We start from the raw sequence: 288,358 nt of genomic DNA, 5'->3' as shown, positions 1-288,358 counted from the left end.
TGAGCTACAAACAGCATGTGCCAAGTTCTTGCTGGACCACTTCAGCGACACTACTACTCGGTTCGTCCTGAAATTCTGCTGTGCTGAGCCCGAGCCAGTTAACTCCATGCTTAAAAGCCCAGAGGAGGCGGGACTTGTAAAATGTTCATTGACTTAATTCCTAGTCCTTCCCTTACCTATGTGACCTTGGGAAAGTTGTTGAACCTCTCTGAGCCTCTTCTTCTTTATCTGCAAAAGAAATAAACGCTACTTCATCCTAAAGAGTCCTTGTCAAGATTCAATGAGGCAATAAACCTAGGGTGCAGGGCCCCAAGGGAGGCAGATGACATGGTGGAGGGGTCATGACCTTGGAAGAGTGCGGCAGTCTTAGCTCCGCCCCCCAGGCTCCTCTCTTTAAATGTGTGCCATGGTCCCCAGGAGTGCGTGTCAAGGACTCAGATGTGTTCATCCCACCAAGGCAAAGCCTCCTGAGGCAGAAGAGCATGAGGCTAGGAGCCCAGACTGTTTGGCTGTGTGACCTTGACCGAGGTCATTAACCTCTCTGAGCTTCAGTTTCCCCATCTATACATTGATGGTAACAATATAAGCTACCTCCCGTGATTGTTGGTGAATAAAGTAGATCACATACAAAACTCCTTGCCATATGCTTCTTGCCATAGCAGAGGAGGACTCTGTGAGCAGTAATTATTATTTATTATGAACTCTACTATTATTGGCCAGTCTCATGTACCACTGCAAAGATGTGGAACAGAAGGAACTCGGCTTGTAGCCTGGGTCTGTGGATAAGACTCCGTGGGGCCAGAGATGACCCTTCCATCAGAAGTTAAAGCTACTGAAGACAACAGTCAAAGCATATTGGAGGATCTATATAGGGGTAGGGGATTAAAAAAAGGGTTATTATGGGATTATGTGAAACCACGTGTGTGAAACTTTTTAAACTGTAAAGCACTATATAATTTAAAGAATCTTTCATTCGATAAAAAATAAATTAAAAACGATAAACATTAAAAAACACACTAGAGGAGAAAATGTATCAGTGGAAATTGAAACAGGTGTGATCCTCTAAAAATTTATAGGTGTCATTTTGTTTCTTTAGAAATATATATATATATGTGTGTGTATAGATAGATAGATATAGATAGATAGCTGTTTCCATAATGTTAGAGTGTTAAAAATAGCTTAGTTCATTCAGACAATAATTGCTAAATTACCATTTTTTTCTTTTGAGATAATCTTCTCAAAAGAATAAAAACACCTATAGAATTAATCAAAGTCTACTTATTCAGAACTTACTGTAATAATGGAGTTAGTTACTGGCGCTTTTGTTCTGGGGAAGCCTGGATTGCATTTTAAAGGAGAGTGAATTTTGTAGAGGAAAAGGATAGTTGAGGTGATAAGTGTGGTTATTAGTTTTGTTTCTTACTAGCTGTGTGAGTCTTGGTAAGTTACTTAACCTCTCTGAGTTTCAGTTTGTCATCTGCAGAGCATACCTACTTTCCAATGGTGTTGCTAGAATTCAGTGAAATTAAATGAGATAATGTATGTAAGTAATTACGATGATGATGGTGTTTTTTTCTTTAAGAAAATCTATTAAACAGCGATAAAATGAGCATCCCTTTGCCTCCAGCAGTTGAGAAATAGTAAGTATCTTGTTAAATAATAGGTAAAGTTTTCTGTAAAAATGAAATTCTATTATCCTTCTGTAGTGTGAAACTCATACAGAACGCTTGTGGTTCTGTATAGTGTAAAGGATCATGAACTTGAGGAAAAAGACCGAGGACTGGGATGAAACTTCTGCAACAAGGGCTCTGCTGCTCTGGTTTCTTTTTCCCAGTTTTTATGATCTCCAGCTTCTGCTTCTTCTGTTTTTGAAAACCAAAGCTTTCCAGCCTGGGGCAAGGCCTCGACCCTTTTTCTTGGGACTCACTCCTTGGGTTTGGAAGTGAAGAACCAGGACTCAGGGGTGGGGAAGTGTGGGGGGCGGCTCATGTAGAGCCAAGACTGTCCAGCTGGCAGAGCCTGGGTGGGAAATGCCTGGGGACCCAGATGGAGACCCCTCAGGGTGCACCATGTCCTCTCCAGAGGCTCCGTGGCTCCTGGTTTTGAAACTCAGAGAAATGCAGCAGTGCAGCTGGGTTTTGAATCAAGGATGTGATGCAGCTGACAGCCAAATCCTTCCCACTTTATGATAATTCTTTCATTTTATTCCCTTTGGTATTTGTAAGAAGAATACACTTAGACTCTCAAAAACAGTGACTTTTTATCAATATCATTTGGTTAGAAGCAACTGAAAAACAAACTGAGTCAGATATAGTGATTTGGAGAAGATAGATTCACCCAAAATCTTTCCAATGAAAAGGTTTAAAGATGTTTTGTGTGAGTAAAAGAAAAGCAGATATTGAAGTGATCTGAACAGATCAGAATAAAGAAAACCGAGAGCTGAGTGTCACCCTCCCCCCACTGATTGGGGTAAGATTGGGATTGGAACACTATTTCTGGTGGTGTCACACCTTCCGGTGGGATGCATTTATTCGTTTATGCCAAGAGCAAGTATCCATTGAACGTCTACCTTTGCGGGTGGTATTTGAGAGACAGGTAGTCCCGATAAAGCATCAGATGTGGTCTTATCCCTGAAGGGCCTCCAACTGCTAATCCAGAAAAGCGGAAACAACTGCATTTTGACGTGCAACGTGCTGTGGTAAATTTAGACACAAAGCCTGCGGGCACACAGAGGGTGAAGCTGCTCAGTGGTACTCGAGCTGGTGTAGGAAGTGCTGGTCTTCTCTACCTGCGGGGGCTTTAGAAGAGTTTCCTCAAAAGAGACAATTAACCAAAGGCAAACAGTCACATTCAGGTAACAGCCCTATTGAGCCCAGCTCTGTGGAGGACATTGCCAGACTATTATTGCCAGATTATTTTCCGTCTAACAACGCAACGAGGATACTCAAGTTCAGAGAGCGTGGCTTGCCTGGGGTTGAAGGTTAAGGGCCAGACTCTGGAGCCAAACTGTTTGCGTTTGGGAGCTTGGCAAGCTCCTAGGCTTCCCCAGGCCTCAGTTTCCTCTTCCGTAAAATGGGAATATAACACCACCACCAACGGTCAAATCTTCATCAGTAACGTCCACAGTCTGAATGAGTTAATGTGCGCTAAGCAACCTTGAATGGACACTTAGCACTGAATCAGTGTTCGATACTTTTGAAGTATTCAGTTTCTAAGTGGTTGGGCTGGAATACAAATCTCGGTCACTTCTTTCGGCTACACCCCCTGCCTATGCCCTGTTTCCCAGCAGAGAGCTGAGATCCCTCCAAGGACTCATTAAGGACCTTTAAGACATCCTCCTCCCACTGGTGGAAAGTCTTTCTTTCCAGGTCACTTTCAGTGTTTTATTTCCCCTGAGGCCAAGTTGCCAATCTTGGCAGCACCAGTCTTGGTAGAGGGATCAGATCGACACGTCCAGGAAAGATGAAGCTTTGTGACTGGGCTTTCCAATCTGTAAAGTGCATAGACATGGAGTCTAGCTATTTTTGTATTGTTAGAGCAACTTTCTCTTTTCAGTGTTAATACATCGTAAATCTTTCCTGTCCCATCTGTAGAGGAATTGGGATGGTTTTGGAGAAGGGGTTGAGCTTTGGGGCTCTATAGTGGAAACTGTCCTGAAGATCTTGGTGTCTCTCCCAGCTCCAGGTAAGGCCACGGTAGGAACTTAGTTGAATTCCATCACCTCTCTGAGCATCACGTTCTTGTCTGTATCTACAACAGGAGAAGTCAATCCTGCTTCACGGAGTTGGCTTAAAGATTGATTGAGAGCCTGGAGGTAAATCATCAATCCTGATGCCTGGTAATCCATGTTAGTCCCCTCTCTTTCCTTTCCCCTGATTAGGGAGGTCCTTGAGGATTCTTGGGAGGTGACATCCAGCAGAAAGCAGGTGAGGAAGAAGGCCAAGTGCCTGAAAGGGGTTTGCAGGCTCGCAGTTGGAACTCACCTTGACCAAGTTGCAAATTGATTGTTCCTTTATCTGAGAAGGGCTGGGAAGAATTAATTCAAAGTGGTTGGTGCAAAGTCCAGCTGGTTCCAGGAGTAGTAAGTGAACATTGATCTAGGGCTTTAAAGTTTACCTAAAACACCCATAAACATTTCTTCTGAACCTGATGACATCAGGGAGGTAGATGTTCATGAGGCCACATTTGCCAGGTTTTTCCCTGTGTCATGGGCTACTCAGTCTCCTTCCTGAAATGCTGGAGCTCTCCAGACAAGGCCACAGACATAGTTTTCAATGTCACGTGTATCCTGACATCCGCAGTTCAGACCTCACTCTGAAATCAGGATTCGTACACCTTACCTGGAGATCTAATTGGCATCGCTTATTTACCATGGCCTCAAACCAAATCCCTGATATTTCCCCTCAAACCTGCTTCATCTTACCTAATAGCAACTGGAAATGGCTGAGGCCAAAAAACCTTGAAGGTATCCTGGATGCCTCCTTCTCTTCCCATCCCATCTGCCAAGACCTCGTGCCAGCTCTTCTTCCAACAGGTATCCAGAACCCAACCTCCTCTCATCTCCATGGCAACCATATTGGTCCAAACTACGGTCGCCTTCCATCTGCAAACTGTGGGTCCTCCTAGTCACTCTCTGCTTCTGTCTTCACCCCTCACAGCACCCAGGGAGAGCCTGAGAAAAATGAAGTCAGATTGTGTGCTTCTTTGCTGGACAATGTGCCGGCACTCTCTGACTAAAGCCGAAGTCCTGAGGATGTGTGATTTTTCTCTCCTTCCTCATGTCTCTCCCATGTCTCATGTCCAGCTTTTGTGCCCCTTGCTCACTTGTCTCCAGCCGCTTTACTCTGCTTTGCTACTTTTCAAGCATCTGGACCAGCTCACTGTCCTTCGGGTACCTTCCTGCCTGCCCTCCTGCTGGCTTCAAATCTTTGCTCCGATGTCATCTTGGCTCAGAGGCTGTCACTTCTATCCTCTGTAAGGCACGACAACCCTCCCCCCACCCCCACCCAAGCATCTCCTGTTCTCCTTCTTTCTTTACTTTTTTTCCCTGCAGCCCTTATCATCTGTACCATGTTGTAGAGTTAACACTTACTTTGTTTACTCTCTAGGAAGATAGAATATTTTTCCTTTGTTTCCTCAGTGCCTGGAACAGTGACCGGAACAGTTAACTGATATTTCCATTTATGGGTACTGATTTTGAAGGGTTAATCTGACTTTTCTAACTCAGGAGAAACAATTTTGTTTAAGTCAAACAACAAAGAGTTGTCATCTTTGTTTTCAAATTTGCATAGGAACTGCTTTTTCCTGGCCTTAGAGCTGGAAGGACCTACCTCCTCTTTGTTCCTCCGTCCACCTGGGGCACCAAGTTCATGCACATCATAGGGTTTCGCCTTCACCTATTTAGTGCTTCCTTAGCAACAGCAACTTCAGCACAGCAAGGTCCACATTTCTTTCCTCCTTAGGTCTATAGAGAATTTGACAATTTAGTTCATACTATCCTTATACATACATTATTCTGTTCATTTTCAAGCTATTTTTCAAAAAGGAGACAAAGACTAATTTAAAAATGCAACACTTCAGATTCATAATAAACTTTTCCTGTTCTGGTTGTGTGGGGCGATGATCCTTTTCATTTCTATAGGATAAGAACACAGATTATAATTTACCAAGGCCAGGACTCAGTATTTCTCTAAGTCAGTGATTTAGAAATTATTCAAAGATATAATGTATTCTGTAGCTACTCACAGCCCAATGGCTATGTATTCTTTTAGTATTTACTCATAATATTCTTATTACTTGCAGATATGTTTTTTCTAATGAAGAAAAAGAACTCATTTTCTATGATATGCATTTCAGAAACTGGCAACTTTATTTCCACTTCAGAGCTCAAATACACTATTTCCTTTAGCTTAAACAGTCTTTTGCAATTAAACTGAAGGGTTGACTTCTCATTATAATATCCCTTTATTTTCTATGATTATATCTCATAAACATTCTCTGCCAAGCAGCACGTTTCCAATAGGTTGTAGTAAATGACCCTGCATTTGGGGAGAAAGGATAATGTATTGATTGATAGATGATAGCAAAGGCTATTGCTAGTACTTGGTGCAAGTTGAGATGGGGGATTTATATATATGTTTGTAAGATGATTAACTGTAGTTGGGGTCACATTCCACGATCACCAAAAGGTGACAAGCCAAGTAACTAACCTGAGGATGCAACTGAGAGATTTGGCTCCATTTACTAAGTTGTAGAGTGCAGATGTGCATTTATTGATCATTCAATCATTATTATAGATCAATAGAACCTGCGTGGTGGTTTAATTCCTTTATTATTAGATTATTTGTGAAGCAAAAGTCAGGTCCATCTTCCTCTCACTCCTCCAGCCTGTGAGCAGCCCTTTGTTCACTTCGAAGGGCAGCTTCTGGCCCTTCAGATTCCAATACCATTAAGCCCATAAGACACAGTGTTGCACCAAATGATTGATGCCCTTTGAGCTGGACGGCCTGATGGAGCAGGCTTCTCAGAGCAAGTTCAAGTTCAGCGGTCGATAACCATAAACTTAGCAGCTGCCCCTCCACTACAACAGCGTTTCAGTCATCACCACCAAAAGACGCTGGACCTGGCTCTCCCAGCACATATATCTTGTAGGTTCCTGGAGCTCTCGCAGGCTTCAGTGACAGCTCCAGGCACCTACAGCAGCAGCAAGGCAGCGTGTGCAGTACTCAGTGATTTATATTTGCGTGGCTTTTGAGCTAGTCAGCAAAAAGCACTTATCTATCTTCTCCTCCCCAGGAGGTTGGACCACGCTATTATTCATATTTTGTGGATGAGGAAACTGAGGTGATGGACCCTCCCAAAGTGAGGAGATTGCAAAAAAAGAGACAAAGCTCTTTCTTGATGATCCAAAAGTAATATTTGACATCTGATCTTCTAACAGGTGGTATTGCGCATTTTGATGACTTAGCAGAGATGGTATTTGATGGAGACGTTCACACCAGTGGAAAACATTGCTGCTCCACTGTGATGATTCCATTTTACTTTCTGAATATATTGTTTAGCTGGGGCTTGTCAAGCTGGTAGATGAAGAAAGGCCAAAGGGACCTCTTTCTTGCTCTGCCTCCCCTTGATCAAGTTTAGACCGAGAAGCGCCCAAGGTCCCTGCCCATGGAGTTGCCAAGACTCAGCCCACAGCCTTGTAGTAATAACAGACAATACATTCGGAAGAGCGGGCTGCATGCCTTGCTTCTTTGCTTCCTCCAGGATAGGCTTGCACCAGAATTATTTCCTAGATATAATAAATTTAGGAGCCTCCCACAGTGGAACTGACAGCAAAGGCAAAAACTGTCAACCCACCTCCCCCCGTGATGGAAAACTTCACAAGGTTTTCCCAGCAGTGCATTAGGGCAGCTCCGTAAGAACCCACGGTTGTGCGCGCTTTGAGACTTCACGTCTTCCATTAACCAATTCTAAGACAGAAGACCAGTGTCTTTATTTCCCATGTTGTTGAAGTACTTTACATAGGTTTTAACCCAGTTGCTAAATTGCTTGAATTTGTTAAATGTACAAAAGGGCCTCCTCCCCGTTGATGGAGTAAAAGTAGATGTTTGATTAAGTAGATAGCTAGATGTGCTTTTTTTCTCCCCATCTGGATGTGCTAAGGGGGTATGTTTGAAACTTAGCACTCAGTTCATGCCTTTCATAAGGGGAGGGAGGAGGGTATTTAACAAGGTTCATAATGACAGATAGAGGAATTGACACCACAAAAGAAAAAGAATCATTCTAGCATTTCGTGACAGTTCACAGACAGATGTCGTTGGCTAAGTGAGAATCTCGTAGACGTGGGGGTAATATACACCTTATATGCATATGGATTAGCGAAAGCAGACTGTCAAGTCGGTGAGTGTGAGATTGTCAAACATGAGACATAGCTGCGGAAAACCTGGAGAACTACTTACTATTTATTTCTTCTCTTAAACACCCAATCCTGTTGTCTTTTCACAGACAAAAGACCGAGTACTTTAAGGACGGAGGCAGGCCAAGGGTAGGAGGGAATTGATGTGTTGGATTGGGGCCTCCGGAGGACAGCAGGTGTAGTAGTCTATTCCCTTTGAAGTGTATTTTTCATCTTAACCTAGGCCAACCATTCTCTTTTGTTTCAGTAGACCTTACCTCATCCAACAGGCCAATATCTAATCCCATCTTCCTGATGTCCGTGATGAGGGATTCCAGAATGGCAATTAATGGGATCCCAGATGGAGCAAGTTATCTTTGAAGTCCCTTGGAATTAGTTTGACCATGGTGGTCAACCCCATTGAGGTGATTTTAGGCTCTGGACAAGATGAGATGCTTTAGAGAAGCATCACTGGCCTTCTGAGCTTTGGTAGAGGTTGGGTAGGTGGAGAGTGTCACCAGCCAGAGACAGTTTGGTTTGGTTGGGTAGATGGACAGTGTCCGTCGTTAGAGTCAGGTGACCTGGTTTTGGTCATGCTTCTCTCTCCAGCCTTGGGCAAGTCCTTCAGGTCACCTTCCTGAGCATCAGTTCCTTTGTTCATAAGATTGGAATGGTTGACAAGATGGTCTCTGTGGTCTCCCCAGAATGATCCTCCATGACTTGATTTTGGCTTTGGCAGTGTTTTTCTGTGGGCTTGCATAGACCTGAGAACAGACTTGGCAAAAAGCTCTGCAGGCTCTTGGCCCATTATCTGTAAGTCCACCCTCCCTCTGTCCTTTAGTGCCGTGCTTCCCAGAAGTCCCCAAACACTGAGGGCTAACTCTTCCAAAAGCAGTCAGAACTTATAACACCCTGAAACATGCACCAACACAACCAGTAACTCCATCACCTACTAACCTATACTGACTAAACCTCTTTGGCCAAACCTGGATGGTTTGACTTCAGGACTGTGTGAGAAGGAGTGAAGAAGTGGACAATTCTCCTACCTGAAACGTAAGTAAAATAGTTACGTGCTAGAGAGAAAGATCCACCTGCCTTTGATCTGTGCAGTGCCCTCACAGAGAAGCTTGATGTTTCTTGCTTGCAGCAGGATTTTCCTGGGAAAGTCCTCCTGAGTAAAAGGAGAGAGACAGCTGGTGAAGATCAGAACTCTTGGAAAAGGCTGCCTCCTGCATCAGCAAGGGGAGATTTAAGGAAGATGAGTTAATATCAGACTAAAGTAAGTGTATCGATCTGAGGGAAATTCTGAACTCTGCTGTGAGCTAGGCTGTTGGTAAGTAGGAAATGCTTTGGGGAAAACCCATGACTTCCCCAAATGCCTATGTAAATGCCTACAACATGGAAAATTGGCAGGGAGACCCTGAGATCTCAGCAAACACTGTCACTTCAACTGGAAATGTTGAGCTGAAACCGAAGAGAGGCCGTGAAGGTCAGAATTACAACAGTGTGTAGGTTCAAAGGCCTACAATCATCTGATGCTCAGAAAAGAGAATGTGATGAAAGTGTAGAGAACATCTGAGTGGAGTAAAAATTCTTTGTAGGGAAAGAGTATATGATAAGAATTATAGAAATGTGTATAAGAAATTATGCAAAGTAAATAGATGAAATTGCCTCTGGTTAAAAAGGCAAAACAGCCTAAGCAAAATGACCTTGGGGGGGTGGTATTTTGAAATGGATATATATCATCCAAAAAAGTTTCACATGGTAGGTGAAATTTTCTTAGTATTAAAGATGGATAGGTTGGGAAAATGTCTTGTAGAAATATGTCAAAATGTCCTTATCAATTAGAGATGCCTACTGATCTATTTATGGGTAAAGTGAGCTGTGCTTTAAAATACTCCAGCAAAACAACAACAACAACAACAATTATAAATAAAAAAAGCAGTTGAGGGATGGAACCAGGTTAGTAATATCTTTGATAATTGTTGATGGGGGTGATGGCTATATGGGGATTCATTATATGATTATCTGTTTTTGTATATACTTGAAATTTTCTGTGATAGCATTTTTTAAGAAAGAAAAAGAAGGCAAGAAGACCACTATTTAAATACAAATGATAGCTTGAGATAATATTTGCAATGCATATGAAAGAAAGTCCATATATACATATATTTGCTCATATACAAAGAGCTCTTACAAATTAATAAAAAAAAAAAGAAAAAGAAGTAAATCAATAAGCAATGGGCAAATCACTTCATTATACAACTTACAAAAGAAACAAAAAGGCCACTGAATACAAGAAAAAGATTCAGTTTTAGTAGCGGTTAAAAAATGAAAACTAAAATATGTTGCAAGATATGACTTTTTATTTATCACACCTCAAAGATTGCTGTTAAGGGAGTGGAGAAAGTGGGGCTCCTTGGTGGCATTCATAGGGGGGATTAGTGCACCACTGAGCATTGCATGTCAATATGAATCAAAACGTAAAATGTATAAGTGTACTTTGTAACTTCAAGGAATGCATGCTCAAGAACTAAGGGTGTGTGTGTGTGTGTGTGTATGATTTGTTGGTTCTTTTTTTCTTCTTTCCATTGTACTCTGAGTCTTCTTTTTTTTTTAATTAATTTTTATTGGAGTATAGTTGCTTTACAAAGTTGTATTAGTTTCTGCTCTACAGCAAAGTGAATCAGCTATACGTATACATATATCTGCTTTTTTTTGGATTTCCTTCCCATTTAGGTCACCACAGAGCACTGAGTAGAGTTCCCTGTGCTATACAGTAGGTTCTCATTAGTTATCTATTTTATACATAGTAGTTGGTTCTTTGGAATGAGGTTTTTAGAAACAGAAATTGAAAACAAACTGAATATTCATCACAAGATAAGATAAAATTTGATATGTTCCTATAAATATATGTTCCTATAAATGAGTAGTTTTTATAGTAGTTCCTGTAAAAGTAGATGATGTAGATGATTTTTTGAGATGAAAAGATACCCACTATGAGTAGTTGAGTGAAAATTCAAGTTACAAAATGATTTTAAGCATTTCACAGGTTTTTCATATATATATCTACAAGGCTCTCACTAAAATGTTAACATTACCTGTGGGTGAGAGGTTCTTGAGTGACATACTTTCTTCTTAATAATTTTCTATATTCTTTGTCTGTATTACAGTATTATTACTAATATCTAATATTATCGGTAAAGCTATGTAATGTAAAAAATTGTAGTTGAGATACCTCATTTGATTTGCTTCATAGAATTAAAAAAGTGTTAACAAGAACCTAAGTTGGGTCAAAATTATGTTGGAAACCATCATGATAACTGATTAATTCATAAGGAAAAAGAAAAATATATAATAAGCAAAGACTGCTTTGAAAATGAATTTAATTCTAAGATATCCATGAGTTCAAGAGTGTTAGATGCAAATATTTTGATAGCTTAATTATCAACTTTATTGGAAAAGTGAAAGACAGTTTATTGCACACTGGTAAATAAAACCCAGATATACAAAATTTAGAAAGACCCATAAATATGTCTCCAACATCATTTATTCATTTTTTCTTTTCTTTTTTTAAAAATTGAAGTATAGTTGATTTACAATGTTGTGTTAATTTCTGCTGTACAGCAAAGTGATTCAGTTATACATATATATATATTTTTAAATATTCTTTTCCATTATGGTTTACCACAGGATATTGAATATAGTTCCCTGTGCTATATAGGAGGACATTGTTGTTTATCCATCCTATATATAATAGCTCACGTCTGCTAACCCCAACCTCCCATTCCATCCTCCCCCAACCCCCTCCCCCATTGGCAACCACAAGGCTGTTCTCTAAGTCTGTGAGTCTGATTCTGTTTCATTGATAAGTTCATTTGTGCCATATTTTAGATTCCACATATAAGTGATATCATATGATATTTGTCTTTATCCTTCTGACTTACTTCACTTAGTATGACAATCTCTAGATCCATCCATGTTGCTGCAAATGGCATTATTTCATTCTTTTTTATGGCTGAGTAGTATTCCATTGTCTATATGTACCACATCTTCTTCATCCATTCAGCTGTCGATGGACATTTAGGTTGCTTCCATGTCTTGGCTGTTGTGAATAGTGCTGCTGTGAACATAGGGGTGCATGTATCTTTTTGAATTATAGTTTTGTCTGGATATATGCCCAGGAGTGGGATTGCAGGATCATATGATAGTTCTATTTTTAGTTTTTTAAGGAACCTCCATATTGTTTTGCATAGTGGCTGCACCAACTTACATTCCCACCAACAGTGTAGGAGGGTTCCCTTTTCTCCACACTCTCTCTAGCATTTATTGTTTGTATCCAACAGCATTTATGATGAATCTATCACACATCTTGAACCCCAAGATTTAACACACACCTGTGGAAGCCATATTAACTAAAAAAAGTAGACATACTTTCCAAACCAGTATAACAAACAAAATGCTCTTTTAGAACATGAGATGAAGGTGGGAAACGTTACAACTGTCACATAGAAAATAAGCTTTAAACACAGAGAATTTCTATTTTTACATAGTGGAAGCACTAGTTTCTGAAATAAAATTGGCTAATGAAACAAATTTAGATGATGCTTTTGAAGCATTTGACCGTTTTTACTGTGGTAAAATACACATCAAATAACATTTACATCATAACCTATTTAAAGTGTACAGTTCAGGGATGTTAAGTACATCCACAGTGTTGTAAACCATCACCACCATCATCTCTAGAATTTTCTCATCACCCCAAGGAAACCCCATACCCATTAAACAGTTGCTGTCATTCACCCCTCCCCAGCCCCTGACAACTATTAATCTGCTTTTATCTCCATTAATTTGTCTATTATGGATATTTTTTATAAATGGAATCATACAACATGTGGCCTTTTGTGTCTGGTTTCTTTCACTTAGAAAGTTGTTGAGAATAATGTTCATCCATGTTGTAGCATGTATTTGTTTTTCACTCCTTTTTATGGCTGAACAACATCCCACTGTGTGATATTTTGTTTATCCATTCATCTGTTGATGAACATTTGGGTTGTTTGTACCTTTTGGCTAATGTGAACAGAGCTGCTATGAACATTTGTGTACAAGATTTTGTTTGAATACTGTACCTGTTTTGAATTCTTTTGGGTATAGAGTTAGGAGTGGAATTGCTGGGTTATGTGCTGGTTCTATGTGTAACTTACTGAGGAATTACTAAATTTTTTTCCACAGCAGCTGCACCATTTTAGATTCCTACCAGCAATGTATAAGTGTTCCAGTTTCTCCACATCCTCACTGATACCCATGAATTTCCATGTTTTAGATTATATCTATTTTAATGGTTGTGAAGTGGTATCTCATTGTGGTTTTAATTTGCATTTACCTGATGACTAATGACATTGAGCACCTTTTCATATATTTGGTGGCCATTTGTATATCTTCTTTGGAGGAAGGTCTATCCAAGTCCTTTACTCATTTTTTAATTGGATTGTGTGTGTTTTTGTTGTTGAATTGTAAGTGTTGTTTATATATTCTGAACACTTTAGATATTCTGGCTATATACTAGACTTTATATATTCTAGTATCTAGAATCATATTGGATGCATGATTTGCAAATATTTTGGTCCATTCTATGGGTTGTCTTTTCACTCTCTGGATAGTGTTCTTGATTTACTGATGCACAAAATTTTAAAATTTTGATGAAGTCCAACTTATCTGTTTTTTCTTTCATTGACTGCATTAATGACAATCTTAATGTCATATCTTAATGTCAATTTTCATTGCATTTTGGGATATTCGAATTTATCTGTAAGAGGAACTCTGGTGTGTTTTTATCACCCATGATTATTTACTTAAATGTATTTTCTTTCCCTGAAATAATTTTGTATTAAAATGTCTGTTTCCTTTGTTGTTGTTGTTGTTGTTCCTTAAAAAGTGCATGGTCTTCATCTAGTTGGTGAAAATAAAACTTTAGTGTAAAATTAAGAAGTTGGAAGCTTTTCATGGGTTTTACTTGTTTTCGTAAAAAAAACTGTGACCTAAAAGCTAAAGCTTTCTATGTTAGAGAGATGAGATGTATGCTCTAATTGGAAAGAAAGCAACTAAATAGTACTTTTGAAAGTAAAAAGTGATTTTAGTCAGTACAATTGGATCCAACGGTTTGTATTTTCTGATACTTAAGAAATTACAAGTCATTATGTACAGAACCATTACTTATTCATTGAGGAAAAAATATAGTCACCAACTTTAAAAAAAGATTCAGGATGATTGTAAAAATGATAATGCGGTTAACAATATCAATTCATGGGCTATAAGAGTAGTGACCAGCTATATTACTAGTGACAAATCAAATACTTGAGCTCATTTTGTTGTTAGTTTTATAAAATGGGGATGCAACTTTAGTTTTGGAGAAAATTGATCCAAAATAAAAAGTTGCAAGGCAGCATTACAATAATTCCATGCAGAAACATCCTTATAGGGTTTGCTGTCAGACATCTCATTAGAATAAAAAGCATGGAAGTACAGACACGGCACCAAAAAAAGAGATACAGATGGCAAATAAACATATGAAAAGATACCTAACATCATGTCATTAGGGATTTGCAAATTAAAACAACAATAAGATACACCTACACACCTATTTAAATGACCAAAATCTCTAGCACTGATAACACCTAGTGCTGACGAGAATGTGTAGCAACAGGAACTCTCATCCATTGATTGTGGGAATGCAAAATGGTGCAGCCACTTTGTAAAACAGTTTGGAAGTTTCTTACAAAACTAAACATTCTCTTACCATATGATCCAGCAGTGTGTTCCTTTGTATTTACCCAAGTGAGTTGAAGACTTAGGTCCACACAAAAACCTGCATGTGGGTATGTATAGCAGTTTTATTCATATTTGGCAAAACTTGTAAGTAACCAAAATGTCCTTCGATAGGTGAGTGTTTAAATAAACTGTGTAATATCCAGACATGGACGTTACTCAGCACTAGAAATAAACAAGTTATCAAGCCATATAAAGACACTGAGGATTCTTAAGTATATGTTACAAAGTAAAAGAAGCCAATCTGAAAAGTGTACATACTGTATGCTTCCAACTAAATGACATTCTGGAAAAGGCAAAAATATGGAGAGAGTAAAAAAAAACAACGGTTACCAAGGGTTAGGGGGCAGGGAGAGATGAATAGGCAGAGTTACAGGGGATTTTAGGGCAGTGAAACTACTCTGTATGACACTCTAATAGTGGATACATGTCATAATACATTTGTCAAAATCCATAGAATATACAACACTGAGTGAACCTTAATATAACTACGGACTTTGGGTGATATTGACGTGTCAGTATAGGTTCATGGATTACAAAAAATGTACCATCTGTTGGGGGTGTTGATAGTGGGGAGGGTATGAATGTGTGGAGACAGGAGGTATAAAAGGCATCTCTGTACTTTCTGCTCAATTTTTCTTTAAAAAATAAGGTCCAGGCTGGGGTGGGGAGAGGGATAAATTAGCAGTTTGGGACTAACAGATACACACTTCTATAAATAAAGTAGATAAGCAACAAGGGCCTACTGTATAGCACAGGAACTATATTCAACATCCTGTAATAACCTATAATGGAAAAGAATCTGAGAAAGAATATATATATATATATATGACTGAATCATTTTGCTGTATACCTGAAACTAACAAAACATTGTAAATCAACTATACTTCAATTAAAAAAAAAGGGCTATTTAAAAGAAGCCTGTAAGTGATTGGTCTATTTAGAATGCCACGGGTAGATTGCTCTAGAAAATTAGGTCTCGAGGCTTATAGGGTTAGAATTCTCAGGGTAGGTGACAAAATGGTGTATCAACAGTTTTGGCTCCCTACCCTCAAATTAAACCTGATAAAACCACAGGAATTAAGGGGGGATTAACAAAAAGATTTAAAAAATAAGCATGAGAATCCCTTCAGGAACTGAGGGCCATCCCAGACTTGTGTGGAAGCGGGAGATGGTGGTTGGGGAAGAGGAAGGTCAGAAGTTGCACAGAGATGACAGATTGGCAGAAAGATTTTTGGCTTCTCCTCTTGCCTTTTGCTCACAAGTCTTGGGACACTTTCTGCTTCTTTTCTTGACTTCATAAATCTTCAACGAGGGTCCAGACCACTGATGCCAGCACCTGTTGGGTGATATCAGGGTTGAGGAAAACCTGTCTGGTGTGAGATGTTGAAAAAAAAAAACTGGTGGTAGGTGTTCAACTCCCCACTCCTCTGGTTCTAAACCCCCAAAGCTAGAAAATTATACCTACAAGGACAACCCCTCTAGGACTGCCACCTCCTCGGGGAGTGACTCTCCAGTTTGAGCCCATGTTCTCACCCTGAGAGATTGTTGGAACAGATTTCTGGTGCCCAGTCAGAATTCATGGTGCAGTGGGTCTAGGGTGCGACCCCTCATTTGCTTGTCTCACAAGTTCCCAGGTAATACTGATGCTGATGGTTTTTGAGAGCCACTCCCTAAGGGCTTAAATGTGACATCCTGACTGGAAGAGTCTCCTAGGGTGTCTGCAAAGAGGCGTTTGGCGGTGTTGTTCTGGACTCCCTCCCTCCCCTTAAATTCCTGGGCTCCTGCAGTCTAGGACCCACCTCCCCTAAATACACATGGCTAGAGTGGCTGCTCCCCCTGGAAAATGAGCTACACAGATCAGACATCTGATGATGTAGTACAGCTATTTCAAACAACAGAAACAAGCTGGCTAGCAAATGCCATCTGAGAAACATGGTTAAGTGCTAACTGAAACAATGTATAGTTTTCAACTAAAACAATTATACACTTTGATATGGACTGAATATCCGTATCCTCCACAAATTCCTTTGTTGAAGCCCTAACCTCCCACTGTGATGGTATTTAGTGGTGGAGCCTTTGGGAAGTAGTAAGGTTTAAAGGAGGTCACACGGATGGGACCCTCAGGATGAGATTAGTGCCCTTAGGAGAAAAAGAGGAGTGACCCCCTGTCTGTGTCCCCTCTGTGTGAGCACACAGTGAGGAGGGCTATCAACAAGCCAGGAAGAGGGTTCTCACCAAGGACAGAATCTATGAGCACCTTGATCTCGGATGTTCAGCCTGCAGAACTGTGAGAAGTAGGGTCTGCTGTGTAAGCCCCCCACCCTGGGGGCACTCCGTCAGGGTGGCCTGAGTGACAGACCCACCTCATTTCCTGTCAGGGCCACACCCTCAGGTGCCTGGAGGTGAGCTCTCCACACCCTCTGTTCCTCTACTTCCCAGGCACAGCCGCACCCTCACCTGCTTCCTGCTCCTCTCTTCCGGAGGCCAGATACTGAACCTGATGGTGAAATCTGTTGACCATCTTATAAAGCCCTCTCAGAATCGTATCTGATTGTTCAAAGTTCTGGCCACCACCTGTGTCAGGTTGTGTTCATTCAGACTCTGAAACAAGGGTTGACATGCAGGTAGTTTCTCTGGAGCTGATCCCAGGAGGCCCTGGTGGTGGAGCTGGAAGGTGAGTTGGGGAGGGAAGGAGACCAACACGGGTGCATGAGTGCACAGGTGACACTGTGGGCAGCTGCACCTGCACCCCATGGGGCCTCTGGGAGACAAGGGAGCATGCCCAGGTGTTCCACCTGAAGGAAGCTGAGCGGCTGATCCATTGATTCATATCAATCGTCCATGGGGGCTGCTCCCTAGAGGTGATAGTCTTCTGGCACTTTTGTCCAATGACCAGTGTTTGTGTGTGTGTGTGTGTGTGTGCGTGTGTGTGTGTGTGTGTGTGTGCAGGACAGGTGGGAGCCGAGGGGTTGGGAGAAGGGCATCTCCATCCTTGGTACCTTATCTTCTCCCAATTACCAGGAAGACCAACAAGGCTTTCCTTCCTGCACCTTGAGGTCTGATTCAGATCAACGAAGCATCTTTCTCCCCATCTGGTTATTGGTGCCTGAATGTCCTCTAAGTTGGGTACTTTACCAATGAGACAGCAGAAGTTTAACATTAAAAAATATCCTGAGCCAAATAACACGGAGTCCAGTAGCCCTGGACCACAGATCTCAAGGCTGTGAGCCCCAGAAGCTTCCTGGAATGGTGTCGGAGTTTCTGCATTTGAGGGGCAGTAAGGGTGTGTTTTCCTAGAAGGCGAGTGGTAGCTTTTATCGGGACATCGATAGGCCTGTGAGGCATCCACCCAGGAAGGTTAAGTACCACTGGACTAAAACTGCTGGAGCACGTTTACACTGAAACGTAGTCCCTCGCAAAAGCAAATGGCCATAGCATTGTCCTCTCTGTCTGATGTGGGGAAGACACTGTTGGAGTAGAGGAAAGGGGTACACAGGAGGGGCAGAGAAATCCCCAAAGCAACGTGACACTTGGAACTTTTAGCCTGGGGGTCAAGCTTGTTAGCTTCTTGGGTGAAGCCAAGTAGCAGCACTGTGTTGATGTTTTGTTTGGTCCAGGAGGTTGCTCACACCTGCTTGCCAAGCTGATCCACAGGATAGATGACGCCAAGGCTTACTCTGGTGTCATGTTTGCTATGGAACTCCCTCCCTCCCTCCTTCTCTCCTTCCTTCCTTCCTTTCCTTTCAGTCCATTCCTTCCTTTCTTTCAGCCTTCAACTCCTAAGTCTTTTCCTCCATACATCATTTATCTATCCATCTACTCTCAACTGTTTATTGCTACATACCAGGTCTTGGGCCAGGCTCTAAGCCTATGACATGGTAAGTTATGATGTCTTCAGTCAAGAGCCCCAGTGTTTAGTGAGGAAGGCGAACATGAAATCTAATGCCGTTCTGGATGATCAATGCTATGAAGAGGAGATAAATAGACTGAAATCCCCAAGGACATCAGAGGCTTCTTTATAAGTGTTTGTGTCCCCCCAAAATTCATATGTGAATTTCTAATGCCCAATGTGATAGTATTAGGAGGCGGGGATTTTGGGAGGTGCTTAAGCCATGAGGGTGGATCCCACACCCTCTAATGAGGATTAGTGTCCTCATAAAAGAAGCTCCAGAGAGATCCTCAGCCCCTTCCACCATGTGAGGACACAGCGAGAAGCCTGCAACCAGGAGGAAAGCCCTCACCTAACCGTGCTGGCACCCTGATCTCGAACTTCCAGTCCCCAGAAGCATGAGAAGTAAATTTCTATTGTTTATTAGCTACCCGGTCACTGGCATTTTGTTTTAGCAGTTCCAAAAGACTGAAACAATGCACTGGGTGATTTAAGATGTTATTGAAACTTGGACATAATTATGGTTTGATATTCTGTTGGTCATCCACCTTCTAAGTCTTAATGCAAGTTTTAATTTCACCTTTACAAACAAAGATGATCCAGAGTACTGGGGCTTTGTGATTTTCTTCCAAGCAATGGGGGGGGGGGGAGGGGGGCTGTCCTACTGTCCTGCATACACATTTTTGGTGACAGCAGCACATGCTGGGTATGGGCTTGCTATTGGGACTAAACCTGCGCCCAGGGACTGTGTGACTAATAACTGATCCATCGGTGACCTAACCCATGGTCTGTTACCACTGCATCTGACCAGCTGATGGATGTGGGCTCCCGTTGGTCATACCCAGAGAGCGCTCAGGCCCACTCGATATTTTCTCTCCCCTGAGGTGTAGTTCTAACAAAGTAAAGAATGTATGGGAAGAATGCAAGTGCATCTCTCCTCCAAGGTTCCAGAGAGGCCATTTTCTTAGACACAGTGGCCTGGACAAAGCTTATTAATTACTTTAAGCCTATGAAAGTCATTTGCTAGTCTCATAGCAGATGGGTAGTGGGAGCCCACATGGGTCTCACCCATACAAGGTGGGAATATGTCTTTATTTCAACCATAAGTCCCCCTTCTTTCTGGGCACAATTTATTGGACTAGGGTTTGTCTCCTAACCTAAAACGGGCCAGTTAGATTTTCTTCCCCAGGAATTTGGAATTGTTACTTGACATGCTGATTGATATCCAAGGAAGGTCGTGAGCCTGAGGTTGAGGTAGTTCTATTTGGTTGTGCACGTAGATGCCTCAACAAGGAAATGCATTTTGCAGACTCATAGGAATAAGAGGCACTCAGGGAGGAAGAGGGAAGACACGGTGAGACCTGCTGCTGTGGAGGGAGCCGCCGAGGTTCCTGGCTCAGTTGGGGCTTCCTTGCTCCTGGTTCTAACTTCTGATAAGCCCTGGGGGACCTCTCTGACTTTGGGTACCACAGACACCCCTTATTCCTTATGAGGAAAGAAACAAAGAAAGAAAAGATCATGAGAACACTCTTTTTACTTAAGGCAGGTTGAGTGGGTCTCTGTTACTTGTGGGTCAGCTTGCTGACCTTGGGCAGTTGAATTTCTTTAGATAGTCCTTTAAAAGCAGATTATTATGACCAGAATGACAGGTACATGGAATCTTTAAGTTATGACCCTAGAATATAAAAAGAGCATCAGGAGAGAAGGAGGAACTGGGTGAGAACAGGCTGGATCGTCCTGAGGGAAATGAACGTAAGTGTCGGACAGAGAGGAGGTAGCCATCGGGGAGAGCAGGGATGTCTCCACCCTGGAGGTTTCCAGAAATAAGAGAGCAGTTGCTCATCGGGGACAGCTGGGAGCATCCGGTGATGAAGTGACCCTTGGTTGTTCCTTCTCTTTGGCCTCTTGAGTCTCCCTCAAGGCTTTTTTGTGGCCATATTTTGTGCTGAGGGGTGAGGTCCTGCATCATAGGAATTGGTCTGGCCAGCTCTGTGGCAGAGGGTCCACATCCAGGATCCATCTTCACCACAGATTTGATGAGCAGACCTGTGAAAATTCCCCACTCTGCAATCCCCTGGATTCTGGTATCCTAGTTGGCTCATCAGAAATGCCATGAAGGCGGTGGGAGAAATGACGGATTCAGAGAAAAACAGTGAAACCAAACAGGAAGTTGGAAAAAAGTGAAATTTTACTATGCATTTTCTTGCCCTTCACTTGTCTCTATTTTCCTGGCCAGGATTCATCCTGAGAGACTATTTTTACTCTGTTCCTGACCCAGCGAAACCTCGAGGTTCTGCAAATCTTGCCAGATTTAGATTCCATTTGTGTTTTCTCTGTAACCTCTTATTTCTGGGAAAGAGAGAAAATATGAAGGCAAAACTTCACCTTGCTGCGTGGCCTTGGTCTCTTTTAGGAGGAGGGTGTGTAGGGCCTCAAGCTGCCCCACCGTGGGGGAAACCAAGGGAAAACTAATCTCTTCTCCAGAGTTTCTCTGCTCTTTGAAGCCCTGCCTTTGGGATTTCAGAGCTGGGTGAGAGGCAAGTCAGAAGTGTGCCTTCTCCCTGTGGTTTCCTAAAGTTGTCTTGACGCCTTTTCAGAGCCGTCCCTCATGCCAGTGTACTCAGGAGTGAAAGGCCGGCAGTGGCACACGGCCCAAGGGTTCAAGACAAAGTCTCCCACACAGAATTTTCTCACACTCAGCACGCAGGGCAAGGAGAAACCAAGAGGCACAGGCTGAGCGCTGCGGAAATCACAAGACGAAGACGTGGTCGCAGCTGTGGGGGACGGCAGCTGCCGTGCTTACCATTCAGGACTTCTTGTAGCTGGAATATTCCTAATAGTGACACCAGTCAGCAGAGGAGTTTCAGATGGGCTTGAGTAGAAGGGGAGAAGAAAGAACTGTTCTTAAGTGGATGATTCTCTTGTATCAACTTCACAAATATGGTGTCTGTTGGTCTCTCTCTCTCTCTCTCTCTGGTAGCATCAAAGCGAACATGCTGTCTTGTCTGAACTGAGTGAGACCTGAAGTCTATTTCTGGTCCTACCAACTGACTCCCGGGTGACCTCAGTCACTTCCTCTAAGAGCCTCAGAGTTCCCCTCTTTTCAAAGGACATTAGATTATTCTTACAACTACATAGAGCCCCCAAACCTAGAAGATGCTAACAGACACAGCCTTTTACTGAGGCACTCTGAGCCCAGGTGGATTGGACTTAGCCAGGGGCAGGTAAGGTATGAGGAGAATATTCCCTGGTCATTTTCATCCTGGTAAAGATGCATCCAAGTGCACTGTGTTCCTCCTGTCACTTTCTCTGGTTTCACAAAAGCCTGTGGATGAGCTCTCTGATTCCATCCAAAGCTGGTGATGGAAGAACCTGGGAGAACAGAAAATCTTGGAAATGAACTTCAGACTTCAGGAAAAAATCGCCCAGACAAACTCTAAGGCATTGGCCCCAGGCTCTGTTGGGCTCCAGCTACAACAATAGTGTGTAAGCCAGAAGGAAGAGGACTGGAGTTGAGGAGCCTCAGGTCCTAACATTTTCTGAATCGAGGTAAAAATATTTATTAACTTTATGTGTTAAGTGTGCATATTAAAACTTCTATGGTGACCACTAAAAACAAAAAAACAGGAATAAGGTATGTAACTGTCAAACTATTAGTAAAGAAAAAACACAATTCAAAAGGAAACAAGAAAATAGTAAAAAAAAAAAAAAAAAAAAAGGCAGAATACACAGAAAATGCAAAATGATAGAAATAAATCAGAATATTTCATTACTTAAAATAAATTTGAATAGGCCAAATTCTCTAGTTGAGATTAAGCTAGATTTTGAGGGTGGATTTTAAAAATAAACAAAGCTATAGGCTTTTAATAATAGATATAAGATAGAGATTTCAGAAGGATTGAAAATGAAACTATCAGAAAAGATACAGTAGCCAAATAGAGATCAAAACAAACAAACAAAGAAGTGTAGCTATATTCCCATCACACAAAAGAGACTCTAAGGTAAAGGGAATTATGAGAGAATAAGAGTTATTACATCATTGTTAGAAAAATATAATAATTCTTGTAATAAACTTGTAAACTGAGAAATAGCTTCATAATATAGAAATACAATTGCACACACAGGACTAAAATAGATAAATAGATAAATTTACCATCATAGTTTTAAATAAATAGAGAGATGTACTATGTTCATGGATTGAATAACTCAATATTTAAAAAAAATGTCAATTTTCCAGATTGATTGAGGAGTTCAATTCAATCTCAGTTAAATCTCTACCTTTTTAAGGAATTCAAAAAGATAATTCTAGGATTTATGCGGAAAGGATCCACAAGTTAGGAGTAGCTAAGAAAATACTGATTCAAAATGCGGGACCATTTTCCTGATCAGCTAGCAAGAATTATTATGAATAACATAGTGACTATTATGGTCTGGTCTTAGTACAGAAATAGACAAGTGGATCAATGGAACAGCACAGAGAGCCTAGAAATAGACTCATACATACATGGAAACAATTTATAATGGAGCTAAAATTGCAAATGATGGAGAAGGAAAATTTTTTCAGTAAGTCATAATTAGAGGATAATTCGTTACCTACAGAAGGAAAAAAAATGAAAGTTAACCCTTTCCTCAATCCATTCCTTTAAAATGAAGACATTAAAGACCAAACTGTGAAGTAATAAACTTTTATTTCAGAAGAAAATATAGAAAAAACTCTTCATGATCTTGAGGTAAGGAAAGTTTTGACACAAAAAGCACATTTTAAAAAAGAAAATGTTAAAAACTTCTATAAAGAAAATGAAAAGACAAGCTCCAAACTGAGGGATTCTCTCACAAATACATACATATCATAGTCATTTCCAGAATCTATAAAGAACGTATACTACTCATTTTCAGAATATGTAAATAACTCCTACAAATTAGATTTAAAAAGTCGATTATAAAGCAATAGCAAAATGGCAAAAGGCTTGAACAGGCACTTACAAAAGAGAACATAAATGACTGAACACATGAAAAGATGTTCAACCTCACTAGTAATTAGGTAAATGCAAGTTAAAATCATATTGTCATATCACCAGATTGGAAAAACTAAAATATTCAAGAATATAAAGTAGCACTCTTTGTAAAAACAAAACTGTAAGAAACCAGAAAGTCCACTGGCAAGTGAATATTTTTAAAAACTGGGGGTACTACATAGCAGTTAAAATGAACTAACTGTTCATCACACATCAATATGAATGAATGTCATGAACTTCTTCTTGAATGGGAAAAGCAAGTCACCAAGAATATAAAAGGTAAATTTCTACTCCTGTAAAGTCCAAAGACATAAAAACCAAATATATTATTTATAGATGGTGAGAAATAAGAATAATTTTCTAAAGAACATAGGACAGAAGGAGATGTGATTAGGAAGGGGGACTTCAGAGTAACGATATAGTTGGTTTTCCTAATGCACCAAGTGGATTCATGGCTGTTAGTTGGCTATTCATTGTACTTTATGTATATTAATAATTTTGTGTCTACTCAATACTTAAAAATTGAACATGTCGTGAATAATTTTCCAACTTCTAATATTCAGTTGTACTTCATTCTTTTTTAAAATGCGTATTAGTCTGTAATGCAGACACGTCATTTTTGATCTATTCGTTTCCCTGCTGATGTACATTTAAGGATTTTGTTTCCCAAGTTTTGACGTTTCTCATATAACAGAATCTAAAAAGGGCTTTTTAAAATTGGTATTTTTTTTTTCCAGAAAAGGATGTGTCTTTGTTTAACGAAACAAACACACCCATGCTTTCTAGATCCTCCGCGTCGAAGACTTGATGCCTTGGACCTTGGAGAATAAGGAAGAGAGATTCCAGAGGGGTGTAGGGTGAAGGGAGTGAGTCACCCCTGAGGCTGGGGTGACCCTAGCTGTGAGCCTGAATCATGCTCTGTAATCCTGGTCTATTATCAAGACACCAGAGAATTTCTGTCTCCTTTTGTTCTGCAGGAGTGAGCTGGACCCTTCATTTTACTGAAACGTCTTCAACCCCTTTGCTACCTCAATGCAAGTTTTTCTTACGTGGAATTCTCTTATCTGTAAATTTAGTAGGTTTTCTTTTTCTCCGAAAGCTTCAGGAATGGCATTTTCAGTATGAGTGTCGGGGATAATTAGAAAATGCATGAACCAGGAGTTGGATCTATAAAGAAATGAACAGGAGAAGGCACAGGAGGTGTAAATTCTCTTCCCATCAGTGTTTGCAAGGAAGCCCAGGGCCAGCCAATGCGAGGCACACAATGGTCCTCCTGCCTCTACAATGATACAGGAACATTTGTTGATTATTTAATTTGTTGACCATCTAAAAGGGAAAGAAGAATTTATTCAGTTTAGAACTGTTAGTAATAAATGAGTTCCTTTATTATAGATAACTCAGTTATTTTTTTAATAGGTTGTTGAAAATATGACCTGAGATGCCATTTAAATAAAGATGTTATAGTATGTAATGGGTCACAGAAACCAAAAACACAATATCCAAGTAATTAACTAACAGTAAGGAATCAGATTTCCATTAGCCATGCCTGGAATTGGAGCATACTACTTTACCGCTTTCTATCAAGAAGACCTCTAAATTCCCAATTTAAAACGGATACATTTCAAGCTTGTGAATTAGCGTGGGTATCTGTGTAAGAGAATAAATTGGGCCAGAGACTTAGCCATTGTGCTCCTGTGCAAACCCGATTGCTCCTGCGAGGTTATTAGAAATTCTGGGCTAATGTTCTGGAAAGAATGAATTTGCTATTATAGCAATCTTCCCGCATCATGGTACCTCTGCTATTAAAGCACAATCTCTAGATTTAGTGTGTCCTCTAGGAAAGAGATTAATTGAATTAAGAAGTATTTATTAGAAAAGAAATAAATAGCTCTTGCCAATTAATGAGATCGATCAGCCCAGCCATTAAAGAGGATGAACGAGGTCTGCCCCGTGGTGCTGGGTTTTAAGGTATAGAGGTTGATAGGCGATATTCCAGGAGGTGTGGATCACATTCATGAGCTGTATACATTTAGAGGCACAGAGGAAACGAAGTGTAAAAGAGAGTAATTGAGCCATTGTAAAATCAGATTAGAAAAATGTATCATCTTTGCCTCACCTTTCTTTTTTCCCCTTTCCCAAACATCTCACTTATATAATCCTCTGTATTGACTGCTACAGCATCTACGACAATATTAAGGAGCTGCTTGCTATTGTCATTTAATACTATTTGTTGCTATTTGGACATCAGCAACGTGTGGATAGTTATTTTCTAATTTTCTGTCTAAAAAAGAAAAACGATTCCATTTGGAAAATCTGAAAATGTGTCAAATCTTCTACTTAATTTTATGAAAATTTCAATTAAACAAAGAGAATTCCCCTTTCCTCTAATGTCACTATAACTTTTTTCCAAAAGTGTTATTTCCAAACTTATTAGAATTGAGGAATAGGGGCTTCCCTGGTGGCACAGTGGCTAAGAATCCGCCTGCCAATGCAGGGGACACGGGTTTGAGCCCTGGTCCAGGAAGATCCCACATGCTGCGGAGGAACTAAGCCAGTGTGCCACAACTACTGAGCCTGCGCCCTAGAGCCCGTGAGCCACAACTATTGAACCCACGTGCCACAACTACTTAAGCCCGGGTGCCTAGAGCCCGTGCTCCACAACAATACAAGCCCCCGCAATGAGAAGCCCGCTCACCGTAAAGAAGAGTAGCCCCCGGCTCGCCACAACTAAAAAAAGCCCGCACGCAGCAACGAAGACCCCATGCAGCCAAAAATAAATAAATAAAATAAATAAATTTTAAAAAGAAGAACTGAGGAATAATTGATTTCTACTTGTATTTAAATATCTATGTATTACATGCAATATATTCACTTCCTGCTAATGGGGTGTATGTAAGGCAAAGAAAGTTTGCCCAAGGATAGTCTTCATTTAATTTCCCAATGTAAATGTGATTTTTCTTCCATAAGTATTGATCCGTGTGTTGGCAACAACCATGCAACGACCATAATTATGGTAATCTTGACTCCCAGCACATCAAGTGTTTGAACCAGAAGGGACTTCGAGGGTTACCTGGTTACATCACTGTATGAATGGCCTGTATGTTTGTGTCTTGTTAGAACCCATTAGCAGCATCTCTGCAGGCACTGCAGATGCTCTGGGAGCAGTTTAAAGTCCTGTCTGGCTCCACAGTAAATCTTCATTCATGAGGGAGGGACCTGGGTTATGAGAAGTGACTAACATTTTTTGCTCACTACCTCTGTGTGAACAGGTTTTATGCATCACTGAATTCCCATCACACCTCTGGGAGGCAGACATTATTATCCCCATTTTGCAGATGAGTAAAACTGAGGTTCAGAGCAGCTGGTCAGTTGGTGAAGTTAGACTTGAACTCACATATGTTTTGTATGAACTTATTTTTCCTTTTCTCTCTCTCTTCTCTCCCATCGTCCACACAGCCCAGCTGAAGGTGCTACCATGGTCTCCCTGCTTATATACTGGGTAACGGGGACAGGCTCTCACTGAAGCAGACACCCCACTTCTGCCTCCTCCTGCTTCTGTGCCTGACACTTGCTCCCCCACCTGGGATGAGTCATCATAGTTAAGAGCATGGAGTCCACAGCGAGTCTGCCTGAATTCCAGTCCTGGCTCTTCCTCTTCTTTTCCGTGTGTCCCTGAGCAAATTACTTCACCTTTTTGGGTCTCAGTGTCCTCTGTAAAATGGGGATAATAATAGTACCTCTCCATAGGGTGGCTTTGAGGGGTAAACGAATTAGTGTTTCTAAAGCACGTAAAAGCATGCCTGGCACACAATCTGGCCTCAATCAGTGTGGTCGTGTTGATTAAATAGGCACATAAAGGGATTAGAAGGGTACCTGGCACATGGCATGCGCTTAATTAAGCATGTTATTCTTTAAGAACATAATGTGTTGGCTTCTGCACAGCTGTTCTTGTGTTTTCTCCATCTTCAGAGACAACTGTTTAAACTCTGATCTTCATGATGGGAAGAGTACATTTCAGAAAGCCCCCTTTGTGACACCCTGGGTTCTTCCAGGATGGAGCCATTTGGATACGCACCCTCCCACCCCCGACCTTGGTTTAATCAAGTCAGTTTTGATCACTGCTATGCTACCAGTGTTCGAGGACAGGATCCCGAAGCTTTTCTCTTTTATATGCACGCAGGTGCTCAATAAATGTTTATTGGATGAATAAATCAAGGTTGGGTCCTTCATTCAAGATGGAGGCTAATTCCAGTTCTTGGGCTCCTCTGTGTGTATGTGGGCAGGAGGATCCAGCCGTCTGGAGGGCTGCCATCCCAAGTGCCCACAGGGTTTGTGCTGGAAGAGAACTCATGCTCTGCTCCAGAGAAAATGGCTGGAGAGTGATGGACTAACCCCTCCCGCTTCCTCCTGAGCACATAACACGGCCCACCCTTGAAAATGACCCGTCTCTGCCCTAACCAACAGGGTTAACCTCTTGGGAGAGAGGTAGGCCTAATGCCCCTTTGGCTCTTACCTAAGGGAGAAGGGCTGGGTTGGATGCAATGAAATGACCTAAGTATACTGAAATAGCAGAAAACAACACAGCAGTAATTCTGTGGCTTTACCTTTTTTAAAATTTGGAAATCCTGGACGCTATAGGAAATAGCACAGACAGTGCTGGTCAAGTAAAGTTCTGTGAAGAATGCTGTGTTCCTGGTCTCCCTACTATTGTTAAAGTAAGTTTTCTCTATGATTTCTGTGGCTTGAAAGTTATCATTAAGTATTGCAATGTGGCGTTTGCATACGGAGTGAATGCTGGTTGGGGGTCTACCCAGTGGGGATCGCTATAGATGCCAATCACGTGTATAAAATACTGTAGCTAGTTTGCAGAGTGTCTGATACTACCCACTGCTCCCACTTTGTTAGGGGATGGGGGGAGGCTCTCAGCTGGGAGCAATGGAATATCTGGGTCCTGTTTTTGGTCGGTGTCTTGAATCATTGGCCCACTTCCTTCATGGATGTTCCTCAGGGTGCCCCCTGCTCCCAGCTCATTCTTGACCCACATGAGGCCATCTTTCTGGTGTAGCGTCTTTTACCCTGACTGAAAAAGATGCTCAGTTTCTCTCTCTGCAAGTGATGGATATTCACATTTTAAGTGCAGTTACCCACTCCAAATGGCTTTGGTTGTTGCTAAATCTTTGGGAGAGACTTTCCTCCCATTCTGCAATGTTCTGGCAGCTTTTCTGTTACTTGGGCATGAGTAGAGTGAACTGTGAACAGCTATGACTCCTCTGGATTAAGTGTGAGGAGAACAAATCCTTCCCCACTGTGAATGTGGTCCAGTGGGCAGAGCCCTCACCCCCATCTCCCATAGCTGCAGACCTGTGAGCTTTCACTGTTTAACCATTTCACATCCACAAGCGGCCCTGGAATGGCTTAGTCCAGGCCCAGCGAAATGCGTGAGATCAGAAAATGTGGAGGAGCACAGAGCCCTGTCACATGGCGCGTGATCTGGAACGCAGCTAAGGATCTCTCCTGATGAAAATAACTGATGGAAAAGCAGAGTTTCTGACACAACACAGGATTTGCAGGCGCTGGGGCCGGCCGTGGACACACACCCCTCGCTCCTTCTGAGAAGTGGGGTCTGAGCAGCTCCATGGCCAGGGAGATTCCAAGAGAGCAGAGGCAGGACAATGGAAACGCCTCTCTTACTTAACTCAGAGTTCATTTTTAGCGCATGCAAGGTGGCCTGGCTTGTTATACATTTATTACCCTGCGATGCACTTGGCAACTCACACCAGATGCCCTTAGCTGCCCATACAGGGCACTCACACCATCTGGACCTCCTTCATCCCCTCGACAGCACCATTAAGTCCAAGAGTAAATTATTAATGGTGCTGACTGAAACCAAAGCCCCAAATGATGCAAATAAAGTTAACTAACGTGCAGTGGGAAAACAGAAGTTTTCACCAAGTTGAGAAAAGCTTGCTCTTCCAAAAAATGTGGCTTAAAATTTGTCATTATGTATCGCGATGTGGCACCCTATGATGCTGGGGCCAACTTGTTCAGGAAGAACGGAGCCTAGGGAAATTGTGTGGTAAACAGTATAAACAGACAGAGATATTCAAGCAAAGCTGTGTAAAGAATGCTGTTTTCCTGGTCTCCCTACTCTTGATCATAATAATGAGAAAAGCTTGATCCAAAACGTTTAGATTTGGTCAAATGAAACCTGTACTCTAACCCACTTACCAAGGAGCCCAGATTTAAGGATCCAGATCTCTTTCTGAGAAGAAATGGCAGATGTGGGAATTCTCTAGAAGCAGTGGTCAGGGGAATCCCCTCTCTCCACCTGTGGCAGGTGACCATGGTCATTTGTGGAGAACGTGGGATATGGCCGGGGGTTGTCACGAAGCCCCCAGGGCTGCTCAGGGATGGAACCTCTGCTTTCAGCTTTGAGGTCAGTCTGAGGCCTGGTTCATGTTCAGGAGGCTTGGATCATGGAGGGCTCAGCTTTACAATGGTGAATTTAAAGTCTTCTCAGTATCGACAGTCAAGAAATCTCTTCATGCAGAAAGACTCACCAACTGTAATTTGATTCTGTGAGGCTGAGCCAGTAGGGCCTTCCCTGGACTTTCCTGCACGCTGCTGCGCACAGACTTTCCACGCCCTGGGTGATGGGCTGGAAGGTGTCCGGTCATGGTCCTGTGTCCTCGTCAGCACAGAGAGAGGTCAGCCACTGGGAAAAAACAGGTACCAAGATCCGGGAGTTAAGAGAAAAAGAGACAGAGGGTGACAGAGAGCACCCCCTGCCCGAGGCTTCTTCACCTGCAGTCATCCTGCTCCGCAGTCCAGCTCCTCCTTCAGAGCTGTAGACAACTCAGGCATCTTTATTTCTTCCCTTCGGCTGCACCGAGCAGCTTGCAGGATCTTAGTTCCCCGACCAGGGATTGAACCTAGACCCTCAGCAGTGAGAGCACAGAGTCCTAACCGCTGGACTGCCAGGGAATTCCCTCACTCAAGCATCTTTTAATTTCTTTACTTATTTATTTATTTTTCAAGCATCTTTTTAATGAGAATCTAGGGTGGTTCATGCCAGTTCAAATTGGGTTTCTGTCACAGGCAACTGAGAGGCTCCTGAGAAATAGGATAAAAGGAGAAAAAATGCACAAAAGCAAAATGAATAAATAAATCTAAGTTATTTTTGAAAAACTAATAACAGAGAAAAGTCCCAGAAATGCGTACAGAGGTAAAGTATGTATCAGAAAGTTGGCATAATTCCAAAAATTTGATATTCAATATAAGAAATTATAAAGAGAGCAAATAACAGTATAGAACAAAAAAATAGGAAATTTCTATCAAGCAAGTACACAATAGAAATAAAATGAAAAGGAAAACAAACTGGGCAATATTTTCAATAAGTATGATAAGAGATTTAATATGGATTCTCATAAAAATTGGTAAGAAAAAATTAGGACTCCAATAGAAAGTTGGGCAAACTTAATGAACAGACAATTCACAGAAGTTGATTATACATTATCCAATTTGAAAGTTGAAAAAAAACCCCAGAGACACAAATTAATATCCTATGGTCACCATATAACATCATATGACATAAAAGGGTCAATAATGATAAACATTATGCTGACGTTGGCATATTTATGGCTTTTTGATGACAGGATATATTGACACACTCTTTTAGGAAACAATTAAAAATTCTCAACAAGGTTTCTAAAACTGTCAATACTCCTTGTCCAGGTCATCTTATTCCTTGAAATGTATCATAAGATAAGAAATTAAATGGACGTAAGGGCTATAGTAGGGCTTTGGTCACCAACAATGAAAATCCAGCTTCAATAAACTTAAATAAATAAAAGACTCTATTTTCCCTGGTAACTGTAAAGTTCAGGTACAAATAGCTTTGTAGGCCCCTGGATGGAAGCTTAGAAAGAAGGGCCTTGGGTCTGGCTACGTGTATCACTTTTCTATTGCTGTATAACAAAGTACCATACAATTTGAGTCTTAAAACTATTCCCCTTTTTTTTTTGGCACACAGTTTAATGGGTCAGAAGCCCGGTCACAGTGGGCCTGGGTTTCTCTGCTCAGCATCTTCTGAGGCTGAAATCAAGGTGTCGGCTGGACTGAGTTCTTATCTGGGGGGTCTGGGGAAGGACGTGCTTCAGCTCGTCCAGGTTATTGGCAGGTTCACTGCTTATGATTGGAAGACTGAGGTCTCCCTTTCCTCCCCGCTGTCAGCAGGTGACAGCTGCCAGCATCTTTCAGCTGCCCATGGTCCTTGCAACCTGGTCCCCACCCTTCTCAAAGCCAACAGTGGAGAATGTCCCTAATGTCAAATCTCTCTCACACTCTGAGTCACTCACTTCCTGTCTCTGGCCTCTAGAGCCAAATCGAAAGGGACCGTGTCCAACCAGACAATGTCTCTTGATTAACTCAAAGCCAACTGATGGTTAATCTTAATAACATCTGCAAAAACTATCTTGCCATATAACATGACATAATTATGATAATGGGTATCTCATCATACTCACAAATTCCACCCACACTCAAGGGAAGGAAGTTAGATAAGGGAAAGGGCCTTTGAGGATCATCTTAGAATTCCCCCTACTACATACATCCTCCATCTCCCACTTGGCCTCATAGTTTAGATTGACTGTCTATCCAGGGGATGCGTATGATGCAGGTGCCAGGCTCATGTCATCCCAGGTGTGCAACCACACTCAAGACAGGGTCTTCTCTTCCCAGAGAGGCTGGGTCCATCCCATGGTCCATAGACTTATCCATCTAAGGACTTTGAGATGCTCTCCTTCATCATGGGGTCAAGAAGAGATGAAACTAATAGTTAACTCATGACTTAATCGAAATATAAGTTGAACAACCCTGAGATACAACTGAGTACCTATCAAGTCAATAACATTTTTTTAAAAATATTTATTTATTTATTTATTTATTTGGTGTACCAGGTCTTAGTTGTGGCAGGCGGGCTCCTTAGTTGTGGCATGCGAACTCTTAGTTGTGGCATGCATGTGGGATCTAGTTCCCTGACCAGGGATTGAACCTGGGGCCCCTGCATTGGGAGCGTGAAGTCTTAACCACTGTGCCACCAGGGAAGTCCCTCAATAACATTTAAAAAAAAAAACAAAAACACAACCTGAAACTTATATCTAAACAATATAGGAAATGTATCAACTCAAATAAGAAGTCAACAGGTGACACAGAAAGAAGAAGACCCAGCAGATCCGCAAGAGCATCAGAGATCCTCCCTGCCCATGGTCAGCCTTCTATGGCATCATCCTTGGAATCCACAGGGTGGCTCCTGCTCGGGTGAGCTCCGCCCTCACATCCAGACCCGGGGGCTCCGTCGTACCATCCAGAGGAAGGGGGGATGTGGGCCCTTGAAGCTCTTGCAGATGACAAAGTTCTTCTGTCCAGAGGCCCCAGGAAGCATCCTTGGCTCTGACTGGATCACATCCCTGTCCTGTAACTGATGACTGTGGTCGGTGGTGTCAGCCGTTCAGGGCCCCTTCCTGCAGTGACCATGGAATCCAGGTCATTCACAGGTCAGCGCAGAGAGGCTGCTTCCTGCGAGGAACTGAAGCAGCCCACGAGGCAGGCCCTGTACAGGAAACCAGCATGGGCATGAAGGACAGAAAGGCGTTCCCCAAAGTGACTTTGAGCCTAACAGAGCCCAGGACACCTCAAGAAGGTCCCGTACGGGCAGGATTGCCAGCAACAGGTTGCCTTGGAGGGCACGAGCCGCGGGTGACAGTCCCTGCGTGGGCGCAGGCCTTCTGCAGGCCCGCATCGTCTCCTCCAGCCCTCACCACTTCCCCGAGAAGTCCATGCCCCTTCCACATCTCAGAGGAGGAAACGCAGGCTGGTCCCTATCTTGCTGGACACCAGCGCGACGGCAGCTGCCTGTCATGGCTCCCGAGCCCCCCCGCACGTGTGAGGCACTGTTTGCACAGCCCGAAGCCACACTTGCCCCAGAGAGTGGCCCTTGTCACTGTCTTTCCAGTAGGTGGGAATTTCACTTCCCTATTTCCAGGCATAAATAATTGCAGATGCAAAATCGCAGCCTGATTTTAGCCACAAGCGTTGAGAATGCAGCTCTTAAATCCTCGGCAGTACCTTGCATCTTTGAGTAGGAGGTGGCCTGACCCCAACTTGCTGGCCGCTGAGGCCCTGGCTCGTATAGAAACCAAGCTGCCAGAGAGGAAGCAGGTGGGTCTGTCTCCTCCGAACCCACCCTATCCCTTAAGGAGAACATCAGCCAAAGTCCCGGACGGTGTGGGCCCCAGGAGCCAGCACTCCGTCCATAACCTTGTGTCCCGGGTGACCAGTTGCCCTGGCACCCGCCGGGTGGGCAAGGCAGGCTACGTAATGGGTGGGTCCTGTGCAAACTGAAGACATGGGCTCCTTGTGCAAAAAAGAGGAAAGACGTGTTTTCTTTCTTTTGTGGTCTCTCTCTTAACTTGTCATGAGGGTTTTTATTTGTTATCTGAGGTCATCTCCCTTGGCCTCGGGGATACTCAGGCGGTAATTGCAGACCTCCCAGCATCCAGGGCACCGCCCACAGCTGTGTGTGCCTAACCTTTCCCATGTCCCCAGGTCCCCAGGTCCCTGTGTCCCACACCCCGGCCAGGTCCCAGCGCAGGGTGGAGGGCGGCCATGAGGGTGGGGCGGGGTGCCGGAGCAGGCGGCAGGGCGCCCGTGGGTGGGTGGGGAGACAGCTGGGAGACGGCTCCCCTGGCACACTCTCCACTGCCCCCTCCACCCCACACGCCAAACACAAAGTCAAGGTGAAACAACCAACAGTTCAAGGCCACAGCCGTGGAGCAGTAATGGCGGGGCCTCCTGCACCCAGGCCCCGAGCGACCGCACTGTGGGCAGGCCCTGGGAGGTGGCCCAGCTGCCAGGCTTCATGATCTTGAGAGAGTAGCCTGACCTTTCTGGGCCTCAGTTGCCTCTTCTGCATGCAGCAGCCGATCCCAGGGGACCGGGAGGATGGAGGGGTCGTCAAGGGCAGAGGCCCCGTACCTCGGGGGGGGGGTGACTGCCTTTGGTATTGACTGGCTCTGGGAGTTGCAGCTGCCTCGGGGTTGGGGGCTGGCCTCGTGGTCGGGAAGGCTGACTGTGACCATGGAGGGACCCCCCACCCCCGCCCCGAGGCCTCGGGCAGCCCTCAAGAGGCAGCTGTGGAATCCTCTGGCCCCGGCCTTGTGTGGAATATTCCAGCTGCGACTGCTTGGCGACCCGATGGCTGAGGCCGACAGGGCCCCCGTACCTCCCACGGATGGCCAGACCCTTCGCTGGGCTTCAGAGGTAGAGGACCAAGGAGCTCAGAGCCACGGTCCCGGGCAGCCCAGTGGGGCCCTGGTAGCATCTGGTCGAGAAGGCGTGCAATGCAGGCCCTGGGCTGAGTCCTAAGTGACAAGCAGCTGAAGCAGGCAGGTGGAAGTGGGAAAGGGGTGCCCTGGGCAGAAGCGGGGGGCGGCAGCTCTCAGCCACGGCCCCAACCCCGAGACCCCTGCTTCCTCATACCACTGAGAAACATCCCTGCTTCCAGAGTGACAGTGGCAGCTAAACACACGTCCTTGTTTGCTTAGCGCCCTTGCCGTGCGGTTAGGGGTGCGATCCCATCACAGGAAACAGCGCCCTCAGTGCTGCAGTCTAGGAGACGGAATAGTCCAGCACGAGGCAGGGGGGCAGTTCCCTTGGCGCCCAGGGGGATGAGGAGGCTGGAGTGCCAACCCCCCGGGGCTCAGGGCACGCTGTGCTTTCCCAGTCCCAGCTCCTCCAAAAACTGTGAAAGGAGGCGACTCCCAAGAGAGCAGGTGGTGCGCGTGTTTTGCAGAGCACAGAAAACAGGGGATCTCGGCGCCCGCAGGAGCCTGTGGTTTCTGAAACGGGGTGGGGGGGGGGCGGCTTCCTGCAGCTGCAAGGCATGCCGGGGAGGAGGTGCGCAATCTGGGCCTCACCTCCCGCGTGTTCTCAGGCTGTTTGGCTCCCGCGGGCCTGGCCTGTTGCTCCCTCCCTGCCCAGAGCACAGGGGAATCCAGCCACTGCCAGGGAAAGCCAAGGATGCACAGATCCCATACATCAGCGGGGCTCCGAAAGTGGAAGCCAGGCAGAACTCTGTCGCAGGCAAGGCCCCCTGGGAGAGATGGGAAGAGATTCATTTTATTTTGTGCGTGGAGACAGTGATTTTAATGTTATGTAAATGTAGCCGGCGATTCCTAATCTCCCCTGAAATGTACGTGTCAGGGCTCTGGTGTAACTCAGGTTGCTGATGATAGAAAACAAGCTGTGTTTTTACAGGGGAGGCTGGTGATGACCCGCTTCTGAATTTTTTTTTTTTTTTTTTCCATTACAAATTTAAATAGAACAAGCTGAGGCAGTGGTGCCTCTTCGGAGCTGCAGGTGCAACACCTGTCTGCTGAGCATTGACCCACACCTTCAGAGGCAGCAGTGCCCGGGAGACCAGAGACCGCAGTGCCCCCCCGATGCTTCAAGGTTAACCGATAATCATTCCAGTGCTAAGCCAGATCGCCAGAAGTGGCCCTGTTCTCTGCCTCTCAAACATCCTGAAAAGCAACTGATTTGGCAGGATGATTTCTTCTCCCCCCAGGGATTGGTGAAGGAAACAGCCACTTGGAACAATTGTTTTTTGGCATTTTTTTTTTTTTTTTTGGCTGTACCGCATGGCTTGTAGTATCTCAGTTCCCTGACTAGGGATCGAACCCGCACGCCCCCGGCAGTGAAAGCGCTGAGTCCTAACCACTAGACTGCCAGGGAATTCCCTACTGGCAAATTTTTAATCAGGGATGTTCGTAATAACTTTTCTCCTTATGCAAGTACCCCCCTTTGAAGTTCCGGGCCAAGGAAGTTTATTTTCCCGGATAAGCAGCAAGAATCATTGTGACCAGACAGTGGGATCCCACAGTTTGTCTTCTCTGTCCTGACTCTGACCAGACGAGGATGCTTGGAGCAAAATGTTTTACTTCATCCATTTCTATGTTCCTGTGCATTTTATCTCTCATCCAAGAATTCTCAACAGAGGTTTTGTCCCCATGCCTTCCACCATCCTCATTCTTTTCTATTTCATGCTCATTGATTTCGTTCTTCATGTATCTGCTAGCTTTGTCTCTGTTTAACTCTGAGTCAACTTTAAAGCAATTTTGAAACGAGGTGAGCTCTCTCTATGTAACTAAACTTGAAAATTTGTCAAGTGTGTTCTGATGGGAAAATGCTAGAATCCTGTCCATTTGGCATCTTCGTCAATTTCACACTGACACGTGGTGGGTCAAGGTAGGTGTGACCATCTTTCCCAAGGCACCCGGCTCAGCAAATCAGTTCTGTGGCATCAGCAATTCCAACCTCGGAAATTCCACAAGGTATGAAAGAAAAGAATTTTGCCCTTAGAAGAAAGAGGCCTCAAGCCACAGATGAGTCACAGGCTACCTCCGCCTCCTCCTAGGCTTCTTCATAAAATGTAAGACTTCCTCTTTCCTTCAGCTGGAAGCACTCACCTCTTCTTCCGCCACCTTCCTGTCCTGGAGAGTCCTGACTCTGAAATCGGCCTGGAACCCCTTTCTCGGGCCCCACGTGCACGGACAGCGCAGGACCTGCACAGCTTCCTCCACCGTATCCCTCATTCCTGTTTCTCTCCCCGCATCCGACCCCGTCCTGCTGGCTCAGAGCTCAGTCCTCCTTCCAGACTCCCTCCCCTCTGCCCTCCTCACCCTGGCCCTCCTGACCCACCCCCACTGCCCCCTCCCTGCTCACCCGACACTGCTTGTCACCCACTCAGAGGTCACGTCTCTTAGGCCTTCCCTGTCCCCCAGGCTCACACTTGTCACCAGCCCCTCCACCTGCCCCATCGTCCTGTTTATTCTTCATGATGGTTTCCACCTGCTGAATTTCTTTCTTTCCCTCTCCCTCCCTCCCTCCTTTCTTTCCTTCCTCCCTCCTTTCTTTCTTTCTTTCTTCCCTCCTTTCTTTCTTTCTTCCTTCCTTTCTTTCTTCCTTTCTTTCTTTTTTCTTGTTCATTGTCTTATCTCTCCTACTAGAATGCAGGTGCCATTAGAAAAAGAATCACGTCTGTCTTGTTCCTTTGCTGTATTTTTAGCACCTAGAAGACCATCTTGAGAGATACTTAAGAGAATGGATGAATGAATGTATAACTCACTCAGCAAAGTTCTTAGCACCATTTATCTGGGCCCTTACAACCATCCCCATTCTGTGACTTGGGATTCTCCTCTTTTTATTTATCTTATGTAAGAGCCTTCCTAATATTCCTAGAATACTGATTCCCCTTTTAACATCCCTTAAAAGTTCCCTAGTCTAAGACAGAACAAGATCCAATCTGTAGACCTTGCTGTTGAAGGCGTCTTTCATCTGGCGTTTGTCTGATTCCAGCGTTTGTCTCCCTGAAAGCAAACTCTACCCCATCTTACCATTTCAGCTTCTATTTCCCTAGCCGTGCAGTCTGGGTCAAGGCCCTTCTCCCACCACTCTCCTTTCCCTTAATTCCTTCTTCCTTCTGCCAGTGGAAGGCATCCCCATGTGGAAAAAGGCATAGTCTTTGGAGAGTCAGATAGATTTGGATTAAAACCATGCCCTCGCTATTTGCTATATTTGACCTTATGTTTTTCTTTGTAATAGAAAGAACATGGCAACATGTTAGTCTTCTCACTACACTTTGCATTTCCTACAGCCCTTCCTGTGAGGGCTGTTCCAGTCTTTGCATCCCCCAAAGGCGTCCCCAGCCCTCTGCCATCATTCCTTTGGTGACTTTTCTCCAGGATTTGCTATCTGTACCCTTTGCATGGAGTGCAAACTCACCTGACACTGTTATCTAACCCTCTGTATCTGCATCAGCCCTTCTCAACTATCCTCATGAAGGGCAGGAAACTTGTCTTATATTTATTTTCTCTCCAGAAGGTACTCAGTAAATGTTCACTGCTTCTGTCCATTCATTCCCTTATTGGGTATGTATTGAACACTTGCTATGTGGAAGGCCAGATACCAAGCCCTAGAGTGGCGGATGCACAGGCAGAAAAAGGTGGAGATTTGTTCTTAGGGCACTTACGTCTATGGGGCTTTAATCCACAGTAAAAACAGCATTACCGAATTATTCTGTGCCTCCTCTGTGCTGAGATATTGCCAGTGTTAATGGTGCTATGATGAACAAAACATACATGGCTTAGGTCTTACATACTCACACACTGATTGTAAGAGAGAAATGGCACCAAATGGACATCAATTCTAATTTCAGGGGCATTTAAGAATAAGGAGAAATGAGGAAGATGAAGGTGATAATACATGATGATAGAGTAAGATAACATTGCCTACTAAATGTTCAGATTAAAAAAACCTGATTTATCATTCTGAAAAATTCCAAATTGGCAATTATGTGGTGATTTTTGCAGTTTAACATACACCATCTGGGCTGAGAGCCCTCTGTAGTCCTCCCTAAATTCCCTTCCTGTTTGCCCAACTTTGGTCAGGTTTGCAGCTATTAAATGAGAATCAGATCCACTGATGTCTCTTTGGCTCACTCACCTAATCTAGGAAAGGTGGGAGACAGAAGAAGAAACCTCTTTCCTCCCTCCTCTTGTTCTGCTTTTCAATCATTGCATTGCAGCCAGAGATGATCACAATTATTCTTAGAAATGTCCAGATGAAAACGTTGATGGAGAAGCAAAGTTGATCAGGCAGGTTCTAGAGGCATCTTTGAAGCCCGGAGATTTATCCCACAGAGGAGTGGCGTGAGGTACCCTCCTCTCTCCTCCACACGCACCCCTCCACTCCTACCCCACTCTGGGATGCAGACTCCCAGCAGAATTCCCTGATGCACAGGGGTTGCTAATGCACGTGGCGGATTACATAACCCATCTTATTTTGGGCAATTGCCTTATCAGAACAAGTCCCCCAGTGGGAAAGTGGTGGAAAAAGATGGGCATTTCAGTACAGGAGAGGTTGCGAGAGCTGTGCCTTGGTTTATTAATAATCACCATGGCAATCTCGTGAAGTGGGCGTCGCTGTTCATGTTTTTCAGATGAGGAATTTGAGACTCAGAGAGTGGATGTTCTGGGCTGCCTGCTACACTACCCCCCTTCCAAAGGAAGATATCACCACCAAGTATAATAAAAATTGGAAAGCCATATTACCAACAACAGGTTATCCAACTACTGTTGTTCAGAATCTGGCCAGTGCCAAGGTAGCTATGAGGGAGGTTTGTCAGGGTGGTCACTGAACACTTCCTTCTGGTTGTCTCCACTCTACTCCTGGGCAGAAGCAGCCGGGCACCACAGTGGCTTCTCTTTTTCCTTTTTTTCAAAGAATTTCTGGCGTGTTCAAAACCAGGAAGTTCCAGAAATCAGGCAATAAAGCTTAATCTCATGAGATTTCCTACCCAAATAGGTACTGAAAGTTCAAAGTTTCCAGATAAGCGTGCAGCTTCTTGTTGCTTATCTAGCCTAAAGGTTTAAGTATTCTGAGTTTCATCAGATTCCAAACCAGAGAGAGTCACAATGTCTTCTTCTTGTGGGAATTTTTAACCTCCTATGATGCTATGATTTAGGAGGAGGTGGTGAGTACTCTCATTTTATACTCAGTTTTCCAGGAAAAAAAAATATTGTCCAGAAGAAGCTACTAGAGGGGAAAAAAAGTTAAAATCCAATCAGTAAAATTTTGACTTAGCAACAGAACAGGGCGTCCTAGATATCTGAACACCCACAGATAGAGATCTCTCACACACTGAGGCCTGCTCAGAAACAAGGGCCACATACAGTCACGCAACAGATGGAGAAGGAGCTTGCACACGCCTGTAAAGCACAGTGATTGATTCACAAAGGTATGTCCATATCTGGAAAAAAAATAATAAGGCCAAAGCCAATTAAAGATGATTAAAAGTTCTGCCATCATTTGGATAATGTTTTATCCTTTTCACAGCATTTTTGCTTGCATTATCTTCCTTGATCTTCTTCCTAGTCACCCGCTAAGATAGGCAGAAGCGTTATGACCATTACACAGCTGGGAAAATTGGAGGCTCAATCATGTTGAGTGGCAGCTAAGAAGACCTGCTGGAAGTGAGCCATTGCTAGAATCCGGGCTTATGGTTCCCTAAGACGAGGTTGTGATCTCCCTGTATTAATACTGAAAAAGAAGTCCTAAGAACAGCAGTGGTGGAAACAGCAAACTATGGCATCATGGCCAGCAAGGCAAGTAAGGCTGGTTTTGATACCAACCAGGGTTCTTGGCCTTCCCCAATCAATAGAAATTGGTACGTGGCCAGACAAGAAATTCAGGCAAAGCGTTATTGGGGCCCCTGCTTCAGTAGTGGGGAGTGAGAACAAGTAGGTTCCCTTGTTCCATCCCCGAGGAGGGGCAAGCTGGTTCCTTTTATGGGGTGAAGGTAGGGGTGTGTCCAGGGGTCGGGCCAGAGGGGTGGCTTAGGTGTTTTGCCCACCCCTTTGGTGGTGTTGGAGTGCTGGGGGCATGCACAGTGCCCTGCTTTGGCTCCCAACACCCTGTTTTTGCTCCTGGTTCTTCAGAAGTAGCAGCTGGGTTTTGGTCTTTTGTACCTTGTTCTCCATAATTTGCCCCAACTGCACATGCACAATTATTTTTAGTCCCTTATAGTTTCTTTGTATTTTCTTGCTTGAGGAGACACTGTCCAGGTGCAAGCACTGCAACAAAGGGTCCCAGGTCCCAGGTCCCAGCCTTTCTCAGTTTCATGAAAAAAGTTGAGCTTTGGAGCTACAAAGCTCTTCCATTCCTGTTTTGGACTCTTTCTATTTATGGCATCTTGAGCAGGTAACTGAACTTCTCTGGACCTCAGCTTTAGTAAATATTTATGAAATGAAGGGTCTTGTGAAGATGAAATGAAATAACGTATGTATAATAGGCAGTTACTACCTGTTCGATTGCATCTTTTGTTCTTTCCCTTTAGGATTTACCAAAACTAAGTAATCACATTTCTAGAAACTGTTACTACTGATAAGCCAGCTGCTTCTCCATTTTCATCCTAGGGACTCTACAAGATGCCCCACTTCTCTTAAACTCTGCTATCTCATGTTTTCACTGATTGGGAGTACAGAACTGAGAAGATATAATCCATTCCTCAATGGGGCTCAGTGCTTACAGTGACTTCATTTCCTTTCTTCCTTCCTTCCTTCCTTTCTTTCTTTCTTTCTTTCTTTCTTTCTTTCTTTCTTTCTTTCTTTCTTTCTTTCTTTCTTTCTTTCTTTCTCCCCCCTTTCTTTCTTTCTCTCTCTCCCCAACTGTCTTTCCCTCCCTCCCTCCTTCACGCTCTCTCTCTCTTTCTTTCTTTTCTTTCCCTTTCTTCTTTCTTTCTTTCTTTCTTTCTTTCTTTCTTTCTTTCTTTCCTTCCTTCCTTCCTTCCTTCCTTTCTTCTTTCTTTCTCTCTCTCTCTCTGTTTCTTTCTTTCTTCTTCCTCCCTCCCTCCCTCATCTCTCTCTCTCTCTCTCTCTCTCCTTCTTTCTTTCTGACTCTTCTATCATCTATATAGAGGTGTGTAAACTGTGGCCATGGACAAAATTTGGTCCAATGCCTAAGTTATATTCTATTCTAAGCCAAAAATGGTTTTTGCATTTTTTAAATAGCTGTCTATGGCTGCTTTCATGTTACAACTACAGAGTTGAGTAGTTGATCCACAGATCCTAAAGCTTAAAAAGCCTAAGCTATTTATGCTCTAGCCCTTTGAAGAAAAAGGGTCCTGATCTCTGATCTGTATTCCATCCTATATTGCACGACAGTGCCCAATGCCCAGTGTAGCTTGTGCATGTGCTCTGCCTTCTGCTTGCTTGAGGGTTAGTTTGTTTTTCTTTTTCTAGTTTCTTAAGCTGGAAGCTTGGGGTATTGATCTGAGACATTTTTCTCTCATATAGATGCTGAAGATGTAAATTTCCCTGTGAGCACTGCTTGAGCTACATTCATAAATTTTGATATCTGTCTTTTCATTTTCATTCAATTTAGAATATTTTAAAATTTCCCTTGTAAGTTGTTTTCTTTAACCCACCTGTTATTTGGAAGTGTGTTGTTTAAGTTCCAAATATTTGAGTTTTTCCCAGATTTCTTTGTGCTGTGGATCCCTTATTAAAATCAACTGTGGTCAGAGAACATATTTTATATAATTTCAATCTTTTAAATGTATTAAGGTTGTTTTGTGGCCCAGGATATGATTTATCCTGGAGAATATTTCTTGTGTATTTGAAAAAAAATATGTACTTTGTAGCCCATGAGTGGAGTGTTCTACAAATCTCTGTTAGGTAGACTTGGTGGAGAGTTTTGTCCAAATCTTTTATTCTTGCTAATTTTCGGACTATCTTTATCAATTATTGAATGGGATTTATTGAAATTTCCAGCTATTGTTGATGAATTTCTCCTGTCAATTCTGTCAGTTTTGCTTCATGTATTTTTTGGCTCTGTTATTAAGTGCATATACATTTATAATTGTTATATCTTCCTGATGTATTGACCCTTTTATCATTATGAAATATCTCTCTGTATCTCTAACAATATACTTTTCTCTTACAGTCTATTTTATCTACTAATAGTATTCTACTCCATCTCTCTTATGGTTATTGTTATAAATCTTTTCTTATCCTTTTGCTTTCAACCTATTTGTGTCTTTGAATCTAAAGTGTATTTTCTGTAGATAGCGTGTAATTGAGTTTGCTTTTATATTGCCTGACAATCTGTACCTTTTGAATGGGATTTTTTTTCATTTACATTTAATGTAATTGCTGATACAGATGGATATATGGCTGTCAGTTTTTAAAATTTGCTTTCTACTTGTCTCAGGTCTTTTTTTTGTTCTTCTATTCCTCTTTTGCTGCTTTTTTTCGTGTTAGATAAATATTTTTAGTGCACTATTTTAATTTCTCTAATTTTTTTTACCATATTTTAAAATTTTATTTTCTTACTAGTTACACTAGGGATTACATTATACATCTTATCACAATTCACTTCAGATAAAAACTTTGCTGCAATACATCTCCTTTCCCTCACCCCTCCTTTGAGCTATTATTGATATATAGATCATGTCTATATAGGTTATTAATTTAAGAACGCACTATTATAAATTTTTGCTTTACATTACCTTATGTCTTTTAAAGAAGTTAAGAAAAGTAATAAGAAAAAATATAAAGTGTTTTATATTTATCCACATATTTACTATTCCAGTGCTCAGTATTTCATCCTGTGGACCTGAGTTACCTTTTGGTGCTACTTCCTTTCAGCTGGAAAGATTCCTTTTCTTTTTTAATTAATTTATTTTATTTTATTTATTTTTGGCTGCATTGGGTCTTTGTTGCTCTGGGAGTGCTTTCTCTAGTTGCAGCAAGCAGGGGCTACTCATCGTTGCGGTCTGCGGGCTTCTCATTGTGGTGGCTTCTCTTGCTTTGGAGCATGGGCTATAGGCGTGTGGGCTTCAGTAGTTGTGGCTCATGGGCTTTAGAGCACAGGCTCAAGTAGTTGTGGTGCACGGGCTTAGTTGCTCTGCAGCATGTGGGATCTTCCTGGACAAAGGCTGGAACCTGTGTCCCCTGCATTGGCAGGCGGATTCTTAACCACTGTGCTACCAGGGAAGCCCAGAAAGACTTCTTTTAGTAGTTCATGAAAGGCAAATCTGCTGCCAACACATTTTCTCAGTCTTTTTTAGCCGGGAATATTTTTATTTCTCTTCCATTTTTGAGGAGTAGTTTTACTAAATGTATAATTCTTAGTTGACAGTTTTCCTTTTAGCATTCTGAATATGTCCTTCCAGCCTTCCTTGTTTCTGATGAGAAGACAGCATTAATTGTATTGTCCGTCTCTTGCCCATGAGTCCTTTTTCTCATGATGCTTTCAAGATTTTCCCTTCATCTTTGTCTTTTAAAAAATTTAACTAAGTTGTGTCTAAGTGTGCATCTCTTAGCGTTTATCCAACTTGGGTTTATTAAACTTCTTGGATTTGTAGATAAATAGTTTTTCATCAAATTTTGGAAGTTTTAAGCCATTAATTTTTTCAATTTTTTTTTAATGCTCCCCTCTCTGATTCTTCTAGGACTCTCATTACCCATAAATTGATACACTTTATATTGTACCATAGGTCTCTGAGTGTTTGTTCATTTTTGTTCAAACTTTTATCTTTGTTATTCATATTGAATAATTTCTATTACTCTATCTTGAAGGTTACTGCATCTTTTCTCTGCCATCTCAAATCTTCTGTTACAGAAAGGAAAAATTTTTATTTACATTATTATTAACTTCTGATAATAATTCAGACCAAAATTTCTATTTGGTCCTTTAAAAAATAATTTATATCTCTTTACATATATTTCTATCACTATCTTTAAAGCTGGGTTTAAGCCTTACTGAATTTTATACCCAATTAAATTTGCACATTTAAAAACTGGTTATATGTGTAAAGAGAAAGTCTCACACAGTTGAAAATTAAGTCAATACATGAAGTGAAAACTGAGAGAAATTCTACTAGCTTTCTGAGGACAGAGGGAAAAAGATGAAGAAGATGGAAGAGAAGATGGGGATTATGAAGGACAGAGACAGAAAGGTGACCAAGTGTTGCTGGTGTTTTAGAGGGAGGAAATAAAGCAGTTAGAGTAGAAGGAACAAATAAAGTCAGAGCAGATTAAAATTCTACTGAACTAATAAAGGAGTGAACTGATATACAAGCAAAATTAATAAATTAAATCTATCAGAATTACCCTGGCAATATTTTTGAACTACAAAGATAACAGCAAAATCACACATTCTTATAAATATCCAGAAAAAAAAGAAAAAAAGGAAGAGATGGAGCACCCACAAATGTTTAATAAATATACTTAATCTCTTGGCTTTCCTCTGTAACAGTATTATGAGGGAAAAAAGGCAGAAGCAGTGTCTACAGAATTTTTAGTGCAAATGATATGACTCAAGAATGTGATGTGCCACCAAATTTTTATTAAGCTGTGAAGGCTATAAAAAGACCTTTCCAAATAGTCAAAGAAAATATACCATTTGTAAACCTTCTTTAAATAATAACATAAAAATTTGTTTCAGCTAACCAAAAAAATAAACTGAAAGAAATCAATCAAGAATGAGAAAGCAAAAATATCAAAGGACTAAAGGTGAAAATTAAATTTAATTATTATAAAATTAGTTTAAAATTAAATCCAAGTGTTAATGCTATTTATAAAACAAAATAAAATAATTCAATATGTCATCTAAGTGACAAACATTATTGCTGGGACAGCACAGATTTTATCCTGTATATTAGTTCTGTCCTGTTTCTATAACTGCCTAGAAAACAATATCGTAAAAGATTCTAAAGCCACATCTTGACTCAAAGGGAAAGAATTCTGTGATGAGTTAGAGGTATTTTCTATAATCAATCTGTGATGTCTGCCTTGGGTGCACAAGTGGGTGTAAAGGTTCATGTGCTATATTCACGGCACCTTGCATTTCCATAGCCTGGAAACAAAGTCAACATAATTCATAATCTTGACTAAACCTAGTATCAAAAGTTTATAAAGAGTTAAAATGTAAGGCAATAGAATAAACGTGTCATGTGTGTGTGTATATATATATATAAAACATATTATAAATTTGCAAGGTGGGGATTTCATTTGCTACTGGTTTAAACCAGGAATATAAATCACTTTAAGGATCTGTTTTAACATTTTCTGAATAGAGTTTACAGACTACAAGTTCAATGAGATATTAATCTTAATTGGTATGTTAAAAATAAATCTTTTCCAGAACAAATAACCTTGGGAAAGCTACACATTAAATCAACATCATAGATATTGATTAAGATTAGAATATTAATGTCTTTAAGAAATTCTACATTGAAAACAATTCATAACAGTAACTATAACCCTTAACCCAACTTACCAAATATAAAGCAGGCTTGGTTGCCAGCAATAACTAGTTAATATAATTAGGAATAAAGTTCTATTCATAAGAGCACAATACAAATAAATAATCTGTTAATAATACTAATAAATATGTGCAGAACATATAAGAGAAACATTATTGAGAGGTCTAACAGAAAAATTTAATTGTAAGTTATGCCATATTTCTGAGTGGAAAAACTGAAAATAGTAAACATATCAGTTTTTGACAAATCTCAGCCCAAAGTGCTATAAAATTATTCTAGGAAGCTGAAATAATTATACTACAGTTTATGTGATAGCACTAATAGGTAAAGCTGGTTATAAAATTAAAAAAAAAAAAAGAGCCAAGATTTTGTAAAGTAATACTATTAATTCTGGAAAAAACAGAATGAACTTTTTGGCCAACCCAATACAATCAGGTATTAAAATGTATGGTAAAGAGATAAATTTCTTCAGATAATGGTCAATAGTTTATTATGAACAAACTTCCACCTATTAAAACTAGAAGTGCTGGATTAAAAAACAAAAAAAAGAAGAAGGCATTGGAGACCTATCAGGAGAGCAGAGACAGACTTAAAGCTTCAAATTTTTTAAAATGAGGGAATTGCAGATAGGTGGACTCTATATTTAAGAGGTGGAGGAGAGCTTCCTCTAGTCTTATGGGGCAGAAGCGACCAAAATTACAGTTCAGGAACCATGAAAGAAGTCAGACCCTGCTAAGTCAAGGATTTTATTTGAGACTCTCAGGGGCAAAACCAGAAACAGATCAGCATCACAAAGATTGAAACAACTCTGTCCTTGGTGGGATTAAGTTGACCTGCTGCTACATTAAGTGCCTGCCAGTAACAAAAATAAATCCTACCTAGAGGGATATAAAAGTATTTAGAGCCATAAATGACCGGTAAGATTTTTCATACATGATGTCCAGCAGACAAGAGAAAATTACTAGGAATATCCAGTAATTGGAGTCAAGACCAAATGACCAAAAATCAGTAGGGATAACATATAGTGAAATCAAAATCACAGGAAATCCAGGAATTGGAGTTATCAGACACTGATTTTAATTTAATTGTAATTAATATGCTCAAGGAATTAAATAACAAGAAGGAGAATAACAGAGAACTAGGAAATGAGGAATGAAGGAAAATCTTTAAAATGTAAAATATAATAATTGAAACTATTGAGATGCCTTTAATAGCAAATAGGCATAGATGGAGTGATGATGAGCTGGAAGAAGATAGCCAGGTGGAAAAGGGGTAGAAAATATAGACAAGAACCTCTGAGACATTTGGGACATGATGAAAATGTCACACATATATGTAATTAGATTTCCAGGAGAGGAGAAATAGTGGAGCAAAATCATTATTTAAAGAGATAATGAAAAAAAAAAAAGAAGAGGTAATGGCCAAGAATTTCCAAATGTGATAAAAGGCAATAGCCCCCAGATTCAAGGAGCCGAAAGAAGCCAAAATAGTATAAATTAAAAATAACCTGAGACCCAAATACTAAGAAAAATTTTAGGAGTAGTTAGAGGGAAAACAAAACAAACTAATGTCAAAGCTGCCTGAAACCTCTGGGTGGGGGAAGATCAGTGGGAACAAAGAAGCTTCTGGGGATCATCAAGGGTTACTTGTGGCTGAATTGGAGGGGGGCAATAAAGAGGATCCCATGAACTGGAGAATCCTTTCCCCCACCTCGAGGCATCAGGTAGCCTGGCTGGAGGGAACTCCCCTTGTGCCCTCTGGTAGCATTGGCAGGGATCAAAGGAATTCCCAACAGAACCAGATAAACCAGAGGAAATAACACTTCAAGTGCTCTGAAAATGACATTGTCATTGGAACTGTCGTCCACAAATATAGGCCAGGACCTGTGTGCTAAACTATAAGTGAACAGAGCTGCAGAGGCTTGAGGAACAATAACAAATGATTCATCCCTCACTGGAGTCCAAGAAGGAAAGGAGAAAGAGAGCAAATCTGAAAACAGAAGTGTTGCTGAAAACTTGGGATCTAAAGAAATTGGGAGCTGAAAACATCCAAATTTGGAGGGAGACGTAAGCCTATAGGTTCAAGAGCTCAAATGAATCACAAATAGGGTAAACTCCAAGTAACCCATGCTAAGGCACATCATAGTTAAACTTTGGAAAACTAAAGACAAAATAAAAATCTTGAAAGCAGCAGAGAGAAACAACACATTCGCTAGAGGGGACATCAATAGGGATGATAGTAGGTTTCTCACCTGGAGCCCTGGAGGACAGATGGGAGACCACTTTCTCAGATGCTGAAAGAAATAACTGTAAGTTTTATATTTAGGGAAACGATCTTTCAGGAATGAAGGAGAAATAAAGACATTCCCAAGTGAAGAAAAACTAAAAAGAACTACTCACATAAAGACCTACCCTTAACAAATGGCTAAAGGAAGTTCTTCAAACAGAAAGGAAATGGGAAAAGAAGAAATTTTGGAGCATTAGGAATGAAGGAGGAACAAGAAAAAACAGAAGTACCAGTACATACAAGAGACCATTCTCACTGAGTTTTATAATGATATTTGATAATGGAAACAAAAACTATAACAACACCTGATACTCAAGACGATGGTACTTAAAAGTGGGGACAGTAAAGGGACACAAGTGGGAGTGGGGTTTCCACACTTCAGTCAACATGGTAAAATGTGATGGTGAGCGGACGGTATGTCCCACGTGTGTCTTGTCACACCCAGAGCCACCGCCAGTAAGAACACCATACAAAGAAATGCACTCAAAAACAGAATAAATAAATCAGAATAACAAAATTATAAAAATGGAGAACAGATTAGTGTCACCAGGGGTTAGGAGTGGGTGGGGTGGGCAGCAGTATGGGGTGGGAGGTGTTACAAAAATACAGCATAAGGGATGTTTGTAGGGATGCTTGTGGCAATGGAATCTTCTGTGTCCTGACTGTTGCGAGTAGACCCACACATGTGATAAAATTGATAGAACTACACACAGACACACACACACACACACACACACACACACACACACACACACAGACACAAAGTATAAGTAAACCAGGGACTTTGAATAAGAACAGTGCACTGTATCAATGTCTGTACTGTGGTTGTTATACATAGTTTTGCAAGATGTTGCCATAAGGGAAACGAGGGTCAGGGTACACAGATCTCTCTGTATTATTTCTTGCACCTGCATATGAATCTATAATTACCTCAAAATTTAAAAGTTTAGTTACCCCCCTCCCCCCAGCATGAAAACAATATGCCAAAAGGCAGGAAGGGAGCTCTAACATTGCTTAGGAAGTGGTAAAATACTTATAAATAAGCCAAGGAAGCGTGTTGTAATATCTAGGGTAACTGCTGAAAGAACAATAAAAGCCTGTGAGGCTATCAGATAAATAGAGAAAGAAGAGAAAGTACTTTTAAAAGCAGTTGAATCAAGCCCACATGAAGAATGGAAGGAGAAAAATGAAGCAGAGAACAGGTGCAACAAGTAGAAAATAAATTGTAAAATGTTTGATTCAAACCTACATATAAAAGTAGTTAGGAAAAGAAAAACGGAAAATGTTCCAAATAAAAAGACCATGATTGTCAGACTGAATTTAAAAATGAAATATATAAGATTTACACTTTGGATATAAGGAAACAGAGAGCTTGACAGTTACTTCTTTGAAAAAGCCAATCAAATTGGCAAATTCCTGACAGACAGAGCATATCTTACCAATATTAAGGATTCAAAGGGGGACATTACTACAGAAACTATGTACAGAAAAGCTAATATAAAAATTTTATTAAAAGCTTTCTGTTAGTAAATTTGCGAATTCAGACAAAAGGGTGAAATCCCTAGAAAAATACAGCTTTTCAAAACTGGCACAGTAGGAAATAAAATGTTTGAATAATCCTACATCTACTGAAGAATTTGAATCTGTTATGAAATCCTTCCAACAAAGGAAACTCATCCAATTGTCTTCATTGGTGAATTCTTCCAGACAGTTGAAAACTAAAAACCTTTCAACTCATTTTTACAGTGCTAGCATAACCTTGATACAAAATCTAGAAAGAATATCACAGTAAAGGAAAATGAGCAGCCAAACCTTTCTCATGAACACAGATGCAAAACTCCCATCAAAATATTAACTGAATTCAGCAATATAATACAGAACAATTTATCACAACTAAATTGGCTTTAATTCAGAAAGTCAAATATTGTTTCGCGTTTGAACATAAACCAGTATCATTTACCACATTTACAGATTAAGGAGAAACATCTTATGATTACCTCCACAAATGAAGGAAAAGCATGTGATAAAATTCAAAACTCGTTCAGGATAAAAATTCTTAGGAAACTGGGAATAGAAGGATCCTTTCTTAATCTTATAAAGAAAACCTACAAATACAAAACAGAACACAACAAGGTAAATCAACCTGTGGCAGCTTCCACTATGGCTGAGTAAGCTCTGTACCAAACCTCCCAGAGGGCAACTAAAAACTCCAGACAAAACACAAAATCCAAAGGATTAATCTCCAAAATTTACAAGCAGCTCATGCAGCTCAATAACAAAAAAACAAACAACCCAATCCAAAAATGGGCAGAAAACCTAAATAGACATTTCTCCAAAGAAGATATACAGATTGCCAACAAACACATGAAAGAATGCTCAACATCATTAATCATTAGAGAAATGCAAATCAAAACTACAATGAGGAATCACCTCACACCAGTCAGAATGGCCATCATCAAAAAATCTAGAAACAATAAATTCTGGAGAGGGTGTGGAGAAAAGGGAACACTCTTGAATTGTTGGTGGGAATGTAAATTGATACAGCCACTATGGAGAACAGTATGGAGGTTCCTTAAAAAACTAAAAATAGAACTACCATAAGACCCAGCAATCCCACTACTGGGCATATACCCTGAGAAAACCATAATTCAAAAAGAGTCATGTACCAAAATGTTCATTACAGCTCTATTTACAATAGCCAGGACATGGAATCAACCTAATTGTCCATCATCGGATGAATGGATAAAGAAGATGTGGCACATATATACAATGGAATATTACTCAGCCATAAAAAGAAATGAAATTGAGTTATTTGTAGTGAGGTGGATGGAGTTAGAGTCTGTCATACAGAGTGAAGTAAATCAGAAAGAGAAAAACAAATACAGTACGCTAACACATATATATGGAATCTAAGGAAAAAAAAAAAAAAGGTCATGAAGAACCTAGTGGCAAGACGGGAATAAAGACACAGGTCTACTAGAGAATGGAGTTGAGGATATGGGGAGGGTGAAGGGTAAGATGTGACAAAGTGAGAGAGTGGCATGGACATATACACACTACCAACGTAAAATAGATAGCTAGTGGGAAGCAACCGCATAGCACAGGGAGATCAGCTCTGTGCTTTGTGACCACCTAGAAGGGTGGGATAGGGAGGGTGGGAGGGAGGGAGATGCAAGAGGGAAGAGATATGGGAACATATGTATATGTATAACTGATTCACTTTGTTATAAAGCAGAAACTAACACACCATTGTAAAGCAATTATACTCCAATAAAGATGTTAAAAAACACACACACACACAAAATACAAGCTGCAGGTTCTCTAGTGGAGTTGATACTTGGAAGAAGAAAACAATATGGGGCAACCTTAGTTTTTTGGCTTTTAGCTTGTAGTAAGGCCCCAGTTTGCACCATGTAGCCCAGCTAGGGGGTGTCTGAGCCCAGTTGGGATTAGAGAGGCATCAACACAGGGAAAGGCAATGATTGGAGATGGGTTACTTCCAGGGAGATGAATCACATAAAAATAACAAGCGTGAGGTTCTTAATGTTGGAGAAGGGTGTTACCTGTATGGAGGCTGCAGACTATCCTTCTGCCTTGAATGCGGAATTATCCGTGTGAATTCATGGTTTTATAGGTAGATGTCGGTCTATGCATATATTATCTGTGATGTAGACAGATACTCCACAGCTTGATCCACCGAGAAGGGTTGAAGCAGTGAGCACACGTAGGCCCCGTTCTTGATTTCCAACACAATTTTCCACCAAATGGAGCTGGGGTTCCTTGAAGGAATGGTTGATTCCAGGGCTGGAGCAGAGAAAATATGACACGAGCCTGCAACATTTTGTTGTGTCAGACCATGATGACATAGTTAATTTGAAGGGGAACCTATCAAAAGGACACAGATGCTGACGTGAAGAGGCTCCCACTGTCCAAGTCTGGAAGAAACTTGAGTCTCAAAATAAATAAGGATAGTAATGGATTACAGTTCATTGAATGAAATAGGAAACTATGAGTTTATATAGATATACATAATAAATGCATTAATAAACTATAACTTTGTTGAGGCATGGGATATTTACATCATTTCAAAGTAGGTACCGTAAAATGTTTGTTAATTTGAACGGGGAAAACAATGATTTTGCAGTGGAGAAACTGGCAGATACCAACTTAATCAAACAAAGGTAACATCGTCAGTTATGGAACAAATAAAAATATGTTCCACATGATAGAATGTCCACAGCACATGAGTCATGAGGAGATTCCTGGCAAACACATACTGACAGAAATTCCTGAAACAGTGGACCTATGCTCTTCAAACACGTTAAGAACATGAAAGTCAAGGAAACACTGAGTAACTCTTCCAGGTTGAAAGAGACTAAAATGAAATTAGAACTAAAAGTAACACCCTTTAGAACCAACAGATCAAGTTCAGAATCATGTATTTGGGGACCAGTTGATAAAATTTGCATAGGGTTTGTAGATTGAATGATAGTGTATCAATGTTAATTTCCCATTTTGACGGTGTTATAGACGATTTATAAGATAATTTCTTTATCTGTAGAAAATATACTCTAAAACATTTGAAGGTTGATTAAACATCACGTCAGCAGCCTAGTATCAAATGATGTTGCAGGGGAGAAGCTTTTTATTAGTGTACTTGAGACTTGTCTCTAAATCTGAGATTGTTTCCCAAAAACCATGATTTTCAAAAAGAAAGGACACGGCCAATTTGGAAAACTGCATATAGGTCAATATGTTTGGAATGTAAGATACATTTGAAGAATGGGAGCTGAAGCTAGAGCCGTATCACAAAGGACCCAAGGATTGTATTTTTGCTGTTTTAGGATTTTAGGGAAAGAAGTGTCATGGTCTAGATTGCATTTTAGGAAACATCATTCCTGCAGCTTAGCAGAGTATTAAATGAAGAGGATGCAGACACATAGTTAATAAAGCAAGTTCAAGGCTGTCAGATCAGAACTCAGGGAGCCATGCTCGATGAATAGGGCAGCTGGAGAGCGGCAAGAGCAGCTGGGGGGATGGTCGCCCGGAAACTGAAGGGTAACAGAATGAGGTGCACATGGCAGTTAAGGAGGTGGAAGCTTAGACAACCGGATATAATGACAAAAATCTCGGATCTTTCATATTTTTATATTGCCTGGACCATGTTCATTCCTAAATCATTCAGAGAAGAAAATTCTGATGCATGAAGGTCCAGAGCCCTTGTACTGCCTCAGGCAAGCTTGTCCTGGGCAGGCAGAGTGATGAAGAGAGCCTGGGGTCGCGAGGCCATGAGCAGGAGAAGGTTGGGAAGGGCCTGCTTGGTGTCTGGCTGTGCTCGTGACATTTGTGGGAGGTTTTGGGACCACGCCAGCAAGGGTGAGGGTGACAGGTGTCTAATGGCATTCCACGGAGGTCGGTACCCAGGGGCAGAGATGTGCATCCAAGTCCGGGGAGCAGCGGTGAGGTTGGTGACAAGTCAACCAGCTGGAGGGCCCAGAGGACAGGAAGGGAGAGGGAGTGAGGGCCAAACACAGAGCCTCCAGCGGTGGGAGGACGTGCTCCCTGCTCAGATGGGATGTTCCTCGCCCTGTTCTCTGGGTGATGCCCCTTTGTTCTCTGTGCTTATCAGGGCAGCAAGGGACACACTGAGGGCTTCTCCATTCCAAGAACTGGCTGGACATTTGAGAGACGTTATGTGCTTAATCCCTGCAACAAGCCTGCTGGAAGGATATTATCTACGCTTTCTAGATAATAGATAGAAAATAAATCTGAGGCTAAGAGAATTATTGTCACTAGCTTGAGAGGGAGACCCAGTGCTGTCTGACTCCAAAGCCCTAGAACTTGCACCACTAGTGCTTGACTCAGAGTTGCTTAAGCAAGAATGAACGTAGAACTGATGCCAGAGGGAAAATGGTAGAATATATTCCTTCTCTAATGTAGTTAGAATTGTAAAGTTCAGCAGGTAGCCGTGAAAACTTGCCATCTTACCACTAATCAATGGTGCTTCCTAGAATTGTATTTATTTTATTCACTTATTATTTATTTATTTAGTTTATTGAAGTATAGTTGATTTGCAATATCATGTTAGTTTCAGGTGTACAGCACAGCAATTCAGTTATACATATCCTAGAATTTTAGAATTTCAGCACTGGCAAGTCCAATTTATCACTCTTTTCTTTAACCAGTTGAGAAATTGTCACCCAGAGAAGTGAGGCAGATTTGCCAAGAGGACACTGCATATTAAAACTCAGAAGGGCCCATGGAATTTTGTTGAACAAAACCACAAAGCCTTGATTATCTTTATCAATGGTGCTTTCTTTTTATCTTGAACCCATTGCTTCATGGAGAATGTGAAAAAAAACAAAACAATACAAAATAAAACAAACAAAAAAATAATATTTTATAAACTTGTTTGTGATGTGCAGATCATAATAAAGCATTTCATAAGTACTCGCTTCTCTCTTATAATCATTAGTTTAGTGATTTTTCAAACAATTATATTAGGGGCAATGTGGTAATACTGCAAATAAATAAATATGGTAATACCATAAAATAAATTCTCCCCCTGTGTCAGCAAAAAGGGGTGGCAGCTGGTTTGTGCATTTCTGTGATTTCGTGGTACTGTTAGTTGGTTTATTTTGGTCATTACGATTTCATGTACTGAATAAACTTCAGGTCCCCTGAATGAAGATATTGAAATTATAGTCAGTGTGACTGGTTTTGCTTGGAACCACTGGTCCCTTCACTCCATTGCTGGCCTTGCCTCCACACACCCAGGTTCACCCCCTCTAACACGGGGTAGGTACACAGCTGCCCTCCTGCTTTTCAGTCGTGGAAAATGCTGGAAATGCCTCATTCCACAATGCTTGTTGACTCTTGATATTGTCAGGCTTCAAACTCTTTATCTAGTGATAAAACTAACATTACTGTAGTTTTGATCGGAATTCCCTTGCTTATTAATGAGACTGAACATGTTTTCATATATTTTTCTCTCATACAAAGTGCCCATCGAAATAATTTGCCCACTTCTCTACTAGATCACTTGTCATTTTTGTTATTTTTATATTGGGAGTATACTCACATGTTTTAGGAAAAAATATTTGTGATGTGTGCAAATACCTTATCTCAATATGTATTGTCTTTTCACATCTTAATTGTACCTTAATTTTAAGATGAATTGTCCAAACATTTCCTTAATGGAATGTGCTTTTAACATCTTTATGAAGTCTTCCTTTTTCTAGGTAATGGTCAGCTGCATTGTTTTCTTAAAGTTTAATAGTTTTTCTTTTTAGGTATATGTCATAAGTTTACCTTAAAATGACTTTAGTATATTATGTGAGATAGGGATATTAGTTCATTTTCCTCCCCATATAAAAGCAGTTGTTTTCTGCACCATTTTCCCTCCGTCTCCACCACCAGCCCCATAATAATCAGGTTTCTAAGCTTGTGTAAGTCTGTCTCTGAGTCTCTTCTTCTGTACCATAAGTCTATCTGTTTATCTCTGCACCAATGAAATGTGTCTTAATCATATTGTTTAAAATATGTCTTGATATGTGGTCAGGCACATCCCTCCACCTTGTTCTCTTCAACAATGCTCTCTTTAACTGTTGGCAATATGTAAATTTTAGAGCCAGCTAAATGCAGAAAATAACCTGTTGGAAATTTGTGTGCATTTGTGTTGAACAGAAAAATCAAGCCAAGGAGAATTAACATCTTTCTTATATTGTCTTCCTAGTCAAGTATCTCATTTTCTTTGTTCAGGTCTGCTAAAGTTGTACGTCTGCTATTGTATTTATTCCTACAATTTTTGTTTCTATTTTAGATAGAACTTAACCTGTGGTATTATTTCATTTACATTTATTTTCATTTCAACATAGTTGGATGTATTTCAACCATTCTATTTTGTGCTTTTAATATCTCCCCTTTCTTTTCCTTCTTTTCTTGTCTTCCTTCAGATTGATTAAATTTTTAAACTTCTCATTTCTTTTCTTTCTCCTCCAGTTCTCTCAGAACTTACATACAGTTGCCTCTTGGTATCCATGGAGGATTGGTGCCAGAATCCGTGGAGGGTACACAGTCTGGGAATGCTCATGCCCCATGGTTGGCCCTCTGTATCTGCAGGTTCTGCATCCAGGAAGTCAACCAACCACAGGTTGTGTGTTAAGTTTGTGATCCCCAGTTGTTTGAATCCATGGATGTGGAACCAGGAATAGAGAGGGCTGTTTATTAGGAAAAAATATCCACGTATAGGTGGACGCACACAGTTCAAACCCCTGTTGTTCAAGTGTCACTATTTGTTAGCGATTATCTTAGATATTTTAAAAGGGATAATGAATAAAGTATGCAGTTCACCAATATATCTCTCTTCCTTGTAAACGTCACAAAGATCTAAGATAAATATGTTTTTGTTTTTTCGGTTCAATTATTTTAGATTAATTCTACTTTTACCTAAGCACTAATGCTAAATGTTGTTGTTGTTTTGCCATATAGTTAATGGTTATTTAGATTTACTTGTCACAGTAACAAATATATTTGCTTGTTATTCCTTCTTGCAGGTCAAATTATCCGAGTTTATATTCCTTCTTTTTAAAGAACATCCTTTAGAATTTTCTTTAACGAGTATTTATAGATCAGTTTTTGTTTATCTGAGAAAAATTTCTATTTTCCTCTTGTTCTTTAAAGGGAGTTTCTTTATATGTACAATTCTAGATTGGCAGTTCTCTCTTGCCAACACTCCAATGGTATCTTTTGGCTTCCATTGTTGCCAAGGCAGCTGTCAGTGTAATTGCCATTTATTTTTTAGGTTTTTGTATTTTTCTGCCTAATTTTTAGGTCTTCATCATTGGTGTTCTGAAACATCAACATTTTGAACCTAGGTATGAATTATTATTATTTTTTTTTTTTAGATTCCCTGGGCTACCTGAATCTCAAAAGAGAGTCCTATAATCAATTCTAGAATATTGTCAGCAATTGCTAATAAAGACATTGCTCCACCTCTCTCTTATTAGACTCTAAATAAATGTGTTAAACCATCACAATCTACACTTCATGTCAATCCATTTCATATTTAACATCTCATTTTCTTTCTGTGTGGCAGTCTCGATAATTTCTTCAGATTTAATTTTCAGATAAATAATTCTGTCTTCAGCTGTATCTAATCTGCTGACTATTGTATTTCAATTTTCAGTACTATAAAAAATTTCAGAAATTTGATATGTTTCCTTCTTTTCCCAATATGCCTGGTCATATTTTATTGTCAACTAGTTTTTACTCATCGTACCCTATTTCCTTTTATATTTTATGATGTTCCTTTGAAATTTATTTGTAGGAATTCTTTGAGAACTGAATAAAAATTGGGTTTCCTGGAAAGGATTTGTCTTTCCTTCCAGGAAGTTTTGAATATTACTAACCTGGGAACACTTGAATTTCTGGCTTTAGATTTTTCAAACCATAGAGACAGCTGGAATTTGAGTTGAAAATGCACGTGAAAGTCAGTAGAGATGATGAAATCTCAAAGGACAATTGGTTCCCTTTTATATGGCGCCAAAGCCAAGGTAGGCGACTTTCCCCTTTGTCTCTTTGTAGGTTTGTTTCTAAATTACCCTATGCTTCTGGCCTTTGACTTTAAGTAGGCATCTCTTTGTTTCCCCAGCTTGGGAGAGTACTTATTTATCTCTTGTCCTTGTGCTTTGTGAGTGGAAATCAAATCAGAAAGCCGATTTCAATAGTATTCCACTGACGCTTCTGGGAAAAAGAGCTTGAGTGCTTGCTTGCATCTATGGATTCCTTTCTCAACTTCATTGTCTGCGTCTGAGCAATGCAAAAAATATATTCTTAAAAATATTTTATACTGAATTTTGTGTGTGTGTAAAGATATCTCAGGTCATCCTGTCATACTGTGTACTTTGGAACAATTTTCTTGGACCTCGAAAATAGAAAATTAAATTAATCGTACTCCCAACTTTATGACACAGTGTAATCATTTGTCCACCTCATTGCCATTGTTCTTATCCTACAGACAATAATTCTGATGTGTTTAGTATATATTTTGGGAGTGTTCTTTCAAAATGTGTATTGGTATCTTGTATGCATGTATTTTTAATTGATCCCCATGGTGTCAAAATATAATCTCATGCTGTTTATTACTCTTTTTTTTTCACTAAGCACTATTTTTTTAAAGGTTTTTCTATGTCTTATTGTACACATCTAACTTGTTTCTTCTAACTATTAAATAATTCTCCATGGAAGACGTCTACCATACTTTTCCTACCCACTATTCTAGGACAGATTCCCTGTGGCTCCCAATTCCCCACAACACAGGGATGCTGCAAGAAGCATCCTCATATGTGAGCCCTTGAGGACTGCTGGGTTGTCACTGAGGAACCATTATATGTCCTTTGACTAATAGTACTAGATTGCTCTCTGTACCAATTAAAATCAATCTATATTTCTACCAGTATTATAGGAAGGGATTTATACTTCACACTTCTACTAATGCTTGACTCTATCTTGCTTTCAAATTTTGTTATCTATGAACTTTGTCCGTGGTTTTTGTCATTAAACAGAAATAATTTTAATATGATCTAATAACAGGTTGTTGGTTTTCATTTTACTTAAGTTCTATGCTTCTGTCACTCTTCAGGATCACTAAGGTATGGTCTTACCTTTTTCATAATTAACTTTAAAGTTTTGTCTTTCACACTGGAATCTTTGATTCATGTAGAACTCTGCTAGATTTGTTATTGTACACTTGAAAGGTGACCAGTGCATTGAGGAACTGAATTTTAATTTTATTTGATTTTAATTAATTTAAATGTAAAATCTGAAACAGTGTTATTTTCCATCACACATAACTAATTGTTCTGATAGGCATGCATTTAACTATTACATTATATAAGATATTATTGTTTTATTGTGGTGTGTTTGTCAGACACATGCATCATTTCTATTATTACACATAAACATATTACCAATTTAATTGGTGTCACCCAATTGGTTTAGTTAAAATGATTTTATTCTATACACTGATGTAACATCATAGTGTATTTATTGAACATATTATGAAAATAGGAAGAGTCAGAGTGATATTTGTGTAAATTGTAATTATTAAATACATTTTAAAATTATTATTTAGTCAATGTATTTAATATCTTTCTAGTCTAAAAATAACTATTACCAAGTTTTTAGGTTTAAAATGAAGCCATACTACTGATGCAGAAACAAGTGGAGACGTAGATGTATATAACAAAAATCAATATAAAATGGAGAGATGTACGTAACAAAGTTTATGATAAATGGCATTTACAAATTGCTCTAACACAGCAAAAAAAGAGTAAAATTTAAACATAAGAAAGAGGATAATATTAAGAGACATTTACAGCAAATACAAAATTGCCAACAAATATAATTGATAAAACTTAATCACTTGAAATCAGAATTAAATGACCAACACAAAAATTTTATATGATTCTTAATAGAAGCTGGGCTTATAACTTTTGCCATCTACAGAATGCTTAAATTCTTACACAGAAAAAAAAAGAATTTTTAGATAGGAAGGTGGTAAAAGAAATTATTAAGTTATAGAAATTTTATTAGAAAGTTACAAAGGAAAGACTAAAAAAGATATTTTACTATAAGTGAAAACCTGCAATTAAGCCATCAAATAATTGCCCACAAAATACAATACTTTTCTAAGACTATCAGACCAATTGATTCAACATTTGCAAAGATGTAAACACATTTTTTGGCTTTAGATGTGTCATCTGTTATGAAATGCCACTCAACTAATACTTTTGGTATGCTTTATCCCAAAGAACTTCCAAATATATTTAGAAATACTGTCAATCCACAATCTAAAAAAATTGAATTTGTGGCATAGATATTGTTAATCTTTTACATTTTTTCAAAGAATAATTTCTGATAGATGTGGAGAAATTAGCTCCAATTACAGCAGACAGTGTTCCAGCTATATTAAAAATCTGGATTCCTTACAATTTTAAAACAAGAGACTGGTGTCTCTCTTATGGCTTCATTCTACAGTTTGATAGATATTGAAAATATCTTTTGCTCAGTTTTCTGACGCTTTTAATGAAAGGATCATGAATATATTTGTTAATATCCTTCAGTATGTTAAGTGCAAAGGATATGGATCATCAATGGTTTATTAAAGTGTTGAAAGAAAATGAATTTAAGGATCTTGTGTTATTTGTCAGTGCTAGTTGTTTGAGTGGTGGGAGTGGCTTACAAAAAATTTTCTTTACTGTTAACCTCAATGTAAGATTTCTTGAAATAGAAGTAATGCTTACCCTAAATTCAATAACTAAAGACAGAACTTGCCTTATGGAGAAAATGTGTGTGTTTATTCGATCAGCACTGTTCAGGCATAAGTTGGCCATGTGTTCAGTGTTAATGAATCAACAATGTATACGTTAAGTAAGGTGTCTTTAAACAGAAGGGCACAAGAAATCAGGTATGCATTGATCAGTTGATAAAATTGTTGTAACCAGAGGTTCATAGGGGCTTAAAACTGTATTTCCTCTAGAAAGGATGGTTCTGCACTTGCCACCTCAGTCCTTATGCTGCATTTGTAGAAAAAAACTGCTGTGAACAATGATAACTGACAATAGAAGTCATTGATTTTTGCTAGTGAATTTTGTAGATCAAGCTTGTGTACAGCAAAGTTGCTGAAAACTCTTATTAGTTTTAACAGTTTACCTGATGCTTTTTCTTCATTGGTAATCATGTCACATGCAAATAAGCATAGTTTCATGTTTTCCTTCCCAGTCCTACACCAACACTAGGTCAAATGGTAATGGTGATTATTACCTTTGGTTGCTGGTTTAAATAGAATGCATCGACATTTTTTTCATCAAGTAAATATTTACTATAAATTGTTGGCATATACGATGAAGTTCTGTCATGTATCTTAAGGTAACTATTTCTCCATTTATTTATAAGTTCATATTCTATACCAGAATAGCACAGAATTCTCAATGTGTGCCATCTCAGTTCAAAAGAATCATGAAAAAAAAAGATTTATGCCACGAGTTTTGTCTTATAAATGTTTTTCAAAGGGAATTACTAATGAATAAAGGTTACTATTTCTCCATTTATTTAAGTAGTCATAATGTATTTATCCTTAACATATTAACATGGCAGATTACATTATAGATTTTCTTATATTGAACTATACTTATGTTCCTAGCATTTTATGACAATATTTTAAACATACTATTGGATTTAGTTACCCATATTTTATTTAAGATTTTTGCATCTAGATTCATAAGTGAAGTGGACCCATAAATTTTTCTTTGCTTGTTTGCATGGACCTTATTTCGTTTAGGAACCAAGAATACACTAACCTCGCAAAATGAATGGGGCCATTTTTTTTTTAAAGTCTGGAACAACTATTTCTTCAGGTTTGGTAGCTGTGACCCAAAATCAAATTTGTAAGCTACCCATATGAAATGATATTCAGAGACAGTGTAGGACAAAGTCATCTTAGTGTTTTACTAATATCAGTGCTGTTGGTATTTATTTAGCTTGTTTCTAAACATTCTAAAATATTCCTCTTAGATTATAACAACTTGCTTTCTTGCAAAACACTTATAAAATATTTTCTTACTGGCTTTAAAAAATAAAATTGTTTAAAATATTTTTCATAGATGTATTTTATGGTTAATATACTTTAAACTGTTGACACTTTTCATGGATTTTTCTCTTTAGAACTTACTTTTCATTGAGAAAAATTTCTCCAGACATGCTGAGATTTCTGGTAGTTCAGAGTAAAAGCTGCTAAATGGGGAATATTCTAATATTTTTGTGTTAAAATGTGTGTAAGTCTAAATATTTTCATAGGCATCATCTTTTTGCCTTTAGTCATTAGTACCTCCTTTTGACAAACATTTATAAGACAAAGCTCATGACATAAATCATCTTTTTTTCATGATTCTTTTGAGCAGAGATGGCACACATTGAGACTTCTGTGCTATTCTGGTATAGAATATGAATTTATCCAAAATAAAGAAATAAGAGCTCTATTGAAATAGTGTTTCTACACATCTAGATAATCCAAAACGCAATTGTAGATATTCACCATTAAATCTAGTATATCGCTTGAGTTCTCATTTAATTTGTTCAGTCCCTTTTTTGCAACTTTGAGCTGGATACAGTAACTGGATAGGTCCTTAGGTGGTTTCAGTTTAATTTCCAAGAATTCCTTTTGTTAAAACAGAAATGCTGAAGATTTTTAGCCCTCCACTTGTTGAATATTATTAGAGATCTCCAGCTGATTTCAAACAAAATATACCCCAAATTTACAGAACTTGTTTACAAACTGGTTTTTAACATGAAATATATATATAACACAGCAGCAGCCAATATCATACTTAAGAGGGATCCATTAGAAATGACCTAATTAACAAAGTAAGATAAATGTACCCATTATTTAACATTATACTAGAATTTGTAGACAATAAAGCAAGGAATAAAACAGAAATAATGGATTCAAATATTGGAGAGTAGACAAAATTTTCATTATTTGCAGATGATATAATGTATATCTAGAAAATATGAGAATATTAAGTGCAAAAACTATTACAACCAATAAGAGAGTTTGGTAAATGGGGCAGACACAAAGGAATTTCTTTAATTAATACTAGCAATAAATAACTGGAAAAATATCTGTAGAAGATCCCATTGACAGGGACAACATCAGCCAAAATTGTAAACTATGTTATAATAAATACACAGAACAGAACAAGAAGATCCTAGAACTTTCTTACTGGACGTAAGAGAAATGCTTATGTAAGTGGTCATATCTGATTAGGGCAGCACGGGCGGCAGAGGCAGTATAACAGAGAAAAGAAATGGGGTGTGTCTTCCCCACCATCTGGTTTCTCTCTGAGGAGAGGTTTATTGTCTCCTCCTTGACCGTCCAGCCCCTCCTACACAGAGAATTACAGTCTGACTTCTGGAAGTTTTGACCTCAAGGCTGATCTCCAATCACCAAGATGCTTTGTCAACCACTCACCTTCAGAGTTCATGCAAGAGGAACTAAGAAGCCCAGTTTAAGACTCATGCCCTGAGCCACACTCTCTAACCTGGGTGTTATTATCTGAGTGTAGTGCCCTTGCCCTTCTGTTTAATAAAGTCAGCATTTACTTCCCACGTAGAGAAGATGTGTCATTAATTTGTAGGTTCAAATACCGATGACCACCCTCCCAAACCCATAACTGCACATTTTTTTCCCTTGAGTTCATCTGTCTTTAAGAGGCACAATGAAGGTAAAGACCTATAGGAAAATAGCTTACGTCTGATGTCACAAGGGGCAAAAAAGAATCTGTTGCTTATTTTTCACCCTTGAGCAGATTCTTTCTCTCTTTGATTTTTTCTTTACTGTGTTTTAAATCTACCAAAGTATTCAATGATTAATTATTTTAACTGATATTTATATTAACCTACTATGTGCCAAGGACTGTGCTAAGCATTGGGTGTAAAATAATGAATGTACATATAATGTGTGTACGTGTATATGTAAACATACACATATGCATATAAATGTTGACATGTATGAATGCACACACACATATGTCTTATTTATGAAAATACATGCACAAAGGAAAAGGACTGCAAGGGAATACAAAATATGGCATTGTCTGAGAGGTGATATTACAGGTGATTTTTAAGATATTTTTTTTTTCAAATGCTTATAAAGAGCATGGGTTATAATTTTTCATCTAGGAAAAATATCCTGAGGAGCTTTTTAAAAATAAAGAGACTCGAGGGACTTCCCTGGTGGCACAGTGGTTAAGAATCTGCCTGCCAATGCAGGGGACACGGGTTCGAGTGCTGGTCCGGGAAGATCTCACATGCTGCGGAGCAACTAAGCCCATGCGTCACAACTACTGAGCCTGCACTCTAGAGCTCACGAGCCACAACTACTGAGCCCACGAGCCACAACTACTGAAGCCCGTGCACCTAGAGCCCGTGCTCCGCAACAAGAGAAGCCACTGCAATGAGAAGACTGTGCACTGCAACGAAGTGTAGCACCCACTCTCTGCAACTAGAGAAAGCCTGTGTGCAGCAATGAAGACCCAACACTGCTAAAAATAAATAAATAAATTTAAAAATAAAGAGATTTGAATTATTGAATCATATTGCCTGTTGCTATGACCTAGGCATGTGCTCCACACTGATGGGGTATAGATTTCTGCTTAAGAACCACTGCCAGGTTCGTGGTGGGTCACTATAATTGCAGTCTTAGCTCTTTTCTGAGATGGCTATCTTCAAGGTAAATTTGGTTCCTGAATGTTTCCGTTCTTATTTGTAATCGCTATCTTATTTCTTTAACAGAGGAGTGCTGTGTTTGGGACTGATGAGCAGCCTGACCTCTAAAATATCCAGTCATCCACTTGCAATGAAGTTTCCCTAAAAGATGCATTAAATAGAGTTTGCAGCCAAGGAAGCATATTAGAAAGTGATCAGAACAATTCTGGCATATCTTAAGTATCTTATGGTCCCAGTAGATTATTTATACATACACAAATAATTCATTGAATAGAGACTTGCCCAAATAAACCCAATAATTTTTCTTTTAGTTGCCTCTGATATCTCTCCAAAGCAAGGTAATTTGTTTCCTTCCATCCTGGGTCCTTTATTGCTGGGGTCCAAGTAAAGACCTCTCGGCTTTCAGTACAAATTACCTTTGCAACCAGGAGACTTCAGGATAATTGGATTTTTTCCCACAGTCACTTTATCAAACCCCTTTTATGTTGAAAAGTTTTTCCCAGAGGTGACTTCTGACTCTTAAGCTTTAAAAACAAACAAACAAACAAACAAACAAAAACTACTCTGACTACTCTCACAGTGGACCCTGGATAGAACTGACGTTCTTCCCAAATAGTCTTCTTAAATAAGTCACTCTTTTTCATCATCCTTACTTATCCTCAGGCTTCTCCCATTTACCAACTCCTGGGATGCCTGGTCGGTATTGCAGAAGTCTAATTTATATTTGAAATTTTCACCAACTGGAAAGCATAGAATGTTTGCTATTTAATCTATAACACAGATTGGGATGAGATAAGGAGCAACACCAAATAAACAAGAGAAGAAAATGTGAAAACACTAAGATGTGTGTTTTCTCATATGTTCACAGTCCTCATGCTGGGATACATTTTATGATCTATATGTGATTAATGTGTATATTTTGATCATACAATGCATTCTAAATCAGAAACATTAACATGTAGGAAAATAACATTTCCTCACCTTGAATGCTTACAGATGTGATTAAATCTGTGGTAGGTTTATAATCAATGGCATCCTGGAATGAAGAAAATAGAAAGTAGAGTACATTTCTCTCATGGTAAGCCCTGTCTTGACTATGAATATGAATGATTGAACATTTAACAGAGTAATTTGAGAACTTGAGTAATGCAGAATGGCCATTCTGTTCCTGTCCGTTTGCAAAATTCAGCCACAAGGCAAAGCCATGTCTGGAGCCAATGGGAGATCTATATTTACATTTTAGGACGAGACTTGCTTCCTTTAAACCCTAAAATACTGCTGAAGATCTAGAGAAAAGAGGAACACTTAACTGGAAAGGGTTTGTATTGTTTTTCTCATTTTAACAAGAAGAGCAATTTTAGTGGAAATTTAAAATGAACTATATATTTAACAAGATAAGGACGAAATTCTCTTTAACTACAAATGCGTATTAAAGTACAATATTGGGTCCTCGCTGGAGACGAGATTGGATGAGGAGGAGGTAACACCTTAAAGGCGGCATTTGTGTGTGGCATTTTGTTATTTTCTTCTTTGATGTGAATAAATTGAAGAAGTTTCCAACAATTAGCCCTCGCCAAAGAGAATGGTGAAATGCTTGCTGTCCTGTCTCTCATTCACTGAAGCAGGCAAGTGATGGAGAGCAGAGCTCCAGGCCCTCTGGGGAAGTTTGAGGTGTTTGGAAAGTGATCCCAGGACACCAGCGACATTCAAACAGCCTCACTCATTGTGGGTTAGGGGGGCAGGGACACAACGGGCTGTGCACCAAGATGTTTACTCTTCTGCATGTGGATTGTAATGAGATTATTTCAGACAAGCAACAAGACAAGAAAGATATCTTGATTTTGAGGCTAACTGTAGTTACTCCACACTTACCCTCACTGCTCAGTTTACATACTCAAACATGTGGATTTGGGAATTCCCTGGTGGTCCAGTGGTTAGGTTCACTGCCGAGGGTGAGGGTTCAATCCCTGGTCGGGGACCTAAGATCCTGCAAGCTGAGTGGCCAAATAAATAAATACGTGAACTTTTCCTCCTCTCTCCCAATTTTTAAACCTAGTCAGTCAGGAAGTGTTACAATCTATAATAGAACGAACAAAATGGGGAAGGTGACCTTTAGTTGAAAGTAGAAAATTTAATTCTAAGAACTCTCAGCTTGAAACCCAAATCCTGGTTCCCTCCACTAGATAACGACGCAAAGGGTTCCTCTGTATTATTAGTAGCTCAGATGGGTTAGCTGTCCTGAAAGAATCGCCTCCAGATTGGAAAACTTAGTTCCAAACAGAAAATGTTTGGTACTTACCACACACTTAAGAGAGGAAAGAGAATCCCTGCTTCACCCACCCAGTAACCAAGTAACCAGACCTCCCTCTTCCAAGGACATCGGGATGGAGAAGGCCAAGGGATCGCTTTGCTTTAGAGCTGAAGAGCCATTTCTGGGAGTTTTTGCTTGCAAATATAGAAGGGGGTACGGTGTAGTGAAAGGAGCCCTGAATTTGAAATTAAAGCCTCTGCTGGGAGTCTTGTCTCTATCGTGTATGGACTGTATTTAGACCAATCACTCACTTTCTGGAGGTGTGGTGAGGGGACCGATATTAACCATACAGCTCAAAAGACTATCATAAGAATCAAAATAAGACAGTGGTTAAAAAAAATGTGCCCTGAGCATTATGACATTATTGTTATTAGGAAATTTAAGTGATTTATTTAGCATATTCAAATTTTTAAAGTATGAATATTCTAGTTGTGTAAAATCAGGATGTTTTCTGGTAGTTTCCCACGTCCAGCTGTCTGGCACATCTTCCATTATAGGTGAACCAGAGCTAACCTGTACTGCGAACCAACCTTAGTGAAATTATGTTATCTAATCTCATCATCGTTAACACATATACAAATCAGGTATTAGATTGAATTGTATTAAATTGTCAATTTTGGAGGTCAAAAAGGTCCAGTATTGACTTTTTTATATGTTTCAACCTAATACTACCATTCTCATCATATAGATGAACAGATGGAGATGACAGAGAGAAAAAGATGAGCCCAAAGTGAAACAGGCAGAACAGGAATTTGATCCCGGGTCTGTCTGCATTATTACTGCGTCAGCTTACTTGAAGTTTGCACCATTGCCTGGGATGTAATTTTCTTGGCCTTGAACTGATTCAGCACAGCCTGTGGCTCTCATTTCCCCATTCATCTTGGGCTTCATTTTCCTTTTGTCAGGAATTCCCCACACTTTCCACCACCAGCCCTGCCCACTTCTCCCTCACATCTCTTCCTCTGAACAGAGCCTAGAGTGATCTTTGCTGTAGTCAGTTTTCCAGAAGTCTCACTGCATTCTGACGACCGAGCATCAGCTCATATTTTGGGCCTGGATTGTGTGTTCTTTCCACCTTGTGCATATGCTTTGAAAATTCCAACCCGAGCTGGATCCCTGAGTGTTTCTGAACATCGCTCGAGTCTCCCTGAGCACACATCCTTTTAAGAGTCTTGGACCACGGAATGCAGCTTCTTTCTAATTCTTTTTTTTTTCATGCTGATGACACTGTGCCTAGAAATCTGTTTTAGGGAGAAATTCTGTGTTTGTAAGTTCGTTGCATCAGAGGCTCAAACCATTATTTTTATCACGGTTTTTAACTCTTTTCTTAAAGCCATTTATTGACTAACATACACCGACACATGCATGGATTTTTGTAACAACATATATTTTCGAGTGATCTTTACCTGCCATCGACTGTGCTAAGTGTTTTACATGTGCTGTGTATTTTAATTCTCATACTAATACTCTGGGTTAGGTATTGTCATTAACCCATCGAACAGATAAAGAAAAGGGAGCCCAGTTTCAGGCAGAGGTTTAGGGCCTAAGGAAGACCCTGCCCTTGTGTCTTTTTTCTTCTATAAAATGACAATGATACTACTTCCTTGAGTTCCAAAATATTTGTCATGTGCAAACATCTTGTGAAGTTGAAAGCATGACACAATGTTGGTTATAACACTTTTTAAAAATAGTAGCATATAAAAAATATTTTGCAACCATCACTACCCTTTAGTTCAGAAATTTTTGGTCACCCCAAATGGAAACCTGTACCCATTAAGAAATCACTCCTATCCCCTGCTGTGTGGAGAGGCCACATTTTATTTATCTACTCAACAGTTGGTGGACATTTGGGTTATTTCCACTGTTTGGCTATCGTGAATAGTGCTGCTATGAATATTCATGTGTAGGCTTTGTTTTCCCACATGTTTTGAATTTTGGGAGTATATACTTAGGAATGGAATTACTGGGTCATATGATAATTCTATGTTTAAGTTATTGAGGAGCAGTCAAACTGTTTTCCACAGCAATTATACCATTTTACATTCTCACCAGCAGTGTATGAGTTTCCAATTTTTCCATATCCTCACTGACACTTGTTATTTTCCACTTTTTCAATTACGGCCATCCCAGTGAGTGTGAAGTACTACCTCCTTGTGGTTTAGAATTCAGTTTCCCTGATGACTAATGATATTGAGAATCTTTTCATGTGCTTGTTGGCCCTTTGTATATCATCTTTGGAGAAATGTCTATTCAAATCCTTTGTGCATTTTAAAATTGGGATGTTTGCCTTTTTGTTGTTACGTTGTAAGAGTTCTTTATGTAATTTAGGTAACAGACCCTCATCAGATATAAGATGTAAATATTTTCTCCCATTCTGTGAGTGTTTTTTCCCTCTTTTTTTTCCTTCCATAATTCCTATTTAATTCTCTAAACTCACACATTTCCAAGAAAATAAATATTTCTCACCATGAAGTAGTTCCAATGACGTAGCATGTTCCAAATTCTTAGAAAAATAGCCTAATGCTGCAGCAAGAGTAAACAGCCATTACAAAGTGAAATAATTTATTTCTTTAACTTACCTAGCATAAAAGTTGAAATCCCTGGTTAGGCTTAATCAGAATATCTAAATATCTTTAGATATTTAAAAAGTTGAGAAGTTGGAAATGATAAGCAAACACTTCTGTCTTTTGATAGTATCCTTTGATTCACGGAAGTTTTTAATTTTTAGATGAAATCCAATGTGTCTGTTTGTTGCTTGTGCTTTTGGTGTCATATCTAAGAAATCGGCCAAATCCTTGGCCATGAATATTTACTCCTATGTTTTCTTCAAACAGTTGTAATATTTTAGTCCTTATATTTAGATCATTGATAAATTTTGAGTTAATATTTGTATATTTTGTGAGGTAAGGCTACAGTTTCATTCTTTTGCATATTGGATATCCAATTGTACCAATACCACTTGTGAAAGACAGTTCTTTATTGATTGAATGGTTTTGGCACCCTAATCAAAACTCAGTTAACCATAGATATATAGCTTGATTTCTGGACTCCCAATTCTATCCATTGATCTATATGTCTACCCTTATGCCAATACCACTGAAATGGTAGATTTGCAGTAAGCTTTGAAAGTTAGAAGTATGAATGCCCCAAATGTTATCAAGATTGTTTTGGCATTCAAGGTCTCTTGCAATTGTATATGGAATTTAGGAATGACTTTTCCATTTCCGTAAAAAAGACTGTTGGGATTTTGATAGGGATTACATTTAATCTGTAGATCACTTTGGGAAGTGTTACCATGTCAATAATATTAAACTCTCCAATCCATTAACATGGTATGTCTTTCCTTTTATGTATGTCTCCTTAATTTCTTTCATCAGTGTTTTATAGTTTTCAGTGTACAAGTGTTGCCCCTCCTTGGTTAAATTTATTCTTATGTATGTTATTCTTTTGGATGCTATCGTAAATGAAATTGTTCTTCTAATTTCATTTTTGCATTGTTCATTGATAGCTTATGACTGATTTTTACATATTGATATTGTTTCCTGCAAACTTGCTGGACTTATTTCTAACTCAAATACTTTTTTTTGGCTTCTTTAGGATATGCTATATACAAAATCATAACACCTGCAAATAAAGATAGTCTTACTTCTTCCTTTAGAATATGAATGTGTTTTATTTCCTTTTCTTACATGATTGCTGTAGCTAGAACCTCCAGTACTATGATGAATAAAAGCAGTAAAAGTGGAAACCCTTGTCCTGTTCCTGATATCAGGGAAAAAGCATTCAGTCTTTTCCTACTAATATGTTAGTTGTGGGTTTCTCACACATACCTTTTATCAGGTTCAAGGCATTCCCATTTGTTACGGACTGAATTGTGTCCATCCTAAATTCATATGTTGAAGCCGTAACAACCCTCAAGGAGACTACATTCGGAGATAGGGCCTTTAAGGAGATAACTAGGTTTAAATGAAGCCATAAGTGTGGGGTCCTAATTTTATAGGACTCATGTTCTTATAAGAAGAGGAGAGACACCATTATTCTCTCTCTCTCTCTCTCTCTCCATGCACACACAGAGGAAAGGTCATGTGAGGATGCAGCAAGAAGGCCACTATCTGCAAGCTAGAAAGAGAGGTCTCACCAGAAATTAACTCTGATGATAACTTTATCTTGGACTTCTAGTCTCAAGAACTGTGAAAAATACATTTCTATTGTTTGTCACCGAGTTCATGATATTTTGTTATGGCAGCCCTAGCAGATGATTGCACCATTTATTCTTAGTTTTTTTGAGTGCTTTTTAGGATCAGGAAGGGGATTTTTCTATAAATGATTTTTCTGCATCAATTTAGCTCATCATACAGTTTTTTCCCTTTTTTTAATCGATATGTTGTATTACATTAATTGATTTTCAGATATTAAACCAACCTTGAATTCTGGGGTAAATCTTACTTTGTGTTTATACACGTTTTATAATTCATTTAATATGTTGCTGGATTTTATTTGCTAGTATTTTGTTGACAGTTTTTGTATCTATATTTATTTAAAAAATTTTTTTTTGATGTGGACCATTTTTAAAGTCTTTATTGAATTTGTTACAATATTGCTTCTGTTTTATGTTTTTTGGCTTTTTGGCCACGAGACCTGTCGTATCTTAGCTCCCCCACCAGGGATTGAACCAGCACCCCCTGCATTGGAAGGTGAAGTCTTAACCACTGGACCACAAGGGAAGTCCCAGCATCTATATTTATAGAAGATATTGGTCTGTTTTCTTTTTCTCATGACAATAGGGATTTTAGAATTTGTGGAAGTTAAGGAGCAGGGGCAGATTACAAGTGTTCCAAAGATCCTAACCAACCAGGAAAATTTCTTCAAATGACAAGACAGTGCAGAATGTGCAAGAAAGGGTATATTGCATTTTATCTCTATCTTTGACACTTACATTAAGGCTTTCTTAATCCATTTTATCCCATTTACATAGTTAATTTTTGAATTGCCTAGAGAGAGTGGAACTAGGCTTTGTATCTGTGCAGAACCTGGTATCAAGCATATAATGTGCCTTTGAATGGACTTTTTCCAACCCCTTTGTTTCTTTATATTTGAAGGATTATCTATTAAAATCCTATTAAAAACAACATGAGCTTGTCTCATTGTGTTTGGCTGAAATCAGATTCCAGTAATGTTAGGATTCCTTCTAATCACTACATTAACTGGAATTAGTGACTGGGAAGCAACATTCTAGTACTGCAAACATTTTCGAGGCTGCAACCACATGGCATTAGTCACTTAATTTCTCCCTAACAAATTGTGTCTGTATATACACATACATATATGTATTATATATACTTGTGTATATGTATCTCTGTGTATATATGATTAAATGTGATTCTACTTTTGAACATTTAGTGGGAATTATGAGATGGTTCACAGAGATGATCTGGTTGGCTTAAGTCTGTAGTTGAAATTGTTGCACTGGGTTAAAAAGTGAAATAGTGCATGGAAATAAATTTCTCATCTTAGGTTGTTTTGCATTTTCATAATAGTCCTGTCATAGATTTGAGGTCTGAAATCTTAACCTTGGCTGTTTAATTTTCTTCTTATAAGCTACAAATGAATGTTCATTGCTGGTACTTCAGCACAGAACTAGAAGTGTTCCTTCACTACTCCTCCCGCTGAGGGAAGGGCCCCAAGCTCCCAGGGAGAGCCTCACCACTCCAGGCAGCCACACCCCTCCCCACTTTCCATCCGGGTGCCTCCCCACAAACTAGTCTCCTTTCCATTTCCTGCTGAGCTTGGTGATTGCCTAGTCCCTGCCAGTGTTACCCCACTTCCTCTATTTGGAGGTACTCTTCTACCCCTTTCCTAATTCATCTTCATGACGTGTGTTAAACTTTTCTATGTGAAATTGTCACTAATTCACTTCCTTCACTCTGGTGGCTCCTTTGAGCACCTCTATCTTGAAATTAGGTGAATTTTATAGAAGGAACTCCATCTTCAGCCATGTAGGGAGGTACAGAGGTGGGTCTAGGTAGTGCGTAGTCTGCCAGCCAGGGCAAGCAAACAAGTTAGAAGAACCCACGGGGCTGAGGATACTGTCTGGGGTAGGGGAAGCTGGACAAGAGTATCCAAGGGGCACATCTCAGTCAGGGGTCAAGAAACCCTGTCAGCTCTAAGAATGGGATTGGGATAGGTAGGAGGTGATAGGACCCCAGTGGGAAATGGAGTGTAGACTTTCAGCATTTCAGGTACATGATGCCAGCTGGGGGGGAAAGCATTTGGAAAATTGGTTTCCAAAGACTAGGTCCTAGCCACCTTGTGAGGTGTTCAGAGACCAGGCTTCAAACTCCAAAGGCATGAGCTCTGCCATGAACAAGGGGTTCAGAGGGCTGGATGGGACTGCAAAAGGGATCAAAATCTTTGTTCACAGCCTGGGGTGTGCACAGGGCAGGGACCAGCAACTGCGGACCTGAGCAGGAGCTCCCCATTCAGCCCAGTGAGGACAGTGATGGTATTCAATTCTATCTGTTTGAGTGAGGAGAAGGAGATGGCTGCAGAGCTTTAAGTACTGAGCATCTTCATCAAAACTGACTCAGGACCTAAGGATGGGATAGAGAGGGGACATTTGGGTACAGGTGACTATTCAAATAAGTGTTTTTAAAGTTGTGGGACAGATATGGGGCAGTGAGGTTACAGCATCATGTCAGCAAAGGAGGCCTACTGACCAGGTCCAGGTAAAGGCCTCAGATTTTTCAGGTTGGAGGGGATCAATTTTGTTGGCGCATCTTGAAGTGACCACAATCTCAGAAAAGAATTCATGATATTCATGAATTCATGGCAGCTCACAAGATGCCAAATTATAGTTATTTTGTTAACTTCCAACATGAAGTACAGTTGACCCTTGAACAACATGGGTTTGCATGGCATGGGTCCACTTACACACGAATGTTTCCTGATAAATACTACAGTGCCACGTGATCTGTGGTTGGCTGAATCCACAGGTGCAGAACTGTGTGTACAGAGGGTCAACTGTAAAGTTACATGGGGATTTTTGACTACATGGAAAATGTAGTCGAACCCCCTAACCCCCGTGTTGTTCAAGGGTCAACTGTATTCCTTTCTAATGATGTTCATATGTGCTACCCATGGCACCACTTCCAAATCAATAACCATCAGGATATGATTAAGGGCACAGGATAATGGATGACATTTGAGGACCCTGGGAAAACCCCTAGGACAATTCCTGGTACTACTTAGGTCTCTTAAATGCTAATATCTGCCCAGTCCTTTTTTTTGGAGCACTGTTGGCAAGCACTCACTCACATCATCCCCCTTTTCTCTTTTCTAAACCATCTGCCTTGTACTGGTACCCTTTCCTCAGGCATGGTACTACCATTGGTTGGACCACTGCCTCTTCATATGATTTCTGCATGGTCTTGCTCTCTCTTTGATTTAAGAGATACCCCATCTCCTAAAGACTACTGCAGTGTGGTCATCTCCATTAGGTGAGAATTCTGATAATGTAAACTTGGAAGCTCAGCTTAAGTCTGAAGACGCTACTTTAACTCCTCTGTATTGACCAAGCTGGCCAAATAAGTTAACGTCATGACATAACCTATATCCTTACAAGACGTTTTATCTTCAATAATTTGGATGAATGGTTGGATGCAGAGATGGAAAAAGAGCTTGTAAACTCAAAATCAATGACAGAGGCAACATCTACTGATCTTTCTGTCTTTCATGAACTCTCACTTTATCATCACTTTCTGTCTGCATTTTATTATCACATTAGAACATTAATTTCTCAGGGTGACTTTGCTTATTCTGCCTCATAGGACTCCTTCTCCAGAGATTCCACAGCCCCTTCCTGACCTGGGAACATGCCACCACCTGGCTTGGATGCTGAGACTTGACCCTAGAGGACTAGAGTACAAACCACAGGAAGGCAGATTCGTCATCTGAGAATCTCGATAGAATGCAGACTCTGATGCTAAGGTTTGAGGCAGGGCTCAAGGGTCTGCATTTCTAACAAGCATTCCAGTGATCCAGATGCTGCTGGTCTGTGGACCTTGAGTGATGAGCCCTTAGTGGTAAAACCGTGGACCTTGAAGCTTCCCTCTCCTGAGTGGTTATCTCGGTTTCCTCCATTGTCAGCTTCATGACCTTGGGAAAATTCCCTCACCTTTCTGAGCCTAGTTTTATGTCTATAGAGTGGGAATTCTCCTTGCTTCCCAGGATCCTGTGAGGAGGGAGGGCATGAGTGCTCAGTGACTTGGATAGTATCTGTCACCTTCAATCTTCCTCTTCCAACCTAACCCTTTCCTTTCAGGCCCATCTAAGTCCAGCCAATCTCTGGCCTCTTTACCTGGATGATCCCACAAGCAGGACATGGGACAGCTGTTTCTAGGACTTTTTCAAAAGCATTCCGTCTTCTCAGGCTCCAACTCTCCCCTTGGTTTGGTCACAGCTCCCTTTCTCAGCTGGTGCTCACCCTTCCTCTGGCCCCTGGATCACAGCTCCTGACACCTGGGCTCTTCCTGGGCCTGGGCGTTCTGAGCACACCTGGCTTAGACTCTCACCACCTATGGACACTGTGAAGAGATACCTCACCTTTGTGACATCATCCAGGGAGGGCAGGCAATACCTTTCTTTCGCCCTAGCAAGGCTGCTGTTCGGATATAGTGAGAAAGTCTTGTTTCTAAACTGAATGAGGTTCCTGTTTATTTCAGGAGCACGTTCCCTCCTCCTGGTGGTCTGTCCCTCTGAGAAGTTGGTTGCTGGCCCACATTTTCCCAAAGGCTGGGTGACCCGATGGCACCCTCAGAATGGCTCATTTCTAGCCTTTAAAGACGACTCCAATTTCATCGCCATGAGAGCTGTGCAATCTCAGATTGTTGATTAGAGCTTCGGTCACTGGTTTCCTGCCTGCAGAGAAGAGAAGAGAGTCTGGCATTTCTGCTCAAAAGAAGGGCAGGACACTCTTGTATAGAGAACAAGGGGAAATCATTAAGGTGTCCACGATTACCAAAGTATATGTAAGAAATGTGTTGTCTAAAGTGGAAATTGCTACCCTTGGGCAACAGGAAAAGGCTGGTCATTACATTATAAGTAGGAAATGGGAGATAATGAAATAGATGCCAAGCACACAATGCAACCTCGATAAGGGAGTTTGCATCATAGCCCTCCCAATTCGTCTTCACAGATGGTTCTCCTCTCGGGCATTTAAACATTGTCTCTAATATCAATCGGTGAAATGAGCAAGAGATTTGGCCAGTTGTTGTTATTGCTACCAATAAAGCGCTGGTCAGATATCCCCACAATGTCCTCTCAGATAGGAAAGCAACTTAACGGATCCAAGCTGGCTTGTGCGTTTCTGCGCTTCTGAAATGCCGTGTGTTCTGATGGCCCGAGGAAGTCGCAGGGGATTCATTGCATTCAAGTCTTAATGGACTCGGGCTTCAGACAGGCAACACGAATAGAGAGAACTTTGTAAAAAATGTTTTCGCTCAGTTCCCTGAAATGCTTGGGACCGTTTAACCATAATCTCTGGCTTGTTTTCCTGGATATCGCAGCCAGCTAACGGGTGGTAGGATTTCCGGTGAGAAATTTGGCACAATGAATGATTTCCCCAGCATATCAGAGAGGCAGCATTACTGTAAGGCCAGATTCCCACGAGGTCTCCATCCTGAGTGACCATTATTACAGAATCCACTCCAGTTGGTGTCACAGACCACCGGAGACCACCTCTGGCTTCTGCAGCTTCAGAACACGGGTCTCCAGGATGGAAAGTCCATGACTGTAAAGTCAGGAGATAAGTTGGGACAAGGGTCCTGACCCACCCCATTAGGTGGGTGGTACCGTATGAACCCTGACCTTGCCCATCCAGCTAGCCCTTCCTCTGCTCTCACGGCTGTTGTCAAATGAAGTGCACAGTGGGGACATGGAAGTGAGGCCACTAGGACACCCAGTGGAGCTACCATTCACAGAGGGGTCTATGAAATGGGTGACTTCTGGAATTATGCAATGCACAGCCCAGGGGGCTGGGTGCATTACCCATGCTTGGAAAAAGCTGTGATCTGGCCCAATTTACATACCCTAAAATCAAAGGGCCCCAAAGCATGGTAAATATGGATAGAGTGAAAACTCCAAGTGGCAACCAACCCCAAGAAATCAGAGCTCAGGCCTGGGCTCTTTAGTACAGAGCTGTGGGGACCTAAGGGCTGAATTGGGCCCGAGGTGTGATCCATGCCCAGCCCTCATGTCGGAGAAGGGGAAGCTTGGGCCAAAGTGGGAAGTGGTTTGTTTGCCCAGTGTCACTCAGAGCATCTTTGGCTGAGCCGGGGTGGGGCCCCGCGGTTTCTGGATGCGAGGCCTGCACACTCTCCCATGATGCCTGAGATTGTAGTGAGAACACTGCTTGAGGAAGCGCTGCTGGGGGGATGTCAGGTGGGCAGGCTGATGGCCAGAACCAAAGGTCGCCTCTGGGGAGCAGAGGTGACGCAAGAACGTGTATGGCACGTACACAGACGCCTCTCTCTGAACCGATAGGAAGGTGTTTCCGTGCTCCCTCCCTCTCTCTCCCGCTCACACACATGCACTCACTGCTGCTCACCTGTGACTTCTCTTTCTCTGTGGACCCACGTTCTTAGCTCCTCACCGCAGGGGCAGAATATTCTTAAATCCCGCCACCCCAAGACTCTCTCGACTCCACCTCCAAACTGATGCTGCGTTCGGACGTGTGGGTCCCTAACTCTCACCTGTGGTTGAAGGGGGGGTTGGCAGGGACACCTGGAAAGCGGGGCAGCAAGCAGTGGTCCCTGAGGACCCAGGACTCCTCACATGGGGCTTTGAAACGAACCCGAACTGCTCCCCCTCGGCTCCAGCTCCTTCTCCCGGATCCTTGCTCTGCCTTTGGGTCCAAACTGAACTTCGTCTTCCCTAGTTTGAACCCTGCTGAGCGAGGCTTCCCCAGGTGGAACCTACAGGGTCAGGATGGAGCCTGAATCCTGAAGCAGAGCCATGAGCCCCAGGACACCCAGCTGCCTGTCCCCCCTCCTGCTGGCACCCCCGACCCTGCAGAGCTGGCAGCAGGCACACCGTGCCCGTCTGGTCCTCCATCCCTGGACGCCGCAGCATCCAGACCCAGATGGATGTCTGACTTCTCCATCCTGCTCTGGGAACTGAGTCCGTTGCTGAGTGCTGAAGGGACATCCATCTATCTATACTGCCGGGCAGACCTCATCCAGATGAGTGAATTCTTGAGTTTTGGGTCACACAGAACTTGGTTGCAGTTTTGTAAATTACATGATGCACATTCACATCCCTTCGTTTTGACTGTTGATCTGAAGGCCCCAAGAGGTCCCGGCCGGTGTTGAGCCTCATGAGGCCATGGCGGGACAGAGGGGCGGGGCTCATGGGTGTTGCCTGACCGGCTGCTCTGCGCCTGGCGCTGTGCTACACCTTCTACAGATTATCTCAGAGGGGCAGGTGGGAAAGCTGGGGAACCACAGGGAAAGATAAGGGGAATTTTGTGACTTCTGACATCCAGGAAAGGACAGGCCTTAAGGGAAAAAGATAAGGAGGAGAGAGACACACATTCAGAAGAGCTGTGCTGGGCAAGGCCAGCCTGCAGCCAGCAGACCCTGACCCTCTCTTGTCCCGTCTTTGCTGCAGATGTGACTCTGCTGTAGGACCTTCCCAGCTACAGCTACCAATCCATGCCCCGTGTGAGCTGAGTGCCTGGGAGATCTGTGGGACCTGCTCTGGGAACGGTGGGGTCCTCCTGCTTCCCAAGGGGCAGGCGAGGCCTGAGGAAGGAAGCCAGACACCCCCAGGCCAGGTCCTGGAGCAGGTCCACGGGCGATTCTCTGTTGCTCTGCCCCGTCACCAAGACTCTCCAGGAGAGCAGTGGCTGCTGCTTTGCAGACACTGGGCAGCTGGCCCACTAGCACAGGAGCCTGGACGGTCCCTGCAAAACCAGCGTGATGAGCCCTGTAGCCACCTGACCTCTCAACAGCATGCTCCTTCCAAATGTAAGAGTCTTCCCTCTTGGGCTCCACTTCCAAGTTGCTGAGCCCGGCCTGCCTGTGCTGTGTGGGCCTCCTTCCCCCGGGCACCCTTCGGCCTCGCTGGGCTGGGCCTGACCTGCCTCCTGAAGAGCAAGGAGATGGGCCGCTGTGTCCCCTCCGCCAGCGCAGGCAATGAAAGCGACTCGTGTGGATGGAAGGGCGGCTCTGAGCCAGGCAAACCGATCGTTTCAGAATTTCACCTGCCAAGCCTCGTACTGCTCCCTGCTTTACAGATGGGGAGAGGGAAGCCGCATCCCCCCAGACCCTGGCATCTGACCTCACGCTCCTGTTCTTTCTGGGCTCAATGCCAGCAAAGCAAAGGCAGCTCGTGTGAGGGATCCACGGAAGTGCATGCTGGAAAGGGGGACAGACGGGAGCCAGATTCAGTGGGAGGGGCCTGGGGAGTTGCCCCCATCCCCCCCGCCCCGGCCCAGATGAAGCCAGCACCTCCCCGCCAACACCGGGGCTGGGGCCAAGGCCCGTTTTCAAGCATCGTCCAGCCCCGAGCGCCACCATACGCTGTGTGACCAAAGGGCCGGGACAGGACCGGCGCTGTTGTGTGTGTGTCTGCGGAGGGGGGCGCTGAGTGTGTGTGGGCTCTGAGTGCAGGGGAGCAGGGATGCGGAGGGCAGAGCAGGCACATGTGGAAAAGCCAAGAATAGCAGCCCTCCGCGCGCTCCAGCGGGGAGGAGACCCCATCCCAGCGGGCAGAGCGGAGGCCGCTGGGAGGAAGCAGAGGCAGCTGGCAGAGCCCAGGGGCTCTCCAGCACGGGGCAGTTCCTCTCGTGTAGAAGCCAAGGTACGGATGTGGTTTCCAGCTCTCTGGAGGCCCCCTGAAGATACGCATCCTGGCCGCGTGCGTGCTTGATTTAGAGATAAGAGCTGGTCTGGAACCCAGGAGCGGGGGGTGGGGGGAGGAAGGAGGAGGAGGGGCGAGGGGTGCCCAGTGCAGGACTCGTCCTCCCCATCCACCAAGTAGGTTCTCCCAGTGTCCCCTGCCTGCCCGGCGCCCCTCCCCCTCCCCTGCCTCCGCCCGCCACCCTGTGCATCATGCAGCTGCCTCCAGTGTGGCCCAGAGTCCCTGCCCGGCCGAGCCCTGGTGGCCTGGGTCTGTCCAATGGCCACACAGAGGCCCTCCTGCTCTCAGCGCCCAGGGAAGCAGCAGGATTGAGGCTGGAAGAACTTAGCAGGGGGTTCACCTGAGACACTTGCCTACCTCGGTCCTATTTGCCGGTGCTGGGGGGCCTGGCATAATCACCCTGCACCCTGGTCTGGCCCGTCTGCTCCCCTTGGAAGGGCACAGGGATCCCCCTGCCTCGACCTCCCTCTGAGTGGGGGGCCCCCACCAAAGTCTCCACCCCGACCTCACCGCCCAGCTCTTCAGCCCAGTCCCCCCGACGCCGGACGCCCCATCAGCGCACTTCCTTGTTTTACTGGTACCATCTCCTGGTGCATCTGCATTCCTCCCCCAATATATTGTGGCCTCAGAGACGGAGCCGTGTCTCCCTGACCTGGTCACTTCTGCCCGCCTTTCCGCCCGCATCCCGAATGCACCCTAACCAGGACCAAGAATGTGAAAATGCGTCCAGTGTGAACTGTGGCCTAGGGTATCCTACGATGCAGGACCAAGGACAGGGCAGCAGGAGGGCAGGCCTGGGTGAGGAGGGGAAAAGGAGGGGGCACAGGAAGGCGGGGACAGGCACTGTTGACTGCTGGGCCCCGGGCATCTACCCTAAGGGTGGCAAGTGGCCTTGCTGGCCCGGCTCAACTTTCCACAGCCTGGGAGGCGACCCAGGCCCCGGGAGGGCAGGTGACGGGTCTCACAGCCCCTCGGAGCCCAGAACGTGTGCGTCAGCGGACGCCTCCTAGCGCCAGCCAGCTTCTGTGCTCGGCTGCCGGGACCTCTGAACGGGGTCGGAGCACACCTGGCTGACCTCACGTCTCTCCTTTCGCGTAGCTGCCTTGGGCCGCGTCTGCCCCTGAGTGAAGGCTCCTGCCAGCGAGGACCCTGGAAGAGGAAAGCAGGACAAATGACCCGGCTCCGATCTCAGCGGCTCCCCTCCCTCCTAGGGGCTGCCATGTGCATCTATGTGATTGCTGTGGCCGCGTAGAGACCCCACCTTCCACGTCAGACAGGCTGTTAGTGCAGGACCTGTGCTGAGTCATTTACGAAAACCTTCAGTATCAAGCACGGTGTTTGCCACTTGTCAGGTATTTAGTGATGGTTATCACATGAATGAATGAAAGAAAGGACGGAATGGTGTTTTTCAGCCCACGGGTACACATTTGACTGTACTAGCCAGGAGCGCTCATGACTACACAATGAAGGCAGACACGTGGAGTGTGGAGGGAATAAGCACATTCAAGTGCCCCCTGCAACCCGGCAGAGAGCTCTCTGCTTTTTCATCCCACATACGTGATGGGTACCCCTTATGTCACTCACAGAATCTGCACAATCATAATTATTCATTGTATTAATTCTACTCATCCTTAATCAGACATCGCAGTTTATGTTTGCAATTTTCTTTGATAAACATTAAAACAAGTCATGTTTTAATACTGTGAGATAGAGATTTAATACTATGAAATAGAGATTTTTATATTAAAAACTATTAAACTGTGTCTGTTCCCCAAAACATTACTAGTACCTGAAAAATAGCAAACAGATCAACTCTTAAAAACTTTTGTGGCTAAATACAATTCATACAATTCATAAATGTGTCTGCTCCTTTACAATCTGTTGTTTCTCATCCACAATGTTACTGGCTCTCCACCGCACCCTGTGATGTGGGTATTGTCATTTTCCTTTCACCAGAAAGATGCTACCAATACTCAAAACCTAAGTCGCAGGAGGTATTCATTATAATACGTGCGCATCCCTTCTAAGGACACAAAATATGAGATTACAAGTGGCCTCAGGGGGAAAAAAGGGATGGATGGCGCGAAATGAAACTGAGAAGATGAAGAGGTGGGAGGTGACCCTGATGCCTGTGGGCAGCGGGCACCTGGCTCTGGCCCCCCAGGGTTGTGATGTCCCACATTTTGTAGTTGTGACCCAGAGAGACAGACAGACATGCTGGTACGAGTAAAATTCCATCCTTTTGCATCTGTTGAGTAACTTCCGCTCATTTGCTTCTGCCTTATGAAGGAGGATAGTCAGGCATTTATCATGACACGTTAAAGACGAGAAGCCGAGGCCCATGGCTGACCATGCCCAGCCCACCCGTGAGAGCAGCAGGAAGAGAGGGGGAACTTCTGTCTCCATCCAATGCCTCCCGTGCCCAGGCTGAGGACCCACGGCCTTCCAGCTCTCACACTCCGCCCTTGTCAGTGGTCTTGGGTAAGAGGGTTCTGGATGCAGCCGGTTGCACAAGGGCTGCTCAGTGAAGCCACCGATTGTCCTCCAGGCCTGGGCTGGGCACACAGTTATTGCACAGCAGAGACCGCCCAGATAAGGAGAGATTTGCGAAGTTCCCCGGTCAGTTTGCACACACTCCCATTTGACCCAATGAAATCACTCGCTGGTGGGCGAGGCCAGCGAAAGCCACGGACGCCACCTGCTAATTCAGTGACCTAGTGGCTGGTGCAATGCCTAGCAGGCGTTCAGGGAACGTTCCACGTGGATCGGCAGAAGGACAAGTTAGGGATATATGGTCTGGGGGCCCAAAGCCCCTGACCCCAGCTCCAGCGTGTTCTGTGTGACTTAGGGCAGATAACTTCTCTGGGTGTTGCTTTCCACCTGTGAAAGCATTACGCAGACGGTATTTATTTCACCGGGCACCGTGGAAGAGAAACAAGGTAACTGCCCAGAGCAAGAGCCCTGTAAGTACGGACCGCGATGATCCTCCCAGTAGAGCTGCTGGAATGCAGACAAGGCCTCTGGGCCAACCTCCTCCGCTCTCTCGAGAATCATTTCATTTACCTGCTACTTCGACTTCCAGTGTGACGGATGGAGGTATTTTTGGTAGCATCTCCCGTTAACAAGAGGGCAGCACCCAGGCCGCAACTTAGTTCGCCTCCCAGGCCTCACGTCCGAATCTGAAGAAGCACGAGTGGGCTGGCTGTGTTGGAGTCTCCTCCATCTCCGACCTCCCTCCGGAAAGGGAAAAAGTCTGTAGGGTCTGTAGGGGTGGCAGGGGGGATAAGGTGCGGAATTGTCTGAGTTACGCTCGAAGGAACCACGGAGGAGAAAGGCCAGCCATCAGACTCCGGGCAGGGACAGGGCAGGGAGGGACAGGAGACTCTGTGGCATCCCTGGCAGGTCCAGTGACCTGCTAACCCCAGCCAGGCACACGGCGCTAGGGGTCCCGCACGTGGCCATGACTTTCCCAGGAAAAAGATGCTTCTGTTTGAGTCCTGAGGCTGCTGGCCTGTCCTGTGATCTCACTGAAAAGACATGAAGTTACAGCCATCAGACTTTGCTGTAAAGATTTTCAAAATCTATGTCTTCTGAAGCAAAACATTCTTTCCAGTAGGCGTTGTGAATGTGCCCATTGCCCTGTGGCTCCTCTGCCCCTGATTCGAGATTCCATGCTGGCTGTCACATGGGTCGGGTGGGAAATACCCCCTCCAGCCTGAAATCCACCCTTGGAAAGCCGTGTGCTCTTGGACAAACACTTAAGTTTTCTCATTTGAAAAATACCTGCCTATTAGTTTATAATACTCAAATTAGTGCTGACGTCTAAAAAAGCAACAACCTATTATGCTTTTGAAAAAAAAAAATTTTTTTGTGATGAAAACAAAGATCTGGCTTCATGGATTTATTTTCTCCCCTTGGCAGGAAGCCACCTTAGTTTTCTGTTTTAAAGCCTTTCTAAGGTTCTGTGAAAATGTTTGAAAATATTTTATTCCTGAAAAATAGATCCTCACGCTTGAGGAGGACAGTTTCTTCAGAGGAACATAAAATAAGTTCTGCCCATTGTCCGTCAAGGTGGGACACCTCAGCCATGGTTACGGTACCACGATGAAAGTCTGGGGTCTCTTAGCAGAAGTGGTTTCTGTCTTTCATGCCATGTCTCTCTTCTAGAAGAAAGAAGAGAGAACAATTTCTGATAAGACAAGACCGTTCTATGATTTCAATTATGGCCTCATTCCATCTGCTCTTGTCAGAAAGCACCCCGGACATGTGGATGCTATTTGCAGCTAATAAAGAGGCGGGAGGCCTCGCTCTAATCAGTGCTAAGAATATAAAGAAACAAAAGAACACAGGCAAGCTGGAGAAAGGCGGCGGGCCATGGGGAAAGCAGGGCTTCTTACGACAAATGAACTGGACCGAGAGGCCAGCCTGGGGAGGAGCGTGTGTGTGTGATGAGGACCAAGGGCAGGACCAATGGCCAGGCAGTGTGGGCGTGCCATGCGCACCAGCAGGAGAGGTGCCAGGTAGCACCTAAGTGAGCATCCAAGTCCCCACCCATTATTCGGTACCCAAGTAAGCTTCCAACCTCCCATCCATTATTTGGTACTAAAGTGAGCATCCATCCTCGCATCCATTATTTGGTACCCAAATGAGCATCCAACCTCCCATCCAGTATTTGGTACCCAAGTGAGCATCCAACCTCCCATCCATTATTTGGTACCCAAGTGAGCATCCAACCTCCCATCCATTATTTGGTACCCAAGTGAGCATCCAACCTCCCATCCATTATTTGGTACCCAAGTGAGCATCCAACCTCCCACCCATTATTTGGTACTAAAGTGAGCATCCATCCTCGCATCCATTATTTGGTACCCAAGTGAGCATCCAGCCTCCCACCCATTATTTGGTACCCAAGTGAGCATCCAACCTCCCATCCATTACCCAAGTGAGCATCCAACCTCCCACCCATTATTTGGTACCCAAGTGAGCATTGATACTCCCACTCAATCCTCCATCAACTGAAAGGTGGCTTTCGCTAGACACCTCATGACGTCACACCACCGTCTCCAGCCACATGGCCTCAATGTCACACAGTCGATCTTTCAAGGGCATTTCATCCAGCTCCCTTTTCACGGTCTCCCTTTCTCTGCCCTGACACACCTGCTCCATCAGCAGCTTTTCACAGCTTCACCCTCACTTCTGACCACATCCTGCACCTACACGCTTCTCCTCACCCGGTCTGCAAACTCCTGCCCCATCTCCCTGGACCAGGGCTATGGCCTCATGTGTATGCTTGCCCTCTAATCTCTTTTCACACAGAGACCAGAGAGACAGCTGACCCCACCACTGGACTCTGTCAGCCCCACCTACAAACCCCTTCCTCGTTCTCAGAGGAAAACCCGCCTCCTTTCCTGGCCTGGATGTCGCCCTGGAGGTGTCTGCTGGCTGCACATCCTCCCCCCACTTCCTCCCCAGCCCCGCTGCTCCTCACAGGGGAGCTGGACCACCTCTCACCTCCTCAGTGCTCCCTCGTGCCTGGAATGGGGGCTCCAGGGCTCAGGTCTTATTCAAGTCCCTTCCTCAAGGAGGCTACCCTGGCCACCGCCCCCACCCCCCAGCCTCTACCAGGGTCCACTGTGGGGGAAATAACTGCATTGACTTTATCTCTCCCTGCTGCTCTGGCTGTAGGCTGAGTTCTGCATGGGAGACGTGGTCCCTGGGCCCCCACCTGTACCCCAGCCCTCAGCCCAGGCAGTGCTGAGTGGCTGAGTTTGAGGTGACAACCAACACATCACTTTTCCAAAATCGGCTTCCCCTGAGCCCCCCAGGCTTGTGCCCAGGGCTCCCCCCTTAGCTCCGGACGCCCTCCCAACCATCGTGGGCAAAACGAGCCATGGGGCCGCCACCCAAGGTGTACAGGAGGGCTCCCCCTCTCCCCTCATGCTTTCCGCCTCGGTGCAGCCGCCAGGAGGGCACCATCACCCCCGCCTGCACTGACAGCTCTGTCCCTCGCCGGCTCCTGCACCGTCTCCTGAGCACCCGCTGTGTGCGGACACTGAGACACATGGAGACACAGCACAGAAGAATCTTTCTAGCAGTTTCCAGAGTGCCCAGCGTCATCCAGGGGACAGACAGACAGACAAGTTATGTGGTGATGCCAGTGACGCTGATGTGAGGGACGAGAGATGACAGAGGATGCGGTGGGGTCTGCAGGGACCCCGGCTTAGACCTGGGGTCTGGGGGGGTGGGCGGACTCCCCCAGGCCCATCCCCTCCCCACCTGAAGTCCTGGCCCAGCTGCTCATTCCAGGAGGGATTCCCAGCCCAGGTGACCCGTTCCAGAGATGGACTCTGCTGTCGTCCGGCCCCGCGAGGGAAGGACTCAGCTGCCACCCCGCGTTTTACTAGACGTCCCCCTTCCTGCCTCGTACACCCCACCTGCACAACCTCAGGCTGCAGGCCCCCGCCCTTGGCTTCTGGAATAGGCCGCTCCTCCCCCTGGAATCACCTCCCCCCCAGCCTGGGGGAGGGCAGAGGGCAGCCCCTGCAGACCCCCGGCCTGGCCCACTGCAGGGCGGGTCCTGCTCCCCAAATGCGGGAGTGGGAGCTGAGGTGGCAGAGTGACAGCCCCTGCCCGAGAGAGAAGATGCTGGATTGTTGCCCAGCTGACTGGGGGACAGGGGCGTCACCCACAGAGTTGGCCTGTTTCTCACCCAGCGCTGGGGGCCCGTTCTGATTGGTGGGTGCCAGGACCCATCACTACTGCCACCTGCTGGCCAGGTACCCCACCTGCAGGCTCAGCTACGCAAGGCATTTCTGATCTTTAGGTTGGTGCAATTCCCGATCCTTCCCCAGTCCTAGGGGAAGAAGGATTCCTCTAGGGTGAGAGAGAGAGAATTTCCTCCCTGTACTTTTTTGTCTCCCACTTCCCACCGTGACCCAGACATGCGCTTCTCACAAAGACAGCTCCCGTGGGAGGAGCAGCCTGGATTTCAAGGCGCCAGCAGCACCTGTCAGGCTGTCTGTGCCTAGAGACCTCCAGGAGTGGCAGTGTGGTCTGCCCTGAGCTCAGCTCCAGACCTTCAGCAGCACTGACTGCGCTTAGGCCAAAACGGAGCCATTTTAAAATGTCCATTAAGATGTCAGGCCCGACCAGCCACACTCTAGCTAGTTTACGTTTCCTCGTGACTCTAATCATTCATGAGACAAGGAAGAGCTGGCCACTGGCTGCTCCCCTCTGGGGCTCTGTCAGCATCTCCTCACCAGGACCAGTATCCCAGCGGATGGTAACTGTGTGTCCTGGTCCTCTGGTCCTTGTAGTGATGACCTGGCCCCTTGAACATGGGATCAAGTCCCCCTAAGAGCCAGGCCCTGCCGGCAGCCTGGGCAGGCTGTCTAGACGAGCAGCCAGTGGGAAGCTGTGTCTGTGCGTCTGCTGGGTGGGGAGGCCTCTTTACCAGGACACGCTCCTGCCTCTGACACAGCTTTCCTGATGCTCCTGTGTCCTCACCAGCGCCTTGCGAACGGACGGCCTTTGAAGATGCCTAAGAATCCCGACTTAGAATTGTGTGTTATGCTAAGCCTTATCTGCCTTCTCTGTCTCTGAATTGTAACAAGGCGTGGATGGGGCCTGGGTCTGGGGTTTGGGGTGTCTGAGTGGCCAGCAGAAGGCTCACAGGAGTATCTCCTAGCCTCTCTTGGAGAAATAACAGGAGGGACTCTCAGAACAGAGGCGAAGACAAGAGGCTCCAGGATGGGGACGTGAAGGAGGAGGAGATGAAAGTGGGCCCAGCCTCTTGGGAAGGACCCTGCTTGGTCACCTGCAGGCTCAGGGGTTATCTCTGAAGACCACCAAGGGAGGTTTGTTCATTCATTCACTTATTCATCAGATAATAATTGAGAGTCCACTGCCAAGGACCATGCCAGGGGAACGGGTAAGACACTGAGATGAAACCTCCACAGTTTCTGTTCTCAAAGACAGAGATGAAGAGTAACCAAAATATCACATGATGAGTGTATGCTTACTCGGAGAATGCTACCTCACACATGACGAGACAGAGCAAAGGAACTCACCTGACCTGGGCTCTGCCAGGCTTCCCCTGAGGAAGGGACCTCTGTCCAGAGAGCTGAAGGATGGAGGAGAGTCAGCTCGGTCACGAGGGGGAGAGGAACACCCCCCGACAGAAAGCAAAGAGGCTCAAAGTTTCCAGGGCAGCAGGGAGTGGGGCCTCTTTGAGGATCTGAAATAAGCTGTGAGCTGGAGCAGGGGGGTGCTAGGCTGGGGTCCCCTGCCCGCTCCCTGGGGACACTGGGGGAGAAGGCACAGTGAGCCCTGGGTGGTCTCTGCCCTGGGGGAGGTGAGCAGACAACTACATGCACCGCAAGGCAGGCTGTCCGGTGCTCCTTGAGAGGATGGTAAAAGCGGAGTTGGGGGCTCCCCCCCGACGGGGGTGTCTGTACATAAAGCAGCACCCGGGCTGCCATAGGCGCTCTGTGTTTGTTGAATGAATCAATGAATGAAAAGGTGCTCTGCCCCATCCTTGGGAGGTGGCCTCCAGCACAGGAATGCTCCCAGGTCCCCCTGAGTTTTCCATCCCCCGCCCTCATCCCCAGTGAGGAGAGGAGGATGGTTCTGGATTGCTCAAGTCCAGGGATAGTGAATGGGTCTTTTTTTTCTGTTGAGCGTTAGGAAGCGAGATACGACAGAAACAGGCGATCAGACCCCTGCTCTCCTATTCTGTCACTCTGGTTCTTGTATCCGGACTTGCTTCTCCTTGCTGGACATTTCCCCCCTTACCATAAAAGCGGCAGGAAAGATGCTACAGGTTGAGGCTGAGGAGACGAAAGATGGAAAGAAGTCCGTCACCCTGCTCCCTTGGGTCTAGGCAGGTGGTGCCCCTGGAGCAATCCCGTGTGGTTCGGAGGGGACTGCGCACGCGGGGCCCTGCTGAGGCTGAGGGGGGACGCTTGTGGGGACCTGGGCCCGAGGTTCAGGAAGCGTTTGTGGGCATCACCATTCCTGTCTCTTCTGTTCTAATTTTTGAAGACTGACTGTGACAAGAGCATTAAAGGTGAAAGTACAAGGGTTGGAGAAGGTGGAGGCATGAAAAAAAAAATGCAGATAAAGAAAGTAAAACTTAGATGGGCTGAGTAACTGTCCTGAGGCCACACAGAGAACTCTTCCAAGTGGGGAAGCAAACTGAGGTCACCCAGGCTCCAGAACTTTATTCTAATGGCTGCTCTGGGAACCAGGGGGGCAACAAATCGTACAGATACAGATTCCTACACATTCGTGGTAGCTTGCAGAATACGGGCAGAGATTCCTTCCAAAGTGCACGTGTGTCCCATGACAATGTGATTTTGTGGCTCTTCCATCCAGAAGTGGTGTGGATTTCCCACCCTTGCCATCTGAAGCCGTGACTTGTATTGGTATAATTGATAATAAAATGAATGGAAATGGGACTGTGCAAGTTCAGGGTCTAAACCTTGGGAGATCCACTGGTTTTGCTTTTGATCTCTTGAAACTCTGCCCTGAGACCACCGAGTAGGGACACCTGTGTTGTATTCTGGAGACTGAGCAGTCACATGAGAAGAACAGAGGCCAAGATCAACTGCCCAACATGTGACCTCAACCCCGCTGACCTTGAAGCTGAAAGGAGCTGCGTGGATGAGCTGAGGCCAGTCGGCCAGAGCTGCAGCCTATCCTCGCGGCCCTCAGGGATCTTACTCATCGGGTTTGAAGCTACTGAGTTTTGGGGTAGTTGGTTATGCATCAGTAAATCACAACACCACGTCCTTCACACCGGAGACTCCCTGCATCATCTTGTTCCATCCTCATGACGACCCCGCAAGATTCTTATTTGTCCATTTTACAGATAAGGAAACTGGGCCTCCCAGAGATGGTGCAAAGACATTAAGTGGCAGAACTAACGTTTGCATCATGTCTATGTGGCCCGCAGGCCACGCTAGCCCTGTTTTACTCACCTGTCAAAACCACAGAGATGGGGTCAGACAGCATGTCAAGTGCTGGAAACAGAGGCTCCCGTCTGGGTCTGTAGCACGATCTCAACTCATCTGGTCACAGGACAGAGGCCACTGGGGAGTCAAGGGAAGGCACAGGAACCTCTAGGACACCAGAGAAAAAGGGATGGGCTTGGGCTTCTATTGGCTTTACTGAACGGGAACTAAAAACTACTGTGAGTCAAAAACTCTCATGATTGAGACCCACACTGCTGCTCTTCTGCAAGAAGCTGCACAACCTGAGATGCAAGGGCAGAAAACGCCGATGGTGTTGGTATTACTCATCTGCTGCTGGGTAAAACGTTGTCCCCAAATTTAGCAATTTAAAGAAATCTGAGGGAGGCTTAAAATTGCAGTGAATTTGTTGGCCAGGGATGCAGTCATTGGAAGAGGTTGAAGCATCCACGTCTAAGCACGAGGCTAGTGGCGGGAGGATTCGATCCATCACAGGGTCGGGGAGGAAGAGGGGCAGAAGGAGTGAGGAGGAAGGGGAATCAGAGCCTTTCATACCTTAATCTCAGAAGCCCCATACCTTTACTTTATGCTGTGGATCACACAAGCACCCCTGCCTGCTTGCTGCAAGGGGGGAAAAGACGACACAGGTGGGAATGCAGGAGGAGGTCACTGGAGTTCACGCCGACCCCAGGGTTCTTACAGCATCAGTGACACTGCCATGCCCACCCTTTCAGAGGAGGGGAATACTGGCAACCAAGTTCCAAAGTACTCGCAGGAAAGTGGATCATCTCTGCGCCAGTAACAAATGGCGTATTGGCTTGTGACTCTGCAGAGTTACCATGCAAAGGCTTCCTAAGAAGGTAGAAAATGAAAAAGCTCATGGAAAATGAACCAGAGTGGAGGAATTATCTGATAATTCAAAGAAAACATATGTCACTTGATTTCATCCCATTCCCCAAAGTGACATAATGAAACATGTCCACAATTTTCTGAACGTCTATTACTCTCTGCCAGTCTCAGAGGATTTAATTAACATTTTCCAAAGAGAAACGGAGTCATTGACTTAGGATCAGTGCTCTGGCAATTCTATAATCTCAAGTCTTTACTCAAAAGTGTGTTTCCTCTCCCGGGACAGCCCTTTCCTCCGTTGGCACCATGGCTACCCAGTCATTCTACTCCCTCCATCTTAACTAAATCTATTTGATAAAGATGGAAACATTCTCCACCTGGCTTGTTGATCTTTGATCAAAGAACTGCAGGAGGGAGAATCGTTCATGTAAAGCCAAGAAGAGCAGAAAAAGAAAGAGAGAGAGAGAGAATAGAACAATACAGGAAAATAGCTGAGGAAAAGTGAGGAGGCCAGCCTGTCCTGGCATCACCGTCTGGGCTCCAGGCCTGAGTCTTCCTCACAGAGAAGCCAGAAAACTGCATGTCCAGGTGTCCAGAGGCTGGAAGGACCATCGGGTACTGGACCACTACAGCTGAACACCTGCCGGAGAAGGTCCTCACCCTAAAGACAGAGCCAGAGCTTTCCATGCACTGAAATCTGCCACGTCAGCGGGCAGCACGTCCTGCGACCACCTGTACGGATGTGTGTGCTTTGCCTGGAATCTAAGCATGAATTGGGACAGGATTTCTGATAAAGAAGAACCGTAATGGCTAAACACCGTTCATGGAAATAGGAGCTTCTCCATTTAAAAATGTTGTGTTAACATACATATAACATGACATTACTATTTAACATTTTTAAAACTTCTTTTATTTTTTATTTTTTTGAAGTATAGTTGATTTATAGTGTCATGTTTGTTTCAGGGGTATAGCAAAGTGATTCAGTTATACAGTTTTTTCAGATTCTTTTCCCTTATGGGTTATTACAAAATATTGAGTATAGTTCCCTGTGCTATACAGTAGGACCTTGTAGTTTATCTATTTTATATATAATAGTGTGTATCTGCTAATCCCAACTCCTAATTTATCCTTCCCCCCTTCCCCTTTGGTAACCATAAGTTTGTTTCCTATGTCTGTGAGTCTGTTTCTGTTTCATAAATAAGTTCATTTGCACTTTATTTTTAGATCCCACATATAAATGATATCATACGGTATTTGTCTTTCTCTTTCTGACTTACTTCACTTAGTATGATAATCTCCAGGTCCATCCATGTTGTTGTAAATGGCATTATTTCGTTCTTTTTTATGGCTGAGTAGCATTCCATTGTATATGTATACCACATCTTCTTTATCCATTCATCTGTCGATGGACATTTAGGTTGTTTCCATGTCTTGGCTATTGTAAATAGTGCTCCAATGAACATTGGGGTGCATGTATCTTTTTGAATTATAGTTTTCTCTGGATATATGCCAAGGAATGGGGTTGCAGGATCATATGGTAGCTCTAGTTTTCATTTTTTAAGGAACCTCCCTACTATGTACATTTCCATGGCATTAAGTACATTCACATTGTTGTGCAACCATCACCAAAATCATCTCCTGGACTTTCACCGAAACTGAAACTTTGTCCCCATTAAACACTGATGCCCCATCCCTTATCCCTCCCACAGCCCCTGGCACCCCCAATTCTCCTTTCTGTCTCTATGAATTTCACGAAGTGCTTCATATGATGTAACCTTACAGTATTTGTCTTTTTGCAACAGACACTTCACTGAGCATAATGTCCTCAAAGTCCATCCATGTTGTAGCATGTGTCAGAATTTCCTTCCTTTTTAAGGCTGAATATGTTGTGTTGTATATATATATATATATATATATATATATATATATATATATATATATATATATATATATATATATATATACATACCACATTTGTTTATCTATTCATCCATCACTTGGGTTGTTTCTACCTTTTGGCTATTGCAAATAATGCTGCCATGAACATGGTATACACATAATTTTTGAGACAGTCCTTCCAATTCTTTGGAGAATATATCCAGACGTGGTTAGTCCTGATTGTCCCTGATTGTCTGTTCAACTTTCTGAGGAACTGCCGTACTGTTTCCCACAGTGGCTGCACCATTTTACATCCCCACTAGCAATGAACAGTTTCCAATCTCTCCACATCCTCCACCTCCTCGCCAACACTTTCTTTTTTAATAGTAGCCGCCCTAATGGATGTGGAGCTTCTTTGTTTTATAGAATAGGAAGCCAAGACGGCAAATTTAAACAGTTTGCTTAAGGTCACCCAGAGAATAAGTAACGAGGCAGGGAATGGCACTCAGGGGGTCTGAATCCAAGGGGCAGGGTTTCCGTTCATTCCCTTCCCAGGTTCATAGCACACGAGCTCCGGCTTAGAGGGGCTCCTGCCAGCTGCAGGGAACTGCTCATGGGGAGAGATCTGTGCTTAGCATGTGTCGGTAAAGAGGAAGATGTAAAAATATTTCCAGTAGCTAGAAGTGAATCTGCAATTGGTTTGGTCAAAAACGAGTCGGTAATCTGGAACAGATAAAATCAGAATACCTCCCGATCTTTGGTGTAAATGCCCAGGGATCTGAGCGTGGATAATTTTGGAAGCCAACTGAAGAGTTGAGTTATGACTTGTCTCAAGGCTTCCTGCTTTCGGTTGGGACTGGAAATGGCCGTGCGGGCCCTGCCAGGAGGTCTTCGCTCGTGGTTTTACTGGTTGGGGCTAATTTAGGAAGTGCTGGAAATCTTGTAGAAACCCCTTGGGAAATTTTTACCTTGTTTTCCTGCATCAAAAGCTCCACTCAGTTAAAAAACCTCAAAAGTGACATCTGGTCACCCTATACTGGCTTATCTGGGCTAAACCTCGCATTCTTTCTTCACTGCAATTCGGTATCAGGCAGCACAGCCTGGGGACATAGGCCAGGCTGGGCAGAGAGATTTACTGGGCATCCTGTTGGCACTAGTCTGTGTCGTCCCATTTCACGCACATGTCACCCCATGAAATGCGTGTTCCTACCTCCATCTCACCCCAGAAGACCCGGAAGACCTGGGGGTGCAAATAAGGTGAGTGAATTTATCCAACATCCCCCAGCTAATAAACAGTCAACAAACCTGAACACATGTGGTTCCACAAATGACACTTTTTTCCTTACCCCTGGGTTTCAAAAGAAAGATTGGACCTCTTACTCTAGGAGGTGAACACTGAAATTCCCCCATCCAACAGAAAGCATCCATGTGGCTTTAGGTTCAAACTCCGGCCCCCTGGGCTTCCCTCCTCTCCTCCTGTGGCCACATCTGCTGCTCTCCACACCTGGACAGGACGCCCCCCTCCCCTTTGTCTCATGCTGTTCCCTCACAGGTCCGCAACCTTCCAACCTTTTGAGGCCCTGCCCAAAGGGTCCATCAGAGACCCATGGGATCTCCCGCTCTCTCTCCAATTCCCCCAGCACATGCCCCACAGCTTCTGCACATACACCCCCGTGAGCTGCCCACATGTCTCATTTCACCTGAAAGAAGTCACGTGCACAAAATGCCCAGCACGGTGATGACACGTTCGGGAGTTCAGTGGAGGACGACATGAGTTACAGCCCAAACAAGGAAAGGAAAATGTCTATGCAAATCTCAGGGGAAAGAAAATGCGAACTTGAAGCAGAAAATGAGTAACCTTCAGCGATTAAGGTTCGAATGGTTGAGATTCGGGGCTGGAGGAACAGGGGAGGCAAAGGATGGAAGACAGAAGTGGGCCATTCAGAGTGAGGAGGGGCTCCCTCTGGCTAAGGCGGGGGTTCCTACAGCACACTTGCAGCGGACCAGACTGAAGACCTTACAGTCCTTGAGAAATCGAGCTTGACATTCCTTCACAAAACACGAGCAAAAAAGAGCACATCACCCAGTGTAAAATCAGCCACTACTCATTCATTTGCATAATCAAACTTTGTGCATGTTTACCATGTTCAGCGAATCACAGGTGGGTTCCTGCCCATTTAGAACAGACAGTTGACCAAGAAGGATCAGGACCCAGACTACTGTCTTTTCACTTGACGTCCATTGTGAAGAGATGCCTGGCAATTAACAGACTTGAACAAGGGCATTCATCATTTTATCCTGGAAAATGATATGTCCTACAGACATAGATTTACCGGTGGCAAACTTATAATTACATTGGCTCACTGCTGCTCATTAAAAGTGGAAGATCAGGAGAGAAAATTCCAGCTCATTTTTTCCTCCTTAAAATCAATTTTAATAACTATGAACTGTGTTCCATGGCAGGGTCATCCAATTCTCTTCCTTTGAAAAAGGAAATAGGGAAAAGCTTTTTTTTTTTTTTTTTTAATTGGAATATATTTGATTTACAATGTTGTGTTAGTTTCGGGTGTACAGCAAAGTGAGTCAGTTATACATATGCATATATCTAATCTTTTTTAGATTCTTTTCCCGTATAGGTCAGTACAGAGTATTGAGTAGAGTTCCCTGTGCTACACAGTAAGTCCTTATTAGTTATCTGTTTTATATACAGCAGTGTGTATATGCCAATCCTAATCTCCCAGTTTATCCGTCCCCCACCTCCCCCTGGTAACCATAGGTTTGTTTTCTGTGTCTGAGAGTCCAGATACTCGTTATTATAAAGACACAAGAGACGCTTGCCGTCTTGCTTTCTTAATCTGTGATTCAAATATGTTCTCAGCAACTTGGAAATTACGTGTAAGGTTTTCAAACTGCATTTACATATCCAGCAACATTTTGAGCTAGAAAAGAAATGAGAATCAGAACCTCACTTATCTCTGGAAAACTCGGCACCCAGGCTGGTGGCAGCCCCCCGTTAGTCATGGCCCATTTCCATACGCCCACCCAGCAGGGCAGGAGGAGCCCTGTGCCCACGGGGGGCGGCGGTGAGTCAGAGTGACTTGGCTCCGTCACCCACCTTGGTCTGGCTTGATGTGTGACTCACGGAGGCCAGGCCCCTGGGAGCCTCCCTACCTCTTGCCCCGGCTACGAGCCTCCTGCAGCCTGATTCCCAGGACCCAGCTTCTCCTGCGTTCGCAGAGCACAGCCCACAGGCCTTGTCATCTGACTGGGTCAGAGACAAATAAGCTATTTTCACGTGGGGATCAGTCTCTGGGGTCTGAATCAGTCGTGGGGGGGGGGGAGGTTCGTCCTCCATTCTTCGGTGCAGAGCAATTTGATGCTCTCTTCTGTTGTATAGTTGCTTCTGAAGAAGACAATCCACGTGCAGTGAGAGGCATCTATTTTCCTGGAGGCAGAGGGCTTTTCTGCCCAGGTGACGGGGATGACGGTCAGAAGACATCTGCTTCCCCCACCTTGTTCTGTGACTGCGGCTGGGGGCAAAGATGGAGCTGGAGTTTGGGGGGCGTCCTGAGGAAGAACGGGGAGACCCAGTGAATGGCAGCTGCACTGGGATCAGGAGGGACTGCAGGCTGATGAGGCTGAGTGATGCCAGGAGCGGGACCAGCTGACACGGCTTCAAGTTCTCCTTTCTACACCATAATCCCCTATGTTGGCCTCAAACCTGGGGAGAGTCGTTAGAGATGACAGTCTCAAGTTTAGCTGTGATTTGAGACTAAAAGGGATAAGCTCTGACAGTGATCTCATCGAAAGCAGGCTGGAGACTTCCAGAAACCTGGAGGGGTGACAGGAGCTGACAGCCCCCATCAGGATGGATCTGGGGAAGTGAGGGCTCCCCAGGGGGCTGCTTGAAGGGTGGGGTGGCACTGGCTGGGAGGATGATGGGAAAGGCAGGGGTGGTCAAGTGACGCTTACATTCTCCCATGTTGATGCAGTTCTAGAGGAAATTTATTGTAGATTGAATGTCAATTATGTCTTAGGACTCGTGTCCTAATGTCTTAGGACTTGTGTCCGAAGTCTAAGGTCTATTCACATGTAATGCTGGTGAATAAGCAAGCTTAAGAGCACGTCCTGTGAAGCTCAATGTGAACCAGAAACACAGAGACCCCCTGAGGCCCAAGGGGAGCCCTGAGAGCAGAGAGGTAGAGGTTTTCAGCCGAAGACCCCAGGGGAAGGAGAAGGGCCAGCCAGGGCCCTGGAGATTGTCTGGGGTTGGAATCTACCTCGTATTAAATATTAGCAGCATGGCCTCAGCCAACTGACAGGTCCACCCATGTGAATCACTCAGACTGAGTGTCTACATCTTCACGTGGTGTGATGGTTACTTTTATGTGTCAACTTGGTTAGGCTCTTTAGGCAGCTTTTGACCAAACAACCACTGTGGATGTTGCTGTGAAGGGTATTTGTTTGTTTGTTTGTTTGTTTAGGTGAGATTAACATTTAAATCAGCAGACATTGAGTAAAGCAGATTGCACTCCATATGCGGGTGGGTCTTGTCTAATTAGTTGAAGGTCTTCAGAGCAAAGACCGAGATCTCCTGAGGAAGAAAGAAGAAATCCTGCCCCCAGACTGCCCTTCTGTTAAATCATGGACATGCACATACATGCATGTTTTAGGATCTCACATCTTAAAAGAAGAAGGAAAAAAAAGTCCCACTCTTGGTCTCCTATCCCCCTCCTGCTCCTGGACCCTTTTCCTGCCAGTTGTCCAGCAATGCTCCCTGCAAGGTGGTTCCCGGTCGCCCAGCACTGCTGTTTTGCGCTCTCTGTTCCAGCCCTTCCAGCCAGCCCTCCACCCCTTACAGCTCTTGCCAGGCACCGAGGAACTCCAGGCCCAACCCAAAGGGCACATTTAGATCTTGGCTAATTCGACCTCTTGACAGTATTCAGCACCGTTTCCTTCTTACATCTGCTTCTCCTGCAGGCCTCTGGGGACCCTTAGCCCATGCTCTTCCTCTTATCTCAGCCTCCTTTCCAATCTCTCTGCTTGGTGTTGAAACATTGCTGGGCCCAATGGCTCTGATCCAGACCGCTCTCCTCTTCACCTGCCCTCACCTGAACCTCACCCAGCTCTGTGGATTCAAACACCATGCTCGTGCTCATTACCCCAATTCTGTTCCTGCTGGTCAGGCCTCTCCCTGAAAATCCAGACTCTCACCTCCAACCACACACTTGGCACATCTGTGCAAGTGTGTTTCTCCATCTTACCAGGGTCATGGCCGAGCTCTTAGCTCTCACTGCCATTAAATGGGTCTTCCTGTCTCAATAAACAGATCTGCCCTGCTGCTCAGGCCATAAGTAAGTATCATGCTTCTCATTTTCTTTTCTTCTGTACTTCAATTTGTAGCAGTTCTATTGAGATACCATCCCATACCTGAGAATTCACCTGTTGAAATTGTACAAGTTGGTGTTTTTTTAGTATATTCACAGAAATGTGAAACTATCACCATGATCAAAGTTAAAAATATTTCATAACCCCCAAAAGACACTTTGCACCTTAGTAATGACCATACCCTCCCACGTCAGCTCTCCTCTTCGAGCCCCTGGCAACCAATAATCTACTTTATGTCTCTATAGATTTGCCTATTCTGCACGGTTTATAAAAATAGAATCATACAATATGTGGACTTTCGTGTCTGGCTCTTTCACTTAGCATCACGTTTTTGAGGTTCCTCCACGTCGTGCCTGCATTGCCACTTCATCTCTTTTATTGCCAAACAATATTCTATTGTATTGATTTCCCATAGTTTGTTTATCCAGTCCTCAGTTGATGGACGTGTGGGTGGTTTACACTTTTGGGCTATTGTGAATAGTGCTGCTATGAATGTCCGTGTACCAGCCTTGGCGGGACACACATTTTCATTTCTCTTGGCTCAGTGCCTGGGAGTAGAGTTTCTGGGTCACATCATAGCTCTGTGCTGAACCATTTGAGGAGCTGCCAGACTGTTTTCCAAAGTGGCTGCACCACTTTGCCTTCCCACCAGTGGTGAATGGTGGTTCCAACTTCCCTCCATCCTCGCCAACACTTGTCATTGTCTCTTTTGGCTCTAGCTGTGCTATCTGTGTGACTCATTTGGTGTGTGTTGTGGGCTGGATATTCATGCCCAGCCCCTTCCAGAATTCATATATTGAAATCCTAACCTCATGATGTAGCAGTGTTAGGAGGTGGGGCCTTTGGGAGGTAATTAGGTCACCAGGGTAGAGCCCCCATAATGGGATTAGCACCCTTACAAGGAGACCCCAGGGAGCTCTCTAGCTCTCGTCCTGCCACGTGAGGGCACAGCAAGAAGACAGCCATCCATGAACCAGGAAATAGCTCCACAACAGACATGAAATCTTCTGGCACCCTGACCCTGGACATCCAGCATCCAGAACCAGGAGAAATGAATGCTTGTTGTTTAGGCCCCAGTCTTCAGTGTCTGTTACACATCCCGGATGATGGAGTGCGAGATGCCTCACCGTTCCAATAACTACGGCCCAAGTTGTGGAAGTCGGTGGAAGGTTTTTCTGGGACTTGGCATTTGAACAGGTGTTAGAAGGATGCAGAGGATTTCGGTAGCTGTGGGGAAAAGGGGAGGTGTTCCTGGGCAGTGTGAGAAATTGATCCCCTTCACAGGATTTGTCTCTGACCCTTTGGCTAAAGCGTGGGCTACCCTGTGATGTCCTGTTGCCTGAGGCTGGGGCTGCTCTCTGAGCGGTTCAGGCATTTTGACAGCCTAGACGCTGCGGAAGGGCAGTCATGACCAGGCTGCAGTCCCATCCCCACCCCTGCCCCTGCTCTGCGTCTTTCCTCATTCCCTGATGAGCCCCATGCCGCAGCCTGGCTTACATGTGATGCACTGAACAAATGAAGAGTCATATTTAGGGTTTCTCCCCACAAGACCACAAGCAGTGAAGAGTGGTCAGGGAAGCAGGGCGAGTGCCCCTCCACACAGGTGAAGTTCACGGGGCTCCATCTAGGGTGACGTCAGGAATATTACAGCAAGAGTGTGAGATGGCAACAGAGTTGGCTAGAGTTGGAGAGGCCTGGGGCAGCCAGAAAGAGACTCAGCAAAGCGAATCTTTCTCTTACATATCAGAGGTACTAGTGTTTAAACAATGAATACCCGGTTTTTAAACTTTATTTACTCAATTACTTCAACCACAGCTTTGTGTGGCAGAAGCAGAAATCCACCTTGGAAAGGATGTCTGTTAAATAGGAGACATTTGAGTAAAATCTCTCAGAAGGCAGAAGAGAGAGTGACTTTTTATTTGACTTGAGACACCATCCCCTCCATAGGGGTTCAGAGCCCCGGGGAAAGGGGGTGGACCAATTTAGATAAAGAGCCCAGAGCCTTCGGAAGGGAAGGGATGAGGACCCCAGGCCCCTCCGACTGGGGTTTTAACTAAGCTCCTCCACCAGCAAAGGATCCATCTCAGCAGGAGGTCAGGGGCCGAGGTGGGCACAGCCAGGGCGGCTGCTTGGATGGATGCCCTGTGACTGGGGGTGAAGCTGAGCCATCCTGGATGGGGCAGATGCACATGGGGGGGGGTGACCCCAGGCTCCAGGCAGGGCAGCCCCATGGCTGGTGCCTGGGGCAGCCCAGGAACCAGCGCAGAGCGGACGGTGGCCGTCAGACCGGCAGAACGGGTGTCTAGCAGGAAGTGGTGACAGGTGAGCAGACCTGGCTGGGTATCCCATGCTCCGCCCCTCTGCCTGGAAGTGGACTCAGAGCTGGTTCCTTGGACCACGTCAGCCTCAGAAGGGAAATACAGACATTTTTGCTAATAAGGGCAGGTGAGGGCTCAAGCAACTAATAAGAAAAAAATGTGATTTAATTTGTACCCCACGCTGACGAAGCAGGTCACCTACAGATAACAGGAAGGAAAACTGTTTTCTACTCCGGGAGGTAAACATAGCTTGACTTCTTCAGACACAGCTAATGGATCATTTTCAGTCACAACCTATAGAAAGAGTGATGGAAAGTCAATAGCCTTACATTTTCTATATATTATGTGAAGGAATTATCTGTGGGTATCCTAAAATTTTAAGCGAGGATTAAATACTCTCGTTACATAGATTCTACATATGTGGGGTCTTAAAAAAAATGGTACAAATGAACTTATTTACAAAACAGAAATAGAATCACAGATGTAGAAAACAAACTTATGGTTACTAAGCGGGAGAGGGGCGAGGGATAACTTGGGAGATTGGGATTGATGCATACACACTACTATATATAAAATAGATAACTAATAAGAACCGAATGTAGAGCACAGGGAACTCTACTCAGTACTCCGTAATGGCCTATATGGGAAAAGAATCTAAAAAAGAGTGGATATATGTACATGTATAACTGATTCACTTTGCTGTACACCTCAAACTAACACAACCTTGTAAATCAACTCTACTCCAATTAAAATTATTTAAACTGTATGCCTGCATCTCTTTCCCCTGATGACACCCCCTCCCCCATTCAGCTCGGTGGCCTGATAATGAGAAATCAAGTCCCCATTCATCTCTGGGTGCAAACGACATTGTGTGCAGTCGTGGGTTGCCGGGTTCTTTGTCCTGGGCCTGCACCATCCTTCTCATAATGGCCATGACTTTTCTAGCAGCAGAGAGAAGAGGCAGGTCTGAAAATCGGTGCCCAGGTTGAGGGTCAGTTTTTATTGTCTGAAGTCTAAGCAAAATCGTATCATTTCCCTGGGGTCTGCCGTGTGTGTTGAAAGGACGTGTGAGGCTCAATGAGACGAGAAGCGACTATGGCCTCCCTTCTCGTGTTACCAGCTGCTGGGAAATAGTTTGTCAAGTTGTATTTATGGTTAGACAGGTTCACGCAGTAGCTTTAGAGCTACCCGCCTGGAACTATATTGGAAATGGAAAACGAACGAGCAAGAGAGTAATAAAGGGTCAATTAAGGCTCGGGGGAAGAGAGGAGAAGAGACAAATTCAGAAAGAATGGTAAAAGGAATCAGAGTTTTTTTATTACTGCCTTAAATATCAAGGGAAAAGGAGTACATAGAGAGAGAGTCTCTCCTTCCTTATATGGAGAACGCAAACTCAGAAAGCACCAGGCAGCAAATTGATGTTCATCACCATCAGCAGAGTCACCAATCTTCAGGCTTGGTGACGATCTAGTGTAACTGTCGCCGGGTGTGTGGTGAGGTGGGGTTATGAGCCCAGCTCCATAGGTGGGGACAGTGAGGCTTAGGGAGCTTTACGTGTCCTGCCCAGATTCACCCAGAAGTCACTGATGGAGCTGGTTTTCCAGCCTCACTTTCTCACTCCTAAGCTTTGCTCTTTCCGCCAGACCACAGCCTACACCATGGAGACAAGGAAGGAAAAGCTTTGGCCAAATTCTGGTCCTTGCTGAGCCTGTGTACTCAGCAAGTCATTTGGAAGCTCCGTCAAACCCTGGCCCTATTAAGCTCATGGGGACCCAGTGGTGCCATGAAAAGGGGGGAGGGCTGCCAGATCATCTTTGGGGGCAGCCCACTGGCTAAGAGGTGAAGCCTGGGTTCCTGGCAGAAAGGACAAGGAAGCAAGGGCTGGTGTGCAGGAAGTGGTTCCCAGGATTAGGGGTGGGGATAAGGAGAGGAGATAAAGTCCCTGCTGGACCCCACCTGGACAGGGCCCTTCGGGGGCTGTGGGACGCACCCCAGAATTGCCCCTGGAGTCACAGAGGAGGGCCGTCTGTCCTCTGGCTCCACCCCCTGGGAGCAGTGGGTGCCTCTGGTGCCCTCACTCCTCACACCACTAGTTGGGCCCGATTGCAGCATCTGCGTCCCAGGAGGACAGGGTTGGAAGACAGAGGTCCTCTGTACAGCTGAAGCAGAGCCGTCAGCAGCCCCAGGGGACAGCCGGCTTCAGGGCAGTGGCGGGAGGAAAAGGCAGGTGGCCGAGGGATGGGAGCCTGGGCCCACCACGTGTGGACACAGCCCTGCTTACAGGCGGGAGTCAGAGCCTGTGCGTATCTGTCAGGGGCGTGGGCACACAATCAGGAGCTTCTGTTCTACAGGAGGGTAGCTTCCGCAACATTGTTAATCAACTAGTTATAAAATTTAAGAAAGAGGGTAGCTTCCTCCTGGCTCTAGGACGGCTAGGGGCAACTAGCCCAGGAAATCTCCAAGAGTCTCTTCCTGCTTGGACCAGTAACACTGTGTCACATTTGCACAGGGCTTTACAGTTTACAAAGTACCTCCGCACACACCATCTCACCTGATCCTTCTGGAGTTCCATGAGCTAGTCCTTGCTGAGAGTGCCATTTACCAAGGAGGAAACGGAGGCCCTGAAGGGCTACACAGCTGTTAAGTCAGGGAGGACAATTCCAGAGTTCGTCTTTGCTTTTTTTTTTTTTTAACATCTTTATTGGAGTATAATTGCTTTACAATGGTGTGTTAGTTTCTGCTTTATAACAAAATGAATCAGCTATACATATACATATGTCCCCATATCTCCTCCCTCTTGCGTCTCCCTCCCTCCCACCCTCCCTATCCCACCCCTCTAGGTGGTCGCAAAGCACAGAGCTGATCTCCCTGTGCTATGCGGCTGCTTCCCACTAGCTATCTATTTTACGTTTGGTAGTGTCTATATGTCCATGTGGCTTTTACTAACCGCTTCGACTTTCTACAAGTTCACGTGATGATACAATGGGGATGCATATGCCTGTGTTTTCCCGGACATTACTGAGCCTTCTCTGCAAATAAAATTCATCCGGGTTCCCCAGCATGAGGTCCATTAAGCTACCCTTGCGTTTTGCAATGGCAGGGGTGGGGGCCTGGGAAGAGGGATAGTAGGGGCTTAGGTCTCTCCCGCCAAGAAGTGGCGCTTATAGTTCTTCTTTCTTTCCATTTTGCTTCTGGACCAGAGGTCCTATATTTATGTCATCACAGAACAAATAGAGCCGTGAAGACGTTTCACAGGTTTCACGACTGATTTTGTGGGCACTCCCAGTTGGTGTATCATGTCTCTTTCCTGAGCGTCTGCTTCGTGCCAGACACGTGTGCCAGAGAGTGTGTTAGCTCCACAGCAGCCCTGACTGTGAGGGGATCACTGACCCTACTTTATGAACAAACCTGGACCCACGGAGGTGGAGTCTTACCCAGACGCATGCAGCTAACAGCCAACCTGATAAGACCCAATTCCACCTCGCCTTTGGAGAGAGAGGGGGATGGAAGACATTCGAGGGATATTACCCCTCATTTTGGGGAGGAAGAAGTTATTTGTTCAGGTCGTATAACCAGTAACTGTGTGGGCACAGGGTTCTCTGGTTCTAATCCATCATCCAGGTATGGCTGCCTCTGGGCTATAGCTACCATGGCCATGGGACTGACGCAACCATCATTGTCATAAAATATTTACTTACATTTATTGAGGACTTCTATTTTCCTGGATCATCTTATTTTCCAGATGGGTATAATGACTGCACCCATTTTACAGACAAAGTAGACAAGCCTTTCAAAGACTAAAAACAGAAACAGAGTCACAGACATAGAAAACAAACATAGTTACCAAAGGGGAAGGGAGAGGGACACATTATGAATATGGGATTAAGAGGTACAAACTACTATGTATAAAATAGATAAGCAACAAGGATGTATTTTACTTCACAGGGAAATGTAGCCATTGTTTTGTAATGACTTTAAATGGAGTATAGTCTATACAAATATTGAATCACTATGTTGTATACCTGAAACTACTATAATATTGTAAATCAGCTATACTTCAGTTTGAAACCATGCTCAAGGACAAACCAGGGCATGTTAGAGCTGAGAGTCCAGCCTGGCACCCAGGCTCCCGAGAGAGATGAGAGGTCCAGGGAGAAAGGCAGCAACTGTCTGAAAGCAAGACTCAGTCCCGTCCTGAAAAGCAAGTTGCTTAGAACTGTTTAATCTTCCATTACTCATTTGAGAAGCAAAGGACTTGTGAAGGTTCAAATGTCAGACAGTTTTACAAAAGTGTAAAGAGTTTCACAACATGGAGACAAATTGTGTTCCATGGTCACCTCCCAGCACCTTCCAGGGAAGAAAACGCGACAGCTTAGGTGGGGCGTCCTTCCCTAATGGTGGCTTCGGAGGTCTGAGACTCTTGGGAACCACATGCAAAAATGTGTGTATGGATAAAAAAGATGTGGTACATATATGCAATGGAATATTACTCAGCCATAAAAAAGAATGAAATAATGACATTTGCAGCAACATGGATGGACCTGGAGATTATCAGACTAAGTGAAGTAAGTCAGACAGAGAAAGACAAATATCACATGATATCACTTACATGTGAAATCTAAAAATATGATACAAATGAGCTTATTTACAAAAGAGAAATAGACTCACAGACATAGAAAACAAGCTTATGGTTACTAAAGGGGGAGGGAGGGATAAATTAGGAGTTTGGGATTAACAGATGCATACTACTAAATATAAGATAGATAACCAACAAGGACCTACTGTATAGCACAGGGAGCTCTACTCAATATTCTGTAATAACCTACAATGGAAAAGAATCTGAAAAAGAATATATATATATATATATATATATATATATATATATATATATATATATATATATATTCAAATAACTGAACCACTCTGCAGTACACCTGAAACATTGTAAATCAACTATAATTTTTAAAAAATTTCAGGAAACAGAACCAGCTCCTGTTAGTCAAATGGGACATGGTCATTCAGTGCTTTATGCAGTAATACTTCAACCATGACACTCTGGCTGGTTAATCTCTAATAAAAAGTTTGTAGTCAACATTCTCAAAAAAAAAATGTGTGTGTGTGTGTAGAGGGGGGCAGGACACGTGGACCAAGGGAGCAGAATGGCACGTCTGTCCTCCAGCGCTGTTGGTCACCCAGGGCTCTGGGCCCACAGAGAGGAAATTAGTGTCACCCTCAGCAGGGTGGACGGGCTGGTGACTGAGGGCTGGAGGAGGGTGATGTGATGACGTCACCAGCAGGACACCCTGGGCTCAGCACGTGGCCAGGACACGTGGGCGCCTCTGCGTACGGCTGTGTTGGTCCCGCTGCCCAGCTGTGCTCTGGGTCAGGTGAGCTGTGCTGAGGGCAGCAACAGAGAAGACAAGGAAGGAGATTGTGCCTCTCCTCCAGCTGCTCCAGGACCAGAAGGAGAAGCTGGGCTCCCAACCGCAGGAGCCCGTGGGCACTGCACCCTTGCAGCACGCAGGGGGCAAGGGCTGGTGATTCTTGAGATTTTTCTCTTTGTGACCCTTTGACCCAGTGCCAGCCCCACCCTACGCCTGGTCCCATGACGGTCGGGCAGCAGCCCTGGATGTTCGCTGCATCTTGCCCATGTCCACCTCTGGCCTTGAACGCAGAGGGGGAAGGTCTAGTCCGAACTTTGGCAGAGAAATAGTTCGGGAGTTTCATCAAGAGGCAGACAGCAAACGTGTGTACACATCAATGAGCTGGTCCACTGTCTGAAAGGATGGGTGTTTGTTTACCTGGGCATGTGTTTGTTAGCCCGCGTCTACCAGGTAAAGGGAAGATGGGGGGGCTGGAGAGATGAGCAGAGTCGGGCCGACGCCTTCAGTGGTGCCTACACTCAGACAGGAGGCAGGTGTGTGCGTCATCAAAGGGGAAGCTGCAGGAGAGCCAGATGGGAACTGAGAAGAGGAATATCCTTCTAGATTCTGGGCCACAGCCCTGCTATGTGATGGCTGGGATGGAGGACCCACTGGAGGTTGGAGCCAAGGCATCTTTGAGAGTCTGTGGCATCACAGGACCCATTAAATATCTGGATCCCCTTCTTCCCAGATTTTAAGACTTCTCTCCATCGGCAGCAGTGTGAAGGGACCTCGTTCCTCTGTGTTTCTTTCCCCCTTTGGGAAATCACCGTTCTTATAATTGCTGCTCACCCCTCATCAGCTGGGATGATTTACCAGCTGCTGGTCCCTGTTCCTCTTCTCTCTTAAGAGATCATAGACACGGATATGATGATTATTAGTATGAATCTTTAGAAGAGAATAAAAATCTTTTTAAAAACCTCTTATTCAAAATCATGGCATTTGAATCATTTTTGAGCTACCAAACGGAATTTATTTGGGCTAGTTTAAAGGCTAATTGATACAATTTCAATTTCAAATGGAAACACTACTTATAATGCGTTGTCATTCATCTTAATGGGTGTTAATGTTGAAACATAATTGAGACTCTTTGCCTAAGAGCATCATTAACCCCGTTATTGCTGATCAATGTACAGCAATGTTCAAATACAGATGCTCGTCTGCTCTGATTGGATGCACAGTCTGGGGTCTCCATCCTGAGAATTTCTGGAAGAAGAAGGAGCCTTGCAAATACTTTGGTGTGTAACCCTTGGATGTTGAGGAAATAAGACAAAACACGAGGTGCCTAGCATCCCGCCTGGAACAGAATAAGGACTCATGAAATAGCTTCTGTTTCTCATGTAGATTATAATTTTTGCAGCTGTTCTCCAAAAGTTATATTTGTTTTCTTTTCCCAAGCCGCTTGGAGATCCCCATTGGATCTAGAATGTATATTAAGCTACAGAAAGTGTCTTAGGATGCATAATCATCGCAATCAGCATTTGCACTTTCCGTATAGGACAGGAACGCCACAAAATCTTTCTTATGCAGTGGAACATCAATCTTCCCAGCAGCCCCACGGCGTACATATTACTGTTCCACTTTACGTACGAGGACACGGAAGTTTGAAGATGTTAAAAAGTCCCCAAATTCACACGTAAGGTGCCTATTAAGGGATGGAGCTGAAATTTCATCTGACGCCTTGGCCCAAACTGCTAATGATTACACTGGCCCAAACTCTGATGTAGGACGCGCCACACATTTCCAGAAGAAAAAAAGTGATTTCAGCTGGCTCTGCTCTGTCATAAACCTCTGCCCTTTTCAGTTCCCTTTGCCTCAGGCACCCTTCACCCCAGGGCCCAAAGCCCACCACCGTGACCATTTCCTTGAACAGACTCCCGGTGTTTCCTCAGTCGTCGGAGATGTGGTGGGTCCCACCTCTGCCCTCAACTCTCAAGGGCAAATCTTCCAAAGCATTACTGAGAACTAAAATGTCTGGGCTTGTCTTCCGTGGACGGTGTTTTTGCAGGTCTGTACTGACAGCAAAGACCATGATGAGTGGGTGCCTCACACTCTCCCCACGGGGGTCTTCTTTTTCTGGTTTATCAAAGTGAGAAGCGCATTCAAAACCTCCCGGCATCAGCCAAGCCTTGCTGCAGCTGGGCATCGAACCAAAACATTTACCCAGAGCATGTTACATGCCAGGGCTCTGAACACTGTGTACACGTACAGGAGAGACCTTGCCTCTAATAGGAAGGAGTTGTCTACAGTTTAGTGCAGAAACGCAGGTGTAAACAATACAGTGGTACAAGGCGATGACTGTGACGACAATATTTAGCTTTCCTGAGCCTCTGTGCTAGGTGTCAACACGCTCAATCTGGATCAATCCTCACAGTGAACCCTAGGAAGGAGCGTTTTACATGTGGGGAAACTGAGGTCTAGAGAGGTAAAAATGACTTCCTCGAGGTGATGTGGTCATCAGGTGACAGGATCAAGATGCACGGCTCTTTAGCCTGGCTGCAGAGCATGAGCTTTTGACCACCCCACAAGGCTCCACCGTGGAGGGAGGACAGACAGAATCTCCAAGCTCGAGCGAGAACTTGCCGAGTGAACAAGAAGAGAGGAGTACTCCCAGCTGAAGAAATAGTACGCGCCGAAGCCCAGAGGTCAAGGTCATCTCATGTTTTGGGAAACCCATGCAGTGTTACTGAAGCAAACTTCCTGCTGATGGGCGGGGCAGGGACACAGGGAGAGAAGAGGAAGTGGCGAGCAGGAGGTAGGGGCAGGTCACAGAGGGCCCTGTGGCTCTGCAAAGCCAGGGGGTCGGTCCAGCTGTTGATGGGGAGCCCTTGAAGAAGGCGGGGGCCCCCGAGGTAGGGCCATCCAGTGCCCGGGTTAGGATGACCTCGTGGCTGTGTGTGGGATGGGGGGGGGGTGGTGGGCTGCAGGCTGTGCACCTGGACGTGGGGACCAGGGCTGTGCCCTGAGTGCGGGGCTGCTGTGGGGGTCCAGGTGGGGCAGGAGGATGGCCCTGAGGCTGTTTCATGGGTAGAAGCATCAGTACTTGGTCAGAAAGCGGGCGAGCGCCTGGGGGTGGTGGTAACGGGGTGTCATGGTCTGTGTGGCAAGCAGCAGAAAGGGACACGCTTAGGCAAGAAAGGGACTTTGTCTGAAGAAGGTTAGTTAGCATAGCTCAGAGTTAAGAAGAGTTGAAATCCCCGCCTCGGGGTTGAAAGGCCGCCGTTCCAGTCCTGCTAACAGGAGCAGGAGGTGTGAAGCTCCCTTTCTTCTGGTCTCTTTGACTCCAAACGTGACAGCGTGCTACTAGATCAGGGTCCACGGGAGGCGCGGGAGGGGATGCGGGTCCCTCGTAAAATTGGGCTTGGTAGAGCATGCGGTGGAGTTTGGCCAAGTCCCCCCAGGATTGCAATCCAGGCTTCCCCTCTAGAAAAGGACAAAATGAGCCCAAAGGAAGACAAACCATCTATTTTCTCACGAGTGGAAAAGATTACGATTTATAGCCCATGGATAGTATCTCTGACTGTGAAATGCAAACCAATTTTAAGAATTAACAACCCCCCCTCCCCCAACTGAAAAGGAAGTTCCTCTGTGACAGACGTTTTCGGTTTGTTGAGGTGTGTGTCAACCTGGGGCCAGCTCGCCGTGGACAGTGCCCACTGACGGTCCTGCACCAGGAACTGTCGGAGTCTGAGGACTGAGGGGACGAATGGAGTCAGGTGTGCGAGGATGTACAGGCAGCAAACCGGCAGGCAACAAACCTGGGATAGCAGACCAGCCCTGGCAGTTACTAGCTGGGTGCTTGGGGTCAAAATCTGTGAGTATCAGTTTCCTCAGAAATTTCAGCAAATACATCTGTTCCAGACCACACCTTCTTAGCTTCTGATTCAGTAAGTTGACTCCTTAAAAAGTTCCACAGTTTCAAAACCACAATGAGGTGCCACCTCACACTGGTCAGAATGGCCATCATCAAAAAGTCTACAAATAACAAATGCTGGAGAGGGCGTGGAGAAAAGGGAACCCTCTTACACTGCTGGTGGGAATGTAAGTTGGTGCAGCCACTACGGAGAACAGTATGGAGGTTCCTCAAAAAACTAAAAATAGATTCGCCATATGATCCAATGATCCCATTTCCGGGCATATATTCAGACAAAACTCTAATTTGAAAAGATACTTGCACCCCGATGTTCATAGCAGCATTATTTACAATAGCCAGGACATGGAAGCAACCTAAATGTCCATCAACGTATGAACGGATAAATATGACGTGGTATTCATATGCGATGGAATACTACTCAGCCGGTAAAAATGAAATGATGCCATTTGCAGAAACATGGATGGACCTAGAGATGATCATATTAAGTGAAGTAAGTCAGACAGAGAAAGACAAATACAATATGATATCGCTTACGTGTGGAATCTAAAATATGACACAAAAATGAATTTATTTCCAATATGAAAAGAGACTCACAGACATAGAGAACAGACTTGTGGTTGCCAAATGGGAAAGGTTGGGGGAGGGATAAATTAGGAGTATAGAATTAATAGATACACACTACTATATATAAAATAGATAACCAAATAGGACCTACTGTATAGCACAGGGAATTCTGCTCAATACTCTGTAATAACCTACATGGGAAAATAATCTGAAACAGAATAGATATATGTATATGTATAACTGAATCACTTTGCTGTACACCTGAAATTAACACAATATTGTGAATCAACTATAGTTCAATAAAAAGTTCCACGGGTCGTAGGATAAGCAACAAGGGTGGAAAACTGATCAACAGGAAAACCCCAAAACAATAATGTTTCCACAGTCACTCAACTCTACCACGTGCCAGGGTCGGTGCCGGGCGCTAGGACCAGAGTGATGCACGAGACAGGACCCTTCGCCTCCTGGAACTTAATGTCATGGAAGTGGCCATCCGTGAATGAGCCCGATGAGAGAAGGAAGTGTTGTCATGTCAGTCCGGGTGGGCCCTGGTTATCACCGGCTGGAAGCTTCCTGGAGCCTTGTTAGCTCCTAAATTCCTAAAAGCTTTTCACTGGCGATTCTTGACTTAGGGATGGCTTCCATTTGCTGCTCACCATGTCCCACGATGGAACATTTCAGAAGCCACAGGTGATGGGGGGGTGGAGTGGGGTGGGCAAGCTTGGGCCCTAAATGAAGCCCTTTCTCCAGCCCGCCCTTTCTCCGGATGTACCTGTTACATCACGGGGATGGCTTTTGTGCTGCCCTGCGACATTTTTCTGAGCATGAGTGCAAGTCTCTTGTGTCTGGTCCCTGCCTGGTGCATCCCTGAGGCCCCCTCGATGGGCTCAGCCCCTCCTTCAGGGTGGATCCCGAGCAGAGGAGACGTGCATCAGCGGACATGCCTCCGAACAGCTGGGGAGCCAGACCAGCTGCTGGAGATCCAGGTCAGGAACGGCAGCCTGCCTTCTCCGGATGCTATGGTGACTCAGAACACAGAACGGAGCTTTCCAGACAATTAGGGAATTCAAGGGCGGCAGACCAGCCTCCAGACTGAATCCAGCCATGAACTGGTTAACCTGCAGTGCCTGGCGATGTGCATTTCCACGGGGCAGAAGTCAGGAGCCTGCACTCTGGGAAGAGCTGCCCCGGGGGAAAGAGGAAGCGTGTGCGGTCAGGGCGGGGGAGGCGAGGCGGGGAGCTGGATGAGGAGCCGCCTGGCCTTGGGGGCCTCAGTCACATTCTCCACGACAAACACAGTCGTCTGAGAGGCCAAACGTTTCATTGCGGGTTCATGTGATACACATGTCTCTGTGCAGATGCAGAGGGGTGAGGGTTTTTATCTGGCATCCTCCCATCCTGGCCATCCGGCAGGGAGCAGGTGTCAGTGAACGTTTGGGAAGAAATGCTGGCTGATGGGGGGAGTGAAGAAATGGTAGAATTTTGATTATAATAGTGATGCCGACGGCTGACATGGCCTTCGGTGCCGTGGAGATGGATCTAGTCTTTCCCCTAAGCATAGCCTCACAGTTAAAATCACGGACTCCGATTCGTCATCTTGGGTTCAAATCCCAGCTTGGCCCCTTGTTAACTGATGCCATGAGTGTGTTACTTAACCCTCTGCATGCAGGTTTCCCCAACAGTAAAAGGGCGTAATGATAGTACCGTGTGTGTCTGTGTGTGCGTAAAGGCTGTCACTATAAGTGAGACGCTTAGAACCATGCTTGGCACAGAGTGAGGTGTCTGAAATTATTAGCTAGTATTATTAGTTGTAATGGCAGCTGTATATGTTTGGACACATGTAACCTAAGTCCCAATTTTCTCATATTTTCTAACTATATGTATAGGCTATATATATATATATATATATATATACTTCTTGGAATGGCTGTCAAAGATGAATGGGATAATGTGGCTGATGGGATCTGACCCCAGACCTCCCTTACCACTTGACTATTTCAGACAGAGACCACCGTGTTACAATTTTGTATTGCTTGCATTTTTGCTTCCCTTTTTGTCCCTTATAGCTTAAAAATACAGACACAGAGTGCAAATATGTTCTTAAATAAAGTGATATTTAAGGTTTCAAATGATGGAGCAATTAGCAGGGAGAGGTAAGGACAGAACGCACCATTCTCGTATCTGATGAATATGGTTTTTAAACCTTGGCATTCATTTCCCTGGCTTATGGAGTGGCCCTCCATCTCGGGGGCCCTGATAGTCCTGGTGAAACATCACCATTTCCAGGAATCGATGCATCTGGAACCTACACATCCACCCGGAAACCCGGGAGGGATGCCGCCGAGACAGCTGGGGCCACAAGTGTGCATCCCAGAAGCCCCTGCAGCAGGACCATCGCAGAGGCCGCCCAGGTTCCTCAGCCCAGGGGCAGGGGGACTTTTCGGTTGGGACCCTTGGGCAATCCCCTGCTGTTACCCAAACGGTCACAGGGTCTGTCTGGGACACAGCGCAGGACAGGCTTCTCTGAAAGTTTCTCCTGAGAGGAAATGTGAGCGGGCAGAGGTGCTGGATAAAGGGAACTTCTGGGTTGGCTTTGTCCAGAAATTTCCTGTCAAGTGTTTCACTTCACGTTTAGGAAAGGATTGAGGAACTCTTGGGAATCTAGTTAAAAAAGGTTTAGACTCAGTGAAAAGAAATTCTCCACCCAGGCCTCTTCTCACCGGCGTATGCCAAGGAGGTTATTTTACATCCTGTCTTTGTGTCTTGACTTTCTGGTGGTCCTGAGCTTGCACTTGGCATTGTTGTTGCTGTTTTCTTCAGGTCTCAAAAAAAAAAAAAAAAAAAAAAAAAAGGAAAACCAGGAAATACTGTAAGTGGTTCATGTCTGCAGTACACCCTTGCTCTGCAAAGTGTGTGAATAACCATGGTCACTCCATCCCCAAATGCTTTTCGGTTTCTTCCAACCCTTTACGCTAATAACCTTGCCCCAGGCCAGACCGGTTACTGTAATACTTCTTTTAAAGTATGCATTAAAACTTCATGCAGAAAAGAGTATATCTTTTTCAAAGAGGGCATATTCTCAGCCCTCCTCCCTGGGTGTCAAAGAGCAGATTTTGGAAGACTGAAGAGAAAGAAAAGAGGATGGGATTTTCTTTTCATTTCATGGATCCTTAACCCGTATTTAATGCAGCCTCTGGATTTGAGACACAGCAAGTGAGCTCGTAATTATTTCAAACAGTTAAAAAAGCTAGTTAATGATGTTCAACATAAGTAATCATGTTCATAGTAAAATTTAATTTCTTAAAAACTTAAGTCCTCATATCTTGTGGAATGCATTGTGCTGTAGGGTGTCTGAGTGAATTAAATGCTCTCCCACACACTAAAGCATCAATTTCCTTATGGTAATTATCTGCTAGATTGGATCTGTCAGAGGCAGGGAAGCAAGCCTGACACTATACCCTCTTTACAAAAAATGATTACAAAAAATTAAGACGAATGAGTAAAATTAAGGCCGCGGCTGGTAAGCCTCTCAAAAGCTCTCAGGGATCACTCTACATAAGATACCATTGTGCCGGGGACTAAGCCTTTAATGACTTAGCCGTATAATCAAGGCAAGTCCATTAAAGGACACCAGAAGTTACCGATCACAGAGATAACAGCGAGAAATGATTTTTCGCCAAGGAGAAGCAATTTATTATACACAAAAACGCATTTCTGATGGAAGTGTCTGGAGAGAGGAGGAACTTGGTAAAGTTGACAGGATTTCTTTCCTGGAAAGTCTGACAAATGCCGCACTGCTGGGGCCCGTGTGTGCTTTGCCTTTGACCCCGGCATCCCTGGGGTCCAAGTGGCTGTTCTGAGCTGGAACCCACAGGGTCTGCAGTGGCCGGCGGGTGCCTCTGGGGCTCACGCTGCCCCCAGACCCGAGCTCTCCGGCCTGGATCCCTCAGAAGCTGACTCGGACAGAGACAGCCTTTGGTTCAGGGCTGAACTCTCTGACGGCATCATGGCAGCCAGGTTGTTAATCTGCTGGTGCAAAGCCCGGCCATGTGTGAAGGCACTCGGGGTATATAACTGCACAGCTCTCATGGCCAGCACATCGTTTAATGAACTCTAAGTCTAAAGCAAAAGCAGAAGCCCCATGGAATCCCAAGGAAAGCTGCCCGATCTCCGGGCATAATGAAAAACACATGGCTTGGAGTTCAAGGCCCTGGACCAGTTACCTCCCGTCTCCAAGGTACTGTCCCTGCCACCAGCCCCAGCCGTGTCTTGGTCTGGGCCTGTCCCAGTTCATTTCGAAGGACGCCCTGGCCCCTCTGCGATGACAGACTGCTGGTCCCACCGCCGCTCTGCTCTGGGCTTCGCACCATTTCCCCCGAATTACTGAACTTCTCCAGGTCTCGGTTTTCTGACCTGTAAAATGGGATTTCTCACGGCAACACAGCCTCTCCGGTTTACGGGGGCATCCAGGCAGCACAGGGCTGGCGTGTGCTGGGCACGTACCAACCCGAGTGGGGCTTCTGGCAACAACCATGCTTCTCCTGGCTTCATGGCAAACTGTGTGTCCATCTTCCTGTTCTCTCCCGCTCTCTGTGAGGGCAGGGAACGTGTTTTGGTTTTCATTGTATTCCTGGGACCTAACGCAAATGCTGACAGGTAGTAGGTGCTTTAAAACGATGGCTGAATGACAGGTGTGGGGAGCTGGAATTATCCAGTCTTGAGTGAAAACTAGGGGCAATGAATTCTCACCGTGAAACCTCAGTTTTCCTCCATTTGAACGCCCTTGAGAATCTGGGTTATGCCCAAATGCATCGCATTTGTCAGGGATGCGCATGGCACCTCCCGAGGGGAACGCTGAGGACGGGGCAGCCTTTCTTGGGCGGCCGGTGGCAGGGGTGGTGTCAGGCGGGGAGGCCAGGCCTGTCCGGCTCAGACGGTCACTGCCGCCAGCCTTTCCTGTCCTGTAGCCTCTGTCCTCATCACCTGTCAAGGCTCCTGGGTTTCCAGAGCCTGCTCCAGCCACGTGGAGTAGCCTGGACCCTGCACACTGTCAGCTCCTTCCTTAATCCGAAAGATCCCTGCTCATCCCGAAGGCCACGTTTCCTCTGACGGCTTCTCTGATAGGCTCAGGGAAAAGGAGCTGCTTTCACGACACTTTCTTTATATTTCCCTAAGAGCACCGATGAAATTATAGCTCCGGTTGATTGGATACGAGTCTGTCTCCCCCTGTGGTTAGCTACCGAAAGGCACAGGGCATATGTTTGTTCTCTGTTTATGCCCACGGTGGTCTGCAAGCCTGTCCTGCTATAAACCAACACCCAAGAATATCACCTTACTCTCAGGTGACCAGGGATACACCAGGTATCCATGGGATGGTGCAAACTATTTATGCACCAATTGGATTGAGTGAGCTGCTTTCCCTCCAGACTGGGCTTCTTGGGGCATCTGCTGATTCCTCTCTCTTAGTCTTCGCCCCTCTTTCTTCCTGTTGTCAATAGTGGTCCTTTCTCACAGCATAATGTTTTCGGTTTTTTTTTTTTTTTTTTTTTTTTTTTTACTGTGTTAGAATACAGATAACAAAATGTATCATCTTAACCGTTTTTAAGCGTGCAGTTCGGGTTAAGTACATTCCCATTGTTGGGCAATCAGCAGAACTTTTTCACCTTGCAAAAGTGACACTCTGTTCCCATTAAACAATCCCCTTCTTCCCTGCCCCACCCACCTCCTGGCAACCACCATTCGACTTTCTGTATCTGTGAATTTGTCTCCTCTACACAGCTCATATGATGGAATCACAGGGTATTTGTTGTGTGTGTGTGTGTGTGTCTATGTGTGTGTCGGGGGGCTGGTATATTTCACTGCATACAACGTCCTCAAGGTCCATTCATGTTGTAGCATGTGTCATAATTTGCTTCCTTTTTAAGGCTGAATAATATTTTATTATTACCTCGTTCTGTTCTCCATTCATCCTCGGGTAGACACTTAGGTTGCTTCCACTTTTTGGTCATTGTGAACAGTCTTGACACAAACATGGGCATGCAAGTATCTCTCCGAGACCCATTTCCAATTCTTTCAGATTTATACCAGAAGCAGAATTGCTGAATCATATTTTTAATTTTTTGAGGAACCTCCATACTATTTTCCATAGTGACTGCACGAATTTACATTCTTACCAACAGTGCACAAGAGTTCTAATTTCTCAACACCCTCACCAACCCTTGGCATTTTCTTTTTCTTTTCCTTTTTTTTTGACAGTAGTCATCCAAGTGGGTGTGTGGTAACATCTCGCTGTGGTTTTGATTTGTATTTCCCTAAGGGTTAGTGACACTGAGCATGTTTTCACGTGCTTGTTGACACTTTGTGCATCTAATTTGGAGAAATGTCTATTCAAGTCCTTTGTTCATTTTCTAATTGAGTTATTTATTTTTTTGTTGTTAAGCTGCAAGAGTTACTTTTATAATCTGGATATTAACCTCTCGTCAGATTTGTAATTTGCAAATATCTTTTCTTATTCTATAGGTTGCCTTTTCGCTCTGTTGATCATGTCTTTTGACCTACAGGAGTTTTTGGTGTTGTCATAGTTCAACTTACCCAATTTTATTTTTGTTGACTCTGATTTTGGTGTTAAATCCAAGAAACCATTGCCAAATCCAACATCATGAAGCATTTCCTCTGTGTTTTCTTCTAAAAGTTTTCTAGTTTTAGCTCTTATATTTAGATGCTTGATCCATTTTGAGGAAATTTTTAATACGATGTAAGGCAAGGATGAAGCTTCTCTCATAGCATAAGCTTTATGCCAACAAGTTTTTTATTTTGTTAACAAGTTAACAAAAAGGGAAGGGAAGGTTAAAGCTGAGAAGGACATCCTGAAAGACAAAGACAATTTCATCCTGCCATATTTCAGTCCACCAACACCTAACTTAGCAAATGTTTCTCAACTGAGTACAAATCTCTACAGGGATAATGCGCGTTGAGTTTGTACCTCAGTCTAATTGCGTGAATGCCTTGCACTTAGACCAGAATTTTGCTCCTCCATTGGCGTCTCTGCCAGTTGAATGCTCCCACCACCATTGATGAGTTTGGGGCACGAGGGGCAGTCCCCTCTCCCAGGAGGTCTGCAATGGGTGATGAGACCCAGTAAATCCAAGCCAAGGTTCTGGAAACTGGACAGAATTAATACATATTGCTCAAAGTGTTGGAGCGGAACCTAAACAGGAAGAAGACTGAGAGTTGGGAACTGAAAAGAAGTAGGAGCACGTCAGGACAGGTGATGTGGTCATGTCATGACTGCTATGAACCCCATGGACCCTGCGCCATCCATGACAAGTCCTTGGACCAGCCTTGGTCCTCAGGAAAGATGGCGGAGGCAGACTGGGATCAGAGGTCTGGTCTGCACCAAGGGCAGATGGGCCTGGAGTAACAGGGGCTCTGAAGTCCACCAAACACCACACTCTGACTGGACGGCCTTGACCAAGCTGGGCTCCAGGGCTGGTCAGGGATCTTGAGAACAACTTGAGTTACCCTAACAGAAGCTAATGGAATGCTCTTAGGTCACTCTTCTCTCTGCCATCCCATCCCCCCAACTCCCCACCCAAGGATGGTATTGGGTGAGGCTTAGGCACCCAAGACCCTTAAGATTGTGATCTACACCCCAAGAACATGGGAACTGAAGTCCCAGGTTAGCAAAACTGCGTGGACCTGCTTTGTAATCAATGCACTTTGTGTGAACCCCGCCTCTGTGATTCTGTTTGGGAAGTAAATGAAAAATCAAAAGAGGACCCAGAGGTCTAAGTGGCCATATAAACCCAACAAGCACCTGAAGTAGCCCATACAATCCTCATAGGTACTACATAGTTGGCCTATATGGTCAGAAGGTTCTAGCTACTCATGACATCCTGAAGAGTGAGGTGGACAAGAACTTAGAAATCCTTGAAATCTACCCTTTAATTTACAGGGGAACACCTGGGGCCCAAGGATGCCACATGACCTGCTTGATGACATCATGCAGCTGATCAAAAGCAGAGGCCACTGTCCCCAGCATCTTTTCTATGTCATTTCTGCTCCTGCAACTCCTTACAGACCAATTGACAAGATTTAAGAATTTCCAAGGCTGTTGTAAAAAAAAAAAAGTATGATTATTATATCAAATACTTTTGCCTAAATAATTATGGGCTATTTACCTAAGTTTTAATACTTTAATTGTCTGAAAAAAACTTTTTGACAGGATGGCCATTCACACAAAGTACCCAACTGTTCTGTAAGTAAAATTAATGGCAGAAAAGCACAAACTGGGCTTCAAAATGAACTCAGGAACAATCGGGATGTTAGGAAGAGATCTTGCCCGGGACATGAAATCAAGGGAGTAGGTTTCCAGCTAATGAACAGATGGGAACATTTTACTTGAGTTAAAATAGCAGAAAATCAGCTTCATAGGGAAGGGATATGAGAAGGTTTGGTGGCAAATTCTCCCACCTGAACCAGCCAATGACCTGGATGTGAGAAAAGGACACTTGTGGTAGTAGAAATTGAGGAATACAGCTGGGTCAAGTCATCCAGTCAAATTTCACCATCAGTGGATGGCATCAGAGCCAAATGCTTTGTACCTTGATTGCTTCATCTCCTACCTGACCAGCTCTCTCTGACAGACTCAGAAGTAAACTTCCTCTATTTTATTCTAAATAAACTTCAGCAGAAACCCACTGCCTGAGGGATTTCACAACCACCCGGCAGGATGCCTCTCTACGAGCAAGCAGGCAGCCCGTCTCTACTGTTCACACTTTCCTGAGTTCTTTCAGGTACAAACTTCGCAGGTGAATCAGCCCACAGTTGTCTTCCACTCCAGGCAAAGTCTTCTCCACACGCCTGCACGTGTGGTCCTAGGGCAGAATTCTTTTTAGCCACAGTATATGCCAAGTCTTATGTGTATCTGCATGCAGAATACAGGGTACTTTTTTTTCCTGGGCTATGGTAGGTTTTTAGTAAGTGTTTCCTAAAATAGTGAGAAATCAAAGCGAATGAGTTTGCAATTTTCTCCTCTTATCCTCGACATCTTAGGAGTCATGTTAGATAAGATGGTGGCGGTGTAAATGGATACGTGGTCTTTCACAGACATGAACCTCAGTTTACTTCTTCCAACATCTGTTGAGTTCTCAGTATACTCTAGGCAATGTTTCTACCCTTACAAGACATAGTTGCTGGCAGTATAGGACAAACAGTCATATAGATAAACAATTATGAAACAGTTTACAAGTAAATAGATATATGTACAAAGCACAATAAAATGATGGAGTAATTAATTTCCCCAGGGGGTTAGTAATTAACTCCCCCTGGAATATTACTATCTAGTGTTTATGTTTGGGGTGAGGAAGTTGGTGGGAAACGCAGACCTTCCAGGCAAAGGCAACAGAGTTTGTAAGAAGGTATAAAACAAAACTGGCCACTTCGTGATGGCCACGTGGGATGGGTGGAGACAAGCAGAAGATGGTCTTGGAAAGAAAGGTAGGGTCCATGCTGTGTAAGATCTGGGAAGCCCTGCTAACAGCTGAGGATACTTTCTGGGGTTTGTTGGGATTTGTTCTGAAGGTAGAAGGACTCTTAGCAAAAAGTTGAAATAAACAGATGTGTGTTTTCGAGCTGTCCTAGAACAACACTGAGGAAGTTGGATTTGAAAAGGATAGAATGAGGGAGGGAGGGTGAGAGAAAACACTGGAGGCTGTTACAGAAATATCAGACATGGGATGATGAAGACCTTGTGAATGAAAAATGTTACTGCCACATCAGTAAACAAATGATTCTGCAGCCATCAAGCCATCACATGACAGCTGCCCCAACAGTGACCCCTGAGGGGACTCAGGATGGAGACAAACAAGCTGCCCACTGCCAAGCTCTCAGCCACGGAAGCGGCCCCAAACTCTGTACCCTGAAGGGATCCAGGATGGAGAAAAGCAGTGCGCTGGCCCCAGGTAGCTGAGGTGCACATCAAAGGGATGATTTCAGTGAGCCCAGACTCTGGTATTTTCCCGTACATAGAAAAGCACTAAATTCCTTAACTTGAGATGTCTGGTTTTCTTTAATTAACAGTAATCTTTTGATGTTCCTACTACCTGGTTTTTGTTGCAAATCTCCTGAATATCCTGGCTTCCCCTTACCTGTTTGGAGCAGTCCCTCAGAGCCATCTGAGAGGCTGCATCCCGGGCTTAAGTCCTCAGTTTTGTCTGCCAAATAAAACATAATTCTCAACTTTTAGGTTGTTTATTTTTTTTTCAGTTCACAAACCAGAAAAGCAGAACCAGTGGCATATAAGTATATGCGTGGGTGTATGTGTTTGTATATATACTGATGTTGATATACAGATGTATATGTACACATGCACACACACACACACACACACACACACACACACATCATTTTCAATGAACTCAGTGCAGAAGGGGGCTGGCCGAGCAGCCTGTACCAGGCTGTCCTCCATCTGAGGCTGGAGCCCCAAGCCTGCCAGCAGGCCATCAGAAAGAATGATTGTGAGCAGGCTGGAACCCACAGGTGGGGCTGGAGCCTTATGAGGACACAAGGGGGTCTGTGTCTGTTCTTGCTGCCTCTGCTCTTAGTGGTGGGGGGTCCTGGGGAAGCCAGGGCCCTTCTTCAGTAACCACACACACACACCTGGCCCAGAAGGCAGGGAGGCTGGTGGAGTGGGCCTCCACTCTTCGTATTTGATGGACCAATCTTTGAACAGCTGGAAGACAGTGCTGCAGAACCCCATTGCCTCCCTTCTCACCCTAACTCTAGGGGGAAGCTCCCCATTGCCCATCCTTACCAGAAACGTACTAGAACAGAAATTCTGGGGAGTGGATCTCAGCCACGAACCACGAACATGGTTCAATTTCCATATTGCAACTAAACTTGAAGAAACTACCTCTTGTTGATTTTTAATATAGAATCAAAGAAGAATAGCCCCAATTGTCTAAAACGTCTGTTAAGACATGCCTCTCCTTATCAACGATCTATGTGAGGCTTCACTTTTTTTTATATACTTCAAAAACACCTGTTGCCACAGATTGTAACACAGAAGCAGACACAAGAATCCAGCTGTCTTCCAGTAAGCCAGACACCAAAGAGATTTACAAAAATTAAAATGATGAGGCTCATTTAATTTTTTGTTGTTTTGCAAAATATTGTTATTTTTCATAAAAAGTAGTTTGTGTTAACATGTAATGGCTTTGTTATTATGGTTTTAAAATGAATTAACAAAAATTTTAAAATTGATCAGTTTTAATTTCTAATACAGTAAATACGAATGACATAACCCAGATGAGCAAATGCCCTTGGTGACTTTCATCATTTTTAAGAGTGTCAAGGAGCCCTGAGATCAAATGTTTGAGACCCGCCAGCCCACACGATGGAGGAAGTCAGCTCAGATCTCTCCAGTGTGGCCATGTACTTTCCTCCTCTGCTCTGGCTCCCCTGTTGCCTGGAAGGGTCTCCCCTCCCCTCCCTTTAGTGAGGTCCTAGGGTCATGGACCCCAGGAAGAATCGTCTGTTTTCCGTTCCTCTCTAAGAGCTCCCTAGCTACACCTACTGCACCTGGGACCTTGCCTCACCTCACGCTGTTTATCCCTGCAGCTGGACCACATTCCATAACCCCCAGAACCTAGTGTGCTGGAGGGAGACCCCTACTCTGAGGTTCCTTAACTGAGGGACCAGAGCAGCTGGCCCAGCACACTCGGATCCGTGCTAAAGGCTGAGATGTACATGGAGCTTGATACAAAAGAAAGATTGTGGCTGTGTCTACATCCAGGCAGATGGATCTCACGCCCAGAGAAGCAGGCTGAGGACAGTCACTTTTCCAGGAATGGAACATACACGTAGAGTAAGATGTTGCTTTTTTGAAGGAATTCGGCAGTTCCATCTGGCAGGTAAAACCTGAATTACAGGTATTTTCAAAGAAATAGTTTCTTCTCCTTCAGTAGCAATTAGAATGAGTGGTACTTGATTAAATATAATTTGTGCTAAGCTGCAATCAGAATATCAGTTGTCTGAGGGGGTTGGAAGGAGCAGATCTCCAGAGGCCAAGGGTTTTGAGGAAGCTAGACACCAGCTAAATTCCTCATTCTGCCATGAAGCCGGGTATAGCCTTGGATACGAGTCTGAATTCAGTTCCTCATCTGTAACATGCAAGAAATAATACCCACCCTGTAGCGTATTTGGGGTGATTAAATGAAATATTACTTTGACCCGGCCCATGGGGGCTAGCAGTGCTTTTGCTCTTTTGCTTCCCTTCTCTTCTGTCTGCTCCTCCCCTCTTACTTAAATTGAGATGAGGTCTCCAATCCACATTCAGCATTCCTTTTATAGTGTCATTTACATCTTCACTTGCCAAATTCAGAGAAAGCATAATAAAATTATTTAAGAATCCTGATGATTGGGTCCAAATTAGTGAGATTGTACTGGATAAAAAAAATCTTTAAAAATTGACTTTCGAGATCCCTTTCAATTTTCATTCAAGTTTTAACTCCAGTTCCACATCTTAAAAGGTCAGTGCCAATTTCCCTGACCTGAAAGTTTCTTTCTTTTCTCTGAGGCTCTAACATGTGTATAGTCTGCACCATGTAATTTAGCCCTTAGTGATATATGGTCTTATTGTTAATGAAGATTCTTAAGCTAAAGTAGAAGAACTTAACATGTTCTGTGTCCCAGATGCTCTCCCAGTAAAAGTGTGCACAGATTTGTACACACACACACACACACACACACACACGAGTTAGCATGTGATTTCTGAAGCTCAGGTTCACCCAGCTGGGAAGGGAGAAATGCAGATACTTCCTCTCAGCACTAAGCAGAGATTAGATGCTTCTCCGTGCACTGGCCAATGGGAATGCAGACAGAGCTGCAGATTCAAACTGTGAGCAGTGAGGTGGGGACTGGGAGAGCAGAGGGAAGCAGAAGACAAGAAAAGGAGGGATGTTGACCTTAGCACAAGATGAAGGAAAGTGGTCTGAGGGAGGAAACACAGGGAACAAAAGGAGGGAGTGAGTGGGGATACAGCTAGAGAAGAAAAAGTACAGTGAATTCCTGATATTCAGTTTTATGAGTTGTAGGTTCAAATTCATTTTCTGCTAAGGGGACTGCTCAGAGTCTGGGGTGAAGAATTACCCATCCATCCATCTGTGTGCCTGGCCATACATCCATGTGTCCATGCATCCATCCATGTATCCATTCACCCAACTATCCATCATTCATCCACACATCCATCCATCCATCCATCCATCCGTCCTGCATCCATCCATCCATCCATCCTGCATCCATCCATGTTTCCATCCATCCATCCATCCATCCATCCATCCATCCATCCATCTATCCATCCACTATTACACAGATATTTTAAAGTATTTAATAAGAGCCTGGCTAGCTATAGGACCTGGTTGATACCTAGATAAATAAAACACAGTTCCAGACTTCAAGGCATGGAAAAGGAAAATACATAAACAGATCCTATCAAGACAATGAGATAATTGCTATAATATATTACAATACATACAAAACCTAAGTAAGGCAATATTAGCAGACGGAAATAAGAGAGCTTATTTGAGAGCTGTAGCAAAAGAGAGAGAAAGTAGAATCCAAACTGGATGTCAGGTGACTCTCAGCTTCCGGCTTCAGCATGTGGTGAGTCATGGAATAACCACCTCGCTGGGATTGCAGAGGCTGAGCAGGGTCGGAGAACACAGGACACGGTTAGTGGTGGGAGAAGGGCTGGTTGTTACGTGAACAGTGCATCCACTCCAAGAAGGGAAGCCAAGGTCTGTTTCAGAGGAGCGTTATTTTTAATAATAATAATAATAGTTAATATTATTGAATGTCTCTAATGCACCAGTTACTTACGTATGTTCTCTCCTTTAACACCCTCAACCACCCAGCATTTTCCAAATGAGAACTGTGAGTACTGAGGACATAAATTTCTTACCACAAATCAAGGCAGGTGCTGTGCAGTCTTGCCGCTCCCCCCCCCCCACCCGCCCTGCCTGCTCTGGGGAAATGCAGACTTTGACCTGGTCCGGTGAGTCAGCTGTGAGGGAGGGGCTCATGGAGCCCACTGCCCCTTCCCAAGGGGATAGGTCTTCACGGGATATCCTTGTCAATTTAGAAAGTTAGAAAAATCAGCATTCAGATTTGGGAGAAAACTTTGACCTAGAGGAAGCAAATGCCCTGCTCTCACATTCAGGGGCCCCAGGAGGAGCTGAGCTGGAAATCTGGGGTCTCCACCCCTGTACCCAGGATGGATTCTCTGCTCTGGACCCCAGGGAAGCTCTGTCCTCCTGTTTCTCCTGGGCCCCCTCCAGTTCAGACTCACTGCTTTCTTCTCAGGCAGGAAGTGAAAAGTCGCTCACAAGAGGTGCTTCTGATGCAAAGGGTTACCTCTTGGTGGGGCCTGTGGGGAAGGAAGGGGTGCGGTCACTGTGATTGAAGGGGGCTGAGGATTTCTGAAGAAAAACACCTTCTCTCAGGTACCCACTCCAGGCTCCCAGAAGGGCAAACAATGAAGAATTCAAAGGAACGGTGAACAAACTGCAGCCAACACAAACACTGTACCCCGCCTTCACCAACCTCACCTTTTAAGCAGAAGAGGGTACAGGTTCTGCAAAGGTCCCTGGTCTTTGCAGAAATATCAGGCGCTGTCACCTCCCCGGCATGGTGGCCTCCACCCCTGAGCCCCAGGGGCCCTCTCGAGGGGCAGCCTGGCACCCGGCTGTGCCACTCGCAGGCCAGGCAGAGCCTCCCTCATCGGCCTCTGCAGACCCCTGCCTCCAACTACAGAGACCAGAGGGCACCTCCAATGTTCTGCTCCCCAAACAGGCAGTGGCCAGACCTCCTCGGGCGACCAGGAGCCCCATCTGAGTCTGCTGAAAGGAATCACACATACGGGGGTGTTTTCCACCAGCAGGCCCCTCAGGAACATCCCAACAACCACCATCCCACCGTGCACCCTGCAGGGCCTTCCTCTGCACACAGACACACAGACACAAAGACACACATGCCCCTCTGGGGACCTGGTTTGCTCTGTCCCCACAGTGCCTTGGGTCAGGTCCCAATCACTCAGGGTGTGTGGACCTACTTCCCTATCCTCCTGCTGTTTTCAAAAGGTCTCTTTGAAAGCCCCTTGTGAATTTCCCTGCTGACTCCAGAGAGACCCTTTTATTTTTCAGCTGGTAAGTTCATCATTAAATAATTCTTAGAGAGACACAGGCCACTGATTTTCTGCAATTTGCATCACCCCACTTTAACATGTGTTGAAACCTGAGCCTTTTGGTCCCCTGGTTTTAGAAGTACATTAAGATTTCTGTGACCTTTACCAGATGGCAGTTGAGACATATTCTTTTAAATAGCAAAAGCAAGAACACCGATAACCTAAAGTGCATATTACTGACCTTAGTTTGATAAACAAATTAGGAGAGAGAACTCTTTTCCCAAAGGGAAAAGAAACTCAAGGGGACTTGAAAAGTTTAAATAGAATAATTATAGACAGATGTTATCAGACAGATAGATAGATCGAGAGATAGATAGATATAGATAGATGATAGATATAGAAAGATGATAGATAGATATAGATAGATGATAGATAATGATAGATAGATAGATATAGATAGATGATAGATATAGATAGATGATAGATGATAGATAGGTGATAGATAGATAGATATAGATGATAGATCGATAGATAGATGATAGATAGATAGATAGATAGATAGATAGATAGATAGATAGATAGATAGATAGATTCCAATATTTTGCAGGCATGATTCAGATCCATCCATCTTTTGATGTGCTGCAGTGCTTTATACACCAGTTCCCTGTTACATCTTAGGGAATTTACTTGAGTTTTTAAAGGCTGACACATTTGGTCAGTACCTGGATGACAGAATAGGTGGGAGAGGAGATGTGGGTCAGAGTGCACTGGCAGCTGTGCCCCAGGGCGCAGCCACAAGCCCCTCCTTGTGCATCAGCATTGGTCACGCCGTCTGCCCCTCCTGAGGCTGGACCTGTCTTCGAGACCTGGATTAGTTTGCGTGGACCTCCTCATGGGGGGTCCAGGTGGTTGAGCCACTGTGTCCACGCCACCAGCGGAGCTCAGCTGAGGGGGACGTGAATCCCTGTAAGTGGAACCCAAGTCACAGGAGTGGAGGGGACCCAACGGCCACAGTGTCTCTAGAATCCAGGGTCCTCCACTGCAGTGTCCAAAATGACGGTGACCTTGGGGTCTTGGTCTAGCTTCCATGTTGGACTAGGGTCTGCAGTGGGCTTACGGACATCTCAGTAAGGAACCCCCCCAGGACACCCTGCTCAAAACACTGTGACTTTCAGTGACCCTCTCAGGGGAGACTTGCTGTTGCATTTGTCCTCTTAGGAAACTAGTTGAGGATAGAGGGGGTGTCCCTAAACCATTAAGTGCTGCTGAGATGAGTTTGAAATATCAGATCTGCCGAAATTAGACCATGGGGTTGCTGTTCAGGTCTCCCCATCCAGCTATCTGAGTGGGTTTCTCCCAGACTCTGCTTTGATAGTGCAAGTCAACCCTGCCACCCGCCGCCCCCCAGACCTGCCCTGACACTCACAATCCTGCCTGGGAGTCCAGGGCTGTGCTTGGCACTGGGTGGGCCCCACCTGCCCCATCCTCTGCGCAGATCCCCAGGGGTCTCCCCACTAACACCCAACAGCCCCCGGGACCCGCACCTGCCTGCCCTCCTTCCCACCAACCCCCCCCACCAGGGCACATTGCCAAGTCTGCTCTGTCTGCTACCTCCTGGCCCTGCCCACGGAAGACACATAAAAGCGGTCAGCCAGCACTGGAAAAATCGATTTATGCAACACGTTAACATTTTATTTCCAAAGTGGGAATGCAAGGACGTAAAGCTGTTTGCATTCCAGTTTACAAGCTTGCAGCAGTGGGGTTTGCCTGGAAACCCACGCTGGGTGAGCGCCCTGTGAGGGCGGTGCTCTTCCTGTGCACCTGCCATCAGCGTGTATGCTGTGCGGGCCGGGAGTGGCCTTTCATGTCAGTTTGCACCGGGGTGTGAGGAACCTACATTGTAGGAGGGTGAGATGGGAACTGCCTTGATGACAGTAATTGTGAGTGTATTCAAAACCAACCATAATAAGAAAATACCAGAGCATCAGATAAAACCACAGTGCAGTGTGTGAACCATTTGGATAGAACACAGAAGGACTGATTGTGACTCAAAGTCATAAAAAAATACCAAAAATCAGGGCGCCCAGATATCGTCTTTTCACGAAAGTTTATAAAAAAAAATATTGTGCACCTACTGGATGCCCAGTACTCTTACGGGTTCGCAGTTGTTACCACCCACCCCCAAAGCCAATACAATTTATTCCCATTTTCCAGAACAGCATTAGTTTGGCTAAACCAAGGTCTTTTATGGCAAAGATATATAATTAGTTCCACTGGATGATCCGTTAAGTGTATTTGTGTGTATGCGTATATACAAGTACACCTATCTTACGATAGGAAATATTTTTACTTTGAAAAATGCAGCGTAGCTTTTTGAAGAAAGATTGCTCAATTTACGACACTAAGGATTTATTTTTATTTTTATTTTTTTAACATCTTTATTGGAGTATAATTGCTTTATATTGTGTGTGTTAGTTTCTGCTGTATAACAAAGTGAATCAGCTGTACATATACATGTATCCCCATATAATCTGTGTACGTGTGTGAGCTGAGAGATGGGCACATCGCTATTGCCTGTAGCCTCCTTGGCACAACCAACGTGTTTTTACGTTTTCTATGGCTCCTGTTTGTTCTCCAGCGTGAATGCTGGACGAGGACCCACAACTCCTGAACCCCAGGCATCTCACACATTGTTTCTTCTTGGGATATTTGCTGAACGACGAATGTGCACCGGACAAGGGTACCCACCTTCCATGCTATCTCAGGGAACGAGGTTCTCAGCACTGCTGTGGCTACTGTCATACCCATGTTTGTGATTGCAATCATAGCACTATTTCTGTAATCCTATGAGTACAGAAATATATTATGTTCTTTCCCTCTCCAAAGTGTGGCTCAGAGCCGTGAAGCAGCTCACCAGGACAGTGAGGGATTTAGACCCCATTCAGGCTGATCCTGAAACCCACGCTTGTAGCCACAATGCCTCCTCGCCTCCCAGGCTTTAAATGAGAATGGTGATAGAAAACTCCGTCTTCAAAGCAGATGTTTAAAAAAATCAATCCTGAAAATGTATTTTGCAGAGAAACATACCTGCTCCTCAGTTAATTGTAGTTATTTTGCATTTCCTTCTTTGCCTTTTATATTTTAGCAGTTTATAGATCACAAAGCAGAGCTCTTTGATTCCCGGAGATTAAAACAATACAGTCTACCCTAGACTAAGGGGAGCAAATGGGCCTACTGTAGAATATTCTCACTTATTAGAAAATAGTCCTGGGTCATCAGGTTATTCCGGCTGCTGGGTGACTTGACCCTCTCCCGCCGCCAACCTGATTCAGGCAGGACCAGCAGGGCTGGAGGTTGCCCCCAACAAAAGGCAATTGGGACGGTTTTTACCACTCAGTCCCGGCTTGGGTTTTTCCTTCCTTAGCCAGCGCTCCATTATTTTGCATGAAACACTAATGGGGAAACATTAAAAATTTAATGTAATCTGTACCTTATCAGTTTCCCCAAGGGTGAAGGCATCTCCTAAGGGTACAAGGCTCTTACAATAGAAACAGAAAAATCTGACACCATGTGGAAGGAGGGGAAAGCAGGTACACTGCCCCGCAGAATCAGTGGTCCCCGACTTGGGCGTGTGCCAGAGGCCTCCAGAGGCCTGTGGAGTACCCATGTTGAACCGGGCGCCTGGTTCAGGTCGGTTTGGGTTTCTAAGCTAATTTCTTTACTTAATACGCTTCGAGCTTCCTGGGAGGCATGGGGAGATGGAAGCACTTCCCATTTTAGCGTTTTCAATTTACAGGAACTGTAATTTCACTCCTGTGTATATTACAAATCATCAAAATTTAGAAAAGATTGAGACGGATGGCTTACGTAATCCGCATACTCAGACACCACTTCTTCAAGAGGGACAAATGTTTTCCTGGTACTCAATTCATAAAAGAAATTTGGGGGGTAGTTTCCTTTATAAGGGGTTTTGAAGTTTGAAGGATATTGTCTTTATATGACTTTTCAAATTTTCCAACTTTAAAGAAATACATGTCTACTCTAGTAACAGTATAAAATGCAGAATTAAAACTATTAACTTTTTTTTTTTACATTTTCCCACATTATTCTATATGTTCATATATAAAATTAAGATAATTAAATATACTGTTGTAAATTCTGCTTTTTGCACTTACCAATAATTGCATGTATATCTTTCCGTGATAATAAATACATAGAGAGCCCCATCATCTTTTAAGGCGTGTATTGTATTTTGGTATATTCATGGAAGGCAGTTTATTAAATTTTCTCTTGATGAGCATTGAGTTGTTTCTAATTTCTCAGTTATGAAATGCTGTACCTTCAACTCCTTTGTAAAATATATTTGCTCACTGGTGAAATTATTTGCTTGACAAAATCCTAAAAGTGAAATTGCTAAGTCTGAACTTATGCCACCTGGCAAAAGCTCTTGAAACATTTTGCCAAATGCCCTCTGGAAAGGTGTTAGCAATGTCAAGACCGATTAGTGGAAGGTAAAGATACGGATCTCTTCCCACGAGCGCCGACCATGGGTGAAGAGAGAAATACTACTGTTATTTCTCTAATACTCCAACATTTACTTATTGGCCACTTATATTTCTTGTTTTGAATGTATTTGTTAATATCCCTTGTCTTATTTCTATTGGTATAATTTTTTTTGTATCATTGGCTGTTTTTAGAATGAGGGTATGAATCTTCTGTCTGACGTATTTTCCCAACAGGTTTGTCTTAAAAATTTTTGGCAGTATTTTTTAATATTAAAAGTAGTTATTTTTTTCTTCATGATTTCTGGCTTCAGCGGCCTTTTTGGAAAAATTTTCCATTATCCACATGTTATAAACCAGTTCTTCTGTATTTCGAGGTCACCTGTCGAAGGCTGTAAATTATCCATTTAAAGCTGTATTCCAGGAGCAGTTTTCTTTTGTTCTATGGGTGAGACCTGAATCTTCCTTTCTGTTTTGTTTCCAAATAGTTGTCTCTATATCATCTATTGAAAAAAATCTGTCCTGGGCTCAGGGGTTTAAAATGATTTCTTTATCCGTCCATTTCTAGATTCTCTCTTCTGCTCTCCCATGAGTGTCATATTTTTCATAGTGTTACACTTGTGTAATGTTTTTACAATATTACGTTGCAATATATTTATTTGCTAGAATAAGCTCGCTAGTGTGCATTTTCTCTTCCAAGTGAACTCTTTAATAATTTCCGACACTCTCTTCCATGTATGTTTTACAAAAGCTGCAGAGGTTCTCTGTGTCTGTGTCATCCCTGGTGATAAATGAAAGCTGAGGCAGTAACACTGTAGGAAAGCCTGGGCTTGGGGACAGGAGCGGAGGGCAAGTATCAGAATCATCCAAGACCAGAATTCAGAACTTGAAGAGCAGATGCAAATCCCTGAAGCTATCTTCCTTGATTTTTATGGTTTTCAGTTGCTGACCATGGAAACCCAAGTCATACAATTTGCACTTGGAGGTAAGGGCCAGGGACACTGGCGTTGCTACGTTGGCTTTGGACCCTGGATCTGTGGTGAGCAGGGTTTGCATTTGAGCTTCACGGGTGAAAAGTCTGAACCAGGTGTTGTGAAGACGAAGAGCTGCCATCTCTCTTCTGGATGTGGTCCAGGGATGCTGCGGACAAGGCCAGCATCCTTCTAGAAGCAGCTTTGGAGGTGCTCAGTGCTCTGATGGGTGCCCAGGGATCTGCACCGTGGAGGATGGAAACAGTTATCACAGGCTGCAGGGTGTTAGGATCGGGGTGCTGCTGGTGCCTTGCCATAGAAAGGCCCAGAATGATAAACAGGTGCCTCGGATTTGGAGCAACAACGCCTCCTGACAAAGTGACCTGCCGGGGATGTTTACCGCAAAATGTGATCTCAGGTCCCTGAATTCATCTACCCCCTGGACAGGGCTCATCCTTCCCATCTGTGTTTGGGTGAGAATCTTGCAGAGATGAAGATTTTTGTTTTAGTCCAATTTTTTGATAGAATTGCTCTTTCTGAAAATAATTACACTGCACGATCAGGTTCAGGTGAAGCCATTCCTTTTCTGTGAAGGCAAGTCAGCTCCGCAGGATGGATGGAGGGTGGACGCCTGCCTTCCTGTGCGTCCTGGCAGAAAGGCAGTGTGCAGGGAGCGTCTGCAGTCGGCGTCTAGGTCTGTAGAGGTGTCAGCTCAGGCAATAGGTGATTCCCAAGCCAAAACAGCTGATTTTGCCCTTCCGACGGGAAAGCAGGGCCAAACTACCCCCAGACGATTTACACATCTGTTTGGAGTTCTGTGGGATCCCTATCTCATTCTGAATCTCTTGGGAGAAGGAGAAGGCATTCTGTCTCTGTTTGTTTTTTAATAACTCAGGGAAGGTTATTCCATGTGCCAAGAAATGGAGTGGCCAAGGTTCTAAATCCGGAAAGCCTGGGTTCTAGTTCTAATTCTGCTAATTATGAGTGTGTGACCTTTGATCAGTACTTCCCTTCTCCTAGTCTCAGTACGCTTATTCATAAAATAGCAAGAGATTTGAAAAATGCCTGCTGTGGGGTTGTGGATCAAATGTGCTAAGGTTTATGCAAGCTAACGGGATCTACAGACGTGTGGATACAAATATAACCACGTGTGGGAGGACGGAGGGATCCCACACAGCCCGCATCCATGCCTGAGAGATTCTGGAGCTGGAGCTCCACTTGCTCACGGCCCAGCCAGGCCACACGCTGACCCTAATGTGGTTATGTGTGGTCACTCCTGCCTCAGACCCTCATGGAGCCTGGGGTACGCCTGTCTCTCAGAAAGAGAAACACTGGAGCCAGGCAAAGGCCGGCTTTTGTCTTCTGTATCACAGGCGCTGTCCCCATGTGATACGCTCTGTGTGAAAAGAATGCCACTTTCTCTCTTCATATTCAGTTTTCTCATCGACAGCATACGGGCCTTGGACGGGATAATCTGTGATCATAGAATCTGTGATCTAGGCTCCACAGTTATAATCCCCACATGAACCCCAGACCTCTAGGTAGCCTGGCATTCCAACTCTAAAGAGGAATATTCTAAAATAACACCTCTGCTGCTGGGGGCTTCCAGAAGACCTTGGCACCACGAAACCTTGTCCAATTTGTACAGACGCACTGGGAACATGCTTTATTTGATTTCTTTTATTTCCCCATTGTACTGTGCGTGGCGCCTCCCCAAGGCTCAGGTGTCACTCAGGGCAGGTCGCTTTCAGTAGCCTACAGTTTCCTTTTCCTTCTTATTGAAGGGGTTGTAGGGTTTCACAGTTGTGACCATTCTAGACAGTGGCCCCTGGTGACGGAAGAGGTCAACAGCCATTTCTCTCCGTAAGATGCTGTAACAGAATGGAGGGGAAAAAAGACACATAAAATAAAATAAAAGCATGTAACCTCATCTATCCTCCAACTAATGATACACACGTCGGGGCGGGGGTGGGGAGGAGAGAGAAAGGAGAAGCACAGAACAGAAAGAAAATGGTTAGTCCTTGTGTGTATTGTTTCCTTTATTTCATTTATTTGCATTCAGTTCATTGATTGCATTCTATGCATTATATTGCCATCAGTTTCATTGACTGAAAATCTACTTTGTGCCTAGAATTACAGTAGGTGCTAAGAATACAGAAAATACAGACAAAAGGAGGTGAGGCTGCAGAGAGGCAGCTGAATAACCCAGGGCTACCACACAAAGCCTCCGTGGGGGTGGGCTCAGGGTGTGAGGGCGCCCAGAGGTAGAGTCACCTTTCTGGGTTGGGGAAGGACATCCACCCAGCGTCTATGTCAGGGAGGAATCAGGAGGGTCACGGTAAAGGCCAGCTGGTGCAAAGGTCAGAGTTCAGGGAGACAGGAAGGTGGGAGGGCGTGGAGCATGCGGGCAGGGCTGGGAGGGGGAGAGGGAGACAAGGGCAGAGGCGGGAGGGGCCACGTGCAGGGCTGAGAGCTGGCTTCACCCTGCAGGTGGGGTACCCTGGTGGCTCCCTCACGATGCTCTCAACCCACACCTTAGTCTTCTCATCTCTCCAATGGAAATGATGCCCAACCAAGTTTCTGGTGAGAATTAACAGAAAGGAAATAACCGTGAAAATGTAGAATACTATGTATGCAAATGGTGCTTTCCAAACACTTTTGTGTCCAGAGGTGTCCACCTCAGCATGGACCTGGGTCATGCCATCTCTCTTGAACAGCTGCACACAGCCTGTAGCAATTCTTCCATGAATTTGCTGCTACTTGAATCACACACACACACCGCGATGCTCGTATGTGGCAGAAGTTACAGAGGACACGGCAAATGAATCTCAAGCACGCTGTTTTTACACTGTGATTATCATGAAGTAACAATATTTTTTTATTATGTTGTGAAAAAAGGCTGTTGAAATGAGAACACCTGCTTCTGTGAAGGTTGAATTCCGGTGTGAGGGATGCACAGGAAACACTGAGCTGCGGTGGAAACAGGAGTGGACGCCCTTACCTTCAGACCTGGGGACTCACAGCATCCCTCTGACCCATCTCCTGCACCCCCGTCTCCCCACCTTGAACCCCTGTCCCATAACCCCTTCCTTGCTCCTTTGCATCTCCTCTCAGCAATACCCATCCTAGGGCACTGCTGGTGTCCTGCACACCACCCTCAGCATGTGTTATGGGGACCGCATGGCCCTCCCTCCCTTGGCATTGACATTCAAGGCCTAAGCCGCTCAACCCCAAACCACCACTGTGGCCCATCGGCCACAAACTCCACCGCAAGTGCGCCGTTCTTGCCCTGGGCGGGAAGAGGGGCCCTCAGTCCCTCCCCCGGTTGTCCTGTGGGAGCTTTTCATGTGACTGCGAGAGGAGAGCCGAGAGCTGGAGGAGGGAGAGGGCTGGGAGGGCGTGGAGCAGCGAGGGAGGGCAGGGTGGCTGCTCGCTTCTTAAAGAGGCTTAGAAGTGACCGGGAGGAGAGGGAGAAGCAGGACGGCTGCTCGAGGGGAAGGTCTGAGTCTCCAGTAGGGAGGCCCTGGGCCTGGCCAGCCAGCAGGGAGGGAACAGGGCTGAAGGGGAGCCGGAGCTCACAGGGAAGGAAGAACCACTGAGGCACGTGAGAGCTTGTCTTTCTGGGAAGAAGGAAACAGAAGTAGTGGTGGGAGTAGTGATTCTGAAGTGGGGGGAGGACACGCGGGTGGTGGTCCACCGGAGCAGGTAGGCCAGGGGCCTGGTGAGCAGCAGGGGGGCCCCTCTGCGGGGGAAGGAGAAGGGCTGCTGCCACCACGGGGTGGAGCCAGCTTTCCATGGAAGGAGAGCCGCGAGGGGGCGCATCGGCGGCTGGCACTCCGGAGCACCCAGGGCAGGCCCTGGGCAGGCCCTGGGCAGGTGGCTTCTCAGGAACAGCGGGAGAAACAAAGGGGATCGGGAGGCAGTCAGCTCACTAAGGTCTCATGATTCTCATCAGACAGAGACTCAGACTCTCACGGTCGCTGGAAATTTTTAGCAAAGAGAAAAGCAAAACAACGACAACAAAAACACATTAAATGTAGTGTCACAAAAAATCAGAGGCACTACTTCACCACGGAGAACCTCAGAGACCTGACTTTTTCTGATCACAGGGGCCAGGACAGGTGCAGACCACTGGCCGCCCTGCTGCAGGTCGCTGGCCTGTGTCAGCAGAGTGCTTTTAAAAATCTACGTACCCCCTGTGCATTCTCACCACAGAGCCCCGCTGCCACGTCAAGAGCCCTCGTTTGGGGCGACGCAGGGGCGATCTGGGCTCCCAGCCCAACACAAGTCCGTCATTTCATGTCACATAGTGGGTGACACGTGTATCGCTGCCACTGCCTGTGTTTCCAGAGCTGCTGTGCACCCTGAGAATGAGAACCCCGGAGAAGACAGCTCCACGGGTCCTTGGTCCCCACTCTGGGACGGCAGGTGACAGCTGTGTGTGCAGTATGTGTGGGGTGAGTGCGGGGCTGCCAGGGGTCAGCAACCAGCCTGAATCTGCTGCTGTGGCCATTACCACAAATGGCCTAAAGACTCAGGCTCTTTTCTCAAGTAGCAGCAGTGATCACAGTAGGAACAGGAGTAGTAGCGGTGGAGGCTATTTTCCCACGTAGGAATAAAGATACCTCTGAAATATATTAGGGACTTTGGACCGCTAGCTCACGTGGCTGCAGAAACACGCCAGACCACGAGGCTGTCGGGGACGAGATCTGAGAGATTTGGGGTGAGAAGATGGGCTGTGGACAAAAACGGCGACGGGTGAGAACCGGCTGCATTTGCCAGAAAAAGTATCCTCGAGTTTGGTCCATCCTCCATCGTGAATTGCCCAGACGCAGGGCGTTACCCTAGCTCTTCTGGGCAATAAGTCTAAATGACAGATATAAGGATGCATTTAATTTTGACGTTGTTTCTTTAGGTCCTTCAGAGGAAGTAAAATACTATGTCTAAATTTCTACCAGCCCATCCTTTGGAATTTGTGTGACGTTTGACAATGTGTCTTGAGAGAAAACGGACTGAATGCAAAACACCAGCCTAGAAAGCCAATGACCTTCTTTAAAATGTTTCCCACCGGGTGGCCCAGAGTTGCCGGCCAGTTGTCAAACTGTCAGAGCTAAGCTCAGTTGACGACGTGCCCCGTTGTCCTGCGGTCACTGCCCTTACCATGCGGCTCTCTACACCCAGTTCACACGGCGGCGGGCGGTGGCCTGAGAGCTGCCTCCCTAAGACCCCACGGCCGCGCGATGAGGGCTGCCTGGGGCAGGCAGAGGCCTGCCCTCGGGTATCTGTGAGACGAAGCCCACTGCCCCAAGAATCACGGTGTGGACCACCTCCTCCCTCCGTGAAGCCTTTGCTGCACCCACTCCGATGCCCTGCTGGCCTGCAGCCTCAGTTTCCTTACCTGTCAAATGGGAAAACAAGAGACCTTCCTCACAGGGTCACAGGGTTGATGAGACCAGTCAGTCCTTACACGGCAGCGTCCCAGAAGCCCTCAGCTGTTAAGTGACTGTCACTATGACAACACTGGGCACCCTCCAGAGTAACTGTTTATCCCTGGCTCACCACTAGACTGGGAGCTCCTTGCAAACTGGGTCTAACTCTTGCGAATTCCTGGCACCGTAAACATTTGTTGACACAAAGAAAGAACATATGAACGAACCACACGCACACGAGTGTACGACTAGTGAACTGATGTATGAACCGCGGGCCGAGGTCCACGAGGCCCCGCCATATCCTGCCTCTCGGGATGATCAGGAAGCCCATCAAGGCAGGAGCTCGGACTCTGCCTGAAGGTCAGCACCCACCAGCCCCCCTGACCGCCCAGCTTCCTTGGTCCCTGCCCAGGCTCTCTCTCCGACTTCACCCTGCCTTTTCTTCTGCACAGCATGTGTCTCTCTCCAAAATCGTTTTAATTCATTTCTTCAGATACTTGTGTGCCTCTTTGCTTCTGTCTTTCACACCAGAACGTAGTTTCCTGAGAGCCTGGAGCTTTCCTGCTCAACCCTGTGAGCACAGAGCCTTCAGCAGTGCCTGGCCCAGGGTGGGTGCTCAATGAATGTTTCAGGAATGAGTGGATTCTCCACCAAAAAGGAGAAAAGGCACCCATGGAGGCGGGAGGCTGCGTCGGTCCCCCTCCCAGATGCACACCCACCGACCCACCGCGAGAGCTTATTTACTGGCACGGGGCCGGCCTCTGGACCCTGCATTTGCATCTTCAGAGCTGTGTCATCTTATTTGCAAGGCCAGGACGTCCATCAGATGCTTTCAAATTTGAGGTATAATGAGCAGTAATGCGCCGCTTCTCACTGGCAGCTTCAAAACACGGGGTCTGCGCTAAACTCCCATCAGATGTCTCCTGTTTTCAATTTGCAAAACAGTGTTTAGAAATATATATGGCTTTCAACCGAATGCTGTCTTTTGTGAAAAGTAAGGTGGCTATTCACAAGTGAATACGTGTCTCGTGCTCTGTGTTCCACGCGTGTGCTGAGGATAATGCAGAAGGGGGATGTGTATGCAGAGCTGAGCCCAAGAGGCGAAGATGTCATCCACCTAAGATGCATTAAATACCTTCATAAGCTCCTTGGAGCAACAACAGTGGGGAATGAACTCTTCTGTCTTTTTGGACTCGACACCCTATTTTTTAAACAACGTAAATTTACTCTTAGTACTGAATCGCTCTTTGATGGGATAAGCATCATTAGGACACCTCCCCACCGCGTATCTGAGCGCGCGCTGAGTAATAGGACTCATACTTACTGGTGCACTCCTGAATCCGGCGAGAGGGTCGTTGATGGATGATCAGAATTTGCTGGATGGGTGGCTGTGAAATGAACCTTACCGGTGTATCCTGGAATATTTGCAGAGCTAAAGGAAAGAGGGCAAGGAAGGAAAGGAAAATAACAATCTGTGAAATAGTCATGGTCACCAGCACCCAACTATGAAGACATAAAGGAGGATGCAGTCTAAAGCTTTTGTCCCACGTCAGGTCTGGGAATCTGGCTGCCAGACAGGAAAGTGTGCAGGCAGGGGGCAGAGATGTGCAGATGACAGCCCTGCTCTAGGACTAAAGAAACTTCAGGTCCATGTTTTTCTACTGTTTCAATTTGCATGCGTTTTACATACGTGATTCACAGCTGAGCTCTGTTTTCTAATGAAGGCGGACAGGTTTTCCCTACCAAAGAGTGGACCTGGCTCCCACACGGAGCTCTGTGACACCAACTCCAATATCAGTCACAACTGTGATTTTTAAATAGTATTTATTTCTTGCCACCGTTAAAGTACTGATTTCATATAATTTCCTGAAATTGCACAAATTTAACTCAATTCCACTTACTCCTCTGTTTCCCTGGTCCTTTTCCCCTCCAGAGAGAGAGAGAGAGTAAAAGAAAAACACAAGAAGGTCTGGCAGGGTTTTTCAGGGTGGGTATAAAATCCCTCTCTATAAAGGCAAGCAAACGTCCAAGAGAAATATTTTAATGGGTAATTCAGAGAAGTGTGAATAATAAGTACTGTTTCTGCCATTCTTACAGCATATACAGCCCTTTCCATGGATTATTTCCTGAGGAAGAGGTGGGCCCCGTCCCAGTGCTGCTGAAGGCATGCAGCCTTGTCCTCAGGTGCGAGGAAGAATGTGAGCTTGAGACTATTTTCAAAGAGCAAGGACACGCTCTCTGCAAATCACAAGGCTCCCTCAGATGACACCCATCTTTGTGAAGCTCAGCTCTCAGGGTCCTCTTGGCGCCGCGGCAAGGAGAGGGCCAGGGCTCAGCTTGCCCTGGCCGCCCCATGGCCCCTCCTCGGGAGCGCGGCATCCCTCTGGCGAGGGTCCTTATCCTCGATGGAGGCCCAGACGCAAGGCAAGAGCAGCAAGGACCGAGCGCCCACGGAAGGCAGAGGGACGGCTCCTCTGAGGGTCCCCTGGTTTCGGCCCGTGCTTTCCACACATCCAGTAAGCCCAGGAATCCTCCAAGCACCACTGACCGCAGGAGGAATTTTCAGACTGCGGCGCTTCAGGCTTCAGGCTGCTCCGTACAGAGTCAGGGACCGGCCGACAGCGGCGGGCGGGGCAACGAACGGGGTGGGCTCAGGGGCCGGGGCGCAAATCTGGGCCTCAGCTACGAGAGGGGTGACAGTACCAAGCTCAAGGGCATGGGCAGGAGGGAGGCCAGAGTCTACTTGTGCCTGTGGGCAGGCAGGTCCTCTGGTGTCCTTCTGGGCACGGATGATGTGCCCCTGGCATCAGCACGTTAGGGGAAATGACGTATCAGGTAGGAATTGCACCAATAAAGTCCCGTGTCTCTTCCAAGCGCATCCGTCTACGACTAGCTGGCTTGCAGGCAATAAAACAGGGGACCCCGATGCAGACAAAGTGAAGGGCAAGCACATCAAGGGCAACAGCAGAGTAAGCAGTGCAAGTCAATGGATCCTGTGAGGCCAGGAAAATCAGGGAGCCAGGCCTGCCTGGACCTCTTCGCCAGCTGTGAGATTGTCCTTGTCTCGGTCAGCTGCAGCCTGAGAGCACACGTGGCCTCCCAGGACCCTGGGGGTCAAAGGGATTCAGTGAAGGTGGAAGCAACTGGCAAGTCTTTAGCACTTAGTAGGTGCTCAATTAATTGAGCATATAAGATTTTAAAGAAATAAGAACTGTACAAAATAGGAGCCTGGCAGGCAAAGAATGCAGTTCGTCCAGGACAGGCAGCTTGAGAGAGGTGAAGACAGACAGTGGTTTCCAAACGCTGCTGCGCCCTGACAACTCACGGGGATTTTTAAAAGGTACTGATGCCTTACTCCTACCCCCAGACATTCTGATTTAATTGGCAAGCGGTGTAACCTGGGAATTGGGGTTTTTAATCTCTCCAGATAACTCCCGTGGGCAGCCAAGTTTGGAAGTCTCTGTTTCAGGTTTGTTGCAGGGACCTGGGTGAGTAAACCACTGCTGTCCAATTCCAGGCAGGCCCCTTCAGGGTTTCTTGGAATTTTCTTAAAGAATTGCAGCTGTATGTCAGAGAGGTAACAAAAAATGGGGCAAAATCATTCATGTGTCATGTCTCTCCCCAAACATTCATTAAAGCTTCCATGCATGTTACAAAGGAAATCCCCTTCCTCTGCGTGAGAAGTTTTTTCCACTGCCCCTAAAACACCTGCAGAATGAAAATGTCTCTGAAGTCATAACCTTCCATCAGAGCAGTTAAGAAGTCAAAGGTGGAAACAAGTGATGTGTCAATCACAAGAAGGGCTTGATATAAAACGCCGCCCCACTATATGTGCTTTGTGGCATACAGGTTATTGATGTTAAACGGTATTATACATTACGTTATAATAATGATATTATATTACATCATATCTAAAAATAGCACCCATGCACTAGTGGACTGGATTAAAGAGAAGCTGCTTAGGCCTGAGAAATGAATTCAGTTGCATAATAAACTGCCACATATTTGAAAACGAAAGTCCTCACCCACGCTGCTTCTAAAATCTATTCCATTTAACCCTTTGGCAGGGACATCACAGGGGGACTTTTTTCCATCTTAAGTGCAACATGTTGACCTTATATCAAGAGGAGAATAGTCTCTGGGGGACACTCTGCAGACCTGCGGCTGATGGGTGACACGGTTTTTCAGATGGAAGAAACAAAGATATTAAAGACACTGAGATGTACAGGCTCTAAGAGAATTTCCAGAGCAGTTGTACGTTCAAACCCACTCCCCCATTGAAGGAAAGCGAGAGAAACAGGAAACCATTTGAAAATAAGCGAAGTCTTCACGTTTGCCTTTGTTCCATAGCTGCTAGTCTTTTGAACACCTTCTCTGGTACGCAATTCCCAAAATAAACCTAGAGTTGGTTCACTAATGGGTAAATTTGAATAAATTGTTGCCTAAGTTTACAACTAATTGGTTTTGCTCAGCAAAGCATAATAAAATAGAAATTAAATAACTTGAGAAACATAAGGAACTTTAGTAAATCAGTTAGAAGGAGGGAGCCCAGATGGTGTGTAATGAAAAGCTAAATAGAAAATAAAGAAAACATGGAGAAAACCGTGTTATATGTAGACTATAGGTCATGCATACGTGGATTAGAATTCCAGTGTGCACACGTTCTTTCTCTGTACCACAGGCCTGACAAATCCTCACTGATTGTGCGCCCTTTATGACACTTAACATGAGTTGACTGATTTAATCTCCCAACACTCTGGGTCGCTGGTCCTGGTATCATGCCCATTTCATAGATGCAGGCACTGGGGCCTCAGAAAAAGTCTAAGTCATGTGCCCAGAGACAACCGAGCTGGCAGGTGGCGGAACTGACCCGACCCAGAAGGCCCTGACACCCAGACTGCCAGCCGAGCCGGGAGAGCTGTGCTGGGTCGGGGTGGTCGACATTGTTCAGGGTGCGGGTGTAGTGCAAGTTCAAGTCACTTGGACCCTCGTTTATTGAGAGCTATTCTGTGTCAGGTACAGATCTAGCAGAACTCAAACAGGCCTGACTCCTGACAGCTTTCACATTAAGGAGTAAAGTTTTTAAATGCACAACTAGAGGTTTACAGAACCCAAGTGGGGCAAAGATCACTGATGCACAGTAAGAGCCGGAGGGTGTGAGAGGGACACAGAGGGAGGCGTGGGCTCAGAGTGTCCGAGGGCTGGCATCGGCCTTCAGGGCTGCCCCCGCCAGCCCTGTGACCCTGGACACAGGATGGGAGCTTTCTGACCCACCTCTGCCCAAGTCAAGGGTGGGGGGATTTGCAGCTCCCTTGCAGGGGGCGGGGGGCCGTGTTAGCCGGGCCAAGTGCTGGCCTAGTGCATGTGTGGACAGAGAAGGAGGCAGGCCTGGGAAGGCTGAGGGGGCACAGCTGAGGGGAAGGAGGGCCTGTGAGCTGTGACTGGTTTGCTGATCGTTCTGTGAGAAATCTAAATAAGACCAGAGTCACTTTGGCCACTGGGCTGCTTCCCTGAATGTGGTAAGATGTGGTAAGATCCCCAGGATCTGCTCAGGAATTAGTTTCACTCCTACCATCATCATGCTCTAGAGGATATGTTTTTCTCCCTCTGTTCTCAGGGAACCTTCACCTCTTGCATCTGGGAGGGGACACAGAAAGGAGCCGACAGCCCCATCAGAGCAGGGTTGACGCCCAGGAAGCACTCACTGGCCAGAGGCTGCCCTGGGGACTGGGGCTGTTCTCCTAACTGCTCATGGAATGAGTACCTGAGGCTCTTACATAATTTACTCTGCCTCAACCTCCTCATCTGTAAAGTGGGGAGAGAACCTATTCCCGCACCTCTGGCTTCATCACACTGCTTTGAAAAACAAATGAGAGAGTCGATGTGAAAGTTCTCAGAAAAGGCAGAAGTGTGGGCTAGTGTAAGGAACTGCTATTCATAGCCCATCTTGAACCTGCCTTGTGGTCAGAGTTTGTTAAAGGTGCAGCACACCCGGGGACGGGCAGGGCGGCCCCTTCTTCCATCTCAGGCCTTGGCCCAGGGGTGCCTGGAGGTCACTTTGGACAATTACTCATTATTTGCAAGTGCTTCATCAGAGAGACGACAGAGGTAAAGGCACAGTGAATACGAAACTGGGTGAAGTCCTGAAATAAAACATTATGATTTAGTGGAAGACAGCACGGTGGAGGCGCCAGGCTGGTTTGGGAAACCAATCGGCAAACAGTGTCTGGAAAGCACCGGGTACGGGGTCGGAGGGTGCAGCCTCTGCTCTGTCACCTGGACGTGCTTCTTTCCTGCTCAAGCCCCAGTGTCCTCGTTGGTAAAGGGAGGGGCTGGACCAGCTGAGACGCGCATATGTGAGAGCCCACGTGGTCCGTGGCAAAAGAAAAACACTCCCCCTTTTCTTAGGAAAGGGCAAGGTTCCATGCTTTTGGATCCTGAGTCTGCACAGATCTGCTGTTACACATCATTCTATAATCAGGCACTTTGCACTGATGACTCCTGAATGCCAGGCATTTTGAAACAATGTGGGCCACAAAATAATTACGAACAGAAAACAAACTTCTCTTCCATCTCATTTTATAATAAGCTCTTGCAAAGAATATGGCTCTAGTATTTAAAAGTAGGATGAAAAAACAGATTTGGAAAAAAATGGGGGAGAGGAAATTCCTACATTAGTCTTACCTTGTTTGCTTGACACAGATTGTAAGTGAGGATTGACTTTTTATCTTTTTTTTTTTTTTTTTTGGAATTCCTACTCAGTGCCTGAGCTTCAAGAACTGTTGAAGCCAATGGATACTGTGGATTCTAGTTCCTAAACTAGGCCCAAGTTAGAAGTTAGGAACCTCAGTGGAAACTGAACTAATGTCTTGAGTTCCTTAACTCTAAATATCTTTTAATAACTGGGCATCACTACCAAATCAGAAAATATTTTATTAATTTTAATGAGAAAACTCATGCAACAATTCTGCTTTTAAGGATTTGTTCTACAGAAATGGATGCATAAAACTGTGCAAAGATATATGTGGAGTATGTTTATTGCTGTATTTTTTTCACAATAGGAAAGATTTTAGTAACTACTTGGCCTACGTAAACTATGATATAGCTTGTAGTGGAATATCACGCAGCCGTTAAAAAAGATTTCATAGCCCTGCGTAGAGCCTGGGAAAATGTCCATTGCACCTGTCAACCCAACACCGCCCCACACACACATGCACACACAGCAACATGCAGCTACCTACAGGCAGAAATCCATGCACGTTTGGCGGTAAAGTCTAAAACATACATCACTTTTCAATACTGGCCCTGAAAATGAAAGAGGCATTCTACTTTTGACAAACATATTTGAATTGTTTTTATAATAAACACATTTGGAAGGAAAGAATATGCTATTTGGTGAGCTTTAGGGCTAGCATTGAAAGTGTGTGTGCATACACATTGGACATGAACTCTGGTTCCACTGTAAATTTTTATAATACTTCCAGGAAAGGATTTTGCAACATGCTTAAGAATGTTTATATATTTTGACCTCATAATCCATCTCAAGGAGTCTCCCTTAAGTAAATAACTCCAAATTAGAAGAAGATTCACTTAAAAAGTGTTTGACAGCATTATTTATCATAGCAAAAAATGGAAAGAGTTTACGTTTGTAACCTAAGCGAACTAGTCAATGACAGTACATCTACACAAATAAAAAATCCTGATGAGTTCATAATAACATGTACCCATGATGATGTAGCAATGTTAAGGTAGTAAAGATTATATATGTAGCGTGATCATAGCTATATAAATATACACAAACAAGATTCAGGATGACAGATGGAAATATGTCAAAATATTAATAATGCCTATGTTTCTGTGTAAAAGTTTAGTTATATTTTTATTGTTATTAATTTTTTCCGTACTTTTTTTCTATAATGATCAGATTCAGTTCTACAATTTTAAAAGTTATTTTTAAAACTATTAGTATAATCACCACCAATACATTGGGCACGCCAAATGACATGGTGGCCAGAATACAAAATCAATGAATGAGGAAAATTTGAAAACATTTACCCTTTGGGGAAATTGGTGATTCCAACCACCTGAACCCAAGAGGCAGTAGCCTTGACTCTGTCTGAAATGCAGCTTCCACTGAAGGAGTAGGGGGCAGGTACAGTGTCTGTCCTAAGTGTCATGGGTTATGAGAACCTTAAAGATGATCTCATAAACATATTTCCCTTTAAGAAAGTTTAAGATGAGGAAACAAAGGAAGAGTCATATTTGCTTTTGAATAGGATGGTACTCTACTCTACTGGGCACAAAGTAAATTTACGTGTTTCTGGGTTTTGGACCTCATGCAAATGACGTCATGTTGTATGCATTCTTCTATACTTTGCTCAGTGTGGTGCTGTGGAAAGGACATAACATTTTGTTTAGAGATTCAAGTATATGTAGCCAAACTACCAAGCAAAGCAAGCAAAGGATAAGCACGAAGTCTGATGTGATGACTTCTGGGTTGGGGAAGGAGATCGAGGAGATGGGGTTGGGATGAATATACAGGTGGCTTGAAAGATACGATACTATGTCCTTAGCTAGGCCCGGGATGCACAGGCATTTCCTTGTTATTTTGCTTTATATGTTACATATGACACTATACATTTTGTATCAGTATCTCATAATAAAAATGGAAAATCTTTCTTTGTGTTAAAAGGTTAAGATTCTGTTAAAAAATGAAACCGTATCCAAAGAAGGAACTTTGCAACCTTGGGGGCCCTCTAGTGGCCAATTTGGGGAAGTACAGTTAGTGTCCAATTCTTTTACATAATCCATTCAATTTCCTTTCCTTAAAAACACTAATTAACAGCAAGATGAGGTAGAATGGCATGCTCCCAAATTTACTCAAGGTAAATGGTATGTTCTACATCAAATTTTTAAAATGCTGCCAGACTTCTCTTTACTATCCTTGAAGAATGACCCAGAAGAATACATTTTCTTCTTTAGCAAGAATGTTTCATAAAACATTCCAAAATTCAGATGTACATTTCAAAGGAGAAATAAAATTTTATGCCAGTAGGATATTTTCAGTTGGGTTTATCCTCATATTCTTTCTTGAAAATTTTTTAGAATTGCCACGTTTAATAGCAATAATTTCCTTGCAGAAATTATGGAAGAATCATAACCAGCGAACACTTCCTCAGGACTCAGCTAAAACGTCACGGCCTTCAAGTCTTGTGGGTGAAAGTGACCTCTCTGTACAACTGAGATCAAAAGTACTAAGCTCACTTCTCAGGAGACTCACTCCATCCTGCTCTATATTATCATTGTTGGTGTGCAGAGCTCACCGGCCCTGCAGGTTTGCAAGCTACGTGAGGGCTAAGTCTTTGTCACAGTACGTGGAATATTTTATGTATTCTCTCCTCTTTTTTCTTTCTTTTTTGTTTTCGGTTGAAATAGATCAACTCATTTAATTCTTCAATGCAATAAGTTACAGAAATATATTTTAAAACCAAAGTTAGTTTTGAAACATATTTTAGTTTGGCCAGGTAGTCAAAAGAATTAGAGAGTCAGAATATATAACACAGGAAAATTCAAAATTATTATAGGGTGTAGGATAGGTCTGAAGGACAGCCAATGAGAAATTTAGCTATTTCGTCTCATGGGCACAACTGATGTTTAAAAAAAAATAGAAAGCAGCTAACATTTAGAATGCTGTTGTGATTCACACTATAGGCTTGCAGGACACCTCCTGCAAGGTTTTCAGTCACCACAGAAACTGATGGGGTAACAGCCATGATGTGTAGCAGCTCAGTGGTGTAATGAAGAAGATGTGGTACGTATATACCACGGAATATTACTCAACCATAAAAAGGAATGAAATAATGCCCTTTGCAGCAACATGGATGGACCTAGAGATTATCATACTAAGTGAAGTAAGTCAGACAGAGAAAGACATATCATATGATATCACTTATATGTGGAATCTAAAAAAAGGATAGAAATGAACTTATTTACAAAACAGAAATAGAGTCACAGATGTAGAAAACAAACTTATGGTTACCAGGGGGTAAGGGGGGGAGGGATAAATTGGGAGATAGGGATTGACATATACACACTACTATGTATAAAATAGATAACTAATAAGAACCTGCTGTATAGCACAGGGAACTCTACTCAATACTCTGTAATGACCTGTATGGGAAAAGAATCTAAAAAAGAGTGGATATATGTGCACGTATAACTGATTCACTTTGCTGTACACCTGAAACTAACAACATTGCAAATCAATTATACTCTAGTAAAAATTAAAAAAAAAAAAAAAAAAGACACAGAACGTCAGCTTCCTGTAGTGTATCCTGTGAATCCTAGGGAAGTAATTTCTGAGGCTCAGTATTTCCACTGGTGAAAGTGAATCTATACATACTTTTTGTATATATTATATATATATAATATATTCATAAAACATAGCATGTAAAGATATATTGCATATATATGTAGGCGCCCAGGTTAGTCAGTGCTCAAAACTATAATCTCCTTTGTGAGAAACTACAGTCCTTTCAGGAAACAGGTATCTTTCTTCCTAAGCTGTGAGCAGCACCAGGCTGTTGTCTTTTTTTTTTTTAATTTTATTGAAGTAGAGTTGATTTATAATGTTGTGTTAATTTCTGCTGTACAGCAAAGTGACTCAGTTATACTCATATACATTCTTTTTCAGATTCTTTTCCATTATGGTTTATCCCGGGAGATTGAATATAGTTCCCTGTGCTGTACAGTAGGACCTTGTTGTTTATCCAGGGCCGTTTTTTAATTGCTTCATTCATTGCAAAGCCCATGACCATGTTTCCTCCTGAATAATAAAGTGAGGGGAATAATCATAAGTGGAACTCACCAACTTGAGTGCGAATAAAGAATTTCAGAGCTGCGAGGCTTGGCGAGAGATGTGATGTCTCCACAGGGGTTGTCAACGTCATCAGCATTTGTAGACTGCACGCAACCACTGTTAGGATGAAAAGAAACATAGAAAAAATAGATGAACATATCCTAACTTGCAAAGGAAATCTTGACAAAATAGATCAAAATTCAAAATGCAAAAAATTAACCACGGTGATGGAACAATTTGCCTTAAAAAAAATAAAGTAAGGAGACTTTCTCTCTTTTAGAGTAAGAGTTGATCTTCCGTTTGGGCCAGAGTGAGAGCAACAGCTGGTTTGTGTTTTTGAGCAAAGACGCAGCTGCTTCTGCAGCCCTGAGCCAACTCCTGCCTGGAGCTTGGAGGCAGCCGGGGCAAGGCAGAGGCGGGTGTCGCCAGAGCTGAGGGGCCTTCTGTGGGGACGGAAACGGGGCAGGTGCCTGGGATTGTGGGCAACTGGCGATGTGCCTTCGGGGCCTGCGAGAAGGTCCAATTAGTCCACAGCAGTGAGGGGGTGCCCCGCAGGCACTTCTGGGGCCACTCGTAGGAAGGTGAGTCAACTCTACTGGAGAGCAGGAGAGGCTGGAGTAATGAGGGGGGAGGGCAAAGATGAATGGCCCAGATTCCTCTCTTTTCTTGGATTTACTTTGTTCCAAGGTACTGTGATCTGAAGGTTTATGTCCCCTCAAAATTCATACGTTGAATTCCTAACATCCAAAGGTGATGGTTTCAGGAGGTGGGAGGTACTTGGGTCATTAGTGTTCTTATAAAAGGGACACCACGAGCTCCTCGCCCCCTGAACCATGCGTGGACACAAGTCTGTGACCCCTTGGCTGTCCCTAACTTCCAGCCTCCAGAACTGTGGGAAATAAACGTGTGTTGTTTACAAGCCACCCAGTCTGTGCTATGTTGTGACAGCAGCCCAAGCTGACTAAAGCACAAGTTTTTTCTCCAATACAAAGCAGAGAAGACCCCAAAGGGCGGATGACGCACATCTGTGCCACCCACGGAGAGCCAAATTTAAATAGAAAAGCAAGAGATCGCGTTTCCTGCCCTTCAGCTTTGGTGAGCACATTGCAGCTTCCACATCAAGTGTAAAAGTCTTTCTGGGTGACAACACCCAATATTAGTAGCATCCAAGGTATTTTATTTCATAAAATAACCAATTTGGGAAAACTGAAAACACTGCTCTCCCTTTCTTTCTTTTATTAAAACCTTTAACACATTTTTGATGAAACTCCTGACAGGCATCATGCTAGGAAAACATTAGAAATCTGTTAGAAAGCGTAAGCTGTTTTAAAAAGTGAATTACAAACATGAGTGAGCTGAAAACAACTACAATTTAGATGTAAATCTAGTAATTTTTAAAACATTAAGAAACATTACTTACGTATAGAGAGGAATGTATTTGCTTCTGGAACTTGGACTCACACTTAGAAAAAGAGAAAACATGGGCAACTGAGTTATTGACATTAATAAACATCAAATGATTAGAGTATTTCTCTTATTAAAAAATGTCTTCAGGGGCTTCCCTGGTGGCGCAGTGGCTGAGAATCTGCCTGCTAATGCAGGGGACACAGGTTCGAGCCCTGGTCTGGGAAGATCCCACATGCCGCGGAGCAATGAGGCCCGTGAGCCACAACTACTGAGCCTGCGCGTCTGGAGCCTGTGCTCCGCAACGAAAGACGCCACGATACTGAGAGGCCCGCGCACCGCGATGAAGAGTGGCCCCCGCTTGCCACAACTAGAGAAAGCCCTAGCACGGAAACGAAGACCCAACATAGCAACCAATCAATCAATCAATAAAAATAAATAAATAAATAAAAAGTACATCAACTTTAAAAAAAAAAAAAAAATGTCTTCAGAGATATCCCATAAGAATGGGCTTCCAAAAGTTTGTAATTTTAAGCAGAAAAGATTTAAAGATGTAGTTTTTAAGTGATGAAAATCAAGCACAAAACAAATTGACTCCAAACAGCCAAGGACACATAAGTCCTTGTTGACTCCTATGATTTAGCTCCAAAGCCTCTTCTCCCGGGTTTTTCTTTGCTGTTTTTGTCCTCAATGGTTAGACATGTCATATTTGGCAGAGCTGACCTCTCATTTTCTTAGACACACGGAAGGTCCACATTTGACTGGCTCTTACTGACCATCTAGTGTAACTCTCCATGGTGGAGAGGAAGCGACTGTGGCCCAAAGGAGTTCAGTGACATACACAAGATTGCAGTTATTTAGGGCACTTCAAGGAGCTTGGGGTTTATTGTGTACTTTCCCTGCTCCAACCCTAGAATCAGCCATTTCTCCAAGGATCTCACAATGTCTTTTATTGGAGAGTGGCATTTTAAACCAACATTTTGGAGCTAGACATACTTCTGGCTGCTTGTGTGTCCCTGCTTCTAGGCCCTCCCAGCGGACAGAACTAGGAATATCTGGGCGTATTTGAACCCGTGTGTATCCATATATCTACATATATTTCTGTATTTACTTTCTGCATATACATATATATAAATAAAGGGATACCTCAGAGATATTATGGGTTCGGTTCCAGATCACGGCAATAAAAGTGAATACCACAGTAAAGCGAGTAACACAAATTTTTCGATTTCCCAGTGCATATAAAAGTTATGTTTATACTAAACTATAGTCTATTAAGTGTACAATGGCATTATGTCTAAAACTGTCCATACCTTAATTTAAAAATACTTTACTGCTAAAAAATGCTAACCATAATCTAAGTCTTCAGCAAGCTGAAATCCTGTTGCACTAGTAACATTAAAGATCACTGATCAGAGACCACCATTACAAATATAATAATAATGAAAAAGTTTGAAATATTGTGAGAATTACCAAAATATGACACAGAGATGCAAAGTGAGCAAGTGCTGTTGGAAAAATGGCACCGATAAACTTGCTCGATGCAGGGTTGCCACAGACCTTCCATTTGTAAAAAACACAGAATCTGTGTAGCACAACAAAATGAAATGTGCCTGTAAACATGAGTTCGTGGGATGTCCCCAAGTCTAATCAGCACCACAGGGCTCATTCTTAGCCTTTTCTCCCTTATTTACTGTTTCCTTCTCTGACAGTGTGAGACCTGCCTCCACCATCTACCAAAGATTTACTTTTTGTCACATGTAACAAAATGTGACAAACAGGCACAAGTCATACTACATGTTCTTACATGGAGTGTACATGTAAGAAGTTTAGAATTGCCAACCTGTTTCTTGGTGAGAAACACATTTACCAAGTAGAGTGTAGATAGTACTTACATACAGTTCTTTTTGTCATTAGCCTTACTGTTTTGTGTCAAAATACTGTTTCCGAGTTTATGAAGGTCCAAATTTAGGATCACTCCTGTTTTCTCCCATCCACTTAAATGTAGTTATGTCATTTGTTTGTAATACAGATTCACTTGTTACCTTCTGAATTCCATCCTGGATTTTCCCACCATCCTGGTATATATTTCTCTCTCTTTCTCTATTTTTTACTTTGCATTCAGTACAGTTTGCTGTCCGTGGTGCACATACAGTTCTATGGGTTTGACAAATACAGTCATGTGGCCAGCACCACAGAACCATATAGAGCTGTTCCATCGCCCTAATGTTTGTTTACAGGCTCTTTGTCTTCAACTCTGTCCCCCTCCCCCAAATCCTGGTAGCCACTGATCCACTCCCACCCTTGTAGTGTTGCCTTTTCTACAATGTCATATAAATGGAATCATGCAATATGAGATCTTTTGGATCTGGCTGCTTTCATTGAGCAAAATGCTTTTAAGATTCATCCGTCTTGTTGTGTGTTGCATTTGTTCTATTCCATTGTGTAGCTCTACTCTAGTATCTTTATCCAATACATGTTTTTCCATTCACCTGTTGAAAGCAATCTTGGTTGTTTCCAGGTTTTGAAGATTATGAATAGAGCTGTTACGAGCATTCACATACAGGTTTTTCTTGCTAATGGGAGCAGCATTTACTAGAGGAAGGCTCCAGGGTGAGTGGATCCCTCAGGAGTTCTGAGATGTGGCAGAACTGACTAGGACTTACACCTTTTAGTTCAGTGGATGATTCATCATTAAAACAATAAATGCAATGGATGCATAGAAACTGGGTGAGCTATTTGCTATTTTACCACATGACATGTAAACAGAAAGATGCTAATAAAGTTTTTCTTTTCTTTTTTCTTTTTTGGCTGTGACATGTGGCTCGTGGAATCTTAGTTCCTCGACCAGGGATCGAACCTGGGTCCATGGCAGTGAAAGGGCCTAACCTAACCACCATGGCAGTGGTTAGGTCGAGTCCTAACCACTGGACTGCCAGGGAATTCTCGCTAATAAAGTTTTTTTATTAGCACTCACGTAATATTAAGAGTTAGCACCAGCAATTTACATCTTTATTCTTTTAAAAGATATTTGAATGGGATTATCAACTATTTCAGCTTGCTGTGTTTATAAGGAACTTATATTTTGAATGTTTTAATCTTTGATTTAAATTATTACCATTCAATTTATACATTGGAATCTATTATTTTTATTGGGGTGTTTTATACCTTTGATTAAGCCATCTTTTAAATAATCTTTATCAAAACTTTACATACTGTTTTTAGAATATGGCTCAATAAAATCGGTTTGCTGACACGACTCAATATTTTTCTCAATACTGTCATTACTTGCAATTCCAGATTCAGCATTTAAACTTGATTATGATTTTGCATATTTCCACTTCACTATACTTTTTTATTCTAATAATTAAAAAAATCCTTTTTTTAAACATCTTTATTGGAGTATAATTGCTTTACAATGTTGTGTTACTTTCTGCTGTATAACAAAGTGAATCAGCTATACATATACATATATCCCCATATCCCCTCCCTCTTGTGTCTCCCTCCCGCTCTCCCTATCCCACCCCTCTAGGTGGTCACAAAGCACCGAGCTGATCTCCCTGTGCTGTGTGGCTGCTTCCCACTAGCTATCTATTTTACATTTGGTAGTGTATATATGTCCATGCCACTCTCTCACTTCGTCCCAGCATACACTTCCCCCTCCCCGTGTCCTCAAGTCCATTCTCTACGTCTGCTGCCCCTAGGTTCCTCAGAACCATTTTTTTTCTTTTAAGATTCCATATATATGCGTTAGCATACGGTATTTGTTTTTCTGTTTCTGACTTACTTCACTCTGTATGACAGATTCTAGGTCCGTCCACCTCACAACAAATAACTCAATTTTGTTTCTTTTTATGGCTGAGTAATATTCCATTGTATATATGATGCCACATCTTCTTTATCCATTCATCTGTCGATGGACACTTAGGTTGCTTCCATGTCCTGGCTATTGTAAATAGTGCTGCAATGAACATTGTGGTACAGGTCTCTTTTTGAATTATGGTTTTCTCAGGGTCTATGCCCAGTAGTGGGATTGCTGGATAGTATGGTAGTTGTATTTTTAGTTTTTTAAGGAACCTCCATACTGTTCTCCATAGTGGCTGTATCAATTTACATTCCCACCAACAGTGCAAGAGGGTTCCCTTTTCTCCACACCCTCTCCAGCATTTATTGTTTGCAGATTTTTTGATGATGGCCATTCTGACCTGTGTGAGATGATACCTCATTGAAGTTTTGATTTGCATTTCTCTAATGATTAGTGATGTTGAGCATCCTTTCATGTGTTTGTTGGCAATCTGTATATCTTCTTTGGAGAAATGTCTATTGACATCTTCTGCCCATTTTTGGATTGGGTTGTTTGTTTTTTTGTTATTGAGCTGCATGAGCTGCTTGTATATTTTGGAGACTAATCCTTTGTCAGTTGCTTTGTTTGCAAATATTTTCTCCAATCCTGAGGGTTGTCATTTCGTCTTGTTTATGGTTTCTCTTGCTATGGAAAAGCTTTTAAGTTTCATTAGGTCCCATTTGTTTGTTTTAATTTCCCATACTCTAGGAGGTGAGTCAAAAATGATCTTGCTGTGATTTATGTCATAGAGTGTTCTGCCTATGTTTTCTTCTAAGAGTTTTATAGTGACTGGCCTTACATTAAGGTCTTCAATCAATTTTGAGTTTAGTTTTGTGTACGGTGTTAGGGAGTGTTCTGATTTCATTCTTTTACATGTAGCTGTCCAGTATTGCCAGCACCACTTATGGAAGAGGCTGTCTTTTCTCCATTGTATATTCTTGCCTCCTTTATCAAAGATTAGCTGATCATATGTGCATGGGTTTATCTCTGGGCTTTCTATCCTCTTCCATTGATCTATATTTCTGTTTTTGTGCCAGTATCATACTGTCTTGATTACTGTAACTTTGTAGTATAGTCTGAAGTCAGGGAGCCTGATTCCTCCAGCTCCGTTTTTCTTTCTCAAGATTGCTTTGGCTATTAGGGGTCTTTTGTGTTTCCATACAAATTGTGAGCTTTTTTGTTCTAGTTCTGTGAAAAATGCCATTGGTAGTTTGATAGGGATTGCACTGAATCTGTAGATTGTTTTGGGTAGTAGAGTCATTTTCACAATGTTGATTCTTCCAATCCAAGAACATGCTATATCTTTCCATCTGTTTGTATCATCTTTAGTTTCTTTCATTAGTGTCTTATAGTTTTCTGCATAGAGGTCTTTTTTCTCCTTAGGTAGGTTTATTCCTAGGTATTTTATTCTTTTTGTTGCAATGGTAAATAAGGGTGTTTCCTTAATTTCTCTTTCAGATTTTTCATCATTAGTGTATAGGAATGCAAGAGACTTCTGTGCATTAATTTTGTATCCTGCTACTTTACCAAATTCATTGATTAGCTCTCGTAGCTTTCTGGTAGCATCTTTAGGATTCTCTATGTATAGTAACATGTCATCTGCAAAGAGTGACAGCTTTCTTCTTCTTTTCTAACTTGGATTCCTTTTATTTCTTTTTCTTCTCTGATTGCTGTGGCTAAAACTTCCAAAACTATGTTGAATAATAGTGGTGAGAATGGGCAACCTTGTCTTGTTCCTGATCTTAGTGGAAATGGTTTCAGTTGTTCACCATTGAGAACGCTGTTGGCTGTGGGTTTGTCCTATATGGCCTTTATTATGTTGAGGTAAGTTCCCTCTATGCCTACTTTCTGGAGGGTTTTTATCATTAATGGGTGTTGAATTTTGTCAAAAGCTTTTTCTGCATCTGTTGAGATGATCATATGGTTTTTCTCCTTCAGTTTGTTAATATGGTGTATCACATTGATTGATTTGCGTATATTGAAGAATCCTTGCATTCCTGGGATAAACTCCACTTGATCATGGTGTATGATCCTTTTAATGTGCTGTTGGATTCTGTTTGCCAGTATTTTGTTGAGGACTTTTGCATTTATGTTCATCAGTATTACTGGCCTGTGGTTTTCTTTTTTTGTGACATCTTTTTCTAGTTTTGTTATCAGGGTGATGGTGGCCTCATAGAATGAGCTTGGGAGTGTTCCTCCCTCTGCTATATTTGGGAAGAGTTTGAGAAGGATTGGTGTTAGCTCTTCTCTAAATGGTTGATAGAATTCGCCTGTGAAGCCATCTGGTCCTGGGCTTTTGTTTGTTGGAAGATTTTTAATCACAGTCTCAATTACAGTGCTTGTGATTGGTCGGTTCATATTTTCTATTCCTTTCTGGTTCAGTCTTGGAAGGTTGTGTTTTTCTAAGAATTTGTTCATTCCTTCTAGGTTGTCCATTTTATTGGCATAGAGTTGCTTGTGGTAATCTCTCATGATCCCTGTACTTCTGCAGTGTCACTTGTTAATTCTCCTTTTTCATTTCTAATTCTGTTGATTTGAGTCTTCTCCCTTTTTTTCTTGATGAGTCTGGCTAATGGTTTATCAATTTTGTTTATCTTCTGAAAGAACCACTTTTTAGTTTTATTGATCTTTACTATTGTTTCCTTCATTTGTTTTTCATATCTTTCTGATCTGATCTTTATGATTTCTTTCCTACTGCTAACTTTGGGGTTTTTTTGTTTTTGTTTTTCTTTCTCTAATTGCTTTAAGTGTAAGGTTAGGTTGTTTATTTGAGATGTTTCTTGTTTCTTGAGGCAGGACTGTATTGCTATAAACCTCCCTCTTAGAGCTGCTTTTGCTGAATCCCATAGGTTTGGGGTTGCTGTGTTCTCATTGTCAGTTGTTTCTAGGTATTTTTTTAATTTCCTCTTTGATTTCCTCAGTGATCTCTTGGTTATTTAGTAGTGTATTGTTTAGCTCCCCATGTGTTTGTATTTTTTACAGTTTTTTTTTCCTGTAATTGATATCTAGTCTCATAGTGTTGTGGTCAGAAAAGATACTTGATAAATTTTCAATTTCTTAAATTTACCAAGGCTTGATTTGTGACCCAAGATATGATCTATCCTTCAGAATGTTCCACGAGCATTCGAGAAGAAAGTGTATTCTGTTGATTTTGGATGGAATGTCCTATAAATATCAATTAAGTCCATCTTGTTTAATGTGTCATTTAAAGCTTGTGTTTCCTTATTTATTTTCATTTTGGACGATCTGTCCACTGGTGAAAGTAGGCTGTTAAATTCCCCTACTATGATTGTGTTACTGTCGATTTCCCCTTTTACAGCTGTTAGCATTTGGCTTATGTATTGAGGTGCTCCTATGTTGGATGCATAAATATTTACAATTGTTATATCTTCTTCTTGGATTGATTGCTTGATCATTATGTAGTGTCCTTCTTTGTCTCTTGTAATCGTCTTTATTTTAAAGTCTATTTTTTCTGATATGAGTATTGCTACTCCAGATTTCTTTTGATTTCCATTTGCATGGAATATCTTTTTCCATCCCCTCACTTTCAGTCTGTATGTGTCCCTAGGTCTGAAGTGGGTCTCTTGTAGACAGCATATATATGGGTCTTGTTTTTGTATCCTTTCAGCCAGTCTGTGTCTTTTGGTTGGAACATTTAATCCATTTACACTTGACGTAATTATCGATATGTATGTTCCTTGTACCATTTTTTAAATTGTTTTGGGTTTGTTTTTGTAGGTGTTTTCCTTCTCTTGTGTTTCCTGCCTAGAGAAGTTCCCTTAGTATTTGTTGCAAATCTGGTTTGGTGGTGCTGAATTCTCTTTACTTTTGCTTGTCTGTAAAGGTTTTAATTTCTCTGTCAAATCTGAATGAGATCCTTGCTGGGTAGAGTAATCTTGGTTGTCAGTTTTCCCCTTTCATCACTTTAAATATGTCCTGCCACTCCCTTCTGGCTTGCAGTGTTTCTGCTGAAAGATCAGCTGTTAATCTTAGGGTGATTCCCTTGTATGTTATTTGCTGTTTTTCCCTTGCTGCTTTTAATATTTTTTCTTTGTATTTAATTTTTGACAGTTTGATTAATATGTGTTTTGGCATGTTTCTCTTTGGATTTATCCTGTATGGGACTCTCTGTGCTTACTGGACTTGATAGACTATTTCCTTTCCCATATTAGGGAAGTTTTCAACTATAATTTCTTCAAATATTTTCTCAGTGTCTTTCTTTTTTTCTTGTTCTTCTGGGACCCTATAATTGGAATGTTGGTGTGTTTAATGTTGTCCCAGATGTATCTGAGACTGCCCTCAATTATTTTCATTCTTTTTTCTTCATTCTGCTCTGGGGTAGTTATTTCCACTATTTTATCTTCCAGATCACTTATCGGTTCTTCTGCCTCAGTTATTCTGCTATTGATTCCTTCTAGAGAATTTTTAATTTCATTTAGTGTGTTTTTCATCATTATTTGTTTGCTCTTTGCTTCTTCTAGGTCCTTGTTAAACGTTTCTTGTATCTTCTCCACTCTATTTCCAGGATTTTGGAACATCTTTACTATCATTACTCTGAATTCTTTTTCAGGTAGACTGCCTATTTCCTCTTCATTTGTTTGGTCTGGTGGGTTTTTACCTTGCTCCTTCATCTGCTGTGCTTCTCTGTCTTCTCGTTTTGCTTAACTTACTGTGTTTGGGGTCTCCTTTTTGCAGGCTGCAGGTTCGTAGTTCCCATTGTTTTTGGTGTCCACCCCCAGTGGGTGAGGTTGGTTCAGTGGGTTGTGTAGGCTTCCTGGTGGAGGGGACTGTTGCCTGTTTTCTGGTGGATGAGGCTGGATCTTGTCTTTCTGGTGGGCAGAACTGTGTCCGGTCATGTGTTTTGGGGTGTCTGTGAATTTATTATGATTTTAGGCAGCCTTTCTGCTAATGGGTGTGGTTGTGTTCCTATCTTGCTACTTGTTTGGCATTGGGTGTTCAGCACTGGAGCTTGCTGGTGATTGAGTGGAGCTGGTTCTTAGCATTGAGATGGAGATCTCTGTGAGAGCTCTCACTGATTGATATTACATGGGGCTGGGAGGTCTCTGGTGGTCCAATGTCCTGAACTCGGCTCTCCCACCTCAGAGGCTCATGCCTCATAGCCAGCCAGATCACCAAGACCCTGTCAGCCACACGGCTCAGAAGAAACGGGAGAAAAAAAAGAGAGAAAGAAAAAATAATAAAATAAAATAAAGTAATTAAAATAAAATATAAAAAAATTATTAAAAAAATAATAAAAAATTTAAAAATTAAAAAACGAAGAGAGCAACCAAACCAATAAACAAATCCACCAATGATAACAAGTGCTAAGAACTATACTGAGATAAACATAAAAGTCAGAAACAAAAGAGTTGCAGACAGCAACCCCCAAGTCTACAGTTGCTCCCAAAGTCTACCACCTCAATTTTGGGATGATTCATTGTCTATTCAGGTATTCCACAGATGCAGCGTACCTCAAGTTGATTGTGGGGATTTAATCCACTGCTCCTGAGGCTGCTGGGAGAGATTTCTCTTTCTCTTCTTTGTTCACACAGCTCCTGGGGTTCAGCTTTGGATTTGGCCCCTCCTCTGCATGTAGGTTGCCCTCTGGCATCTTTTCTTTGCCCAGACAGGAGGGGGTTAAAGGAGTGGCTGATTAGGGGGCTCTGGCTCAGTCAGGCCAGGGGGAGGGATGGGTACATAATGCGGGGTGAGCCTGCAGTGGCAGAGGCCAGCGTGATGTTGCAACAGCCTGAGGCGTGCTGTGTGTTCTCCCAGGGAATTTGTCCCTGGATTACTGGACCCTGGCAGTGGTGGGCTGCACAGGCTCCGGGGAGGGGAGATATGGATAGTGACCTGTGCTTGCACACAGGCTTCTTGGTGGCTGCAGCAGCAGCCTTAGCGTTTCATGCCTGTCTCTGGTGTCTGCACTGATACCTGTGGCTTGTGCCTGTCTCTGGAGCTCATTTAGGCAGTGCTCTGAATCCCCTCTCCTCATGCACCCTGAAAAAATGGTCTCTTGACTCTTAGGCAGTTCCAGACTTTTCCCCAGACTCCCTCCTGGCTAGCTGTGGTGCACTAGCCCCCTTCAGGCTGTGTTCACACAGCCAACCCCAGTCCTCTCCCTGGGATCTGACCTCAGAAGCCTGAGCCTCAGCTCCCAGCCCCCACCCTCCCGGGCGGGTGAGCAGACAAGCCTCTCGGGCTGGTGAGTGCTGGTCGGCACTGATCCTCTGTGCAGGAATCTCTCTGCTTTGCCCTCTGCACCCCTGTTGCTGCACTCTCCTCCATGGTTCTGAAGCTTCCCCCCGCTGCCCACCCTCTGTCTCCACCAGTGAAGGGGCTTCCTAGTGTGTAGAAACCTTTCCTCCTTCACATCTCCCTCCCACTGGTGCAGGTCCCGTCCCTATTCTTTTGTCTCTGTTTTTTTCTTTTTTCTTTTGCCCTACCCACGTACCTGGGTAGGGCAAAAGAAAAAAGGTACGTGAGGAGTTTCTTGCCTTTTGGGAAGTCTGAGGTCTTCTGCCGGTGTTCAGTAGGTGTTCTGTAGGAGTTGTTCCACATGTAGATATATTTTTGATGTATTTGTGGGGAGGAAGTCTTACTCCTCTGCCATCTTAAGGGTCCTCCAAAATATCCTTCTTTAAAGGGCAATTTATGCTGGTTTTATTGAAGTGATACATACAATTGTTAAAGATTTGAAAAATGTCACCTTTGATATTATTTTTCCATAACTTAAATTTATTAATAACTTATTAATTTTGCTGACTAAGGCCTAAAATCTCCCATACTTTGCTTTGCAATTAATGATGGATTAGGTAAATATAAAATTAAATGTACAAGATTAAAAACCCTCCCATTGAGGTGACAATCAAATTGACCATCATCAAACCAGAACATCATATGAAACTCCAGGGAACAAAAGATGGGATTATCTCACTGTGGACGCATGCATTCTTTTTATGCATTATCTGTCTGTCTCACACTATTCTTCATAACTGGCCACAGTATTTGTTGCAAAATACACATATCTGTTTAAAGTTTCATGTGATTCAGTCTTATGTTTTCTATTCTATTTAATTTTCACAAAATGCTGGTTGTGACTCTCCACTAATGGGTTGCAGGCTACAAATCACTCATTAATCTGCTCAGCAGTCTACTCACTAAACTGGGACAGGACAACTGCCGAGTCATGCTGAGAAATGGGTCCCTGGCTCAGATCATAAGTGAGAATTGACTTCAAATGTTTTAAAGAGATAAATATGAAAAGCAAAACTTTAATTATTTTTAAGAAAAAAAGTAAATAAAGGACAATATCCTTTTTACTTCTGGATAGGGAAAGATCTATTAAAAATTCCACAAATATAACAAGATATGGAGGTAAATATTGATGAATTCAGTTATATTAAAACTCTGAACTTCAGTTCTGCAAAGGGCACTATAAAATAGAAAAGTCACAGCCTAGAAGGAGACATGCATATTACCAATAAAGGATTTTAATCCAGAATAATAGACTTAAAAATTTCTATAATCAATCAGTAAAAGACAAAATATATGAACAAGTAAGTTATACATGTGAACATGCAGTAAGTTACAACTTACAAAAAAATGGTTATTAGTAACCAGGTAAATGTTAAAATTATAATGAAGTACAATTTCATGCTTCTAAAATTAGAATTTTTCTAATTTGAAAATTCCAAATGCTGGCCACAAAGTGCAGCAGTGGGCATTCAATCATTGCTGATGGTTGGTCCATTGGTAAAACTCATTTGGAGAATAACGTAGCAATATTTAGAACATAAAGAAGTTTACACCTCTTGATGTAGCAATTGTAGATGTAAGGATGTATATATAAAACCCAGAAATGGCTTTATACTTTATAAAGATATGGGGACACTGTTTCCAACTCCAACAGAAATCAGACAAAAAATTGTTATGAGAATGGATGAATAAATTGTGGTATAACGGTTCAATGGAAGACTATGCGTCAGAGAAAGTGAACACCTAGAGATGCCAGCATGAGTCTCACAAACACAATACTGAACAAAAATGTTAAGTTGTATGAATATACATTTGATACCACTTATAAACATGGAACACTTGTTTACCACTTGTAAACATGGAGCACAATTCCACATCTTGGTTAAGAATAACACATATGTTTTAAGGGTGCATGAAAATGTGAAACTTCACAGCCGGAATAATGGTGATCCCTTAGGAAGGCACATGTGCTTAGAGAGAAGTACGTAGGGGCTTCTGTGGTGTTAGTAACGGTTTGTTTTTATACTTGGGAAGTAGACACGCAGATTATATCATACTTTTATTTTATATTTTTATATAAGAATTATTCAAAGATAAATTTAAAAAATAAAAACAGAGATGATGGCTGTATTGTGGGCTAAAAGAAGAAAAAAGACAAAATAGTGACATTTTCAAAGACAGAAACACCAAGTTTTTTAGACTAAATGCACAAAATTACCTATGTGGAAAGATTAGTAATAAATCATTGTTTCTAGCATTAATAGAACTCAAAATAACTATTTGATACAAAAGTTGAGAGAAAATAATTCATAATCCCTTGAAATCCATGCATTTTACAACATTATAAGTGTTCATATCAAATGACATATAAAACACTCCTTATTTTTAAATGGTTGTGGTATATTTGATAGTCTAAATTTTAAGAAGGGTTAAGAGAAAACAAGAGAAAGCTGGCAACACTGAGTGACTGAACTGGGATTTGTGTTCTCTTTCCAGCCACAGGGACGAAGTCAGAGGGCCTCTGGGATGCTCTCCGGAGGACATGCCCCTCACCCATGGGCTAGAGCCTCTGATTCTGACAAATATGTGACAGCAAAAGGTCTACTGATGAGAACATTAGGAGATAAAACTTACAAATTGACTGGTTTGACTGGTGCCAAGAAAGATCTTGTTTGAAATCTGTCCCATAGTCCACCAACCATCTAAAATCACCATCAAAATGAATGACAAGTATTTAACCATGTTACTGTAATTTCTAGTATTTAAGTTCCAATTACTGTAATCTCTAGTATATATGTTCTAAGTTACTGTAATTTCTAGTATACAAACTTCAGTGCTCTTGTCAGTCCCCTCGTATCACGGGCAAGAGCCCCAGTCACCCAATGGAAAGCAATCCCCGAGCATCCTTATTCACTCAGGGGGTTGCTCCTGAGCGACTCCTGGTCTCTGCTCTGCTCGCAGACCTTCAGTGTCAGTTTGTTTTCTCATAGCTGGAATCTGCCTCTTTAGCCACCTCCTTTGGACTGAAGCCCTTGTGAAAGGTCTGGTTTGGATTTTTATCCCAAGACTGTGCTTTCTTGGCTCCCCCTTAGCCCATGCTCCACAGCCCCAGGCTAGTCTCCCCCACCTAGAGCCGTCATCTTAGACCATCATCTTGCCAGGAAGGATTTTGGATACAAGTATAATTCAACACTAAACAATATGTAATAAAAGACCAATTTTCACAAGGTATAAAAATATTTTAAAGGATTTGAGAGATCCTTAAAAATAGTTATAGGAATCCAGACACATTTTTGGTCCTTTAATTGGTTCTCATTTCTGTGCACAAATCCTGTGCTGAGATTTTATATTAAAACTATATTTTTCCTCTCTAATTATCATTTTTCTCTGTAAAAGCTGAAGTTTTTCAAGATACTGTGGGCTTCTTAACCTGTAGTTCACAAACCTCTTAGGAGTCATGTTTAAAACTGTATTTCAATATAATTGATTTCCTTTTTAGTTTTGTGTACTTTTATGTATTAAAAAACTTCATTATGAGAGGTGATCACTGACCTGAGTTATTGCTGGCAATCCTTCATATCTTTTCAGTGTAAAACACTGTGAGATAGGGTCAGCAGCTTTTTCCACTGTTGTTTCTTCTGGATCAAGTTTTGGTGGTAGCATCTTGTCCCAAGGAACCATTTCATAAGCCCTATGAAATTATTAAATAATGACATTTTGTGAAAAATACATATTCAGTTGGCATAGTTCTTAACAATATCATATTCTGTGGTAGGAAGAATTCTAAACTGTCCCCCAAGATTCCTGCCCCTGGTGTACATACTGTACGTAGTCACCTCCCCTCAAGTGTGGGCAGAGCAAATGTATATGGTAGGGTATCACGCCTATGATAGTTTATACGGCAAAAAGGGATTGTGCACAGGTAATTAAGGTCCCTAATCAGTTGAATTTGAGTTAATCAAAAAAAAAAAGGTAGATTATCCTAAGTGGTTCTGACCTAAACAGGTGACCCCTAAAAAGAAGCAAGAAAACAGCAGCAGACACATTTCAGTTATCCTTAAACAAATCCTGTGAGTCCTAGAGCTGCGCTGAGCTGAATCCTGCCAACAATCCGAATGATCCTGGGAGATGGGGACTCAGCCGCCACTGACATCTTGATTCCAGCCTGAGAAACCCTGAGCATTGAACTCAGCGGGGACTTGCCAGCACTTCTGTCTTATGCAAACGTGAGATACTAAATGGGCATGATGTAAAGCTGCCATATTGTGGTAATCTGTTACACAGAAATAGAAAAGTAATGCATACACTTATATACATCTTACACTTAACCAAAAAAAAATTCATTTGAGCTTTGCAGCAGGGCAAGAAGAACATTAATTTACAAATAAATAAACTATGGCTTAGAAAACTGAATTTGTTTGCTTAAGGTCACTCAGCCACTGATGGTCGAAGTTAGACCTCTGATCTTGATTACCTGCCACTGAGGACTCAGTAACATTCACATTATGTTCACCCCCCTGCCCCCTAAAGCACTTTCTTAGTTTTCCAACCGAGCACTAGGTCTCTGCATTTCCTCCCCCCACCCCCCCCCCATTGGTTCTCTCCTCTCAGTCCCTTTTGCTGGCACCCACCCCCTTTTTCTCCTCTTTCTTGATATACAGATGCCAGGACTCAAGCTCTGTTCTTCTCCTCTGGCTCATGCAGTGCTGGGGCTTGACGTCCCTGCCCCTAAGCCATGACACCCAGACTTGTTCCGCCAGCACAGACCTCTCCCCCAGACTGCAGACCCACAGACCACGTTGCCTACTTGACACATCCACTTGGATGTCTAATGAGCATCTTTATATTCAGCACATCTAAAACTGACCTCTGATCTTTCCCTCCAGACCTGCTCCACCTGCCTTCATCTTGATAAATGATGGCTTCAGTCCCTCCAGCTGCAGAGCTCTAAACCTTGGAATCATTCTCCATGCCTCTTTCTTTCAGACTCACAATCTCCAGTCTGGAAACTGTGTTGACTCTGCTCTCAAAATGTATCCAGAGGCCAGCAGCTGTTACAACTTCCTACCACGCTCCTCCAAAACGCCATTATCTCTGACCTAGATGACAGCAGCAACCTTCTACCTGGTCTCCCAGCTTCTCCCCTCACCCAGTCCACTTTGAACCCAGCAGCCACCATGACTACTTTGATACACAAGTCTGATCTGGCCACTTCACTGCTAACACCCTACTGTTTACAATCTCTTCAAGTGCCCAGCAAGATCTGGTCCCTGGGCACTCCCTGACCTCTTCTTTTGCTACCCCTCTCTTACTTCACTGTAGACCCCTGGCCTTTGCTTTTCCTTGACATCTCAATCACACTTCTGACACAGGGCTTTTGCTCTACGTTCCCTTTGACTGGGAAGTAGTCAATCCAGATATCGGCAAATCACTCACTTCCAAGTTCCTGCTCAAATCTCATCGCTCAAGGAGGCCTACCCAGACCTCCTAGTTATTATGGAAGCCTGTTACTCCACACAGGACACTCTTGATATTCTTATCCTGTTCTATTTTTTCTCTCCTATTTTTTCATTGACTCATCACCTTCTAAGATATGATCTATTTACTTATTACGTTTGTGGCTTATTGTCCGTCTCCCTTTAGAGTGAGTGCTCATTGGACGAGTCTTTTATTCACTGGTGAATCTCACAGCCTAGGGCATGGACACATAACAGATACTCTATATGATTTTCGACTGAGTAAAAAAGTTCTCCTTCAAACTTCTCTGCTCTCATTTTCTATGATGCTGTACCCTTATCTCATCCTCTCTCTCTGAGCCTTTCCTTTCTGTTTTGGTTTTATTTTTCTATTAAATATAGGTTTTCTTCCTTTAACTGTTTATTTTAGCAATCAATGTAAGTAAGTAAAGAATTGTGTCTGATAGTCTTTGAATTCCTCACAGGATCCAGGATATTGTGGACACAAAGGAGATGTGTTATTAAGGAAAAAAGAAATACATTTTTAAATCAAATTCTATTGGGGAAAAATGCTTACTTTTGTGTAGAGGACTTGTAAAATGAGTCTTTTGCATTATATTTCTTGTTTGATTGTAAAGATGGTTCTCCATCATCCTAGAAGGGGTGAATAATAAGTTTAAAAAGATTAGATGTAAATGAAAATTGCTAATGTTTTCTATACACCATGCTTTCTTTTTCTCTCTTTCTGCATTTTTCTTCTTTCAAAGCACATCTTGGATCCACTGGATTTAATGCTTTCTTACTTTCCTCTATTGTCTTGGAAATTTACATTGTGTGTGTGTGTGTGTGTGTGTACTCCTACTAATTAAATTAAAACTTACAAATATATGTTATTCTACTCATTTCTGATTTTTGGCTTAATAAATTTTTAAGATTGAAATGTATGTAATTAATTTTAGACCTTTCTTGCTTTCTAATATAGACACAAAAGACTAATTTTTTCTTCTTAGCACGGTTTTAACTCCTTTATACAAAATTTGATACGTTTCATTTTCAAATTTATCATTCAGTTTAAAACATTTTCTAATTTCTCCTGTGATTTCGTCTTTGACCCATGGATTATTTAGAATTGTGGTGTTTAATTTAAAAATATTTGATGCTTTCCTAGACATCTTATAGTTATTTATTTTTAATTTAACTCTGTGGTGGTTTGAGAACATATATAGTAAATTACAGTCACTGATTTTTGAATGCTAAAAAAATCTTGCAATCCTGGAATAATCCCCACTTAGTTGTGATGTATCATCCTTTTTATATATTACCAAATTCAATTTAGTAAAATTTTGCTAAGGATTTTTTTGTCTGTTCATATCAGACTAAGTTTTGTTGTAATATCTTTTTCATATTTTGGTGACAGGCTTCTTTTGTCCTCAAATATATTATTTGGGTAAAATGATATTATTTCTTCCTTAAATATCTGATCTTACTCATCAGTAGAACTATCTAGCCCTGGAGTTTTTTCTGTAGAAAGTGTTTTGATAATCAATTAAACTATTTAATAGATATAGGGCTACTCAGACTTTCTTATTATGTCAGTTTTGTTGTGTTTTCAAGGAATTTGCTCATCTTAGCTAAGTTGTCAGATTGACTGGCATAAAGTTGTTTATCACATCCTTTATTAAAAAAATAAACTGTATTGAGGTATAATATACTGCAATGAACTAAATTCGATAAATGCATACAATTTGATGGGATATTATAGCTGTGTATACCCATGAAAACACAACATACAAGATTCAGAGCATTTATATTTTGCAGAAGTATTTCTCATGCCCCTTTGCATCCATATCTCTCCCTGTTCCCAGGCGAGGGCAACAAATGATCTGCTTTTTGTCACTCTATATTGGTTTGCCTTTTTAGAGCTTTATTTAAATAGAATCAGTTGGTATGTAATATTTTGTTTCTGGTTACTTTCATTCAGTATAATGATTTTGAGATTCATTCATGTTGTTGCATGTATCAGTAGATTTTTATTGCTGAATACTATTCCATTCTATGACTATGCTACAATTTGTTCATACTTTCACATGCACGTGAACATTTGTTTCCACATTTTGGCAATTATGAATAAAGCTGCTTTGAATATTTATGTCCAAGTCATTGTGTGGACATACATTTAAATTTGTCTTGGGTAAATATCTAGGAGTAGAATGGCTGGGACACTTGATAGGTGTATGTTTAACTTCTAAACAAAGTGTTAAAGAGTTTTCAAATTATCTGTAATGTTTCACAATCCCGCCAGCAATGTGTGAGAGTTCCAGTGTTCTGGATCCTTATCAACACCTGGAATTTTCAGTCTTTTAAATTTTAGCCTTTGTGGGGATATACTGTTTTTCACTAATGACTCAGCATGTTGAACATCTTTTCATGTGTTTTTTAGCCATTCTTATTTTTTTGTGAAGTGTCTGTTCAGATTTTTTGTTCATTTTGCACTTGGGTTGTTCGTCTTGTTATTGATTGATTTTAAGAGGTTTTTACACATTATAGATACAAATCCTTTGTCATATATGTGATTGTGAATATTTTCCCATTGCGTGGCTTGCTGTTTCATTTTCTTAACAATGCATTTTGAAAATCTAAATATTTAAAAAAATTTACAATCTTAATTTTATATTGAAGCCTATTATCCATTTTAAGGTTAATTTTTGGTATATTTTAATATAGTAAAACTTGATTTTTTTCCCCATAGGATATCTAGTTGTTTTAGTAATATATTAAGACTTCCCTTTCTTCACTAAAATGCCTTGGCACGTTAAAAAAATCAAATGTCAATATATTTGGTGGCTCCACTTCTGGACTCTTTTTTATGTTCCATTAATCTGTATCTATCATGTTCCCTTTGGTACTGATTATTCTAACTTTATAGTAAGACTTGAAATCAGGTGGCATAAATCCTCCAAGTTTATTCTTCTTATTCAAAATTGTTTTAGCTATTTTAGGTTTCCATTTTATATTGATTTTATAATCAGCTTCCCAATTTCTTCAAAAGTGCCTCTTAAGATTTTGATGGAGTTTGCATTGAAACTATCTATACATCAACTGGGGAAGCATTAACATACTAACAATAATAAGTCTTTCAGTCCATAAACCTGGTTTGCTTTCCATTTATTTAGGTCTTCTTTAATTGATTTCATTCAGCGATGTACTCTAGTTGTCAGTGAAGAAAATGTGCATGTGTTTCACTAAATTCTATGTTGATTTTGGCCCTATTGTAAACAGAATCTTTTGAAATTTCATTTTCCAATTGTTGGCTTCTGATATGCACAAATACAATTGGTTTTTGTATATTAACAATAAACCTATGCCTTTAATAAATTCAGTTATTACTTTTAGTAGTTGTTTTGAAGATTCCTGAGGATTTTCTGTAAATATTATGTCATCTCTATGTAAAGATAGATTTGTTTCTTCCTTTCCAATATTTATAACTTCTACCTCTCTTCCTTACCCTGCTGCAATAGCCATTACCTCCATTGGATGGAAAATAAAAGTGGTAAGAGCAGGCATTTTTGTCTTGTGCCTGATTTTAGAGAAAGAAAATTGTCTTTCATCATTACTTTAGCCTTAGCTTATCACAGATGCCCTAAATATCAGGTTGAGGAAGTCCCCCTATAAATCTAATTTGTTGAGAGTTTTATTACAAATGAATATTGATTTTTCCCTTCTTCCTAAGAATAGTCTTGGTTATTTCTGATTCTTTGGTTTCTGTATCCATTTTATAAAGAAATTTTCAATTTCCACAAATATACAGATAGGATACTGATTGAAATTGCATTGAAACTATAAATCAACTTAGAAAGGTCTAAAAAAACTTTAAATGTTGAGCCTTCTAATCCAGATAATAGTATATTTCTCTATCTATTTGGGTATTTTAAAATTTCTCTCAATACACTTACTAGTTTTGCCACAGGGTTCTTGAATATGTTTTGTTAGATTTATTACTCAATAGTTAATAATGTTGATGCAATTTTAAATGATAGCTTAAACTTTTAAAAAATGTTCTGCTTCTCACTGATATTTAGAATACAATTAATGATTTTATAATAATATTTATTTCTAGAAACCTTATTACACTCATTTTTAAATTTTAGTAAGTTAACTGCAGATTTAATTGGATTTTTAACATGCATAATCATATTATCAAGAATAATAGATTTGTTTAATGCTTTCTAAGTTTTATACTGTTTTTATGTTTCTTTGATTTGGCTGGCTAGGAACTCCAATGTGTAGAGTTCAAATATTGTTTGATTTACCTTTTTATAGATATCTATTGTTAATTTGAGGATGATTTTCAGTTCTTTTCATCAAACTTTTTTCTTTTTTTGCGTATGTTTAGATGAGTATATGACTTTTCTACTGTGATACAGTTAGTTATGTTCACCAATTTCCTAAAGTTAAGCAAATCTTACATTGCTGGGGTAGACTTAACTTTATCATGATGTAGTAACCACGTGCTATATTGCTAGACCCTAAACATGTGTGTACATCTTCAGTCTTTACCTGATACCTTTCATTACTGATTTCTACCTTAATTCATTTGCAATCAGAGCGTATTCTGTGTATAATTTCAATTCTTTTAATTTATTGATTTGCTTTATGTCCCAGAATACAATTTACCTTGGTGAATCCTCTGTGTGAATTGAAAAGAATTCCTATTCTGCTGTTGTTGTGTGGACTAGACCAAGTAGGTCAAGTCAATAATGTTTTTTTATATCTTCTTTTTATACCTTCTTTATCTTCACTTTTTTTTCTGTCTACCTTTTCTATCAGTTACTAAGAATGGCGTGCTTAAATCTCTGATAGTGATTGTGGATCTGCTTTTCAGTTCCATCAGTATTTGCTTCATGTATTTGAGTTGCATTATTAGGTCATTTTATAAATTGACCTTCTTTATCATCATGGAATATCTATGTGGTAAAATTTCTTGTTCTGAAATCTACTTCGTTTGATATTATTACAGATATTTCTGTTTTCTTTAACTCTTTTTTGTGCAGTATATATTTTCCCATCTTAAACTTTTATCTATTTCTATTTAACATGGTTTTCTTGTAGCCAGAATATAGTTGGGTATTAATTTTTTTATCCAACATAAAAATTGCTGACTTTAAATTTAATTATATATAGTTAGAATCAATATAACAATTGACATAATTTGGTTTAAATCTAGATTTATTTACTATTTGTTTCACCTGCTCCTTTTCCTTTTGCATTACTTTGTTTTGGATTAGTTAAGGTAATTTTTTTCCTCTTTACAATTTAATTTTATCTCTGTCTATTAGCTTTCTTTCTTTCTCTCTTTCCTTCCTTCCTTCCTTCCTTTCTCTCTCTCTCTCTCTCTCTCTCTCTTTCTTTCATCATGGTCACTCTAGGATTTACAATACACATCTTTAATTCTAGGGTTTACAGTATATTACACCATTTCACAAATGGTGTAAAAATTACAACAGCATATCGCCATTTACATCCTGACATTCCCTGGGTTACTGTTATACAGTTTACTCCTACATATGCTATAACCTCTAACTACTTGTAATGGTTGTTTCTTTAACAGTCAGTATACTTTAACTAACTTAAAAACAAAACATAGCATTTTATTTTTACCCACATATTTACCATTTCTGTTGATCTCAAATCCATTTCATTGTGAAAACTCAAATTTCCATATACTTTAGTTTTTTCTATCTAAAGAACTTCCTTTATGTCTGCTAGCAATGAATTTTCTCAGCTTGGTTTTTCTGAAAATGTCCTTGTGTGTTTTGACTTTATTTTTGAAATGTGTTATTTCTGGTTAAAGTATTCTTAGTTGATTTTGTTAAAATTTAAAATGTGTCTTCATTTTATTCTGGCTTGCACAGATTCTGACAAGAAACCTACTGTTATTCTTACATGTGTTCCTCTGTACATAATTTCTTTTCTCTAACTATTTTAGGATTTTCTCTTTATCACTGTTTTTCCACAATGTGGTAGCTCTGCATGGTTTTATTTATCTTTACTCAGCTTGACATTGGCTGAATTTTTGGGGTCTGAAGATTTATGATTTTCTTCAGTTAGGAACAATTTGGGCCATTATTTCCCCAAATATTTTTCTCCCACCTTCCTTTTTTCCCTGGAATTCCAATTACATGTATGTTAGACTGCTCGACACTGTCCCACAGCTGACTGATGCTTTGTTAATTTTCTCTCTGTATTTCATGTTCGAGTTTCTACTGCTATGTCTTTAATTTCACGACCTTTTATTCTGCAGTGTCTAATCTGCTCTTGAAGCTACCCATTTATCTTTCATTTTAGACACGGTGTTTTTCTCTAGAAGTCCTTTTGAGTCTTGTTTGTATGGCCCATTTTCCACGTCATCATGGTTGTGGTCTCCTCTACATCCTGAATGTAGGGAACACATTTCTAATAGTTGCTTGACCATATCCCTGTCTGCTTGTTTCCTCATGTCTGTCACTTCTGTGTCTGGCATTACTGACTTACTTTTTCTCCTGACTGTGGGTAATATTTTTCTTCTCCTTTGCATAAAAATTAATTTTTAATTGAGTTTTGCTTATTTTGGATGTTAGTTTATTGGTTGCTAGAACTTATTTTAATACTTAAATAGTGTTCGATTCTGTTCCAGCACAAAGTTCAGTACTTGAAATCAGTTGGGTGCTTTTGAGGGTTGCTTTTAAGCTTTGTTCATTAAAGTCCAGAGGAAGCTTTAGAGTAGGGCTAACTAAGCCTGACTACAGAGGTGACATCCTTCTGAAGCATCCACCTGACATCCCATGAACTAAAAAGTTTCTTCCTTCTACTTTGTGGGGACATGGACATCCCCTGCCTGTTTGAGCTTCAGAAAATGATCATGCCAGTTCTTTATGATAGGTGTTTCCTCAGCTTTGGTAGTTTCCCCTTAAGGAGGCACAGATCAGTGCTCAAAGATCTGCTCATTCTCTCTCCCAGATCTCCAGAGCCCCCTCTCTGTAGCTCCCTCCTCCCTGGTATCCTACTCTGCAAATTCTGCTTGACTTGCCCCTCACCCCCAGAACACCGATCTCTGTTTCCTCAACTGCATGAGAGTGTGAAGCTTTGTATGGATTTCCCTTCCCTGGACTGTGGTTTAGAAACTGTCTCCGGGTAGTAAGCCAGTACGATTGTGGAGTTCACACTGTTTTTGTTCCTTCCGCAGAGAGCTCAGTACTTCATTGCCTCTTGTCTAGTGTCTGGAAGCCATTATTTCTCATAATTTGTTCAGTTTTCTACATTATTAAGGCAGGATAGTTGAGTGCATGTTACTCCATCTCCTGTACTTCATTAATTTCTTCTGTTATCTTTTTTCTCACCTTGTACTATTGTTGGTTTCCTTTGCTGTCCATTTTCTAGCTTTTTGAGAAGGGATTTTCATTCATAAAGAAAGGTGCTACTGGTGTTTAGTGGGGAGAAGCCAGGAATGCTGCTAATCAGCCTACACTGCACAAAATCTCCCCCACAGCAAAGAATTATCCAGCCCAAAATGTCATTGTGCCAAAGTTGAGAAACCCTGGTTTAACATATTATTTCCGTTCTATCATTTAGTTTTTCTTCAGGGACTCCAATTATAAATATATTCTTTCTTCTTTGCTTATCTTCCTTTTCAACCATTTTCACTCAGATATTTTAAACTAATTCTTCATTCTTCTTCTCTTGGATGTTTTCCTGCCTTTCTTCAATGTCCCCATTAAATTTTTATTTTAATTAAATCTTATTTAATTTTAGTTTCCTTGGGCATCATGTAATTAGAAATTAGGTCTTAATTTCTAAATGAATTTTCCTTCTTTTATTTCACCTAAAATTTTATTTGTAAATCTTTGAATTTCTTTTTGCAGGCAATTTTCATATTCTCAAATGCTTGCTTGAAAATATATAATAAACTTCAGAGTGTTATATTACAATTTTTTCTTTATAGTTGATTTGGGGAGGAATTTTCTTCACTAAAGTATTTTGATTCTTGTTTTCTGTTTTATTACAGTTTTCTTTAATTCATTCTGTGAATTTTGTGTGGTTTAATATTTGTAGTTCAATGGTACCCTCTTCTGTCAGTGTAGCAAAGTACAGTTTCTTTAATAAAGTTTTTTCCTTACCTTAGTTGACTGTTACCAGAGGGGTTGTATAATCTCCAATTAAATAATTCTTTTTGCCTTTCAGGATCTTAAATTTTCCTCTTTTCCTTCTTTTTTTTCCTTTTACCCTTCTTCTCCTACACAATCGATTCCTTTCAGGAACTGCCATCTCAGATCACATGTTCTTTTAACTCCTTCTCTGTAGACTTAGACTTTAGACTTAGACATTATCTGTATTTTTAGTCTTAGACTTTGTCTATTTATCCATGGTTTTGACCAATTTTAAGCTGGCTTCTGTCTACCATGTAATTTTTCCAAAGCTGTCCTCATTTACCAAAAAAGCATTTCTGTTGAGATGTTGAGACATGACTTGTTAGGATTTTCTGTTCTCTTTTCTTTTGAACTTGCAGTAATTTGAAATCTAGAATTTCTCTGTCTTCTAGTTATGGTGATGGTAAGGTTTTTGTATACTGTCATTTGTCTTGTTCTGCACTGTTTTTGAGGCTATGTGGGGATGCAGTTTTATGAGGTCACCATTATATTTGGCTTCCCCAAAGTTATATTTTTTTGTTCTTCTTGATTGACATTGGCAGATATTTATCAATTGTTTTTCAATGAACCAACCTGTGGCCTTGGTGTTCTTTTAAAATATACGTTTGTTTTCTCTTTTGTTATTTCTCATTTTATCTTTATTATATCCTCCATTCAACTTAAAAAACTGACTATTATTTTTTCTCATTTTGAGATGGATGCTTGCTTAGTTCTTAAATTTTCAGGTTTTCTTCTGTTACAACATATTCATTTAAGATTATATATTTTCCTTCAGGCACTGTTATAGTTGCATTCCCACACATGTTGCTACAATAATTCTATTTTATTTTATTATTTTATTACTTTTAGTGATAATTTTTGTTTTTATCCCTTAGAAGTGTGTATACAAGGAAACTAAAAGTAAATGAACACCAACATTTACAATTCCAGATCCCTTCCTTTTTTAGAATTAGCAGTAGTCAAATTAATATGAAGAACCTGGAGGAGGCCAGGTAGCAGAAAAATATATAAACTATTGACCTAAATATCTTGACAACTATGTAACTATTAGAAAATCACTTATTTCTCTCTGGGTTTGTTTCGTCATCTGTTAAATGAAACTTCAGAATTGTATGATTCTTACTGAAGTAGTTACAGATGAAATTATATGATGCCTGGAATTTTCTTTAAAATAACTGAGTGAGTTTAGGATGGGAGTATAGATTATATAAAATTGGCCAAATAATAACTGCTGAAGGGTACATAGGAGCTCTTTACATTATTGCCTCTACCTTTGTATATGTTTGAAATTTCCCATAAGTTTTAAAATTAATAATATTTTAAGAAGAAACGGTTGATTCTTTGCCTCTCATTTTCACAAATTTTACTGCAAGAGGCAAGTACTATCTGGGAGCTACACACAAAACCAAGATCACAGGCAACATCTTCAAAATGTTAAAAAGAATAAACCATGTTTAATCTGAACAGAGTCGATAATCTTCATATTGGATGTGTACTATTTTTAAAAACTGATGGTCTTGATTTGTTTTTCACAGATCATGAGAACCAGTCCATCCTGACCATGTAAGTGATTTTTTTCTTCTTCTCTGGTTTGTGGTGATTGTCTTAGATATTGACAATGTAAGCTGTAGTTCTGATCTATTCTCTCATTTCTGTTTGACAGTGGAGAATCTGGGGCAGGAAAGACTGTGAACACAGAGAAGCGTGTCATCCAGTACTTTGCAACAATTGCAGTTACTGGAGAGAAGAAGGATGAAACTGGTAAAGTGCAGGTGGGTTTGATTGGTGTGTCAGAATCAAGACTGTCAGGGCGCTCAGGAAGCCCAGATGTGAGGACTGCTCTTGTCTTTGCAGGGGGCTCTGGAAGATCAAATCATCAATGCCAACCCCCTGCTGGAGGCCTTTGGCAACGCCAAGACCGTGAGGAATGACAACTCCTCTCGCTTTGTGAGTCTCTGGGTCACAGAGGGTTTTCTCAGGACTTAAATGCCCAAAAAGGCATGTATGAGTTATTATTCAATCTCTTCTTACTCGTGCACTTCCAGTTTTGTATGTAACGTCACCTTTTTCACTTGCAAGGGTAAATTCTTCAGGATCCACTTCGGTACCACAGGGAAACTGGCTTCTGACCTGATCCAAGTCCCTTCTGCCATGTCTGTATCTCCTGTAGTCTGGGGATGATTTGTAACTTGCCCTGTCTCCAGGTTTTCTTCAAAGCTGGCCTCCTGGGTCTTCAGTCAGGGACACTCACCGGCTCCAGGCTGGTCCCAACCATGGCGGAATCACTTCTGGCCTTTCTTTCCCTGGAGGTGCACTCCTCCCGTGAACGATTTTGTTTTTTAAATTGAAGTACAGTTGATGTACAACATTATATAATCTACAGGTGTACAATACAGTGATTCACAATTTTTAAAGGTTATACTCCATTTATAGTTATTGTAAGATATTGGCTATATTCCTTGTGTTGTACAACATTTTATTATTCAGTTCAAGATATTTTCTAGTTTCCTTTATGATTTCTTCTTTGGCCCATCACTCATTCATAAATACATTTTTATATTTCCAAATGCATGATTTTCTAAGGTGTTTTGACCTGTCATAATAGTCTTGTGGGCAAAGAATATACTTTGTATGACTTAAAACATTTGAAATATTTTTAGACTTGTTTTATGGCATAGTATGTGTAAATTTTTGTAAATGGTCCTTGCATAAAGATTTATTTATGTATGTCTATTAGGTTGAGTTGTTAATTGTGCTGTTTTATTCTACTATATCTAGGTCCAGTATATCTATATGTACTATATTCCCCAGTATCCTGTTGTCCTGTTAATTGGCACACAGTTTATGATGATTCCTATCAGCCTGAGTCATTAGCAAATATATCAGTGCCTTTGCAGATAAAAATCCATGTTTAGCATAGAGGTCGCCCAAATAAACCTAACATTGTTAGTGTTATGTACTACTAAAAAATATGAAATCTTTGACAAATCAATTGCTGCTACATCAATATAATTTCTACATCTTTTCTGAAGATTACACATAAACATGGGTAAGAATAAGAGCTGTGTGAGAGATGGAGCAAACAAGCAAATAAAACCAATGGATCTACTGTCAAAAAGGAGGCATGTAGAAATGCAAAATCACATCAATTTTTTATTTCTAAAAAGTATTCTAAATTACAATTGACTACAATTCATTTAAAATATTTTAGATTGTGAGCTTTTCAGTAATTTACAAGATCTGTCACAATTACCTGTTTTCTGTGGGTAATGTATTGATAAAGTTGGTGAGTGATGTGTGGATAAGATTGGTCCTCCTCTAGTTTTAGGGGCAAAGATTCTGAAATCTGTCATTTCCTATTGTTCTTCATCAAGAAGGTAACTAAATCTTTCCTAGCAGGGTCTGAATTTATGTCTCCCCATTTTCTGGTGGTTCATATTATTGTTCGTCATCATCTTGGTTTATCATGTCATTGGTATCATGGCACAGTTTTTCATTGGAATCTGGATTTTTCTCAAATACACAATCTCTTCCACTTCCTGATTGGTCTTGTAAGCTGTCACTTCTATGTTATGTAGCTTCAATTTCTTTATGAAATGTTTCAGTTTCCAGGTCCTCAAATTTATCATCTACATCATTTCCTAATAAGTATTCATTTTCTAGTAGCTATTCTTCTGCTGGTACGTCTTCTGTCTCTGTTCTCTGAATGTTTTGTGTGTACTATTTCATAAAGAGGTGATTAAATTTGATCTTTGACTTCATCTCTAGTGCTCTTGGAATCTGATTCAATGGGAACCTCTACTAATAAATCTAGATATTTTCTAGATTCTTCTGACAAGACTAATAACATTGAAGGAGATCTCTCTTTATGTCCTGATACTTTAGCATCATTCACATTAAGATCCTCCATCACCAACAATATCATGTTTCAATTTCCTAGAATTTCTTCATGTTCAACAAGACCTAACAAAAGATAACAACTGATGCCCAGATTCTAAACAATGCAATTACCATAAACAATGTGAAGAAATAACTTTCAAAAATTTCCTTCTTTCCATTTTTGTGTCTTCTGTGCTTTGTCTGTCTTTTGAGACTCTTGCTGCCATTTTTGTTGGTGCTAGGGCTGACAGCAACAGCTGCTGCTGCTGCTGTCATGATTGGCTTACTATAATTAATCCTTAATGTACAGCAGAATATGTGAGGGGATGCCGCAGGGAACTCCATAAATAAACAGCAGTGGATATGATAATTGTGTCTTCACATGTTGCTTCTATCCTATTCTCTTACACATCTAGGATTCCAAATAAACATATGTTTTTCTTTTTCACTGTATCCTCTATGATTTTTACTCTCCCTTTGGTATTTTCCATCTTTTTGTAAATTTGTGCATCATCAAGAGTATTTTCCTCTCTTTTATCTACTGTTCTCCAATCCTCTCTTTAACTGTGTCTAATCTGCTACAGCACCCATCTACCTTATTCTTTGCTTACTGTATTTTTCAGTTCTGGTACTACATTTTTCTCACTTTTCTAATTTTGCATTTTATAATTTCTAACTTATTTACAAAAATTTTGAGCTTATCTTTTTTTTCTTTTTGAACATTTTATGCATATTTCCAACGTCTAGAATCAATTTTTGTCTCTCTTTGTTTTCTCTCATTTCTGCTGATTCTCATTCACAGTGTCCTTTCTCTTTATGTGTTTGGTTACTGTTGATTGTGTGTTAAACATTATATTTTAAAAGTTATTGACAGAAATAATTTGAGGCTTGGTAATTAATATACTACCATCCTCCAAAGAAGTTTTATTTGTATGTGTCTGGATTCTGGGAATGATAGCCATCTAGGATCACCTTAATACCAGTTCAAGACTTGGTTTTCTCTTTTATTGTGAAGCAACTGTAGTCTGTTCAAGGCTTTTTACTATTGATCTTCCCTTACTTCTAAGGTGAAAGCCTTCAGGTGTAGTGGGTGGTTTTCAAAGATCAGTTCTAATTTTTGATGTTTTATACCCACGAAGCTAGGAAATGTTCAGGTAAAGTTTAGTTTCCCTTTCCAGAACAGCAAATTCCTGTAAGGCCGAAGTGACCCTAAGTGATGGCTTAAATTTTAGAGTTTCTACCCTCTCATTGGCCCAGTAATTTCTCTCTACCTTATTAGCTTTTTGATATTAAAAAAAATGTTAATCCAGTTGTTTTTCCATTGGAAGTACTGTCCCATGTTACTTAGCTCCCACTACTGGTAGTAAAATATCAAGATTTTGTCACAAAGGTCTAAGCTTATTTTAAATTTAAATAAGTATGCTCTATAAGCTTTTGCAGGACAAGCACAAACTTCAGAATTCTAATTCTACAATAGATATCTAAGTAAAGCATGTAGACTTGATATAAATTTGTAGACTTAGATGGAAAAAAAAGGCATTAATGCCTTCAATTTCTTATAATGTTCCCTTTCATTTGCTTTCACAGGACTTACCAGAAGGAGCAATAGACTCTTTGAAGAGTCTGGAGATGGAATAAGTGAAACTAACAAATACAAATTTTCTTTACCCGTGTAACCAAATTCTGCCTTTTATCTGAATTTAGAATAGCTCAAAACAGGTCAAATCTCCCTCATTTCTAATGCTATAATTTTCTTATAGAGAAAAATGCATAGACAAGGAAAGACATGAAGCCCTGGCATGGGTGGATGGCATCTTGAGTAAAGGAGGCACTGGTGACATTTATTTTGAATGACCTTTTTATTCCATGGCCATATACCCTAGTACATGATTTGTGGGAGGTATGCTCCATTCCTCTTTGTGGTAAAATTAGAAAAGGCAAAGGGAGAGGTGGGGAAAGAGGGAAAAGAAGAAATCAATCTGAATGTCTAACTACAGATAATTTATCAGGCAGATCAACTTTAGGAAGGAGTACATACAAGAGTAACAGAAATGGAAATTGACTCCTTGAAAGCATCCGTATCTTTACTGCTAATAGGCATGGGTTTCTTTTTGGAGTGATGAAAGAGTTCTAAAATTAGATTGTGGCAATGGTTGTACAATTCAGTGAATATCCTAAAAAAAAGAAGAAAACCCCCCACTGAATTGAACACTTCAAATGGGCAAACTTTATGGTGTGTAAAACATACCTCACTAAAGCTGTTTTTTTTTTTTTTTTTAATCCCTTGTCATATCTATGTATTCCTTGGGGAGTCTTCAAGTAATTTAAATATCATGGGTTTGGAATCTATTAATCCACATAGATTAGACATATTCAGACATATGTCTAGGTTTAGACATATATCTAGGTTCAGATATATATCTACGTTCAGACATATATCTAGGTTTAAAGTTTGTGGTCAAAAGTCAGTTGCTTAACATCACAGGACTTCAGATTTCTCAAATAATATGGGGATAACAACACTGTCTTGTCCAGAAGCAGGGACTCAAGCACAATTTTTGTTCAATTAATACATGGTGGGAGTGCTCTAGGTGAAGTGCAGGATACAACAAGGAAAAGACACTAGTGGGAATGTGGTTTCAGCTGAAGTCTAGCTTTATTCTGTTTCTTCAAGGAAGTCAGTCATTGGCCAAAGCCTGAGTGGTCAGTGTGGGAGGGTGTAGTGTCCAGCTGGCAGCTGGCAGACATTTAGTGGCCATTGCCCACTGCCACTGGGGAGGGTGCACTTGCCAGTAGAGGGACCTGTGTTGGGCACTACCATCATCTACTACTCATTCCTCTTCCATAGTACTGTTCTGTTGTAGGGATGCACAGACATACATAATATACAATGACTGTGAACTTCTACACAGTGCCTGGCACATAAGGAGTACTTTATAAATGGTAGCTATTTTTTTAAAAAACTTTTTATTTTATATTTGGAGTATTGTTGATTAGCAATGTTGTGTTAGCTTCAGATGTACAGCAAAGTGATTCAGTTATACATATACATGTATCTATTCTTTATCAAATTCTTTTCCCATTTAGGTTGTAACATAATATTGAGCAGAGTTCCCTGTGCTATACAGTAGGTCCTTATTGGTTACCTATTTTAAATATAGCAGTGAGTACACGTCAGTCCCAAACTTCCTAACTATTCTTCCCCCCCCCCCCCCACCCTTCCCCTCTGGTAACCATAAGTTTGTTCTCTAAGTCTGTGAGTCTGTTTCTGTTTTGTAAATAAGTTCATTTGTATCTTTTTTTTTTTTTTTAGATTCTGCATATAAGCAATATCATATGATATTTCTCTTTCTCTATCTGACTTACTTCACTCAGTATGCGTAGCTATTTTTTACAGGGCATAAAATATCAAATACACAGACAAGGAAATAAATTGATTACAAATACTACATAACGCTATGCAGTGAGAAAATCTTACAGTACGTGTTGCTTCCTCATCAAATGTATATAGGTGATTTACTGAGTATTCTTCATGATGAGGTTGTAAGGCAGTAACTTTCAGTGGGCTTGTCCAACCTGAAAACAAAAATGTATGTGCTTTGGTTACATATGTACGAAATACAAACGTACACAATGCAATAGGAATTTCTTCTTCCACCAGAAATACTTCCTACTAGAAAGCTAAACTGTGTGGTATTGATTTTTCCATGGATTGTCTAACAATTTTTCTCAGCAGTGAGAACAGAAGCGCTCTGGAATTTATGTGTTAGATTAATTAGTGTACAATTATTTGTTATGTATTATTTATTATTGGAAGAGATCTCTTGGGCACTATTAATCTGTGCATGTGCACGCAGACAGGTTGGGGATGGTGGTGACACAAAGGAGTTTACTATGTAGATAATTCAACCTAATGATAAGAGACGAGCAAATATAAAAGCTGCCTCCAACAGATATTTACCTCACCACAAATGGAAGCAGATGAATATATAAAGATGGAACACAGGTTTCCTGGTTTTGAGGTGCTCATGAACAAATGGAAAAGACAGACATGTAAGTAGATAATTTCAATATATTGTGGTGACTGTGATAATTGTTGAGCTCTGAGTGCTGTGGGAGTGCAGAGGAGGGACATCTAATCCAGCCAGATTGTAGGGAATTAGGAACATCTTCCTGAAGATAAGACCTGACCTCATCTTGACAATTGAGTATGACTTGGATAACAAAGGGGAAATGGAGGAAGAAGAGTCATTCCAGATGGGGGAACAGTATGTACAATGGTAGGCTTGCCCTGTGAGAGCAACATCACAACTCTTACTGAAGGTTGGGTATAGCTACATCTTGAAATGGCAGCCAGGGAATGGTGGAAGATGAACAAAAGAGGTAGGCCAATGTCAGGACATGAAAGCCTGGGACCTATCCGCCTTGGTAGGTCTTAATCAGAGAGATTGATAACTTTGGCAAATTACTCTGGTTTGGACAGGGGACTAGTGTAGGTGAAGATAATGGTTGTACCATAGAGATCCTTTTCTTACCCCATGGGGTCTTCTAACTTGGTCCTCTACATTTTAGCTTTGCCCCATGAATTAATCTAACTCAGCAAAGGATGAACTTTAAAATGTTAAAATTGGGAGCTAACTGGACAGTACAGAGATATTTAAGCATAGGTGAGATGAATTGTGAGAGGGATTTGGGATAACACAGGAGCACCCTGGTCACCATGGATAGCAATCTGGTGAAGCTCCATAACAGACTACAGCAATACTTGGGGCTTAATAATGTATACGCTTCCTGGCTAAGGTGCCACTGTGACCTCGTGAGTTATTTGACCCCCGAGTCTTATTTTTCTTACCTTTAATGATTGCTGTCAGAGTTTTAAAAACTACCATTAATGTATTTAAAGGAATTGGCAAATTTCTGGCATGCAGTTTATAACATTTATTAATTCTCAGTTAGCAGTTGTAACATTATTAGTACCTATAGTAGTAATGTAGTAATATCATCTTCATAATGATGATGTTGATTCAGTCAATATTTGACCAATCAGGACAGAACCTGCAAACTCAGAAGTGGCAATGAAGGGCTGGAGAACGGGGGACCCTCTGTGGATTCTGAAGGTAAGTGAGAGAGAGTAGTAAGTGAGAAGGCCTTGACACAGCACTGCTGACTGTGAAGATGGAGCAGGCCACGTGAGAAGACTCCAGGAGCAGAGTGCATCCCCTGTTGCCAAAGAGCAAGGAAATGGGCGCCTCCGATGTCAGGGACTATATTCTGCACAGTTGGAATGAGCCCCAAAGTAGATTTCTCCCCAGACCCTCCAGATATGAACAAAGAGCACACCTTGACTTTGGCAGTTGGATCTCAAATAGAGAACACAGTTAAGCCTGCTCAGGTTTTTGACCCACAAACTTGTCAGTAATAAATGGCCTTTGTTTAAAGGTGCTAAGTTTGTGGCAGTTTGTTATAGCAGCAGGAGAAAACTAATACAGAAGCAGAGGCAAGAGGCCGAGGCAGAGTGAGAGAGGCAGTGTTGAATTCCACGATCATTTCAGTTTTGAGAAGGATAATTCTATCTGTGACTCAGCTGGCCAAAGAAAACCCTCCAGTAGATTCTCATGCCATCAGCAGCAATATGGCACTTTTTGGTATCCTCTGATTTGAAGCCATTCTAGCAGCTACTTAGAAAAAAAAAAAAAATGAAAGTAGAAAAACAAGAAAACTAAAATTTTGACTTTAAGCCAGAGTAGAAGTAAACAGGGCAATGAATTACAACTATATACCTCAGGGGCACTACGTTTACATCTAAGTATGATGACATCCTTTCTTCTACCTTGTTTCAGTATCTACTGCTGCAAAATAACCTCAAACCTAGTAGCTTAAAACAACCATTCATCATCTACTGGGACTCTGAATTGTTCTGTCATAAGGCATAGCTCCGATAGCTGAAAATGTCCAAAATGACCTCAATCACATGGCTGGCAAGTTGGTATTGACTGTTAGCTGGGAGCTCAGCTGGGCATGATGACCAATGCCTTATTTTTCTTCCCCTCTGGATCCAGGTTGGGTCTCTCACAAAATAGTGACTGAAACTCCAGGGGAAAAATCCAAAAAGGACCAATCTCAATGTGCAAGTACTTCCCAGGCCTCCACTTGCATCATGCTTGCTAATATCTTATTGGCTAAAGCCACTCAGATGTCAAAGCCCAGAGTCAACGTGAGAAGGAAACAGACATCATGTTATGGTAGGAGAAGTGGCAGGCACACACAGGAAGGGGTGAGCTGCCAAAAGCCACTTTTGGGAACAGCTATTACCCACCTCTCCTTCATAACCCACAGTATCACTTCATTGCTTTCATGCCACCAAACAAACATCAAGTCTTTTGTCAAGGAAAGCACTGTATTATTTCCTTGACACAAGTATTCCTTCATTTATTAGAGATTTAACATGTTTAAAACTGTGATCGTATTTTTACAGTGAATGGGTTTTGTGTGTAACCCATGAAACTGCATGAGTTTGGAGGAGTCTACCATGAACACTATTTTCCCATAGGCCTTATTATTTTTATTATAAAACATTTCCAGAACAAGGTGCTTTTAAGGAAGCCAAAACCTTAGAAAGATTCAAGGACTATTCTATGTATTTTTTTTATTCATGTGTTATCTCTCCTCTAATGGTTACAGACAGTTTTTTTTTTTTTTAAACATCTAAAATACCCTTTGTGAGTGGTCTTCCCTGAGTTTTCTTCCTCAATATAGCAAAAGGTAGGTTAATTATGTTGATATTTTCAAAGAACCAACTTTAGGTTTAGGTTATTTTTTCTGCCATTTTTCTATTCTCTATTTTATTTATATGAACCAAACATCCAACCTTCAAAATATATGATGCAAATATTGACAGAATTGAAGAGAGAAATAGCCCTACAATAACAGTTGAAGACTTTAGTACCCTACTTTCAATAATGAATAGAACAACCAGACACAGATCAGCAAGGAAATAGAGGGCTTAAACAATATGACCTAACAGACATTTACAGAACACTCAAACCAACAGAATACCCAAGCGGAATACACATTTTTCTCAGGTGCACATGGAACATTCTCTAGACTATATTGTAGGTGACAAAGCAAGTCTTGGTAAATTTAAAAGGACTGAAAGCATGTAAAATATATTAATACTTTCTGAACACAATGGAATGAAACTAGATATCAACAGAATGGAATGAAATTAAAAACTGATATATGAAAATTAAACACCACACCCCTAAATAACCATTGGGTTAAAAAAGAAATAACATGGGAAATTAGAAATTATCTTGAGACAAATGAAAACAAAAACATAAGTCATGGGGTTTAGCAAAAGTAGTGCTAAGAGGAAAACTCATAGGTATAAATGCTTGTATTAAACAAGAAATATCTCAAATCAACCACCTAAATTTACACCTTAAAAAACTAGAAAAAGAACAAACTAAACCCAAAGCTAGCAGAAAAAAGAAAATAATAAAGATTAGGTCAGAAATACACAAAATAGAGAATAGAAAAACAATAGGGAAAATCAATGAAAGCAAGAGTTGGTTCTTGAAAAGATCAACAAAATTGACAAACATTTAGCTAGATTGACTCAGAGAAAAAGAAAGAAGGCTCAAATAACTAAAATCACAAATGAAAGAAGGGACATTACAACTGATTTTTGCTGGAGGAGGTCATTGAGAGGACGTGACCACCCGCTGACCCGTGAGCTGAACTCAGGCAATCAGAGGTTCCTCACCCCCTCCTCTGTCCTTGAAATGAATGTTTGTTCTGCCCACTGTTCCCACCGTAGGAGCTGTTTCAAGAACACAGCCTTGAGAGAGTAATGTTTCGTTAAGACCATCTGGACAGTATACGTGACTGAGCCGTGTTAAGTCCTCTACATAAACTTGAAGATTCTGGAGGGTGGGTGCGGAGATCTACTCATCTTGAGGCACCTAAGACAAGCATAAGTAAGTTTCCTCGGTAATTAAACCTGCCACCTACCCGTCTGGAGAGTCTGCCTCTTTCTCCTTGCCCTGTGAGTACAGGGGCCAGTTTTGGATTTCACCTGGGGAACTCCTAAGGTTTTGAACCAACAATTTTACAGAAATAAAAAGGATTATAAGAAAGTACTATGAACAGTTGTACACCAAATGATTATATGACCTACATGAAATGGACAAATTCCTAAAAACACAAAACCTACCAAGACTGAATCATGAAGAAACAGAAAATATGAACAGACCTATAACTAATAAGGAGGTTGAATCAGTAATCAAAACTCCCAACGAAGAAAAGCTCCAGATCACATGGCTTCACTGGTAAATTCTACAAAATATTTAAAAAAGAATTAAGACTAATCCACTTCAAGCTCTTCCAAAAATATTGAAGAGAACACTTCCAAATTCATTCCATAAGGCCAACTGATACCAAAGCCAGACAAAGACACTACAAGAAGAAATGGACCAATAGCCTGATGAATACTGATGCAAAAATCCTCAAATACTAGAAAACAGAATTTAACACACATTTGAAAGGATTATACACCATGACCAAGTGGGATTTATTCCTTGAATGTAAGGAATTGTAATTGTGCATTAGTATATTGTGTGGCAATGTAAAATGGAGTAGCCACTATGGAAAACAATTGCTTGTTCCTCAAATCATTAAACACAGAATTACCATTGAGCAATTCCACCTTTTGGTATATACCCCAAAGAACAGAAAGTGGGATCTTGAAGAGATATCTGTACACCCACGTTCATAGCAGCATTATTCACAATAGCCAAAAGGCAAAGCAACCGAAGTGTCCATTGATGGATGAAAGGATAAACAAAACGCGGTATATACATAAAATGGAAAATTATTCAGCCTTAAAAAGGAAGGAATTCTGACATATGCTACAGCAAGAACACTGTTGTCCGTGAGGACACTATGCTAAGTGAAACGAGCCAGCCACAAAAAGACAAAGACTGTATGATTTTGCTCCTATGAGGTAGCTAAAGTAGTCAAATTCATAGAGAAAGAAAGTAAAATGATTGCTAGGGGTTGAGAGGAGGGAGGGAAAGGTAGTTAGTATTTGATGGATATAGAATTTCAGTTTGGTAAGATGAAAGGAGTTATGGAGATGGACAGTGGTGATGGCTGCACAATAATGTGCTTAATACCAATGAACTACACACTTAAAAATGGTTAAGATGGTTGTTACTGAGGGAAGGCTTGTGTACCCCAAAATTCATATGTTGTAGCCCCTACCCCAATATGATGGTATTTGGAGGTGGGGCCTTTGGGTAATTAGGTTCAGATGAGGCCATGAGGGTGTGGCTCCCATGACAGGATGGAACTAGGAACGAAAAACAACTGATCACAGTTAAATGTCTAGATAAGGTTGAAACAGGACAAAAAAATCAGTGATATAATCTTTCAGGATCTTGTTTTGATATTTATGAAAGTCCACTGAAAAGCATAATGGTGTGTGATGTAATTAATTCTGAGAAGATACAATTCTTTATCAGAATGTATGAGAAATTATGTGTATTTAGGTTTGCTAAAAACTGAAAGTATTTATTATTTATAATTAATGATTATTTCCAGAATCACTGAAAGCATAGGGCAAATTACATTGAAATCAATCCCTGAACTGCAAGTATTGTTCTTTGAAACTGTTAATAGCTCATAACAGCTACTACTAATTAAATGCTTTACCAGGTTCCACGAATTTTGCTAAGTACTTTACCCATCTTAATTCATTCAATTCCTACAATTTTATAAGAGAATTTATGTATGAAGGAACTGAAAATTCTGGACTTTAACTTTATAACATGACTTTGTTTAACCTTACAACATCTAATAAATGTTATTGGTTCATTCCTTTGTCAGATATTTTTACATGAATAACATTAACATTCGATTTCTTTAAAGAAGAGTTCTTGATAATGACTATCAGTGTACATTGAAACATTAACAAAAGATTGAGCTCAAGCTCCTTTCTTGACAGATCAGAAAATTGGTCACTAGTTCAGAATCAGTGAAAACTGTACTATGGCTGTAAGACTGGCCTGAACTCATCAATGGTTCCTTCAATGTGAATTGCATTTGCTTCTCAGCAATATCTTATTTCCACAGATGGTATTTCAAATGGATTATCAATTAATTATTTCTTAAAATAGGTTATTGAACCTCATTTATATATTTACATGAACATTCCAAACTAAGGAATTTCCCTAAGCCTACCCGCTGAGGCCACAACTGGAGTGCACATTAAAAGCACAGTTCTTATCCCATGCTTATCTCTCATCAAATTGCTCTTTTCTTGTTCAACAGTGGGTATCTGGAGCGTGTGGCTTGGGACCATTATTTTGTGGGGCTTTGCATTTCTACTACCTTTGCCCTGATTCTTATTCCCTTCCTGGTCCCAAGTGCCTATGGCCTCTCTTCACGGAGGAGTGGCAGGAACCATGAGCTCCCACTGCTCCAAAAAACAATGATGTCCCTGTTCCTCCCACAGCCTCCCTAGGCCTCTGGTCTGCAGCTGGGCACTGTAGAGGAGTGGTGAAGAGGGCACAGCCTCTTAAGGCTAGAGCAAGCTCAGCATCTCTTGCTACAGCACTTGGTCTTTGCCTTTCCCACATGCTCAAACAGGTTAATCTCTTTTCACTCCCTGCCTACCAGGCACATTCCATATGGGAACACTGCCCGTGGCTTTCTTCTGGAAGTTTCTCACCACTTCTGGGCCAGGCTTGTGACACCCTCTGGGAGTTCTTACAGAGAAACCAAAAGGTGCAGCAGTCAGTAAGTGTTCGTCAAATTCTGCCTCCAGGAATGTGGTGGAGTTATTTATGCAGGGGTTGCCTCTCTTCAGCTCCTGTTCTTACAAGACCCCAAAATTTACTTTCAACTACTTTCCCACTGCATTTCAGCTCCTGTAACCTAACTCTTTGATAATCATCAGCGAATTAATTTTTTCAAAGGAGAGAGACAGATAAGGAGGCATGATACACAATTATCAAAGTTAAATATAAATTCCTTTGTGGCAAAATTAGGTTATCTGGTGTGTTTAGAATAAATTATCTGATACATACTTTGTGTTGGCCACATACTGATGAATGTATTTTTTGAAAACCAACTATTTTTTTTACAAACAGGTCTATAAAAGGCTTATCATTCTTACTACTTTTTCCTTACAATCCATAAATTAAAAATAAGAATTCCTTATTTGGTCTTTTACAATTTTATGTCAAATGAACTGCTAAATACTGAATCTTAGATCCATGCTCTTTTCTCTCATTTGAGTGTTTAAAAATTACAAAGCCCATGTCACTTCATTTACCTCCAAGTCTTGCTCTGATGGAAATGTCTGGTACTGCCCTGGAATTCCATCTCCTGTCCTGTTTTAGTTCTTCTAATAATATTTTTTTCCTTTTTAATGTCGTCTGAAATCCTGCGTCTGGCCTGGGAACTCGATGTTGAGGTTTCACATCACTGAAATCTACCAAGCTTGGTATGATTCTGCCAATGCCAGGCTTTAAGTCAGCATCACCACCAGGACTCACAAACCCTGAACAGGTGTCACCTAAGGGGACATCATCCCGAAGTGGAAATAATGGATAATCTGGCCCATACGGTGGGGGATAAGGATAGTGTAAATGATAGTCTGGCAGGACTGAAGGGGGATAAGGGTGAAATTTAAGAAAAGTAGGGTTGCATTTCTTTTCAATTCTGCCACAGTCATGTCTGTCCTCAACTCCTTTCACAAAAGGCATGTTCAGTTTTCGTAAGAGAGCCCGATAGTGTGGGTAATCTATATTCTCAACACTCTTTGTTCTTGAAAGGAAGGATCCTTCAGAGATACTTATCTTTCCAGGCGTGTGTTGTGAATCCATATCTATGGCCTTTCTCTTTAAAATTGTGGATGACTGTATATTAATTGCTTCTGAAGTCTCCTTTCTCTTTAACTATAAAACTTTTATATTTCTAACCACTGAGGATTGGTTAACCTAACATAGTTATTGATTTGGCTTTCTCAATGTCAATAGAGTAGAGTTTTTTCTTTTTTAAAATTTTTAAGGTAAATACTTTTTCTCCATCAAAGGAAGTAAGGGACCAGAACAGAAAAGAACAAAACAAAACAGAGCCCATGTTGCTTGGCAACAGCTAGAACTCTAACACATTGGACCATTTATTATATACATCATAATTTAATTCTTAGGAAAAACAAAAACAGACTTGTTAGTAAAATCTCCATGACAGTTTCCTCAGCAATGCTCAGGAAAACTGTGCTCATTTGTTATTTTTTAATTTTTCCATAAGTTGATACTTTATGGGTAAATGAGATTCAGTAAAGAGTATAAATAAAGCAGCTAATGAAGAGGCAACATATTTTTTAAAGAATATCTCTGATATACTTTAAGTATTTACCTGATAGATATAAAAAAGTACAAAACACGCTGCCTATATAAATTGTAAATTTAAATGCAGTGCAAAAAATGAACATATTTTACATTACAGTTAAATCAATGTATCTAATTTTTAAGGAAAGTAACTTGCAATTTATAGTCAAAGTACAGGTTCATCTTTTACGTGTCCTACATTATCCTTACTTACCTTTTTGCTACCATGATGACAGAGTAAGAGCAATGAAGTTCTTAAACTCATTTCAGGAAACTACAGTAAGTAGCAGCTATTAGCTCAATGCAAAAACAGACGTCATCAATATACTGTTCATTTAAAAGCTCATTTCAACTAGGTAACTTGGTCTTGCATGAAAACTGCTATCAAAGGAATTCCAGACAGTAGAATTTGGGCACAAAAGCTAACACCATCCCTACTGGAGTAAAAAGTGCAAATACGAATGACAGACCCACTTTCTTTTTGATTTTCAGCAATCAGCTTTCCATCTTTAGAATCACACCATACATTAACTAAGATATCCAGTATTACTTCTTATTCTCAGGTTGAATATTAAGAATTTACACAGCAGACCAAGGCAGGAAGGACTGCTGAATTACAGAAAACAGAGATTTCAAGATTTAGCAGGTCTGAACAGTCCTCTCTGCCCTCTATTCTCTGTAAGTCCACAGTCCAAAGTTCATTTGGTAAAAATCATGTTGTGCAGGTTGACTTGTTTATAAAAATTAAAAGGAATTTTAGCAGAATATATAACCAGACAAATATAGTGATTTATTGGGCACTATTCAGTAAAATTTGTTTACTAGGTGTGCTCAAAGGAAGTGCAAGACCTTGACCAAAATGCTGGCTGGATCTAAATCATGCAGGTCTCTTTACTAAGACATGCCTGAACAGGCTGAACTCAATTCAGGACTTTATATAGATTAGAAAGAATTTCTAAAGAAGTAAATCTACTCAGTAGAATAAACTGTACTGGATACATTTTACCAATTAGCACATGCATAAAGATAGCCAGAAAACTCAAGAAATAAGCAGAAATTTCAATCTCCTTTGTTAATAAGAACCAAGGACTTCTTTGGATATTTATGTAATCCTTAAGAAATGTCTTCATCCTGGTTCTGGTCCAAAATGAACTCTGCTTCCTTTCTGCTAGATATTTTCCGTTCTTTTCTTTTATAAAAAAAAATTATGGTTGTTTGAATGCTTACTTTATACCAGGAACTATCCCAGGAGTTGAGGTTAAAATGGTGGCAAAACAGACACGATTCTAGCTGTGAAGACATAGTTTGTAAAGCAGGCCAGCTGAAAGACAGCAAGGGGTGATGCTCTCTGTGGCACAAACAGGATACATCTGAAGGCATCGATGTTTGAGATACGCCACCGAACAAGCGGGGAGGTGGACTCAGGTGGGTGCTCAGGGTGTCAGTTCGAAAACCCTCGTCTGGAGCGAAGGACACCCAGCGATGGCTTTCAGACCACCCTGGATCACTCATTTCTTCCGATTACACAGGGTTATTGGGCATTCTGTCTTCAGTTGCTTAAACTTCATTCTCCTATGTACTTGTACCAACTGGGTAAGATTTACTTGTATCGTAGCTCCCTTCACGTGAAGTGAATCCTTCCCGCTGCAGAAACGCAGAGGATTCTAACACGTTCTGGCTATAAACGCCCACGTAGGTGGACGGGTGGTTTTATGCATCTTCCCGAACTCAGGTGATAAAAGACCATCTTTCGGGCTGAGCGCTGCATGCGGTCCATTCCATCTAAGGCTGTGGCCTCCTTCTTCCCGCCCAGCCTCTTGCTGGGGCTCAGGGCCCACTTCCATTCCCGGTGGCTGGGCCTTGCATCCATCGCCCAGTGGCGTCCCATAAATCCGTAGGTAGTCAGCAGCCGACGTCGGGAGAGGCAGGCAGCCCTCTGGGGCTGGACCAGCCCTCACTCCCGTGACCCTCGCCCTGTGGTCCAGAGTCGGCCTCAACGCTCAGACTCGGCCAGCCCGTCCCTCGGCCCGCGACTCTTCTGCGGCTCCACAACCTTCCACAGGTCGCCTATGCTTTCCTGGTTGCCTGAGCGACGGCGGGGTCCTCAAGGCGGGCGACTTCGCGCCCCCCAGGCCTCCACGACCAACCCCGCCCCCGCCCCGCCGGAAGTGGTGGCCCTTTTTCCGGCCCCCCTTCCGGTCCGCTGGCGGGCGGGTGGGCGCGAGCCGCCTAACGACCTTCTGCGCTGAGTGTCGGCCGGCGGCGGCGGCGGCGGGTGGATGGAGGCCTCGGCCTCCGGCCGGGCGCGGCGGGGCTGGCGGCGGTCCCGGGCCGCGGGCTCCCCGCTCTCCCGGGCCGCGGTGGTCCTGGTGTTCTCCGCGCTGGTGCTGCGGGCGACCCCGTCAGGTGAGGCGGCGGAGGGCGGCTCCGGACCGCGGCTCCCGGAGGTTTTTGCGTGTCACGTGCATCCACTGATGGGAAAGCCTGTATCACTGGTCCCGCTCTTGAATTTAATAGGAGGACTGGGCACATTGATGTCGTGTAGGGGGGCGAGGTCATTCAAACACCCAGAGCTCAAGGCTTGAGATTAACAAGCCCCGTATCAGCCCCCGGGTCCTTTGCCAGCTTTCCACGACGTACGGGGCTCAGGATTTCAGTGTATTTCGAAATGAGTAGACATCCCGCCGCTTTGTCATTTCCCGTGGTCCTGGAGCTCCATCTATTGGTTTTAGCTATAACGTACAGGAAATACTGGGAACTTAAAGTTTTGATATTCTGCTGCCGCCGTTTGTTTCCTCCTTTTGGTTCAGAGATCCGAAATGCTTTCGCATGTTTTCAAAACAGAGTTAAGATACCGAAGGGAGTGCTTAATTAAACGGTCGTCATTTAACTAGAAAGGTTTTGGCTGCGTTATTTTGCGTTCAAGTTTTAGACTTTTTAGAAATAAAGTGTCTCCCAGAATTGAATCATAGAAAGCACAAAGGAGGTTTGTTTAAAATACAATTTGTGCAGAAAAGGGGCAATGAGTAAAGAAGCCCTCCAAGAATATGAATGAGGAAGGGCTGCGGAGGTCGACAGGGGATAGGAGGAGAATGGAAAGAAATGGAGTGAAGAGACATTACAAAATATGCCAAAGTCCAGAGGTCATTCTAGTTTAAGTAGAGACTAGCCAATAGCCGTTCATTACCCCGTAGGAGAAGGATGCTTCTTGACCACGGCCCATGATCTTATGCTAGGTACGACTCTGTGTGTGTGTGTTGTCTTTTGATCCGAGAACAAGATCAGGCCTGAGGATATAAGAAGTAAACTAAGACCGCAGTATCTTAATATGTAAGGTATGAATAGTGAAGCAACATTTATGTAGCATTTTATAGTTTATACAGTAGTCCGTTCAGTTCCTACAAAAACTCTAAATCTGGAATTTAGTCTCATTTTGCGGGTGAGAAAACTGAAGCTCCTGGAGTTTTAAGTGACTTTCCTAAGACTGGTTAGTGGAAGTTGGGGTTTAAATCCAGGTCATCTGGCTTTGAATACCATACTCTTCTTTGCTCTATTAACAACAAAGAGGATTTGGGTCTAAGCTTTATTGCATTTTTTGTGCTGCTCCTCCCACTGGCCTGTGCACACTCCTGTGTCCATCAACATTTTCTTTTTCAACGAGGACTGAACAACATCAGAATATACCATATTCAACAATTATTATTTAATATTTGCTATGTGCAAGGTATAGTGCTTGACGGATTATTTTTTTCTTGATTAAGTCTTTTATTTGCTTGCTGGTTTTTGCAGAGTCAAAGCCTGGCTTACAAAGACCTTCCCAGTCTGGCCCTACCTTCCTCTTCTGCTTCCCATCCCTGTGTCCTCCAGGTTTAAGGAACATACTTTTTTCTTCCAGTTTTATTGAAGTATAAGTGACATACAGCACTGTATAATTTTAAGGTGTACAACATAAGGATTTGATTTACATACATCATGAAGTGATTATCACAATAAGTTGAGGGAGTGTCCATCATCTTATATGGGTACAAAATTAAAGAAATAGAAAAAAATTTTTTTTTCCTGCGTTGAGAACTCTTAGGGTCAACTCTCTTAACAATTCATATGTAAACACATACAGCAGTGTTAATTATATTAATCATATGTTTATCATCATAATTTATATTATCATATGGTTTATTACATGCCAAGTATGTACTTATCTTATGACTGGAAAGTTGTACGTTTTGACTGCCACCTACTGAATGGGAGAAGATATTTGCAAAGAATATATCCTCTAAGGGGTTAATATCCAAAATATACAAACAACTCATACAACTCAACATCAAAAAACAGCAGTCTAGTTAAAAAATGGGCAGAGGATCTGAATAGACCTTTTTCCAAGGGAAGACATACAGATGGCCAATAGGCACGTGAAAAAGATGCTCAACATCACTAATCATCAGGGAAATGCAAGTCTGAACCACAATGAGATACTATTCTCACACCTGTTAGAATAGCTATTATCAAAAAGGCAACAAATAACAAGTGCTGGAGAGGGTGTGGAGAAAAGGGAACCCTCCTGCACTGTTGGTGGGAATGTAAATTGATGCAGCCACCATGGAGAAAAGTATGGAGGTCCTCAAAAAATTAAAAATAGAGCTACCATATGATCCAACAATATCACTCCTAGGATTTATCTGAAGAAAACAAAAACACTAATTAGAAAAGATATATGCATCCCTGTGTTCATTGTAGCATTATTTACAGTAGCCAAGATATGGGAGCAACCTAAGTTGCCCATCAATAAATGAATGGGTAATGAAGATAATAGGTACATACAGTGGACTCTTACTCAGCCATAAAAAAATAATGAAATCTTGCCATTTGTGACAACATGGAAGGACCTAGAGGGTATTATGCTAAGTGAAATAAGAGAAGGACAAATGCCTCATGATTTCACTTATATGTGGAATCTAAAGAAACAAATAAACAAACATATCAAAACATAAACAGAGTTATAGATAGAGAACAAGCAGGTGTTTGCCAAAGGGGAGGGAAGAAGTAGGTGAGAGAGATTAAGCAGTACAAACTTCCAGTTGCAATATAAATGAGTCACAAGTATGAAATGTACAGTGTGGGGAATATAGTCAATAGCAATGTAACGTCTTTGTATGATGACTTATAACTAGACTAACTGTGGTGATCATTTTGAAATGTATAAAAACAAAAGCACTATGTTGTATAACAGGAACTAACAAAGTGTTGTGGGACAATTATATTTCAAAAACAAACTCATGGAAAAAGAGATCAGATTTGTGGTTACCAGAGGCGGGATTGAGGGGAATTGGATGAAGGCAGTCAAAAGATATCGATTCTCGATAAGTTGACATAAACACTGATCCTACTATTGAGCTTATAGTCAAATAAGGAAAATTATGTCTGTGCATGAGGAACTGTATTACAATGTAGAGTGAGTGTTGCTGATGATGTACTAAAGAGGTAAGAAATGAGGACAAACAGAAGGTTTGAGGGAGCAGGGACTTGTGATTTGGGTCTTGAAGGGTGGGGATTTGGACTTTTAAAAATGAGAGTATTCTAAGTGGATGTAGAGAAAGCTGAAGGTGAGACATAATAGGGAAAGCGGTGGGTATGTTAATTTCATTGGAGCGTATGAAGGGAGTAGAGCTGGAACAGAGATACCAGATATCAAAGGATATTGATTTATGGCTTCCCTTCAACAAACATCAAATATACTGTGATACTATCCTGTTCGAATGTCTTGAAATTTGTAATGAGCCAGACTGTTGATTAATTCTGTTCTTTTTGTTTTTGATAGTTGGATATTTGGCTGGATTGCCAAGAGGTATTCGCTTTACCCAAGATTCAATGAAAATAGTGGGATCACCAAATTTTCCAGGTATTAATAAATAGATTTTCAGTAATTGTAAGAAAGTAATTGGCATTTGTTTAAATCTTATCAATCTTTTGCAAAAGGCTAGTGTTCCCCAGTTATCCTAGTTTCCTATGGCCCTTTTCCTCTATGGAAATGGATTAAAGTTGTTTCCACAGAGTTAGATTCATATAGTTTAATTCTGTTTGCTGTAACTGCTTAAGTGTGCAAAAAATAATTATTTCTAAAAGTTATCTAATTAAAGTTGTCTACAGTGTTTTTGCTTGTTATTGTATAATAAACATAACATTAAATGTATGCAGTTCTTTTTTTAAAACACTTTTTTAAAAAATTAATTAATTAATTAATTAATTAATTAATTTTTGGCTTCGTTGGGTCTTCATTGCTGCACATGGGCTTTCTCTAGTTGTGGCGAGAAGGGGCTACTCTTTGTTGTGGTGCGTGGGCTTCTCATTGTGGTGGCTTCCCTTGTGGAGCACGGGCTCTAGGCGCATGGGCTTCAGTAGTTGTGTCACACGGGCTCAGCAGTTGTGGCTTGTGGGCTCTAGAGTGCAGGCTCAGTAGTTGTGGCGCACGGGCTTAGTTGCTCCGTGGCACGTGGGATCTTCCTGGACCAGGGATCGAACCCGTGTCCCCTGCATTGGCAGGCGGACTCCCAACCACTACACCACCAGGGAAGTCCCCATATGCAGTTCTTATGCTAAAACTTTTTTTAAATGGGATCTATATATCATAAAGATTTTGGGTTAATAAGATTTTGCAGTAGTAACATGAGGCTTAGCATCTACAACTTTTTTTGTGTATATATATTTTTAATTGAGGTAAATTCACATGCCTCAAAATTCTTTCTGTAAAGTATACAATCGAGTAGTTTTTAGTATATTGACCAGGTTCTGAATCCATCAGCACTATGTAATTCCATAACATTTTCATCCCTCTAAAAAGAAACACCGTACCCATTAAGCAATCACACTCTAGTCCCTGGAAAGCACTAATCTACTTTCTGTCTCCATGAATTTGCCCATTCTGGATATTTCATATAAGTGGAATCATACACTATGTGGTGTTTTGTGTGTGGCTTCTTTCACTTTGTAGGATGTTTTCAAGGTTCATTTATGTTATAGAATGTATCATTCATTTTTATGGATGAATAATATTCCATTGAATGGATATACTACAATTGTGTATCCATCAATTGATGGATACTTAGGAATTTTCCACTTTTTGGCTATTTTGAATAGTGCTGTTATGAACATTTCTGGACAAGTTTCTGTGTGAACATACGTTTTCAGTATACCTAGGAGTAAAATTGCTGGGATATATGGTAACTCTATGTTTAACATTTTGAGGAACTGCCAAACAATTTTTCAAAGAACCTGAACTATTGTACTTTGACACCAGAAATTTACGAGGATTCAAATTTCCCAACATCCATATTAACATTTATTATTGTCCATCTTTTAAAATTTTAGCCATCCTAGTGTATGTGAAGTGGATTCTCATTGTGCTTTTTATTTGCATTTTCCTAATGACTAATGATGTGGAACCTCTTTTCATGTGTTTATTGACCATTTGGATGTCTTCTTTACAGAAACGCCTGTTCAAGTTCTTTACCCAATTTTTAATTTGGCTGTCTTTTATATTACTGAGATGGAAGAGTTTTGTTTTTGTTTTTTTAAATATGTTCTGGATACTAGGCCCTTATCAGATGTTGGATTTGCAAATATTTTCTTCTGTTCTATAGATTGTGTTTTCATTTCTTGATAGTGTTCTTCAAAGCACACATTTTAAACTTTGATAAAGTCTGATTTCTAATTTTTCTTTTGTATTGGTGCTTTAGGAGTCATGTATCAGAAGTGATTGCTTAATCAGCAGCCACAAAGTGTTACTCCTACATTTTTTTAAAAGAATTTCATAGTTTTAGTGCTTACATTTACATCTTTGATCCATTTTGAATTAATTTTTGCATATGGTATGCAGTAGGGATCAAACTTCATTCTTTTGCATGTGGATATCCACTTGTTCCAGCATCATTTGTTTAAGAAACTTTTCCTTCTCTATCTAATGTCTTGGTGCTCTTGTTGAAGAGCAGTTTGCCATAGATGTATGAGTTTTCTTTATGGACTCTCAATTCTATTCCTTTGATATATATGTCTTTCCTTACACTAGTACCACACTATCTTGATTGCTGTTGCTTTATAATAAGTTTTGAAATTATCAAGTGTGAGTACTTCACATTTGCTCTTTTTCAAGATTGTTTTGGCTACCCTGGGTCCTTTGAAAGTTCGTGTTATTCTAGAATCAGCTTTGTCAATTTTTGAAATAAAAGCCCATTGGGATTTTTATAGGGATTGTAGTGAATCTGTTGATCAATTTTGGGAGTATTACCACCTTAACACTCTACAGTCTTCCAATTCATAAACATGGAGTGTCTTTTCATTTATTTAGGTATTCTTTATTTTCCCTCAATGATGTTTTACAGTTTTCAGTGTATGAGTCTTCTTGTACTACTTTTGTTAAATGTATCCCTAAATATTTTATTCTTTTTGATGATACTGTAAATATAATGTTTTTATCAATTTAGTGTTTGGATTTCTCATTGCTACTGTATAGAAATACAATTGAGATTTGCAAATGGATATTATATCCTGTCATCTTGCCAAATCATTTATAGCTCTCATTTTTTAAATGGGGGGTAGGGGGAGTTATTCCTTAAAATTTCCTATATATAATATCATGTCATCTGCAAATGGAGGTAGTTTTATTTCTTCTTTTATAGTCTGCCTATTTTTCCTTGCTAGTTGCTCCAGGTAGAACCTCCAGTTCAATATTGATGTTAACAGATATCTTTGTTTTGTTCCTGACCTTGGGGGCCTGGGAAAGATTTCAGTTTTCACTATTAAGTATTATGTTAGCTGTGAATTTTTGTAGATGCCCTTTATCAGATTAAGAGAGTTACCTTCTGTTCCTAGTTTGTTGAGTGCTTTTATTGTGAAAGGGTATTGGATTTTGTCAAATGATTTTTCTGCATATATTGAGAGGATCAGTGGTTTTTGTCCATTATTCTATTGATATGATAAGGTATTACACTGATTGATTTTTGTATTTTGAACTAGCCTTGCATTTCTGGAATGAATCTGAGTTGATTGTGATGTATAATCCTTTTTCATGTTGCTGGATTTGGTTGCTAGTATTTTGAAGATTATCATGTACATATTCATAAGGAAAAGTGGTCTGTAGATTTCTTGTGTTGTCTTTGTCAGATTTTGGTTTTAGGGCAATAGTGGCTTCATAAAATGATTTGGAGTGTGTTCCCTCCTCTTCTGTTTTTTGGAAGTTTGAGAAGTATTGTTAATTCTACTTGTTTGGTAGTATTCACAAGTGAATTCAACTGGTGCTGGGCTTTTCCTTGTGGGAAGTTTTTTTTTTTTATTCAATCACTTTACTTGTTTTAGATCTATTCAAACTTTCTATTTCATTATGGTTTCTGATGAGAAGTAAGCTAATTTTATTGAGGACCATATTATGTCATGAGTTGCTTCTCTCTTGCTGCTTTCAAGATTCTTTGTTTCTGGATTTTCACAGTTGATTATGATGTGCCTAAGGTGTGGATCTCTTTGAAGGTATCCTAGTTTGAGTTCATTGGGCTTGTTTGATGTGTGGATTCATGTTTTTCATCAATTTTGGGAAGTTTTTGCTATTATTCCTTCAAATATTCTTTCTGGCTCTTTCTCTCCACTCTTCCATGGGACTTTTATGCATATACTGGCATGCTTGATGGTTTCCCAAAGGTCTCTGAGTACTGTTGATTTATCTTCACTTATCTTTCTATTTTTCTTTTTCTCAGATTGGATAAATCCCACACTGGTGTAAAGTTTGCTGATTCTTTCTTGTGTCTGTTGAGATCTGCTATTGATTCTTTACTGTGAATTTTCATTTGTTACTGTACTTTTTAATCCGGAATTTCTCTTTGGATCTTTTTTTATAATTTCTATCCCTTTATTGATAGTTTCTGTTTGGAGAGACATCATTTTCATACTTTTTTAGTACTTTAGGCATGATGTTCTTTGATCATATTTAAAATAACTGATTTAAAGTCTTTGTCCAGTAACTCCAAAATTTGGCTTTCCTCAGGGACAGTTTCTATTAGTTGCTTTTTTTGCTGCCTATGACTATACTTTCTTGTTTTTTTGCGTGACTCATGTTTTTGGTTGAAAACTGGACTTTGTAGGGAATATTATGTAGTACTCTGGAAATCAGATTCTTCCCCCTTTCTATGTATTTATGTAGTTGCTTTTTGTTGTACAGGCATACTCAGAGATATTGCAGGTTCAGTTACAGGCCATCACAATAAAGTGAGTATCACAATAAAGTAAGGCACATGAATTTTTTTGGTTTCCCAGTGCCTATAAAAGTTATGTTTACATTGTACTGCAGTCTATTAAGTGTGCAAAGGCATTTGATTAAAAACCAATGTATGTACCTTAATTAAAAAATACTTTATTGCTAAAAAATGCTAACCATCATCTGAAACTCAGGATTGCTACAAACCATTGATGGTAAAAAATGCAAAATCTGTGAGGTACAGTAAAGCGAAGTGCAGTAAAATGAGGTATTCCTGTAGCATTTGTTTAGTGACTTTTCTGAACTAATTCTCTTTAAATTCTGTATTCTTTGTCATGTGTGGCCACTGAAGTCTTTGCTTAGTTAGCTTAGTTAGGCTAATGGTTCAACAGAGATTTCATTAAACACCTGAACCAGTTAGTCTCCTAGTATTTTCTGAGAATCCTTGTGAGCTTGTCATGGCTTACCTTAAACATTTAGCCAGGCAGTTGACAACTCCACCATATCCTTCACTTTCTGCTGTACAGAGGCTCAATTTCAGCCAGAGGTGAGAACTTTAAGGCCTCTCATTCTTTACTGAGCATGCCCAGTCTTGGCCACGTGGCCTACTCTGTGCATGCACATGCCCTTCTATTTTCCTAGGAACGTGTCAGAAGTTTTCAAAGCTCCCATTGACATGTCATTACCCAGCTTTTCCTCTTAAACTTTTGGTTAAGCTGATGTTTACTCCCACTGCTTCAGGCATTTACAAAGTTAAGTGGCAAGCTCTAGTTATTTTTGACAAGGACTCTTGGGGAAAAGGCTTTTTACAGTGGGTGTGCTCCAAGTTAGGTCATGTAAAGATAGCTTTGTGCATGGTGTCTTCCAGGACACTGCCAGAAAGGTGAAATAATGACAATTCTCTGGGAAGGAGGCACTGAAGTCCACCTAACCCCATCTGCCCCTCTAGTGGCTGCCAGGCTGCTCATTCTAATGGGTATACAGCAACTTAAAGTGCTACAAGCTCACTGTTTTTACCAGGTGTATTTGCTAGGGCTACCATAACAAATTACCACAGACCTGGCAGGTTAAACAACAGAAATGTGTTGTCTCACAGTTTTGGAGGATAGAAGTCCAATCATGGAGGCTTGGGTGGGTCCTTCTAGGGCAGTAGGGCAAGGACCTGCTCCAGTTCTCCTTCCTTGGCTTGGAGATGGCCATCTTCTCCCTGTATCTCTTCACATTGTTTTCCTCTGTGTTTGTCTGTGTGTCCAAATTTCCCCTTTTTATAAGGACACCAGTCATATTGGATTTGGGCCTACCCTGATGACCTCATTTTAACTTGGTTACTTCTATAAAAACTCTATCTCCAAATAAGTTCACTTTCTGGGGAACTGGGAATTAGGACTTAAACATATGACTTTAGGGAGAAGCATAATTCAGGCCATGACACCGAGATTCAGTTGCTTTTCCTGAGTACATTTTTCGTGGTTGCTGCAAGTCTTTGATTAATTTCCAGAGTTCTGAAAACGTTGATTCTAACAATATGTGCCATTTTCTTATTACCTTTATGAAGGGGATGATTTTTGGAGTTCTTTACTCTGCCATTTTCACTGATATCACAACTTTTATCACAGCTTTTGTTTTAAAACTACAGCTTTTAAACCTAAATTATAAAACAGTCATATATAACTAACCTCCCTTTTTATTAGATGTGCTTAAATTTATCCTTAAAATGAATTAACATTTCAGTTAAGAAAAACAACTGAATCTCAGTGTGATGGACTGAATCATGCTTCTCCCTAAAATCATATGTTTGAGTCCTAATCCTCAGTTCCCCAGAAAGTGAACTTATTTGGAGACAGCGTCTTTATAGAAGTAATCAAGTTAAAATGAGGTCATTAGGGTAGACCCAAATCCAATATGACTTGTGTCCTTATAAAAGGGCCAGTAAGTCGTGCTGAGGAATGACACGTTAATACAATAAGCATTTATTAAAAGTAGAAAAAAGAAGAAACATTTAAACTGAGGTGAGTAGGAAATAAAATAAGAGGAGAAATTAATGAAAGAGACCAGAGAAGAATAATAGATTGAATGGAACCAAAAGCTGCCTTTGGAGCAATTAGTAGACAGAGTTTTGGTAATTGTTTCATAAGAGAATAATGAAAGTACAAAAATATTATGAATAAATTAAGATATGGTGAGATTTAAAAATCAGAACTTAGTATTCTGAATAATTTTATATAATAAACTTACAGTGAATAACTCTACTAAAATATAAGTTTCTAAAACAGACTTGATTAAATTACTTAGTAAACTAATAATTAAATTCTTCAGATTGTTAATTGGAAATTTGTTTTGTTACTTCCTCCCTTGCCAAAAAATAAGTACCAGGCTATATAGTTTCCAAGGACAAAAACACTTTACATATTCTTTCAGAGAAAATTTATAGAAGGAAATCTGCCTAATTCATTTTATGTGGCTATTATAATCTTAGATGCCTAACTTAATAGTGCTAAACACTAAATAACAAATTTGTACTGAAATTGGAAGAAGACAAAGGATAATATAAGAAAATTATATGCAGTTACATTTATGAATATAGGTGCAAGTGTCCCAGGAAAACAAATTACCAAGAGTTGAGGGGAACTTTCTTAACCTAAGTAAGGGTAGCTATCTAAAAGCTACATTCAATAAACATGATGTTGTATGGTGAAAGTTTAGAGACAGTTTCTTTAAAGTTAAGGAGAATTTTGATTCTCGTAGAAACAATTTTTATTTTACTGGAACACAAAAATCTTAGTATATGGTTGATTAGTGAAGTGTTGCCATGGGATTACTGAGAAGTTGCTAGAAGCTTTTCTAAAAGCTTCCTTATGAGTAAATGCAAAACAATTGAACCTTTACTGTGTTCCTTTTGTATCTCCTAGAGAATACTATTTTTGCTTGTTTAATGAGCAGTGCTCTAAATTTTAAAGCAAAGTGGGAAAAATGCTTAATAATTAAAATCAATCAAAGCACATATTTGTCAATTTTTTAATCACATTACAATTTTAAAATTCAGTACACTGTGTTATGTTACATCATTGTGAGTAATGTATTGTTCCCTAATCTAAACAAATTTATCTTGTCAATTTCTTTCAGGTTTGGTGTCTTTGCAAAACAGATGAAGTATAGATATAGAATTATCTTAATACTTTGTAATTAAAATAATTTTATGAGAACAAAGTAAGTTGGTATATGAACCCTGAATAAAAAGACCAATGCATAATGCTGAGATTAAGATACACTAGCATACGCAAATAAAATAAGTGTATGTTTTTGAAAGTTAGTTATATGGAATGCAATGAAATTTAGTTCTTACCAAGCAATAGCAATAATCCAAAGAAAACTTCTGAAAACATGTAACCCAGACTACAAAAATGTAAGCCATTATAGATCGTGAACGAACATAAAATATTATTGGAACATTTTAATATTTATTTTCAGTGAAAGTATATGTTATGCTCCATCAAAAGAGTCCACACGTGTTATGTGTAACCCAACGACTGCGGAATTCCGAACTCATAGACCCATCATTCCAGTGGCATGGGCCGAAAGGAAAAATCATTTCAGGTGGGCTTCTGTTTCAGTTGTTATAATTAAAAATGATATGTATGAAATGTACTCAGAACAAAAAGAATATTTGTATCTCATATACATTTATGTATTAGCCCACTTCTTTTTCTTGCGATTTCTTTTTGGAGTTAGAATCTAACAATGTAGATGGCGTGACCATTTTTTACAGATCTTAATTTGGAATAGAGACACACTGGATGATTAAACTGGAGAATTCTCTAAGCATCTGTATTTCAAAAAATTTTCCTTTTTTATTGTAAAATTCATAAAATCATTTTGGTTACCTCAGTTAGACTTTTGTTAGCAAAGTATGTATGAAGAAGCAAATATGATTCTGGCTTTTGTTAAAAATACAAATGAGCACTTTGAGCTCTAGGTTTAAAACTATGGTTTTGTTTGTTTTATATAGCCCCACATAGGGGCAACTTGAGACTTTATTAGTAGTTACGATTTTATATCTTTTATCTTATATTTCACTCTGATTAAAATCCTGACCAGACAGTATGGATTATATTTTAACTTAACCTAAATATTAATATCCATTTTGAAAAAAATGACTAAATTTAACATTCAGTATTTTAGTATGAAAAACATGCTCTTAAATATACTGCATGGTTTGGCGGTAGCTGTGTAATAATATGTTACTGATGCTGTGCTTACAAAAGAGGAAGTTTAATCCTTGGGTACTCATCCAGAGGAGAAGATGGACTTGAGACACATCTGAATATTAGCCTTACAGGTTTCAGATTTTTGAGAAAACAAGGTCTTATTCTCATGAAGGTACATTTTTCCACATAGAGATTACTATTGCTATGATTAATTTGATCAACATTTTCTCCATTCAGCTTCTTATTTTGTTATTTTGAAATGCCCATCTTACTTGTATTCTGATATCTCATTTGCTAAAAGCTGATTTGTTTTTGCAGTGTAGTATAAAAAATATCAATCAGCTTAGCTGTTTTTGTTTTCAGCCTTGCTGAAAATTCAGATAATGAGTTTTCATCCTTAATATCTGTTCAAGGAAGTACCTTTTGCATATCTTCTGTGGAAGTTTTTCTTTATTGCTCTATTCACAATGTTTTCTTTCTCTTTCTTTTCCTTCCCTCCCTCCCTTCCTCCTTCCTTCCCTCCTTTCCTTCCTTCCTTCTTCTCCTTTTTTTCCCTTATTGGTGTTTTGAGATAGTGCTTGTGGATGAAAACTACAGGTTTATTTTGTAGACCTGGATGGAGGAAAGCAGTATATTCATACAAAGACTTGCTGAAGAAACATTTATAAGAAATATTTATTTTTAAATATGTTTTAATTCATATTTTATATAGTTGAACAATCTAAGTTGTACATTGCTATAATATTTATGTTGATTCTAAAATAGCTCAAGGCTTCAAGAGTTACTTCACTCTTTAGTTTAGGTGGTGCGTCTCCAAAGCGAGTTACTCGGCTCTAGGTGAGCGACTACCTGTTGGCTGCCGTTGTGCCCAGCTTTTCAGGAGGTGCACCGAGCAGCGTGAGCTCTGCCTGGCTGCAGTCCTAGAGTGTAGGAGGGGGTCAGCAGAGGTCAGGGACAGAGGTCCTGAGAGGCTAGGCGGTTAATACAAATCAGCGAAGGGGGCCAGGAGTAAAGGTATCCAATATTGAAAATAAAATCAGTCTTTATTTTTATTGCTTTCTAATAACAAATAACATAATGCAAGCATGTATATTAAATATATTTTACATTTGTTATTAAAACTCTGTGAGTTCAAAAATAGAAGCATTTAAGTATTGATTTGTTGTGTTGTAATTTGTTACTCCTTTGATTTGAAAATTGAGATGTGAAATATGCTCTTCTCTGAGATGCCAGGCCAGGTCTTGCAGCTTGTATTGAAAAGTATAATATGTAAGTGAATTTTGAATCCTTTAACTAGAAGTGACATTTTATATTACTCACTTTCATAATGGAAAACAGATGTTCAAAAACGTAACTGTTTCCAGGTAAGGATAAAATCATATAGATGCAATGGTTTTGTATTTATAAAGACTATTCTCAGAAAATCCTGGTATTCTGACGTCATGATTACAGTTGTGTTTTCAGTGCAGTGTCACATCATAGTTTGCTGTCTGCCAGCTTTACAGCTCAGTACTATCACTGTAATTGCAGAGAGACGTGGAAAATGTCTAATTTTATTAAAGCTTGAAAAACAGAGAAGCTTTTTGGACTCTAAGTTAAGCTACACTGTACTTTTGTTATCTTTTTATGGATATTCCAAAGATAGTTCCCCTGCAGTTGAACCAAAGAAACATGTAGTTACGTACTTGCGCCTCCCTTTGGGGAGAAGCATCCAGGTTGTTTAGATGGTTGTACAGTGTGGGGACCAAGTCTTAGACTTGCTAGGCTCTCTTCCTCTCACCCCCACTGCCGCCCTCTTCTGTCTGTCTCTCTTCCAACGTTTTTGGTTTACAAAGGTAAAGCATTTATTGCAGCAAGGCCTGTACCTCTTACTTCAACCCTAATACCATTCTGATGAATTAGCTCTTTTTGGTGTGTGGACTTTCCCACTTTTTTAAATGTTCACACAAACCTGTATAAGCACACACACACACACACACACACACACACACAAACACACACGTTGAGCTTTACCCTGTAACTGTATCCTTATTATGTTTTTTAAAAAATGAGATAATAGATTATATCTTACTCTACCTTAATATTTTTATTATGAAACATCTGATAAATACAAATCTGTATAACAGATATGCAAGTTGTGAAGCGTAATAAAACAGACATCCTTGAGCTTGCTATAGAAGCCAAGATATACCATTATCATGACTGTTGAACCTTCTAACGTTGAAAAATCCCATTCTTCTGTCCCCAGCCCCTCTTAGGTAAACATTATCCTGAACTTTTACAATATTATTCCTTAGCTTTTCTTTATGCATTTACTACGTGTATGAATACACACGCACAAATACATACATATATCTATGTACGTGTGTATTCACACATGTAGTAAATGCACATATTTAAATATATATAAATATAGATATACATGTATGGATATATTCTGCAAGCATATTTTTACTTTAGTGTTTTTAGTTTGAATTTTATAAAAATAATCAACATGTATACTTTTATCATATAGCAGATTCTGTTCTAAGCAATTTACACATACTAATCATTTAAGTTTCACAACAGCTCTTTGCAGTAAGTACAGTCATTTTTCTCCCTTTTATATGTGGAAAACAGAGGCATTGAGAGAACAAGGTACTTTCCTGAAGTCAGGTGCCTTTGAAGTCTGGCTTCAGGGTTCACAGATAATAATCTAAATGAGGTAGGACTAGGAGTTTCGCTTCTCACCATTTTGTGACTTTTTGTAGTTTGTGTCTTTCAAGGAATTTGTCCAACTTAGATATTTTTCAACTTGTCGAATTAATGTGCATAGTTTGTGATATTTTCTTGTTATCTTTTTGATATATCCAGGGTCTCTATGATGTGCTCTCATTCACTCCTGATATTGGATGTGTCTTTTCTCTTTCATTTTGGTCTCTCTGGCTACAGGGTTAACAATTTTATCAGTCATTTCAAGGGACCAGCTTTTGAGTTATTTTTCTCTGGTATTTTTCTGTTTTCAGTTTCATTGATTTCTGACTTTATTATTTCCTTTCTGTGTGCTTTGGGTAAAGTTTGCTTATCTTTTTCTTTTGCTGGTTGTAGAATTCTGGATTGGCAGTTTTTTTCTTTCAACATTCCAAAGATGGCATTCTGTATTCTTTCTGCTTGCATAGTTTCTCGTGAGAAGGCTGCTATAAAATAGTCCTTGTCCCTCTGTAGGCAGTGTGCCATATTTTTCTGATTAATTTCAAGATATTTTCTTTCCCTTTCACTTTGTGATTTGAATACTAAATGCATTTTTTTTTTTGGTTATTTGTATTATTCTGCTTGGTGTTCTATAAGCTTCTTGGATCTGTAGTTTTGGTTTGTCATTAATTTTTGAAAATTGTCAGCCATTATATCTTCCAATATTTCTTCTGCTTCATCCTGTCTCTCTGCTCCTTCTGAGATTTCTATCACCCTTATGTAACACTGTTTGAAATTGTTCCATAGCTCTTGGATTCATTCTTCTTGGTGTTGTTTTGCTTTTGTTGTTGTTGCTTTTTCTCTTTGGGTAAATTTCTTTTGATCTATCTTCAAGTCATTGATTCTTTTCTTAGCTGTGTCAAGCCTCTTTATGAGCTCATTGAAGGAAGACTTCATCTGTGTTCCTGTGTTCTTTTTTTATAGTTTTTGTTTTTTTGGTTTGGTTTTAGTTCTAACATTTCCATTTGATTATTTCTTATGGTTTCAGACTCTGCTGAAATCACCTATCTGATCTTGCATGCTTTCTACATTTTCCATTAAATTATTTAATACATTTTTCCTCGTTATTTTAAACTGATACTTCTGACATCTGTGTCATTGCTTGGTATTTTGGAAATGTGCCATTTCTTACCTTTCTGTATGCTTCTTAATTTTTTAAGAACATCTTGAATAAGATAGTAAATATTGAGATAATTATTTTTATATTTGAGATGAACACTTTTAAAAATATTATTAAGCCTTTAATATTGGGAGTTTGTGTTAAAATAGTCAGGAATTGTCTGGCTTTGATATTGGTTATTGCTGTGGTTACTGAAAACTTATTTTTCTCCAGTGTCTCATCTTTGGCTTTGGTTTCTCCTTTTTTGCTTCCTCTAGAGAGAATATTTCTTGCAGCTCTCCTAGCTTGATTTCACTGCATTTTTCTAGACTCTTATTAGTGATGGGCAGTTGGGAGAGAGGGGCAGTCTCTAGTGTTCTGATTCAGCATTAGTCTTTGGCAGGTGTGGTGTCACTGGATCTTGTGGGTGTGGCCTTTAGAAGTGTTTCAGCGTGTCTGCTGGTTTTAGTGTTGGCCTAGTACTTCTTGCTGACTTCCTGAAGAATGAGTTTTTTTCTTCCTGTTTCCTTCCCTAGTGGTAACATGTTTCCACAGTGCCCTCAGTGACCATTTTTGTTTTTTCTCCCTTGTAGGTTAAAGCATTGCTCCTCACCAGGAGGTAGGAGAAATGGGCAAGGGTGGAGGTTTGGCAGGGCTGCCGGCCCCCTCCTTAGCCAGTACCCTGTGCCGGCCCCTCCTCTAGCCAGTACCCTGTGGGAATCTTGCTCAGGGTTCCCCTGACCTTCCCTTGAACACCCAGAGGTTTTCGTGAAGGTAGAGCCTGTAAGAGGGTGCAGCTGCCTTTGCGCTCCCCCTGCCCCCATCCATGGTCCTCGGAGGCGTCACGTGCTCACACTGGACAACACTTGGCTTTTAGCAATTCATTGAAAACTTTCAGCCAGATGTTCTTAGACCATTGAAGCAAATGCTTAGGTCTAGGTTCTACCTGCAGGCCCTGTTCATTCCTGGTTTTCAGGGTTACTGGTTGCCCTACCTGCTTCATTTGTTTGATGGGTTCAAGAGAATTTGTTGGTTGACAGTTTGTCTGTCTTTTTCCTTATTGTTGTATGATGTTGTTGCTCTTATAGTCACTCCATGTCTGAGTAGAAACCAAAAGTATAAACCTGTTTTTAAAAATAAGTTGTAATGAAATGGTGCTTAAATTTTGCCATATAATTTTAGAGCTCTAAGGCATGTGCTTCTAGAAATCTAATCCAACTCTGAATTTTTAGATGATCAAGCTGAGTTCTAGAGAAAGAAGTCCTGACTTCAGTTTAATTATTTATTGACTATCTGCTGTTGTATGAGTTCTTATAGTGATATCTTATAGTGATATCCCTTGGCATCCTGAAATTCCCATTTAAACTTAGTTTTGTAAAAGTCTGTTTGTTAAGTGGTATTTGTTAAGTGGGTTCTTCTCTTGGCTATGAAATCGTCTGGGTATCTTTTCAAAGTGTGCTACTTTTAAATTTTTAAAATAAGAAGGTAGCCAGAGAGTGTTTTCTTACAAATTGTATGATACTAGATTTTCTGGCTGTCATAATATTTAACATTGTAGTAGGCATTCAAATATATATTAATACACTTATTAATGCTTCTGGTTCGGGGAAATTTTATTTCAAATTTTTGCCAGGGAATGCATAGCTTCATTGCTGACATGATATTCTAAAATTTCTTTACAATTTGTGGGCACCTTTTATCTTATTACTATGATGTATCTGTTTGTGTCTGCTGAAATATATGTATAGCAAACACTTGAAAACCTCTTAATCTGTTCGAAAAAAGAGACAACATGTTATGATAAATATGTACTCTTTCATCAAAAGATATTCATGAAGAAATAGGCAGTACAATAGAAATGTATTCTAAATTTATATCACATTTTTCAGCTTCATCCAGGATATAGAAATGGGAATTCTCAAGGCATAATGCTCTATGTAAATCCCTTGAGGGTGGGTATATCCATCTATTCATTTCTCCTTCAGTATCTGAAACAGGGCTTTGCATGTGCTAGAAACTCAACAAATTGTTAGTGAAAAAATTAATAATGAAAATTTCTTCACTGAGAACATTCATCTTTTGTCTTATTTTGAAGCAATACATTTCTTCAAAATAAATTTCAACTTGACAGTTATAGGCAATAAATTATTTTCTTAAGATAGAAAAAGATGAGTATTTATTAAGGTATATTTTCAATTCTAATGAATAGTTTATTAAATTATTGAGTGAGTTTTAATATTTAATAATTTTTTCTAATGCAAACCCATGGTTATGAACTTTGAGAGTAACCATTTTTAATTGCTTAATGATTTATAGCTTTTTCAAGTACTTTAACATTCCTTGTATTTGTTATTCAAAAACAATTCTATGAGATATATTATCATATATTATGATTCTTTGTTGTGCAAATGAAGGAGCTAGACTTCAGAAAGACTAAGTGATTACCCCCGGTTACACAGTTTATGAGAAAGAAAGGCACACCTCAAAACCAAGTCCTAACACTCTAAATCAGGCTTCTTTCCCGTTACACAACATGGCTCTCTCCCAGTGTGGTACTTAAGGGATGCTGAAGTGACAAGGGACCTTACGTCCAAGTTCTGACTCCCAGCGCTGCAGTTCTGATTGTGCGACTTCGGGTGTCAAGTGATCCAGTCTCCTGTTTTCTTTCTTCTGCAACCCTTATGGTTGTAATCCAGATTTTGCCAAGTACCTTGTGTAATGACAACAAATCCCTAGGTGTTCGTGATTATATTGAGTTAGCCTTTGTTCTGGACACACTGTTTTATCCCTTTCATGTACATTTTTTATGCTTAATGAGAGCATAACTCGTCAATAAAGTATTTATATGCATGTATACAAATATAATTACTTGACAGTATGTATAAATGTATACTATATTATATGTATAGGAGTACCGATCGTGCCATCTCAGTGCGACAAGCAGATCGGGAGCACGTCATGTACGTGTGACTGTTAGTCTCTTACCACGTAGGCAGCCACACACTTGATGAACTCTGGTTAGTGAAATTCTGACACTAACAAGTTCATCCTGGCACCCACTGTCAAGAACCACCAGACACAATGACTATGCCCCGACTCCTTCAATGATTCTGTAGGTAAATTTGGATGGTTTTTCTCTGTTTAGAAAATATTTCGTTATTTTATCTCAATCTCATGTAATTTAAGCTACTGATCACTGTATCTTATTCCTCTATTAGAAAACAGCACTGCACAAGTGACCTCCACAGGAAGCCTTGTATTCCAGAACTTCGAGGAGAGCATGAGTGGGGTTTACACGTGTTTTCTGGAGTATAAACCTACTGTGGAAGAAGTCGTTAAAAATCTCCAACTGAAATATATTGTATATGGTAAGAAGGGATTTTAGTTGTATTTTAACATTTCTTAATGTTTTCAAATATTTACATATTTTAACAGGTTTTTTTTAAAGGGATTTTGTTATGTTTAGTCTCTCTTAATTAAAGAAAAATTTCTGCCTGCCTATATTTTGTGAAGTGCTTTGTAAGGGGTTAGTGGTAAGGGAAGATCTTTTTTCTTCAGGGGAATGTTGACATGTACAGATCAATTTAAGACAGTGCATAGAAACAGGGTGGTATGGAAATCATGTTTTCAGAGAATGAGCATGATATTGTACTCTATACTGCTTTTAAATTCCGAGTATCCTCTTGATGGTGCACTGCCGTCCCCGTGAACAGGAGCATGAATTGCCACTGTATTAAAACCCCTTTCCAAAAGCAGCTTGATCTGTTGAGGTCTGAGACTGGAGAGGTGAGTTGGTCGTGGAGTGGCCAGGAGAACAGCCTGAGTGAAAGTTCCATCTCACGGCTGGGACCCACACATGGAGACAAAGTCAGGGTCCTCAAGGATGTCCGTGTCTCACCTCCAGAGCTTCTGAATATGTTACCCTACAGTAGCAGGTTTTGCGGGTGTAATTAAGATCTTGAGAAGGAGAGACTCTCCTGAATTACTAGCGTGGGCCCAGTGCAGTCACAGGGGTCCTTAAAGAGGAAGGCAGGACAGCCAAAGGCAGAAAAAGGAGATGTGGCAGTGAAAAGAGAGGGTGGGGTAGGGGCCACAAGCCGAGGACGTGGCAGGTCTCTGGAGCCTGGCACTTCCAGAGTGAATGTACCTTGATTCCAGCCTTGCAAGACTCACTTTGAACGTCTGATCTCCACAACTGTGAGGTACTACATTTGTGTTATTTTAAGCCACGAAGTTTGTGGCTTAAGAAGTTAATATACCATTGGAAGCAATAGGAAGCTCATGCAGCATTGTTTTCACAGATGGGATGCAGAACAAATGGCAGACTTATTAATGGTTTCCTGATCATTTTTATACGCTAAAAAACGGTGTTCCATGTATCCAAAGAAAGACATAATTTTCATGAGAAATTATATTAACTTTGTTAGGCAAATAATTTGTTTAAACTTTGTAATCAGTCACACTTCATTTTTGTTACATAGTTTTTCCTGTAATATATGATATGTGTTATTTCGTATAGTTTATATGATTTATAACAGATATACTTTGAAGTCTCTCATAAGGGTATATTCACATAAGCTAACAAGTGTAACAGTGCCTAAAATGAATGCTGGTTTATAGTAATGAAAATGATAGCTAATATTTACCAAGCATTTATGCTGTGTTTTTATGTGTAATTATAACAATAACAGCAAAACACATATATTGCTTATTTTTGCAAGGCTTTTTGTTGCAGTGCTTTATTTATATTCAATTTATTTAATCCTCACAACAAACCCGCACAGTAGGTACTGCAATTTTCTGTGTTGTCGAGATGAGGAGACTGCGGCACGGAGTGGGTTAGGTGACCTGCCCAAGGCCACACAGTTAGAATGTGGGGCTCAGATTTGAATCTAGGGATTCTCATTCTAGAGTTAGTATTTTTATCTCTCTTGATATCCTACTGTGCCCCACTGTTATACCAGTGGCAGCAGGATGACACATCATTTAATAAACTGATTTTGGAGACCTGCTATTTTTGTGCTTAAAAAAATCATGTAAGTCATTCTGTTTCACTCTAAGGATCCACTTTAGTCTTTCCAATGCCACATGGTATTCCAGATTTTGCTTGCACATTCCTCAGTTGATGATCGTTTCGTGTGTTTCAGATTTTCCCTGCCTCAAACAGCAGTGCATGGAACCTTGAAATAAGTCCTTCAGTCTCTTCCTCCCTGGGTCCCTCTGTGCGTGTCTCTCTGTATGAGTCCCTCGCTCATTGATCTGTGTGTAAACACACACACACAGTAGTATTCTTGTATTATAGATGTTAAATTGTTAGTATTTCACTGAGGTGATTCTGTAAGGTAGTATCTTCTACAGGGTTTTCACAGTGTTATTTTGATAATTCTGCTAGTTGCCCTGCAAAGAGTGTACAGTTTGTATCCCCGCCACAGTACACGAGAACCTCATTACCTAAAATGCCCTTAGTATACTGTATCTTGAATTGTTGCCAGTGTAATAGGTTAATAATGGTATTTCATGGCTTTAATGTTTATTTTTTGGTCATTGATGAGGTTTTTTGAGTTTTGCTATGTGCGTGGGCTGTGAACAAAAGTTTTGCTTTTGTTGCTTTTACTTTTGGTGTTCGATTAAAAAATGTATCTCTAAGACAGTAAGTCAAAGAGCTTACTGCCTGTGTTTTCTGCTAGAAGTTTTATGGTTTCGGGTCTTACATTCAAGTCTTTAATCAATTTTGAGTTGATTTTTGTGCATGGCGTAAGACAGTGGTTACATTCTTTTGCATGTGGCTGGCCAGTTTTCCCAACACCATTTACTGAAGAGACTGTCGATTCCACATTGTATATTTTTGGCTCCTTTGTTGTAAACTAATTGACCATATATGTATGGGTTTATTTCTGGGCTCTCTGTCTGTTACGTTGATCTGTGTGTCCGGTTGTATGCCAGTACCACATTGTGTTAATTACTGTAGCTTTGTAATATAGCTTGAAATCAGGGAGCATGATGCCTCCAGCTTTGTTCTTTTTTCTCAAGATTGCTTTGGCTATTTGTGGTCTTTTGTGGTTCCATACGAATTTCTGATAGTTTTATTTCTGTGAAAAATGCCATTGGAATTTTGATAGTGATTGCATTGGAGCTGTAGATTGCTTTGTGTAGTATTTAACATTTTAACAATATTAATTCTTCCAATCCATGAGCACAGAATATCTTTCCATTTATTTGTTTCTTCTTCAATTTCTTTTCTTAATGTCTTGTAGTTTTCAGTATTTTTACAGAGCCAGAGTTTTCAATTCAATGAAGTCTGATTTATCAAATTTGCTTATTAGTCATGCTTTTGTTGTCAAGTCTAAGAATTCTTTGCCTAGCCATAGGCAAAGATTTTCTCCTCTTTTGTGATAGTTTTGCTTAACATGATGCAGTTTCAGTTAATTTTTGTGTAAGGTGTGAGGTTTAATAATTTTCATTAGGATATCCAATTGCTCCAGCATGATTTCTTGAAGTGTTTTTGTACCTTTGTCAACAGTAAGCTGAGAATATTTGTGTGGGTCTATTTCTGGGTTTTCTAATTTCTTCCATTGATCTATGGGGTTTGTTCCTCTGCCAGTGCCACTGTGTGGATCACTGTAACTATGTAGAAACCCTCAGTACCAGGTAGAGTGATTCCTTCCACTATTCTTTATCAAAATGTTTTTCTTTTTTAGGGCCCACCCCTTTCCTTATATATTTTAGAATAATCCTATACGTATCTGCAGTGTATGCTGCTGGAATTTTGATGGGGATTGCATTCAATCTATAGATAAATTTGGGGAATATTTGCCATCTCTCTCTGTCTTTCTTTTTGGCCATGCTGTGAGGCATGTGAGATCTTAGTTCCCTGACCAGGGATCGAACCTGTGCCCCCTGCAGTGGAAGCACTAACCACTGGACTGCCAGGGAATTCCCTCTTTCATCTCTATATACATGCTTTCTTAAGTGTATACCTAAGTATGTTATTTTGGGCTTTTTTTGCACAATTGTAGATGATGTTAGATTTCCAATTTTGGATTCCACATGTTTATTGCTAATATATAGAAAAAATGATGTATAAAAAATAAGAAAAAAAACCACTTTCTTTGCTCATCCATAAGAAGCAACCCCTCATTTATTCAAGTTTTATCATGAGATTGCAGCAATTCAGTCACATATTCAATTTCTATTTATAATTCTGTGAAAATACTGAAATATGATACAAAGACACAAAGTGAGCAAATGCTGCAGAAAAAAATGGCACTGATAGACTTGCTTAACGCAGGGTTGCCACAAACCTTCAATTTGTAAAAAATGCAATATCTGCTAAGCACAATAATGTGGAGCACAACAAAACGAGACATACTGTAAAAAAAAAGTGGTTTATTATTTGTGTCTTGATCTAGAATTTTAAAAAAATGTTTGTAGATTCTTTGTGAGACTGTCATGTCATATGCACATAGGGACAGTTTTGTTTCTTTCTTTTCAATCGCATGCCTCTTATTTTTCTTTTTTTATTGGGGACACTAGGGCTTCTGGTACTGTGTTGAATAAGAACGGTGAGAGCAGATATCCTTGCCTTCTTTGTAATATTAGGGGGAATCGTCCAGTCTTTTACTATTAAATGTGGTGTTAGATTGGTTTTTACATAGATGCCTTTTATTAGGTTGAAGAAGTTTCCTTCCATTCCAAGTTTGTTGATTTTTAATTTTTTATTGTGAAAGGATGTTGGATTTTGTCAAGTGTTTCTTCTGCATTAATTGAGATAATCATGTGTTTTTTATTTTCTGTTTTATTGATATGGTATATTGCATTCATTGATTTTCAAGTGTTGAACCAAGCTTGGTTCCTGGGATAAAATCCCACTTGGTCATGATGTATAATGCTTTCAATATACTGATAGATTCATTTTGCTAGAATGTTGTTGAGAATTTTTGCATCTATATTCATATGAGATATTGGTCTGTAGTTCTGTTTTCTTGTGATATCATTTTTATCTGGTTTTGCTTTCATGATAATACTGAGTATGACTTGGGAATTTTTTCTTTCTCTTCTGACTTTGGAAGAGTTCATTAAGAATTGTTAATACTTCTTTAAATGTTTGGTAGAATTCATGAATGAAAACATCTGGGCTTGGGTTTTTCTTCCTGGATAGTTATTTTTTCAGATTACTAATTTAATCTCTTTGCTTGGTATAGCTCTATTCATATAGTCTATTTTTTCTTGAGTCAGTTTCAGTAGTGTGTGTCTTTTAGCGATTTTTCTATTTCATCAAAGTTATCTAATTTATTGGCATACAGGTTTTTATAGTATCCCTTTGTAATTCTTTTTATTTCTGTAAGGTCAGTAATACTGCCTCCTTTTTTATTGATGATTTTGTTAATTTGAGTCCTCTCTTTTTTTCTTGGTCACTCTAGCTAAAGATTTATAAATTTTGTTGATATCTTCAAATAACTATGTTTTTGTTTCATTGATTCTGTTGTTTTTCTATTTTCTATATCATTTATCTCTGCTCTAATTTTTATTATTTCTTTCCCTCTTCTTGATTTAAGGTTAGTTTTCTCTTTCTTTCCTAGTGTCATAAGGTAAAAGTTTCAATTATTGATTAGGGATCACATTATATTTTATATATATATAATTTTGTATATATAATTTCCCACAATGTACTGCTTTAGCTGCATTCCATAGGTTATTTTTTTTAATTTATATCGTTTTTTTTTCTAACTTCTCTTTTGATTTCTTCTTTGACACATTGGTTACTTAGAATTATGTTGTTTAATTTCCACACATTTGTGAGCTTCTCAAATTTTTTCCGTTACTCTAATTTTATTACATTGTGGTCAGAGAAAATACTTTGTATTATTTCAGTCCTTTAAAATTTATTGTGATTTGTGGCTTAAAATAGTCTCCATCCTTGAGAATGTGCCAGAGCACTTGAGAAGAATGTATATTCTGCTGCTGCCAGGTGGAGAGGTCTGTAGATGTCTTTTAGGTATATTTGGTTTCAGCACTATTCAAGTCTTCTGTTTCCTTGTTGATCTTCTGCCTAGTTGTTTCATTCATTATTGGAAGTCTCCAAGCAATATTTTGAATTGTTTTTATCATTATTTAATGATATAATCATTATCATATAATCAAAATGATTATTTCTTTTATCATTTCTGTCAGTTTTTACTTCATTTTGGTGCTTTGTTCTTAGGTGTGTGTATGTTTATAATTGTTCTCTCTTCCTGATAGGTTGTCTTTTTTTATTATAAAAAAATGTTACCCTTTAGCTATAGTAGCATTTTCTGTTTGTTTTAAAGTTTACTTTGCCTGATAATTGAATAGCCATTCCTATTGTCTTGTGATTGCTGTATACAGGATGTATTATTTTGCACCCCATCACTTTCAGTCTATTTGTATCTTTGCATGTAAAGTGTGTCTCATGTAGACACAAAATAGTTTATTGCTTTTTAAATCCAGTTTCATAGTCTCTGCCTTTTGATTAGATAATTTAATCCATTCACATTTAATGTTATTATTTGTATAAGTGGATATACGCTATCATTTTATTTTATATTTCCCTGTGTTGTGTGTTCCTCTATTTCTCATTGTCTTGTGAATTAAGTGAATATTTTCTAATGTAGCATTTTAATTACTTTAATGATTTTTTACTATATATTTTTGAGTCATTTCCTTATTGATTGCTCTAGAAGTTACCACATATATCTTAACCTATCAGAATCAGCTTGACATCTTTACAAACTTAATTCTAGTGAGATATAGAAACCTTAGTCTTATGTAGATCTATTACTTTTCCATGCTTTTTGTGGTATTAATATTATACATATTACACCTGTAAATGTTACAAAACTAACAATACATTTTTATAATTATTATTTTGTGTAACTTTATGTATTTCAGAGAAGCTGAAATTAGGAGAGCAAGTGTATATTTATAGATTTTGTTACATTAGCCTTCTTGTTTATCATTTTTTATTTTCTTTAATTGTTTGGATTTTTTCAAGTTTCCATCTGTAGTCATTTCCTTAGTCTAGTACAGCTTTGCTCCCACCCACCTCCATTGTGCTCCTATTGGAAAATATATATTTATGTTTGGTCCCAGTGTATATCATATACAAATTCTTTTGTACAATTGCTTTTTAAATCAGTAAAGAGGAAAGAAAGTAGAAGAAATATGCACTTATTCTGTCTATATAATTACATAATTTACTGGAGTGCTTTGTTTTTTTGTGTGGATTCAGATTATTGACTGAGGTCATGTTCGTTCAGTCTTGTTAGAAAACAAAATTCAAGAAAATTTGAAGATCAATTAGCTTTATTAGACAATTCATGAATCGGGGAGCATCCCATCTAGCAACTAGAAGGTGGCTCTCAGGGGTTGTATGAAATGGGAGTTTTTGTAGGCAGGAGGATGGAGCAAGGGAGCTATTAGCAAAAGAAAAGAAAGGATTATTTTTAGACTAGGCCCTCTTTTTTTGAGGGTGTGGGGAAGGGAGTGGCAGAGGTTTTGGTTTTATCATGCAGGTTGCTTCTTCTTCCTCTGGGGACTGGAGGAGGCCTGTGTGATAGATTACCTTACTGTTAGACTAGAAAATTCCAGACTGGTTGATTAGGATTACATTTCTAGGAGAGCTTGAAACTGCCATTAGGTTAAATATTAAGTGTAGTTTTGGTATCTTGGGGTTTAGCACATGTGACATAATTTTGGCCTGTGGTTTTCTTTTTAACAGTCTGAAAAACTTTTAGCTGATCCGTTATTCTGTCAGATCAGATCTACTGTTGAGCTTCTTATTGTGTTTTTCCTTTCAGTGTTTTTACTTTTTACCTACAGAATTTCCACGTGATTCTTTTTTTTATAATTTTTTATAGATAGTTTCTATTTGATGTGACATTATTAAAATACCTTGCTTCATTAATCATGATTTTCTTTTGTTATTTTAACACATTTATAATGAATGCTTTGAAGTCTTTAGTTTTTAATATTTATCTTTAAAAGTGACCACATCTGGTCACTCTTAAACAGGCAATTTCTGCTTCCTAGTTTTTTCCAGTGTATGGGTCATACTTTCCTGTTTCGTTGCATGTCTCATAAATTTGTTTGGAAACTGGACTTTTTAGATAATGTACTGTAGCAACTCTGGGTAGTGGTCCATTTCCTTCCCCCACCCTCCGGATTTGTCATAATTTTATCCTGTTTATTTGTTTAGCAACTGGCTAGATTATTTCAGTGAGGTTCACTCCCCCTACCACCATAGTGTGAGGCCTCCAAAGTCTGTCCTAGGAAGGTGCACCTTGGGTGTACCCATAGAGGTTTCATGTATCTGTTGTTTTCATCAATGCCCTGAGGCATAAATTCCTCTAAAACTGATCCAGTTCAGTTTGGGTTCCCCAGGTCTGTTTGAGATTTGTTCTGGCCTCAGGATTGCTCCTTCCAGCTGACTCCTCCTGTGTTGCTCTCTGACAACTAGGCTGCCTACAGTTTCGCCTTCTCCCAGTTGTCTTTCCCCATATTGCCAGTGTTTTTGAAAGCGCCCTGAGGTTTGAGCTTCCCCCAGTTTATCACAAAGACGTCAGTTCCTTTGAGGAGAGATTCTGAGCTCTCGGTTCTACAGCCTGCTGCTCATCCCCGGCGGATTCTCTGAGCCACCGCGCTGGGGCTGGGGCTGGGGACAGTGGTGTGCTTCTCTGTGAGTGACACACTGCTTTAGGAACTCAACACCTGTTGCAGGGGGTAGCAGCAGCAGCCCCGGGTCTCCACAGCATGTTTCTCCTGGTGTGGACACTTCACATGATGAGCTGGACAAGGCTGATGGGCTCCCATTGTTTTCAGAATTGCTGCAGCCAGGTTAGAGCCTCCGTCTCACAAAGTGGGGATGGTGGAAGGAGGGAGCCTTCACCTCTCAGCTGTGCTCACCCACAACTTCCCTTTAGCACCAGGTAGCTCTGGTCTGCATGAGAAGGGCTGACCTCCTGTCCCTTCTTGGGGAGAGGGAGCCTTGTGCCCTTGTCTGCCCCAGTCTGGAGTGGAGTTTCCATCTAGCTTGGATTTTGTTGACTCCTTCATGATCTCTAAAAACCTTTCCTCTTAACTATTTATTTCTGGAATACCAATTAAACATATTTGTTAGGGCTCCTTAATTTATCATCCATATCTTTTCACTTGTCTTTCATATATACACATCTTTAAATGTGTTTTAGGTACCATTGTCCAATTTATCAAACCTCTCTTCAGCAGTGTGAAGTCTGCAAGTTTAGATAGTCTATTCACTTTCTGTTTTAACTTTGGTGCCGTTTTTCTATTTCAGTGACTATACTTTCCATCCCCAGTATTTCCAATTGGATCTTTTTCTTTAAAATCTCCACTTGTTCTTTAGTCATATGTACTGGTTTTTGTTTTATAATTTCCTATTCTTAATTTATTACTTTCTTTAATATTTTGAGATATATATTCCTTTTATTTTTAAATTTTCATAATAATGTTTGAAAACTTGTTCGTACCCATATCCCTCACAAAAATAGGTGTTATTGCTCTTTTATTTGTATAAGGGTATAAAACGTTATGCCACTGTTGTGATTGCATTTTCCTTAGTACTGGTATCTCTGAGCATCTTTTTCTGGGCTTATTATTCCTTTTGAGATTTTCTGTTCATATTTTTTGCCTGTTTTACTAAGTTATTGTGTTCTTGCCAATTTCTAGTAAGTTCAAATACTCTAACCCTGAGTATAGATCAGTAGTTTTCAAATAGTAATCTATGGACTCCTTGGAGTCCCTGAGTCCCTTTCAAGGGGTCAGTAAGGTGAAAACTGTTTTTGTAATTATACAATGATATTATTTACTGTTTTAACTGTGTTGAGATTTACAGTTGCAGTGGGTAAACTACAGTGGAACAGTCATCCACAATTACCTGAAAAAGCTGTTAAAATATTTCTTTCTAACCAAGTACATATCTCTATGAGGCAATAAACCAACACATCATATGTCATTGAATGAACAAGCAAGTATAAGAATCCAGCTGACTTCTATTAAGCAGACCTTAAAGAGCTTTTCAAAATATAAAACAGTAGTACTGTTCTCACTGATTCTTTTTGAAAAGTGTTATTGTACCTAAAAGTGTTTTTTTTTATATTACTGCCTGATGAGTTTCTATCATTTTAAAATGAATTAATAAACATTTAAAAAGTTTTTCAGTTTGAATTTTTTGTATCATAAATATTGGTAGATATATCCTACGTAAAAGTTCTTTGGTGGTCCTTAGTGATTTTTAAGAATGTAAAGAGATCCGGAGACCAAAACTTTTGAGAACAGCTCCTGTAGATGTTTATACCATTTTTTTTATCATTCTCATTTTTCTAGAGCCGTATATGTCTTTTTTCTTTTAAAGCTTCTGATTTTCATATGAGGATTTTATTTTTTAAACTGTTGCAGAGATTCCCTGCAAGGACTTGGGGGACTCAGCAGAGTTGTACTCAAGGCTAAGGTGAGGGATGCACAGTAGGAATGGCAGGGGGAAAGTCATGGGCAGAGCCAGGTGAAATCCACGTACGGGACTGCTGTGCTGTCCTTCCTGTGTGAGGTCGCACTGAGCCCCTTCCTTTCCTTAGTGTGAAAATCCAGTAACCCCTGTGCCGGCTCAGCACCCAGGCGCTGACTGGGAGCTAGTCATGAAGGCTCCCTCTGCCTGACAACGACAGAAGTCCCAAACTCCCAGAGGTGCAGGGTTCAGTTCCTCAGGTGGGGAAACAGTTTTATCATATGGGGAGCAATGCCTGTCCGTGTAGGGAAATACTTAACCATCCAGGGGCCCATCCTGTAGGCAGCCTCAGCCTGCTGTGTTCTCTTTTATACAACTTGTTAATAACTCTTTTACAAGCGGATCCTGAGTTGCTGTGTGTGTAAATGTGTACTTCTCCCAGAGATAAGAAGCTGTCTTCAGAAGAGGACACTTTTGATACAGTTTTTGAGGGCATTTTGAAGATATTGTGGCTTATATTCAGATTTATTTCTATCAAAGGTAATAGCATGATACATGCCAGATTTCTGGAAGGAAAAAGGAGTTCTTTTTTAGCCCGTGAACCAGAGGAGTGCTTGCTCTGTCTGCAGTCCTTGTTGTGAGCCTTGCTGCAGCTTCCAGGTCCATCTGATAAGGTTCACTCTTCTACGTGGTGCTTGTGTGTATCACATCACACGGCTTTGATGTGATCAGTCATGATATAATCAATATAAATCAGTCATTTATCATATGGGAATGTATGTATCAGTAAATGCATGATATTGATAGATTTTTAAGATTTATGTCTCAGTGTGACATTGTTTTTCAGTTTTCTTATTCACAGTTTCATGGAACTTTTTGGTGTGGTGACACAAATCTTTCTTCAGCTTACAGAGTGTTTTCCCTGTTTGTCCCCTGATTAACTTCTTCTTTGTCTTCTCTGTTCTCTCCTGGAACTCCTTCACTTTGACATAGGATATCTGGGATCTCTCTTCCTTTTCTCTTCCTTTGCTCTTGTCATTTTGTTTCTAATTTTGATCTATGCTATGTGAGAATTTCATTATTTCATCTCCAAACATATATTTTTAACCTTGTTTTCATTTATTACTTCAATTAATTTTTAAATTTCAGTATTTGTATTTAAAATTTTTTTCCAGGATGCTTTTCATATTTACCATCACTTCTCTTCTACAATAGCTTTATAATAGTTTTATGGATATATTTTCTATCTTTACTAGTTAGAATTTTAAAAACTTATTTCTAAATGCTTCCTACATTAATTTTCTTTTATGTAATTTTCCCTTGCTTTTTCATTTTCATGCTTTTCTTTAGTGCTTTTGGATTTCCCCGGATTTAGTTAGGAGAATCTGCGGTTTTCATTCATGTTTGTAAATGAATTAGAAGCTGTCAGGTCTCAACCTTGAATACAAAGGCTTATAGTAGCTTGGTCTGTGCACTCAATTTTGGCTTAAATGAGCAGGTAGGAGAGTGAACAGTGGTGGCTGTCACTTTAGTGTGAGTGGAGAGTGTCTCCTCAGCAGACCCCTTGATTAACAAAGGTAGCAACAGAGCTCCCTGTCTCAGAAGGTAAACTTTTCTGATTTCTAGTACCATGGATTTATCATTTTTATATTTCTTGTGTCATTTCAGGGAGATTTTGAAATGGATAGAAAAAAACCCCCTAATCTCACTTTCAGGTGTTATAATTGAACTCAATAAAGCTTATAGATAAGTTAGAAACATACTTTTTTTTTTTGCCTATTGTTGGCAATTATATGACTCTCTTTTCTTCTAAGATGAATATTTAAACTTAGGGAAGTCTCATACCTGAGTTTGAGGCAGCATGACATGGTGGTTAAGGGCACAGGCTCTGGGCTAGGCTCCTCAGCTAGAGTCTCAGTTTTGATAGCACAGGCATTAGGCATGTGACACAGTATCCTTCAATACATGCTGGATGTGAAGATTATACCAATCTTTAATAATCTTAGGAGACTTAAATGAGTTTCTATTTGTAAAGTGCCTATAACAGCATTTGTCACTTAGTAGCTGCTAGATAAGTGCTTGTTAAATTAAAATTATGTATATATGGCTGTATATAAAAACATACACAGTTCACCTTTGAACAACATGGGTTTGAACTGTGTGGGTCCATTATACATGGATGTTTTCAGTAGCAAATACTGCAGTACCGCACGATCCACCTCCACACATGCAGAACCCTGGATTCAGAGGAACATGGGTAAGGAGGGCTGACTATAAATTGTACGTGGATTTTCAACTGGGGGTGTGGTTGGTGTTCCTAACCCTAACCCTGCGTTGTTCAAGGGTCCAGTGTATTCCAAGTAATGATTTCTCTTGAACAGCTGAAATATATTTGAATTGCTTAAATAACCATTGCTGTATTGTTCTCTTTAATTTTTTGCAGCTTATCGTGAGCCGCAGTATTATTACCAGTTCACAGCTCGATATCATGCAGCTCCCTGCAATAGTGTCTATAATGTTTCTTTTGAGAAGAAACTTCTTCAGATTTTAAGCAAATTGGTTCTTGACCTTTCATGTCAAGTTTTCTTACTTAAGTCTGAATGCCATCGTGTTAAAATGCAAAGAGCTGGTTTGCAAAATGAATTGTTTTTTACATTTTCAGGTAAGTATATGCAGTTCTCTAAAGAAAACAAAGTTAGCATGTAAAACTAATCTTAGAGACGTGAGTTACTAGCGGCATTTTTAGAATGTAAATGCTATAGATCTGAATGTTTCATGTTCTTTACTTTCACTTCTTAGTTCTAATAGTCCCCAAATACATTTCTGCTGATTCATGTACTTAATGAAAAGTTTGGGTTCCCAAATAACTTAAACATTGCTATGATAATTTACTATAGAATGGAATTTAGTATGAGGAATATCTATCATGATATTTAGCTACAAAAATTTAATTTGTAAAAGCGTGTAATTATATAATAAGCTAGGTTAACAGTTTAGACCAGAGGGACTGTTCTAACAGCTTAGGTTGCTTTTCCTAACAATGCAGAACAAAAGCCCAGTGTATTCTGGAAAACCAAGAATTGGACTTAATATCTGAAGACTTTAGATTTATAAAGGGCCTGTTTATGAATGAGCATTTAGGAATACCCATGCATGTGTTCTTAATGGGTGCCAGTGGCAAGAGGACCCCCACCACTTTTCATCTCAAATGGTATGTTGCTGTCTCCTTTCTTTCTTCTTTACCCTCTGTCCTTGATTCCTCTACTGTCAGTGTTTGATTATGCTTACTCATTTCTCTGATATTCCCTCTCTCTTTCTTGGCCATCTAGGATTGAATGTTTAGATACAAGTGAGAGGTGTGAAGCTTTCAGAGAAAAGAATAAGAGGTGTTCAACCCCATTTTCACTATCTTTTATCTTCCTTACTTCTTTTCTCCAGAAAAACTTTTTTTTTTTTTAAGTTTTTTAATTTATTGATTGATTGATTGCTTGATTGCTATGTTGGGTCTTCGTTTCTGTGCTAGGGCTTTCCCCAGTTGCGGCAAGCGGGGGCCACTCTTCATCGCGGTGCGCGGGCCTCTCACCATCGCGGCCCCTCCCGTTGCGGAGCACAGGCTCCAGATGCGCAGGCTCAGTAGTTGTGGCCCACGGGTCTAGCTGCTCCGCAGCACGCGGGATCCTCCCAGACCAGGGCGCGAACCCGTGTCCCCCGCATTAGCGGGCAGATTCTCAACCACTGTGCCACCAGGGAAGCCCCCAGAAAAACTTTTGAGAGTTTTTCTCCAGCCCCTGAGGCAAATTATGAAAGATAGGCTGAGTCTTTCTTTAGCTCATCAAAGACCCACTGTTAGCATTCATAAGAGTTATGGGGGTCTTTGTACCTGGTGTATTGAATAGGTGCTATTAATAGGCATTTAATAGTCTTGAGAAAACCTGAAAGTGTACTTGAACCCATAAGAGAAAAGAGATGATTTTCAATAGAAATGAGTTCACTGTGGGCTTAATTTGCATTTCTCTAATGACTCATGATGTTGAGCGTCTTTTCATGTGCTTATTGACCATTCGTATATTTTTTTTGGAGAAAAGTCCATTCAAGTCCTTTGCCCAATTTTGATTTTTTTCCCTAGCTTTATTGATATATAATTGACATATAACAATACGTTAGTTCAAAGTGAACAACATAAGGATTTGATGTATCTATGTATTGCAAGATGTTTACCATAATAAGGTTAAACACATACATCTTCTCACATAGTTACAATTTATTTATTTCTGCAGTAAGAACTTCTAAAATCTACTCTTCTAGCAACTTTCAAATATATACAATACAGTATTATTAACTATATTCACCAAGCTCTGCATTACATACCTGAATTTATTTGTACCCTTTGTCTTCCTTCATTCATTTCCCTCACCCCCGATCCATGCCCCTGGCAATCACCAATCTGTTCTCTTTTTCTGAGTTCAGTTTTTGTAGATTCCACATATAAGTAAGGCCATACAGTATTTGTCTTTCTCTGACTTGTTTCACTTAACAAAATGCCCTCAAGTTTTATCTGTGTTGTTACACATGGCAGAATCTCCTTCATTTTTATGGCTGAATAATATTCGTGTGTGTGTGTGTGTGTGTACCATATTTTCTTTATCCATTCATCTGTTGATGAATACTTAGGTTGTTTCTATGTCTTAGCTATGGTGAATGATGCTGCATTGAACACGTGGGTACAGATATCTCTAAGAGAGAGTGATTTCATTTCCTTCAGATGTATATCCAGAAGTGGAATTGCTGGATCATATGGCAGTTCTATTTTTTTTTTTTTTTTTTTTTTTACCTTTTGAGGAACCTCCCTACTATTTTCCATAGTAGCTATACTAATTCATATTCCCACTAAAGGTGTACAAGGGTTACCTTTTTTCCACATCCTTGCTAACACTCATCTCTTGTCTTTTGGATAATCATCATTCTAACAGATGTGGGTGATATCTCATGGTTTTGATTTTCGTTTCTGTGATGAATTGTGATGTTGAGCACCTTTTCATTTACCTGTTGGCCATTTGAATACTTTCTAAGAAAAAATTGTCTATTCAGGTCCTTTTCAATTTTTAATTGGGTTATTTGTTTTTTGTTTTTGAATTGTATGAGTTCCTTATATATTTAGGATATTATTGTCTTATCAAATTTATGTGGTTATCAAATATTTTATACCATTCTCTAGGTTGTCTTTTCAGTTTTTTGATTGTTTCTTTTGCTGTGAAGAAGCTTTTTTAGTTGTACGTAGTCCCATTTGTTTATTTTTGTTTTCATTGCTTGTGCTTTGGTGTCATATTCATAAAGTCATTGCCAGCACCAGCTTTTCCCTGTGTTTTCTCCTAGGAGTTTTGTGGTTTAGGTTTTACATTTAAGTCTTTAATCCATTTTGAGTTAATTTTTGTGAGTGGTATGAGATAGGAGTCTAGTTTCGTTCTTTTGCATGGGAATGTCCAGTTTTCCCAGTACCATTTATTGGGGAGACTGTCTGTTCTCAACTGAGTATTCTTGGCTTTCTTGTCAAATATTAGTTGACTTACATGCATAGGTTTATTTCCTGGGTTTTCAGTTCTATTCCATAGGACTATGTGTTTGTTTTTATGCCAGTACCATATTGTTTTGACTACTATACCTTTGTAATATAATTTGAAGTTAGAAGTGTGATACTTCCAGCTTCGTTCTTTCTTAGAACTGCATTGGTTATTCAGGGTCTTTTGTGATTCCATACAAATCTTAGGATTTTTTTCTTCTATTTCTGTAAAAAATACATTGGAATCTTAGTAAAGATTACATTGACTCTGTAGGCTACTTTGGGTTGTATGGATATCTTAACAATATTAATTTCATTCAATTCACGAACACGAGGCATCTCCATTTATTTGTGTCTTCTTCAGTTTCTTTCATCACTGTCTTGTAATTTTCAGTGTACAGACCTTTTACCTCCTTGTTTAAATTTACTCCTATGTATTTTTTTGTTTTTGATAGTATTGTAAATAGGATTGTTTCTTTATTTCTTTTCAGATAATTTGTTATTATATAGAAATTATACCAATTTTTGCATGTTGTTTTGTATCCTGAAACTTAGCTAAATTCATTTATTAAGTCTAACAGTTTTTTGCTGAAGTCTTTAGGATTTTCTCTATGTCAAATTACATCATATGCAGACAGAGATAGTTTCACTTCTCGTTGTCTGATTCAGGTGTCTTTTATTTCTTTGCCTTGCTGGACTACTCTGGCTAGGACTTCCAGTACTGTTATATAGGGGTGGTGAGAGTGGGCATCCTTTCCTTGTTCCTGATCTTAGAGGAAAATCTTTCAACCTTTCATATTGAGGATGATGTTAGCTGTGGACTTGTCATACATGGCCATTATTATATTAAGGTAGATTCATTGTGTACCTAATTTGTTGAGAGTTTTATTTTAAAAGGAAGTTGAATTTTGTCAGATACATTTTTGCATATATTGAGATGACCATGTGGTTTTTATTTTTCATTCTATTAATGTGATGAATCACATTTGTTCATTTGCATATGTTGAACCATCCTTGCATCTCAGAGATGAATCCCACTTGCTCATGTTGTTTGATGCTTTTAATGTGCTGTTCATTTTGGCTTGCCAGTATTTCGTTGAGGATTTTTCCATCTATATTCATCAGGAATATTGGCCTATAGTTTTCTTTTCGATTAGTGTCCTTATCTGGCTTTGGTATCAGGCCTTGTAAAATGGTTTGAGCATGTTACCTCCTCTTCAGTTTTTTGGAAGTTTGAGAAAGATTGACGTTAGTTCTTTAAATATTTGGTAGAATTCATCGGTGAAGCCATCTGCTCCTGGGCTTTTTTGTGGGGCTGGGGGGAGATTTTTGGTTAATGATTCTATCTCCTTACTCACTATTGATCTGTTCAAATTTTCTACTTCTTTATGATTCCGGTCTTGGTAGGTTACATGTTTCTAGGAATTTATCAGTTTCTTCTCAGTTGTCCAATTTTTGGTGTATAGTTATTCACAGTAGTCTCTTTGGCTCCTTTGTATTTCTGGGTATCAGAGTAATGTCTCTTCTTTAATTTATAATTTCATTTATTTGGGTCCTCTTTTTTTCTTATTATAGCTAAAGGTTGTCAGTTTTATCTTTTCAAAAAACCAAGTTTTGGTTTTGTTAACCATTTCTATTTTTTCCTATTTCATTTATTTCTGCTCTAATCTATTATTTCCTTTCTTCTGCTAATGTTGGGATTAGCGTGATTTTCTTTTTCTTATTCCTTGAGGTATAATATTACGTTTTTTATTTGAGATCTCTTTGCTTGATGTGTACTCATTTTGCTATTTTCTAAGAATTTTGAAGTTTACCACCTACATTTAGGTCTCAGATTCATTTTGAGTTAATTTTTGTATATGCTGTGAAATATGGATCGAACCTCATACATTTGAATATGGATGTATGATTATGCCAACACCGATTTTGAAGAGACTGTTCTTTTCTCATTGAATTGTCATGGTACTCTTGTTGAAACTTACTTAGCCACAGATAGGTGAATTTATTTCCGGGCTGTTAATTCTATTTCATTGCTCTGTATGCCTATTCTTTTGCTAGTCCACAACGTTTTGATCATAAGGTTTTGATAGTAGCTTTGTTTGTAGTAATATTTGAAATTGGGAAGTGGGAGTCCTTAAATTTTGTTCTCCCCTTTTCAACATTGTTTTGGCTATTTGAAGTCAGTTGCAATCCCATATGTTTTTTTGCACCTGCTTTTCCATTCCTGTTGAACAAGGCCATTGGGGTTTGCATTGAATCTGTAGATGTCTCTAATGTTACCTCCTGAACAATATTGTCTTCCAGCCCATGAACACAGGATAGCTCTCCCTTTATTTAGGACTTAGTCTGTTGGGCTGCTGTAACTAATACCATAGACTGGGTAGCTTATAAACAATGGAAATTTATTTCTCACATTTCTGAGGTTACAGTGCCACCATGTTTGGTGAGGGCCCTCTTAAGGGTTACAGACTTTTCATTATGTCCTCACATAGCAGAAGGAGCTAGGGGTTTCTCTGGAGCCTCTTTTGTAAGAGCACCAATCTCATTCATAAAGGCTCTATTCTCATGACCTAAGCACTTCCTGAAGACCCCATCTCCTAATACCATCACATTGGGCATTAGCATTTCAACATAAGAACCGGGGGGAACATAAAATATTTAGACCACAGCAGACTTCTTTATCTATTAGCAGTGCTTTATACTTTTCAGTGTATAAGTCTTAAACCTCTTGATAAAGTAATTACTACGTATGTTATTGGTTTTGATGCTATTGTAAGTGCAATAATTTTCTTTTTCACATTGTTCATCGCTAGTGTGTAGAAATACATTTTTTTTTTGTGTATCTTACATCTTGGTTTAATTAATTAAGAGTTTTTTTATGGTGCTTGGAATTTTTAGTATTTTCTACATGGAAGATTATGTCACCTAAGGATAACAATAGTTTTACTTATTTCTTTCCAATTTGGATAACTTTTATCTCTTCTCTGTCTATTTTGTGCCAGATTGCTCTTGCTAGAATGTCAATATATTGTTTAGTAGAAATGGCAAAAGTGGACATGCTTGAATTGTTCTTGATCCTAGGGGAAAAGTTTAAGTGTTTCACTATTGAATTTGATATTGGCTGTGTGGGTTTTTCATAAAAGCTCTTTATCAGGGTGAAGCAGTTACTTTCAATTCCTAGTTTATTGAGTGTGTTTTTTTTTAATCATGAAAGGGTGTTAGCTTTTGTCAAATGTTTCTTTTGTGTCAAATGAGATGATTATGTATTTTTTTCCCTTCTATGAATGTTGTGCATTGTAATTTTTGATTTCCACATGGTGAACCACACTTGTACTCCTGCAATATATCCCACTTGGTCAGGGTATATATATTTCTTTAGTATGCTGCTGGAATAATTTTGTACTTCTATTATTGAGAGTATTTGCATTCAAATTGATATTAGCCCAGAGTTTTCTTTTCTTGTTATTGTCTGCCCTTGGTATCAGGGTACTACTGGCTTCATGAAATGAGTTTTAAGAAGTGTCCCTTCCTCTTCTATTCTTTTGAAAGTGATGGAGAAAGATTTCTTTTAATAGTTAATGTTTGGTAGAGTTCACCACTGAAGCCATTGGGTCCAGGGTTTTCTTTATTGGAAGATCATTGATTACTGATTTGACCTGTTTGTTACATGCCTGTTCATATTTTGTGTTTCTTCTTGGGTCAGTTTAGATAATTTATATTTTCATCTATTTCATGTAGGTTATCTAATTTTTAACATACTATTGTACATAATATTCTTATAATCCTTTTTATTTATGAAAGATATATAGTAATGTCCTCTACTTTAATTTCTCTTTTTTTCTTTGTCTAGATGTTTGTCTTTTGTCTAAAGTTAATATTGCTTTTCCAGCTTTCTTTTGATTTCATGTTAGCATGGTATATTTTTCTCCATCCCTTTACTTTTAGTCTATCAGTGTCTTTATGTTTAAAGTGGGTCTCTTGTAGATGAGATATAATTAGATCTTTAAAAAATTCATTCTGACAGTCTCTGTCTTTTTTTTTTTTTTAATAAAGTCCTTCAATCAGTTCTTTATTTATTTATTTATTTATGGCAGTGTTGGGTCTTCGCTTCTGTGCGAGGGCTTTCTCTAGTTGCGGCAAGCGGGGGCCACTCTTCATCGTGGTGCGCGGGCCTTACACTATCGCGGCCTCTCCCGTTGCGGAAAACAGGCTCCAGACGCGCAGGCTCGGTAATTGTGGCTCATGGGCCCAGTTGCTCTGTGGCATGTGGGATCTTCCCAGACCAGGGCTCGAACCCGTGTCCCCTGCATTAGCAGGCAGATTCTCAACCACTGCGCCACCAGGGAAGCCCAGTCTCTGTCTTTTAGTTGGTGAATTTAAACCATTGACTTTAAAAATGATTATTGGTGGAGTTGGATTAACATTTACCATATTTGTTACTGTTCTGTATTTGTTGCCCCTTTTCTTTGTTTCTTTTTCCTCTTCCACTTTTTTGCCTTCTCTGGTTTTAATCAAGCATTTATATGATTCCATTTGTTTCTCTTAGCATATCAATTATAATTTGTTTTTTACTTTAAGTGTTTGCCCTGTAGTTTGCAGTACACCTTTATGACTAATCCAAGTCTACTTTCAAATAATGCTGTACCATTTCATGGGTAGTACAAGTACTTCATAATAGAATTCCCAAATTTGTCCTCTCTTCCCTTATAAAAATGCAGTAATTTATTTTACTCATCCATAAGCTTTTGAACAAGCTATTGTCAGATCAGTTAAGAATAAGAAAAATAGATTTACTATTACCTTCTTTTATTCCTTCTCTAGTGCCCTTCCTTTATTTAGATCCAAGTTGTGAACATGTATTGTTTTCCTTCTTTATGAAGAACTTCTTTTAATGTTTCCTATAAGTCTGGGTTTCTGGTGACAGATTCTCTCAGTTTTTGTTTTTCTGAGAAAGTCTTTGTTTTTATTTCAGTTTTGAAGAATAATTTCACGGAATTCAGTATTTTAGTTTGGTGACTTTTTTTTCCTTTCAATACTGTGTTTAAAATCATTCACACTATTCTCTTGCTTGCATGGCTTCTGAGGAGAAGTCTGATTTAATTCTTTTATTTTTAATTTTCTTCCATTTTCTTATTGTGGTAAAATATACATAACATAAAATTAATCTTAACCATTTCAAGTATACAGTTACGTCGTATTAAATACATTCATGTCTAACTGTTATCATCATTCACCTCCAAAACACTTTCCTTGTGGGAAGCTGATATTCTGTTTCTACTAAACAATAAGTTGCTCTTTTCCCTGCAGCTCCTAGCATCTACCCTTCTACTTTCTATCTCTGTGATTTTAACTAAATATCTCATATAAGGGGAATCATACAGTAGTTTTCTATTTGTTTCTGGCTTATTTCGCTTAGCAAAATGTCCTCAAGGTTCATCCATGTTGTAACATATGGCAGGATTTTCTTCCTTTTTAAGAACTAATAATATTTCATTCTGTGTATATACAACATTTTGCTTCTCCGTGAATGCATTGATGGCCACTTGTGTTGTTTTCAGTTCACTATTGTGAATAATGCTGCTTATAGGTGTACACATGTCTCTTTGAGACCCTGCATTCAGTTCTTTTGGGTATATACTCAAAGGTGGATTTGCTAGATCATAATAGTAATTCTGTTTTGATTTTTGTGTTTTTTTTGAGGAACTGCTACTGTTTTTCCACAGTGGCTACAACATTTTGCATTCCCACCAACAGTGTACAAGAGTTCCAATTCACCACATTCTCACCAACACTAGTTATTTTCTTTTGTTTTCATAGTAACCATCCTAATGGGTATTTGGTAGTGTCTCATTATAGTTTTGATTTGCATTTCCCTAAAAATTAGTTATGTTGAATATCTTTTCCTGAGCTTATTGGCCATTTGTACATCTCCTTTGGAGAAATTCCTAGTCAATTTCATTACCCATTTAAAAAAAAAAAATTATTTATTTATTTATTTATTTGGCTGTGCTGGGTCTTAGTTGTGGCATGCGGGTTCTTAGTTGCAGCATGTGGGATCTAGTTCCCTGACCAGGGATCGAACCCAGGCCCCCTGCACTGGGAGCATGGAGTCTTAACCACTGGACCACCAGGGAAGTCCCTCATTGCCCACTTTTTTTTTGTTGTTGTTGTTGTTCATTGCCCATTTTTTAATCTGGTTGTTTGGTTTTTTTTGGTATTGAGTTTTAGGAGTTCTCTATATATTCTGTATATTTATCCCTTATCAGATATGTGACTTGCAGATATTTTCTCACATTCTGTAAGTTACCTTTTAACTCTATTGCTATTGTGTTTTGATGCACACTTTAAAAAATTTTTTTTGATGAAGTCCACTTGTCTGTTTTTTTCTTTTGTTTCTTGTACCTTTGGTGACATATCCAAGAAATCACTGCCAAATCCAATGAAGCTTTTGCCATAAGTTTTCCCCTAAGAATTTTGTAGTTTTATTTCTTACATTTAGGTTTTTGATCCATCTTGATCTAATTTGCATGTATGGTGTTAGGTAAGAATCCAAATTCATCCTTTTGCATGTGGATATCCAGTTTTCCCAGCACCATTTATTGAAAAGGCTGTCCTTTCCCCATCGAATAGTGTTGACACCGTTGTCAAAAATCATTTGGCCATATATGTGAGGACTTATTTCTGGGCTGTCTGTTACATTGGTCAGTATTTCTGCCTTTATGCCAGTAACACACTGTTTTGGTTACTGCAGCTTTGTAGTAAATTTTGAAATCAAGAATTGTGATTTTTAGCTTTATTCTTTTTTAAGACTTCTGGCTATATAAAGTCCCTTGTGATTCCACATAGATTTTAGCATGGATATTTCTGTTTTGCAGAAAATGTAGTTGGGATTTTAATGTTGATTGCATTGAGTCTATAGATTGTTTTGTGTAGTATTGACATTTTAATGATGTTACGTTTTCCAGTCTATGAACATTGGATGCATTTCTATTTATTTATGTCTTCTTTAATTTCTTTCAACAATGGTTAAGTTAATTGTAAGTTAATTCCTGCGTATTGGTTAAGGTAATGGTTAATTAATTGGTTAATTCCTCAGTATTTTATTCTTTCTGATGCCTTTGTAAATGGAATTGTTCCCATAATTTTCTTTTCAGGCTTTTCATTGTAGTGTATAGAAACGCAGCTGATTTGTGCATTGACTTTGTATTGTGCAACTTTGCTGAATTTATTTATTAGTTCTTAACAGTTTTATTTGTGGAATCTTACTGTCTGCGTATGAGATCATAGCATCTCTGAACAGAAGTAATTTTCCTGCTTCTTTTCCAATTTGGACGCCTCTTATTTCGCTTTCCTGCCACAACGCACTGGCTACAACTTCCATTACTGAGATGAAATGGCATAGTTGTATGTGGGCCCATCCCTGAATTCTGGCAATAAACCCCACCTGCGCATGGTGTATGATCCTGTTAGTAAGCCCCTGAGTTTGGTTTGTTAGTATTTTGTTGAGTTTTTCATCAGTGTTGATTAGGGATATGGATCTATAGTGTCTTATGGTTTCTTTGTCTGGCTTTTGTGTCTGGGTAACGCTGGCCTCAGAGGATGAGTTTAGAAGTGTTACCTCCTCTTCACCTTTTTGGAAGTGTTTGAGAGGATTGGTATTAATTCTTCTAACTGTTGTTAGAACTCACCACTGAAGTCATCCAGTCCTGGGTTATGACTGTGTTGTTTAAGATCTCTATTTCCTTACTTACCTTCTATCTGACTCTTCTATCCACTATTGTGAGATATTGAAGTCTCCAAATGTTATTGTAGAAATGTATATTTCTCTTTTGAATGCTGTTAGGTTTTACTTCAAAAGTTTTCATGGTCTGATATTAGGTATGTAAATGTTTATATTTACATTACATATTCTTGCTGTGTTAAACCTTTTATTAGTATATATTGTCCTTATTTGTTTCTTATACCCTTTCTTGATTTTAAGTCTATTTTATCTCTTATGAGTATAACAACTCTTGTTCTGTTTTGGTTACTATTTGCATGGAATATCTTTTTCCATCCTTTCATTTGCAATCTATTTTTGGTTTTGTATCTAAGTGAGTCTCCTATAGACAGTACATAGTAGGATTATGTTTTTTTATTCATTCTCAAATCTCTCTCTTTTGACTTGAGAATTTAATACACTTATTTATTTATTTATTTGTTTATTTTTGTCTGTGTTGGGTCTTTGTTGCTGCGTGTGGGCTTTCTCTAGTTGTGGCTAACGGGGGCTACTCCTCATTGTGGTGCGTGGGCTTCTCACTGTGGTGGCCTCTCTTGCTGTGGAGCATGGGCTCTAGGCGTGCGGGCTTCAGTAGTTGGAGCACGTGGGCTCAGTAGTTGTGGTGCGTGGGCTCTAGGGAGCACGGGCTTCAGTAGTTGTGGCTCACGGGCTCTAGAGCACAGGCTCAGTAGTTGTGGCACACGGGCTTAGTTGCTCCATGGCATGTGGGATCTTCCCGGTCCAGGGCTCGAACCCGTGTCCCCTACATTGGCAGGTGGATTCTTAACCACTGCGCCACCAGGGAAGTCCCCAATCCATTTACTTTTAAAATGATTATTGATAATGCAGAATTTACCAATGTCATTTTGCTATTTGTTTTCTTTATGCTTTATAGCAGTTTTGTTCCTCATTTCCTTCATTATAGTCTTTTTTGTGTAGTTGACTTTTTTGTAGTTAAATGTTGAAATCTTTTTCATTTCCTTTTGTGTATATTCTATAGTTATTTTCTTTGTTGTTACCACGGGAATTACATTTCACATTCCTAAGTTTATAACACTCTAATCTGAATTTATACCAACCTAACTTCTACACCATATGAAAACTCTCCTTTAACAGCTGTATCCCCACCTCTTTCAGTTGTTGATGACATAAACTTGCTACTTTATAAATTGTGTGCCCCAAAATATAACTAATAATTAGTTTAAATGAATTAGTCTCTTAATTTATATAGAAAACAAAGTGTGGAGTTACAAACCAAAGTTACAGTAATACTAGCCTTTAGACCAATTGTTTTTTCTTAAGTATATTAGACTCTTAAGTCATGTATAGAAAAATTGCTGTTACAATCCGATCTGACAGTGGCAGCAGCTTCTGTCGTCTGTGTGCTTACCTTTGTTGAGGTCTTTATTTCTCTGCATGCAGCTTCACGTTACCTTCTAGTATCCTTTCACTTCACCTGCAGGACTCCCTGAGCAGTTCTTGCTGGGCAGGTCAGGTGGTCACAAACTCCCTCAGCTCTTGTTTAGTTAGGAAAGTCTTCATTTCTCTCTCACTCTTGAAGGGCAATTTTGCAGGTTATAGGATTCTTTCCTTGCTCTTTCTTTTCTAGTACTTATCACCTTATCACAAAATATGTTTTTGTAATGATGATTGTTTATTGTTTGTATTGTCATTTATTCTCATTTTCTACCTTAGAATATAATTTCCAAAGAGTCAGGGAGTTTGTAGATTTTGATCACTTATGTGTCTCAGACTCTTAGAATAACTCTTAGTATGTAATAGACTCTCGATAATTACTTATTGAATAAATAGGTACATGAATGCATGCATATATGACTGTGTTCATCATTTTAGTTACCATGGCCACTACTGTAGTCCAACCTCATTCTCTTTTCAGTATTGTTATAATCATTTATCTCTTTGTAGAGATTAAGAATTGAGTTAGTCAAATGACTAACACTATATTATATGGGTAGAGTTAAGTAGAATATTGAATGAGTAAACACATTTATACATACATATACATATATATGGTATAAAAGGCAAAATAATTCCATTGTTAAAAATTGTATGATGTCAATTGCCACATACTCTTAAGTTCACTGCAATAGGTTTTCCTGATTTATATAAGATAAATTTTTACATTAGGTTTTTGGCTGAAAAGAGTGATTTAACATTTGGAAAATTGCTTAATTTTTTAGTGGAATAGAAATATTAGACACATGGTCTATTTTATATTTCAAAAGCCAATTTAAATATTGTGATATAGTAGTTTAGACCCATGATAAAATATAAAATATTTTCTCAGTTTCATCTCTAGACACTGAAAAAGGACCCAATCCATGTGCAGACCATAGTTGTGAATCTTCCAAAAGACTATCTAAGGTATGTTATGTGAGGTGAGAAAAAAGAGGAAATGGTGAACATGCCCAGGGTGTTAGCTATTTATAGAACACACCACCACCCCCCGCAACACACACACTTAGGGAATTCAACAATAAAAATAAAACTTCATCAAATAACATCAAATAATAAATGACGAGAATTTAGTGGAGTTAATATTTTTTATGAAATGCTTTGAGATTTAGCATGTTGTAGCTGATTGTATTAGGAAATAGGATTTTCCCATTTATATGGCCTTGTTTGCTATTGCAAATTAATTTATAACTAATAATCCAGAAGAATTCTCTCCATGTTACTGTTATTAATCCTAAATAATAAATTTGATCTATACTGTTTATTAACTGTTTTCACATTGCTCTATACTCAGCATCTTGTATCTATGCTTAGGGTGAAAATCATGCTGTAACTTCCAGTAGCAATTTAATTTAGTTTTGTCTTTTACATTATGCTTAACATATTATTCATGCTCAGTAAATTTATGGCAGATTTTCCTACTTCAGATTACTCTTCAGTGACCCTGAACACTTTATTAAAAATAATATTTTAAAATATTTGGACTACAATGTAATTTACATTTTATGATTGTGAAAATTTTCTGTTAAAATCATAGATAATGCATATTTATAGGTCAGTATCCATTACTTTTGCCCAGTGAAATTGACAGGGGGATGATTTCTTAATTTGTACTCACTAAGCCTCCTGAAATGTAGCTTAAATCATCTATTTATATATAACCAGATATTTCCATTTAAAAACCTTCTGTAGGGGTTACCTCTCATCCCAGGGATATATTTTTTCCTTTACTTTTGAAATAGGAGTTAAATTTTAGGGCATTGAGAACAGAAAGCAATCTTATTTTTCTAATTCTGTTTCTTAATCCATGAGTACTATTTTAATTATTATTTAGTATAGCCCACAAATTTTGTTAATATTTTGTTGAAATTTAAAATTTTCAAAATACTTTTTAAAATTTGTCTTGAGATATCTTCTTTGACCCATGTGTTAGCAGTGTGTTGTTTAATATCCATTGATTTCTGTTTAATTACATTATGATCTGAGAGCAGACATTGTATGATTTCTGTTCTTGTTAATTTGTTAAAGTGTGTGCTGTGGTGGAGAATATTGTCTGTCGCGGTGAATGTTCCATTTGAGCTTGAGGAGAATGTGTATTCTCCTGATGTTGTATGACTCAGTCTATAGAAGTCAGTTATAACAGGTGATTCATGGTGGTGTTGAGTTCAACTATGTCCTTAGAATTCCTTCTTTTTTGTGGCTGTGTAAGATTCCATTTTATGTATAGGCCACAGTTTTTTATATATCCTTTCAACCACAGATGGACTTTTAGGTTGCTTCTTTGTCTTGACTACTGTGAATAGTGAACATGGGAGTGTAGATATCTCTTTGAGATCCTGATTTCAGTTACTTTGGATATATACCTAGAAATGGAATTGCTAGATCATATGGTAATTCTATTTTTAATTTTTGGGGGACCTTCCATACTGTTTTCCATAGTGGCTGCATCAATTTACATTTATTCCAATAAAGTATAAGGATTCCCTTTTCTATATATCCTTACCAACACTTTCTGTCTTTTGTTTTTCTGATAATTGTCATTCTGACATGTGTGACGTGATAGTGCATTGCGGTTTTTATTGCATCTCCCTGATGGTTAGTTCTGTTAAGAATCTTCTCATATACCTGCTGATTGTATGTCTTCCTTGGAGAAATGTCTCTTCAGTTCCTTTGCCTATTTTAAAATTCAGATCATTTGATTATTATTATTATTATTATTATTTTGCTATTGAGTTTTATGTCTTCCTTATATATTTTGGAAATTAACCCTTTATCTGATACAAAGTTTACAAATACACTCCCATTTCATAGGTTGCCTTGTTGTTTTCTTGTTCATTTCCTTTTCTGTTCAGAAACTTTTTAGTTTGATGTAATCCCATTTGTCTGTTTTTGCCTTTGTTGCCTGTGTTTTTTGGTATCATATCCAAGTTTTCATTGCTAAGGCCAGTGTCAAACTTTTTTTCTCGCTATTTTCTTCCAGATATTTTACAGTTTCATGCCTTACATTTAAATCTTTAATATATTTTGAATTGATTTTTGTGTAAGGTAGAAGATAAGCGTCCGATTTCATTCTTCTTCATCTGGAAAAATCGTTTGCCCAACACCATTTATTGAAGAGAATATCCTTTCCCCATTTTGTATTCTTGGCTCTCTTGTGTAAGACCAGTTGACAGTATATGTGTGGGTTTATTTCTGGATACTCCATGCTGTTTCACTGGACAATATATCTGTTTTTATGCCAATACCATATGGTTTTGATCAATATAGCTTTGTAATTTAATTTGAAATCAGGACATGTGATGACTCCAGCTTTGTTCATCTTGCTCAAAATTGCTTTGACTGGGATATTTTGTAGTTCCAGATGAATTTTAGGGTTTTTTTTTCTGTTTCTGGAAAAAATGCCATTGGGATTTGGAAGCAAATTGCAATGAATGTCTAAATCCCTCTAGGTATTCTGGACACTTTCACAATAGTCTTCCATCTGAATGTAGGGCATCTTTACATTTATTTATTTAAAAAAAGTTTCTCTCATCAATGTTTTTAGTTTTTAGTGTACACATCTCATCTTCCTACTTCATTTTACTTCTAAGTATTTTATTCTTCTTGCACTCATGTAAATGGGATTATTTTCTTGATATCCTTTTTAGATAGTTTCTTGCCAGTGTGTAGAAATACAATGATTTTTTTAATGTTGATTTTGTATCATGCAGCTTTACTGAATTTGCTTATTCTAAGAGTTTTTGTGGAGTCTTTAGGGTTTTCTGCATATATGAACATTTCATCTGAAAACAGATGATTTTACTTCTTCGTTTCAGATTTGGATGATTTTTATTTGTTTTTCTTTTCTAATCACTCTCTTTAGGACTTTCAGTACTATATTGAATAGAAGTAGCAAGACTGGGCATCCTTTCTTTGCCCAGATCTTAGAGAAAAGGTTTTCAGTTTTTCACTTTTGAATGTGCTGCTAGCTGTGGAATTTTTCTGTATGGACTTAATTATTATATTTTGGCAAGTTCCTAACATTCCTACTTTATTGAGAAGTTTCATTATGAATGGATGTGAAATCATGCTTTTCTACATCTATTGTGATAATCATATGATTTTTATTTTTCATTCTGTTAATGATTGATTTGTGTATGTTGAAACATCCTTGCATACCAAAGATGCATCCCACTTGGTCATGGGGTATAATCCTTTTAATATGTTGTTGAATTTCGTTTGCTAGTGTTTAGTTGAGGTTTCTTGTATGTATGTTAATCAGGTATATTATCTTATAAATTTCTTTTCTTTTGGTGTCTTTGTCTGGTTTTGGTATCAGAGTGGTACTGGCCTCACAAAATGAGTTTGGAAGTGTTCCCTATTCTATTTTTTTTGAATGAAGTTTAAGAAATTCTGGTATTAATTCTTCTTTAAATATATGGTAGAATTCATCTATGTTGACATCTGGTCCTGGAGCTTTCCTTGCTAGAAGGTTTTTGATAACTGATTCAGTCTTCTTATTTATTATTGGTCTGTTCATGTTTTCTGTCTTTTTCTTATTTCTGAATTCAGCCTCTATATTTTGTATGTTTATAGGAATTTGCCATATATTCTAACTTATTCAATTTGTTGGCATATAGTTTTTCATAATAGTCCTCTTTTATGATTTATGAAAGAAAATATTTATGAAAGAAAATAATCATCTTTTCTCTTTCTGTGGCATCAGTTGTAATTTCTCTTTCATTTCTGATTTTATTTTTTCTGATTTTATTTAAGTCTTCTCTCTTTTTTTCTTCGTTAGTCTTGCTCATTGTTTGTCTTCTTAGTTTATCTTTTAAAAAAAAAACAGCTCTTAGTTTCATCATTGTTCTATTTTTGTGTTTTCTACTTCATTTATTTCTGCTGTAGTGTTTATTCCTTCTTTACTTCGCCTAACTTTGGGCTTAATTTGTCTTTCTTTTTCTAGTTTCTTGAGGTGTAAAGTTGGGTGTTTATTTGATGTTTTTCTATTTTTCTAACATAGGCTTTTATTGCTATAAATTTACCTCATAGTACTGCTTTTTCTGCATCTCATAAATTTTAGTATTTTGTGTCTTTGTTTACATTTGTCTCATGATATTTTGTTGTCTTCTTTGACTCAGTGGTCCCAGGATGTGTTGTTTAAATTCCACATATTTGTGAATCGTTTCATTTTCCTTCTGTTATTGATTTCTAGGTCCACTTCATTGTGGTTGGAGGATATACTTGGTGTGAGCTTAATATTTTTATATTCGTAAAGACATGTTTTGTGACCCATCCTAGAGAATGTTTGTATGCACTTGAGAAGAATCCATTTTCTTCTGCTGTTGCATGGAACATTCTGTGAATCTGTTAAGTTCATTTGGTCTATTGTGTTGTTCAAGTCTGGTAGTTCCTTATTGATTTGCTGTCTGAATATTCTATCCATTATTCAAATTGGAGTATTGAAATCTCCTACTATTACTGTATTGATGTCTATTCATTTCAGCTCTGTCAGTGTTTGCTTTATATATTTATATACTCTGATGTTGGGTGTATATATATGTTATATCTTCCTGTTGAATTGACTCCTTAATCATTATATAATGACCTTTTTTGTTTCTTATTACAGTTTTTTATTATTTCAAAGTGATTTTTTTGGATATATGTACATCCATCCTTGCTCTGTTTGGTTGTCATCTGCATGGGATATTTTTCCATGTTTCACTTTCAGCTTATAAGTGTCCTTAAATCTACAGTTAATCTCTTGTAGACAGCATATAGTTGGATGATCTTGTTTTGTCCATTAAGCCACGTCATGTTTTTTACAGGGGAGTTTAATCTATTCACATTTAAAGTTATTATTGATAGGTAAGGGACTACTATTGTCATTTTGTTAATTATTTTCTGTATGTTTGTAGTTCTTTTGTTCCTTTCTTCCAGTGTTGCTGTCATCCTTTGTTATCTGACTTTTTTGTGTATTGATACACTTTCTTTCCTTTCTCTTTTTTAAAGATATTTTCTTTTTGGTTATCATGAAGCTTACGTATAAATCTTATAACAGTCTACTTTAAGCTGATAACTTAGTTCATATGCAAGTCTGTATTGCATATGAATTGCATATGAAAGTCTATACTTATACTCTCCCCTGCACAGTATGTTATTGATGTCACAAGTTACATCTTTTATATTGTACATCTAATTACAGGTTTTTATACTTATACTTTTGATACTTTTGTCTGTAACTTTTGTACTAGTTTAAGATGTGATTTATGTATCACCCTTACGGTATTACATTAGTCTGTATTTGCTGTGAGATTTATACTTTTTAATGTTGCTGTTAAGTGTTCTTTCATTTCATTTCATTTGATGAACTCTCTTTAGCAATTCTTGTAAGGCAGTTCACTCACTTGGGCAGAGCACTGAGATGCTGGGACTTCTAATGGTGTTGAACTCTTTCAGTTTTTGTTCTCCTGGGAAACTCTTCATCTTTCCTTCATTTTCAAAGGACGGTTTGACAGGTATAGTATTCTTGGTTCATAGTTTTGTTTGTTTGTTTCTGCACTTTGAATGCTGCATTATGTACTCTCCTAGCCTGGAAGGTTTGTGCCAAGACATCCACTGACTTCTAATCACTGATAGTATTATTTGTGTGGGGGGGTACCCTTTATTTGATGAATTGCTTTTCTCTAGCCACTTTCATAGTTCTGTCTTTGTGAATATTGTCAAGTTAATAACAATGTTTCTTGGTGTAGTTCCCTTTAGTACTACATATTTGGTATTCTTTAAGGTTTATGAATCTGGATTCCCATTCCCTCTGCAGATTTAGAAAGTTCTTTGGTATTATTTCTTTAAATAAGCTTTCTAGTCCTTTCTCTTCCTCTTCTTAAGGGAACTCCATAGTGCATGTATTGATTTAGGTAATGATATCAAATAAGTCTCATAGGATTTCTTCACTCTTTTTTTCTTTTTGTTTCTCGGACTGGATAATTTCAAATGATCTGTCTTTTAATTCATTGATTCTTTTCTATGCTTGATTGAGTCAACCTCTGAAGCTCTATTGAATTTTTAAGTCCAATCACTGTATTTTTCAAACTAGAATTTCTGTTTGGTTCTTTTTTATGGTTTGTATCTCTTTGTTGTACTTCTTGGGTTTTGTGTGTATGTATGTGTTTGTGTGTGCACACACATGCACGTGTGCACCTTGTTTTCTTGATTTTGTCTGTGTTTTCTTGTAGTTTACTGAGTTTCTTTAAGATTATATTGAATTCTTTTTAGGTGATTCATAGATCTTCATATCTTTGGCCTTTGTAGCTGGTTATTGGAGCTTTTTGTTGTTGTTGTTCTTTTATGGTGTCATGTTTTATTGATTCTTTGTGATCCTGGTATGCTGGAATTGGTGCCTGTGCTTTTAAAGAAGAGTTTCCTCTTCTAATCTTTATGGTCTGGCTTCAGGAGAGAATGACCTTTACCAGACTAGAGTTTCTAGGAGTCTCTCTTATCTTTCTTATGGCTACACCTCCTCAAGTCTTGCTTTTTCCTGGGGTGGATGTCTTAGAATTATTTCTTCTCTCAATCCTACAGAGCCATGTCAGGTTATGAGAGTCACATCAGGTGCTAAGAGCAAACCACTCCTTTTTCCTGAGGGCAGTGCCTGAAATGCCAAGGCTTTTTATGCATCTTCCATTTCTTTCCCTCCCTCCTAAAGGGGATGTCTTGGAGTTTGCTCCTTCTCTGTAGTCTGCAGAGTCATGCCAAGTGCCCCAAGAGTCACCTTTCTCTTTTCCCCAGGGCAGTGCCCTTGCTTCTGAGCCATGGGTTGCAAGCTCCATCTCTCCTCCTTTCTCCTGAAGGAACAGTCTCAGGGTTGTGTGCCTTCACCAAATTTTGCAGAGTTTAACTTGCTGCAGGCTTCCATACCGCCTGCTTAGATCTGTGTGCCAGCTGTCAGGGCACACATGCCAGGTGCCATGAGTTTCCACCCCTTTTCTTTGTTCTCAGCTTTCTCTAAATGATTCGGCCATGCTAATTTCCTCAGAGTTCTAGGTGCAGTAAGAGAGAAGCAGACCTCCAGAAGGAGTCCGCATGGGAAGTGACCCCAAGCTTGGGAAAGCCAAACCTTCACGTTGCATTTTCCTTCCCCTGAGGGAGAAGTTGTGGTCTAGAGGGGTCTCTCTGGGTGCTGAGTTTTGGTGACCTGGGAAAGTGGTGATGCAGTCAAAGTGAAACAGTTTCTCCTACCATTTTCAGTGTGTCTGATCTTGGGTTTTGTGGTCCCTGGGGGTGCTGGAACATTTCTACTATATTCAGGAGTTCCTAAAAAGTATTTTCATCCCTGAATCGTTGTCAAATCTGTGTTTTTGTGCAGTGAAGACTGGAATCTCCTATTCTGCCATGTGGCTGACAGCATTCCTTTTGGATATAGTTAACAATCCAGCTAACAAATCAAGTTAATAATCCCTGCCTCTTAATTAGAATATTTAGACCAATTACATGTAATTTAATTATCAATGATTTGGATTTAAATCGACCATTTTTCCACTTTTTTCTATTTGTCCCATCTCTTGTAAGTTTTTCCTTTTATTCTTTCTTTTGGATGATTGTGCCTTTTAAAGAATGATACTGTTTTATAGTCTTGCTCATTGCTTTATTGTTTTCAAATCATACTGCTGATTTATGTGGATGGGTTTTTATCATTCTGTTATATATCATTTAACCTGGTTTTCTATTCTTCTGGTTTTGCTCCTTCCCTATCTTCTTTGGATTGATTAAACTTTTTTTTTAACTGACTTTTTTCTTGTTATATTTTTTTTCACTCTTTTTCTGGATTTGTTTAAAATTTTAAGGTATTCTTCGTAGCAGAACCAAAACTTACTTAGTTTATATACCTTCCAAAAGAGTACAAAAGCCTTAAAGACCTTTAACTGTTATGACCTGTTTTCATCTTTCAAGGTTTTGTTTTCTAGTACTCTAGTTTTTTTTTTTTTTAATTTTTCACTTATTATTAAGATTGTTTCAGAATGTCAGTGTCTGTTTAGATTTACCCACAGTTTTATCCATTTCTTTGCTTACGATTTCTTCTTGCATCTCAGTCTTTCCGTATCATGTATTTTTCCTTCTTCCTATATTTATTGTTCCACTGAAATCTGAGGATTCATTACTTTGATCAGTTCTGGAAATTTTTTCTGCCAGAACATCTTTGAAAATTACCTGTTGCCCCATTTGCTTCTCTTGAACTCCCATTTACTATGTTTCAGGTTATCTCATTGATTTCTCCACCTCTCTCTTACTTTTTTTTCTTTTTTAAAATATGTTCTTCATTGTCAGTAATTTCTTCAATTATTTATTGCATTTAATTGTTCTGGCTCCAGCAAGGCCTAATCTGATGTTCAGTCTGTCCACTGAGTTTTTAATTTCACTCCATTTTTTACTCCCTTCATTAATTGTAATTTAAGTAGGTAATTTTTCAAATATACTTTCTCTTTTATTGTGATATAAATTTCCTTTCCTGTGTTTTCATACCACTTTTATGTCTTCATGTGTTCTAAGGATACTTCATATCATTTTTTTCTATTTTAGGTCACTGGAGCTCCATTATCTGAATTGCTTGATGGTCTAATTTGGCAGTTTGTTGACCCCACTGTTGTTTCTTAGTTCATCCTCTGCTACATAATTCTGGCTGATAAGTCATGTTTGTCAGTCCTTTATCAGTAGCTGTAGCCCCTTTGGCTTAGGTTGTGTGTGTTTTTCTGTAAAGTTACTATGTTTGCTTTTGCCTAATGTTCCATGGTTGTTCTCAATCAAAGCCAAATTTTTATGTTAATTTCTGACTTGGGTATCTTGTACCACACAGAAAGTACAACAAAACCCCACACCCACTTTGAAAGCAAACCATCGTGTAGGAATTCACAGAGGAGTTTTGCTTTCCCCCATCCCTCCACTCCATCACCCCCTCCTGCTGCCCCCTCCCTACCCTATTGAGAGGCTTTCTTGTTATTTCCCTTTTGTAATTGAATTTCTTTTCCTGCTCCACTGTTTTACTTAGAGTCTTTCTTGGTTGTTTATTTTGTTTGTTTTTAACAGCTTTAAGCCTTTTTTCCTTAGCTCTTTTGTTTGTTAAATTATAACACTCTGGAATACTCAGATTGGCATGAAATGAAATAGGGACTTAGCTAATATTAGGTTTGTAATTTTCATTTTTAGCACCTTTCTGTCTTTCTTTCTGTCTCTCCCTGTCTTCCTTTTTTCCTTTCTACTTTTTTCTTCCTCTCTTATTGTTGAAATATAAGTACACAATATCTTTGCTGTGTTATGTTCAGTTAGGTGATTTTTAGCAGGGTGATTTTTCAGACTATCTAGTGCACCATATGGTTGGAAATGTGAATTCTTTTTCTGTATTTTTAAATGTCATTTCTCTCCTCTCACTCCTATCTTATCTGCTTGCTTTTTTCAATTAGAAATATACTACTTTAAAAAACTTTAATATGACAGTTTAAATCTCTAATAATTTCAAAACCTAAATTATAATTTATCTTTAATCTTTCTTCTAAAAAATCTGGTTTTCTAATACAGGTTTCATTTCTTGTGGAGCAACTACCATTTCAGTGACAATGCTGAGTGAAGAGTCGATTCTTTTGTCTTTTGCTTCAGGACTGAAGTAGACTACATTGCAAAGTTAAATTTTTCTTTATTCTAAAGTTCTGGGATTCATTATGCTTCTTAGGGGTGGATTCCAACTTTCATAGAATTCAAACTATTATATAACCCTTTACTTTCTTCCTCTTCCCTTTGGCTCTGCTTCGAAACTGAGCTTTATCTCATAGTTCTCTGCCTGCTTTACTGATATGAGTGAGTGTACATTATCCATGTTGGTGTTCCTACCACGAGAGGGACAACTTTGTGTTTTTGTTTTAAAATTTTTCGACAGTTCTTCATTGGGATGTTGTCCTGTAAGATCCGGACACCCTACCTCTCATTTGCTCACTGAGCACTGAGATCACCAGTCTTTTCTATGCAAATTCACAATTCTTTCCATTTCATCCAAGATACTGTAAGCCTCTCCTTTTTTGTTTTTTTGGGGTTTTTTTTGGCTTTTTAATTCCAGCCCCATTTGATGACTATAGTCATTTTTCAAAGAGATTCCCCAAATATAGGTGTTAACCAAAGGTTTCCAACGGACTCTATCTTAAAAGTGTTTTGTCCATAACACCTGGTACATAATGAATTCTCCCCTCATGGATACTGGAGCTCCAATTCAACTCTGGTCGTGTATAATGTATGACATTTTTTGCCTATCCTAGGACTCCCATCGCTTGCTGGGCTAATGTAGAGCACATATTAAGCCTTTCTAGTCGCCTTTTTCAGTACCTAATGTGGCATGATCAGTTGAGCAGATTATGGTATTTAAAGTAAGCTGTTCAACTTCTCCATGCAGAAGTTTATATAGTTTACAAACTGCTTACTGTTGAAGTGGTAATGATTTCTTGTTCTAGTCTTGTAATCAATAACCAATAATTATAGAACATATTCCTTCCATATATGCTTAATAATTCTATAAAATTTGGGGGTGGGTTGGTGAAGGGAGGAGTAGCTTGGGCCAGGCAATCTGATGTTTATTCAGTTGTATTAATTCTTTGTATCTTAAACCAGGTGATTAATCTATGAAGAATTTCTATAATTATGGTTTGTTCTTATGTCATCCAAATTTGTCCAAAAATTTTTACTTTAAAATCTTTAATCTTTACCCAACTCAGAGAATTCTTCAGTTTCACACTTTGTTTGGTACAAATAACTAACCCCATGTCAACCATCAACATACTCATTATTTTAAAAAAATTTAGTCAATGATTCAAATAATTTCTTGCCTTCTTTCCATTTTTATCAAATAAGAGATTTATCCTCATTCTCCTTCTTAGAAAGAAAACAGGAAACAGGAATCTGATTTACATGATAATTTTTGTTCTTGTCAGGTTTTGTGAGGTATAGTTTGATTGTTTTTTTTTTCTTCTTTTTTTCTCCTGCATAGAGTGCCAGGAAGCCAAGTGATTATGATCATGTCTCCTGATACTTTTATTTGTAGTCTTGCATTTAAATATAGTTAATTGGATACCAGATTTGTAGCTAATTAATTCATAAGCACTTCCTTAACCAAAATTGTAAATAGCAGCAAATTTGACAGAATTTATTAGAAGTACAAGAAAACCATTTAGACTGTAAAAATATAGTAATTCAGTAATAGAATGAGTTGAATGCAGTATATTGAAAAACACTTTTACAATTATTTATAGAAATTTTCATCGGAGGGGTGTAATTTGTAAGGTATCTGGAGAAGTCAGTAGATTGAGATGCACCATTAGTGGTTATAGATGAGCACGATTTCATTTACCCCTGCTCCTGACTACATGAGAGGTGCAGGTGAGCATAGGAGAACTTAGCAGAACTAACTAGCTTGTCGAGGGTGTGAACTCATGACCATACCTCATGCTTTACCACGTAAGGCTTACCAGCCACTGAAAAGTATAAGCCTCTTGTTACTTTTAGGAGTCAAGCCAGAATAATTACTACAAGTAAAAAGGTAATTAATTATAGATCAGAATTATGCCTTAATTATTTTGTAAATTTGATTTTTGAAACAGAGCTAGAAGTTTTAACATGTGCTGTATTCCATCTTTAAACCTAATTTTTCTTTATTTACACAGTGGAACAGATGTCTCAGGATATGCTTCTTAAAGATTCTTAAAGTACATTTCTTTAAGAACATTTAATTGTTAGAGTACCTTTCTGAAAGTACATTTAATTTCAAAGAGCTGTCTTGTTTTTGCTCTTAAGCCCATCCATATATTATTCAAAACCAAAGGGACCAAAAAGTTTGGTTATATATTGAAATATTTTCATTGTGTTGTATATGGAAGTACATTTAGAAATATTTGAGGTTTATAGGTGATATCTTTTCAGTTTTACAGGTGTTATTTATATTCTATGAATTCAAGAAAAAATAAGGACCTTGAGAATTTGTTTCCCCTGCTTCTAAATACATAAGCGTCCTTATTTGTTCTAAAATTACATTTATGTGATAATTTTTTCATACTGTATTTCTATTTCAGGCTAAAAATCTCATAGAGAGATTTTTTAATCAACAAGTGGAAGTTCTGGGCAGACGTGCAGAGCCGTTGCCTGAGATATACTACATTGAAGGTACTCTCCAAATGGTTTGGATTAATCGCTGCTTCCCAGGGTATGGAATGAATATCCTGAAACACCCAAAATGTCCTGAGTGCTGTGGTATGTAATGAACTATGACTTTATGGTTTATACGTATGAAAATTCACTTGTCTTCATTATGCCTAAGTGAATGTCTATCACTTATTTTTACTATCATTTAGGTTTGAAGTAGTGTGTTTGAAAAGACTATGTCAATTTGAAGATTTAAAAGAAAAAGACCAACTTAATTCTGGCCTTGTTTTAATACTAGAGTGAAGAGGGGTTGGGGTGTTAGGCAGTTGTCTGGGAGGAAGCACAAATACTAGTTATGAGACACCTAGAGTTACTTATCTTAACAGCCAAAATATATTTTAGAATCAATTTTTGAAGAGTTTACATTTGTATAGTCTGGTTTAGGTAACTTTTTAATTTTTTTAAAAGTAAGTATATGAGTTGCTTTATTACGAGTTGTTCCTTCTGACCGTTGATCCTAGCACTAAAGGATCTGAGCAGCTATCTGGCTTCCCCATCTTTGTGCTCATTATAGGACTGTCTGTAGAGGGTGTTTAGGATGAGGACGTGGGTTCACAGTCTCTGAATTTCCATCTGCAGCTGTGGAGTGAGCCAATTAACCTTCAGTCTTGAAAGACTTTCTAACATAAATATCACTACATTAGTGCCATTGTTTGAGTCTTCTCTGTTCTTCCCTCTTTTCTACTATCTTATGTTAGATTAAAAACCTTTTCATATGGTAGAGCACTAAATATTATTTTTGCTTTGCTTTATTTAACTTGGTTAGATTTTGCTTTACTTTTTCATAATTTTGTTTTTGTTTAAGGATATGAAATTTGACAAAATGTACTGAAAATTTATCTCAGGAAATACAATACAAATTTAACAAATAAAGCACTTACAAATGCCAACCTTGTGACTGTTTTGATAATCTGTGATTACGCATATCACGCTAGAGCACAGAAAATGATGAAGAAAAGCCTGGCAATGCCAAACAGTGAGACCAAAACTTAGTAGTTTAGCTGTCTGTTAAATACATTTATATTGTCTGTCAATAAAGCCTTAAGACAAACTAAAAATTTTAAATAGTTGCATCTCATTAATTCTAAGAATTTTGAAATAAACATAGCTCTTTCAGTTGAAATGATAGGTTTCATCATAATGATGAAATTATTATGAATAATAATTTTATCATTGGAGTTTTTTTGTGTTTATAGAAGTTCAGATAACACAATTTTCAGGTACTCTAATTTTACCATGTAATTATAACATTCAAGTTATTATATGCTGTACTATTTGATCAAGTTCATTAAGCAACTCTTTTATTCCTGACAACAAACACCATGGGAAGTATATAATAAAACTGTTATATAAATCTCCAAAATGTTTTCTGCATCTAAAATACTGCTTTGCTCTCCCAAATATATGTCTTGGCCCACAGAGCTTAGAGATACAGGAGATGCATCCAGGAAACAATTAGAGAACAAGAGACCACCAAACTACAGGGAAGAGAATAGAAAGGAGATTATATAAAGCAAACTAAGTTAGAGATAGGATGAATCTCTATATAGGATTAATATAATTGAAAAAAAGGCTTTCTGAGTGATTTGAGACTTGAGGTAAGACTTTGAAGATACAGGCTTAGCAAGGACCACCCAAGCAAGGGCATGACTGAGTGTCAGATTTCTGGGGGAATTTTGCTTGACAGGGACTAGAGGATTAGTATCAGAAGAGCTGTGGGGAATGACAGGCTTTGAAAGCAAAGTGGGAGAGTTCAAATTTAATGTGGCAATAAGAGTCATATCTTTGCATAGAGGAGAGAAATAACATTTATTTTTTGAATTTTATGGGATCATTATCATTGCTCAGTATACTTACCAAGTAATGATTTGCTGTATCTCAGTTTGTGTTGTTCTATGGTAAATAAATATTTTAATTTAGAATTACCTTTGTGCTATTATCATCTCTGTTCGATTACTTAAGCGAGACTGCGCTCCTTTTTTGCACAGAACTCATTAAATATAATGTGACCTTCAGGTCCCCATCATATACAGTCATTTTTACAGAATTTTTACAGTGATTAATACAGTCTATATTACAGAAGGCTATCACTCTAAAAATTTTAAAGAGCACATACTCCCCAAAAAACATTTATATCATTCTCCAAATTGGTAGGCACTATAAAATATAACAGTAGTTACAAGACAAAATTAACATATTAAATGAACTTATCCATTCAAGTGTGAAATGGAATACTAGATAGAAGCACATAAAACATATGAGATGCTTTGTAAAGTGACTTAACTTCCAAAATGAAGACACACCAAGTTTATGTTCAGCAAAGATTGAGATAAGCATGTCTATTATGTGAGGGAAGTTTATGTACTTTCTCAGCAGCTGGTAAAGTAAACGGTGACGTTTTCTTCTTTTTTGGATATCTTTACTCATTTAATCTTTATGTCTAGATCACAGATAAAGATCGTTTGCTTATAAACCTAGAGACTTAACATTTCTACCTGTATTATATTTCTCATTTCTAGTTAATTTAGCATTTTAAATTGATTTTCACTGAAAGTATTTCTTTACACATTTATCATTGCTTACTATATGCATCATTTTGTCAATCATTTTGACACTGAATAATGAAAAAGTTCTAATTTGTGAATTATAGATGTCTCATAATTTCATAAATTATATCATAAAGATACTACAACCAAAGACCAGCTAGAATATTATATTGTTTCTTATAGAATTTTTTAAAACACAGATTCTAAAATATGTTTTACTGTGTAATTTCTGTAGTTTCTATTATTTTGTAAGACTGTATATTTTGCTTTCCTTTTTATTTTATTCCTATTTAAGCTCATCAAATAACATTTTTTTTGATATAATATCCCACTCCTCCTTCTTCTTCCTCTTTAAACTATGGCACTGTCTCAAAGTTACCTGAAGACCTTCTCAATAATATATCCAAGGTGTGGGAGCCACACATTTACGTTTATAAGCATCCTGGGTGATTTGATGGACATGAAAGTTTGAGTCTCTTGAGTATTGGTGTTGATAAAGTGATACCTAGATAGGACGCCTTTCCTCCTAATGAGGCAGCAGACTGTTTTTCATTGAATGTTTTGGATGAATGTATAGCTCACTAATAGTTTATGCAGCACTGTTGTTTTCTGTTGCTTTCTTTATAAATAAGGTTTTCTGTTGCACATCCAAAGCTTTGGGGAGTCCCAGGAAACTTAAGCAAGGAGCTCTTTCATGGTGATACAGTGTTTGTGTTAGTACTTAGAAATAATTAGGTTACAGGTTAAACATCTTGAGATAATTTTATTAATAAAGTGTACTTTTGTAATTTAATTATGCAGTGAAAGTGAATTGTTTAGTAGATACAATTGTTTTTAATAAGGTGTTTTAGACTCTAAAAATTTATCCTGCTCAGACATGCAACCATGAACTCTTGTTTTAATTTTACATCTAAGGACCAAAAAAAATGATAACAAAAAATATGCCATCAACAAAGCAGACTTTAAGGCAAGAAGTCTTACTAGTTACACAGGCATTAAGTAATGATGAAAGGATAAGTCTAACAAGAAGAGGTGAAAATAAAATATTTCTAAATCTGTGAGGACTTAACGTAGGTCTGAAATACACAAAACAAAAATTGTCAGGTAATACTGGCATATAAAACCATATAGAAAAAATTAAGATTGGACCCAGCTAAAAATTCACTTCCAGATGTATTACAGACATATATACATAAAGAACTGTAAATGTTTTAGAATATAACAAGAAAATATCATGTCTTCAGCATCAGAAAAAGATTTCCAGAAAAACACCCCAAAAACACTAACTTTAATAAAAAAAGATTTTGTCTACATAAAAATTGAGTGCTTATCAAAAGATACTGCAAAGAGAGAAAATATAATCTACAGAATGGGAAAATTGTTTATAGTGGATATAACCAACAAAAGACTAGGATATATAAAGAACCCATAGAAAACATTTTTTTTTTAAGTTATAATAGTTAACATTTATTGACCACTTATCAGTTTCTATTTTTTTTTTTTTTAGAGTATTAGTCATTTTTTATTTTTTATTTATTTATTTATGGCTGTGTTGGGTCTTCTTTTCTGTGCGAGGGCTTTCTCTAGTTGTGGCAGGCGGGGGCCACTCTTCATCGCGGTGCACGGGCCTCTCACTATCGTGGCCTCTCTTGCTGCGGAGCACAGGCTCCAGACGCGCAGGCTCAGCAATTGTGGCTCACGGGCCCAGTTACTCTGGGCATGTGGGATCTTCCCAGACCAGGGCTCGAACCCATGTCCCCTGCATCGACAGGCAGATCCTCAACCACTGCGCCACCAGGGAAGCCCAGAAAACATTTTTTAAAAAGACGAAACAATTTTGAAAAATGGGAAAATATTTGAACAAGTAATTCACAAAAGAGTAATTCCAAATAGTCAATGGATCCATGAAAATATGTTCAACCTTTTTGTAATCAGGGAAATGTAAATTAAAAACAAAATGAGCTCCTACTACGCAACTATCAGGTGGGCAAAAAATAGTCTCAATACACTAGGTATTCAGAAAAATGTGTCGTCTCAGAGCAGCATACACTGCCTGGGTGAGTATAAATCTTGCCCCTTGGGCAACAGTTTGGCATTATTGTAAACATGATGATGCACATACTCTATGATCTAGCATTTGACTCTCAGGGAAATTTCCTCTCAGCATATTTTCTCATAGTCCCAAACTAGAGACAACCCAAATGTCTATTCATAGTAAAATGTACAAATAAACAGTGATGTATTCATACAATGGAACGGCTATAATTGGTGAATGGGAATTACAACCACATGAATACATTTTATAAACATAACTTGTGGAAAAGAAGCTAAGCACAATGGAATCCATGTAATTTAGGCATAGCTAAACTCTGTTTTATAGAGATTTATTTGTGAATGCTGAAAGCTAAAACCATAGTGCAATCCAAGGAAATTATCACCATGACACAGAAGAAGACTAGTGCTGACTTGTGAAGGGGAAGGAGTGTGAGTGGGTGGGACATAGGCAGAGTGTTAAGGGGTGGCAGATTTCTACGTTATGGCCTCAGTTGTTTCTAGACAGGTTTTCTATGCAAGCGTTCGTTATACTGTACATTTATGTCTTATTTTTTCTATGTGTTAGATTTTATAATAAAAAGGTAAAAAATTAAAATTTTCCCTTAAAGCTTGAACACCATTGTTAACAACACTAAAGGCACGCTAAGGAAAAATAATAAGTGCTTTCTTTCTCTAATAATTCGAATCTATCATTTGTGTATAGTATCACCTGATTTTTGTCTTCATAAATTTATAATTTTAATAGAGCTATCAATAAATGGTTCAGTGGGAATAATGAAATTATAATGACTTTTTTTCTGTTAACCATTAAGTTGTAAATATCATTCCATATTACTCTACTGTCTTCTTATTACTTTTATTTGTTAAAAATGACCAAGTAATCATAGGAATTATGTTTAAACATTTTGTTTATGTTGGAATTTAGATTATTTCCTATTTTAATTATTATAGTAAATGTTATTTACAAGAATACTTAACCAGCTTTTATTTTTTGAGTATTTCCTTGTATAAATTTACAGAAATGTGAGTAATAATCTTAAATAATGGGCATTTTGAGTTTTCACATTTTTGGTGTGTTATTTTAACAGTTCAAAATGTTCACACTATCTTAACCTCTCTCACAATGTATGTGTAACTACAGATATTTTCGAATGTCCTCTAATTGCTTCTGAGCATGACTTTTCAAAAATTACAAAGCAAAATTTTATAGCCGTATAGAGTGAAGACTGTATCTCTCACCCTGCTACGTTCTGCTTAGACTGACATCCTTATCTGGGAGATTTCACAGGTCTGCCTGCCACTCAGGGCTTGTTAACTGGACAACCGTCCATAGCACTTTATAACTGCTCATTCCCTTCTCTCTCCGCCACTGCCTTCCTACAGTTAAATTCTTGTTTAGATCTTTCACCCAAATTCATCTGCTTGTCTTCATTCCCACTGCAGTCATCTTAATTTGGATTCCATTTTCTTGTGCCTGGAATGATTAGTCTTTTCCTAACTGGTATCCCTTTACTTTTTCTCCTTTTCAGTCCATATCTCACATTGCTTCAGATTACACTTGTAAATTCCAAGTGTAATCATCTCATTACTTTAAAACCTACAATAATAAAACCCTGGCTTCATAGCATAACTTACTATACCCTTTGTAAGCCAAATCTTATCTTGAGCAACTAACCCTTTATTGTAACACTGATGCCATTTTTTATATTTTATTCCTCCAGGAAATGTGTTAGAATTCAGAAATACATAGCATGCTTACTAAGTGTCTGGCACTGGGGATACATTGATGAGAGACATGAACAAGTTGCTTCTCTTGTGTTTGTATTTTGTCTGGTCAAGCAGCTTATAAACAAACAGGTGAATAAAGTCATTGCATATGATGATAGGCACAATAACAAGCATTAAACAAGGTGATATGATGCACCCTAGTGTACCTGGCAGGATTTAAACAGTAAACAGGAGGTCTGCTCACTAGTATTTTGAATAGGATTGAATGAAAGTGCCACTGTCAGAGGTCTAGGTAGGGATAAGGGATGTTGAGGCCCTGGGACTATAGCATCTTGAAGCAGCTACCATCCATAGGCTTGAAGAATGAAGATGAGGGAAGAATGAGACAGTGGCCTGTGAGAGCTGGGGAAACAGGGCTGCCTGACACCAGCTGAGCTGTAGGCGCACAGTGAGGCAGCCACTCCATAAAACTGGCAGGAGGCAAGAGGAAGATAAATGTCCTGTCCTGCCGTCCTCTCATGGAGCCTTCCTGTGTCCAGACCCAAAGGAAGGGAACCTGGGTGATGGAGTCTATAGAGGTTAGCTCCAAGAGAGGGAGCAGGGCAGAGAAGGGTGGGTGATGGACCAGGTTTTGGGTTCAATTGGAGACTACCATGGAGAGTGTCTAGGGTGAAACTAGGGGATCCATTAATTGGATTGTCAAGCATGACTTCACTCAGAAAGTGACTCCTGGTACTTCCCTGGCAGTCCAGTGGCTAAGGCCCCGTGCTCCCAATGCAGGGGGCCCAGGTTCGATCCCTGGTCAGGGAACTAGATCCCTCATGCCACGACTAGGAGTTCACATGCTGCAACTACAGATCCTGAATGCCACAACTAAAAGATCCCTCATGCCGCAGCTATAGATCCTGCATGCTGCAACTAAAAGATCCCACATGCCGCAACTAGGACCCGGCTCAGCCAAATATAAATGAATAAATAAATAAATAAATTTGTTTAAAAAAGTGACTCTTGAGTTGAGCCCTGCATGATAAGTGGGAGAAGATTATCCAGAGATTTGTGCACTGAGTTTTCCTGGCAGAGAGAAAACACATACAAAGGCATGACTAAGCATGACATGCTTCAGAGCTGATTACTGGCCACGGCAATAGAAAGTAGATTTAGTATATTTAAGACACAATCAAGAAAAAGTGTTTATGGAATGTAAAAGCAGGAGGAAAGGGAAGAATAAAGAGTGGTTCTTATGTTTAAGCATGAGTAGGTGGTATATACTGAAATCCCAGTTGAATTTTTTTATATTATGTGAAGTTGTCGTCTGATTTTATTTCATGTAGAACGCCCAGTTTCTCAGTAGGATTTATTGAAAAGTTCATCCTTTATCCAGTGCGACATTTAAGTATCTCTAAAGGTAGATATGTTTCTGAGTACTCCTGTTCCACTGATACGTTAGTCTATCCCCAGCAGTCGCACTACTGGGCATATACCCCGAGAAGACCATAATTCAAAAAGTCACATGCACCCCAACGTTCATTGCAGCACTATTTACAATAGCCAGGACATGGAAGCAACCTAAATGCCCATCGACAGATGAATAGATAAAGAAGTTGTGGTACATATATATAATGGAATATTACTCAGACATAAAAGGAAATTAAATTGGGTCATTTGTAGAGATGTGGATGGACCTAGAGTCTGTCATACAGAGTGAAGTAAGTCAGAAAGAGAAAAACAAATATTGTATATTAACGCATATATGTGGAATCTAGAAAAATGGTACAGATGAACCTATTTGCAGGGCAGGAATAGAAACACAGGTGTAGAGAACGGACGTGTGGACATGGGGGGAAGGAGAGGGTGGGATGAATTGGGAGATTAGGTTTGATATAAATACACTACCATGTATAAAATACATAGCTAGTGGGAACCAGCTGTATAGTACAGGGAGTGCAGCTCAGTGCTCTGTGATGACCTAGGTGGGTGGGATGGAGGGTGGTGGGAGGGAGGTCCAAGAGGGAGGGGATATATGTATACATATAGCTGATTCACTTCATTGTACAGTAGAAACTAACACTACAGTGTAAAACAGTTATACTCCAATTAAAAAAAAACAGTTACGACTTTTAATGGGTGTCAATCTCTGATAAGGCATGTCCTTTTGTATTTGGTTGGCCAGAAAGTTCGTTCGGGCTTGTCTGTAACATCTTACAGAAAAACCCAAGCGAACTTTTTGGGCAACCCAATGTTATGAGATCCATTGCCTCTCTATTCAGACTTTTGAATCAGCTTGTCAAGTTCTATAAAAATGGCTGTTGGATTTTGATCGCCACTTCACTGAATCTACAATGCTATTTCGGAGAATTGTCATCCTACCAGTATTGAGTCTTTCAATTCATGAACATGGTGTGTGTGTGTGTGTGCGCGTGCGTGCACATGTGCTTATTCATTAAAATATATCCCATTTAGTCTTCATTTAAATGTATCCCAATTATAATTGTTCTTATAGAGGTCTTACAAATATTTTACTTAGATTTATATCTAGGTAATTGATTGTTTTAAACGTCTTATTTTGATATAATATTGGACTTCAGAAAAATAGTACAAAGTATTCCTCTTTAACTTTCACCAAACTTATTGGTATAGGCTGAATATTTGTACCCCCCCATAAGTTCATATGCCAAAACCTAATCCCCAGTGTGGTGGTATTTGGTGGTGGGGACTTTGGGAGTTGATTTTTGTGTATAATGTAAGATAAGGCTCCAACTTTATTCATTTGCATGTGGATATTCAGTTTTCTAGCACCATTTGTTGAGGTGACTATCCTTTACCCATGGAATGGTCTTAGCCTCCATGTTGGACATCAGTTGACCATGTACACGAGGGTTTGTTTCTGGGACCTCTCTTCTGTTCCATTGGTCTGTATGTCTGTGTTTATGCTAATATCACACGGTTTTGATGACTGTATCTTTGTAATCAGTTTTGAAATCAAAAAGTGTGATTGCTCCAAATCTTTCTTTTTCAGGATTTTTCTGGTTATTTGTGGATCCTGGAGTTCCATGTGGATTTTAGGATGAGGTTTTCTATTTCTGAAAAGAAAAAAAAAAAATACATTTGGGATCTTGATAAGGATTGCATTGAATTTGTAGATTGCTTTAGGTAGTATTTTTATCTTAATATTAACTCTTCCATGAACACAGGATGTCTTTCCAAATTTATGTTTCCTTTAATTTCTGTCAGCAATGTTTTGTAGTTTTCAGTGAACAGATCTTCTGCCTCCTTGGTTAAAGTTATTGCTAAACATTTTATTATTTGGTATGCTATAGCAAATGAATTGTTTTATTCTTTTCCATGTTGGATTATTCATTGCTAATTTATAGAAATACAACTATTTTAGCATATTGGTTTCACATGTTGTGATTTTGCAGAATTTGTTTATTAGATTTAGTAGGGTTTTTAGAGTGTTGATGATTTTATACATATAAGATCGTGACATCTTTGAACAGAAATAATTTTATTCTTCTTTTTCAATTGTATTCATTTATTTTTCTTACCAAATTACCCTGTCAAGAACTTCTGATAATGTTGAATATAAGTGGCAAATGTGGACATTTGTATTGTTCTTAGGAGGAAAACTTTCAGTCTTTCATCGTTGAATATGATGTTAGCTGTGAGTTCTTTGTATATGGCCTTTAACATGTTTAGAGAGTTTTCTTCCATACGTAGTTGATTATTGTTATTATAAAAGGGTATTGACATTGAAAAAATGTTTTTTCTATGTAAATTGAGATGAGCATATGTTTTTTCCCCCACATTTCATTCTGTTAATGTGGTATATTTTATTGATCAAGGTTTTGAATGTTGAATCATCCTTGCATTCTGGGAATAAAACCCACTTGGTCCCAGTTTACAATCCTCTAAATATGTTGCTAAATTTGGTGTCCTTATATTTTGTTGAGAATTTTTGTATCAGTATTCATAAGGGATATTGGCCTAATTTTCTTGTAGTGTCTCATCTGGCTGGCTTTATAGGATGAGTTAGGAAGTGTCTACTCCTCTGAATTTTTGGATGAGTTTGAAAAAAGAATTTGTGTTACTTCTTTAAATTTTAGTAGAATTCACAAGTGAAGCCATCTGGTCCTGGGTTTTCTCTATGAGTAGGTTTTTGATTACTGATTTAATGTCTTACTGGTTTTACATTTATTCAGATTTTCTATTTCTTTATGTGGCATTTTGGTAGACTATGTGTTTCTAGAAATGTGTACAGCAACTATACTCCAAAAAAAAAAGAAAATCAAAGAAAAAATAAAAATAAAAATCCTAACCCCCCCCAAAAAAGAAAGAAAGAAATGTGTCCATTTCATTTAGGTTATACAACTTACTGGTGTACAGTTATTCATAGTATAGTTTTATATTGCTGTTTGTGTAAAATCAGTAGTAATGTCCCCACTTTCACTAATATTGTTATTTTAGTATTTTAAGTCTTTTCTCTTTTATTCATTGCCAATCTAGCTAAAGTGATTAATTTTGTTGTTCTTTTCAACAAACCAGCTTTTTGTTTTTGTTTTGTTGATATTCTCTATTACTTTCCTATATACATATATATTTTTTTTACCTCAATTTTAATCTTTATTATTTCCATCACTCTGTTGGCTTTGTGCTCAGTTTGTCCCACTTTTCCTACTTCCTTAAGTGAAGTCAGTTTAATAATTTGAGATCTCCCTTTTTTGATCTAAGTATTTAGAGTTAGCACTTCTTTTGCTGCATCCCATAAGCTTTAGCATATTGTGTTATTTTCATTTGTCTCAAGTATCTATTTCCCTTGTGTTTATCAATTGATTCATTAATTGTTTAATAGTATATTATTTGATTTCCAGATATTTGTGTACTTTCCAGTATTCCTTAATGCACTGGTTTCTAGCTTTATTATATTGTAATCATAAAAGACACTTTGTATGATTTCAATTTTTTAAAGTTTATTGAGACTTTTTTTGTTGCATAACATATGATCTATCCTGAAGAATGTTCCATGTGCACTTGATAAAAATGTGTATTTAGCTATTCTTGTGGAGGCTTCTCTGTATGTCTCTTAGGTCTAATAGGTTTATAGTGTTGTTTAAGCTCTCTATTTCCTTATAAATTTTTTTGTATGGTTATTATTAAAGGTGGGTTACCGAAGTCACTAATATTTTATAGCTCTCTATTTCCCTTCAGTTCTTTCAATGTTTGCTTTATATATTTTGAGACTCTGTTTCTAGGTGAGGTGCATATATGTTTATAATTGTTATCTCTTCTTGATGAACTGAATTGTCCATCATTAATATGTAATGTTCTTGTAACAATTTTTGCCCAAAAGTTAATTTTGTCTGACATTAGTATGGCCACCCCAGCTTTCTTTTGATTAATCTTTGCATGTAAGATCTTTTTCTGTTCTTTCACTTTCAGCCTATTTGTGTTTTAGAACTAAATGGGTCTCTTGTAGTTAACATCAGTTGCATCATGTTTTTTTTTTCTTTTAATCCATTCTGCCAATATCTGTCTTTTGATTGGAGATGTTAATCCATTAACATTTAAAGTTATTACTTATAAGGAAGGACTTCTGTCATTTTTCTATTTGTTTTCTATATTTCTCATAGCTTTTTTGTTCCTTATTTCCTCCATTCCTGCATTCTTTTCTGTTTAGTTGATTTCTTATAGTGACACTTTTTGATTCACTTCTCATTTCCTTTGTATATATAATAAAGTTCTTTTCTCTGTGGCTACAATGGGAATGAAATATAACATTCTATTATAACAATCTAATTATAACGGTTATCAACTTAACTGCATTCAGATATAAAAACTCTCCTCCTTTACAACTCTGCATCCCCCTTAAATTATTGGTGTTCTAAATTACATCTTTAATATTGTGTGCCCAATAACATAATTTATAATTGTTTTTATGCATTTGTTTCTTAAATCCTGTAGAAAACAAAAATAGTGGTTACAGCCTGAAACTACCATAATACTGACATTTATACTCACTACATGTTACCTTTACTAGAGATCTTTATATCGTCATCTGACTCTGAGTTACTGTCTAGCATCCTTTCATTTGTACCTTGAAGGGACTCCCTTTAGCATTTCTTTTAGGACAGATCTAGTGGTAATGAACCCCCTCATCTTTTCTTTATCTTGGAATGGCTTAATTTCTCCAAAATTTTTGAAGGATATTATTGCTGGATATAAAATTCTCAGTTGACACTTTTTTTCTTCCAGCACTTTGAATGTATCTTCCTACTCACTTCTGGCCTACAAGGTTTCTGTTGAGAAATTAGCTGATAGTCTTATGTAGGGCCTCATGTAAATGATGAATTAATTCTGTCTTGCTACTTTCAATATTTTTCTATACCTTTGTCTTCAACAGTTTGCTTATAATGTGTGTGCTGGTGTGGGTCTCTTTCAGTTTATCCTACTTGGAACTTGTGTTTTTGGATTTGTCAATACATGTATTTCATCAAGTTTTTGGACATTATTTATTTTTCTTTCTCTTCTTCTGGGATTCCCATAATGTATATACTGGTGTCCCCCAAGTCCCTTTGACACTAGTTACATTTTTCTTTCTGCAACTTAGATTTGGTAATTTCAACTGTCCTGTTTTCAAATTCACTGATTTTTTTCTTATACAGCCTCAAATATGCAGTTCAACCCCTCCAGTTAGTTTTATTTACTGTTGTTTCAGCTCCTACATTTCTGTTTCCTTTTTTATGATTTCTATCTTTTATTGTTATTTTCATTTTCTTTGTACACCATTTTCCTTATGTTCTTTGTTCTTTTTACATCTTTAGCTCTTTGAACATATTTAACATAGTCATTTTAAAGTCTTTTTTTAAATAAGCCTGATGTCTGGGCTTCCTCAAGATTGATTTCTGTCTTTCTCTTTCTGACTTACTTCACTCTGTATGACAGACTCTAGGTCCATCCACCTCACTACCAATAACTCACTTTCGTTTCTTATTATGGCTGAGTAATATTCCATTGTATATGTCAATTTACTATGTTCCTGTAATGGGCCATGTTTTTCTGAGCTTTTTAAAATTATTATTATTTTTTTAAGTTGAGCATTGGAATAATATAATGTGTGGTTACTCTAGAAATCATATTCTGCCCCTTCCCCAGAGTTTGCTGCTTTTGTTTGGTTTTTACTGAAGGTTTTAGTAGTCCCTTTGTTTTGAGACTTTTCCAAACTATTTTTGCAAAGTGTAAAACTATTTTATACTCAGTTGTGTGTAGTCACCAAAATCTCTGTCTTTGGACAAATCCTACTTCATTATTGTATGCTGCTGGATTTAATTTGCTAATATTTTAAAGATTTGTGTTATTATATTATATATTTTGTTGTAATTTCTTTCTCAGGTTTGGTATTATGAATGTGCCAGCCTTAAGAAAGCAAGTTGGGCAAGTGTCCTCTCTTCCTCTGTATTCTGGGGGAAAAAAAAAAAAAGCTGTAATTAGTTTTTTTTTTTAATTAAGATTTACTTAAAATGTCATAGAATTCATCAATGAAAACATCTGGGCTGGGGCTTTATTTTTTGGAAGGAAACTTTTCCACAGTTGATGTGAATTTGGTCTAATTTTCTCATTTTTTGAAATAATTCTGTGCAGATATGTTTGTCTTTTTATATTCATTTTTAAGATATTTGGGATGTCTTACAAAATTTCTAGTCCTTTTCTGCTAGTAGATTTATTTATTAATTTGTTTCAGTAATTGGAGAGGGATTCTGTGCCCTCCAGATTTTAGTTATTTTTTTCTTGCAGGATCTTAATTTTTTCCCCTTTGCTAATTTTTCACTTCACCATGCAACTGCCAAAGGACAATTTTCCCTTTTTTCTTTTTTTCCTCCTCAAAAAAAATTGTGAATATTTGGAGATTTTCAGGTATCATTTTGTATTGAGTTCTGATTTAATATGTTACTTATTAATTTAATTCATATATATAGTTATTTTATTGGAAACAATGTATATTCTGTAGTTGTTGAGTGTATTAGTTTATAAATATCAATTATGTCCAGGTAGTTAATAATTTAATAATTATAAAGGGAGAAATTGGAAGGAAGAAAGGGGTCACTGGTCCCAAGCAAGTTGGAAATTTAGAAGGGAAAATTCCAGTATATTTCTAGTCTTGAGAATAGTCCTCTATAGCTCAATCCTCTGCCCACTGGACCCACAGAGGCACTACATTCTAGTCCATGGAAGTTCCATTATCCCCTGTTTCAGGCCTGTGGGTCTGACTTGGTCCACCACTGGACCCAGTACTTTTCCATGGGAGTCATTCCTTTTTTATTGAAGGGTAGTGCATGTTTGCAAATGATTAATTCTACCAGCCCATTTCCTGCTTGTAGAATTTCGGAAATCTAAAAACTCTCTTTAATTTGATCCTGTCTCTGTTTCCTTTAGTTCAAGTTAGCAGTGTTTCTGCTGTAAAACATTCTTAAAAACCTTGCAGTTCTCCTGTGTATGTCATGGGTATTCACATCATTAGTCAAGAGGGACAGCTCTTGTGGAGGCACAGAACTTTCCTGAAATTCCATATCTCAATTCCAGGTTTCTTCCAGGATGGTTGAGTGGACCTATGAATCACATACGTAGTCTTGGTAGCAAAAGTTTATCCAGCCATAGCATTACTCTCTAGGCCTTGCTTTTTAACAGTGGACTTCCTGATTTTAACATTCTTTGAAATCTGGATAGGTTTCTAATTACCAGATGATGGTTCCTTTTTGCTTAGCAGTGCCATCATCAATTTATCTCTTTCCTCCTGCATTTTACTATAAGCAGCAAGGCAAAGACAGAGTACACCTTTTATTTTGTTTTCTTTGTTGGGAAGTGATTTTTGTCTTTTGGGTTTTTTTTTTTTTTTTTTTTTTTTGCTAAAAACTCGATTTCTCTAATACATGTGGCTATTCAGGTTTTTTTTTTTTTTGTGGGGGGAGTGGGTAACGTTTTAATAATTTGTGGCCGTCAAGATATAAACTTCTCCCTAGCCTTAGTGGCACCTCACAAATTTCGACATGTTGTATTTTCATTTCCATTCACTTCATAATGTTCATTTCTCTTTGGATTTCTTCTTCAAGCAATTGGTTATTTAGAATTGTGGTGTTTAATTTCCAGATGTTATGGGAATTTTCAGAGATCTTTCTTTTATTGAAACCTAATTTAATTCAATTGTCAGAGAGAATATGTGTGATTTGAATACTTTTTAATTTACTGAAACATGTTTTATGCTGTATCCTTCTGGTTATATTCATACCCCTATCATTATGAGATATTTTTTGTTCCTTGTAATAATCTTTTCTCTGACTTCTGTTTTGTCTAATATTAGTACTGCCAACTACAGATTTCTTTTTATTACTGTTATCGTGGTTTATCAGTCAGGGTTCCACCAGAGAAAAGAATCAGTAGGATATATGTATATTGAGAGATTTATTGCAAGGAATTGGCTTATATAATTGTGATAGCTAACTAGATAATTCCAAAATTTATAGGGCAGGTCTTCAGGAAGGGCAGACAAAAAACTCTTGGTCACAGTCTGAAGCTGAAGTCCACAGGCAGAATTTCTTATTCAAGGGACTCTCAATTCTGGTCTTAGGCCTTTCAACTGATTAAATCAGTCCCACCAGATTATCTCCTTAAAGTCAGCTGATTGTAAATGTTAATCTTATCTACAAAATACCTGCACAACAATGCCTAGATTAGTGTTTAATTGAATAACTAGTATTGCTTAGCCAAACTGACACATAAAACTGGCCAGTACAAATGCTATGCCTTTTGCTAGCCCCTTATGTTAAATTTATATCTTCATAGTTAAGATGTATTTATTTAGGCAACATACACTTTGGTCTTGCTTTTTAAATCCAGTCTGACAATATCTGCCTTGTAATTGGCATCTTTAAACCCAATTTAATGTAACTACTCGCATTGTCAGCTTCAAGTGTATCATCTCACTGTTTTCTATTTCCCCAACTTATTTTTTGTTCCTTTTTTTCCATTTTTTCTACATTCAATTAAATTAATTGAATAGTGTTTGTGCTTCCATTTATCTGCCTGTTGACCTATTAGGTACAGCTCTGTGTTTTTATTCTAGTGGTAATTTTAAATTATTTATTTATTTATTTATTTATTTTTAGCTGTGTTGGGTCTTCGTTTCTGTGCAAGGGCTTTCTCTAGTTGTGGCAAGCGGGGGCCACTCTTCATCGTGGTGCGTGGGCCTCTCACTATCGCGGCCTCTGTTGTTGCGGAGCACAGGCTCCAGACACACAGGCTCAGTAGTTGTGGCTCACGGGCCCAGTTGCTCCGCGGCATGTGGGATCTTCCCAGACCAGGGCTCGAACCCGCGTCCCCTGCATTGGCAAGCAGACTCTCAACCACCGCGTCACCAGGGAAGCCCTCTAGTGGTAATTTTAGGCTTATGGTGTATATCATTAATTTATCCCAGTCTACCTTTAATTAATATTATACCACTTCATATGAAGTATAAACATCTTAAAATATTATACTTCCATTTCTTCTCTCCTGACCTTTGTGCTATTGTTGACATCTACCCAGTTAAGCTTACCTGTGTCACAGATCCCACACTACATTGTTCTGTTTGTTAAACAGTTTATCTTTTATGGGGATGTAAATGATAAAAAATCACATGTATTTACCCATCTAATTATCCTTTCCATTAGTCGTCATTCTTGGTGTAGACCCAATTCCACCTGCAGTTCTCTTCCTATGGCCTGAAGGATTTTATTTAACATTTCTTTGGTGTGAATTTGCTATTGAAGAATATTTCATTTTCTTGGATTTGTGGACACTCAGTGCTCTTCAAATTTGGAAAATCGTTTTACTTATTTATTCAAATAATTTTTCTATTAGTCTCTTCTCCTCCCGGGATTCCAATTAAAAGCATATTAACCTGACTGACATTTTGCCACAGCTCTTTGTTGATTTCTTCATTAAAAATTTTTTCTGTGTGTTTTATTCTCTCTAGTTTCTTTTGCTGTATCTTCAAGATTGGTCATCTTTCCTTCTACAATATCAAATCAACCAGTAATCCTACCCAGAGTGTTTTTCATCACACACAACATGGTTTTGGCCTCTAGAAGATTGATTGAAATGCTTTTTTTTTATATCTTCCATATGTTATCTTAAGTTTTGAACATAGGGAATATTGTTACAGTAATTTTTTTAATGTCCTTTTCCACATATTCAGGGTAGTTTGCAATTAACTTTTTTTCTTATCATGAGTCATATTGTCTTGTTTCCCTCATGCCAAGTAATTTTTCACTGAATGCCAGATATTTGTGAATGTTCTGTTGTTTGGCATTGAATATTTTTGTATTTTTATATTTTTGCATTACTTAGTTTTTGCTGTTTTTTTTGGAATTTTATTTACTTTTTTATACAGCAGGTTCTTATTAGTCATCCATTTTATACACATCAGTGTATACATGTCAACCCCAATCTCTCAATTCATCCCACCACCACCTCCACCCACCGCCGCTTTCCCCCCCTGGTGTCCATACGTTTGTTTTCTACATCTGTGTCTCTATTTCTGCCCTGCAAACCTGTTCATCTGTACTATTTTTCTGGGTTCCACATATATGCGTTAATATACGATATTTGTTCTTCTCTTTCTGACTTACTTCGCTCTATATGACAGTCTCTAGATCCATCCACGTCTCTACAAATGACTCAATTTTGTTCCTTTTTATCACTGAGTAATATTCCATTGTATATATGTACCACATCTTCTTTATCCATTCGTCTGTCGATGGGCATTTGGGTTGCTTCCATGACCTGGCTATTGTAAACAGTGCTGCAGTGAACATTGGTGTGCATGTGTCTTTTTGATTTATGGTTTTCTCTGGGTATATGCCCAGTAGTGGGATTACTGGGTCATATGGTAATTCTATTTTTAGTTTTTTAAGGAACCTCCATACTGTTCTCCATAGTGGCTGTATCAATTGACATTCCCACCAACAGTGCAAGAGGGTTCCCTTTCCTCCACACCCTCTCCAGCATTTGTTGCTTGTAGCTTTTCTGATGATGCCCATTATAACTGGTGTGAGGTGATACCTCATTGTAGTTTTGATTTGCATTTCTCTAATAATTAGCGATGTTGAGCAGCTTTTCATGTGCTTCTTGGCCATCTGTATGTCTTCTTTGGAGAAATGTCTATTTAGGTCTTCTGCCCTTTTTTGGATTGGGTTGTTTGTTTCTTTAATATTGAGCTGCATGAGCTGTTTATATATTTTGGAAATTAATCCTTTGCCCGTTGATTTGTTTGCAAATATTTTCTCCCATTTTGAGGGTTGTCTTTTTGTCTTGTTTATGGTTTCCTTTGGTGTGCAAAAGCTTGTAAGTTTCATTAGGTCCTATTTGTTTATTTTTGTTTTTATTTCCATTACTCTAGGAGGTGGATCAAAAAAGATCTTGCTGTGATTTATGTCAAAGAGTGTTCTTCCTATGTTTTCCTCTAAGAGTTTTATAGTGTCTGGTCCTACATTTAGGTCTCTAATATTTTTGAGTTTATTTTTGTGTATGGTGTTAAGGAGTGTTCTAATTTCATTCTTTTACATGTAGCTGTCCAGTTTTCCCAGCACCACTTATTGAAGAGACTGTCTTTTCTCCATTATATATCCTTGCCTCCTTTGTCATAGATTAGTTGACCATAGGTGCGTGGGTTTATCTCTGGGCTTTCTAAGTTTTGAATATAGGGAATATTGTTACATTAATTTTTTTTAATGTCCTTTTCCACATATTCAGGGTAGATTGCAATTAACTTTTTTTCTTATCGTGAGTCATATAGTCTTGTCTCCCTCATGCCAAGTAATTTTTCACTGAATCCCAGATATTTGTGAATGTTCTGTTGTTTGGCATTGAATATTTTTGTATTTTTATATTTTTGCATTATTGAATTTTGTTCTTACACAGAAAAATTGTTTGGAAACAGTTTGGTTATTTCTGGTCTTACTTGTAATTTATTTGGCTGAACCAATGTTCAGTCTAGGCGAGTCATTCTCTGCTATAGAGGTGAGAATTTTCTGTTTACTCTGGCCATAAGCCTGTTATTCTTGAGTGTTTCCATACTAACTCATGGGATTATACACACTAACTGGCCCTGTGTGAGCACTGGGCACTGTTACATTACAGTATGGCAGTGGAATCTAAAAGCTCATGTCCTAAGACAACAATAGAAAGCCATGACCTAGCCTCAGAAGTCAGCTGGTGTCACTTCTGTCATACAAAGTTCCACTTAGGAACAGAGGAGGTGACCTGGATGGATTCTACTGCTCAACAAGGTCACAGTTGTAAGAATGTGTAGAATGGGATGGATATATTGTTAGCCATCTCTGGGAAATACAGTCTGTCACAAGGTCCTTATATTCCCCTATTCATTTTAGAATCAGCTGGTCAGTTTTCATTTTCAGTAAGCCTGATAGGATTATGTTTTGGGGAGAAGGTGGCTTCAAATTCATAAATGTGTTATATCTCTGTGTCTGTTTTTCATCTTAATTGTGGTATAATTGACAAAGTTTTATGTATCTAAGATATACAACTTGATGTTTTGATATATGTATACATTGTGAAATAATCACCACAATTAAGCTAATTCACATATCCATCATGCTCCATACCTCACATAGTTACATATATATATATATATATTTTGTGTGTGTGTGTGTGTGTGTGTGTGTGTGTGTGTATGGTGAGATCATTTAAGATCTACCCTTTTACCAGATTTCAACTATGCAATGTAATATTGTTAATTAGAGTCATATTGCTCTACTTGGTTCTCCAGAATTTATTCATCCTCCATAACTAAAACTTTGTAATATCTCCTCATTTCTCCCTCTCACCAGCCCCTGGGAACCACCATTCTACTTCCTGCCTCTGTGAATTTGACTATTTTAGATCATGCAGTATTTGTGGGAAATTTTTTTTAATCAACTTTATTAAGGTGTCATAAATACACTCATTTTTAAATGTGCACATTTTAATTGTACAGTTCAGTGAGTTTTGACAAGTGTATTCATCCATTTAACCAATACCACTATGAAGATATAGAAATTTCCATTCCCCAAATTGTCCCCTTATGCTACTTCACAATCACAACTACTTATTAAATTTACCACTGTTTATTTATACATTCAGTTTTTTACAGGCCTTATGGGTTGTTTCTAGTTTTTGGCTATTGTGAATAGAGCTTGTATGAACATTTCTGTGTAAGTTTTTTGTGGACCTATGTTTTCATTTCTCTTGGATAAATGCATAAGAGTTAAGTTTTAGGATAATATGGTAGAGTATTTTTAACTGTTAAGAAACTCCCAAACTTTTACAAAGTAGTTGTATGATTTTGCATGTCCACCAAGCAGTGTATGAGATTTCTGGTTGTTTCACATTCTTGCAGTCTTGATATTGTCCATCTTTTAAATTTTAATCAGTGTAGTGCTATTTTATTTGTGATATAATTTGTATTTACTTTATAGCTAACGATACCAAATATCTTCTCATGTTCTCTGTGAGCATTCACATATGTTCTTTTGTGAACTGTTTGTTCACATCATTTCCTCTACCCTTTTTCAGGTTATTATTCTTCTAAATATTGACTTACAAGGTTTATTTATGTATTCTGGAAACAGGTCCATATATATTCGTTTTACTTTCTTAGTGGTGTCTTTCAAATACATAGGTTTTAATTTTGACAAAACTAAGTTTCTTAATTTTTTTCTTAAGGAACCAAAGATATTTTGTCCATCCAAGGAATTTCTGCTTACCCCAAATTCATGAAGAATTTTTCCTATTTTCTTCTAGAAATATTGACCTTGTATTTTGTGGCCTTGCTAAAACTTATAGTTCTAAGAATTTACTTTTTAGAACTATATGTTAGCATATAGTTAGTCTGGCTAGAATGTTCAGAAAAGTGCTCGCCAAAAGTTGTGAGAGTTGGCATTCTTTTCCTGTTCCAACTATCAGGGCCCACGGGCTTTCCCTGTTAGCTGTGATGCTAGCTGGCAGCTTTTAAAATGCCATTAATGGGGTTGATGAAGGAAATTCCCTTCCATTCTCTATTTATTTTGAGTTTTCATCATGAAGGAGATTGAATTTTGTCATGTCTTATATACACCATTGAGATGATCGTATGTTTTGTATCTTTTATCATGTTTTATGATGCATTGATCGATACATAGAAGTTAAACCAACTTTGTATAAACTGACATCTAATATAAACTATATGTGATCATCATTCATAATTTCTACATATCGCTGAGGTTTATATGCTAACATTTACTTAAGGATTCTTGTGTCTATATCCATGAGGAACTTTGGTCTATAGTTTTCTTGGAAATATTTACAAAATTTTATTATTAGGGCACTTGCTGTTTTAAAAATGTATTGCAGTCGTTCCCTCTTCTTGCTTTTTCTGAATGGTTTATGTAAAATTTATATAATTTTTCTCTCAATACCTCATTGAAGCTATCTGCACCTTGAAGCTTGTTTAGTTTTGGTTTTCAGGGAACGATGCATGTGTGTGTGTATGTGTGTGTGTGTCTTTGATTTATTATCACTCTTTGGAAATAAAATTTTTCTTTATAATGTTATATTTCAAACATCTAGAAATATAGAAAATGATGTTATAAGCAAGTATGTTCATATCACCCATTCCAAACAAATTTCATATTCTGTTACTTGCTTCGTATCCTAAGATTTAAAGTGATTTAAATAGGACACAGCTGAAGCTTCCTGTGAAGGCCTCAACAATTCATTGTCTTCCTCTTCTGCTCAGATATATTCATTATCAGAATTGGATATTTTTACCCCAATCCAGGATTTTATACTTTTAATTCTTATTGAGGCAATCAACAATGACAAATAGTATTGGTTTGCATGATAATAAATGGCGTCTTGCCTTAAATAACCTCTACAGCTTGCTTTGTTTGGGCTCAACAATGACATACAATTAAGTACGCATGTTGAAATTATACAGTTTAATGACCTGGACACATATACATCCATGACACTATCACAACAATCAAGAAGAGGATCTCTGCCGTAACCCTGAATTTTGCTTATGCCTTTTTGTAATCAATCCTCCCTCAATATCCATTCCCAAGCAAATGCAGATATCCTGTGCATCACTATATGTTTGCATGCATTTTAATAATTTTTAATACATGGAATCATGCAGTATATAATCTTTGTCTGAATTCTTTCGGCATAATTTTGAGGATCGTCAGTATTATCGCATGTATTAATAGTTTGCTCCTCTTTATTGCTGAGTAGTAGTCCATTGTATGGATATACCACATTTCATTTATCCATTCACCTGATGATGGACATCTGGGTTGTTTCCAGTTTTAGGCCATTACAAATAAAGCTGCTATGAACATTCCTGTACAAGTCTTTGTGTGGACATGTGTTTTCAGTTCTTCTGGGAAAATACCTATGATTGCGATTGCTGGGTCATACGGTAAGTGTATGTTTAACTTTATAAAAAAAAAAGCCAAATTATTTTTAAAGTGACTGTACAATTTTCATGTTCTACCAGCAAAGTTGTGGAGTTCCAGTTGTTCTAAATACTTTCCAAAGCATAGTATGGTCACTGTTTTAATTTTAGCCATTCCAATGTGTGTATGTGTAGTGGTATCTCATTGTGGTTTTAATTAATTTTCCTTTTTAAAAGATATTTTCAAGTTTCTATTGGATATTGGTATTCTTTTGCACAGTATCTGTTCAGATATCTTTCCCATTTTTTAAGTGGGTTGTTTGTCTCACTGAGTTGTAAGAGTTCTTAATTTAGTATGGACAAAAAGTTTTTTTCTGATATATGTGCTGTGAATATATTTTCCCAGACTGTGGCTTACATTTTTGTTTTCAAAGCAAAACGTTGAAGAAGTCCAATTTATTAATTTTTTTTTATTCTGTGGTTCATGTGTTTTTGTGTTCTAATAAACATTTTCCTACCCTAAGGTCACAAAGATTTTCTACTGTGCTTTTTGTTTAGTACTTTTGGGTTGTGCATTTAAGTCTATGATAGATATTGAGTTAATATTTCTATTTGGTATGAGGTAAGGGTCAATAATCATTTGTTACAATACAGATAACCTATCCTGGTGATACAGCACCATTTGTTGAAGACTTTTCTTTTGTCATTAAACTTTCCTTGGTACCTCTGTCAAAAATTCAACTGACTATATTCATGTGGGTTTAATTCTGCTCCATTCATCCTTATGTTTATCATTTCACCAATACCAAAGTGTCTTGATTAATGAAGCTTTATTACCATATTACATTAAAAAAATTGCTTTGCTTGCTCTGTGTTTTTGAATTACTATAGCATATTGATTTTTAAATATTAACCTGGATCCCATATGTCTGTTTTATTCAGTGATTAGATATCATGATTATTTTGTAGACCCTGTATTTTTTTACAAGAATAAACATATCATCTGCAAATAACAGTTTTACTTCTTCATCTGATATCTGTGCCCTTTTTTCTTTTACTTTATCGGAGTGACTAGGTCCTCCAATACAGTGTTGAATGGAAATAAAAACAGGCATTCTTCTTATTATTTTTGTTTTGTGTCTTATTTCTGTTTTACAAGCTCTAGCTGGAGGTTTATCAGTTTTATTAGTCTCTTCAAAGAGCCAGATTTTAGTTTATTGAATTTTTCATTTGATTTCTATTTCATTAATATCTGCTCTTTTATTTATTTATTTTTTTGCTTTCTTCCTCATCTGAAACTTAATGTGCTCTTCTTTCTTTAGTTTCTTAAGGGAGCAGCATACTATCAATACATTGATTTTATATCTTTTTCTTTTCTTACATAAGTATTTAAGGCTATACATTTTTCCCTACCATTGTTTTACCTTCATCCTACTAATTTTATTTATTTTTAAGTTTTCACTCAGTGCAAAATATTTTCTAATTTTCTTTGTAATTTTATTTGTCCCAGGGCTCATTTCATAGTATTCTGTTTAATTCCCGTATAACTGATCACTTCCAGTGTATCTTTATATTGTTGATTCCCAACTGAATTTTTCTGTTTAGAAAGCATGCTCTATATTACTTTGAATCTTTTAGTTGTTTTGAGAAGTGTTTTAAGGTTCAAGATATGGCACATCTTGATGAATCTTCCATGTCTTCTTGAATAATAAGTTTATTCTGGCATTTAAGTAGAAGTTGTCTTCTGTATTTCTATTGTTCTAGTTTCCACTTGTTAAATCAATTTGTAAGAGTGAAATGTTGAAGCTCCCAGCTGATATTGTAGATTGGACTATTTCTCCTTTATTTTCTTCCAAGTATCTTGAAACTCAGTAATTATGTAAATAGGCATTTAGGATTGCTACTTTTTTTGATGACTTGACTCTCCATCATTATGTAATGATACACCTTTTTATTCCTGATAATATTCCTTGCATTGAAGTCTACTTTGTTAGATATTAATATAATCACTCCAGCTTTCTTATGATTAGTGCTTATATCTTGTGCCAGAAAGAGATAGACCCTGTTAACATTTCTGCTTAGCCATTTAACAAAGTTGTTGATAATGTCTTTTGACGCATAAAATTTTAAATTTTGATGAAGTCCAGTTTATCCATTTTTTAACTTTGTTGCCATATCTCATCATTTGTTGTCATACCAAAAGACATGAAGATTTAGCCCTATGTTTTCTTCTAGGAATTTTTAGCTCTTTACTTAAGTCATAGTTGATACTTGTATATAGTGTGAGGTAGAGATCCAACTTCATTTTTCTGCTTGTGGAAATACAGTTTTCCCAGCACCATTTGTTGAAGTGTCTACTGTTTTCACATTGAATGGACTTGGCACCCTTATCAAGAATCAGTTGGTAATAAATGAATAGGTTTATTTCTGTTCCATTGGTCTGTAGGTCTATCTGTTTTGATGACTGGAGCTTTGTAGTCTGTTTTGAAATTGGGAAGTATGAGTCCTCTGGCTTTGTTCTTCTTTTTCAAGATTGTGTTTTGGCTGTTCAGGGCCACTTGCAATTTACTATGAATTGAGGAATGGCTTTTCAGTTTCTTTAAAACAAAAGCTGTTGGAATTTTCATAGGGATTGCATTGAATATCTAGATTGCTTTGGGTAATGTTGAAATCTTAATATTAAGTCTTCCTACCATGACCACAGAATGACTTTCTATTTATTTAGGTCTCCTGTAGTTTCTTTCGGCAATGTTTTGTAGTTTTTAGTATACAAGTATTTCACCTCCTTTTTTCTAGTTTGGTTTTATTGTTTGATTATTCCCTTTATTATGTGTTTTCTTGCCTCTTTCTCATGCCTAGTAATCTTTGTGTAGATTCCAAACACTGTGATTTTACCTTATTTGGTACTGCATATTTTTGTATTCCTGTGAATTTTGTCTTCTTTTTTTCACATGCAGTTAATACATTATTGAAAACAATTTGATCATTTCATGTCTTGCTTTTCTAATCTGATTGGTGTTTCTGGTTCAGTATTCAGTCTAAAGCTGATCATTTTCCACTACTTTCCTAAGTGCTCCGCCCAATGCCTTTTGAATATGAATTTTCTATTCTGGTTATTGGGAACAGACACTGTTCCTTAGCCTGAGTGATTGCCAAGCACCCTTTCCTATAAAGTTGTCAAAGTTGATGGTCCTTTCCCCAGATTCAGGTAGCTTCCTCAGACACATATGCTGATTTCTGTTATATAATCAAGTGAGATGTTCTGCTCATCTCCAGAGTTCTCTGTCTCCACAGTATCTCCTTTCTGGTTCACAGGAAGAACACTAGCTGCATTCGTCTTCTTGGACTTCAGCTTTGTCTCTTCAGTTCCGGGAAGAACTCAGCTCCACCTCAGTTCCCTTTGCCATAATTTAGAAACTCACTGAAAGCAATAATCTACAACAGTTGTAGAGCTCATATATCAATATTTTGTTTCCTGTATGTCCCTTGGGATCACTGTCCCTTGTGGTTTGATGTCCAGTTTCTTGAAAACCATTTTCCATGTCTTTCTATGGTTATTATGTTTCAGTTGTTTCAGGCAAGATGGTAAATCATTTCCTTTATTCTATCTGGTCACTGTTCTCTTCAGACTAAAGAACTTCTTTTAGCCTTACTTGTACTGCAGGGTTATTGTCTACAATGTCTCTAAATTGTATTACCAAATGTCTTTTTTTACCTTTCACGTTTTTTAAATAAACTTTATTTTTTAGGAAGTTTTGGGTTCAAAGCAAATTTGAATGTAAGGTACAGAGATTTTCCATATGTCCCCTGGCCCCACTCATGCTTAACCTCCACCGCTCAACATCCCTCAGCAGAGTGATACATTTGTTGTAATTGATGAATCTACAATGAATGAAATATCATCATCACCCAAAGTCCATGGTTTACATTAGGATTCACTCTTGGTGTTGTACATTCTGTGGTTTTTTGGACAAATGTGTAATGACATATGTTTACAATTATAGTATCATACAGTGTAGCTACACTACCCTAAAATTTCTCTGCTTTCCACCTATTCATTCTTCTTTATCCCCAAGCCACTGATCTTTTTACTGTCTCCATAGTTCTGCCTTTTCCTGAATGTTATATTGTTGGAATCATACAGTGTGTAGCCTTTTCAGATTGACTTCCTTCACTTAGTAGTATTTCTTTTTAGCACTGAATAATATTCCACTGCCTTCTAGCAGTTATTGCTTCTAGTGTGAAGTGAGCTGCTACTCATACTTCTTCCCTCTCGCACCCTGCATTTAATGTGTCATCTTTTTTACTCCATAGCATTTAGATTATCTTTACTCGGGGTTTATAGCAGTTTGACTATGTTGTGTGTAGGGGTGGAGGTTTTGTACATTTCATGTTGGTGTTTGCAGAGTTTTTTGGATTATTCATTTATGTCTTTTGTTAAATTCTAGGCTTTTGGGTCATATATGTCATTTATTGTTTTCTGCATTATTCTCTCTGTCTTCCCTTTTTGGTTATCAATTACACATATGTTACACCAATTTATATTGGCCCAGGGGTCACATGAAGCTCTACTCATTTTTAAATTAAGTTGAAATTCATATAACATAAAGCCATTTTAAAGTGGATAATTCAGTGGCATTTAGTACACGGTGCTGTGCAACCACCACCTCTACCTAGTTCCCAAACATTTTAATCACCTCAAAAAAAAACTCTGTGCTTATTAAGCGGTTACTCCCTATTTTTCTCTACCTTCAGCCCCTGACAACTACCAGTCTGCCTTCTCTCTCTATTCTGGATATTTCATAGAAATGAAAAGATACAATATGTGTCATTTTTTCTCTGGCTTCTTTCACTTAGCCTAATGTTTCAAGATTTAACCACATTGTAGCATGTATCAGTATGTCATTCCTTTTTATGGTTGAATAATATTGCATTGTTTTTTTATACTTTATACACAGGCAATCCTCTGTTTACCTTTTTGAGCAGTTTTCAAACTATTCAGCACAGTGCCTGCACAATTTTACAGTGCTACTAATAATATATAAGGGTAACTATTCTCAACAACACTTGTTATTTTCCTTTAAAAAAATTATTGCTATCCTTGTGTGTGAAGTAGTGTCTCAGTATTGACTTGCATTTCCCAAAAGACTAATGATGTTGAGCATTTTTTCCTGTACGTGGTGGCCACTTGTATATCTTCAGAAAAATGTCTAGGCAAGTCTTCTGTTCATTTTTTAAATTGGGTTTTCTTTCTTTTTGTTGTTGAGTTCTAAGGGCTATTTACATATTCTTTATACTCAGACCTTAGCACGTGTATGATTTGCAAATGTTTATCTATTCTCAGAGAGTTTTTTCACTTTCTTTATAATGTCCATTTGTGCACAGAAGTTTTATATTTTTATGAAGTTCAGTTTATTTTCTTTTTTATTGCTGATGCTTTTGGTGTCATTTCTAAAAAAACATTACGGAATCTAAAATTGTGAAAAATTTACCCCTTTCATTTTTTTCAAAGAGGACATTGATGATTTGAGGTAAGTTCTAGAAAACAGTATGAGTTAGGGGTCCAAATGTATTCTTGGCATGTGGCTATCTGGTTGTCACAGGACTTTTCACTGAAGAGACTGTTCTTTCCCCCTTGCGTGATCTTGTCATCCTTGTTGAAAATCAGTTCGCCACTGATGTCTGTGGCTATTTCTGGACTCTCAGTTCTATTCCATTAGTGTACCTTCTCTCCTTTTCTAGTACTACACTGTTTTGATTACTGTAGCTTTGTAGGGAGTTTTGAAATTTAGAAGTGTGAGTACTCTAGGTTTGCTTTTTTCAAAACTATGTTCTATATTTTAGGCCCCTTGCAATTCCATGTGAATTTGAGGATCATCATTCCCTCTCTTCAAAACAGACCTGAGGGATTTTGATACAGGATACATTGATCTATAGGTTCCTTTGGATTGTATTGTCATCTTCACAATATTGTCTTCCACTTCTCCAACATAGGATGTCTTTCCATTTTTGTAGGTCTTCTTTTACTTCTTACAGCAGTGTTTTATAATTTTAATTTTACAAGTCTTCAACCTTCTTGCTTCAATTTACATCTAGATTTTTTGTGGATTATCATGTAAATATAATTGCTTCTCTAATTTTCTTTTGGGATTTTTCACTGCTAGTGTATAGACATAACCACTTTTTGTGTGTTGATCTTGTATCCTGCAACTTTGCTGAATTCCTTTATTAGCTCTAGTACCATGTGTATATGTGTATTCACAGGTTTCTCTCTCTCTCTCCGTGTGTGTGTGTGTGTATACATACACACAATCATGTCATCTACAATTAGTTTACTTTTTCTTTTATAATTCAGATGCCTTTTATTTTTCTTGCCTAATTGCTCTCTCTAGAACTTTCTTTAGGACATCCTCACCTTGTTCTTGATCTTAGGGGGAAAGCTTTCAATATTTCACTATTGAAGATGATGTTAGCCTTGGGTTTTTCATAAAAGCCCTTTATCAGATTGAATTTTTTTCCATTTTGTTCCTAGTTTGTTGAGTGTTTTTATGATGAAAATTTTGGATTTTGTCAAATTCTTTTTCTGCATCAATTGAGATGACCATGTAGTTTTTTTTTTTTCCCCCTTCTATTTGTATAGTATATTACTTTGATTGGTTTTTATATGTTTAGCCACCTTTGCAGTTCCTGGGGTATATCCCACTTGATTATGGTGAATAATACTTTAATATAGTGCTGGAAGTTGCTTGTTAGTATTTTGTTGAGGATGTTTGCATCTGCATTCTAGAGATATTGACATTTATTTCCTTGTCTTAGTAATAACTCTATCTGGCTTTGATGTCAAGGCAATGCTGATATCACAGATTGATTAGTAAGTGTTTCCTCCTCTTCTGTTTTTGAAAGAGTTTGAGAAGAATTGGTTTAATACTTCTTTAACTGTTTGGTAGTATTCACCAGTGAAGCCATCTCACCCTGATATTTTCACTATTGGAGGTTTTCAGTTACTAGCTCAATATCTTTACTTGTTATAGATTTCTTCAGATTTTCTATTTCTTCTTCAGTCAGTTTTTGTAACACGTGTGTTTCCAGGTATTTTTCATTTTTTTTCTAGCTTACCTAATTTGGTGGCAAATAATTTTTCTTAAAATTGGCTTATTCTTTTTATTTCTGTAAGTTTGGTAGTGATGTTCCATCTTTCTTTCTGACTCTGGAAATTTCTCTCTTCTCTCTTTTCTCAGTCTACCTAAAGGTTTGTCAATCCTTTTAGTCTTTATAAAAATCAACTTCTGTTTTCCTTGCTTTTCTCTATTTTTTAAATTCTGTCATTAATATTCACTTTAATCTTTAAAAATTTTTTCTTCCTTCTGCTATCTGTAGATTTAGTTTGTTGCTTTCTCATCCCTTCAGGTGTAAAGTTATGTTATTGATTTAAGATCTTTCTTTTTTTTCAATATAGGCATTTATTACTAATAAATGTTCCTCTGCTTTCACTTAATCTCATATGGTTTGGTGTGTTATGCTTTCATTCTAATACATCTCAATATGTTTTCCAGTTTCTCTTTTGATATCTTCTTTATCTTCTTGGCCTTTTAAGAATGTGTTGTTTAATTTCCACATATTTGTGAACATTCCACTTTTCCTTATGTTACTGATTTCTTCAGTAGCTTCATTCTGTTGTGATTTGTATGATATCATTCTTTTTAAATTTATGAAGAATTGTCTTGTGTCCTAAAATATTATCTATCCTAGAAAATATTCCATGTGTACTTGATAAAGATGGGTATTCTGTTGCTATGAGTGAAGTGTTCTATATACGTCTGTTAATTTAGTTGGTTTATAGTGTTGTCAAGTCCTCTAGTTCCTTATTGATCCTCTGTCTAGAAACTCTATTCATTATTGGAAGAGAGGTAATGAAATCTCCAAGTATTACTGTAGAACTATGTCTCCTTCTGTTCTGCCAGTGTTTGCTTTATATATTTTCTGTACCTGTTGTTTGGTGTGTATATTTTTATAATTGTTATATCTTCTTGATGATTTGATCCTTTTAGGAATATGTAATTTCCTTTTTCTCTTATAACAGTTTTTGACTTAAAGTCTATTTAATCTGAATTAGTGCCAGCTCTTTTTTCATTACAGTTTCCATGGAATATCTTTTTCCACTTTTTCACTTTCAACCTAATTGTTTCATTTGGTCTAAAGTGAGTCTCTTCCAGATTGCATACAGTTGGATCATAAATATTCATTCTGCCAGTTTCTGTCTTCTGATTGTAGAATTTAATCCATTTACATTAAAAGTAATTACTGATAAGAAAGGACTTATTTCTGCCATTTTACTATTTCCTATATGTTGATTGCTTTTTAGAGTTCTTTCATTTCAAAAATTAGAGTTCAAAAATTTAGAGTTCTTTCATTTCAAAAATTTCAAAAATTCTGAGAGTTTTTGCTTGATTATTTTCATGTTTCTTTAGTTGGGACTGTCATTTGGAGCTGCCAGTATCTTTGCTGATATTACTCTATTCAATTTTTTTAAACTCTTATTTCTCTTTCTTCTACACAATGGACAGTTTCTATAGGTATGTCTTTGTACTTACTAACATATTCTACTTCTGTCTTTATTCTGCTATTAAGCACATCCAGTTTTGTTTTGTTTTGTTACTTACTTCAAATATTTTACTTTTGAGGTCTAGAATTTTCAGTTGTTGTGCTTTATAGTTTCCATCTCTCTGATAAGATTTTTCAATCAGTTTACTTATTATAATAATTCACTCCTTTATGTCTTTGAATACATTTATGCTAGCTGCTTTAAAGTCCTTATCTGCTAATTACCACGCCTCTGTTATTTTGAATGTTTTATTGATGTTTTTTCTCTTGACTATGAGTTAGTGTTCTGTGTCTTTGAAAATCTAATAATTTTTATTATATGCTAAACTTTATTGGTAGTGCTATGTAGAGTCTTCTGGCTTATTTTTGCTCTGAAGAGTGTTTATTATTTAGTCTAATAATATGCTATATTCAAAATCTAAACTGTCTCTCCCATTGTAGGCACCATCTTCTCAGTTTGTTCAGCTTTCCAACTCTTTCTGGTTTTGAACTTCTTGCAATATCATTGACTAATATGAAGGTCTCACATCAGCCAGTGATCTGCATGGAGTTTATATGAGATTTTAGAGTTCTTGCTTCTGTTTCTACCTGTTTCCTTGAATTTCTCCCATTACTTTCTATATTTTCTGGTGGCCTAGAAGGCTGTCCTCTCATTTTTTGTAACCAAGTAGACATAATTTTTCCTTCAGTTTTAGCCACCCATGCACCACATAGCGTGGTGAGTACCCACTGCTGAAATATATAATAATACTTTTACCCATTTGCCTGTCTTTGCTACCTCTTCAAGGCTGTCAAATAGTGTATGTTTCCTCTTTGCAGATGTTATAAGTGTTTTCTTCAGATTGATTAATTCAATATAAGCTAGAATTAGAATTCTTGGCCACTTGATTTTTAACATTGTGGACATTGTCTTTAGTACATTATTTTTTGTTTAATATTTTATAAGTCTTATTGCTTATTTTCTCTATTTGTTTTCTCTTATAAAAGTCTTACCTGCCTCACAACCAGGAAAAAATTCTCTAATAATTTATTTTATTAATTTCAAATTTTGTTTCTTTACTCTCAGGTCCATAAAATAAGGGTACATACCATGTGTGTGTGTGTGTGTGTGTGTGTATACGTACACATATATATACTTATAATGTATGGTGCATATATACACACACCTACATTTGTATGTATATACACATATATGTACATACACACGAATATATTTGTCTTTTAAAGGGTCCTCGTTTTTGTTTTACTGTTTGTGGTAATTAATGTCTTGATGTATAGAGAGGGTAAACCACCTTCTTTTCTCTTTTTAGAAGTTGTCCATTTTAAATTGATTTGTCAAGTTATATAAAATAAAATTGTAGTTGAAGTTTTATTTATGAGTGCAGTGCAGGTGTAGATTAATTTGATTAAAATTTACATTTTTACATTAACAGCATAAAGTTGGATTTTTAAAAATCCAGTCTGAGAACCTATCCAATGATAGGCTATTTTAACAGATTCACAGTATTGCAAATTGTATCTGTGAGATTCATGCACATTTTTGTGGTTATAACACAATTTTTAAAAATTTTCTTTTCTGTATAATATTCTATTTTATGAATATATCAAGGAGTATATATCTGTTTTATTGTTGGTTGAAATTGCTTCCTACTTCTCAATTTTTCTACTATGACAAACAATGGTGTTGTGAATATTTTTGTTTGTATATCCTAGGTCTTTAGCTAATATTGGATCATAAGATGAGCAATTCATTAAAATATGTCAGATTGGGTTAATACAAAAAATTTAGAAAACACTTTTACAACACAGTGTAGGACAGATCCTGTCTACATCTATGCCAATTCTTGGCATAACCAAACTTTAAATATTTGCAATCTGATGATTATGTAATGCATCACATTTTTTATTATGGTAAAATATACATAAGATTTAACCTTTTAAGCATATTGAAAGGTACAAATTAGTGACAATTAAGCACATTCACATTGTTGTGTAAGCATCAATACCATCCATCTCCAGAACTTTTTCATCTTCCCAAACTGAAATTCTATACCTATTAAACGCTAGCTCCCCATTCTGCCCTCCCTTCAGTCCCTGGCAACCACCCTTCTTCTTTCTGTCCCTGTAAATTTGACGACTACTCTAGGTACCTCATGTAAATGAGATCATGTGGCATTTGTCCTTTTGTGATTGGCTTATTTCACTTGGCATCTATGTTGTAATATGTGTCAGAATTTCCTTCCTTTTGCAGGCTAAATACTATTCTGTTGTGTATGTGTGTGTATATGTATCACATTCCCACCTCCAACATGTGTAGTATGTGACCATCACACATTTTCATACCATTTCGCAGTACTTTTTATAATTTCACATTCCCACATTAACATCATATTAGGTGGCCCGGCACTAATGTACCACATTTCCGTTGTCCACATGTGTATGCCATGTTTTCTTTATCCATTCATCTGTCAATGGACATAGGGTTGCTTCCACCTCTGGGCTATTGTGGATAATGCTGCACTGAACATGCGTGTGCAGATATCTCTTCGAGATCCTACTTTTAGTTCTTTTGGATAAATACTGTATTAGGTTGGGCCGCCATAACAAAATTCCATATACTGGATGGCTTAAACAAAAATTTTTTTCACAATTCTGGAGGCTGGAAGCCCAAGTTCAAGGTGCTGGTGATTCGTTTCTGGTGAGTTCTCTCTTGGCTTGATGATGGCATAATGGGCCACCTTCTCATTTTGTCCTCACATGGCCTTTCCTTGGTTCAAGTGTGCAGAAAAAGTTTCGATTTTGATGTAGTCCAATTTAATTATTTGTCTTTTGTCCTCATGCTTTCAGTGTCATATAAAAAAATCATTGTAAAATCTAATGTCATAAAGCTTTTTCCTATGTTTTCTTCCAAGAATTTCATGGTTTTAGCTCTTATGTTTAGGTCTTTGATCCATTTTGAGTTAATTTTTGTATATATGGTGTAAGGTGAGTCCAGCCTCATTCATTTTCAAGTGGATATCCAGTTTGCTCAACCATTTGTTGAAAAGACTGTCCTTTCCTCATCGAATGATCTTGGTATCCTTGTTAAAAATTATTTGGGAGTTTATTTCTATTTTTTTTGTCTGTAATTCTGTCATTATGTCAGTACCAGACCACTGAAATTACTGTAGCTTTGTAGTACTTAAATCAGCAAGTGTGAGATGTCCAACTTTGTTATTCTTTTACAAAATTGTTTTGGCTATTCTGAGTCCCTTGAGATTTCACATGAGTTTTATGATGAATTTTTTTATCTCTGAAAACGCCACCACTGGGATTTTGATAGAGCTTTCATAGAAGCTAGAGATTTCATAGATAGAGATTTCATGGATAGTTAGTAGTACTGACATCTTAACAATATTAAATATTAAATGAACATGGGATGTCTTTCCATTTGTGTCTTTGATTTCTCTCAGCAATTTTTGGTAGTTTTCAGTACACAAGAATTTGCCTCCTTGGTTAAGTTTTTCCTATTATTTTCTGTCCTTTTCTCATTGATTTATATGAATTGTGTGTGTTTTCTGAATGGTAGTCCTCTGTTGGTTATATAGCTGCAACTATTTCCTAGTTTTCTTGCTTGACTATTGTTACTATTGTTACTTTAAGTTCTTAATTTTAATACCACATGTATCAATTATTTTCTATTATGGCTAGTCACTTCCCTTTTTAAGGAATTATTCCTTATCCAAAATTCATTAAGGTATTTTCCTGTATTTACTTATTTCTTCATGTGTCGATACCAATCAGTCACCAATGCTTCCTTCTCTTCTTATTGAAATAATCAAGTTTTAATCAGGCTGCTCTCATAACTGTAGCTGGGAGATGTTCTACTCACTGAGACTCAGACCTCGAAGAAAAGTTCACTAATTTTGTACTTTAAATTTAAATAACATTTTAGCATTTTTCCTCAATTCCACTTAAAAGAGAACAAAATATTTCAGGATATATCCTAGGAGAGAGTGCTACAGATAAGGGCTCTGTGGTATAACGTACTATATTATGAAGGTTTTTTAAATTATAAGAACATTTATTAGAATATCATTATTTATTTAAACTTTGGTTTAGATGATTTTATGCCAGTATCAGTTCTGTTTGTAACAGTCATGTATAAAGTCTGTGTGTAAAGACTGCATGCAGGTTTCTCTTTTCCATATGTAATGATTTGACACTTTCAATACATTCACTAAATCTTTCCATATTTGTGCATCAAGAAATATTAATATGTGTTTTGAGAGAAAGTGTACCATTATCACACACCTTTGAGAAATATTATATCATTAGAATTTTACCACATACATTTTCACTTTAAACACTCTTCTTATTACTGCAGCAAATAAATCTATTTAACTTTGTTTACCAATTTTTTTTTCCATCTGGAACATTAATTCCCAAATAAAATGTCTATTAAAACTTGAGGAACTCTGTGGAACCTAGAATGGAAAATACTTTTTCTGAGTGACGGTTAAGATATTTCCCAATTTGAAAAAATATATTTTAAAAAGAATAAGAAATTAAATAATATAATATGACCCAGATCCAGTCAGTGACATGTATTATTAAATCATGGTGCTAGAAAAAGAATCTTTTTTGATGGCCCATGATACCCATGCCTTAGATGTGCTGTTACTGACATCTTTGTGATCCCTTGGCTGACCACATCTGCAATAGGTTAGTCAGAGACTCCAACCCAATTAGGGGCTGATGGCATCCCATGACCTTGATGCCCGCCCCCCCCCCCAGTGGAAGAGGTGAGTAGAGGCAGCAACCCCGCAATGCACAGGGTTAAGCATTTATTGAGTGCCCATCACATGCTGGGTGCCTTTTCATCTAAGTCATCTGGTTTCAGTCCTCACAATAATGCTATGACTTGATTGTTACTGTACCTGTTTTTACAAATAAGGAAACTAGAACTAAGAGAATTGACTACTTTGCCCAGGATCCCAAAGTTAATCAATGGCAGAGAATGTATTTGACTTTGGTTTCTTCCTGCCTTTCTTTACTTTCCATCATGCAGAGGGAGCAGTGGTGACGTATTCATGGTATACATTGTCCTTATGTTAGGGATGACCAAACTGAGTTACGTTTTAGGCTAAGTAATTTTTCCAGAATTACACCTTTAGCCCATGATAGAAATAGGATTTGAAATCAGAGGATTGTTAGAAATGATCTGCAAGTCCTTCCCATGTTTGAGGCTATCTTTATACATCTAAATCGTGGTTACTATGGACCATCTGGTAGTCACATTTGGTTCTTGACCCCTTGTGGCTTCTTCTGTAACTTACAGGATGGCCCAGTCAGCCTTGTGATGTCAACATCGTGTGGTCAGTAAAACTGTTTTAGGTCACAGTCTTGGTTTAAGCTGGATTAGAGTGAAAACTTAAAACTTTTCACTTACATGAGGCATTTAGAGGAGTCAAACGCATAGAAACAAATTGTGGAATGGTGGCTGCTAGGAGCTAGGAGAGGGGGAATGAGGAGATCTTTAATGGGTATAGAGTTGCAGTTTTTCCCAGATGCAGAAGTTCTGGAGATTAGTTGTACAATGATTTGCATACATTTAACACTACTGAACTGTACACTTAAAAATGGTTAAAATGGCAAATTTTATGCTATGCACAATTAAAAACAAAAAGAAAAAAAAGAACCTTCTTTGAAAATTTATCCTCCATATAAAGTTAATTTACGTGGCATTAGGAAACCGTTACTTATTAACTTATTTTTTATTCACAGTGATCTGCAGCCCTGGATCTTATAACTCCCGTGATGGAATTCACTGCCTTCAGTGCAATAGCAGCTTGGTGTTTGGAGCAAAAGCATGTTTATAGGCCATTATTTTGAGCTCTTCGGTGGTTTGTTAAACACAAAAGCATATTTTTGAAATATTACTACATAATAAATCACTATTATGCCAAAATTAAATATATTAGATATTACCAAAATATGGTGTCATCATTTTAATTGAAACACGGTATGTCTAAATGCCTTATATACAGAACATCCAGTAATCTTTATTCATTAGTGCCAGACCTACATATGACTCCAAAATATTTCTTGGATCACTGTTTTTAAAATAGGTTCAAATATACTATATTGGGTTAGCCCAAAAGATTTTTTTATGATTTTTCAAAAATAGCCCATTCTATCGTTATTATATGTTGACTAATCTCAGGCCACCATATTCTTCCACAATCATTTTAATTTCAGCCTGTTTCATTCCTTTGTTTTAATTTTATGGGATTCTATTCCTTCCAGTTTGACCTTTCATAGCTCAAAGTCACTGCAAGTCTTATTATTGCAATTTTTAGCCACTTTAGTTTAAGACCTAGTCCCAAACACACTATGAGTTTTTAATATACTTCAATGTGGTGATCTTAAACGTTTCAGTTGCAAGTCCCTCAAATTACCTTTTTGACATTTTAGAATGGAGTAATCATTGTATGTGCCTAAATTAACATTTGAGCTTTCACAATGTGGAGAGAAAGAGAAACTAAGCAGTTTCTTTCCCCAGCAGCACCGGTAAGGGTGAGAATCAAGCAGTCGTTTCACTTCCTTCACTATTACAGTGTTCTGTGACAGATACCACTGCTGCGACCGCCTAATACTTACTCTTTCACCCTGGGATGTTGTGTTTGAATATGAAAAACTACCAAAAATTTAAATATTAATTACCAGGAAAATACATGAGTAAATCACAAAATTAGTAGCTTCTCAGTTTTCTAGTTACTGTTTTAATTATATTCGTATCCACTTTACACTCTCTTGGAACGTTCCCTGTTTTTCTCTTCATATTTCCTTTCTGGAGACGTGAACACATGTAAATGGAAAATGCATACGGATTGGATCTGGGCACAGGTGTGCAGCACACTGGACAGGAGAGGCATGTACTCACACGGAGGCTCTGCATGGCTTTTTGAAAGTGTCCAGTAAATACATTAGCTTCTCCGTCATCCTATGGACAAACGTTACTCTGGAATTCTCACACAAATAAGAGAGGGAAGGGAAATGACATTTCTTTGTTAGCCCTGTTGATCTTTAACAATCCCTTTGGACTTTCCTAATCATGACGTAATTGTTTTCATATATTTTTGAGAGGTTTTTCAAGAGCCGTCTTCCCACTATTAAGTCACGTATTTTTGCTGTTTTACTGTTTGGGTGAGTTATTGTTCCTCTAGCACGTGCTTTCTGTAACTAGTAAAAGACCTATTAAGTCTCCATCTGTAAAAGTAGTGCAAGCTTCTAAAGTTTTCCAAATTTCTTAATTTAATAATAAGATGAATTGGAGTACATATTCTTTCCTTTGTACTCCCTAAGTTTGGATTACTTTCTTCCTATTATTTAAAAGCCCAGAGGAATTTAATTTCTGATACATCCTTCTGAGGCGTGATCCGTACTAGCCCCCTAGCTGGTCAGCTGGGAAGGCAGCGGCAGGGGTGACATGGTGATGACGGGCACTGGAGGTCAGAAGAGACGGGTAATCTGGAATGAGAAGAGACAAGTGACAGGAGAATGAATGGAGCCAGTCACGGACTTTCAGCATGTGAAGGCAGACCAGAAATGAGGCCACACAAATTCCAGGGGGCAGAACAGGTCAGATTTAAAAGTCCAGGCAAAAAGAACAGCTGGTAGAAATTTAAGCAGAGGATGAGCTAGGAGAAGAAAGAGAAGTGTTAATTCTTTTTCTTGGTTCTCAAAGTGAAATGTTCTTGGCTCTGTTTTACCACATATCACGTTTATTTTAGTTGGTTGTGTGTCTGTCTTCCACATTCAATTATACTAGTGTATTCCTAGTTTCCTAGTCATCTTCAAAGCACATAGTTATGTGCTTAATAATTTTTAAACTAATTAATAGATTATTAAAGTCCCGTGAGTATAAATAATAACTAAGATAAAAGTTGCTTCTGTTATATTAATAGATAGGTTGTGGAATATTGAAAGTTTTAAGCAATTGACAATATGTATGATAAAAACTATAAACTAATCCCTAAGAGAGATTGTTGTCATAAGACAGTTACAGGTGTTCATTATTTTTGTTTATATCAAAATAATATCTTACATTTATATAGTGCCTTAATTTTAACAAAACATTTTTTTTCTTAATTACACAATCTGACATTTACATTGACCTGTGAACTTATGGGAAATATGGTTCCCATTTTGTATTTTATCAATTAGATTTTTTTCTCATTATAGGTGTGTAATATGTATTCATTTGGCAATATGTAAAAAGAGTCTTAACAAGT

At 39.9% G+C, this 288,358-nt stretch overlaps 2 protein-coding genes across 2 annotated transcripts; one reads left to right on the top strand and one right to left on the bottom strand.

Annotated features, from left to right (window-relative positions):
* Positions 1-132,979: 132,979 nt before the first annotated feature.
* On the bottom strand, positions 132,980-190,321 carry SPMIP7 (sperm microtubule inner protein 7). Its single transcript, XM_068550330.1, has 10 exons — positions 190,310-190,321; positions 187,882-188,449; positions 180,022-180,119; positions 165,059-165,135; positions 162,578-162,716; positions 161,660-161,727; positions 148,940-148,981; positions 147,529-147,636; positions 137,986-138,093; positions 132,980-133,103 (listed from the first exon to the last, which is right to left on the bottom strand). Exons 1-10 carry the CDS (start codon positions 190,319-190,321, stop codon positions 132,980-132,982), a joined length of 1,344 nt encoding a protein of 447 aa, XP_068406431.1.
* Positions 190,322-191,220: 899 nt separating this feature from the next.
* On the top strand, positions 191,221-285,943 carry ZPBP (zona pellucida binding protein). Its single transcript, XM_068550132.1, has 8 exons — positions 191,221-191,347; positions 194,757-194,837; positions 202,644-202,769; positions 210,428-210,577; positions 223,133-223,351; positions 236,314-236,390; positions 248,561-248,738; positions 285,849-285,943. Exons 1-8 carry the CDS (start codon positions 191,221-191,223, stop codon positions 285,941-285,943), a joined length of 1,053 nt encoding a protein of 350 aa, XP_068406233.1.
* The last annotated feature ends 2,415 nt before the right edge of the window (positions 285,944-288,358 follow it).

This window comes from Eschrichtius robustus, chromosome 8, assembly GCF_028021215.1.
Source record: "Eschrichtius robustus isolate mEscRob2 chromosome 8, mEscRob2.pri, whole genome shotgun sequence".
Classification (NCBI taxonomy): domain Eukaryota; kingdom Metazoa; phylum Chordata; class Mammalia; order Artiodactyla; family Eschrichtiidae; genus Eschrichtius; species Eschrichtius robustus.
Note: the sequence above shows the minus strand (reverse complement) of the source record. Positions and strands in the feature narration are given on the sequence as shown.

Bases quoted from the DNA above. Each gene is read 5' to 3' on its own strand.
- SPMIP7 (XM_068550330.1), bottom strand. The intron at 148,982-161,659 runs GTAAGTTTTATC...TCTTTTTCTAAG, and splicing joins CCAGTCAAACCAGTCAATTT to TGTGAGTCCAAGTTCCAGAA. The intron at 138,094-147,528 runs GTGAGTTCCACT...TCTTTCCTTTAG, and splicing joins CTTTATTCGCACTCAAGTTG to CTCTGCAAATATTCCAGGAT.
- ZPBP (XM_068550132.1), top strand. From the start codon at position 191,221: ATGGAGGCCTCGGCCTCCGGCCGGGCGCGGCGGGGCTGGCGGCGGTCC. The intron at 191,348-194,756 runs GTGAGGCGGCGG...TGTTTTTGATAG, and splicing joins GCTGCGGGCGACCCCGTCAG to TTGGATATTTGGCTGGATTG. The intron at 223,352-236,313 runs GTAAGTATATGC...ATATTTTCTCAG, and splicing joins ATTGTTTTTTACATTTTCAG to TTTCATCTCTAGACACTGAA.